Raw genomic sequence first — 250,373 nt, 5'->3', positions numbered from 1 at the left:
CAAGTAGCTGGGATTACAGGCCTCTGCCACCACACCCAGCTACTTTTTGTATTTTTAGTAGAGACGAGGTTTTGCCATGTTGGCCAGGCTGGTCTCGGACTCCTGACCTTAGGTCATCTGCCCGCCTCGGCCTCCCAAAGTGCTGGGATTACAGGCGTGAGCCACCATGCCCAGCCAAAAACTAAGTGCCAGTCTATAAGTGTTAATTAGTTTTGCAAAATTATGAGGCCAATTCTTAAACATTGAAGGACAAAGCACCAAACTCCTGATAGAAAAATGGAGGAAAATGAGCAATTTAAAAAAAAAACATATAAAATGTCCCTAAAATGCATTTTTAATTCAAATATAATGTGTGATGGATACATTAATTTGCTTCACTCTAGTAACCTTCTATTTATGTGTGTCCCATAATATGTTGTATACTTTGAAACACAATAAAATTTATTTTTAAAAATTCAAACAAATGCAAATTAAAGCTAAGATGCCATTTCTCACCTGTGAGACCGGAAGAAATGTAAAATGCAACGCCACATTGTATTGGTGAGGCACCTTTGCGGGTTGTTGGTAGAAGTGCAAACTGGAACTACCTTTCTGGAGGGGAACTTGGCAATACCTAATAAAATTACATGTACACTTGCTGTTGGCCCAGAAATCCCACTTGTAGGAATCCACCCAAATGATAATTCTCCAATAAAGCAAAAGCTTCATATGCACAAGGTTACTTTCTGCAGCACTGGTTGTAATTAGAACTTATTGGAAATGACTTGTATGTCATTTCCACTTAGAGTGATTCAGTAAACTATAGTGATTCACTAAACTATGTCCATCCACACAGTGGAGTCCTACACAGCTATAAAGAAGGATGAGGAAGAAGATCTCTAGAATACACCAGAAACTAGTTACAAACACTGGATGGGTACAGGGTGGGAAGTAAGAAGACTGGGAATAGGATAGTTGGGACGAGGAGAATGTTGCTTCTTTCAGTATATATCTTTTGTATAGCTCTGACTCAACTATGGCTATGTTTCACATAACCCAAACATAGTTAAAGTCAACCATGAAGTGTGGGAACTCAGTGAAATACAAACTGTTAATGAACTTATTATCACAAATGAGTAACACCGCACTGAAGGGGACAGGGAAGAAAACCAACATATATAACTTTGGAAAATAGTATTATCACTGTATACTGTAAGACTGAAGACAAAATGATCACAAAGGCTGTAGCTAGTAAAGGGGATGGCTTAGCAATGCAAAGCTACCTTTCACATACACTAAGACTGAGCCAGTAAGTAAATACATTGTGGATAATGAGAGCAAAGTTTCTCATCAAAAATGCATTGCAAATAAGTTAAGAAAGGCTAGAGTGAACCTTGTGGTGGTAGGTTGGAATTGAGGAGATTATGAACTCATGGATTTTGTATGTACAGATGCACCGTGAGTAAACATGTTTTTCACCTTTGCTGAGAGGGCCCAGTAGCAATGAGCATACCTACTGCCCATTACTGGTTTCTAAATAGCATTCTCTAATAAAGGGAACTAGGGTTCATTAGAAAAATGATTGATTTCCTGGGTTGAGGCAGGGAAATTAGAGAATGAGCCTGGATTATCCTGCGATACCAGAGGAAAGTAAGGAATTGTTCGTAAAATGATGGGGCAGAGGGGAGTCAGTCCAAAGGACACTTAACAAACACGCTAGTAATGGATCGTAAACCGGGGAGTGAGATAAATATCCATGAGTTTATATTAATATGAATGATTAAGTAGATGGGAAAGATGCAGTTCTTCCTTACATTAGCGACCAGTTAGTAAAGATAAAAGGGATGATGTAAATAGAAAATCTACAACACAGTCATTGTTAAAGGCAGGAATCAATACTAAAATTCATGGGCAAAAGCCTGAGAAAGGCTATGCGTACAGTCTGAGTATCTCCTCACAAGATATTGCAAAAGAAGAAATACAACAGTGGAGAGACCTGGCAGACACCATGGCTTATCAAGTGATCAGGAAGATGTGAGGATGCCACGTACTTCCCAATAGGATGCACTGAGAAAAACACTATTCCATGGCATTGGGAAAAATGGATCACCACAACCTGGTCATGAGGAAACCTCTAACCCAAATTTAGCAACATTCTACAAAGTAGCCAACACTTCACAACCGGACATCATGAAAGTTAAAGAAAGAATGAGGAACTGTCAGAGACTAGAGGAGATAGGGAGCCATGGCAACTAAATGCAGTGTGGGATGCTGGACCCAGGAAAGGGCGTTAGTGGGAAAACTGGTGAAATAGGAATAGGGTCTGCCGATTAGTTAGCGGCATTTTGATCAGTATTAATTTCCTGGTTCTGATCATTGTTCCTATGGTTATGTATGAGGCTAATATTGGCCAGGTGCGGTGGGTCACACCGTAATCCCAGCACTTTGGGAGGCCGAGGCTGGCAGATCACGAGGTCAAGAGATTGAGACCATCCTAGCCAACATGGTTGAAACTCTGTCTCTACTAAAAATACAAAAATTAGCTGGGTGTGGTGGCATGCGCCTGTAGTCCCAGCTATTTGGGAGGCCGAGGCAGGAGAATTGCTTGAACCCAGGAGGCAGAAGTTGCAATGAGCCAAGATCGTGCCACTACTGCACTCCAGCCTAGCCACAGAGTGAGACTCCATCTAAAAAAAAAAGCTAATATTAGGTGTAGCCCAGTAAGATTGCAGTGGCCTTATTTTTCCTTCTACTAATGCTGATTTCTTGCCTCACACAATTGTCCCTGTCTCCAAATATTGCTGTCATAATTAGCTAAAAGAATGCACTCTCAAAGCAAATATTCTTTTTCAAATTCTTTGTCAAAAGTACTAGAACCAAAATACCCTCCCTCCTTGAGCTTGTAAGCCAACATTTATTTTCATGGATAAGACATATGAAGTCTCTGAGGAATTGTATTAATGCCCCATTTTAAGAGTACAGTGCAGATTGAAAATATTTCTTAAAAACTGAATGGTTGTGTCTGTACTGAACTTGTAAGATATTTTTCTTGTCACTATTCCCTAAACAATACAGTATAACAGCTGTGTACATACCAAGTGCACTGTGTCAGGTGTAAGTAATCTAGAGGTGATTTAAAGTATACAGGAGGATGTGCATAGGTTGTATGCAAATACCACTTTATATAAGGGACTTGATATTCATGGAGTTTGGTCTCCTCAAGCATCCTGTAACCATCCTTCAGCACATACCAAGGAACAACTGGCTATTAGTAATAAGAATCTTACAGATTTATTTTATCCAGTGTATTCATTTGCTATTGCTGCTGTTATAAATTATAAGTGTGACTTAAAACAACATAAATTTATTCTATTACAGTCCTAGAGGTCAGAAGTCTCACTAAAATCAAGGTGGTGGCAGGGCTGTATTACTTTCTGGAGGTTCTAGGATATAATCCATTTTCTTGCCTTTCCCAGCTTTTGAAGGTGGTCCACACTCTGTGGCTTGCGGCTTCTTCCTCCATCTTTAAACCATAGAATGGCCACTTGAGTTCTTTTTACATCACATCACGTCACTCTGACCAGTCTCTTCACCCTCCGTCCTTCCCCACCCAGATAATCTAGGATAATCTCATCTCAGTGTTGGCTGATAAGCAAGCATAATTCTTTCTACAACCTTATTTATTTATTTAGCTAACAGTCTTACTGGAGTTTCTACAACTTTACTTCTCCCTTGCCAAGAAACATAGTTACAATTTCCTGGACATGGACATTTTTGGGAGCCATTAATGCATGTTTAAAGCTCACAATGAAGCTGGGTGTGGTGGCTCATGCATGTAATCCCAGCACTTTGAGAGGCTGAGGTGGGAGGACTGCTTGAGCCCAGGAGTTTGAGACCAGCCTGGGCAACACAGGGAGACCCCATATCTACAAACAAAAAATTAGCCTGTATGGTGGTGTGCACTTGCGGTCCCAGCTACTCAGGAGGCTGAGGTGGGAGGATTACTTGAGCCTGGGAGGTTGAGGCTGCAGTGAGCCGTGATCATGGCATTGCACTCCAGCCTTGGTGACAGAACAAGACACCATCTCAATAATTTAAAAACATGTTTGTATTTTTTTAATATATATAATTTTTTTAAAGCTCACAGTGAAAGAGTTATAATCCATGGGTTGGCAAAATGTAAAAGTCTGACATCAAATGTTTGGATGTTGGCAAGGTTGTAAAGCAAAGGAAATGCTCATACATATTACTGGAAGGAGAGCAAATGGGTGCAACCATTTTGGAAAACAGCCTGCAATCCCTTCTCTCAGAACATGCCCTAGAGAAATTCATCCACGTGTGCACCAGGATCCTTCTGCCAGAATATTCAGTGTCATACGTAATAGCCCCTGGGAACAACCTTGATGTGCATCAATAGAAGGGATGAACCATGGTATATTCATATAGTGGGATAACATACAGCAATGAAAATGAGTTGAACTGCAGCCACTTAGCAACATGGATATTTTTAAATTAATAACCCTCATTTTACTTAAATGAATGAATTTTGCTGGTGAAAAAAATTATACAGAAAAGAATACATATAGCATCATTTCATTAACTCTAAAGTTAAGCAAGGAAATTATTATCACAAAAGTCAGGATATTGGTTACCTCTAGCAAGATAGGAAGGGCACAAGGAGATTCTCTGGGACTAGCAATGTTCTGTTTCATTACCTGAATGAGACTTACATGGATATTTGCTTTATATGTCTATAAACTATGCCTCTGTGTTTTATGCACTTCCCTATAAATAAGATTTTGTGTCCATTCAACAAACAAAAATGCTGCCTTATAAGTTGCCCTCAAAACTAAAAAGCATGAAGTTTGCAGCATGCCCCTTGTTATGGGTTGCATTGTGTCTACCCTAAAGAGATAGGTTGAAATCCTAACTTGGCTCATGCCTGTAATCCCAGCACTTTGGGAGGCTGAGGCAGGAGGATCTCTTGAGGCCAGGAGTTTGAGACCAGCCCTAATAACATAGCAAGACCCTGTCTCTATAAATGACAACAATAACAAAAAAGAAATGAAATGAAATCTAACCACCTAGTAGTTCAGAATCTGACCGTATTTGGAAATAGGAACATGGCAGATGCAATTAATGAAAATGAAGTCCTACTGGAGTAGGGTGGGCCCCCAATCCAACATAACTGCGTCCTTATGAGAAGATGGCCCTGTGAAGACAAACACACAAGGAGAACGCCATGAGGCCAACACAGAAACTAGAGTTAATGCAGCTGCAAGCCAAGGAACACTGAAGATTGCTGGCTGCCAGCCACACGTTAGAATGAGGCAAGGAAGGATTTCCCCAGGTTTCACAAGGAGCATGGCCCTGCAGGTACCTTGACTTCTGGCCTCCAAAATGGTGAAAGAATGAATTTCTGTTGGTTTAAGCCAAAGAGTCTCTTTGTTATGGCAGCCATAGAAATGAATACACCCCTTATACCCTGTGAACAAAGACATTTGTTCTGCTGGGCTGTCTGTGTACCTGCAGTGAAAGGGCACATCACAGCTAGGGGCTATGGGAGGGTAAAGCTGCTGCACTGCCTGGCATGTGTAGAACTCAACTTGGCAGAAGCGAAGTGAATATCTAGGAGTATTATTTTTACATCTTCCAGCCTTGCAATAATTTAATCTGTATACCAAGAGGCTGTTCAGAATATCAAATATCAGTACATAAGAGGTTCCAGAAAAAAATCATACGTACCACATAGGACTTTATTGCTATAATATTAGAGACACATTTTTTAATGTGACTTATGCCCAGAATTCAGTCTAAAATTGAAGCAGGTGTCAAATGTACACAAGTGTCATCTTACAATGATTATGATGATGACAATGACAATGGGGAAATAACACACATTCCAGAAATGATTCCCTTCCTGTTGTAGAAATAAGCGAGAAAGAACAAATTCTAGAATGGGTGTGAGCTGACCAGGAGGTGTTGCGTTTTGTGCGTGAGATCCTGAAGTCATTTGTGATCATTTGAATATTGCTAACAAGGTAGGGAGCATCGATGACAAGAGTGAAGATGACTTGCTGGAGGGTGAGGTAATCACTCGGGAGAAGGCCGCTGCAGTCTTATATTTGACAATTAATTTTGCATTAAAATGGCCACATTACAGTCCCCAGGAGATGCTGCTGCCGCACAGAATTCACATTTACGGAACGTGGTAAATGACCAGCCAGCCCCGTGCTGCCTCTTTGCCTGTGTGTGTGTGCTGTGTTGGGAGCTGCCCAGGTGTGAGTTATCCATGCTTCACGTCGTACCTTTTCCTCAAGCAGGTGGTGATTCTCGTTAAAGCACTGATACTCAACATCCTCTTTGCAATTAGTAGTATAAAAGCATTTATTAACGACTGTAATCATAGATCGTTCTGTTAGAGGCTATAGCCAAAAAATTATTTATCCCTAGGATCTATCCTATAAAAATTTATTATCTAAAATGATCATAAGTTTATTTGATCACCCAATACAAGATGAGCAACGTATTTGTACAGGTTATATGCATTTGAAGGTTGAAGAGCAGGGATTATTATACAGTGTAGTATTGCTTGGCTAGGGCAGCCATAACAAAGTACAACAGACTGGGGGAGTTAAACAGCAGAAATGTACTGTCTCACAGTTCTGGAGGCTGCAAGTCCAAGATCAAGGTGTTGGAGGATTGGTTCCCTCTAAGGCCTCTCTCCTTATGGAGATGACCATTTTGTCTCTGTCTTGTTAAATCATCTTCCCTTTGTGTGGGTCTCTATGTCCAAATATCCCCTTCTTATAAGGACACCAGTCATACTGCACTAGGGCCCACCCTGGTCACCTAATTTTAATTTGACTGCACTGTAGAGACCTCATCTCCAAATACTGTCACATTTTCTGGTACTGGGGTTTAGAAGTTTAACATATGAATTGGACTGGAGCACAATTCCGCTCATAAAAATACGTGATTGTAGATTATGAGCTTTAGAATTAAAAAGGGAAGCCCTCAGCTCCTTCCTCAGCCCAGGAAATCTTTATGATGAAGCTGGGATTTAGGAAACACTATGTGTGACACAAACAGGCAAGGTATAAAGAGATTCTGAAGAATGCTTCCTTCATGTTCCTTATTTTCATCTGTGTCTGCTGAATCTAAAGAAAAGCTCAGCACATGGAATAATCAATCCCCTTCCTAATTGTGGGTGTCTTACCACCTGATCAACACTCATTAGGCACGTGAGCCCTTTGCCCCTTGAACCTCCACGATTTCACGAGGCTGGCCTGCGCATCTCCACTGTGTCGCCTGCTCTGAGGGCCATATGTCATCCTGCGAGGCAGAATCACTGGTCTGCACGGTGACATTCTTGAAAACATGGCAAGTGCAGTAGTGCCCAGCATTCCTAATTCTTCTTGCCTTCCCACTTAGTCGTTTTCTTTCTTTCTTTCCTTTCTCTCTTTCTTTCTCTCTCTTTCTTTCTTTTTCTTTTTCTTTCTTTCTTTCTCTTTCTTTCTTTTCTTTCTCTTTTTTTCTTTCTCTTTCTTTCTCTTTCTTTCTTTCTCTTTCTTTCTTTCTCTTTCTTTCTTTCTTTCTTTCTCTTTCTTTTCTCTTTTTGACAGGGTCTCACTCTGTCATCCAGGCTGGAGTGCAGTGGCACAATCTCAGCTCACTGCAGCCTCAACCTCATGGGCTCGATCAATCCTCCTGCCTCAGCCTTCTGAGCAGCTGGGACTGCAGGCACACCCCATCACGTGCAACTAATTTTTGTATTTTTTGTAAGGATGGGGTTTCGCCATGTTGCCCAGGCTGGTCTCGAATCCCTGAGCTCAAGCGATCTTCCCACCTCAGCCTTCAAAGTGCCAGGATTACAGGCATGAGCTACCGCGCATAGTCCTTTATTAGTCTTGAATGCTTTTTTTTTCCTTCTTTCTTTTTAAACTGAGGTGAAAGTCGCATAATGTAAAATTAGCCATTTTGAAGTGGACAATTCAGGGGCATTTAGTACATGTACAATGCGTGCAACCACCACCTCTATCTAGTTTCAAAATGTTTTCATCACCCCAAAGGGGATCCCATTCCAGAAGTTACCCCACAGTACCCCTCCACCCAGCCCTAGGCAACCACCATCTGCATTCTGTCTGTACGGAGCTACCTGTTCCGGATATTTCATATATATAAAATCTTATGATAGGTGACATTTTGTGCCTAGCTCCTTCCATTTTATATAATATTTTCAAGCTTCATCCACATTGTAGCTATATGAGTACTTCATTCCTTTATAATTCAGTTGTAAAACAACTGAATTTTATGCTACAAGTTACATATGCATTTTTTTCACCAATGGGCATTTGGGCAGTTTCCACCTTTTGGCTGTTGTGACCAGTGCTGCCACAGACATTGTGCATGTGTGTCCATCTGAGGATTAAATAGCACTTGTCTGATTTTTCTAAATTAAAATAAAAACATTCCTTCAGTATTTTATTTAAAAATTGACCGACATTATTCAAGCACATAGTATTTTTTTAGAAGCCAGATAGTATTACAAGGCTTATAATAAGAAAGCAACCCCCCCTCATTTTGTACCCACCTCGCAATTCCCCCCAGAGCTCTCAGCCGTGGTTCTTACCCACTCCTTCCTTGGCGCTGGGCATCCCTTGTCTGAAGCCAATGGCCCCGGAACTCAACCTCTATCTCCCGTGTGAGGAGGGGTGGAGGCTGAATCTCTGGCTGTGTGGTGTTTGGAGGAGACACAGAGGCAGCCCCACACCTTGGCTCACCTTCCCTCATGACTGCAAATCTGTTCACCGACATTTTGCTCTGCTAAGTCAAATATTTGTTGGCATTTCTTGTACACTGCTATCTCTTCTCCTATTCTCTTTGCCCTGTGTATTTGTACATTTTATTCCCTTGATGGCACTTTTTGCAGTCTTGTGAAGGAGATAAATGCATGGTTCAATCCACCTTAGTAAATTCCTTTTTAACAATAACTTCGTCTTCTTTTTAACTTGTTAAAATGCAATATGTTTTCTGCAAAGAAAAAAAAAACAAAACAAACAAACAAACAAAACTGAAGAAAGGAGAACATTTAAAAACTACTCACCAAGTCTGGATTCTCTGCAAAGCCAAAGCTGACATGATTTGGGTGCCAATACATTTGCTGGGAGGTGATCCCAGGAAGCACAGCGAAAGAAAGCAGAAATGAGATGGGAGAGGAAGAGAAAAAGCTCACAAAGGTGTTGTCACTGCTATAAACATTACTGCTATGGGTCCCTGGTGCTCCTTCTCCTGGGGACCCTCTGAGACAGTGGGAAGGACACAGCTGCAAAGGGTACCTTCTGTCATCTGTGAGGGGTACTCCTGGGACATCAGCTCCTCAGCAGTCTGGTCTGCCCTGTACACTGGCCAGAGATGCCCTTGGGCAGAAAGATCAGGAAACTCCTAGCCTATAATAAGGGGACTTGAGGTGGTGACATGAGGGTGGGCCAGGGTAGCAACAGCATCTGCTCAAAAGACTGAGAATCCCACCATCCAGAGAAAATACTCAGCATCTTTCTGGATTTCTTTCTGGTTTCCTTCTATGATACATGCCTTCTTTTACCAAAATGGGGTCACACTGAGGACACTGCCTTCTTCCCCACTTAAGTTGCATAAAATCTTCCAACGTTGTTACATAGTTGTAATGATTAGGAGTGTTCAAATATGGGCTCTACCACTTACTAGCAAGGAGTTGCACCCTCTCGTTGGGTTCCTCAGCTATAACGTGAAAGTAATCATCGCCCTGCCTCATACAGATGTGTGGGGAGGGTGAAACACATTGTTGCACATCAAGTTCTTAGAAATCTGCTTGGCACATGCTAAGCACTGGACAGATGTTAGCTCACTGTCGTGCCACATAATTTTGATGGCTGCACAGTATTTCACTGTGTGTTCTATAATTTATTTAATCATACCTTCCTATTGACTATTTAGGTTTATAAATAATTTAGGCAAAACCATCAACACTCAGTTATTATCTTCAGAGATAAATCTTTGGACACATCAACAAATCTTTCACTTGAGCCCAGGAGTTCCAGACTGCAGTGAGCTATGATCGTGCCACTGTACTCCAGTCTGGGTGACAGAGTGAGACCCCATCTCTAAAAATTAAAAATAAAATAAAATTAAATACAAAGATTTCTTTAGAAAACATTCTTAGAGGCCGGGCGCGGTGGCTCACGCTTGTAATCCCAGCACGTTGGGAGGCCGAGGCGGGCGGATCACGAGGTCAGGAGATCGAGACCACGGTGAAACCCTGTCTCTACTAAAAATACAAAAAATTAGCCGGGCGTGGTGGCAGGCGCCTGTAGTCCCAGCTACTCGGAGAGGCTGAGGCAGGAGAATGTCGTGAACCCGGGAGGCGGAGCTTGCAGTGAGCAGAGATTGCACCACTGCACTCCAGCCTGGGCGACAGAGCGAGACCCCGTCTCAAAAAAAAAAAAAAAAAAAAGAAAACATTCTTAGAAACGGAATTACTGGCTCATAAAATATAGACACTGTTGAAGATTTTATATCTGTATAATTTCCCTCCAGAAATGTTCCGATTTATACTCCAATCAGACCACGAGAATGTTCTGTTTCCTGAACTCTATTACCAATAGTGGAAATTTTTATTTGAAAAACATATTTTTGGCAACTTGATGAGCTCATGTTTTGTTTCACTATCATTTATTAAGCAGTTAATCCTTTCCTCAGTACATTTAAATGCTTTAATTTCAGGCAACTTTTTAATGCATATTTGAACCTGTTTCTCAAGTTTTTATTGTGTCATAGATTCTGTATTTCTAGGCTAGTGCCACCACTTGAGACCTTCATGGTTCTCTTGGGATTTTAGAAAATTGAGGTAAATATATGGTTTAATTTGGGGAAAACTGATATCGTTATAATAGCAAGTGTTCTCATCCAGGAACACGATATGCCTCCATGCAACAAGGACTTTTAAAAAATATTTAGAGATAATGACATTTATTCCAGAAACATTCCTGTTTTAAGGATCTCTGTTTTCAAAATCTACAATTTGTTTTGCTTCTACATTTTCAAAATTTAGTTCATTTTAGGAAGGAAATTCCTGCCTGTTTTTATTTTTTGTTTGACCAAATCTAAGATGTTCCATAATTTCTACTAACTCTCATTTTCATCAGTTCTTATCTAATTTTACTTTCAACTACTTGCTTTCTATACATCTCTTAGTTTATTATCTTAAAAAATAGTCTTTCTTGGCCGGGCACATTGGCTCACACCTGTAATCCCAGCACTTTGGGAGGCCGAGGTGGGCGGATCACGAGGTCAAGAGATCGAGATCATCCTGGCCAACATGGTGAAACCCCGTCTCTACTAAAAATACAAAAATTAGCCAGGCATGGTGGTGGGCCCCTGTAGTTCCAGCTACTTGGGAGGCTGAGGCAGGAGAGTTGCTTGAACCCAGGAGGTGGAGGTTGCAATGAGCCGAGTTTGCACCACTGCACTCCAGCCTGGGCAACAGAGTGAGCCTCTGTTTCAAAAAACAACAAAAATTAGCTGGGCATGGTAGTGTGCAGCTGTAATTCCAGCTACTCGGGAGGTTGAGGCAGGAGAATAGCTTGAACCTAGGAGGCGGAGGTTGCAGCGAGCCAAGATTGCGCCTCTGCACTCCAGCCTGAGTGACAGAGTGAGACTGTCTCTAGAAAAAGTAAAAATATATAAAAATAAAAATAGTCTTTCTCTTATTTTAGCTATATAATGCCATCCAGGAAGAAACAGCAAATATTCACTCCATATGCATTTGAATCAATTCAATATAAATGAAAATTCTCAAATGCTAAGTAACTATAGCAAATTTGTCAGGTAAATATGTCAAATCATATTTGATAATGTAATATAATATTCTTTCATACATATCATCCAAATCATTGAGAAATAATGACTGTTAGGATCATTGCTTGTGGCTCAATAAGCAACTTTTCCACACTGCAACCCTGCCCAGCAAGCTGGCCCTTATTGACTTACTTTAACCTTTTCTGTTCTCAAGATAAATTGTCCTTGATTGGCTCCGTGGTCTGTTCTTTCTGCTCGTGGATGCTGTGAGAATGTGCTCTTTCTGTAGGCCACCTGCATACCACACTTCAGAAAGAAGGCTTTCAGCCCTTCTTTCTTTTACCTGTGCTGGTGCTTCTGACCTTCTCAGTCCCCCTGGACCTGACTCCCTGCTCCTCTCCAGGCTGCTTGCTGGGTCCCTGGGATGTGCACTGCAGCACCATGTGAAACCGCAGGAAACTAGAGAGCGTGAACTTATCAATAAGGGAATTTTAAAGTAAAATTTCAATCGATTCTGCAACTAACTAGCATGTGATTTTGAGCAAGTTACTTAACCTTTTCATACCTCAGTTTTCTTAATCAAATGAATACCAGTTCTATGGGATGGTTATAATGATTAAACGGGTTAATACTTATAAAGCACTACAAGAATGCCTTATCCACCAAGCAACATATATGTGTTGGTTAAAAAGAAAGGAAACAAAAGGGAGAGAAATCTAATGATGTTCTGGTCAGTTCTGGCTATTATAACAAAAATACATCTTAAACAACAAACATTTATTTCTCACAATTCTGCAGACCGAGAAGTCCAAAATCAAGGTATTGGCATATCTGGCGTCTAGAGACAGCCTCGTTTTCACTGTACCTTCAGATGGACAAGAACTCGAGCTCTAGCTTCTTTGTTTTCTTAAAAGGACATTAATCCCATCATGGGAGCTGCACCCTCATGACTCCATCCAAACCTAATTTCTCAAAGACCCCATCTCCTAATACCATCTCACTTCAGAGTAGGGTTTCAACACATGAATTTGGGGGTGGGTCACAAACATTCAGTCCATGCCACATGGAATACTAAAGGATGGTTTAAAAATCAGTGTTCTCCAAAGCTGGGCGCAGTGGCTCACGCCTGTAATCCCAGCACTTTGGGATGCTGAGGTGGGCAGATCATCTGAGGTCAGGAATTCGAGGCCAGCCTGGCCAACATGGTGAAACCCCGTCTCTACTAAAAACAAAAAATTAGCCAGGTGTGGTGGTGGGCACCTGTAATCCCAGCTACTCAGGAGGCTGAGGCAAGAGAATCGCTCGAACCCTGGGGGAGGAGGTTGCAGTGAGCCGAGATGGCGCCGTTGCACTCCAGCGTGGGCGACAGAGCAAGACTCCATCTCAAAAAATAAACAAATAAAATAAAATAAAATAATTTAAAAAAAATATTGGTCAGGCGCAGTGGCTCATGCCTGTAATCCCAGCACTTTGGGAGGCTGAGGGGAGCGGATCACCTCAGGTCAGGAGTTTGAGACCAGCCTGGCCAACATGGTGAAACCCACTTTTTACGAAAAAAAAAAAAAAAAAATTAACTGGTGCGGTGGTGGGCGCCTGTAATCCCAGCTACTCGGGAGGCTGAGGCAGGAGGCTTGAACCCAGGAGGTGGAGGTTGCAGTGAGCAGAGATTGCTTCACTGCACTCCAGCCTGGGTGACAGAGCTAGACTCTGTCTCAAAAATAAATAAATAAAAATAAATCAGAGTTCTCTATATATGACATATTGTTAAGTAAAACAATTTATATATAAATCTATTAAGTTCAAAAAGCATGATGCAGGATAATAGATTTTTATGATCATAGTTACACACATACACATGTGTGTATACATGTATGTATGTATCACATATGCAGAAAAAACTTTATAGGGGAATACATCCCAAATTTTGACTAGAGTAGCTGATTTCGGGAGACAGAAGTTTTACATTTTAATTCTATACACTTCCGTACTGTTCAAATCTTTTTTTTTAATTTCTTATTTTTGAAGAGACAGTGTCTCCCTCTGTCACCCAGGCTAGAGTGCAGTGGCATGATCATAACTCACTGTAACCTCAACTCCTAGGCTCAGGCAATCCTCGCACCTTCGCCTCCTGAGTAGCTGGGACTATGGGCATGCACCACCACACTCACCTAATTTTTTTATTTTTTATTTTTATACAGATGAGGTCTCACAATGTTGCCCAGTCTGGTCTCCAACTCCCGATGTCAAGTGATGCCTTCCACCTTAGCCTCCCAGCACACTAGGATCACAGACATGAGCCACTGCACCTGGCCCTGTTTGAAATTTTATAAGGACATTACATTAATATATTACTTGTATTATATAAATTATTGTATATTATTTATGAAAATTATTTTAAAAGAAAAATAGGTGAAGAGCATGAACTAATTTCAGAAGAAATTCAAATGGTTTCCAAGCATATGAAAAGATGTTCAAGATCAGTAAACTATAACTTGAAATAATGAGATACCAATTTTTGCCTTTGAAGGTGGCAAAAAATACCATCCAGCATGTAGAGATTTACTTATGTTGCTGGAACTTATAGAGAACCATTTAAATCTGTGAGGGTGTGTGTGCGTGTGTGTGTGTGTGCATATGAAATTAGCCAATGATCCCAATTCTATACTTCTGCCTCATCTTACAGAAATTTTAGCACAAATGCATAAAGATGTGTGTATAGAATGTTTACTTAAGCATGATTTGGAATAACAAAATTACTTATATTTCTATCATAGGGTAATGGACTGTGGAATATTATGCAATCATTAAAAAGACAATTTTTTATGCACTCAGCTGGAAAGTTGATACAGACAGTTCCCAACTTACAATAGTTTGGCCTAATGATTTTTTTACTGTACGATGGTGTCAAAAGCAATATGCATTTAGTAGAAACCATACTTCAAGTACCCAGGCAATCATTCTGTTTTTTATTTTCAATATAGAATTCAGTAAATTACATGAGATATTCAACACTTTATTATAAAATAGGCTGTGTTTGATAACTTTGCTCAACTGTAGGCTGATGTAAGTATCTGAGCACATTTAAGGTAGGGTAGGCTAAGCTATGATGCTTGGTAGGCTAGGTGTATTATGTGAATTTTTAACTTATGATATTTTCAACTTACAATGACTTTTTTACTTTATTTTATTTTTTGAGGTCCTAACAATTATTGGGCGGCTTATGATGGGTTTATCAGGACACAATTCCATCATAAACTAAAAAGCATCTGTACTGTCTTTAAAAAAAAATTTTGCAGAACGATATTTATGGTAGAATCTCATTTTTGTAAGAGCAATAACACAAATGAAACTACTGGTGAACTGAGAATAAAAATAACAAAAACCCCTTAACTTTGCTTTTGAAGCACAGAAAAGTGATGTCTGCAAGTTTACACATTGTAGTGAGTGGTGACCAGGGCAAGAGGGGTGGGGGTAAGGAAGAAGGAGAAATTATATTTTTGTTTGTTTGTTTTTGAGACAAAGTCAGTCTCTGTCACCCAGGCTGGAGTGCAGTGGAGCAGTCTCGGCTCAGTACAACCTCCACCTCCCGGGCTCAAGTGATTCTGCCACCTCAGCCTCCTGAGTAGATGGGACTGCAGGTGCACGCCACCATGTCTGGCTAATTTTTGTAATTTTTGTAGAGATGGGGTTTGACCACGTTGCCTAGGCAGGTCTCAAACTCCTAGCCTCAAGTGATCTGCCTGCCTCAGCCTCCCAAAGTACTGGGATTGCAGGCGTGAGCCACCATGCCCGGCCAGAAGTGATAATGTTTACATTAGTCAAGACTGCATTGCTTGTATTTGTTTCTGTGTGCTTTTATTGCATTTGAATTTTAAAAGTTGTGAAGTTTTGCTTTTTTCAAAGTCAACATTTTCATGAGCAAACCCACATGCAACTATATTTTCATAAATGATAGACTGTAAAAATGTAAGTGCTAGGCCAGACGCTGTGGCTTATGCCTGTAATCCCAGCAGTTTGGGAGGCTGAGGTGGATGGATCACTTGAGGTCAGGAGTTCAAGTCCAGCTTGGCCAACGTGGTGAAACCCCATCCATCTCTACTGAAAATACAAAAGCTAGCCGGGTGTGGTGGCACGCACCTGTAATCCCATCTAGTAGGGAGGCTGAGGCAGGAGAATCGCTTGACCCCAGGAGACAGAAGTTGCAGTGAGCTGAGATAGCGCCACTGCACTCCAGCCTAGACAACAGCGACACTCTGTCTCAAAAAAAAAAAAAAAAAAAAAAGGTGCAAGAGGCATATGGGCAATCTCTGTTCCTTATGCTCAATTTTGCTATGAAACTAAAATTTCTCTCAAAAACAAAGTCTATTTTTAAAAAAACCAAATGCTCCAAATATTGTTTTGGGCATTAAAGTGTTTAGCTTTGTGTGGTAAATTCCTAAACTGGCAAACTCATGTCAGAAAAGAAATTGCATGCAACATATTGTTTTAAAATAAAATGTTATGCTACATTTTTCTGCATTAAACACTTTACATAAAAGAGAAGAGTTTGTTTGAAAAATCAAGCATAAAGGTTAAACATATTCCTACCAAATGATCATGCAATAACGTTTCTTGGTATTTACCCATGTGAGTTGAAAACTTATGTTCACACAAAAGCCTGCACATGAATGTCTATAGCAGCTTTATTCATAATTACCAAAACTTGGAAGCAATCAAAATGTCCTTCAATAGGTAAATGGATAAAAAACGGTGGTACATCCCTACTATGGAATGTTATTCAGCAATAAAAAGAAATGAGCTATTGGGCACAAAATGAAACAAAGGGATCTTAAACACATATTGCTAGGTGAAAGGCACCAATCTGAAAAAGCTCTCCACTGTATGATTCCAACTATATGACATTCTGGAAAAGGCAAAACTATAAAGACAGTAAAAAAAGGCAATGATTGCTAGGGGTTTTGGGGAGATGAGAAGAGATGAATAGGTGGAACACAGAGGATTTTTAGGGCAGTGAAACTGTTCTGTTTGATACTGCAGTGATGGATACATATCATTTTGCATTTATCAAAACCCATAAAGGGGCATGGCATGGTAGCTCACGCCTGTAATACCAGCACTTTTGGAGGCCGAGGCAGGTGGATCGCCTGAGCAATGGTGCGATCTCCACTAACTGCAACCTCTGCCTCCCAGGTTCAAGCAATTCTCCTGCCTCAGCCTCCTGAGTAGCTGGGACTACAGGCACCCACCACTACGCCTAGCTAATTTTTGTATTTTTAGTAGAGATTGGGTGTTGCCATGTTGCCCAGGCTGGTCTTGAACTCCTGAGCTCAAGAGATCCGCCCGTCTCGGCCTCCCAAAGTGCTGGGAGTATAAGTGTGAGCTTAAAACTACTTATTTCAGTTAGGAATAATGTATCAATACACACTGACCAATTATAACAAATTATCGCATGAATGCAAGATGTTAATAATAGGGGAAATGAGGGTGGGAGAGAAGGTACGTGGAAAGTTTACTATAAACCTAAAACTGCAAACAAAACAAAATAAAACAAAACAAAAGTAATCTAGGCCAGGTGCGGTGGCTCACGCCTGTAATCCTAACACTTTGGGAGGCCAAGACGGGTGGATCACTTGAGGTCAGGAGTTCAAAACCAGCCTAGCCAAAGTGGTGGAACCCCATTTCTACTAAAAATACAAAAATTAGCTGGCCGTGGTGGCACACGCCTGTAATCCTAGCTACTTAGGAGGCTGAGGCAAGAGAGTTGCTTGAACCCAGGAAGTGGAGGTTGCAGTAAACCGAGATGGTGCCACTGCACTCCAGCCTGGGCAACAGAGCAAGACTCCAAATCAAAAAAGAAAAAAAAGTAATCTATTCATTCAAAAAATAATCAAAAGAATATTCGTTTGTTTAAAGGTATAAAGTTTGTGGTTCACCCTACCCAACAGATCTCCAGATGGAAGAGCCACGGGCAGAGCTGTAACTTGGTGCAGTTCAATTGCCGCTTCGAATCAGAGGCAAGGCCAGATGCTCGAAAGATGAACAGAGAAGCAGGCAAATGGCCGGCGGATTCTGCTGCTTTCTTTGCATAAATAGAAAACGCCTCATCAAAAGAACAAAAATGACTGTCTTTTCAGTGCTTTAATATTTCCTCCTCGCCTTGCATTCGTACTCAAGCCAAGAGCAAACCCTATTGTCAGACTCTGGTTCCCAAGTCCAGTTCAGACCCACACAAGAAGGCCTTTGACTAGTTGTCCTACTGGCCCTGTCTGACCAGTCTTGGACAAGGCAGGTGGTCAATTTCTTTTTCTTTTTTTCTTAAATTGAGATGGAGTCTCGCTTGTCGCCCAGGCTGGAGTGCAGTGGCGTGATCTCGGCTCACTGTGAGCTCCACCTCCCGGGTTCATGCCATTCTCCTGCCTCAGCTTCCCAAGTAGCTGGGACCACAGGCACCCGCCACCACGCCCAGCTAATTTTTTTTTTTTTTTTTTTTTTAGTAGAGACGGGGTTTCACTGTGTTAGCCAGGATGGTCTGGATCTCCTCGGCCTCCGAAATCTAGGATTACAGGCTCACCGCGGCCTTTTTTTTTTTTTTTTAGACAAATCTCTCTTGTCCCGCGATCTTGGCTCACTGCAACCTCCGCCTTCTGGGTTCAAGCGATTCTCCTGCCTCAGCCTCCCGAGTAGCTGGGATTACAGGCGCCCGCCACCACACCTGGCTGATTTTTGTATTTTTAATAGAGACGGATTTTCACCATGTTGGCCAGGCTGGTCTCGCACCTGACCTCAGGTGATCCGCCCACCTCAGCCTCTCAAAGTGCTGGGATTACAGGCGTGAGCCACCGCGCCCAGCCATGCAGGTGGTCAATTTCTCAACGTGTGCTCATTTTTGTATCTAAGTGCCTGGAATAAAGCCAGCTCACTCTTGGCCCACGTAGATGTTCTCTTCCTTGGCTTCTGTTGGGGTTCCCCATTTGCTCACATGTGCCTCCACGAGGTGTCTCAGTTTCTGATCCAACTCCCACAAGAACGTCAACTCCAAGAAGGCAGGCTATGGGATTTTCACTGCTTTGTTCTCTGGTGTATTTCCTGCACCTGAAATCACACCTCATTCATAGTGGTATAAAAAAATCATTGGTAAATGAATAAGTGAATGAATAAAGAAAGGAAAAATATTTAAGCATAGTTTTCCCAACTGTTCTTTTTGTGGAAAAAAACTCTTTTTCTCTAAGATTATGTTTTTCCAAGTTGTTTATATTAAAATGGCTTTTTTTTTTCTAGAATAATAATAGAGGTTGCCTCTGTGCAAGGGACATTTACTTTCCACCATTATCCTTTGTACCTTAGCGAAGTGAAACTATTCTGCATGAAACTGTAGTGGTCGATACATGCTATTTTGCAGGTATCAGAACCCATAGAATGTACACAAAGAATGATACCTTATGCAAATTCCTAACTTTAGTTAGTAAGAACGTATCCATAGGCATTCACCAATTATAACAAATTATCACACTAACACAAGATATTAATAATAGGTGGGTAAGGGGGTACATGGAAACTTTTCTATAAACCTAAAGCTGCTAAAAAAAAAAAGCCTGTTAATTTAGAAAATAAAAACTACTCTATTAATTTGTTTAATAGACTTTTTTTTTTAAGGCGGAGTTGCACTCCGTCACCCAGGCTGGAGTGCAGCGGCTCAGTCTCAGCTCACTGCAACCTCCATCTCCCGGGTTCAAGCGATTCTCCTGCCTCAGCCGTCCGAGTACCTGGGACTACAGATGCACGCCACCATGTCCGGCTAATTTTGTGTCTTTAGTAGAAACGGGGTTTTGCCATGTTGGCCAGGCTGGTCTTGAACTCCTAACCTCAAGTGATCCACCCACCTTGGCCTCCCAAAGTGCTGTGATAACAGGCGTGAGCCACCACCACACCCAGCCTGTTTAATAGACTTCTGAATACTAACCTACTTAAAAATAAATTAATACAAATTAAAAATAAAATAACAATAATAAAACAGTCTTTTATGATGGCACTTTAACAAATTCTCCATAATTGGCATAATAAAAATTTTAAATGTGCAATTCTATATTAATCTCCTAAATTTATGTAATTTGCTTAAAAAAGAACTATGCCAAATTCTCAAACCCCAAAGCACTGAATATAGTTCCTTGCATATATTTGGCACTCAAATATTTGATAAGTGAATGAACCATCTCTAGTTCACAAGGCTTGGGGTTAGTGTATGGACTTCACAACAATAAAAGTGTTCATGACACTGTTGAGGGCCTTTGTCACCTGTCACTGTACTCTCACAGCAAATTCCTAATTGCTTTCCCTGGGACTGGGCTCCTCCAGCTCGGATCCATTATTCTCACACTTCCCCAATTGTTCGTCTACGTGCACACTTGGGGTCCACTCCGGGCAGGGCGTGGGTGTGGGCTGCAGAGCGTTGGGGAGACCTCACCAGTATCCTGATGCCATGGGATGGGTTGTCTCCCTGCATCAGAGTCACTTGGGGCTTGTTACAAACACAGCCTTCAGGACGCAGAGTCCGAAGGGAGTCGCCTGAAGTCTGGTTATAAAGTCGCTCCAAGAGACATTCCCAAGCTGCTGTGTCCCTCTCTGTTCTGTGCCCTCTTCCCCTGTAGCTGCAAGCCAAAGAATGCCAATTGCAGGAGCCCTGGAAGCTAGGCTGGGCCAGGAAGGTTTCTACCCAGCAGCTCAGAAGGAGCATAGCCCTGCCTGTAGCTGGATTTCCTACTCTTGTCTAGAACTGTGAGAGAATACAGTTCTGTTGCTTCACGCCACCCAGTCCGTGGAACTTTCACAGCAGCCTTAAGAAACAAACACATTTTAAATGTAATGCTTACACACTGAATGACAATCCCCCAGCACTGTTTGTTTTTTTGGTTTTACCTTGGTGATGATATAACTTGAATTTGAACCACAGGGTGTTTTGGGGTTTTTGTTTTTTTTTTTTTTTTGGTTTGTTTGTTTTTGTTGTTTTGAGATGGAGTCTCGCTCTGTCACCCAGTCTGGAGTGCCGTGGCTCGATCTCGGCTCACAGCAACCTCCGCCTCCTGAGTGCAAGTGATTCTCCTGCCGCAGCCTCCGGAGTAGCTGGGATTATAGGCATGTGATTACAGGCACGTGCCACCATGCCCGGCTTTTTTTTTTGAGACGGAGTCTCAGTCTCGCTCTGTCGCCCAGGCTGGAGTGCAGTGGCATGATCTCAGCTCACTGCAAGCTCCGCCTCCCGGGTTCACGCCATTCTCCTGCCTCAGCCTCCTGAGTAGCTGGGACCACAGGTGCCCACTACCACGCCCGGCTAATTTTTTGTATTTTTAGTAGAGATGGGGTTTCACCTTGTTAGCCAGGATGGTCTTGATCTCCTGACCTCGTGATCTGCCCGCCTCGGCCTCCCAAAGTGCTGGGATTACAGGCATGCACCACCGCGCCCCGCCTTTTTTTTTTTTGTACTTTTAGTAGAGATGAAGTTTCCCCATGTTGTTCAGGCTAGTCTCGAACTTCTGGCCTCAAACCATCTGCCCGTCTCAGCCTTCCAAAGTGCTGGGATTACAGGCATGAGCCACTGCACCTGGCCAGAACCACAGTATTGATGGAGTTCTGTGAGGTGCATACTCCTTTTCATTCCACTGCAAATCCTTCTACTTTCTGGAAACCTGCAAAATGGCATACACAATACACAAGGGGGTTCCCACTGTGAGAGCTATGGGGGCTTCTGGTTGGTCTGTTTGGGGTGTGCTCTCAGCCTGGCTTCTCCTGTGGTGGGGTGCATGTGAGTCCCCTGAACATGTCTTTAGACTCTGGGTCAGACCATCCAGGTACAGCATGAGGAACCTGCTGGCCTTCAAACCACACTTGTGACAAGGCTTTCTGTTCACAACCCATCCAGGTCTGGGGAAAACTGGGCTCATTTAGAAGAATGCAAGGGACAGATTTAGGGAAAGGATGAAAGTTTCCCAAACATGGTGTGAATCCTGCTGGCTCTGGGATACATGCTCTAACAGCAACACAGAGGACCACATTTCACCAGAATTACTGCTTTTATTGCCAAGGTCTTAGGTCTTGTGGACTCCAAGTTACTGATGAAGAAACAGTTAAAATGCCTTGCATGAAATCAAAGAGATTTTGTTATCAGCTCCCCAGTTACCTGCTTGGCAGCTGCCTCTTCTCTCTCTCTGGGATTTTAAAGCTCTTCCTAAGTCCAGATGCCCTGAACACTTAAAGATGTTTTAATAATAATAATGTTAAATTAAATAATAATTGTACAGGAAGTCCAATTATTTTCACTCAAACATCTAATTATTAAAGCAGAGAAATTTATTGTTGGGACACATCAATCACTATTAGGGGTGATGGTGGGGTGGGATGAAATATAAGTAGGTGTTGCTTTTTCATGTTAATATTTGACAATGTGAGGAATGGATTTCAGCAGATTAAGAGCAGCATTAATGATACATCAGAAGCATCAGCTCTCATTCGTCCTAGGCTACAGCATTACATGTAACCATAACCATCCACTTAGCATCACTACAGAGAAGCGCTAGACATTGAGATGGCCACACTGTACCAGGAGTGCCTTCAACATAGTCCTGTGACTGCCTCTGGGCTGACAACTCCTCCCGTTGCACGAGTCATCGATAGCATTTCTTCAATGGGCTTTATTACTGTGAAGAAAACCTTTTTATTTCTTTCACGTGTTTGACACTAGGAATTATTAAAAAGAACTTAAAACCAAAGCCGTGACAAAAAATTAAAAACGCCAATATGCTGTGAATGTATCATTTTTATTCCTGGGACTGGTTTTATTATTTTTGGAACTATTACAAGACTTCTGTTAAACATGTTGAATGTTAAGAGGAAACAGACTCTCAGCAAATGTTGAAAACCAATTACAGAAACATCCCTGCTAGAACTAGAGAAACACAGGGAGGGACCGAGAAGAAGTTTGCCCTCCCCCTTCTCCCACTGCCCAAAACACACAGATGGTGGAATTCCCATGAAGAAAAATACGACGATTACATTGTGGTCCTTATTCTTCTGTTCACAAGCAAAAAAACCACTAAAACAATACTTCTGAGTCAAACCTATTTATAATGAGTTCGACACAGGATTATTTAAGGCAAATCTGATACAGGAAAAAGTCATATAACTTAGAGAATGATTCTTTACACAAAAAAAGCTTCACCACTAATCAAGAAATCAAATTACATTACATTTAAAAACACTTAAATTTCAAATATTAATTTATGGAACTTTCAGGAGCACCTCTGCTGTAAACAGCATTGTAAAAGCATGCTATCATGTACACATTGATTAAAGTACATAATTTTATCTACATACTGACAAGATTGAAATTTTTTAAAATTCAATTTTGAAACCCTAGGAAGCTGATTTAGGAAACAAATCAACAGAAGAAAGAAACTTATTTTCAGTTATTATTCAGCCATTACTTTCCCATGTTCTACCATAAGTGAGGCTTTGTGCTAAGCACCAAAAAGGTACAGATGGGTAAGACACCATCTTTGACCTCAAGGAACTTCCAGTTTTGGAAAGGCAAGGCAGTAGTTAAAATTCAGTTTGGTAGCCAGGCATTTGCAGTCCCAGCTACTCGGGAGGCTTAAGTGGGAGGATCACTTGAGCCCAGGAGTTTGAGGTTGCCGTGAGCTATGATTGTGCCACTGCACTCCTGCGTCAGTGACAAAGCAAGACACCATCGCTTAAAAAATAAAAATTAAAGACATGTAAAAATAATTTAAAAATGCAATGTGGTAACTGCAATAATAGAGGCAGCCCACGTGGAAGGGGCTCTAGGAAGTCTTCCTATTCTTGGCAGAAAGAACAGCATATGCAAGGTTGAGAGTGGTGGGTGGGTTAGGGCAGCAGTCTGATGCGTCAGAAGCAAGGATGCAGAAAGCAAAGACAGCAGTGTAGACTGGAGGTAAAGGAGGGGCTGGACCATGATGGGTGTCTGAATCAGGCACCATCTGAGGAGGTCATCAAAGGCATATTCCTTAGGGGGTTTTGTAAAGACTTTTAAGAAGTGTGGGCAGAGTTAAGGGAATCAACACGGTGAGGCTCCCAGAGCCCAGCAGCAGTGGGAAGCCAGGCCCTCCCCTAGCCTGAGAGGAGAAGATGGCACAGCCAGAGTCGGGCCATGCACTAGAGGCAAGGAAGAGTGGCCACCTGTTGAGCCCTAAGAAATATTAGAAAAAAGATCCAGAAAACTACGTGCTTGTTATCAGATTTAAAATATTTTTAAATATTTGTAATATGTTTTAATATCTGGGTTTGAGAAATATCACATGGTAAAAGCTTAATTATGGGACTCCGAAAAAAAAAAAGACACACCCATTAGCTAATAAGAGGCCAGGTGGTTCTCTTTAGTAGGGCCTTAAGAGGTGTCTCCACTGCCCCTGGGGCACCTCGGGTGTTAAGACACTGGGCACAGCCATGCCTGTTACCCCGATGGCAGAGTGACTCGATAGGTCGGACTTGCCAGCTGCTGTCCCTTCCTCCATGCTGTTCCCTAGATGTCACTTCACTGTACAGGAGCTAGAGAACCAGTTGTTGGCCAAAGATAAAGAGAGCTGAGTGCTAAGTGGGAGGATGTGTGCATACAATCTTTTTCTGCCTCTCAGCCCAAACATCAAATCCTCACACTGATCCTTAATCACAAAAGTTAAACAGACTTAGCCAACTCAATTTTCAGTGATAATGAGCATGGAAAATCACATGGATTAATAAGTCACAAATGATCCCCTTCAGAATAATTTTATTTCTAACTTCTTAACCTTCCTTATATAGGCACTGTAAACAAGCAACAACTGGGATTGATCTGAGACTGACTACACTCTTTTTTCTCCTGTCTTCGGCAGAGCTACAGATGAGCGCTCTAATGGCCACAAACTACAGAACATGTGCCTAAAGAAAGAGACCACAGGAACTGTAAGGGGTAGTGACCTGTCGGCCTTCATTGCCATTAGCGATGTGCCAGGTCTCAGCCAAAGGTATAGACTGAAGATGAGAGGCAAAAGAACATTTTTAAAACACAGTCCTTCATCTCAGCCATGCTAATGAACCTCCAACATTCCTGTCTTGCCCTCTTGGTTCCTCCTCCCTTCTCCATCTTCTGAAAGTTTGGGTGATTTGTAGGTATTCAGCCAACAATTGAGTGACTGAGTATGCTAACACATCTTCGGGGACTGACACATTAGATGCCATAAACACAGCCAGTAGGTATAGAGTTCTACGGAGCAATAGGTCTGAAGGAAGAAAAAGAGGGGAAAAGGGAACAGAGAGACATGAAGTGGAGAGACTTACCCATGCACCCACTATCCATGCCAAGGGTCTGTTCAAGAGAGCACAGAAGGCTGGGTGTGGTGGCTCATGCCTGTAATCCCAACACGTTGGGAGGTCAAGGCGGGAGGATCACTTGAGCCCAGAAATTCCAGACTTAGCCTGGGTAACATGGCAAGGCCCTATCTTCAAAAAAGTAAATAAATTAGGCTGGGTGCGGTGGCTCACGCCTGTAATCCCAGCACTTTGGGAGGCCAAAGGGGGGCGGATCACAAAGTCAGGAGTTCGACACCAGCCTGGCCAATATGGTGAAACCCCGTTTCTACTAAAAATACAAAAATTAGCCAGGCGTGGTGATGTGTGCCTGTAATCTCAGCCACTTGGGAGGCTGAGACAGGAGAATCGCTGAACCCAGAGAGGCGGAGGTTGCAGTGAGCCAAAATCGTGCCACTGCGCTCCAGCCTGGGTGACCGAGTGAGACTCTGTCTCAAAAAAAAAATAAATAAATAAATAAATAAATTAGCTGGGTGTAGTGGTGTGTGCCTGCAGTCCCAGCTACTCGGGAGGTTGATTCAGGAGGATCAACTGAGCCTGGGAGGTCCAGGCTGCAGTGAGCTGTGATCACAACACTGTACTCTAGCCTGGGATGACAGAGCAAGACCCTGTCTCAATCCATCAATCAATAAGAGAGGACAGAAGAAGAAAATTTGAAGGGATAATTCCGTTAAAAATTATACGGGTGCTTGACTTAACAGATGGCCATCTTATACTCACACGGCCACCTGAAATATAAATGAATGAAAAGGCTAATGCAAAAATGTTTAAATTAGTAAACTGTCCAAGAGGTCTGATAAGAATGAATTAATAATCTCTAAGTTGAAAAATAAATACTCCTATCTATAGCTATAAGTCTGTTTAGTGAGTGATTGAAAATACATAGCCACAGGGCTTTGAGCAATCAGGCTGGAATCCCAGTTCTATACCCAGCGACCGTCAGGCCTTGGGCAAGTTACTTAACCTCTAGAGCATGTTTCCAAACATTTAAAATGGGATAATAACTGTACCTGCCTCCTAAAATCTTTGTGAAGATTAAATAAAATACTTAGAATGGTGTTTGGCATATACCAAGTGTTCTATAAATATTATCACTCTATATAAAGTTACATATTGAATACCAAAGCAAAAATCCTAAGGAAAACACATGCTGGAAAAGTCTCAAACTTATTTTTTGAGGCATTTTATATCTTATAGCCTATATCATATTGCCTAATGTTTGGGTTTATTATAAACAACTTTTTATTTCACTCAGCTTAATCTCTAAATTTTAATCACTCAATAACTTTTAAGTAAAACCAGTTTAATTATAAAAAAAAGTTAAGAATTTAAGCGCTAGGAGTTTAAATAAAACTAAATCTGCTTCACTCACACAACTATTTATGGTTCACTTCTAGGGACAGCTATCAGAAATCATGTTAGTTATTTCTCCTTTTTTTATTCCTGTATTATGATGGATGAGGGTGAGGCATCTAGAAAACTGTCATATGAGGAAGCTGCGTTTTACAATTTTCCTTATATCTCTTCTCTTTCCATACCAAAAAAAAAAGACATATTGCATTAGTATAAATTTGAGGAAAGTCTGTAAATTTCATTAACATCAAATCTGGTTTAGTGGAAATCATCATTCTAATAAGAAATGAGGTCATGTGTCTTGCAATGAATCATGTCATTAAATTTATCTTCTTTCTGAAGTCTTTCCTTCATTTGTTTGTCATTTCCAAGTCCTTGTTGCTGATTACTCAAATAAAATCAGGTTTTTCAGTTTTGAAAAGATATGAAACTGATGCTGAAAAATCCCTATCTCTACACGTCTGCTTTTAACTTTACAATATTTTTTCTACCCAGTTTTTTTTAAAGCAAATGCCAAGTTTATTTTATTCAAAATCCTCATTTATCATGTGTATCTCTTTTTTCACGGGTGTCTTCACATATTCCTCTACTGTTTTAATTTTCTTTTTCTTTTTTTTTTTTTTTAAGAGACAGGGGTTTAACTATGTTGCCCAGGCTGGACTCAAACTCCAGGGCTCAAGTGAACCTCCCAAGTAGTTGGGACTACAGCATTGCGCCCAGCCTAATTTTCATTTACTCCACAATTACACTCTAGGAGATTACAACCTCACTTAAATAACACCCACGTATTTTCAAAGATAATCTTGGGAGAACTATCATCTTCTCAAGGGCTCTTTCAAAGGTCTCATCTACCCCAAGGCCTTGAGATACGATTCAATCCATAGGACATATCAAGATTTCAACTCTAGTCAGAATCAGTATTTTAACAATGGAAGCAAACTGGGAAAGCTAACCAGTCTCGCGTCTTTACACACATGGAAACTAAGACCATATATATTATACTTTTGCTTAACATTTTACAAAGGACGTTTAGATGACTTATCACAGGTCCTAATTAAAAGAATCCCGAAGACAAAGCCAAGTCATTTTCGTAACACTTGACCCTTTTCAACTACCTTAATATTTTCCATCTTAAAGGAAAGAAACCTTTAAGTCAAACCCGACTATTTTATCTCCTCGTTAAAGCTAAGCTTGTATTTTAAATCAGCACCTTTATGCCAGTCTCAGAATCTCAAAACAGTTACATTTTCCCCTACGGTGTTCCCACCACCTGAAAGGCCCCCAGGCGGGGCTGTCCAGGACTCTCGCTCCGCACCCATTTTGATCCCAGGAAGGGCGGTCGGGCAGGGACGGAGACTGCCGCGACCAGACAATGTCCTGCATTCACCGCGGCCTCGGCCAATCACAGGCCGGCGCCTCCCGGCCCCGTGCGGCGCCACCGGCCACTGCTCCGGCCGGAGGAAAACCTGGCTCCAGTCGGCCATCTGCGGCCAACTCAGAGCGCGCGGCACTCCCACCGCGCCTCGCCCGGGGAAGGGGTCTGGGCGGCAGGCGCCGCGGCGTCCCCCGGGGCAGGGTCGCGAACGGAGGGCAGGACGCGCCGCCCCCTCCGCCCGAACGCGGCGCTGTCCCTTTAAGACGATCCTCCTCCCGGGGCCAAGCAGCGCGTTGGCGGCCCCGCCGCAGGGGGCAGCGACATCCGGGCTACCGGACGGGCGACGGCGGCGGCCCCTCGGGCAGCTCCCAGTCCCCGCGGGATGCCCGGCTCGCCGCCGCCGAAGAGGAGACCTCCAGGCCAAAAAAATCCCCCCAAGCCCAGGGTCGCACCGCGGCGGCCGCGGCATCTGCCGCCACCCGGCTCCGCCTCGCAGACTCCGGGGCCGGGACGCCGAGGCCAGCACGCGGGTCATGAACGCTCAGCCTGCGGGGCCGCGCGGCGCGCGCCCGCCTCAGGACCGCCCCACCTCCTGCGCGTGCCCAGGGGGCGGGGCGCTGCTGACCAGCCAATCAGCGCCAGACGTCCCGGGACCGCCCTTGAAGTCTTCTTAGGGGGCGGCACGGGAGGGAGAACTTCGTTGGGGGGGGGGCGCGGCGGCTGGCTGTGGGTGTGGAAAAGCGGGAGCGCCAGAGGGGCTGGGAAGGTGGGCGCGGAGGCGCTCGCCCCGACTCCTAAGCTGTGCGGAAGTGAAAGGGGCGGGAGCGGCGGGGAAGGGCGCTGGGCGCGCGTGAGAACCGGCGCCGGCGGGCCGGGGGCGGGGAGGCGCCCGGAGCAGGTGGTGCAGCCCGAGGCGGGCCGGAGGGGCTGACATATCCTGGAGACGGGAAAAGCGGAGATGGATGTGCTGAGCTAATAAGCGTACTGCCAGAGCTGTCAAGGTTTATTTATGCAGGACAGAGAACTTAGAGAAGTTATTCACTGACTGGTGGACACACGTTCTAAGATTTTCCTCCGTTCGGTTTAAGAGAAAAGTGCTTACATATTTCTGATGCCTGGTGATATTTATTAAAATTGAAAGTTGGTCACGATATTTTATCATAGGGTTGAGAGAAAGAGGAACAAAAGGCATTTATAAAGCAAAAGCCATTTCTGTGATGCACTCTATTAAAAATTTGAGAACGAATGTGTTTCAACAATCGGATGCATTGAATTAATTTGTAGGAGGGTACAGTGGGGCTTGTATTGGCTGGGAGATTCACTGCCAGGTGGTCATGCATAAGCCCCTGCCCCAAGCTCTCATTTTCCCTACCTGCAAAATTAGACCAATGAATACCCCACCTGTCTCACCGCATGTTTTGAGATTCTGCGTGTGTGAGGGAGGGAGGGCTGGAGCGCAGGCCGGCGCCGTCTGGGCCGCCCTCTCTCCCGGGCGTGCTCTGGACCATCTCGTCCCCTCCGGGCGCTTCATCCTGCTTCCGGAACCCCCGTGTCCTGAAGTCCAGGCATATTTAACTTGGGTGCCACAGAAATCTCAAAATCTAGGTGTTCTCAGCGGAGCTCGGCACCTTCCCTACAAGCCTCGCGTGTTTCCCGTCTCAGCAAAGACAACACTACAATCTGGTCATTATCCCCCTACCCCAATTCACCTAGCCCCGGGATCCGTTTTGCGTCTGCACTTCAGGCCGCCTGTTTGTCGCTGCTGCCGCTTTCATGCCTCGGTGCGGGGCGCGGCGTCTCCCACCTGGACCTCAAGCGACCGCTCACCGCTCTCTCCGCCTCCGCCCTTGCCCCTCCCCCGTCTCGACAGCACAGCCAGTCAGACGCTTTATTTTAATGTAAATCTGTTCGTGTCACTGCTGTTTACGATCTTTTATGGGCTCTCGGGATAAAGTCCTATCTCCTTAAATTCGCTTCATAGGGCCCTCCTAATCCAGTTTCCGCTTGCGTCTGCGGCTGGATCTTTTACCTTGGGCCGCTCCTCCAGCCCTTCTTCGCGTTCCGCCCAACCTGGACTGCTTTCACTTCTCTCAACTCGCCGACTCAAGCTGCTGCAGCACTTCTCCGTCTCCTCCCTGCTTCCTTCGTTTCCTGCACCTCCTTCCCCAGCGTGAGCGTTAAAGGCGCCCGTGGAACCCCTTCCTTTGCCGCGCACTCGTAGCCTTGCACTGCCGTGGGCTGCGGTCCGACCTGGGGCGCATCCCACGCCAGCCCTTTGGAGCATGGGCTGCATTGTTCCCGTTTCCTAGGACGGTCCTGAAAATACTAGCAGAGCCCAATAGCCCTTTTAGGATACACAGTGATGGGCGCAGAAAACCAAACAAGTAGCCTGAGATCTTTGCTGATTGATTCATTTTATATTGCTGTATTTTTCAGTTTTAAAATTTTCCACTTTATAAGAATAGCATTTTTTTAAAAAAATTAAATAAATTTAAAACTGATAATGACGTTTTACACCACAAACAATTACAAATCTCTTTTAGCAGAAAGTGTGTGTGGTTTGTGAAATGAAATCAGGAACAGTGGCTCGATGTTCAATGCACATGGGCAGAAATGTTCACTTTAAGTTCAGATTCTGAAACTTTAAAACAGCTGAAACTCATGCCCCAATAATGATTAAAGGAAGGACCAGAAGAAAAGAGCAGTAAGCTGGGCTTATTATTAATTTGTAGGCTAGTAATTATTGATAGGTTAAGAAATTGCTCTGTTACTGGCTTTTTAAAAAAAATCCTGGTACTGTTAATATTTCTATTGTTTATATGAGATGTCAGTGTAACAAATTGGAATTCTCGTTTTCCCAGTGCTCCCTCCTAGCTAGCAATGATAACATATGTGCCTTTGGATCTGTAGTATTTCTAAACATGGTTCTGCTACACACTTTCCAATAAAGTTAAACAAGAATTCTTTGTTGAGCTATGTAATATTTAGAGGGGAGGATAGGGGAATAAATCTTAACTACTGCAAATTGTTTCCCTTCAGCCTAACTCTGAAGGAGATCCTTGTTGGTTTTTTCATTACTGTGCTACTAGGCTGTTTACTTTGTTACACTTTTGTGGAAGGGAGCAGAACTTAGTAAATAATAAAAAATAAAAAATAAGTGGGGAGAGTTTAATAAAATAAGCAAAAAATAAATGAAATATAGAAGTAAAGTAATAATGCACTTTTAGTTAGAAAAATTTGTTTCTATGCTCTGTGCTATAATTTACATAAGCTCTTATACCACTCAATTTATCTAATGAAAACAATATTTCAAGCAGAAGAAATAGGCATTATAGTTATTTACTGTTTCTACAGAAAAATATTCTTCAAACATGCATCTTATCTGTTTATAGGACCTGTCAAATAACTATTATAAACAAATGATAAGAGAAAAATAAATGCTGGAGAAATGGCTTTTCTTTTGGAGGTAAGCTTGAATAATTTTGAGTTTAGAAAACATTTTAGACACTCTAATTTGGTAAAGTCCTAAAATTACACTTCACTTACATTCTAGCTAACTGCATTTTTCACTTTTTAAACCTGTTGAAAACTCTTATTTCCAAACTTGATGGAATGGTAAAGGATTTTTTTAAAGTGTTTATAATGAAACATGTTTAATAGCTAGTTTTAAGAGTATATCTATAATGGAAATACAGTACATTTCAGGCTTATTTATAAGCATGCCAAACCTGATTAGGTGACTACTTGAAATAAACATATTTAAAATGAGATCTAAGATTGCCGTTTGCTGCATTTGTTGGTTTAGCAGAAATTTCCAGTTAATTGGGCATTGAAAAGACACTTCCAGCCTAGTAGAGATAGGCAGATACGATGACTAGAGAAAGGGGGAGTGGAAAGAGGGTGAGATGTGGGACTAAAAGACTGAGGACTAAGTCAGCGAGCTTTATACCTTCTGCAAGTTATGTCTGAGACTTAGTTTCCACATTTACAAATTGGGCAACTATTTGCCATCTTGACCACCTCACAGTACTGATACAAGGATCAAATGAGAATAATCTATGCCGTAAACTTTAAGACACTGGTAAAATAGTAGTTACGGATACTGTTGTACACATCCTACTGTGGACTTGGAGACATTTGGTTTTCATGGAAATCACCATAATAACCATATATAGCTCTCATATTAATACAAGAAGTATAAATAAATCTAAAAGGGAAATAAATTACCTTTTCACAACTCTGATTCTCTAAGGGGGATTCATACGTACTTGCATTTGCTCATGGGTAATAGATGATTACTAGAGACAAAACAGAGCTGATTATTAGAGACAAAAAATAATTGTAATAAGTTTGCAGAGGAATCTGGTACAGTCTAGATTTTGTTATGCTTTAAGTATTATAAAAGCAAGGTGACATTTGTTTATAAGGAAGAAACTAAAAAAATAGATAAAAATAGGGCAAGTATTTAATGAAGGATATCATGTTCAATACTGTCAAAGATTGAGAAAGAAGAAAAATAGTCTTCATTGGTGATATTTATGTGCTATTATTGACCCATGATAAATCTGAGGGATCGAGTAGCAATGAAAGCAATTCTTCTATATTATCCTGACATCTTCTTCCAAGTTTGATATATTTGGCCAGCAGTTAGTCATCCTAATAGGTTTGACTGATAACTTACAATGTGCAGAGTGCTTTAGTGCACACTGCAGGAATGGTAAAATAAATGTAAGATGCATTTTTTTTCTCAAGGGGGCTAAAATTGGCTTCCGAAAAGTCAAACAAAACCAAGCCCTAGCCCATTTTTGAGTGAGCCTCCATTCTTTGCAAGGGAAGGAGAGCTGGGTGGGTAGTTTCCCCAGCTGCTCATCTTTGCACCCTTCTAACATGCTTTCCCAACAAGCAGTGGAGGAGGACTCAGGCCTGAATCCATCACCCTCATGCTCTGCCATTCTACCATTATAGGCTGATTCTTTTGGATCCTGAAGTTTTTGATTTTCTAAAGTTTCCCCTTAAAACATGAATCTCTCTAGGAGGGTTATAGATGGTACTTTGATACCTAGATAATCTTTTACCTGCTCAGCAGAGATTGTTCTTATCCTGCAGAGAGCAAGAAAAGGAACAAGATGGAACTGTCAGAGAAGGGAAAGTAAGTGGCAAAGGCAGAGATGCAGAAAGGATCAATGACCAAGTGAGGTGAGCTTAAAGAAGCTTTGATGGCTTTGCCTTGGAATAGTGTCTCTCTAGCTCTGTTTCTCAGCTGCTGTGGCATCATGGCCTGGGGTTCTAGCCTCTCCTCTTAGGGTTCTGGGGTCTGCTTCTCTGGCTCTACCCATATTCCTTGCCTGTCATGGAGTTCAGCTGAGTTCCAACCAGTTTGATGGTAAACTAGAAGGAAAAGCAGTCCTAAGGTTGGAAGACGAGTTCTCTGTGACTTTGAGTCATTCAGGCTTTTACTGACTTCCATTTCCACATTTGTACAAAGAGACGGTGGATGACTTCCCTCTTTAACTCTGGGTTTCTCCCTTTCTCTCTGAAATCTCCTTTTCCCCTCAGTCCTTTCACTGCAATTAAGCCTGTACCACAGGTGGGCAAAATCCTAGCTGCCCCCAGGCCAGGCACGGTGACTCACGCTTGTAATCCCAGCACTTTGGGAGGCTGAGGCAGGTAGATCATGAGGTCAGGAGATCAAGACCATCCGGCTAACACGGTGAAACCCCATCTCTACTAAAAATACAAAAAATTAGCCGGGTATGGTGGCGGGCACCTGTAGTCCCAACTACTCGGGAGGCTGAGGTACAACAGCATAAACCCGGGAGGCGGAGCTTGCAGTGAGCAGAGATCGCACCACTGCACTCTAGCCTGGGCGACAGAGCGAGACTCAAAAATAAATAAATAAATAAATAAATAAATACATACATACATACATACATACATAAATCCTAGCTGCCCCCAAAATGTGGAAACAACCTGAACGTCCATTGATGGATGAATGAATAAACAAAATGTGGTATAGACATACAGTAAAATATTATTCAGCCTTAAAAGGAAGGAAATTCTGACACATGCTACATGATAGATGAACTTTGAGGATATTATGCTAAGTGAAATAAGCCAGACTCAAAAGTCATACAAATATTGTATGACTTCACTCATATGAGGTACTCAGAATAGGCAAAATTCATAGAAACAGAAAGTAGAATAAAGGTTACCAGGGGGGCCAGGCAAGGTGGCTCACGCCTGTAATCCCAGCACTTTGGGAGGCCTAGGTGGGCGGATCACAAGGTCAGGAGATCAAGACCATCCTGGCTAAGATGGTGAAACGCTGTCTCTACTAAAAATACAAAAAAATAGCCAGGCGTGGTGGTGGGTGCCTGTAGTCCCAGCTACTCGGGAGGCTGAGGTAGGAGAATGGCGTGAACCCGGGAGGTGGAGCTTGCAGTGAGCCGAGATTGTGCCACTACACTCTAGCCCGGGCGACAGAGCAAGACTCCATCTCAAAATAAATAAATAAATAAATAAATAATAAATAAATAAATAAAAAAAAGGTTACCGGCGGTGGGGGAGAGGTGAGAGTGGGGAGTTAGTGTGTAATGGGTACAAAGTTTCAGTTTGGAATGATGGATAAGTTCTGGAAATGGATAGTGGTGATAGTTGCACAACAATGGGAATATAATTAATGCCACTGAACTATACAATTTAAAAGGATAAATATTATGTATATTTTACCACAGTAAAAAGATATATTAAACCAAACAAACCTGGAAGCCTATGGTGGGAACCCTGGCTGAAGACATGTTTTGAGTGATTTGCCTAATGCTTTGCACCTGACTTTTCTGTGTAGCTGTTTGAGTTGTGACCCAGCCTCAGTCTCTCCCTGAAAGACAGGACCCCCTCTGTACTCTTCTCCAGGCAAGTGGAGGACTCCCCTCCAGACAGTGCTCCCCATTCTCCCTCAAATACACACTCCTGGACCTGATCTAGTATCCATAGTCCCCTAGCTCTCATCTAGCAAAACTCTGCTATGGCTTCCTCCCACCAATCTCAAGCTGCCGTCCCATCCCCAAATCTCAGTCTCCCGTGTTCATTGGGGACATCACCTGGAACTGCTCCATTTCTGAAGTACATCCATGTGCTGCCTATAACCACAGCTTCCCATCCTCCCTGCCTGACTGATTTTATTTCACCTGCTTGAACCTCATGGAGGCCCCCATTCTTTCAGCTTCTCCCCAAGTGCCTGCCCCATCCTGATGCCTCACTGTGTACTCCTCCCCTCTTCATCTATCCTGTCTTCTGCATGAGCTCCTGAATGCTGCTGGGGGGTTACCCAGTTATGTGTACTGGGACCCCTGCCTATTGCTTTATTGTCTGCAACCCAAAGTGAGGTTTATCAGTCCTTTTCTACAAGTCCATTGGTGACTTCTTCTAACCTTTAAAACTTCACTCTCTAAGCTTCATTCCACAACACTTTAATTGGCTACTAATACTGTGTAGGAGAGCACTGTTTTGTCATGCTTTGTTCTGCATGAAAAAAAGTGCTATGCTCCCTCTATCCCAAGCGTCTGCTCCAGCAGATCCCACTGCCTAGAATACTGCTTCTCTTAATTACGGATATTCTTAAATATCAAGTCATTACCTTTTGCATTATCTTTTTCTTCCCATTGACTAGTTTATTTTAATACTTAGCATATCAATTAGAATTAGGTTTGCAAGTACAGAAAATTGCCAAATAACATTAGCGTAAACAAAATAGAACTTTTAGGTTGGATGTGGTGGCTCACACCTGTAATCCCAGTACTCTAGCAGACTGAGGTGGGAGGATAACTTGAGGCAAGAGTTTCAGACCAGCTTGGGTAACATAGCGAAACCTCACCTCTACATAAACATTTAAAAATGAGCAGGAGTGGTAGTGTGCATCTGTAATCCTAGATAATCAGGAGGCTGAAGCAGGAGGATTGCTTGAGCCCAGGAGTTTGAGGCTTCAGTGAGCTATCATCATACCACTGAACTCCAGCCTGACAACAGAGTGAGACCCTGTCTCTAAAAAAAAGAAAAAAATGGAAGTTTTATCTTAATCCTGTACAACTTCAAGGGCAGACAGTGCAGGTCTGGTATGTGTTTACTGCAAGTCTTAAGGATCAATTCTCTTTCAGCTTTGCTTCCTCATACTGAGGCTGTGCCACTGTCTTTGTGGTCCAAGATGGGGACTAGACTCAAATTCCAGGCAGCAGAGTAGAGGAAGGAATAAAAAACGGGTAGAAGGCTCACACCGACTGTCTTTCTAGGAAGCTCCCTAGGAGCTTACAACCAATATTTTGTTTATATCCTGTCGGGTCAACTTAATCACACCCAGCTGCAAGGGAAGCTGAGATACACAGTCTTTCTTTTGGGAAGCCATGTTTCCAGCTAAAAATTCTATTAGTGTGGGAGAAGAGGAGCAGTGAATATCGGAGGACAAGAAGAGGGTTAGGCCATATGTATCTACATTTAAAAAGATATCTAAATATGACATCATAATCCAGATGAATCTAGATTTCAAAGGTGTTCCTACCCAATCTTAATCTTCTTTGTTGGAAAGTCTGACATTTAGACTCAGTAGTTCTTACTCCAAGCAAGTCACTACATTTCCAGAGTTTTTTCTCTTACTAGGTAGTATAAGAATCCAGCGCTGTGACCTTCTTGGGATGAGGCATAGATGTAAGCTGAAAGGGAGTGGAGATAAAGGTATAAGTAGAATGAAAGGCTCAGTAATTATATACAAATAAAGGATTTTACATGTTGACACTTTTGATCATGACCCCTGAGCCTCACTGGCTGGATTTGCTTTGTACTGTGTTTTTTCCTGGACTTTCTGGGGAGTATTCTCTGCTCGCTACCAGGCACCTGCAGTTCCACCCCGGGCAGCTGGAGGGCTCTGTTCCACCACGGGCCACTGTGAACGCACATTTATTACCTGATGTCAGTTGACGCCCTTCTCCAATCGCCCAAGAGAAGATGGCTTCAAAGGCCACAAACAATCTCCACGGTAGGACCGAGTGCTGGCTGCCGCTGCTTGGGAGCCAGGCCTGCACCCCATAGAGTCAGCTCTGGTTTAGAGCCAGCCCTTCCACCCTCGCCACCTTCAGCCGCTAGCCCAAATCTCAACGCTCTTCTCGCCCATTCCCAAACATCTCTGCGCTTCTCCCTTCCCCATCCGATCATTTCTGTTTCCACTCTTTTTCTTTCTTCGCAGTTCCTTCCACGGTGTCTTCGGAAATGCTGATTCCTCTCTTGGCTTTGTGCTGTTTTTATTCGCCAAACCTATTCCGTTGTAAACCGACTTCTCTGAATCTCCAGCCTCACCAACAGGACCAGCCCTCTTTCTCTCTTCCTTGGCTGAGGGTGCACCGCTCCTGCCTCAGCATCTTCTGGTGCTCTGTAAGCTGCTTTTTTTCTTCCTGCAGACTTGCAAGAGCTCCCTTACTTTGAAAGGAGTCTTTGCTGCTCTGTTCCTTTCTCTGCTTTCATCACCAAATAAGGAAATTCACAGTACCCTCTGCTCCCATGGCTTCCCACCACTCCTAGCTTAATTTTTTGTCATCTAGTTGTACTCGACACATCTCTATGAAATGAACACCATGATATCATCATTGAACTTTGAATTATCTAATTCTCTATTTTACCTAATCTGGTAAAGGCATCAGACTCCTTGATTGTAACATGGCATCATTGCCATTGCCCATTCATCAAAATTTTATCTTGTGGCTGTCCCACCGGCTCACGCCTGTAATCCCAGCACTTTGGGAGGCTGAGGCAGGCAGATCACTTGAGCCCAGGAGTTCGAGACCAGCCTGGGCAACATGGGGAGACCCTATCACTACAAAAATACAAAAATTAGCCAGGTGTGGTGGCGCATGCCTGTAGTCCCAGCTACTCATGAGGCTGAGGTGGGAGGACTGCTTGAACCCAGGAGGTTGAGGCTGCAGTGAGCCATGATTGCACCACTGCACTCCAGCCTGGGTGACAGAGTATGACCCTGTCTCAAAACTTATTTTTTAAATTTTGCTTTCTGTCAAACTACATATTATAGTCTTTCCTTACCTTTTATGATCATTGTATTCAGTAATAAAATAATAATATAGCAAATATTTAATGAACACTTGCTTTGTGACAGCAGACGATAAGGTGCTGTACACACACGTTTCATTTAACCTTCAAAATAACTCTATGAGGTAGAGGAAATTATTATCCCTACTTTACAGATAGAAAACTGAGACTTGGTGGCTTACAGAAGTGATGTGCTTAAGATGACTGCTCTAGTAAGAGTGAGAGGTGGAATCAAACCCAGGTTTACTGAATTCCAAAGCACTGATTTTTTGCCAGCAGAGCGCATTGTTACTATTCTGGAAACCTGTAGTTCCTCTTTTCCTAATTTCACTTTAAATATGAAACTTTCCCAGGACTCAGTTTGGGATACCTGCTCACCTGTCTATAGACATTCAGTTTCACAGGGAAGTGTTGACTTTCGTGGGGTGAACTCTCTCCTTTACTTACTTTAAAAACCTGTCACTATGGAAAAAATTTAAACATACACAAAAATAGGAAGAACTGTATAATGACAACCCCCCTCCCCAGGTACTATCACCCAAGTCCAACAATCATCAATTTCTGGCCACTCTTGTTTCCTCTATACCCCACCTGTCCCCATCTCCCACCCTCATTGGGTTATTTATTTATTTACTTTTGAGACAGGGTCTTGCTCTGTTTCACAGGCTGGAGTGCAGTGGTGCGATCACAGCTTACTGCAGCCCTGACCTGGAGGTTGAGGGGCTCAAGTCATTCTCCTACCTCAGCCTCCCAAGTAGCTGGGACTACAGGTGCATGCCACCACACCTGATTAATTTTTGTATTTTTCGTAGAGACAGGGTTTTGCCATGTTGCCCAGACTGGTCTCAAACTCCTGGGCTCAAGGGATCCACCTGCCTTGGCCTCCTAAAGTGCTGGGATTACAGGCATGAGCAAACGCGCCTGGCTTATCCTACTGGATTATTTAAGGCAAATGCCAGAAATCTTACCAGTTCATCTATAAAGATTTCAGTATATATCTTACACATATAAGGACTCATTAAAAAACCCCAACCACAATAACAAAAATATATCTAAAAATTAAAAAGAATTTCTTAATGTCAGTAAATATTCAGTGACATCAAATTTCCTCAATTGTGTAGTACTTTTTTTTTCTTTCTAAGAGCTGTTTTATTAGATCAAGATTCAAATAAGGCCAATAAGTCACACTTGGTTGATGTGGCTCTTTAAGTGCCTTTTAATCTTTAGATTCTCTTTCCCTCTTTTTTACTTTTTTCTTGAAATTTATTTGTTGAAAGTGTCGGATCAGTAGTCCTGTGTAATATCCCGCATTCTGGGTTTTGTTGATTGAATCCCCATTTTGTTAACACGTTTGACTCACCCAAATTTCCAGTGAATTGGTAATCAGATTTAGAGGCTTGATCTGATTCAAGTTCAGTTTTTGGCAAGATTTCATAGGTAATACTAGGTACTGCCATTAGAAATCCTGTTTACCAGCCAGGAGCAGTGGCTCATGCCTGTAATCCCAGCACTTTGGGAGGCCGAGACAGGTGGATCACCTGAGGTCAAGAGTTCAAGACTAGCCTGGCCAACAAGGTGAAACCCCGTCTATTAAAAATACAAAAATTGGCCAGGCACGGTGGCTCATGCCTGTAATCCCAGCACTTTGGGAGGCTGAGGTGGGCGGATCACCTGAAGTCAGTAGTTTGAGACCAGCCTGGCCAACATAGTGAAACCCCATCTCTACAAAAATACAAAAATTAGCTGGGCATGGTCGCGCTTGCCTGTAATCCCAGGTACTTGGGAGGCTGAGGCAGGAGAATCACTTGAACTCGGGAGGCAGAGGTTGCAGTGAGCCGAGATCATGCCATTGCATTCCAGCCTGGGTGACAGAACAAGACTCTGTCTAGAAAAAAAAAAAATCCTGTTTACCAAGTCAGACACAGAAAGATAAATATTGCATGTTCTCACTCATAAGTGGGAGCTAAATAATGTGTACACATGGGCATAGAGTGTGGAAGTATAGACATTGGAGACTCGGAAGGGAGAGGTGGGTGGATGATGAGAAATCACTTAATAGGTACAATGTATGCTATTCAGGTGATGGATACACCCTGATTTCACCACTGCGGAATCTATGTGTGTTACAAAATTGCACTTGTACCCCATAAATTTATACAAAAAAATAAGAAGTCACATTTGCTTAGCTGGTATTCAGGTTGATCCTTTTACCTTCAGCTAACTGCTACATCATTTCACTTGGATATTCTGCCATCTCTCAAAATTAACATGTGTAAAAGCAAATTTATCTTCCCTCCACACAAGCTGTCCCTCCTGACACCTTCTCTGTTTCTGCTATCATTTCTATTGTTCTTTTAAATCACTTGGGGTCCAGATCTCAGTCATCTTGCCCTTTTCCTCAGCTCCCACATTCAGTCACAAAAACCTGCCAGTTCTCCTTCTAGAGTATTCAAACCCTCTCCCTTTGATTCTACCACCCACTACCCTAATACAGGCTCTAAATGTATTACAATTGGCTGTGGCTTATGCCTGTAATCTCAGCACTTTGGGAGGCTGAGGTGGAAGAATCATGTGAGCTCAGGAGTTCAAGACCAGCGTGGGCAATAAAGCAAGACCCTGTCTCTACAAAATTAAATTAAATTAAATTAAAAAGTATTACAATTACCTCCCACTGGTCTCTTTTTCCTTAATTCCGTCCCATATACTGCCACTTGACAAATCACCCATCGCATCAGTGGCATCTTTTTCTGTGCTTCCTTATTCACAAACCTTCAATAGTGACCCATTACCCGTTAAATAAAGTGTAAACTACTGAGAGTAGTTCAACATAGTCTGGTCCTAATCTACATTTCCAGCCTACCACACAATTCATATTGCTTAACATTAGACATTTATTCCACAGCCGTGGAAATCGACAGACTTGAACATGCTTAGGTCAATGTCATATCTGACATTCTCTCTTAGCGTTGAATACTGGAGACTTAACAGTGACACAAGTGCTGGAATAAGGCAAAGCTTCTCTCTGAGGATAATGCTGGATGCATCTCGGGAGACACCAGGGGAAGGGAAAGTTGTCTGTCACCCTGGCAAAACGCTGGTTGCTGCTTTCTTTTCTTATTATTCTTTCATCATAAGATGTGTACACTTCTACCTGTTTGTCTGATTCTTAAAACATAGATAGGACTTGCCGTGGACCCACAATGCAGAATGCCAGCCACCTAGGCTCTGCCCTCGTATCACCTGCTCTCTGTCTCTCATTACAAACCCACCACACAAACACGCAACAACACAAAGAATTCTCAGCTACTCTTCCAAGAACTCTGTTAAAGTAGACCAGTGGACACCTGCATCCTGAAAGGCCTTCAGCCAAGACGCTCTTGAGCATTCTCCTGGATCACACTGATCCCGCCTAGTGCCACAACATACTGTCCCCTATGTGAATTCCCATGAGACATTTATAAAATTTGGTGACAGAAAGAACTAGTATCGAAAGAGCTGGCACACTATCTTTCTGTCCATAGTAAAAGTTATCTTATAAGCTTTTTTTTTTTCTATTTTTAGGGTCTCACTCTGTTGCCCAGGCTAGAGTGCAGTGGTGTGATGATGGCTTACTGTAGCCGTGAACTCCTGAGCTCAAGTGATACTCCTGCCTCAGCCTCCCAAGTAGCTATGACTACAGCACCCACCACCACACACAGCTAAGGTTTTAAGATTCTTTTTGTAGAGATAAGGTCTCACTATCTTAGCCAGCTGGTCTCAAATTCCTGGCCTCAAGTGATCCTCCCGCATCTGTCTCCCAAAGATCTTGGATTACAGGCATGAGCTACCTCGCCAGCCACTTTATAAGCTTCTTAATATGTATTTGGGAATGAGCTGGTGTATACATTAAATGAATAAAATACCACCACTTTCCTTTGCCTCAGGCAAAGGTCAGTTGTTCACCTAAGACTAGGTTTGCATATTTTGTGTCTTCTAATTGGACTGGTGTCCCACCTTGCTCTCCTACCACTCTTCCCTGTCCCTAAATTCTAGCCATCCTGTAGAGCTCATTTGAAGATCCCCTCCTCCGTGAACTGCCTGCCTGCCCTAGCCAATAGCAAGCCTTCCTTCCTCTGAGAGCCTCTCATGTTGTCTTATGCTATTCATTTGCCACTTACCACACAGTCTTTTATCGTTAGTTTTATAAGCTTTGTTTAAATTTGAAAGTAATATGTGCACACAGAAAATTTAAACTATACCAAAGAGGAGCCCAGGAAAAAAGTCTTTTTGCATCCACAATTCTTCACCCTAGAGGCAACCACCATTGCTAGTTCTTTGTGTATAATTTTAGACATAGCCTACGCATTTGCAAACATATACACACAAATACACATATATGTACATATGTACAGATATATGTGTATATGTATATACATTTGTAAATCCTTTCTTTTTTCCCCTTGGTTATGATACACTCTTCTGAGCCTAGACTTTTTGTTGTTTTTTGTGTAATAGCATAGCTTGAAGATTACAGCACATCAGCACATAAATATCTACCTCATCCTTTCTAATGCCCGCATAGTTCCTATCATAAAGATAAACCATTATTTGATTAGGTATGTCATCATGGTTTGTATCTCTGATTCAATGTACTCTTTCTGAGGGCAGTGGAGAAAATATGTGTATGTTTCGTGTATTCCTCCATGAATCCAGTACAGTACCTTCCACAGAGGAAAAACTCAATAAATAAATACTTGTCAATTTTCATTAGTGAATAGTCAAGTAACAAGTAATTATATTTTATAATAATATTTAGCAATAACTTGAGAGGCTGGGCGCAGCGACTCACGCCTGTAATCCCAGCATTTTGGAAGGCCAAGGGTGAAGGATTGCTGGAGCCCAGAAGTTAAGACCAGCCTGGGCAACATAGTGAGACTCCATCTCTACAAAAAATTTAAAAAATTAGCTGTACATGGTGGCACGCACCTGTAGTCCCAGCTACTCAGGAGGCTGAGGTGGGAGGAATGCTTGAGCCTGGGAGGAAAAGGCTGCAGTGGGCCAAGATTGTGCCACTGTACTCCAGCGTGGGAGATAGAGCAAGACTCTGTCTCAAAAAAATAAAAAACTTGAGAAAGCCTTATAGCATTATTCAATCGCCACATGTGTCCTTCATTGATATTTTCTATGGGCCTTTGTTATTATCTACAGCACTGTTTGGAAAGGCTTGACCTTGAGGTATACTAAGTTTCAGCACCTCAGTTCATGAAGAGCAAGGGCTAGGCTGAGGGGGCCTGACACCACTGCAGTGGCTCCAGCCTTAGATCCCATGCCCAAAGACAAGAGCAGGGAATCTGCAGGTCCAAGAGGGCCACTCCAAGGACATAGCACAGTAGCGTACTAGAAAGCCAGCCTCAGTTCCCCTCCCAAGAGGAAAGACCTTCACCAGGGAGTGGGCAAAGAGATGAGGGGATCTGGCATGAAATGGTCTGGGGAAAGGAGGAGTTACAAAGTTGCAGGATCTTGGCCGGGCGCGGTGGCTTACACCTGTAATCCTAGCACTTTGGGAGGCCGAGGTGGGCAGATCACCTGAGTTTGGGAGTTTGAGGCCTGACGCGGAGGAACCCTGTCTCTAATAAAAATACAAAATTAGCCGGGTGTGGTGGCACACGCCTGTAATCCCAGCTACTTGGGAGGCTGAGGCAGGAGAATTGCTTGAACCTGGGAGGCGGAGGTTGTGGTGAGCTGGAGATCACGCCATTGCACTCCATCCTGGGCAACAAGAGTGAAACTCCGTCTCAAACAAACAAACAAACAAACACCCAAAGTAGCAGGATCTCACTTGGACAGGTCCCAGTCTCAAAAAGGCACGAGGCTACACCTGTGTTCATAGCAGCATTCCTCACAATAGCTAAAAGGTGGAGGCAGGCCAGTGTCTGCGGACATATGAATGGATAAACAAAATGTACCATATACGCCCAACAGACTATTACTCAGCCTTAATAAGGAAGGACATTCAGACACATGCTACAACATAGATGAACATTCAAAACATTATGTTAAGTGAATAAGCTAAGGACAAAAGATCACATACTGTGTGATTCCATTGGTATGAGGTACCTAAAGTGGGCAAATTCATAGAGACAAGAAGTAGAATGGTGGTTGCCAATGGCTGGGAAGTGGGGAAATTGAGTTATTTTTCATGGGTACACAGTGTCTTTTGGGGAAGATGAAAAGGTTCTGGAGATGGGCGGTAGTGATGGTAGCACAATGATGTGAATGTACTTAACACCACTGACATGCACACTTAAAAATGGTTGAAACGTAATATACTTTATGTTATGTATATTTTACCACAAAAAAAGGCGTGAGGGGGAGACATACAATTAGAATATGGTATTGTTTATCGAAATTCAGTCATCTTTATTCTACTGCCTTGATTTTTGCCATCTCTGAATCCACTGTTTTACCCTCTGTGAGTAGGGCCTCACAGTATTGCATTTTCTTTTCCTGAGACAGGTAATAAACGAATAGGCTGTCAGGGAAACATGTGAAGCAGTACTTAATCGACTTTAGGCCCAGGTGACTTAGAAGTGGCCCAAGGGCAATGGCTTTTGAGGGCCCCACAACAGCAGCTGTGGGAAAAGGAGCGGGCTAAAAAGGGTGGAGGGTTTGCAGTTCTGCAGCCAGGTCAGCTTCTGTCTTTTTGAGCTCACGGGTCTCTAGCATATGAACTGAGGGCAGCAGCATGCATGGCATACCTGGAGAGTCTCCAGAGGGAAGCTTAGAAAATGGCCTAGTAAGAATTCTTGCTAGGTTTGTAGATGAAAAGCCTCAGTATAGCAGCTCAATCATGTAAACACATTACAAACATGTTAAAAAGTAATTACTTTGGAGGAAGTTAACTATGTTAAAATACAAATTAAGATAAAATTAAGAATGTTTCTGCTTTCAGAGTCAAGTACACAGAATATTTTTGAAAATGATGTTTGCCTTTTTGTATCTAGTCATCCCAAGACCTTCATGCCACATTTACTGGTATTTGTGCAGTGTCACCTGTGTGTCAGACTCTGTGCTAGGTGTTGGCTGAATTAACTTCTTACAAATCTGAGAAATGTGTTGAGCATGTGGGTACCCATGACTGCTGTATTTCAGCGTGGAGCAGTTAGCCAGAGAAAAGTCAGTGTTTCTACCCAAGAGAAGGAATTAATCACAATTGGCTGCATAATTCTCAAGTCAGTCTTATCTAGAGTTGCAGCGTATGGTAACATCTTGTGGGAATCACAGTGCAGACCAGCCCATCACATGTGACTTTTCCCCTTTTACAACAGAGGAAAGTATAAACAATTGGAAGTAAATGAGCTCAGCTCAAAGTGGATCACCAGAAAGGCAAGCCATCTTCTGGCAGTTACTAGATTTCCATTTGGGGAAAAGCATTGATCAGGGGGTTAGAAGATCTGGGTTTGGATCCCATCCTTGTCTTTCACAGCAGGGTGACCTTGGGCAACCTCTCTGAGCCTCACATTCCTCTCCTGTAAAATGACAGTTGTATGTACATGATCTGCAAAGACCAAGTTCAATATTCTATCTACCATGCATAATTTGACCAAGGGGGAAGAAGAGAAAGAGGACTGGAGTACCATGTGCGAGGAAAAGTTATTGGAAAATATCTAAACCAGTTAAATGAGGAGAATTCTGAGGTCTGACACACAGGACAGGATATTAGGTAACTTTAAATTATGACCTATTCTCACTTTACGTATTAAAGTACAACTTGAAGTTTGGCATAGGTTGGTCTACAATTATCCAAAAACTTGCAGTGATAATATTAATGTCCCACTATATGATATTGGCACTACCGAGATCATCAGAGCAAAAACAGTTGTTGGCCTGATTAACACCAGCCATCCAGGGACTTAATGGAATAGAAGAAAGAGGAGACATGCTTAGTTGTTTGTTGTTGCTAACACATTTATTTCCAAAAAAAGGATTTGAGATGACCAGGAATCCCTACCTATCTTATGTATATTCATATGCAACTCACGTTCTATATTTTAACAAAGGACCATGATAATGGCAGCTTCATAGCTCCAAGTAACAATTCAAGCTGATCTTGCCTGGTCCCCGAAGACTCTACCCTGGCATTGACTATGTGGCCAACCATCCCTCTGGGTCTCTCTCTAAAGAAGGGAATGACTCCCTGGGTGAATCTGGTAATTCACTGTGTATACTCCTCCCCGCAAGGAGTGAACCACACCTAAGAAAGTTGCATAACAACTTGTTGCCATTACAATCTCAGCTCAGGACTCAAGAAGAGTCTTTTTACTTTCTTCCTATAGCTTCTTTCTTCCCTGTAGTGGCTACTGCAAGACTTGAACACTCTCCTAGTGTCTCTTGACCACCTGTGAACATTACAATCTCAGCAGGTGATTAACCACTGAATTGGTAAGAAAAATAGACGATATTATAAATGAATTTGCTAAGTATTCTTCCACCTCTCTGCACTCCAACCTATAAACTTACTGCCATTTTAACCAATCTTTCTTTGATTTCAGAAAAACAGTTACAACTGCTCCCATCAACCCTGAACTTGATCTCCTCTCCCTGCCCCCAAAACCTTACTCTCCTATGTAGTGGTTTCCTCCCTACCCCTGGCTCCTGTCTCTTCGTCTAGAAGAATGCTTATCACTTTGAAATTAAAACAGCAACAAAACAAAAACAAAAAACTGCTAGCCTCTCTTTAATGTAAATTCTTTCTAGATACTACCCCAGGTCTCTTCATTTTATAACCAAGATTCTAATAAAAGAGCTGTCTATATGTCCTCAACTCCCACTAACTTCTCACCCCTTTGCAATCTACCTTCCACTCTCAACACTTGAAACTGAAAAGGTTAACAATAACCAAATCCAATGGAGGCTTTTCATTCGTTTCCTACTTGATCTCTCTGTGACCTTTGACACCATTGCTCCTTCCCTTCCAGAAATACTTTTACCTCGAGGTCTCATTTTTCCTTTCAGACTGATCTCTGTAATTTTTCTTCATTGGCTTATCTTTTAATGTCTTCTTTTACTGGTTTTTCTGCCTATCTCTCAGCATATGTTTTACATGAATAAGCAGTGTTCCCCAATGAATCTCACCTCTAGGGGTTTCCTATTCCTCTCCACGTTGATTCTGGGCTTGACCATGGGATTGCTTTGGCCAGTAGAACATCAGCGAACCCGAAGCAGGCAGAGGACTGGTAAGTGCTTGTGTACTGGGGCTTGCCTTATTGGAAGGGAGACTGCCACGTCATCAGGATGACCAAGATGAAAAAGCAAGTGGAGAGAGACAGAGATAGACATAGGTAGAGAGAGAGAGAGGCTCAACTACCCCAGCTTTTTCAATTGAGTTCAACCCGCAGGTAACCCACCAGATGGATCATAATTTGTTTCAAGCCGCTAAATTTTGGAGTGGTTCTATATACAGTAATAGATAAATAAAAATGATCCCTGTCATCAGCCTGATTTCCTCACCTGTCACATGTGTTCCCACGCAATCCCATCCATTTCAGTGGACTCAAGTACTGTTCATACCTCATAATTCTTACCCCTATATCTCTAGGCCAGATCAACCTTCTAAGTTCCCGTTTCTTACTTAACAGATAGCCCCATTTGAATACTCCACAAACCACCTCTAAAGGAATTCCCACACCAAAGCCCTGTGTTTTTCCACAAGCTGCTCTCGCCTCCATTTCTTATCTTGGTTAGTGATGCAAGGCAGGTAGAAACCTAAAAGGGAATCTTCACCCTTCCCTTTCATTCACTTCCCAGCATCAGTCATTCATCAAATCTTACCAAACACGTCACCTAAACATCTCTCACATCTATTCCTTGATCTCTCCCACCTCAAATGCTGCCCTGGTCCAGGACCCCATCACATGCTGGGCCTGTCACTGATGTTTACTCACCCTCAGCCTACCCTGCGGTTTGGTTCTCTGTCCCCATCGTTTTCCTGCTCACTATCTTTTTGTGCCTCCTCATGACCTAGAGGATAAGGTAAACATTTCTTCATATGCTACAAAACCCTTTCTCACTTGGCCCTTCCATCCTCACTTTTTCCCCCTGTGTGTGCTGTGCTCTAACTGAGCCAAATTACTTGTAGTGCTGACACTAGCCTGGTGCTGTCCCATCTGTCCCGTGCATGTCTCTGCCGGCTTTCCTGCCTGGTGGGCCTCCCCACACTCTGCCATCTGCAGAGTCCAGCCAGGCTCGGCTCAGTTTAAATGTCATCTCCTCTGTTGAAGCCTCTCCTGCTCAGACTTGGTCATCCCATCTTCTGAGCTATCACTGTACCCAGTAATACCACAATTGCACATATTTTAGTTGTAAAGACATGCTTAAATGCCTGCCCCCCCCCCGAGTAGATGCACAGAGCCCCCTCCAGGGTGGGGTTTGCTTCATTATTGTGTTTACAGCCCCCAGCACAGTGTACAATGCACAGCAAGTGCCAATAACCATTGGTGAATCATACGCTATACTTTTTCAGTGTAAATGCTTTGTAAAATTATTTTATAATTAGTTAAGTTAGCATTACAAACGTCCACTTATTAGACTAGAAATGGAGACAATGAGCGGCCCAATATTACTTAGATTAAGGTGGGTAACAGCAAGTCATGGAATATTGGAGCTGGTAACTGAAGAGAGAACAGCCAAAGGGGCACAGTCCAGGTGGGAGGCAGCGCCACTTTAGAACTGTTGCCCTCCAGAGCTCCCTATCACTGCTCCTTCTAGACAGAGCACTGCCGTCCTCTACCACAGGGCGGAGTGGGCCTTTGCTTCTGTTTTCTCTTCCCCCATCAGAAGTCAGCCCACATGACAAGCACTTAGTAACAATCTTGAGTCTAGACAGTGCAAAGAAATAGGCGGTAGCTTTTATGTCTTCCGTTTTCTTGTCTTAGGAGGTCTTCCTCACTTTTCTCCCTGCTTCCAGTCTAGTTTTCCACATTCTTCACCCTACCAAAGAGATATTTCAAAGTACAGATCTGACTTGTTACTCTCTCACATGAAGACTCTCCAATGGCTGTCCATAACCTTTCGGGAGAAGTCTAGAGCTCTCCTTGGACCTTTCTACTTATCTAGTCTAATCTACTACCTCCTTACCCCTGCCACTTAAACAAATGTGTAAGCGTTTATTGAGTTCTTTCTGCATGGAAGGCTCTATGGGACCTGGGGGTACTAAAAGACAAGGCACAGTCAGTGTTCCCCAGAAGCTTACAGACCAATGATAAGATAGAACAATAATTAATTATAGTTCAACATAAGTGTGTATTGATGGAGACAGGCATCCTTGGGAGAACAAAGGAAGAAGAGCCAACCCATCCTGGGAGGATCAGAGAACACTGTGGAGGAAGACTGGCTCAACCTCCATGTTCCACTCCTAATAGATCCACTTGCAGTGGCCTGGACTCACTGGGCTATGAAACCACTGTTGTCTTCTTGGGAATCCCTCTTCCCCTCCTTGTTCTGATGAATCTCCCTATTCTGATGAATTATTGTGCCTACTCAAGACACAGTGCAAGGCTTTCATCTTCTAGGAAGCCTTCCCTGATGTCCCAGGTAGCAAAAATCACGGTTTTTTTTTTTTCTGATGCAGGAGATGAACCTGGAATCTCGTAAAAATGAGTATTATTATTATTTTTTAGAGACCCACAGGCTGGCCTCAAACTCCTGCACTCAGAAGTGCAGGTCCTCCCACCTCAGCCTTTCAGTAGCTGGGACTACAGGCACATGCCACCACCATGCCCAGCCTCACTTATTACTTTATGCTGCCACACAGCATGAGCTCCTTGAGGACAGGACCTTACCATGTCTCCAGTGCTATTTTAGAGTATGGCACACTGTAAGCATTCAACAAATGTTTGCTGAAAGAATGGCTCAAACTCAGCTGAACATGTTATCTTTAGGAGCCAACAATGGTCTAATTCTAGCCCATAGTGGTTTTCTTTTCATCTGATATGTTGACCTTACCAACCTTGACCATTGCCAGAAAAAGCAGTGTTCTGGGCTAATAGAGATAAAATGGGAATTGGAGCTAATGGTTTTTCAACCAATATACTATCTGCTTAATTAGAAGATATTATACTATGGGCCGATTACTAAAAGGTTTTACAACATATATACCCAATAAAGGAAATAGTCCAGGAAGGTACAAGTATAGTATATGAAAATATTTTGAAAAATAATGGAATCAATTCATACTCATATACTCTCTATGTTGAAAACCCGGGAGCACAAATCTAACAAAGAATTTTTTTTTTTTTTTTTGCAGAGGAACCAAAGCCAGGTACACTTCAATTAGCATAAGAGGAAACAAACAGTAACTATAAAGCAGTACAACTAATAAGGAAAAAGGCAACATCACATAGGCAACTATAATTTTAGACTACATGAAATGATATAATTTTTTTTTTAAAGTTGGGGTCTTGCTCTGTCACCCAGGCTGGTGTGCAGTAGTGTGATCTTGGCTCACTGCAGCCTCAACCTCCTGGGCTCAAGTGATCCTCCTGCCTCAGCCTCCCAGGTAGGTAGGACTACACCTGGAATGGGCCACCACACCTGGCTAATTTTTATTTTTACTTTTTATAGAGGCAAGGTCTCACTATGTTGCCCAGGCTGGTCTCAAACTCCTGAGCTCAAGCGACCCTTCCGACTCGGCCTCCCAAAGTGCTGGGATTACAGGTGTGAGCCACTGTGTTTGGCCTATAATGAAAAGGCAAGTGACCAATTTTCTAACAAATACAGCAGCACTTACATATCCAACTGGTTTCTTTCTTATTGATTTTTATTTATTATTACTACTTTTTGAGACAGAGTTTCACTCTTGTTGCCCAGGCTGGAGTGCAATGGTGTGATCTTGGCTCACTGCAACCTCCACCCCCCGGTTCAAGTGATTCTCCTGCCTCAGCCTCCCAAGTAGCTGGGATTACAGGCAACTGCCGCCACACCTGGCTAATTTCTTTTTGTTTTTAGTGAGATGGGTTTTCACCATGTTGGCCAGGCTTGTCTCAAACTCCCGACCTCAGGTGATCCACCTAGTTCAGCTCCCAAAGTGCTGGGATTACAGGCATGAGCCACCTTGCCTGGCCAGATTCTTTATGAAAAAATTACAGGCCAGGTGCGGTGGCTCATGCCTGTAATCCCAGCACTTTGGGAGGCTGAGATGGGCGGATCACGAGGTCAGGAGATCGAGACCATCCTGGCTAACGCGGTGAAACCCTGTCTCTACTAAAAATACAAAAAAACATACAGATCGGAAGATAGCCGGGATGGGGGGCAGGTGCCTGTGGTCCCAGCTATTTGGGAGGCTGAGGCAGGAGAATGGCGTGAACCGGGGAGGCAGAGCTTGCAGTGAGCCGAGACTGAGCCACTGCCCCCTCCAGCCTGGGTGACACAGCGAGACTCTGTCTCAAAAAAAAAAAAAAAAAAAAAAAAGAAAGAAAAGAAAAAGAAAAGAAAAGAAAAGAAAAAATTACAGAGGAGGATTATGCCATTATCCCAGTGAAGCAGAAATTTTTTAGACTTTTTACTGCTTTCTTCAGCATTTATACCCCTCTATATATTTATATTTTAATTATTTATGTATCTTCAATGGCAGTAAACCATCATTTAGAGGCAAAATATATTGTTTGGAGCTAGCCAAAGTCATTTGGATGTAAATTTGGTGAATGAAGAAGAATAACAGTTTTTAGTGGGGGAAAAATATGTGGTGCTAAAGAGAGTTATTTTCCAGTACTTGCAAATTGGTTCTGTACACAATTTCAAAAGATGAGTTCCAAAAATATACTGAAGGATGCCCTCAACACTGGAATTAGTGTAATTTACATAATATTTTAAAGTTGGAAACATTTGCTATAGATAGGACTTGACTTTTAAGTGTTTGAGAGTTTGAGTGTTTTTTCAGTTATTTTAGATGTGCACATTATCTCCCCCACCACAGGTATTATAGGTTGATACATTCTAGGCTATTTTTCCAGAGATATTTATTTGTCTGTGGAATTCAGCATTAAGTCTGAGCTCTTCAAATAGACTGTATCTATTCATGTCCTAGGGCCCAGACAACCTTTTTGTAGTGGGTCATGTTTTCTTTGGTATTTTTCTCAATTGCTTTCTGCTTGGCCCACTCCATTCTTCAATGCCCTCCTTCCCAGGTCCTTCGTACCTTTCCACTGCCCTCTGGCTACACGGAATTCAGGTCTGTCCTATTCCTCCAGGGCTCAGATTCCAAAATTACCATTCTCTCTTATCACCAGATCAAAACTACCAATCCACTAGGTTGTAAACTCCACGAGGGCAGGACATTTTGTCTGTTTTGTTCACTACTATATCTCCAATACCTAGAACCAATCCTGGAACCTCTTAGGCACTCGAAGTTGAATGAATGGCTAAGTCTCTAAATTTGTTAGTCCGGCTAGCTGTTGGGAGGAAAGCAACCCATTGAACCAATTTACACTCATCTGTGAAAGACCAGTAGCCCCTTATCTCACCCTAAGGTATTTGCATACTTAAAGGGAAAGCTTGTGAATTCAAATTACTCTCATTGGGAAAACTTCAATAGTGAAGCAAATGGAGAAAAAACATTTCAGGCTAAAGGGGAGTGTGGGGGGATGGTGGTGGTGTGGTGAGAGCTATGACTCAGGTAGGCCAGATCTGCCTAGGAGTTTGCCCCTGAGGGCCTCTACTTTTTAAGGCCCCTTACGTTCCACACCACAACAACGTCTAAAAGCTTAGAGACTTCTTCATGATGGCTCAGGGCAGTGATCAGGATAAGGAGACTATAAGTCAGAGGACTTATATTCTGTAGGACTGTTTTTACATTGGGCACTGGTATATATCAAAAGGAAGTTTCCTAGCTTTCGACTTAAACGTACAAGAGCACAGGGAATCTCCTCATAGTCACTATTTGTTGATAACAAGTTAATTGTAATATTGTAATTTCACTATATGTAGATGTCATGTTTTTTTCTCCTGTGAATTGCCTTGAAATAGATGCACATCTGATACCGAGCTGTGGCACACTGTAAAAGATAAGACATAATTTTTTATGGCACATTATTTCAAAAATGTATTCTAATATAGTCAGGTACTAGTGATTTTTTTTCTAGACATTGTGTCCTGTTTTTGACCCCCCGCCCCACACACCCCTAAAGCACCATTCATATGCTTTCATTGGGAAATATAAACTTAATGGAAACAGTAGCCTAACCTCAGAATTGTGATTCTTGGTTTGTGATACCGGGTTTAAAACAGATGGAAGTTGATTTTAGTGTTTTCAACTTTTTAAATGTCAGAATTCTTTCTGTACTGTCTTCTGTCTTCTTTTTGATTATCTGTAAGCTCCTTAAACATTAAAACAATTTCTTTTAGAACAAAACTCAAATATATGATGAAAGCAAGCTAAAAGCAGTGCATTTAACAAACCACAATATAATGTGATATATTTATAAAATTATTACTAAAATCAGAAAATGTCTTAGTGATTAATCTAAGATAATCAGACTTATTGAATAGTTGCAGTAGTTACTTAATGAGATAGTTTTGATTAATCTTTTGTCCAGATAACAATATTGTGATTACAGGCTTAGCACTACAGGTAGTGTAACCATCAGTGAGTGAGATTAGTACATTTTACATAGTTTTGCTATTTTCTCAGTTTATTTTGGAGTCCAGTAATAACCAGTCAGTCTGTACCTGCCATAGGACAATCTTTGGTTGATATGAGTTCCTTTCTTGATTTTAAAATAAGTGCAATCTTTAACCTAATAAAATTATCTTAAAGTTTACAATTGATGGTTTAAACACATTATAATTGCTCCGTATTTTGCAGATAGAAGAGGCTTAATCCATGTTTGTAGATCTATTTCCTAAAATAACAATTAGTAAAAAAAAAGTTTTTTTCTTCGGGTTTAATATTCATTTTGTACCAGGAAGAGAAATGGAATAAGAGGCTCAGATTTTTAAGACTATGCAATCAGATACAAGTGCCATTTTGGCCAATGAATGAGTAAAACATTCTAGTCCCGACACGTTTAATAATGGGCATGCATCCTATTTCTTTGTTTCATAATCATTGAGCTCTCTGCCTTCTCTCTCTTTTTTGGTATGGTAACAAATTCGACAAAATCAATGCCATCTAGTTAAACTTTTTGATTAAGTAGTGGATTCTGTGTCCTATCCACGAAGAGGTGGGAAAAGCGATGTGGAGAAGCAGGCACGAACCCATCTGGAATGGAACATGTACCTTCCGAATAATTTCATGTGGGAAAATAATTTCAAGTTGAAGGACAATTACTGCAGAGACGGCCAGACAAGCCCGGCCGCCGCCGGCCGCGCAGCGTTGGAAACCCTTCGCCGCGGCCAGAAGGGTCGCAGCCCTCGCGGAGCCCCGCTTCCTGCCCCAGGGCGGCGCACCCGGCTCCGGGAAGGTGCAGCGCGGGAGACGTGGCAGCAGCCCCTCCAGCCCGCGCCCTGGCGCCGCGGCCGAGCGCTCCGAGCAGCCGGGCAAGGAAGGCTGCGCGGCAGCAGCGCACCGGCCGGCGGGGAAACCAGCCTGTAGCGCCGGCGCCCGCCAGGGGACGGGAAGTGGCGCCCGGCCCGCCCTTGCGGCCCGCGGCCCTGCAGCTCCGCGCCGCCCCTTTTCTCTCGGCCTCTCCCTCGGCCTCCGCCACCCCGGCCGAATTCTTGCATAAATTATGCTGGGGGGGGGGGGGGGGGGAGGAGCCGGGGGGGGAGGCCCCGAGCCTCGGTGGGGGGTGCCGGAGGGCAGGGTGGGTGTGGGCCGGGGGGGGGGGGGGGCAGGGGGGGCAGGGGGGGGGGGTTGAGCCGTGGTCGGGAACTATCGGATTAAACTTGAATCGAGTGAAATTACACAAAGGAGCGCCGCGGAGGAGGCGGCCCGGGGACCCGGAGACCCTGAAACTCACCAGAGCCCCGTTCGCCCCCGGCCAACTCCGTGCCCGTGGATTCAGCCCCCTGGCCGCAGCTGCCGAGCCAACTCCGGAGCCCGCTCTGCGTTTTGTTTTCCCCTCGGCACTAGGCAGCGCAGGAGCCCGACCGACCCGGTGAGCACGAGAGTTCGCCCGGCGCCCCCGGGAGGGGCGGCGGCGGCGGCGGCAGCGGCAGGAAATCGCTCCGGGCCGGGGCCGGGGCCGGAGCCGCGCGAGGAGTTGGGAGCGAGGAGTTGGGCGTGTGCGGGGCGAGGGGCGAGGGCGGGAGGGGGCCAGGGCCAGCGCAGGAGCACAGCGCCGCCCGCGCAGTGTCGCCGGCGTCGCCGCCCGCGGGGCCCGAACCCGCGTCCCGAGCGCCGCCCGGCGCCCCAACTTTTGCCTGCGTCCGCGGGGCCGGCGGCGGCGGGGGCGCGCGGTGCGGCCGAGGGTCACTTCCTCGCATGTAAATGGCTTTTTGTTGTGCTGCCGGCGTGGGGGGGGTACGGGGGACAGGAGGGAGCGTGTCTGCGCGCGGGGGAGCGCGAGCGCGTTTCCTCCCGCCGGCGCCGAGCACGAGTTGCCGGCTCCATTCGAGAGAAAAAGGAAGGAGGAAAAGTTGGGCTCCAACTCAAGTGCGAGCGGGCGATGGGCGCGCGGGCGCGGGGCGGCTGAGCAGCGGCGGCGGCGGCTCGGGGACGGCGGCGACCCCCGCCTCCCGCCCCCGCCCCCCGCCTCGGACCGACCACGCCGCGCTCGCCGGGAGCTGCGGCCGCACCGGCGCGAACAAAGTGCGTCCCTCCCGGCGCGGCGGCGCCAGCCCGCGCGGGGACCGCCACCGAGCGAGGTGGGTCGGCGGCGGGGAAAGTGCGCGGGGCGCCGCGTGGGGTGGGGGCAGCGCGAACACGCGGCGCGGGAGGTGTCCCGAGCCCAGCCAGTGCCGGTCGCGGGCGCGGAGTTGCGAGCCCGGAGTTGGGGGCTCCTGGGGCTCCCCGGCGGCTCCCAAGTGCGCTAGGAGGAGAAGAAAGGGAGCGGGGCCGGGGCGAGCGCCGGGAGGCGCGGCGAGGAGGGGACCCCACCTTGTCGAGCTGGCCGGGCCGCCGGCGGCGGCAGCTGCATAATAGCGACTTTAACCTTCCAACGCAACTCGGCTCCCCCGCCCCCCAACCCGCCGGGGGTCAGCGCCGGTGGGGGGGGGTCACCAGGTGGCCCCCGAGGTGACCCGGGTGCGCTCTGCCCTCGCAGAGAGCCGCGGTTTGGAGCGTGAACGGCCGAGGTGGCTGGAGGCCAAGCGGTCAGCGGGGAGAGGAAAGGAGGGCGGTGGGGGACGCGTTGTTTGTTTGGTTCGCACCGGGGATTGGACTCGCTGGGGGCGCGGGGCTCGGGCGGGGGTGCGGGCACCGGCTGGGCTGCGGTGCGGGGCGGGCGCGGCGGCGCGGGGCTGGCGAGGTCGCGGGGGTGGGGGGGCGGCGGCGGATCCCGGGCGGGGGTGGGGGCGCTGGTCGGGAGGCTCTGGGGAAGGAGCCGCCGGCCCCGAGCAGCCATCATTACCGAGCCGCCTTTCTCCGGATGGCTCTGCCTCGAGGAGCCCGGAGCCGTGGGAGCGCACCCCAAACTCCCCGCCGGCCGCCCGCTTTGTGAGCGCCCCCGTGAAGCGAGCGGCGCGGAGAGTGCTCCTGCTATGGGTCGGACTCTTTTCCTGGAGGTCACTTTTAGAGACTGTTCACGCCTTGGTTTAAACTAGTTTTTTTCCCCCTCTTCTGAACAGACAATGGACAAAAGAAAAGTAGCAACCCACATGGAGAGAGTTTCCTTTTGAATTACTAGAATTAGATACACTATCCAGCGCTCCACTTGCTAAGTATACTTTTTAGTTTCCCATTGTATGTTATCTAGCAATCGGTTTAAATAACTTATCTTAAAAAGTGTCTCTTTTGGGGGCTTAATTTCTGGAATACATTACATGTCTTTATTTATTTTTAAAGGATTTTGTGAGGCCCTGATTTTTTATTTTCTAAAAATTTTAATTTAAGCCGTCTTTGCAGTGGGCGATACCTTTCTAAGGGGTTGAGTGTTATTTCACCCCAGTTCTCTCGGTAAGGGAGGGAGTACTCAGTATACGTAGTAATCGAAGAGGAAATAAAATACGTGTCTGTTTCTTCACTGATCTTGTCTAACGATGACAAAAAATATCTTAGTGACTGTGACCTTAGCAGCATGGGTACCTGATTTATCCCAGTTATAATTACGTTTAGATTGCAGTAATGTCTAAGTACAAGGTAATTCCTATTTCAGAAATAACTTGAGCAGTGATTTTACGAAGTTGAATCCTTCTCCCAGCCCCCAGAGTACATCTGTCGCGCAGTGTTTTTGTCTTGCTGTTGCACAACAGAAGCCCTCCAGTCTTTACCCTAAAATGGCAGCTTTCATTTGACTGGGGCCCATTCATTGACAATGATAATAGAGAGGCTGAAAGCTAGATGCTTGGGGCATGGAGTAGGACTTGGTTTGCCTTTCTAGGTGATAAATAGGAGACATTTTATGTCTTCCAGTTTGCTCAGGAAAAGTTTATTTTCCCTGAAAAATCTGTCTTGTAGAAAAAAGTTGTAAAGTAAAATAATTTGGAAATGGATAAAGGCTTGAGCAGCAAATTTTAGAAGCTAAATTTTCTTATTTTGCCCAATAGTGGAAATATGGCATTCTCTCTTTTTTGGCAATCTGCTGATAGAAGGACATATGGATTTTTGTCAGGCTTGTAACAGGTGAATTTCCTCATCCTGGTATTCAAGAATTGGGACTGTTTTCTAGCACTGTGGGTTTTATTCTCTTTATATTTTCTAATTTTTTCTCCTTCTGTTCGAGTCACTAAATTGAACCATGATGAATTGTATCCTGGGTTTATGCTTTCGCGATTCAAATGAGTTTTCAGATAAGAAATGAATTATAATTTTAAAAGACTGGTATATGAATTTTAAATTATATTCATTTAATCAATGGTCTTATTTTTAAATTAGTTTTTTTAAAAAATTACTTTCTTTTATATGTCTTAACATAGAAGGCACAATACAGGAATGATAGAGTGGTTGTACAGGTGATGTTTAAAAACCCAAATATTATTTTCCTCTTTCAAGGAAAAAAACTTTTTTTCCCAAGTTGAAAATATAGAAGTCAAATTTATAGCAATGTATTCAGTAACTTAGTTTTAAAATAGTACTTTCATCGATTCACCAGTATTTGGTCTAGTTTTTAATCAGTTCAACTTACAGGAACATTTCCTGAACTTTTTTCATAATGAGTCTTCTTTCTAGGTTAGCCTTACTTTTATTGAGTTAAAATGAGTACCATGAAGAGTACCTTTGTAATACAGTAACATCAAGGAAATGTTACAACTGTTTCTTCATACAGATGCGAAGTCAATAACATGTTACAGTTTTTAAGCAGTTAGGTCAAAATAACAAATATTTTGTTATGAGAGAATACACTGTAAATGCTTCTGTGTGCCTGCTGTGTAACCCATAAAAGCAATGTAAGTGCAAAGTTAGTGTAGTTCTTTCAAATCTAAGATTACAACATATGCTTGAAAAAGTTTGCTTGCCACACAGTCACCATGCCTTTAGTTAATTTTGATTCAGCAAACCTTGGCAAACCTTCCATGGTTAAAACAATAAAAGGCAGTACTTTCCCTCAGGGAGTGTACTGTCTAATAGAGAGCAGTTCTATAGGTAAACAAATATTCACATTTGACTTTTAAGATAAACTTACAAGTAATAGTTATCTTTCATTTTTCATTAAATACAACCTTTTGGGTTTGATAGCAGACACCATGGCCATCTTAGAAACATCTAATATAAATATGGCATTACAAGAATAAAAATGTTTAGTCAAGTCTGAGCAAATGACTCTTAAAACTTCAACTTTGTAAGAGTGATTCTTTTTCAGCAAATGATTTCTACATGTAAAAAGTAAGCACAGTCACATAGCTGAATTCACCAAAAAGGATGGAGAAGAAACATCTTAGGTGATATTAAGATGATGTCAGCAATATATTGGCTCTATGGGACCCTTTCAGTTGTCTTGTTCACTCATGTAGGCATATTTGTGTATCTTAAAAAAAACTGTTCTTTTCATGCGATTGGAAATTCAGAATTTAGCATTTTTCTAGACAGGTTTCCAAAACCATTATAGTTTCATTAGTTCAGGAGGTACTATTTTCCCCTTTCTCTATGAAACTTTATTATTTAGTCTTTAAAAAAAGTGTTGACATTCAAAGGTGACTGATGTTAAAATATAAAAGAAATTGAGAATCAATAATCGCTTGGTTTTTCTACAAAAAATACAAAGATGGAAGGATTTATTTCAATTTGGGTATCACTCAGGTTGCAGTGATAGCAGAAGTCCATAGCTGATTATGGTGGTTGTTAAGAGCTAGGAAGGTAATTTAAAACACCATGACTATGTGTCCATATTTTGCTTTTGTCAGTATATTAAAAATTGCAAATGAAATCACATCTGCATGATAAAAAGAAGAAATAGAAACAGGAAGTTGTAATGATATTGTCAAATAAAATTCATTTTATACTCATTAGAGAATGATTGGATATTTAGAGTGTGAGGACCTTAGAGAGCTAGTTGAACTTTCTCATTTTACAGATTAAGAAGCTAAAGCCCAGAGAGATTAATTAAATGAACTGCCTGTGACTGGCCACCCACTGTTGCAGAGCTTGTGTCAGTTACAGTTGTCTTCCTGGTGCCTAGCATTGTGCCGGTGCAGGAGGGGTGCTGGCCTTGTCTTTGTTGGCTCTGGAAGAGTACGGCTGTTGCTCATGTTCTGACTCAAAGGTACCTTCAGGCTTTAGAATCCTACAGCATAGGACAACATAACTCTTAAAGGTGTTCCTAAACCAACAATAATTTGCTTCTGTTTTTGGAGGTTTTTTTTTTTTAACTATGATTATCCATTTAGGAAAATGCAGAGATAATTATTTCAAGATTTGACAACTGTTTTCACTTTAGATGCATGTATTGATCACCATAACTAGATTCCTGTTGCATTTTAACTAATGTTAGGTGACTGACTGCAAACATGATTGTTTTTTCAGAAGAGGATTTTTTTGGGGTTTCTGTTCTGCTTTTACTTTGAAAATTAGAAATGTCTTTTTAAAAGTAAAAAATAGTGTTGATATTTATGAAGAAACTTAACTTGTCAGTAAAGGCTGGTTCACTCCCAGGCTTGTTTGCTTATGCTAATGTGGAATCTAAGGCACTTTTTAAAGTGACCCTTTGAGCCTTGCTTCCTCTGTGCATGTCAGGATTGGTTTTCATGGCCACAGAATCTGGACTGTGATTAGTCTTCCTGTTTCATCTGTGGTTTTGCTCATTGATTCGGCTGTTTGTTGGGTACCTGCTACCTGAAAGATGCAATGCTATGAATTGGCAATATAGTGATGACATGAGAAGACATGGTAAACTCACACAAAAACTAGAGCTACTGTAAGGTCATAGGTGTGATGCAGCGGGTGCCAGGAGGAGTGAGAGCTTAGGACTTGGGGATTCCGTCCGTTGGGTGGGGTATTACCCCTTAGGAAGTGGCTTTAGCATTGCCATCTGAATGATGGCAGAAGAAGAGGTGAGGGCACTTCAGGCAGTGCCCCTCACCTGCAGGGAGGCTGTGTATTTGAGGCACTCAACTGCAAGATGAGACTCGAGGCAGGCAGTATCCAACTTGGTCAGGGCTTTCAGGATATCGAATTTGGGATTTTTGAAAAAAGCAGTAGGAACCACTGATGAGTGTTAAGCAGCATTTGACACGAGCAGAGTTGTGTTTTGAAGAAGATTGAATTGGTGGGTGCAGAGAGGACAATACAATATCCTGCCTGCTTTTGTTGTGGTCTGTGGGATAGGGAAATCACAATGATTTGGACTAGATTGGTGGTGGCCATGGGGATGGAGAGAAATGGACAGATTTGAGAGATATTTAACAGTTTCAACGAATAGGACTTGGGGATAGATGCGCTCTCAAGAGGGAGATCTCAGGGCATATAGGTTTCTAGCATGTTCCCTGCTTGGCTGGTTGGCTACTGATCCTATTCACAGAGGCAGGAATCAGATTTGCCGAAGATTTGAGAAGGAAGCTTGTGAGTTCTCGTAGCATATGATTGAGGTAGCTGATAATGGACCATGATAACGTTGTTTTATCCTTTGCATTGCTAGTAGCATTCCAGAACTTTAAAAAAAGTAATCTGCTAGCTTTAACCAAAAGATGTTGGACGTGGGGAGTCCATCAAGGAACGTGAATGGGTTCAGTGAAATGGGAGAGGGGAGGGAAGCCTTACTTGGTGAATACATAGCACTTTGCTTGTTACTTGCCTGATACATAGCACTTTGTAGGAATTTTCTCATTCCAGGTTGAGCGTAGAATCCTGTGGTAACCAGACCTTGGCACATTTTGTTCTTCTGTATCTCCCCTTACGGAGGCTGCTTTCTGTTGCTAGTCACATATTAGGGCAAGGTCTCTGGGTTCCCGGCATGTGGGTGGCAGGTCCCCCATGTTCTCAGGGCTGCAGTCTCCCTCGGAGAGAGTTGTATTTTAGAAGATGGTTGTAGTCATACAGAAGCAAGGAAGGAGTGAATACATTATTTAAATAAATGTGGAGAAGAATGCCAATGTTTATCAGAATACTTAACCTGGTTTTTAGTGGAGTATGTATAAAACAGTTTAATAAGTAAATTACCTTCAAAGTTAACTTTGTTCAGTTATTATAAAAAGTTGATTATAAAGCATGGTTGCTGGTGGCAAATGAGCAATGCTGTTACACCCAGAAAAGCTTCTGAATTGCTGACTTTAATATTATATAAGATAAATTATGAAAATACGGGACAGTAATTTTGAAGCTTTTTTAGGGAAGTATTTGTATTTTTGTGTTTGCCAGCTAATATGGGTGATAATGTTATCCTTTTTGTTATAGATCAAATTTTGTTCTTGTATGCATAAAGATAACCTTCCTGGGACTCAGTGTCTTTAATTAGGGGTCTGTTTCAAAGATATTTTTATTGTTGTGTGTTTCTCATGGGCCTTTCTGGTGGCCATTGTGACTCAGTCAAGTCTTCTGGGTTCCTTCCTGTCTTGTGTTGTTTGTAGGGACATGCTTCATGTGAAAGTTTACCTTTACCTGCAGTAGTTTTGAGTGATTATTTGAATAAGCTTAAATTCAGGAGAAGTAATGTTTCCATGTGTGGAATGGCAGGAAAACTTGGTGCACTAACTTCAGCTTCAGATGGGCTTGTGCCAACTACTCTGTGGCAATTTATATCTAATACTATTTCTTCAACTTGCCAGTTTTTCTTAAAAAAAAAAAAAAAAAAAAAAAAACTCTTTAAAATACATTCTGTCATTAGGTCCGGCCAGCGTGTATTCTTAGGGTGTAAGAGATCATTTCTAAGAGGTGTAGACATCGAATGGAAAGGTGCACGCAGGCCCCTGTGGATGTGGCTTTAATGGAAGAATAGAGGGGATGCTTCTTTGGGGCGTGCCTTCTCTCCTGGCATCTGTAGTGGCTGAGGAGGCAGCAGAGGTCATGTGGTGGATCTGAGTTTTCCACTATGTATTTCATCAGGATGAGGTTGGGCAAATAGCCATCTGCTGCTGAGCAGGGACCGCGTGCGACCTGGGTTTCCACACCTAGCCTTTGTGTAGGGAAAGGCATGGAATTAGACACGTGTTAGTTTGGACACATCACCTCCTTTACCTAGTATCCTTAGTGTAAAACAGTCAGATTTCTATACCATATTTGCAGTATGTCTAAAAAAGGGTACATGGCACCTTAGTAGTTAATTTTCTCTCTAGTTCTGCAGCAAGTTTGGGGAACTACTTTAACTTTTTGGTGGCCACTGTGACCTCTTTTCATCATTTTGAAAGAAACCACGAACATTTTATTTGTTATCCATTTTTGTTTTGTTTCGTTTCATTTTCGAGATAGGGTCTCACAATACTGTCCAGGCTGGATTCTAATTCCTGAGCTCAAAGGCTTTTCCTACCTCAGCCTCCCAAGTAGCTGGGATTACTGGCATGCACCACTGTGCCTTGTTACATCAACATTTTAGAAATCTGTCTGTTGACATTTAAAACATAATTAGCAAATGTGCATAGTATTTCAACACACCTAAAAACTATTAAACATCTTTAACATAATAGTAAGCAGTCAAATAGTGAGAAGTCCCTTGAAGAATTATAAGCATGCCTTTAGTTTCCAAGGCAGTGCTTGCTAGCATACTAAGTGAATAATAAAATCAGTTTGAGCACAGGAATATGATAAAAAGAATACGCCAGTTGGTGATGTATTTTGAAGTGTATGAGCCTAGCAATTATTTATGGTTAGAACTGACACTATATTGAAATTGTTAAGCCCACATTCTTAAATAAGTTTTTAAAAGTCTCTGTTAAAGTGTTTATGTTCTTGTGTACTTGGCCTTGTTTGTGCTTGAAATTTTGCTTTCACTAATCGCAAGTGTACCGATCTTGCAAGAAAAATCATACATATTCATCTTGAGAATTTCAAAATCTTGATTAACAGTGTACCCCACCCTTAAGTATATGTTGGGCCAATCAAGTAAAATAGTGCAGAAATAATAAAACAATATTAAAAATAACAGTGATAACTATAATGACCGGCTGTTATTTCCAGTTGGGTTGTTATTCAGCTGAGTGTTGTCATGGATCATTTTATTTCCTCATCAGAGCAACTCTAGGTAATAGGTAGAATTATTATCCCCATTTTACAGATGAGGAGACTAAAAGGGACGAGAAGTTAAATTACCCAGGGCCATACATTTCTAGCACGTGGTGGAGGAGGAATTTGAATCCAGATGAGCTAGACTCCACAATCTGCGTACATAAGTATCGTGCTGCTGTTGCCACCTAGACCAGCTCTGGAGCTTGCATTGTTGCCATCTTAATAGACAAAGGTGTGTTAAAAATACCCATGCCATGCTGTGATGCTACCTATTGCTATGTCTTACCAGCCCAGGCTATTTTTTTCTGTACTTCCTCTGTTGGTGCGTTCTGTAGTTTTGGGGCCATATGTCATGGGATGTCTTCATACCTAAAACTACCAGGTCCTTGCCTTCCACACCTAAGGCCCTTCTACTCACATGGAGATGAGGAGAAGAGTTGTTCTTGTGGAGGTTGCCTTCTGAGGCGGCTGAGAGTTTGAGTTTTGATGTCAGACGGATAAGGGTGTAAATCATAAAAATGGATATAACAAATTCTCCTAACTGCCCAGGGTTATGGTGGAGATTAGGTGAGCTACTCTACCTAACACACTTGGTATAGCGTATGGCATATTCATTGCATAGTTACTATTTTTATTAGTTCAGTTTAATCATTGAACTTATCAAATCATATGTATTGATTTTACTTTTGTTTTAAAAAATCCCTCAAACCATAATCCTACAGATGACCGGACAAGAATGAGTGGCCTAAAATGGTGATTGGCTACACAATTTTCATTTTTCTTCAGGAGAAGACATTTGAAAATAACATCTTTATGTACCTTTGTCCATCAGTGCAACCAGATGTTATTTGCCTAATTCTCTTGTTGATTATATACAGTTGATTCAGATATCCCAGGTACTAAAAGTGACAGGTTTGAGGGAGTGCTTATCTCTTGTCCTGATGATGTTCATCTCCTACCAGAGTTATGGCTGTCCTTCTAGTGAAACAGTCATTTTCTTCTTTGTCCCAAATCTGCAATTCTCCAAACATGGTGGGTGATGTTATCCTAGATGATCAGTGGTGTAGGCATGTTTGATCAGCTCTGGGATATTACGGTTTTCTGATTTAGACTAGAGGTCACGGGGTGTTCTCAAAATCTATAGGAGCTCCAGATTCTCAAATCTCAGAAGCTTTGATTCCTCAGTCCCTTCCTCCCTAGTTCTCTTTACCATGTAAAGAGGAGACAAGATGGTATCTGAAATGGGAGTAGGCTTGGGTTGGGGTCAGGGATGTGAGTAGCAGCTAGAACATAAGAAGGTTTCTTAGGAAAGGGAGGGCTCTGGGGTAGCCTACTTAGAATCTCACTGCTACTCAGACTGACAGGGAAATGGAAGAGATGGAGTATAGACAATTTTCATTTTATTCTATTTCTTTACTTGAAAATGACTTGGAATAACAAAATAAATGAGTCAAAAAGTAAATAACTGATACGTGTGGATTTATGGGAGATCCTTGTACTATTCTAACTTTACTACAAGTTTGCACCTTATCAGTATCAAAAGTTTTAAAAGAACAGTGACTCCAAGGGGTTGGTGTCAGTAACTAACATTTATGGAGCGTAGAGTTTGTGTCAGTTAGCATTTTGCTAAGCTATTTACATGAACTATTTTTGCTGAATCCTAAAGTAGGATTAGTCAAAATGCTGAGGTAGGAACAATAATTGCTATTTTACAGGTGAGGAGATTGTTTAATAAATTTGTCTAAGATCATAGTTTTTAATGAGTAGTGTTGGGACTCAAAGCAGGACAGGTTCATTTACAGCCTGTAGCATTAACTGCTCTGCAGAAATTGCTTTGGATAGTCCCATCAAAATAACCTAGGTCTTAGAAGGATAGGAACAACAAACATCATGATCTTACACACCTGCACTTTCTAGCACCAGCTCCTGGAGAAAAATCGAGAGGCTGAACGGTGTCTGTTAACAGATTATAGTCAGTGAGGCCTCTTTCCTCAGATGTTGTATCTTATCAATGGCAGACATTTTCAACCTGAAAGACACATGCTCATTACAAGACTTAGTAGTGCTCCAACTTATCAGTCCAAGACGTAGCCGACATCAAAGTATTCAGCTTATTACAGAATTGACTTCCTCAAAGTTTCTCTCAGTGTTTATCCAAGATGTAATTCACTTAGCATCTTTATCTTGCTGCACAGGACTAGAGTTGCCTTCGAAAAACTCAGCATACCACTTGGCTCTAGATCACACAGTACTTGTTCCTCGTATTTGCGTTAACTTGTGTGAATATGCAGCCTCCGTGAAATATTTGCATACTGCTTCTGTGAACACACAGAACAACAGACTGTCTTCCACAGTCATACACTCAGTCATATTCTCAAATAGGTATAGAGTTCAAATGTATAAATCAGTAGTCTTATATGTTACAGGGTGGGTGGATGTTCCTTTGCCAGGGGATTAAAAAAAAAAAAAATCCCAAGTCTTAATATTGCTTTCTCCCACACGAACAGTCTATGATGGTATATTTTTGGATTTTTTACATGTTTATAGTTTTTTTCTTGTCACAATTGAATAAACTCTTGACTAGCTTGAGTATGATAAGCCTCTACCTAAAATGTAAATTTTGCTGTTTTTGGTGCACTTAATATTTTAACATTTGTCTTAATTGTGTTAATTTTCAGAGCTGTGTTTATCACCAGATTTAGTATGTTAACTTCTCAATGTTCCCACTTATTAAAAAAAATAAAATAAACATCTGGGCTGGTGTATGAAGCAAACCTCCAGTTTTATAGGGAACTTTGTGGCTACTCTGGGGTGCTGAGAGCCTTCCATTTAGCTGCTAAAGGCCAGCAGGATAAGGAAAACTGTCTTATATGCTGTCAAATACCTTAATAAGGACACAATTCAAGGACATAAGTAATTTCCTTTCCTTTCAAGGACATAAGCACCACCACACTGTGGAGCACACAGGTGGTGATGCTGCTATAGCTGAATTGCTGGCTGGCAGGCAGTGCCACTGCTGTAGCACCACAGTTTTCATTTTTGTTGTTGTTTTACTGTTGTCTCGGTATGGTGAATGGTTGGGCTATGGGAGTGGCACAAAAACCCAGGCCGTACCTAGCAGAATGGTTGACAGTTGCTGACTCCCTGTCATTTTCTGCAGCTCAGTATTTTCAGGTCAGGGAGCTGCCCATGTCATTGGCATCTTTCTTTCTTTTTTTTTGACGGAGTCTTGCTCTGTCTCCCAGGCTGGAGTGCAGTGGCGTGATCTCGGCTCACTGCCCACCTCCACCTCCTGGGTTCAAGCAATTCTTGTGCCTCAGCCTCCCGAGTAGCTGGGATTACAGGTGCGTGCCACCACTCCTGGCTAATTTTTATATTTTTAGTAGAGATGGGGTTTCGCCATGTTGGCCAGGCTGGTCTCGAATTCCTCACCTCAGCTGATCCACCTCGGCCTCCCATAGTGCTGGGATTACAGGTGTCTGTGCCCAGCCGACATTATGGATCACTACCATAATAATATCAACAATAACAGTGTCTTTACTTGGCAAACCTGTAACATGACTCTTTACTTCTTTATAACACTGCTTCAGCCTGCTATTGATCTAGTGAGTGATTTGACTTGTTTCACCTAATACCAGGCCGAGAGGTAAGAAAAATGAGTCTTTTTATTCAAGGCATTAAAGCATTAATTCATGTATTTATACAGTTTACTTGTGCATCTTTTACCCTCCTGATACTCTACTTCGTGTAAGGAACCCCCATCCTCCTTTTCTCACTGTTTTGAGATGTGCTTAGAAGGTGCTTGTCCATTATCCCCCAGGCAGAAAAAGGAAAGTCATAGTCGGTACTTGAGTTGCATGGGGAGGAGGGAGTGATGGTCTCTGAGTGTGAAACTTCAAGCTCAGCCCTTTCTCTTGAACTTGGGCTCTGCACTGCGAGTCTGCGCTGGTGGTATCAGGTCCTGGAAGCCCAGCTGACGGGCTGCTCCAGACTCCACTTCCTGTGTCCTGGCATGTTGGCATCTTTGTTCCCTCCACTATGTTGTGCCCTCTCTGACACCCCCTTGGCGGTCAGAGCGCAGTCCCAGGCCTGCTAGATCATTATGGTCACTGTCAACTTGCACGGGTGGAGAGAGTACAGCAAAGACCCATGTTAGGGGGACCTTTCCTTGCTTCCTTCCTGCTCACCTGTGGAACAAGTCCCTGTCTGTCTGCTGCGCTCTTCAGACCTTGCCACCCCATTGCTCCTGCCGCTCAGCCCTCCTTGGGGCACCTGCAGAGAGAGGGTCCCCCCTCCAGCTCTGCTCCTCTGGCAGGGCTTGTGGGGTGCCTTCCACAGGCGAGACCTCTGTTGCTGCTGAGCCCCAACAGTTTAGTGTCCAGGCTCCCTGTCTTGGGCAGTGCAAGGTTGCCCTGTGCCTATGGCCTGTCCTTCCCTGGCCTCCTCAGCGACTGAGGTGCTAGCTAGCCCCTGCTCAGCCCTCTCCCAGCTGGATTAGAATGTGGGTAGGAAGAGGAGATGAGTTATTCTGGCCTCCTCAAACCCATTACCACATTCCTGGCATCTGATTGGAGCACATTTTCCCATGGTAGCTTTATTATGGTTAGGCACTGGCGGGAAACCGTGGGTTAGCCCAGTGCTTTTGTAGGTTAGCACAACAATGTCAATAGTATAATGTTATATCCGAGGGAAAATGATCCAGCGAGCAGCTGAAGGCCTTTTGGGGAGGAGCTGGTTGCTCCTGTGAGCCCCCCTGGGGAACTGTCCTGTAGCGTGTCATGCCAGCACCATGGAACCATTTGGTGGCACAAGCATCAGAGCAGTCACCTGCCTTGCCAGTGGGCCCTTGGGTGGGTTTCAGAAAGCTGGGCCTATCCAAACTCATGAGCGTGAACTTTTATATAAAGAACCATGACCGTGGCAATTCTAAGAAGGACTTTAATGAATGCAAAGGCATGGCCACTAAAGACAAGGAAAGAATTCAATGATGTTTTCAGATTGACACCTCTAAAGAGCAAACGGCAATTTCGGTGTGAGGCTTATAACAAAATCTTTTTGGCTTTTGGAAATGTAGATGTGCCTGGTGAAAAATGTTACTAACTTTTTTCAAAGATAAATAAGAACCATGAGCAGGCAGATCTTTAGGCTGTTGCTGCTAACTTGTCGGTATAACTTTAATGTTTGTGAAGGTGTGCAGATGTGAGATTATGGCTTGCTAAGCTCTGTGGGAGATGCTAAAAATGTTACTCCTAGCTAGGTAGAGCAGGTTAACACACTTATGACCCTGTGGAACAGGACAGCACAGTCTGTAATTAAGTGCTAAGAAGGTGTGATGTGTTGTAGTCATTGTATAGTGGAGAAAGAAATCAGAAAGCATGACTTGCCCTCTCCTTTGATAAGTTAGAGGAACTGAGTGATAATGTGAAAAAAATCACGGAGAGGCTGTCAGCCAAGGGTCCTGGCAGGGAGCAGGTGGCCAGCCCAGAACATCCTGCAAGGACCAGGGCAGGAGCCCTTTGTCTCTGGTGTCCTCCCGGGAGGGCAGCTTTGCAGGAGCTATGGCCCCCAGAGAGAGCAAGACAGCCACTGCCACCCCCTGTTGCTCTCCCCACTTCAACCTTCAATTCAAGGGCCAGTCTTCTGGGACTCAGGGAAGATCAGTTAGCCTGCCCTGAGGGAGGGGGGCAGCAGGTTGGATAGGTAGGGGGAGGTTGAGCAGTGGTGAAATTGGAAGCTTAGACTGAGTGAGATTCTGACTTCTATTACGTGATGGAAACGGAGTTGAAAGGTTAGTTTGGCAGCATGTGATGGATTGCAGTTGAAGAGAGACTAGAGGCAAAACGTCAGAGGCTGTTGAAATAGCCCAACCAGGAGGTGGTAGAGCTTTGGCTAGGCGGGGAAAATGGACTGAGAGAGGAAAAGACGCAGCCATGGACGTTCAGGGTGGGGGGAACAGGGACAAGGAGCCGCTCCACAAGGCCTGGCATGGAGTGGAGGATAGCTTAGAAAGCCTCCTTTCAGGAGAAGTAAGGTGGACATTTGGAACTTAGATTTGATCCAAAAGAGAAAACATTTGAGCAGGGAGAGATGTGTAGAAAGATCACCTTAGAAAGGTTTAGAAATAAAGCTACTCCATTGATAAAGGTCTGCAACTTACAGCTCCAGAAAATAGGTATCTAACATTTGAAAACAAGTTTTAAAATAAACTTCTTATAAAAATGATTTTGGAACATATAATTTGACGTTGTTTTTATAAATATCCTTATAACATTGGGTACAGTCAGAATAATAGGACAGAATTTGATGTTAGTATTATACTTTCAGAATCAAAATAGCGCAATGATAATAGCACAAGAGGGCTACAGAAATGCAGGTACTAGAAATTGAAGTTTATCATCTTAGCATACTTGACCTTTCTTTTGGATGTGTGTGTTGTAACGTTGGGAAGCATTGTCTCATGTTTTATGCTTTAACAGCTCTAATACTTGTGTATGGGTCTATTAAAAAGGCACATCAACATATTCTGTGAGAGAATAAAACAGAAACAATTTCAGTCTGAAAGAAAAGCAGTCAAGGATATTAGTAGGTAATCTATAGAAAGCAAACTTAATTGTCAATAAACACAAAAATTTCCAAATTATGGAATAATTTAAAAATGCAAATTAAATGAAAATGATATACTTCTCCTCCTTATTAAATTAGCCAAGACTTAAAAATATTCTTTATGCTGCTAGAATATGGTGAGACCTGCACACTCACTGTTGCCTGAAGTTTCATAAGTATAAACTTCTTTTTTTTTTTTGGTAAAGAAAGTAGAGACTGTGTGTATAAAGATCTTCACAAATGGCCATTCCTGTTGTACCAGTCATCTATCCCAAGGAAAAATCTAAAATCCAGTCAACTGTTATAAGCCACAGCATTTCTTTTTGACATTGAAAAATTGAGAATGGTTAAATTTATGCTATAGTCATGTTAGAATATCATGCAGGCACTGAAAATCATGTTTTTGAAAAATATGAAGCTTGCAAGAGTACAAAAGAACATATTAACTGTATCATGATCAGTTTTATACAAATTAAATTTTTACTTTTTAATTTTTTAAATATTTCTATAACCAGGTGTCTACAACAATACAAATTAAATTATAAACATAAGAAAAGACTAAGGGAAATACATCAATTTAAAAAATTATTAGTTTTAGGGATTGGCAGTTTCACTGAGTTAAAAGCTACAATTCCACAGTTAAACAGATGTGGTTTGAATCTGCCTGACCACTTAACTAACTGTGTGACCTTGGATAGTGACTTACTAGTTCTATGTGACTTACCAGCTCCATGACCACAGGCCAGTTACTTAATTGATCTAAGACTCAGTTTCTTCAACTGTGACATGGGAGCAGTAACAGTACTTACTAGTTCACAGGCTTATGTGGATTAACGCAACAGTGCATCTAAAATGCTCCAACAGTGCTTGTTGCATCATTAGCACACAACTAATGTTAATTATTTGGATTGCAGGTAGTTTTTTTTTTTTTTTACTTCAGTCTTTCTACTTTTTAAATATTTTAAATTTTATACTGCAAGGATTGTAAAACTCAAGAAACTCTCTGATACTGTATATGGAAGGAAGGACTCTGACAGTTTTTCAGTAATTTTGTGGTACAGACAGGAAAATCTTTTTTTAGGTACCATAATTTTCCATAATTTTAACCAGCGATATATCTGAAACAATACTTTCAAATTTTGTGTTTTTTTTTTTCTTTTCTAGATTGCTTGGCAGTTTTGGCTTTTTTTAATCTCAAAGAAATTTTGTTTTACAGTAAGTTTAATTGGAGCCTCCCCCACTTTTTTTTTAAGTTTCCTGAAATCAAGGAACATAAGAATAATTTTTAAAAATTTTCTGTAGGTGAGATCTGAATTTGATTAATATTAGCTGCACATTTAGCTCTCAGATTTCAGACCTATTTAGTGCTAGCTTCTGTGCATCTCACCTATTTGTTAAAATAGGTGAGCATGATTTTGATATTTGGGAGGTAGAAGAGAAGCCTCTTGAGACTTTTGAACTGAAGTTAAACAGCTTATTCTGTCTTGGAGTTAGCTGGTGTAGGTTAGTAGGAAGACTAACATCTGGAGCTCTTTCACCTTGGAATTGTATCTTTCTCATAGAAGAAACACATTTGAGCTGCAGACAGCCTGGAAAAGCTTTCAGGCTGTATTTTCTTCACAGGAGGGCAATAGCTTTGCACTTATAATAAAATAGCTTCAAAGTTTTTGTCTCCTTGACATTATGTTACCCTTAATTTACCCTCAAACGTTATTATATCTTCTATAGCAAACAGGAGGATAAGAAAAGGAAAAACAGAGACAAATTGTTAACATTATCCCCAAAATAATAAATGGGTTGTTGGTAACATAAGACTTGAGAACCGCAGAATCCAGAATATATGCAACTTCATTTTATTACTGTATTGCATTAAATTTAAGATGGTGTCAGTTGTAAGATGTGTTCTATTTCTGATACATCGAAATACCAAAAAAAAAAGTTGTGGAATTGATGAAATCTAGTAGTTAAAAAAAAAAAAAAAAAACACAAAAACCTCAGTTTGCAGTCACTTGTATTTTTCAATTTGGTGTATGGAACAAAAAGGACACTCACCTAAATGCATCTGAAATTGGAACTTGAATCTCTAATCTTTAGCAAAAAGATGTCCCAGCTATGTATGTCACTTTAATCACACGTGGTGCCACCTCTGATCTTGCTCCTTATGTTATGCACAGCATGTAGAGTACAGCATAGGTGCACTGATGAGTTAGGTGTTTGAACATGACCCTGCTCAGCTACTGGACCGAATGTAAACAGTGGTCAACTTTTTATAGTGTTAATCTGCCAGACTGCTGTCAACACACTGGGTACCATAAAACAGTGTCACCAAGACTGTTCCACAGGAGTGATGCCAAAAATCTATTAAAACTCACAGTAAAACAAGAAATGTACTGCTAACCAGTTATAGCCTGACTGACAATTATCAAGTATTTGTGTATACATTCTAAGCTTCACTAGGCCAGTGCTTACATTGTACATAAGCAAAAGTAGGAAAATGAATGGTTCCTGTTTGTCAGAAGTTTAAAATCAAATTACTCAGCAATACAAAGCAGGGAAGGACCCCCTTTACCTTTCTGTATCGAGGATAATTTGAGAGGATTTTTGCATCAGTTAGGGTGAGGCCAATACAGGAAGAATATAGGGTAGGTGGACCAATTATAATGATGTCAGAGATTCCTCCTCCACCAGCCATAGGAAAGAATAATTTCATATAAAATGATAGCAATTTAAAGATTTCTCAAATATATAATTAGAGGTTGGAGGAGGTAATATGGCATAAAGGTTAGAGGCAAGGGCTCTAGAGTTAGGCTGCCTGGGTTCAAAGCTTAGTTGCAGTACTCTCTGCCTTTGGGATCTTGGGCAGATAACCTGTTCCTGTTTTCTTGCTTATAAATAAGGTAGCTGATAGTCCCTTCCTCAATGCCTGGCGTATTTTATACCAAACATTCATTGAATTGAACTATAGTTAATATTGTTAAGGCTTGCTTTGTTTCTTAGTAAAGAGAACATGGAAATGAGCAGCGTAAAGATTTGCAGAGCCTTGGTGTCTAGTAGTATGACTTGACTTCTCTTCTCTTCCTCTTTTTCTTTTCTTTCTTTTTGAGGCAGGGTCTTGGTCTGTCACCCAGGCTGGAGTGCAGTGGCACAGTCACAGCCCACTGCAACCTCTGCCTCCTGGGCTCAAGTCATCCTCCCACCTCAGCCTCCAGAGTAGCTGGGACTACAGGCACATACCACCATGCCTGGCTAGTTTGTGTATTTGGAGAGATGGGGTTTCACCATGTGAAACTCAGGTGATCCTCCCAAAGAGGTGGGACTACAGGTGTGGGCCACTGCCCTGGCCGACTCTGGAGCTTTCAAATAAACATGGTATGTAACACATTTCTTGGTGTTATAGTGAACAGTATGCAACTTGAGAGCAATTAGATATTAGCATATTTAAATAAAAGATTGTGAAATTATGATTGTGGCAACTACCTATAGAACATTTTGCTGGTGGTATCTTGGTCAGAGTTTTCTAGATTTCCCCATGTGTCATGTGGTTAAATATGTAGTGGTTTTAACATGGCAGTGAGGATTTAAGGTATAATGAAGTGTAGGAGCTATGCTTTGTATGAGATGACAAGGGCATATCTATTTTGTTCCATAGATTTATTTGTCTGAGGGGATATAACCCAGTATCTTAATGTCACCAACAAATTATATGATCATCCAGAAGAACTGAAATATTTCAAACATTGATGATTTAACTGTTTTTTTTCTAATCACCTAGAGGGAGCCAGCGTAATGTGATAGGTCTTATTTTATTACATTTCACTTAAATTTTTTTTTTTTTTTTTTTTAAAGCCTGGGATAGCCTGTTCTGGAGCCAGCTCTGTCTGTCCCATTGCTATGGAATATACTGTAGCTCCTCTATTTCCTTCCCTAGAGCCTCTCAGTACTCTTGGATGAGGTGGGAGAAGTTGTAGAAAATTATAATAAATAGGGAAAGACCTTAAGGAGTTTCTAGTCCATCTCCATTTCTATCCCATGCTCCCAGACCTCACGTGTCATCCGTCACATTCTGCTCTCACCTGCGTAACAGGTTAGATGGCATTGTTTTTTCTTGTTTATTGTTTGATAACTTGAGATTATTTCTTTTTTTTTTTTTCTTTTTCAAGATAGAGTTTTGCTTTTGTTGCCCAGGCTGGCGTGCAGTGGCATGATCTCAGCTCACCACAACCCTCCTGGGTTCAAGCGATTCTCCTGCCTCAGCCTCCCGAGTAGCTGGGATTACAGGCATGCGCCACCATGCCTGGCCAATTTTGTATTTTTAGTAGGGACGGGGTTTCTCCATGTTGGTTAGGCTGCTAGGCTGCTCTCGAACTCCCGACTTCAAGTGATCTACCCGCCTCGGCCTCCCAAAATGCTGGGATTACAGGTGTGAGCCACTGTGCCTGGCAACTTGAGATTCTTTCTATGGAAATATTTTAAATTCCAAACAACCAAATTGTAGAAGATGATTATGAATGAAACTAAATACTAAATTAGTACTTGGTGATTGCTTGCCTTAGGCTCTTTCTAACCATATTCTGCTTTTCACCTTCACAAAATGTTAGAAGCTTACCATCTTAGAGTAATTATAACTGCTGCTGATTGTTCTGGAGTAGGTGTATGTTACTTAACAGGTTGTGGAGCTTGTCAGTTGATGCTATGTTGAGAGTGTACTGACCTCACAAGAACTAAGATTTCATATATATCTCAGTCCAAACTAGAAGATAAAGACAATATTAAGCCCCAAGCCATCAGCACCACGGAAGATTACTGCATTTGGCCTAACACAATGAGACGATGCCATGATGTTAGGTGACTGAATAGTTGGTAGCAACTATTACGTTGCTCATTTTAGGTAGCAACCTAAAAGTCCTGCCTGGTTGGGTGCCGGCTGGTACCCATTTAGCCAGTCACATGGTCTGTCAACATGCAGCTTTATAATGCCAGATCTGCTGTTGGCAGCCATTGGAGGCAGTATAACCTAACAGTTAAGAGTGGGTACTGCAGTTAGAACCTGGTTCTAATTTAGACTCCTCACTGTACCATAGTATTTTGGGAAAGCGACTTAAGTTCTGAAGAGGGCCCAGTGCCGGACACACACACTGTAAGTGCAACGAGGACGATGATGGCAGTGAGGCGTCAGGGGTACAGCTTTGGCAGGTTGTCACTGCCTCAGAGCACGCACGGTGCTTCTCACAAGTGGCACGCTGCTCACAGAGCACAGGCTGCTCATTTGAATTCTGTCTCAGGTTTTGAGCTGAGTGAGGTTGTGATAACGTTATGTTTGAGTTGGAAAGTGAATACAAGATACAGGCTGACTTATACTTGATGCAATTCAGAATCTGTTGTTATGTGAAAGTAACAGATAGGTAGCAACAATCTGACCAACTCAGCAGACTGTAGGTACAATTTTTAAAAAAGGATTCACAAGTGATACATCTTTGTGAGCAGCAGCAACAGTTTAGTCACTGTTTCCAAGAGAGAGCTGTGTGTAAAATGTTCACAGGTTATGTAGTACTGAGTGTGCAGTAAATGGTCATCATGGTAGAAGAGATCCCAGCTCAGATCACCAGTCTTCTCAGTCACATGGATTCATTCATTTGTGGAAAGTCTTATAATCAGTATCTTTACTTGTGGACCACCCCTTTTGTTTCCCAAAATAAGTGTAAGTCCTTAAGGTTACGTGGATTATTTTTGCCTCTGTTTTTCTAGCTAGTTATACTTGGATGTTTGGTTAGGACAGATGGGATCCGCTGGTTTTAATGGAAAGGGCATTCCTTACCTGAAGATTAATTGTGGCCTTTCCACTTACACAGTCATTACAGTGTGGATTACTTTATTGTATCATAGTTCTTTTGTGTAACTGTCTACCTTATATAATGGGAATATTTCCTGATATTCTTTTCTTGGACACCTTTTTATCAGACAATTACAGTTTTTAAAGAGTGAATTTTATTTGGAAAGGTAGGTTTGGGTAAGGAAAAAACACTGTTGGTTTGAAAGGTATCTGGTTTAGTAACAGTTCCGTGTGAACCTATGAAATATTTTTAACCTTCCTGGAGATCTTGAAAAGTTTATCCTGCACTCTTTTTGGGGAGAGGCAGCCATCATCATTTTGGGTTGTTTAATTTTTCTGTAGGGCACATGTGTCTTGATGTAGGGTTGTTTTCTGCACCCAGTGCCAATCCTTAAGTTCTGGTGTTGTGCTCTGCAGAGTCATGAGGAGTGGAGGCTGTGCCTTCCTGCAGTGGTGTTTTCTGGAGGTATTATAGAACAAAATAGAGAAAAAACATGGACTTTAAAAGTAGTGGGGCCTATAATCAAATACCAGCTCCTCCACTCACTAGTTTTGTGATTTGGGAAGAGTCACTTAATTGCTTTCAGTTTCCTCATTTACAAAATATAGGCAGATAATATGCAGGCATAGTTGTGAGGATTATATGGGGGCAGGTGGTGGGTGGGTGGGTGAGAGGGTGTATGATGCAAAGCCCCTGGCGCAGTGCCCTTTCCACAGGGAACACTTACTAAATGTTAATTACTTTTTCTTCTGCTTTAATACTAATTTTCTGTATGTGGTGGGTATATAATCTGGAAAATATAGGATATTCTTATTTTAGATATTCTTTCTTTTTAGACTAGGTATCCCTCCTACTTTTTACTTTGGTGTAAATATAGTTATTGTATTCATATCACACATTGTGTCTTGTAGCTCTTGTTTTGGTTTTCTCTGAGTGTCCTTTCCGACTTCACAGAACAACTGGAATCTATGTAGTCCTTTAAGTAAATAAAGCTTTTAATGCTAAGAGCGTCAAGCAATAAGCTTGTGAGAAGGTGGAGACTGTGATCTTGGTTGTAAACATAAAAACGAAATCTCTTACACCAGTCTTTTCCCTGTTACAGCTTTCCAGTTGCTGGTGAATAAAATGCAAAAGTGACAAAGAATTTGCATATATTCTTAGGGACCAATAGCTTCATTCTCATAGTGAATCTTATTAGTTATCTTTTGCTGTGTAACAAACTACACTGAAACTTGGTGGCTTAAAAGAGAAGCCATCTATTTAGCACATACTTTTGTGGGTTGGCAGTTTGGATTGGTTTCAGCTGGACTCACCGCTGCATCTCTGGTCAGCTGGTGGCTAATAGTTAGCTGGGGCCATATGTTTGCATGTGAGAGTGAGCGAGAGAGCACCACATATTTCAGCAGATTGGCCCAGGCTTATTGACATGGTGGCAGAAAAGAAGGCCGCTCTGGTGCTCAAGCACTTTTCGTATCTGTTTGCCTGAAGTTTGCTATTGTCTCTCTGGCCAAAGCAAGTTGCATGGCCAGGCAGTGTAGAAGGGAATACTCCAGGGAGGCCCAACATATTTGGCCACCACTGCGACCATCTTCTACAGAGAATGTACGTCTCTCTCTCTTTCTCCTCCTTCCTTTTTCTTATTGTGGTAAAATACACATCTTAACCATTTTTAAGTGTACATACAGTTCAGTGATACTAAACGTATATTCATAATGTTACACATCCATCACCAGCATCCATCTCCATAACTCTTGTAAAACTGAAATTTTATACACATTTCACTTCCCCACATGTGCGTATCTCTTAATTCTTCTGTAAAATGCCTTTGACCAGTGATTGGTCATATAGCACCAGAATGAAAGGCCTGGGGAAGAACATGTTAAAATTCATCGCTTTCTCTTCCTCTTATTGGTGAAGGTAGGGTTATGGATAGGAAATGAGAGAAGAAAACAAAACAAAAACAGAAGACTACTTGTGCTTTCATTTTCTACTCTCCCCCCACCACCCAACTGAAAAACCAAATTCGTGATACTTCAGTAACTGGAACCATGAAACGCTCTCAATTTTGTTTAGCCACGTTATAAAATTAATGTCACATTTCTGTCTGTGAGTACAAGCTGATCCATGACCTTGTCCCACCCCTTTATGGAAGGACTGTCCCGCCAACAAACAGCCCTCCCATCCTGGGATCATCTTGGCAGCTGCTTTGGATTTTAATTGACTAAACTGCCCACCTTCCCTCTATCGAGCCAGCTACCAAGCCTGGTCTGTTATTCTGCTGCATCTCTGAAACAGCTCAGAAACTCCTACCTCTCCCTGAGCGGAGTCAGATATAACTTCGCTCTGCCAAGTGAGTCTCGATTTAACCATGCCTCAGTTCCTGGATCCACAATGTAAAACTTTCTCTTAATCTTTCAAGGCCCTCTGCTTGCACCCCCTCTTTCGTCCAGTTCTTTTGTTCCTCCCCAGTGTCACCCAGCTCCACTTGTGCCATTCTCTGACTTATGCCATCTTAGGGCTTTTTTCCCCTGATGCTCCCCCTGCCCCTTTAAAAAAAACTCCTGTTGTTAAACGCACTCATAGAAAAATTTCTCCCTTGTCTGAGTTTCCTCAGTACTCATGTCATGTATTTTGTCTTACTCTTCCCAAGGTATTGGCTATAGAATTTATTGTTTTGTGTTTATTTATTAATCCAAAAAAGTATTCATGTATACCTGTGGGCTGGGCACCATGATGAGTGTTGGGGATGCAGGGGGGAACACAGTTATACTATGGGCCCAAGGCTGGTGGACAGTGGGCCAAATAACCGCACAAACCTGTGTAAGTACAACTGTAATAATTGCTTGAAAAAAAGGAGCAGTGATATCATGGAGTGGGTAACAGAGGCATTTAACTTAGTTCAGAAGATGTAGAAAGACTCACCTGAGGAAGGCAAGCTTGGGCTGGGGTCTTCTTGCCCAAAGGTTCTGCGGCTACACTGGGAGAGCTTGGTCTGTACCCCAAGAGCAATGGGAAGGAGTTACTCTGGTTGTACCACGTGCATAGATTGGAAGGCCTGGAAGGGGAAGACCATTGCATAGTCCAGGTGAGAGGTGGTAGTGATTTGATCTAGTGTGGTGTGGTCTGGCTGTAAGCAGAAGTGGGTGGGTCTGAGAAAGATTTAGCAGGTAAAATAAAAAAGATTTGATGATGAGTTGGGTGTGGGAAACCACAGGGGCAGAACGTGTCCTAGGTGACACATGGATTGCTGCTTTGCCTAAATGGCTGATATTCATGGGGCCACCCCTAACCCATATGGTGCCTTTGCAACTTAACAAGAGGTACCCTTTCTCTTGAGCACATGGCTTGGCTAGTGGAATACTCGCTGGAATTTTACACTCTCTTGCTTCCTCTAGTCCCTTGTGTAGTGAAGGGACTGTTGTCACATGCCTTACAGTCACTTTACTTACAGCAGCCCCTGGACAGTCACCAACATGTAGGCTTTCTAACTTTCTCACCTGGTTAGGATAGGACTCTCATGTGCATAGGAGCTCTGAATGTGATATAAAATCTGATCCAATTGAGAGGTGAGCTATAAAGGACTATATAGGAAGGAGAGAGTAAAGGGTAATTGATTGTGTAAGAGTCCTGAAAGGTAGGTAAGTGTGGAGTCTAAAAGTGAGGGAATAGGTCTCGGCCTGGAAGAGCATAGCTGTCCTGGAAACAAGGAGGCAGGAGGAATGGATGGGTACGGATGTTAGTGAGCCTGCGCATTTGGCTTTAGGAACTCCCACAGTTAGCTATCAGAGGGGCTCCTATTTTCTCTGCAAAGTAGGAAATGAAATTACTTGTTTATGTCTTGCTTCTTTAACCAGAGTATAAATTCACTGAGGACAAAAAGGTATGTATGCATTAACATGCTTATTTGTTCTTTCACAGTACTAGTTTGATACTTAATGTTGGATTTCATTTAAAATTGGACTCATTGAAAAATCAGACTTGTTACTTGGGGTTAAATAAGACATTGCATCTAAAAAATGACTCACCCAGTTTGTAAAAATATTGAACACCGTAAATAGGTGCCATATTAAATTATTGCTAACTCCTTCCTGAATGTTACCAGTTTAATTTATGATTAGATGTCCATAAATAAATCTTATTGAATAAAAATGACAGAATTTGTGCTAACAGTTTGGTGCCTGGGCTTTAGAGAAATGCACACCACTTGTACTTTGAGATATAAAAATAAAGTATAAAGATAATGGTGATGCATGTAGAAGAGAAACAGGGAGAAAAGTGAACTGCTTGGAATAAAAGCTTTTTATATCAACTCCTATGAATTGATTAACATTATATAATAAAATGAGTCACATTTGTACTGTGTTTTATTGCTTACCAGGCATTTTAATACATGCTGGCACAGTAATCCATATAGAAAAGGTGGCATTTTATAAAAGAAGAAACTTTGGATTTCCCCAAGAACATGTATACAGTAGATTGATGAGACATCCTTGATTCTAGGTCTTAGGACCTCAAAGGAAAGTCAAGAGCCTTTCACCCTGGGCATCCTAAAAGGATACATTTTTTTTTTAAATGGTCCTGAGCTGTGCAGTTCCAAAGGACATGGAGACTCTAATGGAAACACACAGACCCTTTTAAACCGTGGTGATTACATTCATTGGATCTGATTGCTGTTGAGTGATGTAGCGAGCTTGATGATTCGTATGTTTTTTTGTGTGAAATTATTTAAAGTTTGAATCTGGGTTAGGTAGTTGAACGATTATGAATTGCTTAAGTTGATAATGTTCAGGAAGCAGTTAGGAATAATTTCATGTGGCACATCTTAGTAGTATTTAATATTTTTACACGGTTGATAAAATAGTGAGTTTTATGATACCACGAAATATTTTTCTGCTTGACTAGAATTTTGCATATAGGTTAATAAAAATAACTTAAACAATATCCTGGAACAATGTCTGAACAGTGTAGGTGATGAAAGAACAAGGAGTAATACTAGACTACTTGTTATATAATTACATATTAGGAAACTTCTTTTTAATAGAGGATTTTGCTCTAATTATTGAATACTCAGAAGTACGAGTTAGAGCTGTAGCGTATAAAGAGACAAATTTGAGAGTATCACATTTATCTTCAAATTTTAAGGACAAAACTATAGTAATTTATGATTTGGTGATTTAAGAAGTTTGAAACCCCTCAGTGGACATATTTTGCCATTTAAAAAAGTTGTCATGCTGGAAGTTAGTTTTCCTATATGAAAAAAGGAAGTTATTTTAACAGTGCTTAGTAATCTACAAAGATCTTTTAAAAATATATATATTTATTATACTTTAAGTTCTAGGGTACATGTGCACAACGTGCAGGTTTGTTACATATGTATACATGTGCCAAGCTGGTGTGCTGCACCCATTAAGTCATCATTTACATTAGGTATATCTCCTAATGCTGTCCCTCCCCCCTCCCCCACCCCACAACAGGCCCCGGTGTGTGATGTTCCACATCCTGTGTCCAAGTGTTCTCATTGTTCAATTCCCACCTATGAGTGAGAACATGCGGTAATCTACAAAGATCTTTTAAAATAACATATTAGTATTAAGATTCTGTGTAGCAGCTCTGAATAGGATATAAAATCTGATAAATATTAGTAAGAAACACCTTTCGATGCTGTCTGGTATGGTCTTAGAACTTGCTTATTCATGCATCCACAGAGGCTGAAATATGCAAATATTGACAAAACTAGATTTATTGATAGTGATTTCAATTACAGTAGTGTGATCCTCTATATCCAGCAGTCTCCCTTGACTGGCAGCTCTTCTGTGGAAAGGAATTTGCCTGCTTTCCCTGAGTGCTCTTCTGTGGTCCTGCTAGATTTGGAGATCGTCATTTACTGTCTGACCGAGTTCACACACATGTTCCCTGTGAACCAACTTAGATGTCTGTATTAATGTAACTGATAGCTCATTTGCTTACCAATGGATTGGATAAATAAAAAAAAAAGTTTACAAGTTACCCTTGTATAAGAATCTACTTTGAGGGGTTTTAATAGTAACTGGGAAGAATTGATGACCAGAATTCGGTAACTATTAATAGATGACCAGCACTTGTTTACTTTTAATTTATAGCATCAAGTCCCATCTGACACATCCTGTGTACATTTAAGTTTTTGAATAGAAATTTAAACTGTATTTGAGGGTAAAAGAAATCTTTAGTTATAATTTATTCATATCTCAAGAAAAGGGAAACTATTTGAGATGACTGAGATTTTAACTTGCTGGACTATATAGTAGCCATTTCAGTATAAGTATATGGAAGCATCACATTGTACCTTAAATACAATTTTCAAAACCCAATTTTATGGCAAAGCAGGATGCCAGGTACATACAAGTTTGAATAAAATGCTGTGTATGTCTGTCAAAGCATTAAGACCTCAAGTGTTTATAATATGTAGCCAGTTAAAGTGTGGGTGAGGGTTCCTGGAGGAATTAGCTTTTGTGCAGGATTTAAAGAATCTACTATAACCAGAGAGAGCGGTGATAAAGGTTGAAGGGCAGTGCGTAAAGCAGCCAAGTTTTGTATTTAGGAACCAGGAAGAATTTGGTCTAGGTGAAATAGAGAAGACACAAAGATGCTCAAGGAGGGCTTTTTGAATGAATCTGGGATTATTTTTACACTGGGAAGGGTGACAGCTGAGCTGTGCTTTAAGTATGAGGTATTCAAAATCACACCTGGCTTTCTCCCCAACCATTCTCCAAGTCACCCCCGAATACAATCGCCATTTCATCTCTGACTTTCTCTCCTGTTGCAATCCTCCATATCCAGAATGTTGGCAAAGTCTGTAGATTTTATATCCCTGCATTGCCTCTCACATCCTGCCTGCATTTCAGTGTCTACTGCCTTCTCTTCTGGACTTCTGCAGAGACTTCTCAGTCTCTCTGGTGCCTGCATCTTATCGGCTCACACTTCTGGACACCCAGCTTTGCATTTAACCCTTGAAAACAGATTGCCTCCCTTCACCTGGGATGCAGGCCTCCCCTACTGCCTGCCTACATTTCTAACTGTTGTAGGATCTGCTCTTCTTTAAATATAGTCCACAACAGGCCTAACTGGATTATTCGTGGTCCCTAAACACTCAGTCGTCTCCCTCTTCCATGCCTCTTGCTTTTGCTTCGCCCTATTTCAAGTACCATTTTGTCCACTCAAACCCAGCTTTGCCTGTCGAAATTCTGCTTGTTTTCAGGTTCTGTTTCAAATACTACCTCTTCTGTAAAGCCATTTCTGACTCTTTTCAACCGAATGCAACTTCCTTACCTTATATTGTCCTTTCATTCTAGTTATATGGGGGCACATGTCCCTATGTACATAGGCTGTGCAGCCAGTAAACACACAAGTGAGGTGCAGAGGTAAATAAGGCAGCATCTTACGATGCCCTAGTGGCTCGCCTGTCTCTCTGGAGACGTTGCTGGCCCTTCCTTTCCTGGGGTGACTCATTGCTCTGTTGCTCCTCTCTCTGACTGAGACTCTTTCCTTTTGCAGGATTCCTAAGATTTTATTGCACTTCATTATCTACGTTCCTGCTTTCTTCTTTTACATTATAAGCTCTTTGAAGGCAGCCTAGGGCTATTTTAGTATTTTCCTATTAAAGGGTTAAGGTCTGATTTCTAAAATAGGTAGCTTCATTGTAACGTTACCTAAGCAATAACCAGGTGCATTTGTGTAGCTTGTAATATTTTGATAATTTGATAAAATGGTGGATTCCCTTGAAGGGAATCTTGCATATGCTTGACTGGAACTCAGCTAAGTTAGAGGAAGGTGGAGATGATAAACATAGTGTAAAAATCACCAATGTTTATTCACTTTATTTTTGTATTCCTGTAGCAGCCAGCAAACAGCTTAGAATAGTAGGCTTACAGGTTTTGGTTGAATTGAAAATTAATAAAAACTCTTAGGTAAAAGTTACTTGCAAGTAAAATATGCTGAATGAGTGTCATTGTTGCTTTCTTTTTTTGCTTTTCTGACTAGATTGAGTTCATTAAGAATTTGTTTACTTTTAATTTATAGCATCAAGTCCAATCTGACATATCCTATGTACACTTAAGTTTTTAAATAGAAATCCTTAGTTGTAATTTATTCATATCTCAAAAAAAGGGAAACTATTTGAGATGACTGATAATTTAATTTGCTGGACTATATAGTAGCCATTTCACTATAAGTATATGGAAGCATCATGTTGTACCTTAAATACAATTTTCAAAACCCAATTTAATCTTCAATAGCAGTGGTAATAGAAAATGCCATTTAAAGATAGCAATTCTCCTACAGAATTTAAAATGTGTCTTATAGTAATAATTTGTATAAATTTATGTATACCTGATTTGTTAGTAATGGAGTATTTAAGATTGGAGATCATAAATATGGGTTGCTGGAAATACTTTTCATTATTTTTTTAAATTTCAGATTTTTATTCCCTTAGTATTGCTTATAATACAAAAATCCACTCCATTTTGGGGGAAAGAATTCTCCCAATGTCACTTTTTTTTTTTTACACCTTGTTTAGATGAAATGTTCTCTTCTGTTCCCAACAGTGGGAGGAGGCAGTGGGAAAGAGGGCATTCAAGAAAGACGTTTTAGATTTCAAAATACATGTTCTTAGTTGATCATAATTCTCGTGCAGACTTTGAAATGAAAACTTTTTTTTTTTTTGGTCATACTGATGGTGATAGTCCAAGTAGCTGTATTCGGCTGGGCAACACAGAAGGCACTCATCTTTGAAGCACTAGCCAGCCCATAGAGGGCAGGTGCCATGCGTGCAGTGCACACAGTTATGTACGGTGTCGATTCACTCAAGACACCCCATTTAGCTCTGTCTCTGCCTGTGGAAGATGGACATCTTTCCTTCTTCACTGTACCATCTGTATCAAAGTTGATAAAGTGCCTTTCTAACGTGTAATTGATTTCAAGATTCAAAAACTCAGTGTCTTTTCTGTTGTTAAGAACCCAGATTCATTTTTATCAGCTTTCCACTGCCCCTTGACATGGTTTTCCATACCCAAATCCTTAATCTTGAGGTATTTTAAATGCAAATATTTGTCATGGATGATTAGCCTGAAACCCATTGGATTTAAAAATGGTGCATTTTAAAAGAAGAGAACACAATGTGTACCTCAGAGAGCAGTGTGATTGTAAGGGGGCAACACCAAGACTTCACTTAGGAACAGCTCCAGCTGCGATGGCAATGCATGGCTGTGATGGCCAGCCCCTACTGTCCTGCATAAAAAAGAGCTGGAAAATGCATGCTATGTGCAGAAACCCATCTGCACAAGTTCACCTAGGCAGCAAGGGATGCACAGGAAACTATTGAGTTTGTTAGCTTTGGAAAGTTACACTAGGCGATGAAAGAGGGTGATAAAACATATTTTTTTAATTCCTAGTGTTCTTTAACGTTGGGTTTTTTTCCTTTTTTATATCATAAGTTACTTTTACACTAAGTAAAATAGACCAGTTGACATTTGGTGAGCGTGAGGCTGTGATAACCTGTGTTCCCTACATTTCTGCTCCATGTACAAGTATCTCTAAGATCTTGTGGACAAGGAGGGCTATTAAAAGGCTGTGACTGTCCAGCTTTAAAGTGTAAACATTGAATAACTATTTACTTTGTATTTAAGGACTTTTAGTAGTAGGCTTAATTATAGTCCCACATCACAATTTTAAAGGAAAAAGTGATAACTCCTGGGGAAAGCATCTCTATGGCCTGCAGAATTCCATTTCCTTGTGGAGGAGATGAGAAGGTTATAATGGAGTCCAGAGCAGTTTCAAACCAAACTGTAGCAGCCTCATCAGATACAGCTTGGCGGCCTACTGACTTATAATGAGGGTGGCATGTAATTAGAAATTGTCCCTGTCTTTTCTGAGTACTGATGAAAACTGTGGCTTAGAGGTTAATTCAAATAATAATTAATATTGGTCTCTGTCAGTACAGGGTGGTAATGAAATCTTAGGTTATTTGATGACTTTGACTTTAAATGTTGAGCGAGGAATAGAAATGGTGTTACTCCTCTCGCTAATTGTGGGGCAGCTCCAACAACTGAACACTGTGGTAACGCATGCGATTTGGAAGATGTCAAGTACAAAATTTCTTTGTAGCCTATAATTGCCTACCATAGAAGTTACAACATGACCTGACATATTAGCATTATTTTATTTTCTAGAGTGATAATTATTTAGAGTGAGGTATTAGGAAGGCAATTGATCCTACAGTTGTAGATTGAGACGCTTTTGTTGGTCTCCCATTTTTCCTACTGTATGTGATACATAGTATCCAGAACAAAATTACCCATTCAACCTTAACAGATTGCGTGTGCACATTAATCTGAAAACAAAACCACCAAATGGCTGGTTGATTATAGAGAGCCTTGACTGTCCTTTTCAACCTTGAAAGTCATTGATTCTGTAAGTTGGTGCACCACATTTGATGAACATCTTCCATATGCAGAGGTGGGTGTTCCAAATGATGCAGAAGATACATAGTTGATTTAAGAAGGTTATTTGGAAATACATAGGTATCTGTTAACACAGATTAACTGTAGCTTTTAAAGCTGCAAATGGCAACTACAGTTGTTTCATTAAAATAATTTTGGTGGAGGGGAGATGTTTAGGCAGGACCGTTTAAAAAAATAATTACAGATGCTTCATTACATAACTTGCTTTAAAATTAGTTTTTTTTTTTTTTTTAAATGTTTGTTGACTGAACTTCTACAGCTTAATCACGGAGGGTGGTGTTTGGTATCATTCTAAGCAACATCATATTTTATAGGGAAAAATAATAGGAAAAAAAGAAGAATTTTTACAATGTTCGAGTACTCTGAGATGCTTCAGATACCCAAACGGCAGAACCTTTCTAACATGTAAAAGTAGACACGAGCAGAATTGGCCCTCCTGCATCCCTCATCAGGTCCATTAACTCAGGCCTGCCTTGTTTATTCACATTCTCACTGGTGTTTCCCATGTCCTGTATTATTTAGCAGCAAATCCCAGGTAGCATAGTATTTTATTTTAAAATACTTCCAGTAGTATCACTAAAAGGGAAGCTGGCCGGGTGCAGTGGCTCATGCCTGTAATGCCAGCACTTTGGGAGGCTGAGGCAGGCAGATCACTTGAGGTCAGGAGTTCGAGACCAGCCTGGCCAACATGGTGAACCCCCCATCTCTACTAAAAATATAAAAATGGCTGGGTGCAGTGGCTCACGCCTGTATCCCAGCACTTTGGGAGGCTGAGGGGGGAGGAGCACCTGAGGTCAGGAGTTCAAGACCAGCCTGGCTAATATGGTGAAACTCCTTCTCCACTAAACATACAAAAAAGTAGCTGGGTGTGGTGGCGTGTGGCTGTAATCCCAGCTACCTAGGGTCTGAGACAGGAGAATCGCTTGAACCCGGGAGGGGAGGTTACAGTGAGCCGAGATTGCGCCACTGCACTCCAGCCTGGGTGACAGAGTGAGACTCCATCTCAAAAAAAAAAAAAAAAAAAAAAAATTCTTTCCAGATTAAATTGCTGTAGAGATTTTTGTGGACATTTTGTTTTTTGTTTTTGTTTTTTGTTGTTGTTGAGACAGCGTCTCACTCTGTCGCCCAGGCTGGACTCAGTGGCGCCATCTCCACTCACTGCAACCTCTGCCTCCTGGGTTCAAGCGATTGTCTTGCTTCAGCCTCACTAGTAGCTGGGATTACAGGCGTGCGCCACCACGCCCGGCTAATTTTTGTATTTTTGTAGAGACGGGGTCTCGCCATATTGGCCAGGCTGTTCTCAACTCCTTACCTCGTGACCCGCCTGCCTTGGCCTCCCAAAGTGCTGGGATTACAGGCGTGAGCCACTGCGCCCGGTCAGAAATTTTTTTTTTTAATTGAAAGGCAGTACTGTATTTGAGAAGGGCTTCGTAAGCATGCTTTCTTAGCTAGAATATAGAGGGTGATAGGCAATTGTTGGACAGTTAGGATCAGTAGGTTTAATTTGATTTCAGCAGCAATCCTAGAATTCTGAAATGAGAATGACAGGGTCAAAACATTATTTTATTCACAAAAGCAACGTTCTCTCTAGGGTGTCAGTGTTAAGATTGTTTGGAGGCCAGAGGTTTGGAGGAGGTGGTGGGCGTTGATGAGGAGCTCTTCTAGAGCTGTTGCTGCCTGGGGTAAACCAACACAGATTCCAGGAGAAGCCAGGGAAAATGCATCCCACTGGGATCTAAGTGACCTTTCCCACAAGACCAGGTCTTGTCACTTCTCAGCTTTACATCTTAGATCGGCTTCTCATTGCCTGCCTGAATATGAGCCAGGAATTTCGATGTGATTTTTTTCCTTCTTTTTCTTATTTTGCTTCCCCCTCCTGCTCCCACTCCCAACTCCCGTTTTCTTTCTTTGTAGAAAGATGGCAGACGTAAATAATCTTCAATAAAAAGGCAGTTAAGAAAAAAAGGCATGCCTTCATTCCAGAACTCTCAGGGCTGCTTGCGGGGAGCGCTGGGGCAGAGCCAGGCCTCAGCGGGCGGGGTGGGCCGGGCTGGGCTGCGCTTCCGGGATGGGTCAGCGCCCGGAGCCCGCGCGAGGACATGAGGACGGCAAGCGGGCCCCCCGGGGGCGGGGCGTCCCCTGGGCCAGACGCAGGGCGGAGCGGGGTCATCGCTGGCACGCGGAAGGCCCTCACAAGGCCCTCACTGCCGGCACCGTGGCCTCCCACCCACTCGGGGCGCTCGCTTCACCTCATGCCCGCCTCAGTGGCTCGGGGCCCGGAGCTCCGGCCGCTTCCTGACCGGAAGGCCGCGCCCTACCTGGCCTGACAACATGGCGGCCGGGAGGAGGACCCCACACAGCCAGGCCTCCGGACGCTGAGACTGGGCGCAAAGTGGGCAGGAGTCAACGAGGCCATCTCGTGCCCGTACGCACCGCTGTAGGGTCATCTCCAGCGCTGGCACCTGGCTCAGCCCTCAGCCTTCCTGGCCCCTGGGCTTCTCGAAATGGCCACACTACCCCCTATTCGCGGCCTGGGTCCGCCCTTTCTTGGCCTCAGGTGCTGCACAGGCCACGCCCTCTGCTCTGAGCCGGAGCCCTTCTTGCCACCTGCCCTCCCTCATGGCTCCCGCTCTTCCTCATTCTAGTCGTCTCGGGAGGCGTTCTCTGGATGGAGCCCCGGCTAGGTCCCCGTAACTTGACCTCAGCAGCCTGTTTTGCCTTCGTAGCCCACAGCCCTCTTGTAATTCTGTGTTCCAGGTCTGCCCAGGGCAGAAGGGGATGGTAATGCCTGTTGCTGAAATAGCTTTATCAGAAAGGTGCTCAGCGGATGGATGAATGAATGAATGAATGAATGAATGCGGTGGGGCGTGAGGGCGCAGGCGCCATAGTGGGGAGGGGCAGGAGGGAATATTCTGCCGGCAGCCACAAGAATAGGAAAGAGAAATACTCTGTCCGAATGGTTTGTTTTTTTGTGTTGGTGGGATTGCTCAATGCATGGCTCTTCTTGATCAGTGAGATACGTGATTGGAGAAAGACATTAGAGTTTTATAGCTGATGTTAAAAAATAAGAGCAGCCACATTGACACTGCTTCCTGAGACCGATGAGAGTGAAGAGCTAACAGCTTTGGGCTAAACTTTGGAGTGCATTTTTATTAATAAGGCTAGATGAACCATCGCTGGCTTTCCAGTTGTATGTATCCCTCATAGAATCAGACACCAACTTAGGGAGGGGCCTTTCCAGTACACAGAGGGCTCTGCCTTTTTTTGGGGGAGTCTTGCTTTGTCGCCCAGGCTGGAGTGCAATGGCCGATCTCACCTCACTGCAACCTCCGCCTGCTGGGTTCAAGGAATTCTGCATCAGCCTCCCAAGTAGCTGGGACTACAGGCACCTGCCACCACGCCCAGCTAATTTTTGTGTTTTAGTAGATTCAGATTTTCACCATGTTGGTCAGGCTGGTCTCAAACTCCTGACCTCAGGGGATCCGCCTGCCTTGGTCTCCTAAAATGCTGGGATTACAGGCGTGAGCCACCGCGCTCAGCCCCATCCTCTTTTTGGCTTCCACTGGGCCAGAGGAGCTTCCCTTTGGGGCCGTGTCTGAGTCATGTTAGCCGCTGGTTCAAGGGAGCCATCTGAAACTCCTTGGAGCAGGGTTTCTTCTGTATATGGCAGTACTCCACCTTAGAAAAACAAAACAAACCAAAACGTCAAGTTACATGGTATAATGGAAAAAAGCCCTACACTTGGGCTGGAAAATATAGGCCACTATTTTGTTTCTAATGCCACTATGTATATGGACAGAACAGTTAACTGTCCACGCCCTGTGTCTTCCTTCGTGAAAGGTGGTGACACTGTACTTTCACAGCCTACTTCATAGGACTTTGGTGCAAAATGAGACAGCAGATGTTAAAGTACCTTCCGAGACCATTGTTTTCAGAACCTTCATCACATTGTGGTATTAGAAACCTTGGAGTCCTCCTTGACTGTTTCACAAGCTACATTGAATTTGTTCTCAAAGCCTCTGGCTCTGCCTTCAAAGTATATGCAGAATCTGATACCTTTTCTCTCCGCTTCTACCACCCGGGTCTAAGCAGCCTTTTTTCCTTGCCAGTGTTACTGCAGTAGCTCCCCAACTGCTCTCCCTACTGCTGCCTGTGTTGCCTGCAGTCTGTTTCCAATGTTAGCTGTCAAAGTCATCTTTCAGAGCCAGAGCTGGATCATGTCCCTCCTCTGCTGAAAGCACTTCCGTGACTCACCTTCTTGAGGCAAAACCTCAGCCCTCACAGAAGCACCCTCTGCTCCAGCCTCCGCCATCCAGAATCTCATGGGACGCCACACTTTGTCCTTGCTGTCCTTTAGATGCTCAGGTACCAGTTCCCCTCTCAGTCTCCACAGTTGCTCTGACCTCCTCAGACACTGTCAGGGCCTCGTAGGGCCTGCTGGGCCGACTCCTCAGTTCCTTCCCGATCGTACATAACTATCTTCCCTGTGAGGCAATCCCTCACCACCCAATTTAAAATTGCACCCCCTTCCTCCAACCTGTCCCCCTGCTGTGATTTGGTTTTTCTCTCTTACTTACCTTTTAGTTATTTACTTATTTATTTTGTTTGACTCTCTCCACAAACAAAGCTTAATTAAACTGCATGAAGGAATCGTTGTCTATAATGTTTACTGATGCATCTCCAGTGCCTAGAACAGTGTTTGACAGATGGTAGGTGCACAATACATATTTGTTGCTTAAAATTATATGGGAGCTAATCATTAGAGGGAAAAATGTCTTTGGTTCTCTGTAGCACACTTTTTGGCATAGTATAGCCGATGAAACTTTGTAAGCAAGATAGCAAATATTGTTATACTATAGTGGCTTTCAGAAATTAAAGACAGTATTTCTCTTTGAGACAGTCCTAATTAGCAAATTACACATTTTTTCCCCTCTTGTTACATCTACCTTAAGCCTTTTTTTTTTTTTTTTTTTTTCTGGAGTAATGCATGAATGGTGGTATGTCTTCCCTCAGGTCATTGCATCTGGGTACGTAATGTTCGTTTGTCCCATTTACTGGTGATATGTACTTTGATCACTTGGTAAAGGTGAGTTGTTCAATTTGAAAAGAAAATTATTAGAATAACATTAGTTTACTGTCAAGTTGGAATTATAGTGACTTGCTTGCTTGTAAATGAAAGAGTGTGTCATCGTGGTGTTGGAATTATAGTGACTTGCTTGCTTGTAAATGAAAGAGTGTGTCATCGTGGTGTTTTCCATTGAGTTATACTTGTTGGCTGCAGAATAAACACTTTGGTTATTAGACTTAGCAATAACTTTGTGTAGAACTTTTCTGAGGGCACAAAGTTATTTCACATTTTTCATTTCAGAGTATTTCTAGCACTATGTATTTTGTTTATCTAGAGAGAAAGTAACTGTAGTTTTGATGTAGGTCAGGCCTTGCAGTGGCACAGTATGTGACCCTAGCTTCTTTACTGTTACTTTCCTTTTGGTCATGCTACAACTCAGGTGGTTATGTAGTTAAACCTTATGGGTGTAGGGGAAGGGCAGGTGGCATGAGCTGAAAAGTGTAAAGTAACTGCCCCTGAAAGTTGATTGATTGAAGGTTCATTGTACAGTCATGTGCCATATAATGATGTTTTGGTCAGCGATGGGCCACATATACAACAGTGGTCTCATGAGATTATAATGGAGCTGAAAAATTCCATTGTCCACTGACACTGTAGTCATCATAATGTAGAGCAACACATTACCCATGGGTTTGTGGTGATGGTAGTATAAACCTACTGTACTGCTGGTCTTATAAAAGTACAGCATGTAAAATTATGCACAATACATCATATTTGATAATGACAGTAAATTATGTTACTGGTTCTTGTATTTGCTATACTATACTTTTTATTGTTATTTTGGAGTATACCCCTTCTACCTTTTTTTTTTTTTTTTTTAATTTAACTGTAAAACATCTTCAGGCAGGTCCTTCAGGGGATATTCCAGAAGGCATTGTTATCATAGGAGATGACAGTTTCATGCCTGTGATGGCCTCCGAAGACCTTCCAGTCTTCAGAATGGGACAGAATGTGGAGGTGGAAGACAGTGATATTGATGATCCCAACCTGTGTAGGTCTAGGCTCGTGTGTCTGTCTTAGTTTTTAACAAGAAAGTTTGAAGCTGGGCGCAGTAGCTCATGCCTGTAATCCCAGCACTTTGGAAGGCCAAGATGGGTAGATCACCTGAGGTCAGGAGTTGGAGACCAGCCTGGCCAACATAGCGAAACCCCATCTCTACTGAAAAATACAAAAATTAGCTGGGTGTGGTGGCAGGCGCTAATCTCAGATACTCGGGAGGCTGAGGCAGGAGAATCTCTTGAACCCGGGAGGTGGAGGTTGCAGTGAGCCGAGATTGTGCCATTAAACTCCAGCCTGGGAGACAGAGTGAGACTCCATCTCAAAAGAAAAAAAAAAAAAGAAAGTTTGAAAAGTAAAAAACTAAACTAAATTAAACATCTAAAAGTACGAAAAAGCTTTTGGAATAAAGATATAAAGAAAGAAAATACTTTTGCATAGCTGTGCAATGTATTCGTTTTTTAAGTTGTAAAAGAGTCAAAAGGTTAAAGTCTATAAAATAAAAAAGTTACAGTAAACAAATTTATTGAAGAAAGAAAAATTAATTTTCATAAATTCATTATAGCCTAGGTGTACAATGTTTATAAAGTCTACAGCAGTGTGCAGTAACATCCTAGGCCTTCTTATTCATTCACCGCTCACTCACTCACTGACTTACCCAGAGCAACGTCTAGTTTACAAGCTCCATTCATGATAAGTGCCCTTTACGAGTGTATCATTTTTAATCTTTTATATTGTATTTTTGCTGTACCTTTTCTATGCTTAGATACCGTTGTGTTGCAGTTGCCTACAGTATTCTGTAACATGCTGCACAGGTTTGCAGCCTAGGAGCAATAGGCTGTATCATATTGCTTAGGTGTGTAGGAGGCTGTACCATCTAGGTTTGTGTAAGGGCACTCTGTGATGTTCGCACAAAGATAAAATCACTTAGCAACACATTTCTCAGACTGTATCCTCATCATTAGGTGACACATGACTATGTTTACAGGTAGCCCCTTGCATTCTAAACTAACACTTGAGTGATGCATGACACTATTTGGATATGGGAAAGGATTTGTCACCCACAGGGTAGGAAACTGCAGATTGGCAGACTTCCTTTTTTGATTCAAGTAAGTCTAAATTATGATTGCAGATGAGTAGGCTGAAAATATTTTGTGAAGTTCCAGAGCAGGAATATGGAAAATTTGGACATTTTTCATTTTGAAGTTCCACGGTTGTTAGATTTAGATAGATTGATTGATTTTATGTCTTTAAAATATTTGGAACATGTGTGGGGGCTCAAAGGTTTATAAACTTTTTTTTCAGAATTTTCTTGAAATGGATGTCAGTCTCAGACTGACACATTCTTACATTATTAGTATTGATTAAATATGTTAGGAGCTAGTTTGTCTTGTCCATGAATTATTAATTGGTCAAACCTTTGTACTGGGCACTCTGGGAGCCCTGGGGTAATAAAGCCCTAGGGTAATAAAGGTGTACAAAGCACATTCTGCGCCTGCCCTCAGGGAGCTCCAGCACTGGGGGACCCTCCTCATACGGTGGGCAGTGAAGCTCAGCTCCAGTGAGCGCTGTGAAGGAGCAGAGTCCATTGTGAGATGAGAAAATCAGGCAACCAACTTCTCATCCCCACAGGTCTTCCTGCTTACCTGAAAGGAAACTGAGGCCTTGTGAGGGTTATCAGCTAGCAGAACTTGGATGGACACCAGATCTGTTTGAAAAGGCAAAAAAATCATCATAAATTATTTTTCTAACATCTGGCTGATTGTAAGTATGCTTATTCAAAAATATTCAAGCCATAAAACATGCATGAAGTCGAAAGTGAAAGCCCCCACCCCTGATAAATTCAGGTATGTTAATTAATCTTCTAGGTTTTTAATGGGAGAAAGGTTGCAGAGTGTGAGCATATTATAGATACGCAGCTCCTTTTTTCCCGAAATACTGTGGCTGATCTTTTCATACCAACACACAGAGCTCTGATTTTTTTCAGCGAGGTCAAATGACTGTGTCCTGTTCCATATAACTTCACTTATCTGTCCTCTTTCAATGGCCGGTTGGGTCATTTCAGTGTTTCACTATTGAAAATGGCACGGCTGTAAAGATCATCAGCCTTTTATATACCTCTCTTTGCACATTGGGATAAATTCCTAGACAGGGGTATTACAGGGTCACAGACTATGTTCATTTTAAGTATGGTACATGTTCCTGGATTGGCCCCAGAAAGGCCATATCAGTTCACATTCCTTTCAGTGGTGTACGAGTTACTTTTTTTTTTGCACTCACCAACTGTGGACCTTATTGTCTTTTGCCAATTTGATAGGTGCCTTTCTTTTATTACCAGTGAAGTCAAGTATCATTCCATGTGTGTTTTTGGCCTTCTGCGTTTCCTTAAAGCCTGTCCTCTGCACCATTGTGCTGTTGAGCTGGAGAGCTTCTGTGATTGCCCTCCGTGACTGAATATCATCGCCTTGAGCCTGTGCACCCTTCTCCGTTCTGGTAGAGAGAGAGTAAAGGCTAAGACAGCTGTCTCTGAAAGCAGTCTCAGGGATTATTCCCATTGCTGCTGCTTGCCAGCAGTGGCTCCTTGGCAGGCTACTTAACCTTTGAGCCTTCAGTTTCCATTCCTCTAATGGGAGTAACAAGGATTAAACGAACGAGTGCATCTGAAGCCTTAGCACAGGTCCTGGCATGTGAGTAAATGTCCAGGAAATGCTTCCCACCGTCAGCAGCAGCACCTGTGTGGGAAATTACTTTCCCTCCTCCCTTTTCTATGGGAGTCCCTTAGAGCCCTGCTCAGCAGCCTGGATCCTCATCAGTTCTGGGATTCCCTTGGTGGCTGCTGCTTTTCCAAGTGGACCGTTTTCTCTTTGTCATTCCATGTCGAGGGCTGTGAAGTGAGGTCCTGGACCAGCAACATCAGCTTTGGCATGGAGCCTGGGCATTTTCCTTCTGGTTGGTCTTATGGATTGAATTGTGTCACTCTCTCCCACCCAAACTCATATGTTGAAGCCCCTAATCCCCAAAGCAATTGTATTTGGAGATAGGGCCTTTAGGGAGGTAATTAAGATTACATGAGGTCATAAGGTGGTCGTAAGGTAGGATCCTGATCTGACGGGACTAGTGGTCTTATACGAAGAGGAAAAGAGAGAGCTGGCTCTCCCAGTTGACAAAAAAGAGGCCATGTGTGCACACAGTGAGATGGTGGCTGCCTATAAGCCAAGAGAAGAGGCCTCAGAATGCATCCTGCCTTGCCAGCACCTTTGTCTTGGACTTCCAGTCTCCAGAACTGTGAAAAATAAGTTTCTGTTAAAGCCACCCAGGCTGTAGAGTTGTCATGGGGCTCTGGCCGACTGAGATTGTTGGAGAACCACAGTCCTGGTGGTTGGGTGCCTGCCTCAGGCATTATTGTTTTTAGGCCAGTGGTTTGTGCGTCAAAATGCTTGGTAAAGCAGACTTCCGGGGCTTACTCCAAGAATTTCAGATTCAGGATTGACATGAGAAGTCACATTTCTAACCAGTTCCCCAGTGGTGCTGATGCTGCCGATGCTGGTCCATGTTCAGAGAACCACTGGTTTAGGTGGTATGTCTTAGAGGCTTCAGGCAAGCACTGGGAGACTTGGGGTAGGGATAGTGGCTCTCTCGCCCAACTAGGAAGTTGTTTAAACTCAGAGCCTCAGTTGCATTATCTGTATAAGGGTGATAATATTTATTCTGCTTATTTCATGGGATTGTTGAAGTCAGATGCATGAATGAAACTTTTTAGGTCCTCCTGCTCTTCATACAAAGTAGTTGGGTTGGGGTCGGGGATGTTGCATTCTTTTTGCAAAAAGAGAAGAACAAATGAAATGCTGAAGTATTCTAATAGTAAATTATAAAGCAAAAGTAAGGTATTTCCTTCCTTTTTCTTCACCAGATACGGCCTGGTCATCTGATTTGCTGTCTGCTTGGACATTGGTCTTCACCCACTTCTTTTCTCTGCAATCCCCACAGCAACTTCTCTTAAAAGCCAGGCAGTTTAGCTAAGAAGCCTTTATTACAGCATCTGTGGCTCCTTATTCTGGCCCTGCCTTGTCAAGGATGCCTGTGGCTTTTTTGGTGATTGAGACAGTGGAAATTATTGAGTTTCTAGTTCTACTCCCTGGTTACTATTGTGGTCATGCTTTTCATGTCCAAGGTATTGTAGTTGAAAGGTCTTTTTTTGGATCTCTTTTGCAATGCTTAAAATGTTTTGTGTTGTACAAGTTTTAAATATATAATTACTGGCATATTATATTTTCAACAATGTTATCAACCAATAATAAGGTTGCTTATCATTTAGAGCTATGGTTTTCACATGAGAACCCCAAAGAGCTTTGGTTTATGTTGGTTAGATCTATGGATATTAATACATTTGAAATTAAATCTAAGAAGTATAAAAATATTTAGTTTAATATCAACATAAATCCAGTACAAGTTAATATAAATAGCATAACTTTTGTTTTTTAAAACAAAAGTTGCTGACAATGAGTGACATTCCTTCCTATGTTTATGAATCTCTTTAATGCCTGGTTTGAGAAAACAGCTAGATTCTCATAGCTTCTTCTACATTCAGTCTGTTACAATATGTTATTTCGGTTGAAGAACATGAAGAAAATGTGGTCTCATGTGGACATGTAATTAAAAAGGGAGGAATTTTTGAATAGCCTTCTCAGATAATTTGATACTACATCAAAACTCTACAAGGGGTAGCTTCTTAAAGGTTAGTTTCAATGTGGAATCTAAAATTGTGTGATTGAAATTTCCGTGCTTGAGTTCATTAAAATCTATTGGTCTGTCTTGCACTTTGAATGGATCTTTTCACCATTCATGGTTTTATAACATCGTTCAATGGTAGTTTGGAAAATATTGGTTTAATGAGTTACATAAATCTTTCAAATGCTGGCATATTTTATTTTTTTTAAATTTGTATTTGTTAATATTACCACCTATCTAATCAGAAAGCCTTTAAGTATCAGAAAACTGTCAAGTTCTTGGTGGTAGATACAGGTTTTCCAAAATTCCTATTTTATTCGAATACTCATTTTATCATTGGCAACAAAACTGTCAGTTGTTTTCTTGGAAATAACAGGCTTATTTTGTTCATTTTTGAAATGTTTGCCAAATACTCAAGTCTGTATAACCGTAGTTTTTCAGTTGTTTTTTTCTCCCCTTGGTAAAACTGGTGGTCTTTGAAAAAAGCCTGCACCTCAGTTATACAATCTACTTCTCCTCTACCTCGAATGGAATGGTTACTGACATTTAACCACTATCTAGAAGGAATGTAGGAATGATGGCATAGAGAACACATCTCTGTATAGACAGGCTACTCAGAGCCATTTGGGGGAAGCAAGTACTCTGCTGGTTAAATGCAAAAAACCTAACATAGTTGACTTAATATGCCAGAAATTATGTAAATGAATGTTGTTTCCTTCAACATAGTGACCTTGGAGACGGGACACCACATTCAGTGATAACGCGAACGGTTAGAACGTTTCTAGAATGCCACCTTACTTGGAGTTGCTTCAAGTTATGACTTTAAGCTTACTCCATAGATTGTGTTTGGATGTACTGTTTTAAAGTTGTAAGGCCTCAAATGCTTGTTAAGTTTTTCCCAATTATATCTAAATATAGTTGACTAGTCTGCGAAGACCCTGTTGTGTAGTGGAGAAATTGTGGACACATTTTTTAGCAATTTAGGATATTTATCACACAGGACCCAGCACCATGCAGAGCAAGCATAATTCTCAGAGTCAGACCTGGGTCCTCACCTCTGCTCTGCCACTGACTGGCTGGGTGGCCTGGAACAAAGCATTTGCTTTCTCACTATTTCTCTGTGAGGTTAAGTAGTTGGCTTAGGTCTCAAGTCTTTTAGCCCTCATGTTCAGTGATTCAGAGATTCTAGAGGCATGACAGCAGTATTCCCTTCATAATCTGGAAAGGTGGTTCATTGGGGGTTTGCTCCACAGCCTTCCTGTCTCTTTCGGCCAGCCTGTTTCTGGCCTAGGAAGACAGCAGACTTTGTGTAGTTGTGATTTTTTAAAGGCAGTGTTTAATTCTTACTACAGCACAAGAGTTCAGAACTTGGGTAACAGCATTTGAGTATTGTAGATTATCAGCTCCTGCAGAGATACCCTGTATGTTTGGGGTTAAACTGGGAGCAAGGAAAGTTGGGTGACTAGATTAAGGTTGGTGCAGGATAGCAGGGAGAACAACTGACATTTGCTGACTGCCACATGCAAGGCATTTTGTTAAAAGCCACTTGTGACAGTTAAATGAATGGCTTCCAAGTAGCCTTGTGAGGGAGGTGGTGGAGGTGATGGAATGCAAATTTTCATAGATGAAGAAGCTGAAGTTTAGAGAGCTGCTTTAATTTGCCTGAGGCACAGAGAGTGTTTGAGCCAGATCTAGCTGGCTTTTTACAACTGGTTTCCCCCAAATTTCTCCTTTTTTCTGCATCCCTTCCCAGCCATTATATTCTGTTTTTCATTTTTCTCGGTGACTATTTTAAGCTGTTCTGAAGTGTTGGAGAGATGTCACAATTGGACATCAATAATCTTTGAGAAGTGCTGATTTTATAAACTTTAAGATTTATAAACTTAATTTTTGATAAAGGCCAATAAAAACTAAAGAAGAGAAAATGCTGATGTTAAGTCATAGGCCTGTGTTGAGATAGATGGCCCAGGGCTATTAGATATATGAAATTGAGGGCAGATAAGCTTTGGGACAAGCAAGGACAGAATGTGCAGATCTGGCATTCAAGTGTTTACAATTTGCCTTTCCATATTGAGAACAGAAATTCAAATTTTGGTGGATTATTTGTTTAAAAGAACTGTTAGCTTTTACTCCTTCAACAAGTGCATTCATGTGCCTGCTTTATCCTAGTCACAGCGATAAGTCCTGGGGATAAAGAGGGGCAGGAACCCATAGCCCAGGGCCTCTCAGAGCCACAGGGCTCCCAGCCAGCAGCTTGAGTTCCTAAACTCTGGATTCCAGATGTGCGGAAATGCACTGATGGCAGGTTGTTAGGGATGGAGATGTCTTAAAGGAATGTTCGGTTATCTCTCCTGAAGGGTTTTAAAAATTGTGGAAGTCAAGATCAAGGATGAAGATGAAATTTCTTGTGGTTTCTTGATGAGAGATCTCTTCTATCTGCATAGTTAGGAATTCTGAGTAGTATCCCAAAGTGTACCATCAAGACAGATGATAGAGAGTTGAGTTTTTATATTTATTTTATATTGCTAGGCAAAGTTTTTGTTAGGGATTTGAAGTAGTTAAGTCATCCTCGCAGCATCCCTGGGAATGACAGTTGACATTAAGCTATTTTATTATTGGAAAAGGAAATTATGGAGGTTACTTCTCACTCAGATTTTTTCAGCAAATAATTGGGAAATGGAAAGAATATATTAAGCATCTGCATTATAGGATGCCCTTGCAGTTACATTCTGAACCCTTGAATTGTTATTTTGATGGAAGGGTTACAGTTGTGTGGCAGAGAGCTTATATTGTTAGTGATTAGGGAGAGGTTGTGTGCTGCCAGACCTGTTTAGGAGTAAAGGGTAGTGAGAGATTTCACTCTTCTGAGAAATTTACTTCAGCTGACTCGCTTGTTTTAGGACCAACACACTCCAGGCTTATGGAACTGGGTCTGGGAGGTACCTGAGCCGTTTTCCTGGAGGTGGTGCTGGCAGGCGTCCCAGTGCCAACTTCCCTTCCTCTAGGTAGGGAGCAGGGGGATTTCCTCCAATGAGAACAAGCGAATGTGTTCTGAGAAGTGATGGTTTACAACAGTTGGCATCAGAAGTACACAAGTTTACTACCAAAACCAGGGAGGAGCAGTTACTTTCCGATTACTAATAGTTTCCTGGTAAATATCCCATAAAATGTAATTTTGCATTTAAAACTGAAACTTCACTGAATCATTTACATAACATATATGTATTCGATTTATTTATATAATTATGTTTTATCAATTATCTGTGCTTCTTGAAATTTGGAATATTTTTCTTTCACCAGAAGTGTGGATTTCAGAAGAGGACAGCTATACTTAGCATATTTCCAAGTGTGAAGCTAGTAAAGTTAGCATCTTAGAGTGAAGGGACTTTTGCCATTCTCCTCAGCTCCCTTTCCACTTCCCCATTCTGGAGATAAACCAAGAATCAGAGAGGTTAAATAACTAGATCAAGGCCACGTAGCCTAGTTTAATATTTTGTGTATTTAAAATTTTCATAAAATATGAAAAAATGAAAAAATTCTTTCAAAATTAAGATAACAAAGTTTATTTATTTTAACTTTTAGGTTTGCTGGTACAGGTTAAAACAGGAAATGTGTGATCGTCTGCACTGAGTGCTAATATCTACCAAGTACTGCGTTAAGTGCATTACATCACACAATCTAATTTGGCCTGATGAATTAAAGGTAGGTTGTATCATATGTATTTGACAAATGAGAAAAGAAATTTCTTTGTAGTGTAGGTTCAGTTATAGTTCACGGTCAGTCTCAGACCTTCAGTGGGCCCAGAGTGTTCTTTTGATTCTTTTTTTTAACACAAGCACCTCATGACCACTGCCCCCTGCATAACTCATTGAGCCAGTTGTAGCCATCAGAGTGGAAGCACATCCACTGCTGATTTCCTTCTGCCATCTGCACCCACCTTCCTGTGTGTCCCAGGGGGTTCTGCCTCTCCCATCTCATCTCTTCAGAGAGATTTCCTTAATTTCTCCCTTTGTGTCTTTGCCCCTTCTTGTCTCTGTCCCTCTGTGCCTACTTCTGTTAGTGTTTAATTGTATATTTTATGTAGCAAATGCTTACATAGTGCTTTCTAAGTGGCAGACATTGTTCTAAGTGCTTTAGAAATACTAATGTACTTAATGCTTCCAATAGCTCTCTGAAATAAATACTATTATTATCCCCATTTTATTTTATTATTTATTTATTTATTTTGAGACAGGGTCTTGCTCTGTTGTCCAGGCTGTAGTGCAGTGGCGTGATCATGGCTCATTGCAGCCTCAACCTCCAAGGCTCAAGAGATCCTCCCACCTCAGCCTCCCCAGTAGCTGGGACTACAGGCATGTGCCACCCTTGCCCGGCTAGTTTTTGTACTTTTAGTAGAGACAGGGTTTCCCCATGTTGACCAGGCTGGTCTTGAACTCCTGATCTCAAGTGATCCCCCCACCTTGGCCTCCCAAAGTGCTGGGATTACAGGCATGAGCCACTGCACCTGGCCCATAGTAACTACTCTTAACAGAGTTAACAGAGTTACTGTTAACAGAGTTAATATCCAACTTGTTGAATCTGATGGACACTTGTCTTACCTTCCCTCTTTGTCTGTAGCATTTGAACTGGTTGGTTGGTCACTTCCTTCTCTTGGTGTTTGCCCCTACCTTGTTGGCCGACTCCTCTGCCTGCCCTCTGAGTGTTGATACTCTTCAGGATTCTGTCTTTGCTCTTTTCTCTTGTCATTCTAAATATGCTTTTGGGTTGACCTCATCTGCTGCAACTTTGTCTTCCTTCTATATATCAATGACTTAAACGGCCATATGTCAGCTCAGCATTCTCTCTTGAGCTCTCTACTTTCATATTGTACTGTCTCCTGGAGAGCTCTGTGTGAATTTTTTTCTACACCTCTCTTCCATACCAAATAAATAAATCCTGCTTCTCTCCTGTTCCCCACATTTCCGTGAGTGGTTTTTACCATCTGCTCAGTTACCCAGGCCACAGGCCTCATTGTCATCCCAGACTCGTCATCCAGAAACAAGTCTCTCTTGAGTATGTCTGTCTCCTTTGTAGCACCATTGTCTCTTACCTGAACTCCTGTATGAGCCCTTGAACTGGTCTTCCTGGCTCCAGTCTCGTACCTTTCTCTTCCAGTCTGTGCTCCACAGTTTAGTAAAATGCACAACTCTCTTAAAAAGCATAGCTTAAACACTGTGGATTCTTTGACCCTGTTGATGGGAAATTTGCCAGGCCATGTTACCTTGGAGGGTCTACTCTGAAAGCTGGAACAGGTCATTACACAAACAAGGAATTGTAAAGCTGAAAAGGTGTCATGAGTGTGCAGTTCTTTTGAATGGTATAGTATTAGCGGAGAGATGGAAGATGCTTCAATTCCCCGCCCCAACCCAAAACCCACCCCTCACTTATGTGAATAAAGTCTTAAGGAGCCTATGCAATCATTGACTCTTCCATGTTTTCGTGGCAGGAGGAAGGAGTGTTAGTGATATACTGAGATATTAGGTAATGGCTAATTCCACACCTATTTTAAGGCACTGTGTCTGGCATTGGGGGTGCAAGTGAGAGACATAAAAGGCAAGGTCTTTCCTTTTTTTTGAGACAGTCTCGCTCTGTCGCCCAGGCTGGAGAGCAATGGCGCGATCTCGGCTCACTGCAACGAGCAAGGTCTTTCTTGATGTGCCCGCCTAGCTGGGGACACTGTGCACATTTATAGAGATATAATGGGGACATTGAAATGGTTTATGATGAAAGAAATATTGAAATATAGTCTATATTTACAGGTTGACCTTTAAACAGGATATCATATTTTCAAAGAAAAATATGAAAAAATGAAAAAGAATTCTTTCAAAATTAAGATAAAGTTTATTTATTTTAACTTTTAGGTTTGGGGGTACACGTGAAGGTTTGTTACATAGGTAAACTTATGTTATAGGGGTTTGTTGTACAGATTATTTCATCACCCAGGAATTAAGCCCAGTACCCAATAGTTATCTTTTCTGTTCCTCTCCCTCCTCCCATCCTCCGCCCTCAAGTAGACCCCAGTGTCAATAACAGAAAAATTAGATTTATTCTACAAGTATTATACATGATTATGAAAGGTTAAAAGCTACTAAATAACCAGTTTGTATGTAGCCAATAAAAGTTATTTGGATATGATGATCTAAGCAATTTTGAGTACAAAGTGATATTTGAGAACTTTTGCCATAAGTTATTTCACTGTCTTAGGATGGCAGGATTTTGGGGCTGAGGAAATTTGGCATTTGAACATGTAGAGCTCCAGACAGGTGCCCAGCCAAAGCACAGAGTGCTTGTGAGTGTGCTTTTGAAGTAGAAAGGTGAGATATGTGGTCTGTCAGAACATTTTTTGCCAAACCTTTATTTATATTCTTTAGGTTTGTTTAATAGGATAGTGATTTTTTCAAATGATTTCTGAGTAATTGGCGTAAAGTAGGGAATTCGGTATGTTTAGAGATGCAGCAGATATGGGGGAGGAAACTTGAAAATGTGGGTAGGTATAGTATGATGCAAGTATTATCCCTGATGAAACCTAATTATTTAGATTTCCTTATCTGGATCATAATTTTATTATCAGCTGATTTATAGTAGTTAAACTCATTAAGACCATATAGATGGGTGGGTGCAGCAGTCTTAGGCCTTAGTAAACACTGTATTTTGAAACTGAGTAGGTGCCTGGTTCTGTTTGTAATCTTTGATTAAACCAAGTACAAAATTCAAAGCTTCACAGGTAGAGTTAAATTATTTTCATCATTCTCATTATGCAAAACAAATGTCATGTCTGGTAGTAGCTTGTCTTCTCACTGCACTTACTTTTTCTTATATTACAATCTCTTTGCTAACTTGACATGTACTTATTGATCTGTGATCAAAATGGACACAATGTAGAAATTTATGACTACTTAAGTGTGATCTTCTTTCAAACTGAAATACGAAGTTTACTTACAAGTTAGACTGCTGTCCTAATATCAAGAGTCTTGTACACTCATATGTATAAAGTACTTAAAATTAGAATTGGTTAGTCAAATGATTTTTAGGGAAAATAATGTGAGCCAGAAGCATGTCATTACAGTCAGTGCTCAATGATGTAGAATAGCATGGTGGTGCAAAAAAAGTAATAAAAGAATTTGTTACAAAATGCTTTGTATTATAGTTTTAAAAAAAGCAGATGTAACTTCTAAGTTAATTACTGATAATATTATGAAAGATGTTTCTTGAAGTTAGTTTTCCCCCAGTACATGATTCTCCGGAGGAAGGAAACCCAGATGACTGCTGGGGAATAAGGAGAGAGGCCAGTTTGGGGTTGAACCTTTGTTGAAGATGTAGAAAGATGTTAAGTTAAATATACAGAGTTTGTGGATAAAACTTTGTCTTTTATCATATGCTAATATGAATGAAGACATTTAATTTGGCTAAAAGATGGCATGTTTCGCTGTGTGACACTTACAGTTTTGATTATGGTGGCATTGTAGAACCTACTTGCATTAATGATAAATGTAGGTACAGTAGACCCCCCGCCCCGCCCCAGTCCAAGTTTTTGCTTTCCATGGTTTCTTTTTTTTTTTTTTTTTTTTTTGAGACGGAGTCTCGCTCTGTCACTCAGGCTGGAGTGGAGTGCAGTGGCGCAATCTTGGCTCACTGCAAGCTCCACCTCCCGGGTTCAAGCCATTCTCCTGCCTCAGCCTCCCGAGTACCTGGGACTACAGGCGCCCACCACCACGCCCGGCTAATTTTTTGTATTTTTAGTAGAGACAGGGTTTCACTGTGTTGGCGAGGATGGTCTCGATCTCCTGACCTCGTGATCCGCCCGCCTCGGCCTCCCAAAGTGCTGGGATTACAGGCGTGAGCCACCACGCCCGGCCTCCATGGTTGCAATTTCAGTGGTTTCAGTTACCTGTGGTCAACTTTGGTATAGAAATATTAAATGGAGGCCAGGCATGGTGGCTCACGCCTGTAATCCCAGTACTTTGGGAGGCCGAGGCGGGTGGATCATGAGGTCAGGAGATCAAGACCATCCTGGCTAACATGGTGAAACCCTGTCTCTACTAAAAATAACAAAAAAATTAGCCGGTCATAGTGGCGGGCGACTGTAATCCCAGCTACTCGGGAGGCTGAGGCAGGAGAATGGCGTGAACCCGGGAGGTGGAGCTTTCAGTTAGCTGAGATTGCGCCACTGCACTCCAGCCTGGGCGACAGAGCGAGAGTCTGTCTCAAAAAAAAGAAATATTAAATGGAAAATTCCAGAAATAAACAACTCCTAAGTTTTTAATTGTGTACCCTCTGAGTAGCATGATGAAGTATTGCACTGACCTGCACTGTCCCATCCAGGACATAAATTATTCCTCTGTCCAGCATACCCATGCTGTAGATGCTACCTGCCCGTTCAGTCACTTTGTAGCCATCTTATGGTTATCAGGTCAACTGTGTCAGTGTCAATGTGCTTGTATTCCCGTCACCCTTATTTTACTTCAGAATGGCCCCAGAGTGCAAGAGTAGTGATGCTGGTGATTTGGATATGCCAAAGATAAGCAGGAAAATGCTTCCTTTAAATGAAAAGGTGAAAGCTCGTAAAGAAAGAAAAAAGTTTGTGTATTGAGATATACATCTTATAAATCAATGATAAGTATTATTTATGGTAAGAATGAATCTTCTGTCAGTTAAATTGTGGGGAAGGAAAAACAAATTGGTGCTAATTTTGCTGTTGTACCTCAAACTGCAAAAGTTACAGTCACAGTGCCTGATAAGTGCTTAGTTAAGATGGAAAATACCTTAAATTTGTGGGTGGAAGACATGGATAGGAATGTGTTCCAGCTGACGGCAATGGGGTTTGGTACTGTGCATGGTTTTAAGTGTCCACTAGAGGTCTTGGTACATATCCCCAGGATGAAGGGGGACTACTGCATAGAAAAAATGTTTCCCAAATTTGTTGTAAGTTGAAATGATTGTGAAATATTGGATGTGAAACTGTTAACTCTGTATTTCAGCCTTAATTCCGTCTCCTTTGTCAAATATAACTTGATTTGAAACCAAAATTTAGTATCATAGTCACCGAATAAGTTACATTTGTTTTCTTCATTTTTTTTCTTCCTGTAGGTTTACCTTTTTGAGATTGGGTGCAGTTTTCCAAAATGCTTTTTCTAATACTCTTCCAAAGATCTCAACCTTCCTTTACAGTTTGAACTCCTGTTTGTATTGCTTGCTTCCCTGATGGAAACTGAATTTTTATAATTTCTGTGTATTTCTTTTTTGCATTGCCTTAACAGGCATGGGTCTTCGAAAGCCCTGGAGCTCCCTGTGTGACCCCTGCCATTGGTATGCTGTGATGCTTTGCCTGTCCTGTGCTCAGGTTTATTCATGATGGATAAGACTGCCTTCCTATCACATGTGCACTGCTCTAGCAAAGAGAGTAGACAAATTCTTTTCAGTTGTGATGTTGCCCAGGGTTTTGTTTTGTTTTTTTCCCTTTAAGGAAAAGAATGTCAGTGGTGTATATCAGAAAAGACTGTTTACACCCTTTCTATCCCTTGCCTTTCAAACCAGGCAGGATTGAGTACACTTTCAAACTCCCCTGGAATATGAAAAAAGATCCCTTTTCAGCTTTCCAGAAATTTTTTAAAATGTAAAAGAATGTAGGAAATTGCCAAATCAGTTAGTTAATCAGTGACAACTGCAGTAAGTACACGAAGAGCATGCTTCTTAAAGAGCAGCTGGCTGTTTGCTGCTTTCTCAGCCCCTCTGCATGCTTGCCCTTGCCTCACCTCTGCATCCTCCTCCAGAGGTTCAGTGTCAGCCTTATAGGAGCTGGTGATTGCCAGGGGGTCCCCAGACAGAGCATGGCCACAGGGCAGCTCCTTCCTTCCATTCCTTCTGTTTCACCCTCACTTTTTGTAGGCTTGACATCACCTGGAGCTTCTGTGTGTCAAGTCAGTAGCTTGAAATAAGTCTAGAGGAAAATCTTTCCCAATGGTGATTTTTTAAAAATCAGGCTAATAAACATGGTGTTATTAGCCTTTATACACCACCCTGGGCTTTACAAAACCCAGGATATTTTATAATATTAAGCAAGATACATACTAGCAATCAGCAAATTTTGTAAAATATACATTACTCTTCCATAAGTCTGCACTGTAAGCATTTTTGCCAGGTGGGTTGAAATACATTTCTGAAATTTAATTTTTTTCTATCCAAAATAAATTACTTAAAAAATTTTCATTTACTTATTTCTAGACCTGTCTCTTCATTTGATTTTCTTCTCTACCATATTACAATTAATTAGGATAACATTCAAAAGATAAGAGACCTGGTGCAGTGGCTCATACCTGTAACCCCAGCACTTTAAGAGGCTGAGGCAGGAGGATTGCCTGAGCCTAGGAGTTCAACACCAGTTTGGGCAACATAGTGAGACTTGTTTCCCAGAAAAAAAAAAAAAAAATTTAGCTGAGTGTGGTGGTTCACAGCTATAGTCCCAGCTACTTGGGAGCCTGCATTGGGAGGATTACTTGAGCCCAGGAGTTGGAGACTGCAGTGAGCTATGGTTGTGCCACTGCACTGCAGCTTGGGTGACAGAGCGAGACCCTGTCTCTTAAAAAAAAAAAAAAAGATATGGGATAGATACACATATTTTATGTAGCTACATATGTGATCTACACCTAGATATGGTATATATAGATCCATGTTTGTCTTCATTTCTCTTTTGCCATACAATGTTGAGTACTTCAGGTGCTATTAGAATGTGTGCCCATCTGTTCCTAGGACATGTTGTGTACATGGAATGAAGACCCTGCTGGACATATTTTCTTAGTGTCTGCACTGTGGCAGCAGGTCAGCGTCTCCACATTAGGGTCAAGGTGCTGGCCACCTTCTCAGTGGGCTTAGCCTTTAGGAGTTAGCTTCAAAGAGGTATTTGCATTTTGAATTGCAGGGTGTAAAGGACACAAATTTCCATGATCCTTGTGCTTTTGTGGCATAACTTATGTATGGGATAATATACTCCTTTTGACCACTTAGGAAAAAGCTAGTGCTGTGCGCATGCACTTAGTATAAGTTGTTAGCCAAGTGCTATTTCATTAGTTGCCTTGAAAGGAAACATATTAGCCTCAATACTGCATGAAGGAACAAAAGAACAACTTTTTTTTTTTTTATCATAAAGGCTACTCAGAATATCCAGATTCTTCAAAGTTATGTAGAAATAACTGAAAGATTTCTGCAAGAAACCTGTGAAATAGTATGTTATGTAACATAGCATTAGATATTAATGTTAACTGCATTTTTTTGACTTGCACAAATATGATTAGCAAACAGATGGGCATATCTTTAAAATTAAACCATCTTTAGATACCCACTCTTTGTAAACTATTACAGATTAAATTTGTCACTAAGGTCTGTTCATAATTCCTCGAATGAAGTCAGTATTGTTTATTTGTCAGACACAAATGTCAAGACTACTTTCTTAAAGTGACATATCTGTGTATTGCTTTGTAATATTCTTTGTAATATGTGTCATTTGTTGTTGATCCATTATATTAACTGAGTGGTCAGTGTATGCTATCCTGTAGGAGGAGCTCAGAGTCTGAGAGCAGGACTTCCCAAGCTTTCACATGCACAGGAATCACTTGGGGCCTTTGTTAATAAAAGGCAGATTCTGGTGCAGGAGGTCTGAGGTGAGCCTGAGAGTCTGCATCTCTTTCTTACCAGCTCCCAGGGGTGCCAGGGGTCCTGTCTCTCAGGACTCCACTTCACATGGCAAGGCTCCAGTCGCCAGAAAGAGAGGGAGGTGAACACAGAAGAACAGTAGTGTGCTTGGCACTTTTGTAGCTTCTCCCCATGTTGATGTGGTGGTAGTGCCAGCGAGGGCTTTGGAATCAGCCTGAAGAGGGAGGGTTGAGGGTCAGGAAGCTTCCGGAGATGGGTGATAACAAAGGAACTGAGACGAAAAAGAGGCCAGGCTCTACAGTGAGGGGATAAGGAGGCCAGAGAAGAGACCATGGGTGTGAAGGGGAGGAAGGTATGAGATAGCTGATGGATGGTTGGTAAACTTTGAGTAGTTTGATATACCTAATGGGGGTGTTTGTGAGTGCTTCAGGGGACAGAGGGAAGGGAGTTAAGGGAGTTGAGAATGGACAGGTCAATAAGTATTTGATTATTAGTGCCTTCAAGCATGCTGGAGCATTTGGACTGTAACCTGAAAGCTATGGGAGGTCCTTTAAGGATTTTAATCAGTGAGAAGTATGATGTAATCTGTGTTTTATAAGATCATTCAATCAGTAGTGTGAAAGCGTTGAGACCAGAATTAGGAGAACCGATTCGATTTCTAATTTTTTGTGGTTCACTAAACCATGAAGGTCTGATTACTTCAGAGCTAGTGTAAACAGGGAGGAGGAGGTAGACCCATAAATATCTGGGAGAGGGCATTAGCAGGTTGGGAAATGCACTGAATATGTGGGATGTACTGGGGCGTTTATTCAAACTGCAAGCCGCACGAGGACAGGGCCACATCTGTTTCGTTCAACACTGTACGCACAGTGTCTGTTAACCTTGAATATTTTTTAAATGAATGATGACAGGAAGGATCTAGGCTTATTTCCCATTGTTTGGCTAGGTTGAAGGGGTGGATGGAGATGGTGTTACTGTCATAGGGAATGCTAACATAAGGCGTAGCGTTGCGCTATACGATGTCAGTGGTTTTCCTTATTAAAAATGTGTCTCTTCTGTTAATAATCAGCAAAATGGGAGGTAACCTAGTAATATGAATGGAGGTTACCAGTACAATCCTTATTACTTTTTATGGTTTTATTTTTAATATGATGCTTGGGGACAAACAGACCTTAGAAGGACTTCACTTACTTCCTTTCTAAATCTTTTTCTGAATTATGTATAGTTGAGAATTATTCCTAACATACTGAAAATTATTTATGAAGAAATAGGAATATATGTTGGGAGATAATACAGAAAGGACACATAGGTTGTAAGTATAGTTAACATAAAATATGATATATGGAAAAAATACCATATATTTCATCCCAAAGGGTAGATATGGACCTTTAAAAGAATACTAATCTCTGAAAGAGGAGAAAATATTTTTTATGAAAGAGGATTGCTGCTATTTAATATGGTCTTTGTTTAAACGTGTTACCTCTAAGAAGAAATACATAGGAGTGCTTTCCATAGAATTTTCTGCAATAATGGAAATGTTCATTACAGGCACTGTCGAGTAGGTAGCCACCAACCATGTGTGGCTTTTGAGCACTTGAATGTGGCTTGTGTGACTAAGGAACTGAATTTTAAGTTTTATTTAGTTTAAGTAGTTTAAATAGCAACATGTGGCTGGTGGCTGCTGGATTACACAGCACAGTCACAGAGTATTGGCAATGCCCTAGCATACTAATGAGGAAGAAAATGTGGTCTTGGCCCCCTTGGCCAACCCAGGGGGTTCAGGAAGGGCATCATTTGACCCATGAAGCAAATACGGAAATTACTTTGTGGTGAACTGATAAGCTGGCGTTGGTGACTTGGGGGGCACTTCCTAATTCTTTATCCAGGTTCTTGTCAGTTGGATAGATGTCTCCTTCACCAGCAAGCATTGGCCCTGCTAGATGTTCCCAAGTGGCTGTTGGGGGCTGGGTTGTGGGTGGGGCAGTGGGAGGAGATTGCTGTTAACCGGATTCAGGATCTAGCTGAAAGGACTTTCACTTTGAGTGGAAGCTCAGCAGTGTGAGCCCTTTATCTTCGGTCTGTCCACCTACCAGTGTGTGGATTCTTTGCCCCTCTTGATATGTTTTGCAGCCTTAATGATTGAGAGGTGTCTCCATGGGTTATGATGAGGGTGGCGATGTGCTGTTTTTTCAGCTGCAAGATGCTTCCTTGGAAATTCTGATTCATGCTCCACCCTCATCCCCAGAATCATTATCACAGTGATGTTCTATACCTCACGCTCTTTGGAGGTAGAAGAGAGAAATTTAAATAGAACAACTCAAAATCAAACCATAAACAGCAAAATAGTCATCAGTATCCAATAGACAAATGTCCTATGATTTCACTCTTGCCCATGCGTTGGCTGTTTATCAAAAAAGTTTCCCTTGGATGACATTTTACTTATACAATAGGATGAATAGTGGTTGAGCTATAGGAGATACTTTGCATGCGAAAGGTGTTATGTATTCACCTATCTCCTTGCTAGGTTTCTAGTCCACACCTGTAACACAGAAAGGTTCTGCGTCACTACCAAATTAAAATTCAGCTATACAAATGCCATTCTACTTTGAGAAGAGCGTAGTAAATAATTCTTTATATTGTTTTGGAAGGTCAGAAAATCACTATATATAAAATAAATTTCATAAGTAAAAATTTAAAATATGTTATAATTAACAAATTTTATATATACATATATTTTTTCAAAATATTAATATTTTCAATGACATTTCTTTCATCTTGGTTTCTTGTGCACCCATTGCTTTTATCATTGATTCTGTCTGTGCTTGGATCTGCCCATTTTTCATTTGGCTATTTCCCAATAAAATTTACCAATAGCTCCAATTTGGTGTTGATATATGCTTGTTTCTTAAAAGTTAGATATAGTATGATTTAAAAACATTTTTGGAAAGGAAATTCACTTCTATTTGGTGATGGCAGCAGTTGTTTTAGTGATTCTCTGAATAAAACAGACTTGATGCAGGCCTTTAATATTTTGTCCTCACTAGTAAGCTGCTGTCTCATTCATTCATTTCTTTCATCTTTGGGAACTGTCACTAAAATGTTTTGTAGAAGAAGTTTACTCCTTTTAGTCTATAAAGGGATTTTTTTCATCTGTTAAATGAGGAGGGGTTTGGATTAGAAGGTCTTCAGAGTGCTTCCTAACTCTGAAATGTTTGTAATTGGTTTCACAGTGTACCTCTAATGTTGATGATTCTGTTAGTTGAGTGGTCTCGTTGTGACCCCTCCTCACCCCGAAACGCATGCATCTTCTGAACTGTCCTTTAATTCACATCTCAGAAAATGCTGGCCAATAGGGCACTGAGTAGAAACTTGAATTACTATGTCTCCATTATATGCATAGGTACTGTTTGCTATATATTCTCACAGTTAGTTAGACTATTCCTCATCAGAAGTTACCGAGGAGTATTTTGTAAAATGGTAACCTATATTTTTAATAACATAAGCCCTGAATCTTAGTTCTTATTTAAGAGATGCATCATTTACAGATATATAAGCTCCATGAGGACAAGAGGGAATTTTGTTTTATTCACTGATCTCTCTCCAGCTCTTAGACTAGTGCCTGGATCATAGTAGGTGCTCAGTAAATACATTTTGAATAAATAATTGTGATTTGAGAGTTGATTTTTATGTAAAGCCAAATAAAACATAAACGCAACTTGAATGTTTATTACCCAGGTGATAATTATGAGACTTTAAAAAATTTCATTGCTAATTTGTTATTTCTGTTTCTTCTTTTTAAATACTTTATGCTGTCCAGTATGGAAGCCACAGCCCCATATGTACATTTTTTCGCTTGAAATGTAGCTAATAGGAATTGAGATGTACTGTAAGTGTAAAGTACATACTGGGTTTCAAAGACCCAATACCAAAATACGTAAACTAGCTTATTCATTTTTTTTATATTGATTACCTGTTGAAGTGACAGTATTATACATTTATTGGGTTAAATAGAAATTGGTAAAACGGATTTCACTCTTTTGGTCTACTATTAAAATGTAGCTACTAGAAAACTAAAAATTACGTGTAATGGCTCTCATTTGTGGCCCATTGAACAGTGTTCATCTAGACACAGAAAATCTAGATATTGAGTGTAGACAAGGGAGAAGCTTTCAAAATAGGGCTTTGAATGAATATCTTTTATAGAAACACAAAATTATACATTGCAGCTGTGACTTGGGAAAGTGGGCATTCAGATGGTCTTAATCAAATTTAAAAAAAGGACCAAAACAAATTAATTAGATTAGCTCAAATCAGAAATATGAAATGCAGCTACCAGATGGATTCCTGGCATAGTTGCCAGCTGGGTCTTGAGGTCAGAAAAGGGGCAGGAAGGCGTTGGTGGCTGTCCCAGTGAGCGGTCACTAATGGCAGACTACAAAGCCAGTTTTTGAACTTCTTTGCCTGGACCTTACCTGAGCATGGTTGTAGTTGCGGTGAGCGACATGCTTAGTTGATACCATATAATGCTGGCGTTTTTCATGCGTCTGGGAGATGGACACTTAGTAGAAGGGTGTAGGGAACAGGAAGAGGAGCACAGCCAAGGGTCGGTATGGTTACTCTCAGGCAGGGCTGTTTTTTCCCTGCTCATGCGCATAGGCAACTTGTCCCTCTTCTGAATCTTAAGCTGATAAAAAGTAAGCACCAACTTCATCGCCACTTCTCCAGGCTTAATCTGGCTCTGTCTCTGCCTCTGGGCTCAGTGGGCTTGCAAGAGAAGGTCACCAGTGGGCTAAGCCATCCACTCCCTCTGGGCTCACTTTTACCTGGAGCTGGCCTGGAGTCCCATCCAGTCAGTAGCATTTCTTCCCATAACAGTTGGCGGACCCAGGACACATGTAGACGTTACTTTCCTTAAGCTAATTTGAAAGGTTATTTTGGTAAGTGGTTGGTCTGCATGGCTGGTTTAAGCTATTATCAAGTCCATTCCAGTATTTATTTCTTTGAAAGTTAGAATGAGCCTTGAATAAATGATGACTGACTGCTTAGCCTTCTTAGGAGTGTATTTAATTTAAGAATATTTGTTGCAACTGGAACTGGAGATGTCTACTTCTCTTTATTTTGGATTTTAAAATAGTTGCATAGTAAAGCAGCATGTTTTCAGTAAAATGGCTTTCATGCTCACCTTATTTTCACCCATCTGACCTCTGTATTTGGAGAAAGTAGATCAGAAAATTCATGGCAGTTAGCGGCAGAGTGAAGAGACCTTTGACTTTAGCTGACAGCTGTCACCTGAAAACTACAGACCTGGAGACCCTCTCAGGTGTTATGTCTGTAGTTCTGACAGTGAACAGGAATGTTATTTACATTTTCTGTAAGCAAAATTCTCCCCTTGTTAGGAATGTGTTAGAATATGGCAGGCAGAAACAAGAATTTTTATGTCTTACTGGTAAGTTCTCAGGAGTGTTGGTTAGCCCATTGTTCATTCCTATGCTCTTATGGAAGCATGTCAGTAGAATTTATGACTGAGCCTGTTTATATCGTCACTTTGGAAATTCTTCAACAAGATATTGTTTTTTCAAGTGGGCTAGTATCACACAATGCTTAATATGCTTATAAAAGAGAAAAAAATGAGTTAAATTCCAAAGATGTTTAAGATTTCAGTCATTTTCTCTATATGAATTAGTTCTTTATTAGGCCGTTGATTTAATTAGTGCTCAACAAAAACACTTTCTTGTTTAGATTTTCAAAGCATTCTTTAAATTAGTTATTTTAATCTGACACAGGATCTGTTAGGAAGAGTTTGAATAACATGCAGCATGTTACATAGTGTACATAGTGCGCTGGAAGCACATAGGGTGCGAACACAAGTGCCTGCCAACTTGTCTCCCTACCTGCTTAGATCCTGCCTTGTCCCCAAAAGACTTAAGGCAATGGTGAGGAGAGCATATTTTGAACTTTATTCTGTTAAAATAATTTTTAGTTTTGGAGAAAGTTGTGTTTCTAGTTATGAGAATAGTTAGTGTCTACAGAGTATCCACTCAACTAGTTTTCTCTGAGTGGTCACGTGGGATTCTGGTCCACCAGAGCCCAGCGTGCCTGCGGGTGAATAATGAGCCTGGTGATTGGGCTGCTGTGTGTCAGTGCAGACTGGGACCATGGTAGGCTCAGAGCCATGAGTGAAATTGGTCCTCTTGGACAATGAAAGCTTTTCTTTTAGTCTCTTTCTGAATCTTGTATATTTCTGCCATTAAACATAATGAAATTATGAATTTATTGTACTGTTCTCAAGGTTGCTTTTCAACATCATTATGAACACTTTCTTGTTAGATGCCTCTGTTGCAGTTACATAGTTTTATGTGGGCTGTAAATATCTAATTTGTATGAAATGACCGATTTTGGGGTTTGTATAATCCTCTAGTCAATTTAACTAAGTTGAGCTTTTCACAGCCCTTGGTGCTGCTGTTGCTCATCTGATTACACCAGGGGAATAAGGTTAAGGGCGGGCTGTTGGTAACCAGAGCATTTCCAGGGCTTTAGTTCAGCAGATGAGCTGCTTGGCTATATTCATACATCTGCTTGCCTGCTGTGGCAGCTGCTGCTGCTTCATGTTGTGTTCTTTTGTTCTGTTTCATCCAAGAATGGAATGCTAGGAAGTGTAGTGAATGGATTAATTTAAGGTTAAGGTTAGTGTTTTGCTTGCTTTCTAAGTAACTGATCATAATGATGCTTCTGGTAGAAGCTAATGAGTTTCTCTTAAAGTGAACTAAATTTATAAAATACAGCTCAGCGAGGGAGCTAGATTAGTATTGTTGATGGGGACCAAATTCAGATGTACAAAATACTGGCAGTTTTTATCATCGGATCCTAATTCTTTGTTTTCTTCCTTCTTCTCCCCCACCCCCAACTCCCTTCCAGGACCTATATCCAGACTTTGCCTGACACTGCAGGGTCCAAGAGAATTAAAGAAATATGGAATGACATGAAGAAGATTAGTTAAGGATTACAGGCTTTGAGGGCAAACACCTCAGTGAAGTAAAGCACAGGCAAGCTCCTGAGCTGTGGTTTGGAGGAGCCGTGTGTTGGAAGAAGATGGCAGATCCAGGAATGATGAGTCTTTTTGGCGAGGATGGGAATATTTTCAGTGAAGGTCTTGAAGGCCTCGGAGAATGTGGTTACCCGGAAAATCCAGTAAATCCTATGGGTCAGCAAATGCCAATAGACCAAGGCTTTGCCTCTTTACAGCCATCCCTTCATCATCCTTCAACTAATCAAAATCAAACAAAGCTGACACATTTTGATCACTATAATCAGTATGAACAACAAAAGATGCATCTGATGGATCAGCCGAACAGAATGATGAGCAACACCCCTGGGAACGGACTCGCGTCTCCGCACTCGCAGTATCACACCCCTCCCGTTCCTCAGGTGCCCCATGGTGGCAGTGGTGGCGGTCAGATGGGTGTCTACCCTGGCATGCAGAATGAGAGGCATGGGCAATCCTTTGTGGACAGCAGCTCCATGTGGGGCCCCAGGGCTGTTCAGGTACCAGACCAGATACGAGCCCCCTACCAGCAGCAGCAGCCACAGCCGCAGCCACCGCAGCCGGCTCCGTCGGGGCCCCCTGCACAGGGCCACCCTCAGCACATGCAGCAGATGGGCAGCTATATGGCACGTGGGGATTTTTCCATGCAGCAGCATGGTCAGCCACAGCAGAGGATGAGCCAGTTTTCCCAAGGCCAAGAGGGCCTCAATCAGGGAAATCCATTTATTGCCACCTCAGGACCTGGCCACTTGTCCCACGTGCCCCAGCAGAGTCCCAGCATGGCACCTTCCTTGCGTCACTCGGTGCAGCAGTTCCATCACCACCCCTCTACTGCTCTCCATGGAGAATCCGTTGCCCACAGTCCCAGATTCTCCCCGAATCCTCCCCAACAAGGGGCTGTTAGGCCACAAACCCTTAACTTTAGTTCTCGGAGCCAGACAGTCCCCTCTCCTACTATAAACAACTCAGGGCAGTATTCTCGATATCCTTACAGTAACCTAAATCAGGGATTAGTTAACAATACAGGGATGAATCAAAATTTAGGCCTTACAAATAATACTCCAATGAATCAGTCCGTACCAAGATACCCCAATGCTGTAGGATTCCCATCAAACAGTGGTCAAGGACTAATGCACCAGCAGCCCATCCAACCCAGTGGCTCACTTAACCAAATGAACACACAAACTATGCATCCTTCACAGCCTCAGGGAACTTATGCCTCTCCACCTCCCATGTCACCCATGAAAGCAATGAGTAATCCAGCAGGCACTCCTCCTCCACAAGTCAGGCCGGGAAGTGCTGGGATACCAATGGAAGTTGGCAGTTATCCAAATATGCCCCATCCTCAGCCATCTCACCAGCCCCCTGGTGCCATGGGAATCGGACAGAGGAATATGGGCCCCAGAAACATGCAGCAGTCTCGTCCATTTATAGGCATGTCCTCGGCACCAAGGGAGTTGACTGGGCACATGAGGCCAAATGGTTGTCCTGGTGTTGGCCTTGGAGACCCACAAGCAATCCAGGAACGACTGATACCTGGCCAACAACATCCTGGTCAACAGCCATCTTTTCAGCAGTTGCCAACCTGTCCTCCACTGCAGCCCCACCCAGGCTTGCACCACCAGTCTTCACCCCCACACCCTCATCACCAGCCTTGGGCACAGCTCCACCCATCACCCCAGAACACCTCGCAGAAAGTGCCTGTGCATCAGGTAAGGGGACACAGAGCCTGCCTCTGCATTGCAATGTGAAATTCAACATGGCTAACTTGTCTAATCGAATTTTTCTTTAAACTCTATGAAAAGCTTTTTCATTATGAATGCCTTCATTTTTATTTGTTATTGGCTTATGCATTTATTTTATTCAGGCATGAATCTCCCTGTCCCCGAGATTGTGCTAGATGTTAAGGATATGTAGATAACTAAGACTGGGTCCCTGCTGACAAGGAGCTGGGTCGCCGCTAGCAGGGAGATGGACAGAGGACTCAGAATGCTCACGAGACAAACGCTTTTGTTTCCTTCTCTGAATTCTTCTTTATTCTTTCTCTTTGTGTGTGTGTGTGTGTGTGTGTGTGTGTGTGTGTGTTTTAAAAGTACACTGACACTTGGTTTCTAGCAAAGATTTATGCGTGTGTGGTAGTCTCCTCCATCTCTTCTTTTATATTGTGATATTTTTCTTGGGAAGCTGCAAAACGTATACTTCTGTGATACTTATTTTACTAACTGTTGAATTTGTTAGTATGAGTTTTAATTGCAAACTGTAGAAAATCACAGTAAATGATAATTCACAGAAGATGTTTGGTCTCTAAAAGATTTGGATACCCAGCACTGAAGTAGGGAATCTTCTTTTTTTGTAAGCTGATATTTTTGTTATCATTCAGAATTTATAAAAGAACAGATTTAAGTTTTATGTTATCATATTCACAAAGACATCTTTTCATTATAAATTTTGTTGTTTATGCCCTAGGTCTGTGAATGATAAATTAATGCCTGTGTATACAGATTATTCTTAGTGCTATTCAAAAATATATACTGATTATCTACCAGAATGCAACTCTGTTTTGGGGGTGCACAGTAGCCGATTTTAGAGCTATAAAGCATAGTGCTTGTTTTGATGGACTTATTATCAATTTTGGGGAAATAAGACCTGCATGTGAAAATACAGAGGAGTGAGAGACCAGGCATGATTATGTGACAAATGTCCAGAGAGAGGAAATAACCTGTAGTTGAGGGTGCTTGGAATTTGGCTAGGCCTTACCCAGCGGGGGTGAACCCAGGTCAGCATTTCAGACTGGGGGATGGTTTGCTAAACAAGGGCACAAGAAGTCAAGCTTGCTGCAGGGAATAGGTTGGAAACTATCAGTCAGGGCCAGATTGTTGTGATCTTGGATTCCTTTTTAAGGAATTTGGACTTAAATGGGGAGGGAGCCAGTGATATTGATTAGACAGTCCACAGGACAGATGGGAGAAGCAGAAGATGAAGTGTGAACCTGTTTTCTAGGCCTTTGAGGACAGTTTGGACCAGAAGGGTTAAAGTGGGAGCAGAAGGGATTGAAGCAGTTTTGAAAGTAAAAGGGTTTGGTCAGTAAACAAAGCTACTCAGGGCATCTCAGAGCAGCATTTTTTTTTTTTTTTTAAGTGGTGATAATTGTCTTCTATGCTTTTTGTCAGTTCATTAAAAAAAAAAAAAAGAAAGAAAAGTATTTTAGGCCAGGCACGGTGGCTCATGCCTGCAATCCCAGCACTCTGGGAGGCCAAGGCAGGCAGATCATCTGAGGTCAGGAGTTCAATGCCAAACTGGCCAACATGGTGAAACCCCATCTCTATTAAAAAATACAAAAAATTAGCTGGGCATGGTGGTGCATGCCTGTAGTCTCACCTACTCGGGAGGCTGAGGCAGGAGAGTCACTTGAACCTGGGAGGTGGATGTTGCAGCGAGCTGAGATTGTGCCACTGCACTCCAGCTTGGGCAACAAAGCGAGACTCCATCTAAAAAAAAAAAAAAAAGTTATTTTTATTTTTATTTTAGATTCACGCAGGCATTTAATACAGAGGCTCTGAAGCTTCGTCCTAAGCTGGGCTGGGGGAGTGGAGGTCAGGAAGACTCCTGGGACCACAGGACAAGTAGTGGCTTCAGGGAAGCTGCCCTCAGCCGGTGGGCAGGGCAGCTTCCCTGAAGACCTTGGTGATCCTCATATAACCACCCTTGGTGATTCTTATGTAACCTCAGGGCAAACCACCTCTCCTCAAAGCGTACCAAAAGTACTGTCCCTGAGGCCAGCAGACCTGGGTGGCTTTTAGGACAGAAATGAATGTGACTTAGTTTTTAGAAATTATTATTATCTTATTCCCTGGAAAGTTTCTTACTAAGCAAGGGATATTTTAGAGCAGTGGTTTCTCAGACTTCTCATTCCCGCATCCTCTGTCTTCACCGGAGGGCGAGCACAGTTTGGAGACCCCCTGTGATTATAATCTGATCCCTGGATGAGAATTGTTGCTCTCCTCCAGCTTTCCTGGGTTTTAAGAGTACAGATGCCTCAATGGGCATTTCGGAGGACATGTGTGAGTCTGTGGCGTTTGAGTCCTTGACCAGTGGAGGCTCCATGCATGCTGTGTCCTGTGCTAGACTTCAGAAGAGCCCACATGCATTTCCTCCTTCTTTGAATGTGTCATTATAGGCAAACTCAGGACCTTTACAGGGATGTAAACTAGGACATTTGAGGTATTTTCATTCTAAGTACAATTATGTTTTCCATTTTGCTCATTGATTATTTGCTTTCTTCTTTCTGCTTAACTTTGCATCCTTTTCAGATTTTGAAACACTCAGTTTTGAACATAAGGCTAGGGAAGTGTGAAGTCTCAGGCACAGAACATAGACTTTAAAGTTAGAAAGGTATGTGGACCCCAGCTCTGTTGCTTATTAAGCTGGTGATCTTAGGCGAAGGATTTAACTTCCCTTTACCTCAGATTTTTCATTAGTTAAGCGGGAAAAATAGCACCCAGCACAAAGGGTGTTAGATTAAGTGGGCTTAACATATACCGAGTGCCTAGTATAATGTCCACTCCATGGTATATATGTTAATTCTCCTCTAATTTTAGCTTCTGATCTCCTGAAGTGCAAACCTTGCTACATAATTATGTCATTTCCCATGTAGATACAATGTAAAATTAACTTTATTTATTTATTATTTTTTGAGATGAAGTCTCACTCTGTTGCCAGGCTGGAGTCAGTGGCTCAGTCTTGGCTCACTGCAACCTCTGCCTCCCAGGTTCAAGCGATTCTCCTGCCTCAGCCTCCTGAGTAGCCGGGACTACAGGCGCGCACCACCATGCCTGGCTAATTTTTGTATTTTTAGTGGAAAAGGGGTTTCACCAAAATTAACTTTATTTTTAAGGATAGGTTAAATATTATGTAATACAGCCTTAGTTATGAAATAACTAAATTTGATTTGTGCAAATATTATCCCCCTTTTAGACTGTGTTGCCACATGTGAGGAGGATAATGATATGGGTAATTCCAAATATGATCCTATACCTTTAAAATCTCTCTGAATGATTGACATTCTACCCTAGGAAATATTTTTATTTAATTATGTTTTGCTTTAGAGCTACTAAAATTATTTTGCATTTTATATATGATGGAGTAGTGGCTCAATACTATACCAGGTATCAAGGAAGATACCAGATTAGGTTGAAATGTCCATTTAACTTGATAATAGAATTATCGCATTCGGGTAGACTTAACTCTTCTTGAGTTTTTCGCTTTTTAAAAATAGAAATTATGTTCTTTATGTGTTTCCTGGCTTCCGAATGGATATTTTCTAAATTATGGAACACATTTAAGTATCTTTAAAGATAAGTTTAACTTTATATTGAAAAGTCAACAAAGAAAATATTAGAACAAAAAAGGCCACAGTTCATCAGATCAAAATGTGAAAAATTACACATTTTGGTATATGGAAATTTCTTTAATGGGAGTGCTAGACTTTCGATTATTTGATAAGATTTATAGGGAAGGAAAAACCCTACCTTATATTTCTTTTTCAATAGCTAATTAGAACAGTTTTTCTCAAACCTTTTTATCTCAGACCTCTACACATTCTTAAAAATTACTGGGGACTCCAAAGAGTGTGTGTTAGCTATGTGAGTTATATGTATTGATATTTACTGTCTCAGAAAGTTTTAAGTTTTTTATTATTTACTTATGTATTTATGTCTTTATTTTTGAGACGGAGTCTTACTCTTTCGCCCAGGCTAGAGGGCAGCGGCACGTTCTTGGCTCACGGCAACCTCCTCCTCCCAGGTTCAAGCAATTCTCCTGCTCAGCCTCCCTAGTAGTTGGGATTACAGGCACCTGCCACCACGCCCAGCTATTTTTTTTTGTATTTGTAGTAGAGATGGGGTTTCACCATGTTGGCCAGGCTGGTCTTGAACTTCTGACCTCAGATGATCCACCCGCTGTGGCCTCCCAAAGTGCTGGGATTACAGGCATGAGCCACCCTGCCCGGCTAAAATATTGATGAAAGTTTAAAATATTGATTTGTTAATTATTTAAAAATAATAAACCATTGTGTGTTAACATGCATAATACTTTTTAAATGAAAGATAACTTTTTAAAAAATGAAAGATAACTTTTTGCAAGACAAAAAATTAGTGGCATTGTTTTATATTTATCAAATATTGATTCTCACATCTGCTTCTGACTGTAGTCTGTGTGCTAGTCATAAGCCTCTGGAAAAGTTTGCTGCTCATTTGGAGAAAATGAGGATGAAAAAGCAAATAACATCTCAGGATCATGTAGAAATAGTTCTGGTCTCACAGACCCTACAGAAACCCTGGCCCACAATTTTAGAACCACTGGTATGAAGCAAAGAGTACAGGCTTTGGAGTCGATGAGTTTTTGAATAGAAGCACCACTGCTTAACGTCACCACCTGACGTTAGTAAGAGTGTCAGGACCTCATTTCATTATCTCTGAAGTGAGGGATCATATGCCTTCCTGGTTAGAGGCTCAGTGAGATTAGTAGTAATGTCTTTTAAGTGCTTAACAGTGGGGACTCAAAAACGATATATCTAGCAAGTGTTCAGAATTGCCAGTTGCAAAGCTTTAAGAAGAATCTTACATATTTCAATGTCAAACATTTTCATAGTTGTTTGACTTTACGTCCTTGGTTTTAGTGAACACATATCAAATGCTGAGGCTTCCTATGTGCTTTTCTTTGAGGGAGGGAGAACAATCTTGCTGTGTGAGCAGGAAGATGCAGGCAAGAATATGCCATGAAAAGCACACTGTAGAGATCAGCGCTGATCTTTAGGATCATTCTTATAGTGGGAGAGGTGGGGGTCTGGGAGGGCTTTCTGGGGGCAGTGATGTCTTTGCCGAGATGTGAAAGATCAGTCTAAGTTGAGAGAAGGATGGATAAAGGAGGGAAAAGGGTTTAAGATTTAGGAAATAATGAGTGCAAAGATCAGAAAGCCCTTTGGGCCTTGAGTGTCCCTAGTATTGCTGGAATGTAGGTCTGGGGCTTAGTGGACAGAAAGCTGCATGGTCCCGGGCCCATGGCACTGGAGGGCACTAGGAGGTGTTTTCAGCATGGACACAGCACCATGGGGTTCTTTGCAGCACCCAGGAGTATGAAGAGAGTGGAGAGGGGGTGGAATAAAAAATGAAAGGTTTATCAGTACACTGTGAACATGGATGAGAACAATCTACAAGGAAGGCACAGAGTAACATTTTGTTCATTTGAAGAGCTTATCTAAAGAAAGACTGGTTAAGTGGATTGTCCTTAAGGTTACAGGCAAGTCCCTGAGTTTCTGGATAGAATTTACACTGCACAGTCCATAGACATGTCCCAGATCATGGATTATGCTCCTAAATGGAAAGTTCTAGTTGAATTTTTAGGATCTGCAACAAGGTGTCCTTAAAATAAGTTTATTTTGGATACATTTGTACCTTTTTCATTAATTTGGTCCTGAAATACATTCTTCATGAAACAGAAGTAGAAAAAAATTTTAAAGGCTACTAAGATTGAAGTGATAGGTAATAATTTCCCATCTCCTCATTTTCCCTTGAGATTAAAAAAAACCTGGAAGAATCAGTGGTACAATTTTTTTTTTTTTTAAATAATAGCCTTTCTGGGAAAACCTTTTATTGGTAAATCTCAAGTAGCATCAATCTTATACTGAGATTCTTTAAGTTTACCCAGTAAATAAAGAATTACAAGGCCGGGCGTGGTGGCTCACACCTGTAATCCCAGCACTTTGGGAGGTAGAGGTGGGCGGATCACAAGATCAGGAGTTCGAGACTAGTCTGGCCAGCATAGTGAAACCCCGTCTCTACTAAAGATACAAAAATTAGCCGGGCGTGGTGGTGCATGTCTGAAATCCCAGCTACTCGGGAGGCTGAGGCAGGAGAATCGCTTGAACCCATAAGGTGGAGGTTGTGGTGAGCCAAGATCGCACCACTGCACTCCAGCCTGGGCAACAGAGCAAGACTCTGCCTCAAAAAAAAAAAGACAGACATGGGCAGAGTAATTGGCAACTAAGTAAATTTATGGAAAAAGTGGCTATGTTTCTTAAGGATCATGTATGCAGGTTGTAATCAGAAATAGACAAAAATACCTTTTCAATGGAGAGCAGATGTATCTTGTCAATACTACCTTTCTCACTTCTAAAGATGTCTGGGAAAGATGAGAAAACAAAATGTCTCTAAAAAAAAAATCAGCTTTTACCTAAGTGATATTCAGGGGCTTTTGCAAGTGTATGCACCTTCAGAAAACAGGCACCCAGGCTGGACCTCATTGGAGCAGGTTGCCCTCTCTGGTGCTCACAGAGGGAAGGCAAAAGAAATCACTGCTTTCTCACTTGCTATGGCCCACTGCTAGTTCTTCATGACATCTTTAGTTAAAGCAAACCATCCAGCCTTTACTGGTCTCTCTTTCCTGGGCCATAGGTTGCTCTCAACAGCCTGTTGTTTCTCACGAAGATTCCTAAAGTATTTCTTTTGACTACTTCAATTTGTATATACTACAGCTTATTGAGTAACCTGTCTGCGTTTTTCCTCAACATCCAACAAGCTGGTTTATCCCAGAGGTCAGAATTATACCAAGTGTCGAGTTAAAGCACAGGGAAAAATCTACTCCATCTGTCCTTTCACCCCATAGTCTGAAAGCATGAATGGCTGATAGCCTTGCCCCTTAGATGGCTTTTATTTTGTAAAAGAGTATTGTTTTATGTGACATCAAAATTTTTGTAGGTGATAAGAATTTAGTTTGTTAGTTTACCTTTGAAGCCTGGATATTAGGCCTCTGCTAGGTGTCCCAAGTAGCCAACTGATATTCTTAAAAGAAGCCACTTTTGGTGCTGCATTTTCATCTTGGTGTCTTAGGTACTTTCATGAAAGGCAGTACCACATGAAAGAAATACTTATTTAATGCCTGTTATGTGCCAAGGACCGTGTTAAGGAGAGATTGCTGGTATGGTGGAAGGCAGGGAGGAGACAGCAGCCTCCACCGAGGTGGAAAGGGAATTTTGTTATTTAAGTATAACATTCTGGCTGTCCTATCTTTGTGTACTTACTATGTTCTAGACCAGAACTGTCCAGTTATGTGATGGGAGCTACAAATACAACGCATTTATGTTGATACAGATTTTCTGGTAACCACATTTTACCATTAAAGAAACTGGTAAAACTAATTTTAGTAATACATTTAATTAAACCAACATATCCAAGACATTTCAACATGGAATCAGTATAAAAAATTGCTTGTGAGATATTTTACACAAGAATTTAAAACCTGATATGTATTTTACACGGATTGCGTGAGCTGCATCTCAGTTGCTCAGTGACCACACATGGCTGGTGGCTGCATATTAAACAGCACAGGCTAGACTCTTTCCCTATCAGTTGCTGCAAATTCTTTTTAAAAACAAGTCAGAGTATAAATAATTTTATTCACATGTAAATAAATGTAAAATTGTTAGTCTAATTATGACAGTCATCCTCCAAGACAGGTGTTACCCACCTTTGCTGTAAGGTTAAGGAAGTAGTAGCGGTGTTTTTAGGTATCATGAATAAATGCAGTACTGGGGGGTGTGCCTGTGTTAGGGATATTAGTATCAATTCTTGACAAGATACATTATTGAAGTTTGATTTCATTTGTTTGAGTTTCAAAGAAGGCTACCTAACACAGGTGTTTGTCCTGTGGGAAAAAATAGTGTGTTTCTCTGAAAGGTGGATTACAGACATTTTCAAGATTTTAGTTTTGAGTGGTGTTGGGATGCTTTTGGTAGTTACTCCTCACCTCTGTCCCCTGGCTTTTTGCCTCTCTATCTCTAATAGAATTGCTTGTTTCTTCATGAAATTGACTCTCCAGGATAAGGGAAAAAGCCTTCATTTTTATTAATATGCATGATCCCCCCTCCCCATTTCTTTCACTTTTTTCTTCTGTGCTGCTTTTTTCTTCCCTGTTATAATAATTTTTCAGAAAGGCAGTCTCTGGTACAGCAGAGCAATAGTTGGCTGAGGAAGAAGAATTGGGAAGTGGGTTAGGGGGACAATTAAGGGAACAGCATTGTGAGAACTAATCTGGAGAATTTACCCTAGCCTTGACATCTTAATGTTATTTTCCATTCTCTGTAGTTACAGCTGTAAATCCATAGATAATCCTTAAGTAGCCATGCAGAGATGGCCCTGGTATTTCCTTTGTTGCTGAATGCAGCTCTTGTATCAGTGAAGAAAGTCAGTAGCAAACTTGTACTTGTCCTTTTGCCTTGTAAAACTTTAGTAGTTTATGGTGTGTCACCAGGAGTGAGGTTTTATTTTGTTTTTCCTTCACTTAGTGTAAAAAATGGAGGAGAACCTTCAAGGGCTAGGACATGATAGCAGGAGTGGTAGTGATGGAGAACTTGAAGTTAGCAAAATGCCAAGAAATTGACAGCGTTGCATTTAAAAAAGTCAACATAGATACAGGACTACCCACATCACCTTGCTTGTTTTTTATCCTGGACAATTTCCAGGACGATGGGAGTGATGGCCAGGGAAGGCTGCAAGGCATTTCCTTAGCTCTTATTTTAAAGATTGGATCAAAAACATGCCTTTTTGATGCTCTTTAATATTAATGAAGGCTATAATATTTCTGATATTCTTTAAAGTGTATTTGTCCTGTTTTCCTCTACTGCTTTCTGTGTTTAGTTCTAAATCATTCTGTACCATAGGTTTCGGGAGTCCTAGACGTTAACCTTAACTGTGTTAACTGTGTAACTTGGCTCACTGTGTGAAAGCAAAAAAACAATTGTTTTCGGGTGTAAGCAAGTGTTATTAATCTTAAGAGTCTTTTTGTTTGTTTTGGCCATGAGTATAAAGCATTGGAGAATATTGAGGAGGTGCAAGCAGTGGTGCTGGGAAACTGTGTGGAGAGTTTTTCGAATGGCAAGTGTTCTAGCTTAACTTGTGCCTTTCCTGTCTAATCTATTCATAGACTGGCTGAAACAGGTTTGCAATATTAGCATAGGAATTCCACTCTCACCCATTTGGTGGGCTATGAAGTGTTCTGGCCTCTTGCCAGCGGCTGCTCAGTTTAGGGGGCTGGGAGGTTGCAGGGTGCATATCCTTTCTTGTGAACAGGCAAAGAACTTTAGATCATTCTTTTTCTGAAACCTTTTTGTTTTTTGAAGGTATGTATCTAAATGTGCTCTTTAATGGAAGGGGAGGGTATAGACTTAAAATTCTTATTGAATATAGAAATACTTGAAATTAAAGTTTAATTTTTAGATCATGTTTCTTGATGGACTCTTGTAACTTGAACATTTTCTTCCATTAAAAAACAATAATAGAAAATTGTGGGATTTTTGCAAGTTGTGATGTGTTTGTTTTCACTGTTATTTTTAAAAACAAGTCTAGCATGAAGAGATACCAACTTTAACCACTTTGGAGCGTGCTAGAAATAAACTGTGGGGAATTAACTTGGAGAATTTACCTTGATCTTGACATCTTAATGTTACTCTCCATTCTCTGGAGTTACAGCTGTAAATCTGTAGATAATATCTAAGTAACCACAGGGAGAAATGGAACTGGGGCAATAAATAAGTAGAATATGTTGACTTTGCTTTAAATTGGCCCATTACTAAGTTAACTCCATTTTTGGCTGCTCAAATATGTCAGAGACATTTCCATGAATGAGAGCTATTGAAATGCATGAAGGCATACCTTGGATTAAAGGAGATAAGTCAGAGTTTTTTTAGGGAAAGTGTTTTATTTAAGTAAGTTGCTAAGTAGTATTTCATTTTTGTCATCGATTTCTCTGAATGTTTTTTTCTGTTTACTTTAAATATATTTATCCGGACAGTGGGACATGTCAAGGGAGTAGTCATCTTCATACTGGAATAAGGTGCTGTGGGAACCCCTGTGCTAAGTGTCCTGCCTAAGCTGACCTCTGATGCAACAACGTGTCTTTCTTATTGAAAACCATGGTAGAAGACTTAGATCAAAGAAGGAAATAATTCAGTCTAATTTTAGAAAACATGTTTCCTTAGATGTGAGCTTAAGGCTTGCAGTTTTACTTTTTGCAAGAAAGTTCAAAACCAATATTCACACATAAATAAGGTCTCTAAGCTAGGGTATCATTGATGAAGAAAACAATAAAACAACAACAGTAAGAGACTAGTCATTCATAGAATAAAAATGAGCCCAATAATAAGATCAGTTTTTTGTTTTGTTTTCTTTTGAGATGGAGTCTTGCTCTGTCGCCCAGGAGATGGAGTTTGCAGTGGCGCGATCTTGGCTCACTGCAGACTCCATCTCCTGGGCTCAAGTGATCCTCCCACCTCATCCTCCAGAGTACCTGGGACTACAGGCGCCCACCACCACACCTGGCTGATTTTTGTATTTTTAGTAGAGACGGGGTTTCACCATGTTGGCCAGGCTGGTCTCGAACTCCTGACCTCAGGTGATCCACCTGCCTCAGCCTCCCAAAGTGCTGGGTTTACAGGTGTGAGCCACCGCGCCCTGCTGCAAATCATTAAGTCAGTTTTAATAAGCTCCCCACATCAAAGAGCCACGTTAGATGCTAGAGTGGTATTTCATACTGAATATAAATTTAATTCCAAAGTAAGTAAATGCAAAGAGACAAGTGTCAGTTTATTTTTTTCATTTAATGTTTTCTCTGTCATTTTTTAAGCCTCTCACCCCTCCACTATTCTGTGTAGTGGTCACACACTAGGTGGAGCTGCCAGGACTCTGCCACTCACTGCTAGCACAGGTTGCTGGACAGGCAGGAGCACAGAGTTGTGAAGACCACAGGCTTCATATACACTGAGAACTCCATTTAAATGTGGCTCTTCCATTTTTTTCTTAAGTCATCTTAAATACATACTTAACTTCCCTAAACCTCAGTTTCTTGATACAGTGATTGTACTGATTACACAGAATTATGAGAATTAAATGAGATAATGACTGTAAAGTTTTTAGCACAGCATGTGGCATGTGGTATATGCCCAATAAATGTTAAATATTTTTTATTATAACTACTGTTGTAGTGATTATCAAAATGAGCTTTTGGAATTCTTTCTTTTTTTCACTTTCTACTCCTTCACTGTGAAGTAGACTGACTTTCCCTTATTTTGGAAAACAGGACATCATCTATCAGTGCCTTAAAAATCAACTTACTAGATTCTCCATAAGGCAGACAAAAATTCATAATGTTTTGTAGGGGGGAGCAAAAATTACCATCACACTACTGTATTTATTTTCAGTTGAATCTCTAGGAAATATTACTGTACACAAAATACTAGCTGCTTTCTAAGTGTTTCTTTCTAACTTCAACCAAGGTGAAAACCATCACTTAGTTTTCAGAAACTTCAAATGGCAGGTTAAGTTGACGTCCTGTTTCATATTGCTAGGGTTGGTCGCTGGTATTCCCTCTAGCATGCAAGAAGTTCACCCACTGACCTATAATATATGTAGGTCTACATAGAGAAAGTTCAGTAGTACTAAGTCTTTGTTAAATATAAATATAAACTTACAAGTACCTTAAATCCAGTGATCCACTTCACCCCCTTGTTGTTACTAGCATCTTACCATGTTTTCCTGGTGTGCTCTCCAAAACCCTGAGATGATATTCTACTTTAGTGGATGGTTCCTGTTGACTGGCACTGAAGGCCCTGTTGTGAACTCAGTTGATTTATGAAGGCTGTCCCACTTAAGATTTTTATAATGCTTCTTTATCCTAATCTATTTTTTTTCTTAAGAAGTAACTTGATATGTTTTAAAGTGTGGAAGACACAAAAGAAAATTGAAAGGATGGCTGCAGTGTAATTTAGTAGCTAAATTTAAAAAAAATAAGAAGACAGTTCACATTTTTTCAAATAAGTAAGGATGGTTTACATTTTTAGAGACAGTTTTTATCCATAAAAACCATTTATGGGCAACACTGTAACACCATTGCCATTTTTTTTTTTTTTTAGAATTTACTGTTTAGAGCGAGAAGAGACTTGCGTAAGAATTGAGCTTGGAGCCAGGTTTTCTCTGCAAGAAAGAGTGGTTATGTCTTTGCTCAAATTTAAATATAGGGAGAGGACCCTTTTGTTTACTATCTTCAAACTTTATACACTATAGTTTTTAAATTTTTTAACAATATTTTAATGTATTTTTAAATAAATATTGGTAAAATGAGATTGAAAAAAGTAAACAGAAAACCTATTTATCTAATGTCCATCAGTTGTAATATGTTTACTAAATATTGTGTATATTGTTTATATGTATTTTATTGAATTGTAATCTATATACAATCTGTGTATTAAATGAAATGTTTCCTGAGTTTTATACTATAGAGTGGTTGCAATCCAGGCTATCATATATGTTCAGTGAACTCAAGGTTTAAGGAAAGAAAACCCTTTTAAATATAACTGTGTACTGAAATTTATCAGAAAGTATCTAGGCTTTTCCAAGTTATTTTTTAAAGAAGGTTTGCCGTGTACTTCGATATCATGCTAATAATGAGTCTTTGTAGAAAATGTATAACCTAGTACTGTCCGTGATCTTTCTGTCATGATGAAAATGTTCTATATTTGCTCAGTCCAATATGGTAGCCACTAGCCACAAATGGTTACTGTACCCTTGAAATGGGGCTAGTGAGGCTGAGGAACTGAAATTTTAATTTTATTTGATTTTAATTTAAATAGCCATGAGGCTAGTGACTTTCATATAGGACCACTGAAGTATAACCACACAAGCCAAATTATTTCAAGTATCAGAAAATAAGATGTAGAGCACAATTAAAAATAGAAAGGAGAGTTTTTTGTTGCATATGTAGCCAGTGTAAGCTTTGTGTTTCCACTTTTATTCTCTCTCACCTCTTACTAGGTGGCCCTGAAACCATGGGTATCTCATGTCTTTGGCCTTGTGATGTAGTGATAGGATATAGTCATCTATACGTGGTAAATGCTGACATAAGTCACTTCATTATTTTTTGGAATAAATTTTTGCTGGATATCAGCCAATTGTTAAACACAGCATATTGTTTTAACTAATGCAAGTATAGCATCTTGTTTTATGGTATAAGTGATATTTTAGAAAGTTGTTAATCCCAAAAAAGTCCCTGTCACAAATGCTTCATGTAAAATATTTAAGGCCAGGCTTGGTGGTGTACACCTGTAGCCCAGCTATCCGGGGGCTGAGGCAGGAGGATTGCTTGAGCCCAGGAGTTTGAGGAGGTTACAGTGTGCCATAATTGCACCTGTGAGTAGCCACTGCACTCCAGCCTGGGCAACATAGTGAGACTGTCTCTTTTAAACACACACACACACACACGTGCGCACACACACACACACATTTAAAATGGATGGGGTGGATGCATTGCATATCTTAGATAATATCCACTAGATTTTTGGTTTATTAATTAGGTCATGGGTAGGACCTTGATAGAAAATAATTTGTCAAATCCTTTAGGTCATCAAGTCTAAGCAAATATATTAAATGCCATTTGAAGTGCTCACTTTAAAATGCTTAATTTTATGTTACATGAATCTCAACTTGATTTTTAAAAAGGGTCTACAGTACTAATTTGATATCTTATTGCTGTAGAGAAGAGCTCCATTCTTTGAAAACTAGAAAAGAGAAAACCAGAAAAACCATCGTAGGATGAATATTCTATATTGAGTCTCTAACATTTGTCCTCACCTGGATGGAAATTTCCCACATTCTGCTGGGATTGGGGCCTTAAAAAATGACTGTAGGAAATCCAGCCCTTTATTAAATCAAGATTCCAGAGAGCTCTGTCCAGTGGAATTTTCTGGGATGATAGAAGTCTTCTTTTTGGTGTCCGGTATGGTAGCCTGTAGGCACTTGTGGTTAGGAGGCACTTGAAATGGGGCTAGTATGACAGAGGAACTGAATTTTAAATTCTATTTAATTTTAACCAACTTAAACAGCCATATTTGGCTACTGACTACTATTGGACAGTGCAATTCTAGAATCATAATTGGTAGAGAAGTAGTCTTCAAACTTTTTTGTCTCCAAAGAGAATTTTTTAAAAAATTTTTTGTATACTTTTTTTTTTTTTTTGAGGTGGTCTCACTCCGTCGCCCAGGCTGGAGTGCAGTGGCATGATCTCGGCTCACTGCGTCCTCTACCTCCCCGTCTCAAGCAGTCCTCCTACCTCAGCCTCCTTAGTAGTTGGGACTACCCACCTGACTAATTTTTTTTGTATGTTTTGTGGAGATGGGGTTTCACCATGTTGCCCAGGCTGGTCTCAAACTCCTGAGCTCAACTGATCCGCACCCCTTGGCCTTCCTAAGTGCTGGGATTACAGGGGTGAGCCACTGCACCCAGTCTACAATATTTTTTTAAAATCACATTTGTTGATATTACCACTGACTTTTCAGAATTTTTTAAAAAATTCTCTTTTTCAGTTTGAATACATGCATTAAAATGTGTTTGTCTTCATGACAATTATCTCACTAAACAGGCATTTGTCACCTGGATGAGATGAAGGACTGCCCTCTTGGTATTTATTAACTCTCTGCTTTGCTGCCAAGTGACTCTTCCTAAAGAGGTTGGTGTCCCAGAGGTGTTTATACTCCAGGGCAACACACTGTAATAATATTTGGGATGAGTGAAAGCCATTTTGATAAAGAGAAGTGATTGTAAAAAGGAAGGTGTAAAGGGGGACTTTTTAGAGAATACCAAAGATGACAGTGTTAGTTCTGATAGAATGTATTTTGAGCCATTCTGGTTTGACACTTAGATACCAGAACTATTCTAGATAATAAAATGAGGCATGATTAGTATAAGAAAGAACACTTAACCTTGCTGCTACTGAGGCAGGTGGGGGCATTCATCCAGATTATTTAATACATGAGACAAATATGTTCAGGTAACTGCTTGTCTGTTTACAATTGTTTTATTTAAAGTAATAGTTCTCAAATGTTTTGGTTTTGGAATCCTGATGCTCTTAAATATTGAGAACCCCAAAGAGCTTTTATTTATTCTGGTTTTATCTGTTGTTATTTACCATACCAGAAATGAAAACTAGGAAATTTAAAAAATACATTTATTCATTTAAAAATAATAATAACCCCCTTATTGGTTCATTGAATTATGCCAATCTTCTGATTTTTGTATACTTTTTTTTTTTTTTGAGGTGGTCTCACTCCATCGCCCAGGCTGGAGTGCAGTGGCATGATCTCGGCTCACTGCGTCCTCTACCTCCCCGTCTCAAGCAGTCCTCCTACCTCAGCCTCCTTAGTAGTTGGGACTACCCACCTGACTAATTTTTTTGTATGTTTTGTGGAGATGGGGTTTCACCATGTTGCCCAGGCTGGTCTCAAACTCCTGAGCTCAACTGATCCACACCCCTTGGCCTTCCTAAGTGCTGGGATTACAGGGGTGAGCCACTGCGCCCAGTCTACAATATTTTTTTAAAATCACATTTGTTGATGTTACCACTGACTTCTCAGAAAAGTCTTTAAAGATTGAGAAGTTGTTTCAACATGTAATATTTAAGCATTTCAACAAATCATATTTAATAGAGAAATACTGATGAGATATTTTACATTGTTTTTGTACTAAGTCTTTGAGATCTGGTGCTTTTGTACTTACAGCACATCTCAGTTTGGATTGGCCACATTCCAGGTACTCAGTAGCCACACATGGCTGGTGGCTGCCACGTCAGACAGCATGGCTTGGTAGAAGACAGTTGAGAGGTAATGGGTTTTGAATTAAGACAGTGGCAGTGTGGGTGGGGAGCGGTCAGGGGGGTAGAACTTTACAGGACGACTGCCATGTCTCTTGCTTACTAGATGAGTGGTGACCTCCCAGTTGATGGAAGAATTAGGAAAACAACATAAGTTGTGTTTTTTTTTTAATATTGTTCAGGGATAAAGGGGCAGGAAGTAAGATGAGTTAAGTTTTAGAGTTTGAGATTTAATTGGGACATTGGACCTTGTGGATATGGAGCTTAGTAGAGAGTTTATGATCTTGAGGCCTGGGAAGAGGAGCAGAAGCTCTTTAAGCCCAGCATAAGACTCCCTGGCCTGTCCCTTCCCCTCCTGAGCTGAGCCCACCACTCACTTGGACATCCTGTCACTGCTCCCATCCTTTCTCTGGCTTGAGGGCTGTCTTCTTGGGCTTCAGTGGAAGATAGATAATCACCTCCCACCCCCACCAGTCAGTGGGCTGTGGTCAGAGAGCAAAAGAGAAGCATGCATGGGTCTGACTTCACAAACATGCCTTAACCTTCATCTGAAGTGACTGAAATATTTCTTTCTTTCTTTTTTTTTTTTTTTCTTTTTGAGACAGTCTCGTTCTGTCGTCCAGGCTGGAGTGCAGTGGCGCAATCTTGGCTCACTGCAAGCTCCGCCTCCCAGGTTCACGCCATTCTCCCGCCTCAGCCTCCCAAGTAGCTGGGACTACAGGTGCCCACCACCACGTCTGGATAATTTTTTTTTTTTGTATTTTTAGTAGAGATGGGGTTCACCGTGTTAGCCAGGATTGTCTCGATCTCCTGACCTCATGATCTGCCCGCCTCGGCCTCCCAAAGTGCTGGGATTACAGGCGTGAGCCACTGCGCCTGGCCTGACAGAAATATTTCACAGTTCATGAGCCATTCAGATTTTAAAGTTTATTTAAAAATTATGTACAATGAAATCACAAGCCATTTTGGATTAAAAAGAAGCAAGATTGAGGTAGTTCAACTGCTGCTGGAAAATGTCTGTACCTTTTTATTTTTGATATCAAATTCTGAGAACTTTTTCTGGGTCTCTTTCTAGCAGTACTTTTGTTTGGCCGTGTCTCTATGGGAATGAGATGAGGGATTGCAATTAGTTCATGGCAGAAAGGGAATATTTGTTGCTTGTCGACTCTTATTTAGAATATTCAAAGATGAGGGAAGAAGCTCATCCATCTATTCAGCCATTCATTCATTCATTCATTCACTAGTCAACATTGTTGTGCATTTACAATGTGCTGGATGCTATGTGAGGTCCTGAAGGTATAGAAATAAGCTGTTCTCTCCTTTAAAAATCCCAGTTACCATGTAGTGATATAACTGTAACAAAGAGATAAATGCAGACTTGCATGGGAGAAGAAATGCAGGGCCAGGAAGGAAGGTGAAGCTTGAGCCAGGTGAAAGGGATGATGAAGGAGAAACTTATGCAGACATAGTACAGAACATGTAGCTTTCAGAGAACAGCGAATGTTGCAATATTGCCTTGGAACAGTCTTCAGAATGTGCTTTCATTTATGTGTGCATTTGTTAGTTCTACAAAAAGTTCAAGGCACTGTGTTGAGCACTCTGGAGGTGCAGCTGCTTTAAGGTGTAAATGCACGAGGCAGCATGAGTGCCCTTTTCAAGAGCAGAGAGCACGTGAGCAGCTGCAGTACCCAGACTGAGGAGATGTGACATCCACATTAACATTTGAAGGCATCGTGGGACTTTGATATTCCACCCGCAGACAATAGGCCTCTGGTATGTGTTAGTCCCTGCATTGGATGTTGGGGATATGCATACACACACACACAGCCCCCCACACACACATATGCACACACATGCATGCACACACACGTGTATTTATATACGTGCATACACACACACACACACACGCACACACACGTATGTATATATAAATGATAACAGTATAACATGCTGCTATCCTTCAGCCTCTCACAGTCCAGAGGACCTAATGATAGCCAGACAACATGATGTATGTTACTTGACCTTTTGGGAGCACTTGACCACCTGGAGAGATTGGGGAAGGCCTTGGGAAGAGGTTATGTTTAAACTGAATTTTGAAGGTTGAATAGGAATTAACCTGTAGAAGAGAGTGGGAAAGGACATTCTAGGCAGGAGGAATGATAAATCCACAAGCACTAAATTGGGAAAGAGCAAAGTGCCTTTGCGCGGCTGCTGCTGCTGAGCTTGATAGGGCGCAGCATGTGTGGTGGAGAGGAGGACATGGGCCAGGAGGGCCCGGGGCAGCCCCGCACCAGTGGTGCTGAGGGTTTCAGCTTGCAGTGTGGTTCACAGGGAATCACCAGTCAGTTGTACAGAAGCATGGGCGCTTTACATTTTAGAATGATCTTGCTAAAATCAGAAGATTCGCTGACGAAGATGAGACTAGCAGGAGGAGGACACACGAAGAAGCCCTTTGTTTCGGGCCTGGACCAGAGAAGCACAGGTGGAGGAAACGGCCACTGGGAAGATTCATGGGGAGGAAGGTCTTCACTACCAGGTGGACGTGGCCAGTGAGGGTGGGGAAGAAACAAGGTTTTTCTCTGGATTGGGTGACTGTGTATCACAGTGACATTAACCAAGCTGGGGAGATGGGTGGTTGGCAGAGGAAGGTGATTCTGATTTTTGGCAAGCTGATCTTGAGATGCCAGGAGGAAACATCCAGTCTCAGGTGGAAATAAGCATCTGACTGTGCCATGCAGACATGGAATCCTGATGACCACCCAGACTTAAGGGAGAACACAGAGGAACCAAGTCAGGAAAGGACAGATGAGGGAAGAATGGTCAGTGACAAGATATAACAGAGAGTAATGGTGTAGTAGCAAAGGGTTTCCCCAACTTTGATTTTTGAAAAACTTCAAATCCACAGAAAAGTTAAATGAATAATACAGTGCACACCTGCTTATCATTCACCTAGAACTAAAAGTTGCTAACACTTTGTCACTTTTGCTTTAATCTGTTGCTGCCATTGCCCTCCTGAAGGAAGCAAGGGAGGTGGCCATGGAGATGTTTTGGCAAGAACTCTGAGGGCAGAGACAGCCTGTGCAAAGGCCCTGAGGTGGAAGGATGTGTAGCTTGTTGTCTGCTGGTAAGGAATTGATGTGGCTGGAGTGAGAGAAAGGGGGAGAATTATAGAAGTGTTAGGGAGGTGGCAGAGGTCCATATGATTGAGGGCCTTGCAGGCCATGGTGAGGTGAGGACTTCAGATTTTCCTGTGAGGGAGAAGGGAAGGTACTGGAGATCTTTGAGACAAACGTGATACGATCTGATTTGCATTTTGAAAGAATTGCTCAGACTGTGTAGCAGATTAACCAGGGTAGGGGGTAGGGCTAGCAATAGGAGGTCAGGTAGAGAGGTGACAGCTGTAGTCCAGGAAGGGTCTGATGTCACCTGGACAAGGATAGCCGGGGGGAGAGGCCACTAGGAGTGTGTCCTTTGTCTACGTTGAAGGTGGAGACAGCGTGATTTACAGAATGGATTAGAGGTGATTCAAATGTAAGACTAAGTGAAGGGTCAAGGGTGACTCAAGTTTTTGGCTTCTGCTACTGGTGCAGTAACAGTTTGTGGAGAAATCAAGAACCTGTTTTGGAATGCATTAAATTTGAGGTGCCTGCTGGGATATCTGCATGGGTATATGGACTAGACAGCTGGACAGAGAAGTCTAGAGTTGAAGGAAGTGGTGTGGTTTGGAGAAAGGACTTTAAGAATCATTGACATATAGGTAGTATTTAAAGCAAAAGGTAGATTGTCTCGCTGGGAGAGAAAAAAAGCACAGATAGAGTTGAGATCCAAACTCGGAGGCCTGGAGCGCCCCAGAAATTACAGGTCGAGAAGCTGATGAGAACCAGGAAGAGCCCGGAAGATAGGAGGAGAGAGGGCTGTCCTGCATGTCATGTGAAGAAGCAAGGAGTGAGCAGCTGTGACAGGTGCTTCTGATAGGTCAGGTGGGATGAGAAAGGAGAGCCTTGGAGGGCACCTTGGTGAGAGCAACTTTTGTGGAATATTAGTGTGCAGTCACTCAGAGCAAGTTCAAGAATGAATGGGAGGAGAGGAAGTGAAAACAGCAAATGTTGTTGTTCTTTCAAGGATTCTGCTCTAAAGAGGAGCGGTGCTGGAGGAAGATGTGTTGAGAGGCTCAGTAGATGCTTGAAGAAGTGAAGAAGGTGAGGTAGAAGGATGTGCAGTGGGAAGGAAGGTCAGGTAGGAGGCAAATTCAAAAGTAGGTTGGTAGATCACTTTGGAGGAGATAGCTATTTAAATTAGTCCTTGAGGCAGACTTGTTTTAAATGACTGTTTGAAAGAATGTTGCTACAAGGGTGTTCTGTGTTAGAGTGACTGAAAGCCAGTGCAGAGCTTGCCTTGCCTGGTGCTCAGTGGCTGCCGAAGCTCATGGCACTCTGGTGGTGGATATCTGTGCTGTTGCAGCCACATGCTCAGCTGTGCTGGGAAGAATTTGGGTCCCCAGAGGCTTCCTGTCCTTAACTCCCTGAAGTCAATGCTGTCTCCCGGCCCAGCAGCTCTGTGCGGGACTCCTCACAGTGCTGGGACTCACTCTGAGTAACTGCTGGTTCTTGTCCTTTCTGCTTTCCCTTTCTTCTCCCCTCTCTCTTCGTGGTTTATTTGCTGTGGATCTAGGACTTCAGAGGTTCACAAACATGAATGAAGTTTTTATACTTAAGCATAATTATTGTGTGCATGGTGAACTGTCTAATAATTATTATTTTATGACATATATTCAGCATAGACTAAAGTTACTGTGAGAAAACCTCACAGATGTTAGTTAGGTATCTGAAATGAGATGGTGTATTATAGGTATGTTGTTCTGAAAGTTTTTTTATGGGAAAAGTAAATTGTATTTGAAGGTTTCGTTTAGATTCGTAATTCTAGTATATTTTATTTTATTCTGGTGTTTCATGGTTTTTCAAATCAATTTTATTTTTCTGTGTGTGTCTGAGAAACTTCCTTAATACTCCCCTCTGAAATCATTTTTACTTCCCCCACCCCCTCTTACAAATACTTCATTCCTTACTCCATTTTCATTTTCGAAGTGTGGAGATAGTTACTACTGAAGCAGGACCAGAGCAGAGACCCCCAGATGGTCTGAGAGTTGGAAGAGACTTTATAGAGATCAGTTCATCCAATTCCATTCTAGATGAGGAAGCTGAGGCATCTTGAGTTGTTTTCCCATTTGATTATTATGGTCAGAAACCAAACCTAATATTAAATCCTTCAAGTTTTACTATCCTTCCTTCTAACAACTTCTCTAAAAGGAGCCACTCACAGGCAGTGGCTGGTGTACTTGGATGGGGTGGCCGCAGCCCTGCAATACCATGGGCTGCCCAGTGTTAGGGCCATCTGGGCCAGCGCTGCTCGGACCCTGTCCTCCAACTTGTATTAGTTTGGTCCTTCCTCACTGAGATAAATTCGTTCTGCATGTTGTTTCCTGTTTGCCATTTGTCCCTGGGGATTGTGGGGGTGGTGACAGATTAAAAAACCTGTGAGATTGCTCCTCATGTAATTGCTATTTACATTTCTGAATTCGCTATAGTAGAAACTGAAGAGAAAATCTTTAGGGTCTTGGTCAGTACTGGACTAGATATCAGACGACTATTACATTTTGGTACTACAGAGCTTATTCAAATAATTTTGAATAATAACGTTAAGCTACCGTGGAAAAAAAAACTGCACTCGTTTGTTTGCAATAATTCGTACATAAATACTGCTAAAACACCCCATCTTATGTGACTAAGTACATTCTTATTCATCATCCCAATTGTATTTTAAATGAGAATATCAGAACATTAAGTATTTCTATTTTAGGCTGAAATGAAGATATTCTGTCATAAGTCATCTAAAGTAATATGTTTTCAAAGTAGGGATGAATCTTTGATATAAACAAGTTGAAATAGAAACAAACCTCAAATACAAATCCCTTTGTAATAGCATCTCTGTAGCATTTTTCAAAACGTTCAGGTATTTCCAGATAAACTCGTGTTTAAGAACTCTAAGACTGCTGAATAGATGTTGACGCTAAGGCCAGGCTAAATCACACAGCCGTTTAAACTGAAACAGCTCAGTTCAGAGGGTACTGCTGTTTTATAACCATATTTAAAAATGTGTTCCTCTTTTACTCCCTCAAACTGGGTTCAGGGATATAATGGATCCCGTTATAGGTAAAAGGTCTGTGACTCAGCCATCGAGCTACTCAAACTCTTGGCTGTTTTAATTGCCACCATTAAAGCTTTAGTACTTTTATCTCATAAAAATAGATATCATTGATGTAAAATGTGTGCCTATTGAAGATGCATGTGTACCTCTGCCCTTATAGTTAGCTAATCAACCATTTGAGTTTGAAGTTAGTTAGGTTTTATGCAGATGAGAACATGACATAGATTACAAATTTGTTCAGGTTTAGTCATTTAATTAAGAAAAAAATTCCATGTAGTAGTAAGGGCAATATCTAACTGGAATGTCTTCCAAGATGAAACTTACTTCGTTTTGGTGTGCCGTTTAACTACATTTAATTGACGGAACGATGGTGAATTTTTACTAGTCTCTTTCTTGAAAGAGAATAGTGTTTCTGTGATTCTAATACTGTGACTTCAATGATTCAAGAAAGTACTTGAATCACTCTTCTGTCCCTATTCGACACATCTGTTTAAGTGTGGTAATTGGAGATGTTTCTGTGGCTGTATTTTGGTGTATACTTGTAGACAAAAATAAAGCCCTGCAAAGGGGAAAATATCAAAGTGTGAAGGAAACTCGAAGAACACACTGGAAACTAAATGTTAAGACGTGAAAAGCTAGTTCTTTCTGGACTTTTCCTTCCAGTGTTTGGGCATGTCACAGCCATTCATTATTCATATTGTGCTACGCAAACAAGGTGCAGTGACTCTAGAAGAGTTCTAAAATGAGTACATCTCAGGAAAGCTTAACTGCCTAACCACTGTGTACATACACATTGCTTTCTCTGTTGTGAAAATAAATTAGCAAATAATTGGTGGGACAGTTTATTAAGTTATTCTGTTCTGCAGTTGTAATTGTGGGATTGTATTCAGATAAGAGAGAAAATCTGACTGTAAAAGGGACTCAAATCTGAACAGTTCTAAAACTAAAACCTACCCACACAAAACATTTGTGAGCTGATATACATAACCAGGCTTCTATTCTTGCCCAGCTGTGTAGATTCAATTATAATAATTTTCTCACTTGCACAACACTGCTGTTTGTTTATTATTGCGTTATTAGTTGGTGAATGAACCTCCCTCTTTTTGACCCCTCAGCAGTGTTTATAAAACACTTAATTGCTTTGGTGTCTTCTGTTTCGTGTGTAGTTCCAGCTGGAAGGAGTCATGGGGACACAGTCCCCCCTAAGTGTTAAACTGACTGTTTGTAATATGCAGCAAACTTTCTTTCCAAGTAAGTATCAGGAACCTTTAATATTGGTTATAACACAGCTGCTTAGATTTTTTTGCTTGAAAATGCAGAGGTTTTTAAATCTTTTTTTCTCTTTTGATCTCCCTGTGATGATTTACATGGTAGTTAACTATCTAACTTGTTAGACTCTAGCTTTTTAAAATGCTCTTTTGCTTATCATGGGCACTCCCTTTATCTCACCTGGACTCTTCCTGTCTGAACGGGTCCTACCTCTGCCCAGCTATTACCTTACACCCAGTTCTCTTTGCCATTACATCTTCCACTTCTTTGGAGAAACTTAAGCAGAATTGTGTGAGCTACAACGATTAGGTAGTAGGCATAATGGTTGAGAATGTGGGCTTTGCCAGAGGTTGCCTGGGTTGAATCTTGATTCTTCTTATAACCAGCTTTTTGTGATGTGCAGCAAATTTCTTAACCTCTTTGAATGCCTTCATTTCCCCATCTGTAAAATGGTGATAACTTCATTGATTGTCTGGAACAATGCTGGGCACAGAGGTGCTCAGTGATACCACAGCAGTGGCCTCTTTACAAAGGCTTAATAAAGGAAGTTCTGCTGTGCTGTCTTTATGTGAAAGGATAAATATCTCACTAGGAAAGGGGAATGCTAGGTAGAAAAACAATTTCAGATGAGAGTTGCAGAAGATTTTAAAGTATACATTAGTTATTTATTGTTATATGACACTTTACAGGTTGACTATCTCTCATTCAAAGTGCTTGGATTGAGAAGTGTTTTGGATTTCAGATTTGTTTCAGATTTTGGAATATTTGCATTATGCTTCTTTGTTGATCATCCCTAATTTGAATATCTGAAATTGAAAATGCTCCATTGAGCATATCCTTTGAGTGATATTTCAGTACTCAGAAAGTTTCAGATTTCGGAGCATTTGGATTTCAGATTTTTGGATTAGGGATACTCACTCTGTACCACAAACTTTATGGCTTAAAACAGTATCTATTTCCTCTCTCAGTTTCCATAGATCAGAGTTTGGGCATGATTTAGCTGGGTCCTCTACTCAAGCCTCACAAGGCTGTAGTCAGAAGTCATTAGGACTGTGTTCTCATCTGGAGTCTTGACTGGGGAGGAATCCACGTTTATATTCATTCAGGTTGTCCACAGAATTCATTTCCTATGCTATATGACTTGGGCGGGGCTTCAGTAATTGCTGGCTGTTGCCTGAGGCCACCTTCAGCTCCTGAAGTCTGCCTGAAGTTTTGCACCATGTTGCGTTCCCCAGCAACGTAGAATTCCCACCCTTAAGAAGGGTCCCCACCCTCTTGAAAAGTGTCCCCCAGTCAGACCTAGCCAGAATAATTGCCCTTTAAGTAACTCCAAACCAATTGATTTGGAAATCTTGATTACACATGTGAAATCCTTTTACCTTCGCTGTATTCTGTTGGCTTGAGGGTCACAGGTCCCTCCATAGTCAGAAGATAGAGATAATGGGGCCATCTTGGAATTCTGCCTCCCCGCAAGATGTACGTGAGTTTTTATAGGACAAGAGTAGTCTGTCATTAAGCAATTATTGAAAACTAAATTTGCCAGACGCTCAATCTTTGAATCCTGGAGAACTTGCCTAGAGTGTGTAAATTAACTTTATCACTGTGCTCCTTCTAAATTGATTTTTTTTCCCTTCAAAAATTGTTCTGTTCCCAATTCTGCACAAACCCCTGGGATTGTTCAGTGTTGCAGACACACCTTTGACAGTCTTTGAAGTTTGACTTTTAAAATTCTTAGGAACAGCATAGTAAGTTACTTTTAATATTGACCCTTTTAAGGTAGTAGAAACTTAAATGCAAATTTGGTAAAAATTGCTTTTCCAGAACCAAATTCTGCATTTCTTCTTTCCAGTTTAAAGATTAAACATGCAAAGGGTTTTGACCAGCCAGGAAGCACTGCTGTTGTCTTTTGTTTTGCCAAGTTGGATCCTTAGTAAGGTGGGTAGCTTCAGGTGTGGGTGTCCACTGCCAAATTCAAACTTCCAGACACCTCTTTGAGAACACTATGGATGTTAGGGCTAACTTGAAATAAACAAGGTAGATGCCTTGAGACTGAAATAGGTTCTATAGATTCTCATTCATGTATAGTTACTAAGGTGGGCCCACTAAGGGAAGGGCAATATGCAAGGTGGTGAAGAAGAGAGAGAAGGGAGAGAATGAAATTTACTTTGTTAAGGCCCATGAACATACTGTCTTTGTCATTTTTACTTCTAGAAAACAATGTCCAGTAGAAGAACATTTGCTGATTTACTGCCCTAAGGAGCTCAGGAATTTAGAACAAGAGAGTGAAAGTATGACTATGTCTCAGATTCCTTTAATGGGCTCATATTTTGGTTTGCTTATGATTAGTCAGAGGCACCATGATGTTCACACTGGAGACCCTGCCTTTTCTTGGGTTATTGCTCTTGTTCTGTCATTTCCATTCCATCATTTATAAAGCAGCAACAATATCACCCACCTCACCAACCTCGTAGGGTTATTATAGGAATCCAAGAGAAGAGGTACGTAAAATGTTCAGCAGAGAGAATAGGTGGGCAGGCCTGCTGCCTCAGGGGGCTACCCCTCTGCTTGTGGCCTGGGAGATCTAGGAAGTTACTCACTCTTACTGCAATAAACTTTGCATTGTGTTGCATTTGTGGTGGTTTTTGTTTCTTCCCTGCCCAGAGAAGTGATGGTTTCTGTTGGCCCTCTTTTTTCTCTCAAAATTACTTCAGGGATAGGAGATGTAAGATCAGGAACACAGTCTAAATACTGGCATACCCTTTTTAGAAGGCTAGCACATGTAAAAACATCATTGAAGTCTCATATAAACAAGCTAATTTTTGCAAGCATTTATGAAGCAACAGAGACACATCAAAAGCATGTTCAATTTAGCATTAGCTCAACTCTATGCCCTAGGGGTGTGTGTGTAGATAAACAGGCTGTTTCAACTATATGGCCCCTAAATGCAAGCCTGTGACTTCATGTGGTACTTTTCCTAAGAAGTAGCAATGAATCTGTGACAAAGATGGAGAAAACTGGCTAAGTTACAGTCTTTGAAATATAGTAGATGGTGATTTGGGGTGGAGAGAGTTTTCAAGGCAGGGCAAGGAGCGGGCTTAGTTTTTTGTGATTCTTGAGGAATTGGTTCAGTCCCTGGGACAAAGTAGGCCTCGATATTGATTGCATTGAATTATGCTAGTGGAGTGATTTTTGAGAATTATAGTGGATAATGTTTGTTGGCTGCAAAACACAATAAGAATGCCAGTTCTTACCTACATTTTTATCTTTGGGTAAAAGGTTAGTGATTCTCTACAGCTTTAGTTCAGAACTAAACTAGAGTTCTTCCCTGACCGTTTGAAGGCAAAAACCTCAGATTTGTATTAAATTTTTTAGCCATCTTAACCTGCAGATTAGGGTTAGGATCTTAAATAGAAGTAAGGCCAGGCCTTTATGGTTTTGGAGAAGGACAGCAGTCTACTCTCTAGGCTTGTGCTGTGGCTACAACTAGGGTTGGAGAACTCCACAGCCACTCCCTCTGGCTGAGGATACCACTGTTGGGGGTCCTGGTCACATTCCAGACCTTCTCACAAGAGGCTTGGTAAAGTATGTGGATTTTGTAGCAGTAGCTCCTATGTTAGGATTCCAGTTTTGCCATTTTCTAGCTGTGTAACTTTGGGTAAATTAATCTTAAGATTTCAGTTCCATCATTTATAAAGCAGCAATAATATAACTCACCTCACCAGCCTCATAGGGTTATTACAGGAACTGAAGACAAGAGGTATGTAAAATGTTCAGCAGAGCACATGCCACATAACTATACAACAGATGATTAAAGGAAATTCCATTCAGTACAGTGTTGCAGGATGGCTTTAGGACTGGTACTTTGGTGCTGTCTCTTCGCTCAGCACCCTCTTCCCATTGCCCTAGAAGGGCCAGGCTGGGGCAGCTTTGCTGGCCCAGCAGCATGGCTCTGTGCTTGCAGAGCTGACCCTCACCCACTGGTACTGCTGGGCCTGCAGGGCAGCACCCAGCCAAGGGTGGACAACTAGTCAGAGTCATGTTGATGGAGAACAGAGAGACAGGAAAGGAGAGATGGCTGGAAGGGCAGTGGTAGGTATGGCGGAGGGTGAAGGAGCTGGGGGCAAACACCTTGCTCTCCTCCACTTGTGGGGAGCCTTGTTTCAGTTAGAATTTCTCAGACATTTAGAAAAGGGTTTAGCATTGGCAGAGTTTCACTGCTTGTGTTATCCCAGTCAATCTGACTATAGAAACACCACAGTGTAGTGTTTTACACATTATAAATGCTGTTGGACAGTTCCTGTGGTATCACTCCACTCCTAAATATGGAGAACATGCTTAGTATTCTGTTTCTGATGTGAAACTTTTCAACATTAAATCTAACATGACTGCTTGGTTCATTATTTCCATTGTTTCAAATGCTACTAATTCAGAATGTGTTTATAATTTAGATGCCACAAAGGTGGCTCATGTTAATTTGTAGCCATTTAAGATTTTGTTCGTATGGAGAATCTGTTCTAAGGACAGCTTTAAAACACAAGCAGAAAGCCAAAGGTTCAAAAATGCCTTCAGATAATTTTTCAACTAGATATTTCAAAGTAATTTAAAATTTTTATTTATAAAATTTAATGATTCTGAGGTACATGCTAAGATAAATTATTTCATTATGCTATTTCAAAATTCATTTTATTTTACTTTGTAATTATCTTGACTGTATATGTAACAAAAATTATACAAGTCATTCTTATATGATTATACTTCTTTATTCCTACCAGTAACTTAAATTGAGAATAAAATAAACTCAGCCAATTCAATGAGCTGTTTCAGTGCATTTTATATAGTTATATTTGTGCATAGTGTAATATGCTATCTTTTAAAACATTTGATAATCAATGTTTTGAGAAAGACAGATGGACAGATACACACACTTATGTACCCCTGTGCTAGAGAAGGTGATGAATTTGCAATGCTATCACTACATCAGTATAATCAAAAGTATATTTTGAAGGACATTTTAATTCAAGATCTTCATGGAAAGAAGGGAAGCCATGGCTAAACACCCTTAGAACACTCTCTGTACTGTCTCCAGTGCCGTCTTTCCTCAGTCTATTAAGGGCTTAGAAAGTCCTGCAGTGAAGAAAACTGAATTTTGGTTAGCACAGAATTCTTTATTTTTGAAATGGAGTCTTGCTCTGTCGCCTAGGCTCGAGTGCAGTGGCGCGATCTCAGCTCACTGCAACCTCCAACTCCCAGGTTCAAGCAATTCTCCTGCGTCAGCCTCCCAAGTAGCTGGGATTACAGGTGCATACCACCACGCCCGGCTAATTTTTTGTATTTTTCAGTACACACGGGGTTTCACTATGTTGTCCAGGCTGGTCTCCAACTCCTGACCTCAGGTGATCTGCCTGCCTTGGCCTCCCAAAGTGCTGGTATTACAGGCGTGATCCACTGCGTTTAGCCTATCACAGAACTCTTTAAACTCGTGTTACCTGAGACCTGTTTTTATGTGACATATTTGAATATCCTTAACTTGTTCTATACTTTTTGCCTTCTCAATTAATTCATATAGTCATTCAATATAAATATGTTTTCCTGGAAATTGTTAAGAATGAGCTGAATAAAACTAACTGGCATATCAAAGACTTGAACTCAGGGCCCTGAATTCATTAATACTGATTTTAATCAAGCAGAAAATATTTCAGTCCTTGATTCTCTTAAGAATATTTTTGTGCTTTTTATTTTATATCATATAATTAAAGTTTATTGTCCCAGTTGACCATTCAAACTACTGTCCGCTCATCTTGATCTCCTCCCTTACAAAGTAGATTTTAAAAGCTTGCTTGTAAAGCATTTGCATGTCTGCAGCCACCCAGTCTCAGGCAGGATTTGTTGTTAAAGCATGCACACGTATGTTTATTGCAGCACTATTCACAATAGCAAAGAGTTGGAACCAACCCAAATGTCCAACAACGATAGACTGGATTAAGAAAATGTGGCACATATACACCATGGAATACTATGCAGCCATAAAAAATGATGAGTTCGTGTCCTTTGTAGGGACATGGATGAAACTGGAAAACATCATTCTCAGTAAACTATCGCAAGGACAAAAAACCAAACACCGCATGTTCTCACTCATAGGTGGGAATTGAACAATGAGAACTCATGGACACAGGAAGGGGAACATCACACTCTGGGGACTGTTGTGGGGTGGGGGGAGGGGGGAGGGACAGCATTAGGAGATACACCTAATGCTAAATGACGAGTTAATGGGTGCAGGAAATCAACATGGCACATGGATACATATGTAACAAACCTGCACATTGTGCACATGTACCCTAAAACCCTAAAGTATAATAAAAAAAAAATTATGGTAAAAAAAAAAAAAAAAAAAAGCTGGTTCCTCTGCCTCCCCCTCTCTCTCAGCCTGGGACAGTTTTTAGAAAGCCTCCCTGGACTCAGCCTGGGCTAGGTCCTCTGCACTCTTTCCCAGCAGGTACTATGGCTGCCTTGTTTACTATTAGAGCCTCAAATATTTGTTGAATAAATATATGAATTGGGTACTAGATACCAAATGCATCTTCTTTTTTATCAGTGCCATTGTTACAATCTCAATAGGACTTGCCGAAACTTTGCTAAATGCTCTTTTGAATCATTGCACACTCTTCTGGCTGAAGATTGAGCTTCAGTTTTCATACCAGAATTCCTTTTTTGAAGAGTGTAGAGGGGTCAAGAACCTGGGGAATACTGGAAAAAATAAAAGATAAGAATGTATGTAATAAAAATGTGTCTCCAAAGCCATTTTTAGTACGTTTCAATCTTAAATGACTACTTGATATTTGTATTTTCATGAGCCATTTAAGCAATAGTTCAGTGTTCTTAAAGCTTGTATTTGTGTTACTTGGGACTTAATTGGCCTGCCTCTTCTTCACCAGAATCTTATTTTCTCTGAGAGCACAAGTGCCTCCTCCTCATTGCCTCCCTTTAGCTTAATTTGTGGGGAGGCTTTTGTTTTCATAAGTACCATGTTATTCTGGTCCACTTGGTACCGTCTTTTCTTTTTCTATAAAGCATTGTTTTGATTTTAGACTTGTTTGTATGTAAATAAACATGTAAATAAATACATTTGTCTGTAAATAAAATGTTTATCCTTGGGTGCCCTGTATTACAAAATGTTGGTTTGCAGAGATCATGCATGTGGAAGCATTGCTCACACTGTTAACATTGCATCACTTGCTCATGCTATACTCAAAATTGCTAACAGGCTGAGGCTTCAGCAGTGTAATTAAGGCAAAACATGATGAAATTAGATAGCTTTTTAAGCCAGAAAATGCTGATGAATTGTGGAAGAAAAGCACATTGAGATGAATAAAAAGTTGCTTTTTTACATATCTTTTCATTTTCTTTGATGATTCTTCTATGCATTTTGGGTTGGATTTGCTTAAAAGAAGCAGAGGGATTGCCCTCACTTCCCCCATCGGGTCTCCTTTGGTTAAATTTGCATCTTGTCCATTCTGCTGTTTTATATACGATAATTTAGTTGTATGTCTTTTCTAATTTATGTTGTGAACAATGGAGTTAAGGAAAAGAACAATTGTCTTTAGCTTATGGTAATGTTTTCAACAAAACACACTCACCTCAGATTGTTTTTATTTATAGTTTTAAGTATCAGTTATGCTGTTTAAGTTCCAAAAGTTCATGGCAGTCTTTATGTATTCCATAATGTTCCAAATGGGATATGGAATTATAGTAGAATATATGTCAAGCAGAAAGTTTGACAGGATGTTATTTAAAAATACCTTTGGTATCTAACATTCTCCATGTTTGCTCTAATAAATGAGAGGTTTTAGGAATGCCCTACAAGGTAATATCAGATGTTAATGGCATTGATTACCTGTCAGGCAGTGGGAATTGATGGGAAAATGTCTGCTGTAAAATTAAATAGCATTAGAGAAGACTGTACCATGCATCTGGTGGGGTGGGGGGTGGAGGGGGGGACATGGCTGGGCCTGGGAGACTTTGTCAGGGTATTACTGGGAGCTCCAGGTTTTTTTCCCCACATGATTAAGGCAGGCCATCTGTTCTTTGTTAAATGTTTACAAAAACAGCTTTTCTCTAAAAGATTTAAGGAGATGTGGGTCTGGTAAACACTGTAATATTTTTGAGCACCTTTTTCACCCTATTTCAGATAGTACCAAAACATAATTCTGCTGCATATCAAACAGAATTAATACTTTTTTGTATTTGATCTTCACTTTTTTTCCTCCTTATGCAAGATTAAATTTTTTACTGAGTTACTAATTTATTGCTTCATTTATTACTAAAAGGAGCATCTAACATGATTTGTATGCTAAAGTGTGTAAACTTTAAATCTTTTTGTGTTATATGTTTTATGCTTTTTCTAATTCATTACTGTGTGCCGGGGAATCTCTCATTAGAAGCTGGTGTTCTGTTACTGGAGCAAATGCCATGCCGATTAAAGAAAGGTAAACATACCTGGTATTAATTCTCCATTCTAAGTTTTAATCATTGTTTAGACTTTCCTCTTTTCCTCTCTTTCCAGAAACAGCTTTTTCTTTCATTTCCTGAAAAATAGCTTGTCCTAAATAAGTTTGATCTCCGTGTCCTGTGCAAAAAAGATAGGGCTTTTTCCTTTTTAATTACATTAGGAAATAATATGTACAAACTAACTCAACTTATGCAAACTAAATATAAAACAGTTAAATCAGGTCCCATTGATACTTAGGTAATGATAATTTGGACAGTGCCTCTGTTGATGTGTAAGAGTGTTTGTGAGAAAAGGATAGAGGTGCAGAGGGTAACTTTGGCAGTGTTTAGTTAGTTGTGTTACTCCGGCATGGAAATCTGCTCATGTAGATCTACATCTGTGTATTCTTCTTCAAACTTTGACCTTGCCTCTGTGTTTCCTATATATTGTTACTCTTTTTTCAGCCTCATTCTCCCTTAGCTATGACCAGGAAAGGGCAATAAGTATTTTAAGACTTTTTAATGTCACAGGATTTTGGAAGGAACTTTGGAAATCACCTATCAATCACCTAACCCAAGACCTTCATTTTGCAGAAAAAGAAACTAAACCCAGATGGGTGAAGTGATTTTTTCCCAGATGATATAGCTGATGGTAGGGCCTGGACTTGAATTTTAATCTCTTAATTCAGAGTTCTGGGCTCTTTCTCTTACACCAGTGCAATTGAGTGAAACCTGTGAGCCTTTCCCAGAAAGATGCTGTATAGAAGATGTTAGGAAGAGGTGGACAGAATCAGAAAGTACTAGAGTTAGGAAACTAGATTCAAATCTTAGCTCTGTCACTAACTGTGTGACCTGAGGTGGCCACATCACCTTCTTGGACTTTTCCTTTCTGAAAGATTGGGGTAAATTATCACTTTTTTGTTGTGAGATTCAAGGGAATTAACACATCTAGCAAACATAACCTAGCTTGGTGCATAGCATCAAATAGCTGCTCAATCAATATTAGGTGTATTGGAATCGAATTTACAGTACCTGTATTTTGATGTTTGATTCTAACCTTCCTCCTTTTCTCGTAAGCCTTGGCGTGTACAGTAGTCACGAGGCTCTGGAGGTGTGGGCCTGGGCTCACCTGCCTGCTCCTCTTCTGTAGGTCACATGTGCTGAGGAGTGAGGACTCTGGAGCTATTGGCTCTGATGTCACTCTCAGTTCTGTCACTTAACATGTGTACCTCCTCGGACAAGTTACTTCATCTTAGAGTGGCGGTGTCTTCAACTATAAAATTAGAAGAATCACCTAACGCTTAGGGCTGGTGTGAGGATTGAATGGTACCACGGTGTAAAGCATATATGCCTGGCACATAGTAGATCATTTATATTATAGTTAGTGTTACATGCCAGAAGAAGCATATGAGAAAGGCAGGAAATGAGAGACATGTAGATTTAATATTTTCAAGTATTTTGTTGAAATATAAATGTTCATTAGATGTCATAATTTATGGTATAGATGATAATCCAGGCAGCCCTGCTCTGGTTTGGATGGTGAGCTATGAGGGAGGCTGTTGTGTGCAGGAGTCACTTCCTCTGATCTTGGCTGACCACGCAGAATCCCATCCTAAATGTGGTTATTTTTCTACTCTATTTAAGATAGTCTCTGGGTGTATCCCTAGTGAATGTCAAGAACCTCCCAAAGGCATGTCACATTAATTTATTTGGGTTATCTCTCCCTTGGTGAAATTTTGAAATACAAAGCTTAAGAGGTTAAGAAAAACATGTTCCACCTTTCATGTCAATGCAAGAAATTTCACCAATCCAAGATCATCAAGTTTGGGTACGTGCTTTTAATTTGATATTTTAATGTTGTTTAAACCGGAAATGACTTGTATAAGATTTATGTGTTATGTTTACACTTTTATTTCAGACTTTCACAGTACTAGAATCTTGCAATGTTCAGTACACTTGCTCATTTTAAAAATGGCTAAATTATATACCTTTTATTTGAGCTCCCATTCCCACATGGGGCTAGAACTCAACTTAGATGTATTCTTTGTGGCTTAGTCTTGCTGCTGTTTTGCTATTCCCCATTTTCATGTAGGCTGTTTAAAAAACGGACAGTGTCTTCAGTTGAGTGAGTTTTTACTTCCTGAACTGATTTTTTTTACTGTATTAACTAAAGTGCTATTTTAAAACTTACTTTCTTAAAAGATTGTCTCTTAAACATACATTTTTTTTGGATGAGAAAGGTGATAGATTCTACAATTGTACAGTTGGAAAAATATTTGCTACTTGAGTATAGAATAAGTTTCAGAAACATCAGCCACTAACTTTCAGTTCTTTTTCTTTACTGTGAAGAATGATAAACTAATTTCAATTCCTATTTGTATCTCTTAGCATTCCCCGTCGGAGCCCTTTCTAGAGAAACCGGTGCCGGATATGACTCAGGTTAGTGGACCGAATGCTCAGCTAGTGAAGAGTGATGATTACCTGCCATCAATAGAACAGCAGCCACAACAAAAGAAGAAGAAAAAGAAAAACAACCATATTGTAGCAGAGGATCCCGGTAAAGGTTTTGGTAAAGATGACTTCCCTGGTGGGGTAGATAACCAAGAACTAAATAGGAACTCACTGGATGGGTCCCAAGAAGAAAAAAAGAAAAAGAAAAGGTCAAAGGCAAAAAAAGACCCGAAGGAACCGAAAGAACCCAAGGAGAAAAAAGAGCCCAAGGAACCCAAGACCCCGAAAGCCCCTAAGATTCCCAAAGAGCCAAAGGAAAAGAAAGCAAAAACTGCCACGCCAAAACCCAAATCCAGCAAAAAGTCAAGGTAGGCTGTGGGCAGAAAAAACAACTGCAAAACATTGAGAGTTCAGAAATTAGCGCCAAATAGTTACAGCCTGTGAAATGAGGGGTGGGAGGGGACACAGTGATTTTTGTCATCGTTGAGCTTCTTTCCCTAATATCCAAACTAAAAAGCTAAGGCTTTTATGCATTCTGAAAGTTAGGACTTATTGTTGTGAGCTGTTGATTTACAGACCTTACTGGATACAAATTAAAAATCAATTTTTTATATTTTTATGAAAACTTACAATTTAGCAAATGGAATGAAGTTAACAGTATAATTATTTGTAAGAATAGACCAGCAACCTCATTTTCAGTGATGATATAAAACTGGATAAGAAGGATTATAGAAGAAAGGTCACTATATTTCACTAAGCATTCCAGCCCTTCTTCCCAGAGGTTGAACCAGGATTGTTAATTCTCTCCGCTTGGCGGAGTAAGCCTTCCAGGAGCAGGGTTGAAATCCTAGTGAGCAGCGCAAGAGAAATCAAATAGTACTTGTCCATTGGATATGCATTCAAGAGTAGCATGAATTTTAGGTTCTAGGGAAGACCTTCTTTCACTCCATATTCCGCCCATCAATTCTCTGACCGCTCCCCCAAAAAGCATATTTATTCAATAAGAAAAACTGAGAGGAGAAGACATTGAAGACTAATTTTTTTCATTTGTAGTGAATGTTTCTTACAACTGTTCTGAACCAGTTCCAGACATCTGAATCTATTTTTCAGAATGTGGCTCATGTTAGAAAATATAGTTTCCAGATGGAACTGTGGTCAGCCTTGGTTAATCCGAATCTGTTTGCAAACTCCATTAGAAAACACGCCCACCCCATACCCTCATGTGCACATGCAAACACACACCTGTGCATGCACACAGTTCTGCATTTGCTGTGAACTTTTTGAGATTGCTGCCCTATGTGTGCATGCCCAAGTACACAAACAGAGGAGATTAATTTTGTGGCTAGAAAGAAGTTGCATTGAAGTGAAAGGACAAACTTGGACTTGCAACTTCCTGCTAAAAATAATCTAAACAACTCCAAATACATTATTATGCGATGTTTTAAAAGTTTGGATCATAGCCGTTTAGGAAATTTTGCCCTCAACACCTTTTATGGTGTCAGAGTAACTGAATTACATTCAGTAGCTCAATCTCACAGATAACTTAATATTTGCATTTACTTGTGAATTTTCTTTGATGCCTCAGTGTGTGGTCTCCTAATTCAAAACCATCACTTTTTTCCCCCTCTTTGTGAACATGTTTTTAAACTTAGCACATTATAAAATCTGTTTTTATTTAAGAAATAATAAGTGCTTATTATTTGCAGGTACTGTTTTAAGAGTTAGGGATGTAAGGATGAGGAAGAAAGACATGGGTAGAATTTTAATGTGACTTTATGAGGTAGTTTAAAAAATAAGTATAATTACCTAAATCTAAGTATATGCTTTTGGTAGGAGAAAGCATAAGGTTATTTCTCCCAGGAGAAAGAAATCAAACAAAAATTTTAAAAAGAATATAATCTTTTTTCTTTAACTTAAAACATAGGAGTCTGTGTTCTAAAGAAGCTTTTTGAAGCTCAGGAAATACATCATCAGTATTAATCTTAGCATCAAGATATATATCTGATTCCAGCTTTCATCTTAATTTTTAAATTTATCACCTAATGGTAAAAATGGATTAAAAAAAATAACACTCCATATTGGATATTGTTATGAATTTCTGAGTATATCTTTTTAAGTTCTGAATCTATATCAGACTGGCTCTATGTTTAAAAGCTTACTTAGCATACCCTTACCTCTTGTAGAGTCCTTTGGGGCAGATATTAAAATGCTGTATTTAACAATGAAATTTGTTAAAATTTCCCCAACAACTGTAAGAAACTATTTGAAAGTTGGAGCACCAAATCTAGTTAGTCCCAGGCATGCTATGTCTTCTTGGTGCAAATATAGACCCTGTGTTTATCCACTAGAGAAACATTCAGTGCAAGCCTCATAGGCTTGCTATCCACCCTGTAGTATGAATCAGAGTCTGTGCAGAGTGTTTGGCATTGCTGATCTGAGTGTTGGCTTTGCACCAGAGTCACAAGCTTTTGGTAGGAAGAAAAGGGTGTATTTTCTTTGAAAAAGTGTCTAGTACCTTCCCCCCTCCTGCCGCTTTTGATTAATAGTCTCAGTCAATGCCTGCTGTAGGCAACAGTTATTTTTACCCTAAGTGGTGTGAAAATAATTGGATGGAACATGTCTGATGAGCCTACGGATTTACAGGTTAAACGGGAGCTGCTGCAGTGTGGCCCAAAGACTTAGGATGCCACACTGGGGGGCGGGGCACAAAGAGTGTTGGCACCTCTGTTGGCCCTGGTCACTTGACCACTTATAGGGCCACTCTGATTTACAATGAAGTGTGGTAAGGACATTCCTGAACTTCCCTGTTGTTGACAGTCAAACAGGGATGGTTGTCCAAGCATACGGTAGTTGAATTGAGGTTTTAAGTAAATTAACAAACCAGACCATTATTTTGTTGAACCTCATTGTTTCTCTTGATCTGATAAATTGAGTTTGTTGCATTGTGGTCTCGTTGTTCTACTAAGTGTAGAAAGGAAGCAGCATCCCTGGAGCAAGGATAACTAGAGTGCATACAACTACATGTAAATTCTAAATAGCATAGTAGAATAATTATGTAAATTGAATATGCAGTGATGAAGGTAATAGGGGGTTTGGGTTATGTTAGTACTGGGTTTGAATTGCCGTAGCAGTTTGCTTTTAAGCACTGGAATACAACAGTGGCAATTTTGTTTTGCAAAATGTTATGTGATACCAGTTATTTCCATCCTTGAATAAGTTAACTTGATGAATTTGTTTATACAGAAAATAATTTTCCTACAGAGAGCTAAAATACAGGGAATAAACAGAACTGAAATGAAAAATTTAGCACAGAACTGCTCACATCTTTACTCCGCAGCCCTGTATGCCGTATCATTGCTGTGTTGTACAAACAAGTGTGCTGTTCTTTGAGCTGGAGGTAAAGGAAGCGGCCCGAGGGTGCTCTGGCCTTCTCTGTGCTGTGTCACTGTCAGGGAGAGAGCTTGGTCTGCATCACTTACACTCACCATGGTAAAGGACATGTGAAGGCTGGCTATTGTCAGGAGCTGATTTTCCTTGTGTGTCTCCTCACTGCCTGGCACCCCATCTTGTTCTGTTAAATGGCAGAAGCTTGAATTTGTGACCATTCCCAGAGAACTGGCCTTTTTGACAACTAAAATATGATCATACATGTCTTTCCTCTGCAGGAGGACCTAAAAGAATCTGCCCAGAAACTGTTACATAGAGTGGTGGTGAAGCAGGAAAAGATGTACAGCATCACAGAAAAAGACATGTAAAACCTTGATGAGAAAAACGGGCCACATTCCTATTCTCTAATCTGGCTGTATCTTTTTTCCCTTTCCCGTTTTATGTTAAATATATATTTTTTCTATCGATTTTTCTAGTGTTCTCCCCAGTTGTCCTTACAGCTTTCAAATATTCGTTGTTAATATTGAAAATCACAGCGAAAACATTTGTGGGTTGGAGAGGATGCCATTTTGCGTATGGAAGGATTCATGGAGCTGGAATATGAGGATTTGCATCCTTTTCAATGCATTTTCTGTTGTGCATGCATGTGCCTTGTGAGATGAGAAAGAATTTGGAGGAAGTGCTTCCTTTGAATGACTCTTGAAGGATTTAATGGTCCATTTAGCTATATAAAGATTCTTTGAATGTACAGAAAGAAGGGAACTTGGCCAAAGATTGTGACTTGACTACTGAAGCTTAAGTTAAATGAAACAACACACACTTGCTGCTAATGCAGTTTCTAAGAATGCCTTTCATTCCTTGCTCTATACTCTGTCCCTAGTATTAAACTTAGTAGAAAACTAAAATGTTATTTTTCAATTAAGAGTGAAGTTTTATTTTTACATACTACTCTTATTTTTAAAAAATACATATAGTACCAGAAACATGTGAGGGTGCTTTTTGCAAATCATACTATCATTATCATTAATAGTAATAGTATTTATGTAGCAGCTTTCTCTGAGAAACTCAGCTTTTCAAATATTGTTTTCTCAGTTACGAGCTTACAGAGTAGCAACGTTTACCTGAGAAATACTTTACTCAGCCACCAAGTCCAATGGTGGTGTATTTTTATAAACTAATACATATTTTATGGTGTACTCTTGTATATGTAAAATATCTTAATAGAGATCAGGCACAAAAGTAACCCATTATGCTAGTTTTGGTAGCAAGTACAAAAACCTAGATAGTCAGATATCTTCCTGTCAGGTACATGGGTAATAAAATAAATTAAATCCTCAGCCTTTCTTTGATTTTTTTTTTTGTAGCTGTCCTGATGATTTTTTTATTCTTTATTTTACTCACATGCTATGATTTACTCTTGATGCAAGACATTGGACATTTGGAAAGACAGAACTAAATGTTTTGCACCCTGTGCCTGTGGAAGAGGGTAGAGATTTCTTATATGTGTGATGATAAATGAATCTTTGAGCCCTTTCAGTGTTGGTGCCCATGAACATAGCATGGCTCTGTCTCCCGACCTGTCCTACTGGTTCATTAAATCCAAGCTTGTGCTCCCTTTCCTGCTGTCTCAAAAGCTGTCTTTTCTGCAACAAAAGGACCATACGATCTTTTCAATCCCGAATCCTCCTTCCTTTAGGGTAACCACCTCAAGGCCTTCCTTTTGCCAGCCAGCATCAGTTGCCCCATTGTGGCCCTTCCTCTATTTAATTTCATCTTAAACCGACTGAGTAAGCAGGGTGAGAGAGTCATCAGCCGCTTTTAGCACAGACCCCGGTGTCTTTGACATGTGTGGTTCGGTTCATATCCACCAAGGGAAGAGATTGCCTAATAATACTGACCTTGAAAGCAAGTTTGCCAACTCATGGTCTGTGCCAGATGCAGGGTGGGCTACATTGGGCCTGCTGGAAATTTGTTTCTGCCCATCCAGTGAACTACAGTGGACTCCAAAGCAGTGGCCTTGTTGCCACTTTGGTTTATATGGGAGAAGGTGGTGTAGATCCCACTTTCAACTTCCACTGCACCTATCAAATGGAAGTTCAGATGTGAGGAGGCCATGAGCCACAGTGGGATGTTAAAGGGAGATTTTTCTGGAGACACATTCTTTGAAAGTCCTACGTGGAATTTTCGAGTGGAGCATATGTTGCCATACAGTAGATGTGGTTATGATGTTAGGGCTGGCAGGTAAAGAGCAGAAGGAATCATAGGCTGATTTTATCTTTTATTTAAATAAGTCTATATATGTGAAAATGAAATGCTGTTGAAAAATGAAATTCTGTACAAGTGCAGTTTGCACCTGATATGTAAAGATCTTTATGTTAGTTGTCTTCTGCCTGGACGAAGGCAGTCTTCGGGTGCTTGTGCAAAGATACTGTGCAGAGCATCAGTCATCTGAAATGCCAGCCCTGAATTCAGCCACATTTATGTGGAAGTCTATGTGACTTAGCATTCAGACGTTAAATAGGAAATGGAGAGTGCAAATCAAGAAAAAAGACACTGTTCTTTTTTTTTTTTTTAAGTTAGACAACACCCTTAAACTTCCATAGAATACTAATTTTATGTGTAGCCCTGACTTCTGTAGGAATAATATAATTTTGTGGGAGTTTGGTTTCTTCTGTTGGGGTGGATGGTGATATTTTCTTCTTTGTTGTTTTTACTATTTATTTAATCTGCCGAAGTCTCATCTCACCTGAGGCACCTGATTGAAATGTGGGTGGGCAGCATGGCTCATTTGTTGTGTTAGCCTCCCTGGCAGATTAGAGACCATAATGATGAATCTAGGGAGGGGGTTCTGACTGCCAGAGTCCCCCTTCCTACTTCATAGGATTGCTGTGCATGAATAAGAGCGGCATCTTAAAATGTGGCACAGGGAGTCAAATGCGTGCCCTATAGTTTGGCACTTGGAAGGATACACTATGATAAAAGGCCATTGAAAGGCCTATTTTTCGTATGTTTTGTAGTGTCTGATTGGTTTAATTCTTTATGTTATATCTAGGAAATGGAGGGTGTGGACCAAGAAAAAAGGCACTTTTTTTTAAGTAAGACAACACCCTTAAACTTCCATTAGAATACTAATTTTTATTTGTAGCCTTGACTTCTATAGGAGCAATATAATTTCGTGGGAGTTTGGCTTCCATTATAATGCCAGGTGATGCCACATAGCCAAAGTGTTAATGTCTGTATTAAGCTTCTGTGATCAGATAACACATTCGCTAACTAGACATCTTTTCCATGTTACTTCTGGCAGATCTGAATTTAATCCATAAAACTCGGTAACTTGCAGATTTTCTTTCTTTTCTTTCTTTCTTTCTTTCTTTCTTTCTTTCTTTCTTTCTTTCTTTCTTTCTTTCTTTCTTTCTTTCTTTCTTTCTTTTGAGACAGACTCGCTCTGTTGCTCAGGCTGGAGGGCAGTGGCATGATCTCGGCTCACTGCAACCTCAGGTTCAAGCGATTCTACTGCCTCAGCCTCCCTAGTAGCTTGGGTCTACAGACGTGCACCACCACGCCCTGCTAATTTTTGTATTTTTAGTAGAGTTGGGGGTTTCACCATGTTGGCCAGTTTGGTCTCAAATGCCTATCCTCAAGTGATCTGCCTACCTTGGTCTCACAAAGTGCTGGGATTACAGGTGTGAGTCACTGCACCCAGCCCCAGGTGACTTTTTTTTTTGAGACAGGATCTTGCTCTGTCATCTAGGCCAAAGTGCAGTAACACAGTCTCAGCTCACTGTAGCCTTGGCCTCCTGGGCTCAAGCAGTCCTCCCTCCTCCCACCTCGGTCTCTCTTTTTTTTTATTTTTATTTTTTGATTCTTTCAGATCCAGACCTACAGAGGCTTTTTTGTATTTTTTATAGAGATGAGGTTTTGTCGTGTTACCCAGGCGGGTCTCGAATTCCTGACCTCAAGCGGTCCACCTGCCTTGGCTTCCCAAAGTGCTGGGTTTACAGGCGTGAGCCAATGTACCCAGCCAGTGACTAATTTTAAAGAACTTAAAACATTTATTAATAATTCTTCATTGAACTTGCACATTTATTGTCCATCAGTAAAACAGAATTCTTCCCTCTTCCTTTCCTGCTAACAGCTCTCCTCTTTCTTTTTCAACTAGAAGAGTAGGGTAAAGAATTTGTGGCTGGGGCTTAGGAGTTGAGGGTGGCGAGGCACCTGCTTGGAGTGAAGCATGTGGGTGCCAGGCCAGACGCCTGAGAACCGAGGGTGCCTGAGGCTGCTGGGTGCAGGATTGCAGACCTCTGGGCAGCGCACTGAGCACTAGTGGGGCCTTCGCCGAAAGGTTGCTGGATGTCTTGGTGTGAAGTTGTTGACCTCTGGGTTTATTATCTGCCATTCAGAGTTTGATTTGTCCCCTTCCTCATTAGTTTATTCTGTCGTCTGCATTTTATTACATTCTAGTTTAGCTGTTAAATTTTAGTCTTAGAACTTTCTTTAAAATTTTTATTTTGTGGGGTTGATTTTACTCTATGATATACCAGGTTTTATGCTGCTTTAATTGGCTTTTTAGAACTTCATACTTTATCTTTTTTTAGTTTGCCTTTTTGTCTTTTAATTTTATTTTTCGTTGTCTAAAAAACTTAACCAGATAGTAGACAGGGCTTAAAGGAGATCCTCTGCTCTTAAGTTGAGAGGCTAGACACTCTGCTGTGCCGGTATTGAGCCCTTAGCCTCTACCATCTAGCTGTGTATTTTAGTGTGGCAGCCCAGATCATTTTAGAGTTGTATTTTGTCACAAACACCCTGCATCATATTCTGTGTGGCATCCCATGCCACAAAAACATCTCTTTTACTTCTTACGCATTAGGTTCATTTCTTTATTCAAAAGTCTTTTCAGGATATAAAGTGTAAGAATATGCTTTAATACTTTTCACTCTTCAAAAAGATTATAATGTAACATTTTGGAGAAGCTTGAGTCTCTGAAAACAAACCTGGTTAATTCTCATGACCTAAGCCTCAAGGTTAATTTTTCCCAATATGGTGAGAAACTGCACTAACTTATCCCATCTGAAGAGACTGTTTGATTAAGAACTCCTTCCCATTGTCCAGACATTCTCACTAGCTGACCATATTCTCATCACATTTGGGTCCACAGTGTGGTTCTTTTTCAAGTTTTCTTTCTGTTCAGGACTTAGATCTATTAGGCCGACACTAATCAATGTTTAACTATGTTCTCTTTTGTAATAAATCGGGGCAGCTACCTGGCTTTCCAGTAAATTATGGCCGTTTGTATCAAGCTTTGTTTAGAAAGCCAACAGAAGGAATTGGTTATCTATACTGAATCCATCCAATCCCATTTCAGGTAATAGCACTAGGCCGTCCTTACAAACTTAGAGTTGTAAGCTGAACATGACTCCTTGCATAAAGGTAGATTGCCTAGACTATCTCTCCATGCGACAGATATTGCTCTCTGAATATAAAGTTTGTGTTCTTCTAATGCCTGCTTCTAAGAGTTTGCATTAAGTTGGTGTATGCCTTGGTGCCATTGGGGGTGACTGCAGAACTTAAGACCTTGGTCACTTAGCTATGGACCCTGAGCACATCCAACTACCCACCAGTGTAACCCAATTCTCATGATGAAATGTGAAATGTAAGTAAGGCTGGAGGAGGAGCAGTGGCCCCTCACACCTCCAGCAGCATCCTCAGAAAATGTTCTCCATCTGATTACAAGGGCTTGTCTAAAATGAGGAGTAGATGGCTGTGTATCTCATTGTCTTGCTTCATGAGCGGATGGCTCTGTGTCTCAGTCTCTAGCCTCATGAGTGGATGGCTCCGTGTCTCTTTAGCCTCACAAGTGGATGGCTCTATGTCTCTCTAGCCTCGTGAGTGAATGGTTCCCCGTCTCTCTAGCCTCATGAATAGATGGCTCCGAGTCTTTCTAGCCTCACAAGTGGATGGTTCTGCATCTCTCTGGCCTCGGGAGAGGTTGGCTCCGCGTCTCTCTAGCCTCATTAGTGGATGACTCCACATCTCTCTAGCCTCGTGAGTGGATGGCTGCGTGTCTCTCTAGCTTCTCTAGCCTCAGGAGGGATGGCCTGCTTTTTGGTCATTATCAGTAATGATGTGAGATAAGGATCACAAAAGAAGTTTGTGAGTATGGAGGCAAGGTATGTAGATGGTATTCTTTTCTATTGGTTTTTTAAAAAATGCTAGGTTTCACTATGTTTTTGAACTTCAGCCCGATTTTACTGAGCTTTATAGGCGTTTCATCAAGAATATGGGGGCTTCTTATATGAGTTAATGAGAAAAATATTTAGAGTAGTACTTGGTACATACCCAGGGCTATGTATGTTTCCGCTGTTGTTATTGCTATTACTGTACTGTTGTAACTAGACCAGTTAACAATTATAAGTAACCTACCAGAGTAGGCTCTAGACATGCAAACATAATAAGACACAGTTTCTTCTCTGCTCGAGCTTACATGATCGTTGGAGAAAGACACACATGTAGTGCTTTGATTTTAATACATTGCAGTAATGTTACCACCAACTTTTGTGTATTTTATGTATCCCTTGTATGGGGTACATCTTGTGACATGTGGGTGGAGTGAGGAGATCATGTCTGAATCAGACCGTGGTGATTAGAAAATGCTTCTTGGAATGAGTGGTGTCCACGCTGGGTCTTGCAGATGAGTAGGTTGGGATAAAAGTGTAAGTAGAAGAGATACATGTGTGTTTTGGGGAATAGTTCTGTATTCCTGGAAGCATAAGAGGCAAAGAGTCTGGTACACCCATGTGGAGAATCTCAGACATTATATGTAGAGGTTTGAAACAGAGGAATGCCCCAGTCAGATTTGCATTTCAGCTGGTTACTCTGGTGACTTGAGATGAGTTTTCAGGTGATGTTTTGGTGGCATTACCATGATGCTGAGGTGGGAAATACAGGAGACAGAGCAGGTTTAGGAGAGGAATAAGGGCAGACATGATTTCTTCAGTGCTGGTGCCATTCAGGGCTGGAATTTACAGGTGTTCCCTGCACATGGCCTAGTTATTCTTCCAACTCACAGGCTGCCATGTGGCTGTCGGCCTGAGCTAGGCCCATGAATAGCCATCACTGCAGCTGTTAGAGGAGTCTTGTGGTTCTGTATCTGCGTCAGGCAGCCCAGTGGCCTTATCTTCAATATTGCAATGTTGGTTTAAGAGATGTTACTTCTTAAAGACATTCTCATCCCCCCCTACCTAGAACAGTGGCTCTTTTCATACATTCCAGCTTCTGTTGTAATTTGGAAGGGGAATATATGTCTGTGTTTTGGGTTTGACATTATAAAAGACTAGTTTTGACCCTTACAGATATAAATGATAACTATGCAGGTGGACTCTATGTCCTTTCTCCACCGGTCTGATGTTGTATAGCCCTGCATATGGGGCGTGAGGGTGATGAGGCAGTGGGCAGCTGTTGTGATGTGGGAAATGATATGTGTCTGAACTAAAGCAGTGGTCATGGGCATGGGGAGGAGTGCACTGTGAGTCTGTTTGCTTGCTTATTCTTTTAGCTAGTGCTTAGGAATGTTGATGAAGGCTCTTCCTTCTATGTATGTTGCTTGGATGAAGTCATCCTCAGTGAAGGTGGGGTCCTGTCTGTAAGTCTCTGCAGTTGAATCTGCTCAAATGGGTCTGAGCCATGACCAGAGAATACTTTCCAGACTCAGCTGCTTGTTTTTCACATGGGTGTGGATGTTAACTATCTGTGCCATTTTCTCATTTAAACCTCATAATAAATCTTGGAAGACTGTATAAATATTAACCTTATTTTACAGATGAGGAAACTGAGGCTCAGACAAATTAAGTAACTTATCCATGGTCACAGCCTATAAATGACAGTTCGAACTGGAACTAAGGTTTGTCTTGACTCAAATCAGTGCTCATATCCACCATTCTAGATTACCTTTGTTTGTTAAAAGAAAAATCTTGACTTGGATATTTTTGGGCAAAGCAGTCTTAATAGTAGCAAAGGCAATTTAATTTACATAACTTAATTTTGTCCTTGATGGAAATGTTGTAGGGTGGACACTGAAGATTTTGTTGCTTTTTTGGCTTCCTAGAGTGTTCTTTGATTTGTATATTGATGGATGGAAATGCTTAGCTGACCGTTAACAACATGAATAGTGCAAGGTCTGATCAGTTTAGAAATCTTTCCATACTCAGATCTGGGATAAGTGCTTCCCTTGTCTATAGGCTTTTTTTCTAAACATTTGGGGAGGGCCTGTCTGACTTTCAGCTATCTTAGAGGTTCCATGCAGTTCATTCTTGGGAAGGGCAGATGGAAAATCATTAGCACTTCTCTCTTTCAGCAAATTGATGTTTCCTCAAACCTGGGCTCTGGTCGGTTTCCAGATAGTAAGTCTTTTACTCCTGTAGGACCATGCATGCAGGGCCCGGCAGCCCTCTAAATTAAACCGTGTACTTCGCTCTGGTATGGAGAGGTCACCATGAAAAGCGCGAGCTGCCAACTCACTTTACCTGGCAGTGGTTCAACTCTTTGACAGGCCTACCTCTGATTTAAACAAATTTGAGAAATATGTAAAGTTTTGGAAGCAGTTTTGCACTGATTTGATAAAAGAAACCACAAAACACTGCAGCGCAGGTGTTGAGAATGTTTGAAAGCTGATTGAGGGAAGCAGATGGCTTTAGTCAGTGGCATCCAGCCAAAAGAGCAGGTGCTGGTCATGTGACCGCTGGTTACCAGGGTAATCTGATTGCTCTTGGCGTGCAGATGAAAGGAAAGGGGCCCAGTGTTCAGCTGTAGTATTGTATAATTTGTGGCAGTTAGAGCGGAAATAAATGCTGGAAATGGAACCTCATAGTAGGGGAGACTTCTGTCCATGTGTAGCGTAAACACTAGGACAGTTGGATGAGGAACGGTTGTATGGATTTCTTTTTTAATTTTAAAAATATTGTGCTTTCTGTGGATCTTTTGGAGACAAAGTTTTTAGAGCACTGCCTTTTTCTTTTCTTTTAAATAAAAATAACTTTTTAAACCTAACTGCCATTTGCTATAATCTTGAATTGTTATTTTCTTATGTAGCTATTTACTATGCTAAAATGTTAACAAAATTAAATAAAACTCTGAGTATTAAGAATAACTAGTTTAAGATGATCAAATATTTTATTTAGTTGAAAAAATACATTTTAGGTGTGTGATGAGTACTTTATTAACAATACTTTTGAAATATTTTACATGACATATGCTTTATTCTAAAAGCCTATAGATATCCTGGCTTCTTCCTTTTGTAGTAGCTGAGGGTAAAAACATGCTGTTTAATGCATTCTGTCAGCACTTTTTCCTGAGAACTTACAAACTTCAATAAATAAAATTTTTGAAGGTTTTTGAAATACAGCTTTTGTTTTTCACAATTTATTGGAATTTGAGGCTCCCTAGAAATATTTTTTAAAAAATCATTACTGAGGTTGGATTATTTTCAGTGTTGGATAACAAATAGTAATTGGTGTTAGAAAATTTGGAGCTGATGGCCGGGCACAGTGACTCAACGCCTGAAATCTCAGCGCTTTGGGAGGCCGAGGCAGGTGGATCACCTGAGGTCAGGAGTTCAAGACCAGCCTGACCAACATGGTGAAAGCCCGTCTCTACTAAAAATACAAAATTAGCTGGGCATGGTGGTGCATCCCTGTAATCCCAGCCACTTGAGAGGCTGAGGCAGGAGAATCGCTTGAACCTGGGAGGCGGAGGTTGCAGTGAGCCGAGATCATGCTGTTGCACTCTAATAGCCTGGGCAACAAGAGCGAAACTCTGTCTCAAAAAATAAAAAAAAATTGGAGCTGATTTGGAAATAGAAACGGAAGGTAGCGCTAAATAAAGTCAGGTAAAGGTTCTAGAGGTAATGGCAAATGTAAAACATTCTTTTCTTGAAGTTTATATCTTTTGTCTTACATAATATTCAAATTCTAATAACATTTGTCAGCAACATACTATGAAACATGCACTTTATTAGGGTTGCTTTACTGTATTTTTATATTTCAGAGAACTGTCTTTCAAAAAAAGGGCTAATTGTGATTATCTCAAAAAACATATAGCACCAAAATAAGGCTTATATTTAATTAAGAACACAGCACTAACTAAAATTATGTACAACAGGAAATTGCTATGTATTTTGATTATATTCTAAAAGATTATAAGTTGAACAAAAATGTAACTGGATGGTATAAAAGAGGATACTTTCTAGTACTGGTCAAAAGAATACTTAAATTTAAGTGTGTAAAACTGTCCACAAAAGACACAAAGAGAAGATCATGATATCATTTTTCATGACAATTAAAAAAAAGTGTTCTGTACCTTAAAAATTTGATAGCAAAACTACTTCTTAATCTGATTTTTTATTATGGCTTGATATACTGGCAGGCATTTTGCACAAATGTACTATGTGTGGTATTAGTTTTTGCATGCAGTTTATTTTTAATTAGGTCATATATTTGCTGAAAGTCATTAATACGGAGTTTTGCCAGGAAAACTTAATTGGGAGTTGCATTTAACTGTAAATACCCAATATGTATGGATTTATCAGTTGTCATTGATACTTTTGGGATATTAATGTGGGAAATATAAGAGACATGCAGAAACACATTAAAAGTGAACACTAAGCGATCCACTTTGAATTCTAGTAATAAGAAACCTGACTCAGAAGCAAGTGCTTTGAAGAAAAAGGTCAACAAGGGAAAAACAGAAGGTTCTGAAAATTCAGACTTAGACAAAACACCCCCACCATCTCCTCCTCCTGAAGAAGATGAGGACCCAGGTGTTCAGGTAATACAATTATTGTGATCCCCAAGCCTTGGTTATTTAGCATGGGTAACTCTAGCCATGTATGAAGTACATAAGACCTCCCCTATCTTGTTATAGAGATGCTCTTGAGATGTCTTTATTGTAGTCTGGAACATTATCTCCATAGCGATTTGGGGAGGGGGAGCGGGCATGGAACAAGAAATTATACTCCTGACAAGAGTGGGTTCATTTTGCTATCTTTGACTCTATAATGAATAAGGCAAAGATTCTTCATTTATTTCTGTAAATGTATATTTTGCTGTTTATGTTATTAACATATTGGTTAACATATTGTTAATATACTGGCTCATATAAAGCTTCATTCACATTTTTAAACTTCTCTGAAGTTTGGTTGTCACTTTTTTAAATTTTGCAGAATTAAAAATCAAGATATAATTTGTAGTAGCCTGTCTAAAGTTTCTGACATCTGACACTCAACGTTGAGATATAGTCATGTAATCTAATTCATGTAATACTAACGTTTCTATGTACAAGCCAGTGACTTTCCAAATAGCAACTCTGCAGAATATTTTCCTGACTTTAGGAGAGTTTTATAGGAATGAATTGAAATGCTAACGCTGAAGTAAACGTGAGGAATGTAGGTTCTTGTGTGTAAAGCATACTGCCTTCACTGATTGGACTGAGAAGGACCCTTACACGTGACAGTTAAAAATTATTTCCTTGTTAGGTTCCCTGGAAGCATGCCAGTGTGGTCCACTGGGATGGCTGGGAATGTAACTTATGTGAATGACATCTAAGTTGTCAAGGAGCACTTACTGAAGAGTTGTCCTGGAGTAGGAAGCCAGCCTCTAGAAGCTTACTGGACTTTTTCTTATTTAGTACACACTCAGGACTTTCCACCTGTACCCCCACCAGTCAGAAACAAAGTATTTGTAGTGTGCAGCTCTGTTCCAAAGAATTTCAGATATTTTTGGCTTTGGCTTTTTGTTTGTTAGAGTAGAACTCCCTGATATCTACAACTTCACAGAATAGCCTTAAGCTAGACCTGAAAGGGAGGGAGAGAGAGATGAAGTGAATGAATATGTTTTGGTTTAGTTTGGTTTGGTTGTGTAACTAACAAAGTGATACCTTTGGCAGTGTGGGTTATTATGTAATTTTATTTTATACATCAACGGAAAGGTATTGGGAAGGTAAGTAGATATCATTTTTTAATTGCGTAGGCTGTTTTACAACTAAAGCGTTTTAATGATTTTTGTTTTTTTACTGAGATCTGGTCTTACGAATCAAGTGTTTTAATGATTTTGAGTTTTATTTTTATCCTTAAGGGTATTTTCTCCTGATTTATGTTTGCTTAAAGTAGGACCTTTATGTCAGTAGTATTTGGACAACGTTAAGAATTTGTTCACATCAGTAGAGAAAATTCTGTTATGTTATTCTTTCACAAATACTGCTGTTGTTTTTTAAAAAGTCTGTTTATATTAATTCAGACTCAGATGAACCTTATGAAATACTAGCTTTAGGGTTTTTTTTTCCTGCTGCATTTCAAATATAGAAAACTGCTAATCAATTCAAGTGAACATTGGTGTATCCTTTCTAATTGGCTAGGGCCCGTTATGTGTTCAATAGCTAATATGAGCAACCACACAAGATCTGACTTTGAAAGCTGTGTTTTCTTGGTATGTCTGACACAGGAAGTGATGCTGACTGGTTGTTTATTATGTTTCTTCCTGTAACACATGCATGAAGGGCTTAGCATTAAAATTCTTGAGTTTTGTGATTGATTTACTAAGGTACATGTCATAATTTTTAACTCAAAATTGTGTCACAAGGTACTGCAACAGTGAGATCATGGAAACATTTAAATGTTCTATTTGTTATACCTGTTTTAAGTATCTTTTCTAAAGCAATCCAAGTTTAAAAAGTTGATCTATTATTTTAGTGTCAATTCAAAAGTTTTGAATTATGGTTTAAAGGCAGTTCTTACATTTCATTTTGACTCACAAAAATCTTTCAGATAATAATAGTTTACCAGATCACAATAAAAACATATTATGTATTAAATAATTTAATTTTACATTGGGGAATTGTAAAAGGAACCTTGATACTCAAAATAAATGTAAGATCAATTATTATTTTAAAACTAGAGAAGCCACGTAACATTAAAAATTTTTATAAAATTCAGTTATAATTGTATTTTGGGGTGTTTTTACATATGAAGTGACCTCGTATCCACTGCTAACTAACCCCATCACTATTGCACAGACTTATATCACAAAGTTGATATGAGGAGGAACTTACATTTTAAAAGTTATACTTACTGACTCATAAATTTCTGTTTAAAAAGAAGAAAGCACCCTGTCTTATTGTACTGGATGGAACCCTTCTTTAACATCAGGGTGAGATTTAGCATAAAGTGGATTTGTCTTAGACCCTATCCAGTTACAACACTGTGACAGTGGGGTCTTAAGCAGGGAAACCTGATGAAACATTGCAGGTAGACCACTAGGAGCACATTGCTTCTTACTGGAGTGGCATAAAGATGGAAATGTAAATGAATCCATTTAAATTGAGTTAAATTGACATATCAAATGAAATACAACATATTATGCTAAATTTTGCAATATTAAAATTGTTCTTGATAATGGCCTTTTATATCTTGAAGAAATTGGTGGTCCAGAAGTGAGGAATGGTAAAGTGGGCATGAGAGCAGGAGTAAGTAGGTCAGCTTTGGAAAGAAAAGAGAAGCTGTACCAGGTAACTGGGCCATTTTTCTTTAGAAAGCTGGAGCTGATTAATGATGACTTTAGTCCTACTAATTACATCTCACATTATGTGAGATGTACTGTTCTAAAAGTTTTGAATGAATTCCCTTATGCGATCTTCACGGTATTCATATGAGGTAGTTACTGTCATTAACCCCATTCTACAGACCAGGAGTCCAAGGTCCACAAAATTACTTGTCCAAGGTCACATGTTAAGAGTCGGGGCAAGTTCAAACAAGAGCACTTAGCTCTAGGACTTACAAGGTCAAATTGCCACCTGAGATGTGGGGAAGGATTGCAGATGGCAGGATGGAAGGATTGCAGACGGCAGATGCAGGATGGCAGAATACTCTGCTGGAATCTCTGTTTCCTCCACCTGGGATTGATCTGGACAGTGCCAAAGCTTTGTCCTGTAGAGGAGGGTCCCAGTAGGAACCTCTGGCCCATGTCACTACTCCCTCCATGTAAGCCACAAGGAAGTCTCTTAATAAACTTTTGCTAGAATGGTCTCACATCAGAAAAGTACTTTGCACCTCTGCGGCCACAGCTGTGTGTGGCTTGGAGCTAACAGTCTCTAACAATCCATTGATGATCATATTATACCGAGTTCGTATTGTGAACTGTCTCAAATCCCTTTTTAAGAGCAGGGAGAACATAAGATTAAAATCAATCAGTCCCACTCTTTGGGGAAAAGTACTGGGACTGTGTTTATCCTGACTTGAGAGATGGTAGTGCCTGTCTTGCCTTAGGTGCACACAATGGATATTTTGCCTCTCTCTGCCTGTCTCAACTTTAACATTCATGAGACTCTTTAAAAAGTTTTATTTCATAATTCTTAGAAAAAATTGTGTCAAAATTTTCCTCAATATTTTTATTTCTTCTATGTGCTTTGCAAACTCATTCCATAGGTTGTAATATTCTTGAATTCATTAGCAGCTTAAAACTTTACATGTGTCATTTTCAAATTTAGATTTCATATACATATATGAATAAAAAGGTTATTTCTCCTTATTTTTAATTAGCTTCCAAAATGAATTCTTTGACAAAACAGTTAAATAATATAGAATTATTCTGAATAGAGTTCAGAACCTCTTGTTCTGTTCCATTCGCTTCTCTCCCTGTCTTTATAGCTATTAATAATCTGTTGTGTGTCTTTTCAGATTTCTTATTTAACGCCATACACATATACATTCATTTTTTAGCAAATACTCATTGAGGCATAGAGAAGTAAACAAGATATACAGTCTTTTTGTCTTAAGAAGTTAATATATCGATGAACTGCACATCTAAATAGATACACAACATTTTTTATTTATCTTAAATAGAATCTTAAGCTACTTCTTGTTATGTGGCTTGTTTTTCTTCTTATTTTGCAATTTATCTTGCAGATATTCCCAAACTTCCTGGAAGTGAAAGTAGTGAGTCAAAGGTCTGCATGTTTAAGTTTTGATAGATAGGACCACATTGTCCTGCAAGGACTGTGTGGGTTGCATTTTGACCACAGGATTGTGAGAATACCCAGTTTGCCAGTAATCCTGCTAATACTGGCTATTACCAATCTTTTTAATTCTAGCCACTATGGTAAAAATATTATATTTTAAAAAGTAAAATTACTTTTCATAGTCATTCATTATGAATTTTGCCATTTAACCCTTCATCTCTTCAGAAATTTTCAGAGTATTTCTTTTAGGATCGAGATTAAAATACAAAAACCTTTTATTTAAAATGGCCTGAAATATCTGGGGCACCTTGGATAGTATTATAACAATATTTTTATAGAACTTCGTAATTTACAGATTATCTTCTAATGCACTGATTTTTTTTTTGGACTTTTTATATGGGAAAAATGTTAAAATGTACAAAGGTAGAGGGAGTAGTATAATGAACCCCTATAGATTCATTAGCCAGCTCCAGTATTGCTGCCACTTTTGATAGACATACTAACTGACTGAGGAACCAGATTTGTTGTTATTTCCATTTTCCCAGTTGAAGGGCACGTAGCTGGGAGTGGCAGAGCTACAGCTGTCCCAGGCATCTGACCCCAGATTTCCACCTATTTCTATTGTATTTGTTACCACTGTGATCTTTTCACATCATTTATAGGATTAACATTATCACCTTTTCCTTAAGATTAATTTAAAAAAATTCGTCCTTCCACTCTGTGCCATTATAAAGAACATTTTTCTTTCTTTCTTTTTTTTTTTTTTTTTTTTTTTATGAGACGCAGTCTTGCTCTGTCGCCCAGACTGGAGTGCGGTGGCGCAATCTCCGCTCACTGCAAGCTCCACCTCCTGGGTTCGCACCATTCTCCTGCCTCAGCCTCCCAAATAGCTGGGACTACAGGCGCCTGCCACCACACCCGGCTAAATTTTTTTGTGTTTTTAGTAGAGACGGTGTTTCACCATGTTAGCCAGGATGGTCTTGATCTCCTGACCTTGTGATCCGCCCACCTCGGCCTCCCAAAGTGCTGGGATTACAGGCGTGAGCTACCGCGCCTGGCCACATTTTTCTTCTTAATCATTAATTTCAAGGCCACTGTGTTGGGTTTTTGTTTTAGAAGAGACGGTCCAGCAGACAGGTGAAGAGAAAGCGCTACACTGAAGACCTGGAGTTCAAGATTTCTGATGAGGAGGCAGATGATGCAGATGCTGCTGGGAGGGATTCCCCCTCCAACACCTCGCAGTCAGAACAGCAGGTTAGTACCAGATCTGTGGGATTTATGGATGCATTTTAAAGATGGACCGAAAATTTCATTGCTACAATCTGAGAAGTGCAATGGAAGCATTGGACTTTCAGCAGGGGAACATCCACCTAATGTTGGATAATGTGCTATGGGAAATTCGTTGTTTAGCAGTATCTTTTAAAAAGCCCTGTTCACTGCAATTTATTTTTATGTAAGCCTGTGATATGTAATTTGACACAATTTTGGAGAATTAATGGTCTATGCTGAGGAAGAGTCAGAGTTAGAATATAAGGAGGCTGAATATACCTCTGAGAATTCAGTGCTCTGGCTTCTGGGACTTTAATAAACCACTCAAGCTTGTCTCCTGCTGTTAGGCACTGTGAGAACCCCTTTATGAAATTACTGCCTTGTAGTACCCAGCAGGGTGTACTTTATTCTCTGTGCAATGTAAATGGTGGATAAAACAGTTTGTATAAAATATGGGTAGTGTAGGGTTGATTATTGTAAAGATCTTTTTTAAAAAAATAATGCTTTTTTCTTACCATTACTGTACTTTAGTTAACAAACTGGTAACCCATTGAAAAGTATATTAAATGCACCTTTGCGTTTTATTTGGTAATTTGTTCTATGTTAAGTTGTTACATAATGTTTTATGTGACCTCCATAGATAAATGATGCCTACTATAGCAGAATGATGAGTATATTTACCCCACGGGTATAGATGAAGAAAAGTTATATTTTTGACTGCTAACGTGCAGAGATTATTTTGTCTTGGTGGCTAGAATTTCGGATTGCTCTCTAGCTTTAGGAACCTAGGCTGGTCCATGTAATTAAACCGTATAATCATGAAGTAATAATAAGCACAAATCTTCCTTTTGCCTTTCAGTAGAGTGAGATTTTTGTTCCTTTCAGTTGTGTTTCTCACTGATAACCTTGTACCCAGTGACTTAAAAGGTGTGGAGGTGGTAGCAAAGGGGAATGATTTCTTGCTCTTATAGCTTAGGATGAGATGTTTTCTATTTGGATTGATTCACATGACTTTTTTTTTTAGGAATCTGTTGATGCAGAAGGCCCAGTGGTAGAAAAAATTATGAGCAGTCGTTCAGTAAAAAAGCAGGTGAGTGCCATTGGAGCGGTTAAAATCTGTGAGGTGTATGTGACTCTTACAGGATTGTTGGCTTTGTAATTTTCTTTTATTTTCTTTTAATATTCTAATATCGTAAAATAAAACTTCTAGTAATATTTCTAATCCTGTCTAATTTATTAACCCAATATGAATCTTTGGGATATTTGACCCCAGATGAAATTAAAATATATCAAACAGTCAGTGCTTTATTACACCATTCAGAGTGGACTAGAAACTCAAAAGTCTCCAAATAAATGTATGGGACTTTCAGAGTTGTAGACTGCCTTTTTCATAAATATTCATAAAAATCAAAACATGAATTTACTTCTAATCTCTCTTAGGAAGGTTCCCCCCTCTTTCATGTTAGGATGGAAATTCTGTTTGTCATTTTAGCAAGTAGGTGTTTTCTCTTGTGTTTTGTAACATTTTCTCATATACAACTGAATTATTCATTAGTGTCTTTCTTGCCAGTGCAAAGGTGAAATACAGGTCTATTTTCAGTGTAATTTTAAAAAATAGTTTTGGCTTAGTACTTCAGAGTTATTCAAAGTTTCTGTTCATCTGCAAAGGTGAGCTCTAAGTATCTGTCACTAGCTTGATAGCTTTGTCACTGAGGTACCCATATGCTCTTTAACAAAAAATGCCAGTGACATACCGTGTTTTCTTTTCCTGATGAAAATTCCCTATTTTAGCTAACTCCCTTCTTACAGCCCACCTTGAGAAAATGCTTTGCTTTGTTTGAATAATTACGTAAACCTGCGGGTGCATTAGGTATTACAACATGCAGTTTTTCGTGTCTCTAGGAAGTAGTCTCCTTTAGACATAGGTGTCTGTGTCGCAGCTTCAGTCATTATCAGTTCCACACAGTTCTTTTCTTTTTATTTGCTTTCAAGAAGGGTGGAACTACAACTTCATGTTTCAGCATGTAAAACAAACTTTAAAAAATTAAAAAATAATATATAATAAAGACATGGTCTAGCTACGAACTCCTGGGCTCAAACAATTCTCCTGCCTTGGCCTCCCAAACTGCTGGGATTACAGGTGTGAGCCATCCTGCCTAAAGTTGTTTATTTTTAGTAAAATGTATACAAAGTATCTCCCAGTAAGATAGTTGAAGAATGAAGGATTTATAGGACTCAGTGAGAGTCCTATAATAAAGTGAGATCCCAGGCTTATCAAATAGGAAACCATTACTATTCAAATACTGCTATTGAGTGATCCTTGAACATGTTATTGCACCAGCAGTAAACTTCTCTTTACTTTCATTTCAATAGTTTGTTTTGCTATTGTGTGATTCAAGGTATGAATTTTTATCGGAATATACATCTCTAGTTTATAAGAAAATAATTTAGAGCAATATGTCAAGGTGTTTTCCAGTTGAGTATAGGGGATACGGGGTATGGAGTGACTGGCTATCTTGGTGACTCTTTGAATGTGAAGATTTCCTGATGAATTAAATTTCCCACCTGCTCAAGTAGGAAACAAGCACTATTTAACTCATTAGAAGGTTGCATTTTTGTCCTACTAATGACTGTAGAACTGCTAATTTATGAATTGTAGATATATGGTAAAATTTAAATACTTGACATGCTTTGAAGAACAATCCCCTTCACTGAATTGAAGTGACTTGTTTGAGTAAATAGCATGTCGTTTAGATGGGATATATTAATTTTCATTCAATTGATAGTGCTTCAGCAGGCATACTCAGCAGGTTTAGGGGTTGCAAATTATAATTAGCTCTATTATTCAGAGCTATTTAGACTATACATTATGTAGAACATTGCTTTTTCTTTCTGTTTTGCCCACTTTAGGGTTTTTGTTTTCTTTTCCTCTTTAGCTACCCTTTAAAGATAGGTACCCATGGTTTAGGAATAGATACTGTTAACCATTTACCGATGACTGGGTTTGTCTTATCATAGGAGATTAAAAATCACTGTACAGGAGGGTGGACATTTGTTAAGTTGGTGAATTTGAAGCTGGAGAAAATTAATGGAAAAAATTCTTCTGGAAGGGAGATATGCTTTGAGGTATGATTTAAAATAAAGAAGAGATGTGGAGCTCATGGAATTGCTTGTCAGTTACTGGTATTTCTTAAAGGGCAATAAAAAATCCATTAGAAGGTACTAAACATTAACAGGCGCTAACTTTTTAAACTGCTAATATTCTCAAAGTAGGTACTTTAGTTATCACCTTTAATAACATTGGAAGAAAGTGTTGCAAATAGAAACAAAAGGAAATTTGAGATTTTTTGTGGATTCGATCTATGCCTGCTGGTCTGTTTCTTATTACCATGAATAATTTAATAATTGGCTGTGAGAAGGTGTCTTTATCTCTGCCAGGCAGCACTGTAGAAACTGGCTATGAGCTCTCAGAACCTGCCCCTGCATGGTGTTGATCCAGAGTGGAAACTCCATGTTTTTCTGTCAGTTGACCTCATCACTATGGCCTGAGAAGCATCATGATCCATTATGATGGAGTTGTGCAAACATAAAACTCACCTGGCAGAGGCACCCTAAGTCAGCATCTCATGTTAAATAGGGGTGGCTCAAGCATTTATGTTGTTCTAAACCCAGGTTAATGTCTATGATACCTAGTTGCATGAGATAGTTGGTGCCTATTTGAATTTTGAGGTAGCTATGTGAGTAGATACTTGGATTGTATAAAGGCTAATTATTTTGTTTTCCTTGTTTAGTCAGCCTGTAGCTGTTTCTGCTTTGAGCCATTCATCTTTGGAGAATAATTCAAATCCTTTTTTCTTGTATCAGAAAGCCAAAAGTAGTTTTAAAAGTCAATTGTGACTGTGTTCCCTAAAATTCTTTATTTTTCTTTAAGTTAACTACAGGACGTATTTTCAGAGTGTGTGTTTTAGCTATTTAGTTGAGCCTCCTAGAGTATAAAGAAGGCAAAACTCTTAATCTCATCCATTATCATATCCTTATTTTTTCCCTAAGTGAACTGTGATTTGGTGTCTCTAGTAAAGTATACAGAGTAGATTGGGCCAAAAGTGAAAAGGGATTCATACCCATGCCTTATTGATAACGTTATTGAGGTGCTTTTTCATTCTTTTGTGTATTATTTGACAAAATGTTCTGGTTTTTTGCTCTGTATTTTAGTTTCTTGACTGTGACTACTTAATTTAGTAGTAGGATGCATAGGAAAGGCCTAAGTTAGGCCTAGACTCTGGGTGGCTATTTAGAATCCAGGTGACTGGAGAACTCATTTATTGCCTTCTCAAAGTTTCTGGTTTGTTTGAACAGTGGGACAAGTATGGCTTAATATGTTTGAAACTTTAAATGTCATATGAATAATAAGGATTTCCATAGACTAATTTTGGATCTAATGAAAAGATATACATTTCTCAGAAAAATTCTATTTAATTCATAATATTACTGGGTTCTCAAATTTAATGGTAGCTGCTCAAGAAATAAATCTGAGTGTTATGTGTATGTATGGAAATAGTGCTTTGACTGAGTTATTCATTGCCTGTGCCCGTTGTAGAATGGCTTCTGAAAATGGGGCTTAGAGGTGAGAGGTTTTGGGGTAGGGGCTGTTTGAAGCTGTCAACAGAGGCTGGTCAGACTGCCTCCCATTTAGTAAATAATTGAAATGATGTTTCTGAGGGCTTATGAATTCAGACACTTTTGTTAAATTGTTTTACTCTTCAGTAAAAGAAAAGAGGTCAGCATAATCATATTTATACGAAAGGAATGGTGGAAAACAGCTCTATTTATGGTTCTAGGGGCAAGAAGGTGGTGATCCAATGTGTGTGGTCCATTAAACAGAACAAAGTGTTGTATTCTGAAACATCCAAAAGATAACAGGCCCTGGGACAATTCTGTACCAGCTCCAGGTGCTGCTAAATGAAGTTTCAGGACCTAGTTGGTTCTTCCTGGGCAGCCCTAGACTCTCTTGTCAGGCATCTTCACAGCAGGTTCCCAGAGGAATAGCTGATCATGACAAGAAAATGGGTAGTGAGAGTTGGGGACAGATGGCTGTAAGAGTCAGAGCTTTCTGGGAACAGACTTGAGACAAAATAAAAACTGTCTTTACTGTTCAAGATTTGATCCTGTATGTTTTGGTGCCCACTTAGAATTATGGGATGATGAGACCATTTAGAATGAGAAGAAAAGGGACAGTATGGGAGAAAAGATCAGATAGAAGAATCAGGAGAAATAATACGAGCATAGACATGATAAATCTTGTTTATGATTTATAACATACATCAGTTATATAAATGATACATAGTTTTGAAAATGCCTTCAAAATTGAAAAAATATAATTATTATCAGAAGGGCAAAAGCTCAGACGTTTGAGTTCCATTCTTGATTTGAATTTCATGATGCTGTGTGAAGAATCAAAGGATCTAGTTTCATCCTTGCTTCTCTTTTTCCCTGATCATCTACCATCTTTTTGTCTTTCTGCTGGAATGTCTGGTTCTATATAAAGATAATATATCTTGAAATGGGAGGCTGGGCGCAGTGGTTCAAGCCTGTAATCCCAGCACTTTGGGAAGCCGAGGTTGGCAGATTATGAGGTCAGGAGATCAAGACCATCCTGTCTAACACGGTGAAACCCCATCTTTACTAAAAATACAAAAAAAATTAGCCGGGCATGGTGGCGGGGCCTGTAGTCCCAGCTCAGGAGGCTGAGGCAGGAGAATGGCGTGAACCTGGGAGGCGGAGCTTGCAGTGAGCCGAGATCGGGCCACTGCACTCCAGCCTGGGGGACAGAGCAAGACTCCGTCTCAAAAAAAAAAAAAAAGAAAAGGGAGTAGAATGGGGAAATATTAAGGCTAGAGAGAAAAAAGTAGGGTGGGTCTTGGATGGATTGCCAGTTGAACTTGATAGTATTTATTTATAAATTAATTCCATATTCGATTTATGTTGCTGGTTCTTGAAGCCATCCAACAAACATTTCTTTTTATTTTGGATAACTAAAAGTTTATGACATAGAAGGTGTTCTGAATACCTTGGTTTAAAATAATGCTTTATAGTTATTACCTTTCATAGATCCATTATGGCACAACCAGATATTAATAGATATTGACCACTCCTGCATATCCAGACTCCTTCTTGATGATTTCTAGACAGGCCAAAACTGTTTAAAATACAAGTTTAGCTGGGTGTGGTGGCTCATGCCTGTAATCCCATTACTTTGGGAGGCTGAGACAGGGGGATTGCTTGAGCCTAAGAGTTTGAGACCAGCCTGGGCAACATGGTGTAAAACCCAGCCTACAGAAAATACAGAATTAGCTGAGTGTGGTAGTGTGTGCCCGTAGTCCCAGCTACTTGGGGAGGTGGTAGGGAGGGGCAGAGGTTGCTGAGGCAGGAGGATTGCTTGAGCCTGGGAGGTTGAGGTTGCAGTGAGCCATGTTTGCACCACTCCACTCAAGCCTGGGTAACAAAGCATATCCTATCTCAGAAAAGAAAGAAAAAAAATTAGGTTTAACTGTCATAAGTGAGTTTCAAAGAAAAGTTTAAGTTCACAATCTTTGAAAATAGTTTGAAGGTTAGAGATTGAGGGGACTAATACCTTTGAACAGATCTGTGCCAGTCTGTTATCCAGTAGAAGCCTTTGCTCTTTTGTTTGTTCTTTGCCATGTTCCTACTTGCCTTGATTTTCGTCGAAGCATTTTGGAGGTGGCTGAACAGCCATACATGACCCTCGAGGCAGGCTTGGGGTCTCTTGTAAGAGTGTAAAAGCAATCCCCAAACATCTGTAAGTGGTGTTTATATTTTAGATCCCTGATTTATCTGATCAAATGTTCCAGAAGGAAATTACATATTATGACTTGTTTAAGAGCCTAAAACCAAAAGGGGAATAAAAAGAGATGCCTAAAATATCATCTGAACGTTATCTTCTGCATACACTACAGCAGGTAGGATCAAGGGAGATATTATAGATAATCTTACTACTGAAAACTCTTGATTTGGCTGACATGTATCACAATTTTAACCTTACCTAAATGTAGTATTTGGAGTGTTAATTTTATTTGGCTGCTATGTGTGTGAGACATCTTGTCTGAGAGATTTTAATTGTACCATTGAGTGAAACTAAGACTATGAATAGTGATGCACTGAAATTACAGCATAAGAACAAGGTTTACTTTTATATGGTTTCTTGTTTAGAGTTATTAAGTATATGGAGAAATAAATGTCTTTTAAATATTTTAAAACATTACAAAACCCACAATGTAAAGTTGCCATGAGGCAGCCAAAAATAATACATATGGCATTCAGGAGAGCAGTTGCTAATTGGCTGCTGCCTGAGAAAATGGTACACTTGGCGTCTACTTAACACTGTGGGTTTGGCAGAAGGCCAAATTTGGGGTCAGGTTGTTGTGAATGAAGCTGCATGTGGTTAGGGAGGAGTTAAAGTGATTCATGTCTTAGAAGCTCTCGCACGTTGAGCAGAGGTGCATGCGTGGGCCTGAGCGTGGCAGTCTTCGTGGCCCTGGCCGCCTCCCGGCACACAGCGTGCTCATCTTACGTGAAGGTCCTGTGCTGCTCTTTTCAGTCCTGTTTTGTGCTCATATGGGAGTAAATCATTACTTTTAAAATATTCTAGTAGATGGTTTTAAATATGTGCCTGAAATTTTCTTTTGTTGCAGAAGGAATCTGGAGAGGAGGTAGAAATTGAGGAATTCTATGTGAAATACAAAAACTTGTAAGTAAATTGTGATTTTGTTTTTAATGGGGGGCTATATTTTCCAAGTAGTAAATGACCATTTTTTATTAAGTTGGGAAATTAGGAAACTTTGGTATGATTTCTTTAGTCATCATGGCCTGGGAGGCCATTTTTTAACCAACTTTTGTATGTTTGATATTTTATGAATTTTTCTGGAAAATGTGTAATTGGTGTAAAAGTTGACTAACTTCTGTGTATAACCAATAAGTCTTTTTTTAGAGAGGATAAAAACTTCTACAATAATAGAAAAATGAATAAAGCAGTATTTCCCTGTCCTCTGATCGTGAATTCTGCCCTGTGGGGCTACACTTCGTTCCTTCACCTGTGCATAGTGTGCGAGGCCCTAGAGACAAGAACTCTCCTGTGGAATGAAAGCTCTAGAGAACCATGACATCACTCAGGTTCTAAAATGCAGTGAGCTATAGCTTTATCTATTTTTGTTTGTTTCTGATATTTATTTAGTAGATTTGAATTCATAACTTAAAAATCTGAATTGAAAAACACAGTGAGTTGTTGGCCTTGTAGATTCTGTTGTAAGCAGTACACCTGGCCCAGACAGACATTGTGATGAGCTAGGATGTTTTCAGAGTCAGTAATCATTCTGCTGAAGACCACTGAGGCCGTTTTGTAACCTAAATAAACAATCACAGAACAAGGACAAAAATGTTCATTGATAATGTAAACATTAATTTTTTTTTGCCCCTTTTAAGACAAAGAACTAAACCACCATATTAATACATTCTTAGGGCTTTAAAGAGAGGCTTTTGTGAGTTGCTGTGCAAACAGCCTCAGAAAATTTACCCCACCCTAGAAAATGAAAGCATCAGGTGCCATGGGTTTTCTGTCATTTCTCTTGTTGTAGTTGGCACTGTTAATAAATTGATGCACTTCTGAAGAAGTTGTGAGTAAAACCTTTTATCAAGTAAAAAGGTAAAGAAGTCTCTGTCAGTTTTATCATGAGCGTTCAATGAAATACAGTCTGACAATTTTAAAAATGCTCGGAAAATGTTAACTGTCGTCATTCTTTTGTCCTCAGAGCATGTCAGTTTACACATGTGGAAATTATGCCTACAACACGATTTCCTATGGTAAGGAGGAGGTAAACTAAGTAAACCAGAGGGAGAGAGTTCCCTTGTAGATTTACCAAATTGAAACAAGAGCAAAGGAGTTCAGATATCAATCACCAAAATAATGGCACTACCAGAGAGACCTCCAGATCAATGTTTAACAGTGAGGCCTGAGCTGCCTCCTTCCAGTCAGCCTGTTAGTGACCCCAGAGATGGGCTCCGAGTTCCTGACCAGGTGCCAGTGCCAGACCAGGAGACTCTAGCCCTCCTCAAAAGTCATTTGAGATGAGGTAAAGGGAGTTTTGAAAAAAAAAAAAAAAAAAAAATAGCTTTTCTGACTGTCATTATTGAGAGCTAAGAGAAATTAAGATTTCTATAAAACTAAGAGTTTTTGTTAGCCTTATATTTGGACACAATTTCACATTTATAGAAAAATTGTAAAAATGGTACAAAGAATTTTTGTTTTTGTAGTTAATATGTATCTTCTGGAAAGATACTTTAAGACTTAAATATGGTAATGGTTGCTAACGGGTGATTTACTAATTCCATCATTTCTTCTACATTGGTTGGTTGGGTTTTTACGGTAAGGAAGAGCTTTACCCTCTTGTCCATTTGTTAATTTATAGCTGAGCAGACTTGTGGCTTCTCATTTTATTCAAGGGATTATAACTCTTTACTGTTGTAGTATTTCCTTTGCCCACATTATCCCAGATTTGGCCAGTGGGAGCCCCTTCAGACTGGCTCTTCCATCTTTTTGCCTTGTCCCCATTTTTCTTTGAACACTTTCTTGCTTTCTGGCACCAGAGGATGTTCCAGGCTCATCTCGTAACTTCCCTGTTTTAGTTATGGAATCAGTTACTTCTCCAAGAAGGCTTGGTTGTTTTCAGTGAAGCGGGGGCATTGAGAAACCAAGATTTGGGCTTTAGGTGTGCTCCTTGTTGCTGAGGAATTGTTGCTTCTAGGACTGGGAGTGTGTGTGTGTGTGTGTGTGTGTGTGTGTGTGTGTGTGTTTGTGTATATCGAGTTACACACACACTTATCTGTTTATTATATACACACACATATTTACCCACCTCTCCAACACAACAGCAAAAACAATGCCTATATATTGATACTTCCAGTACTATTTCAGCAGCTCAGGGTTCATTCTCTCCTTTCCCCTTTAATATTAGTAATTCCCTTCTTCAACCAGAATAAACCTGGCTCTCTTATTTTTTATATTTGCTTTTTTGTCAGTCCTAACGTATATAGGAAGTGATTTCAGAGTTACTAGCCCATATTTCTGTGGAAAAAAAAGCCTATATTTGGTTAGCTTTTTGTCTTTAGTTTGAGGACATAGGGACTAAAACTTTATCCAGAATTTCCTTGGGTTGGTTATTCTCTTCTCCTACCCCACCAGTGTGGTTTGTTATTTATTTCAGGGGTCCCCAGTCCCCAGGCCATCGATCAGTACTGGTCAGTGTCCTGTTAGGAACTTGGCCCCACAGCAGGAGGTGAGCGGCAGGCGACTGAGCATTACCACCTGAGCTCTGCCTCTTGTCAGATCAGCGTGACATTAGATTCTCATAGGAACGTGAACCCTGTTGTGAACTGTGCATGCGAAGGATCTAGGTTTTGTGCTCCTTATGAGAATCTAACTAATGCCTGAACTGAGGTGCAACAGTTTCATTCCAAACTGCCCTCCACCGAGGACCCGCCCCAGTCCGTGGAAAAATTGTCTCCCACGAAACTGGTCCCTGGTGCCAAAAAGGTTGGGGCCTCATGATTTATTTGATACACAGTGTGTTTCTTTAGTTTTGGTTTGTATTTGTATTCCATTTTAGCCCCCGCTTGTTGATTTTTATTAATTGTTTTTCAAGTTTGTGAAATATTAATATGTTACAAAAGTCAGAACTATACACAAAAGAAATGTAGTCCTCCCTTCCTTTCCACCCCATTCCTGCTTACTTCCTTACTAATCCCAGGTTTATCCCTTCTGTAATTTTTGGCATGAGCATGCAGGTATAATTTCCTCTTCCTTCTTACAAAAAAAGAAATTGGTATACTGTTAGTACATTTTTGTCACACTACATCCTGGAAATCACTCTACATCTGTTCATAGGGATCCTCCTCATTCTTTGTTTCAGCTGTATGGTATTCCATTGCATGACTGCCATAACCATTCAACCAGCCTCCTGTGTATGTGGGTGTGTAAGTGGCTTCTGATGTTTTCCAATTACAGATAATGCTACAATATATATTCTCATACGTATCTATATATTTTCAAATTGTTGGAGGCATGGCTTCCAGGTGAATTCCCAGAAGTGGGTTTGCTAGATACAAAAGGCAAACGTGTGTGTATTTTTGAGAGATATTGCCAAATTTCCTTCCTTCAGGTTGTATGAATTTATGTTCCTGTCAACAATGTATGCAAACACCTATTTCCCCACAACCTTTCTAATATAGTGTGCTGTTTTACTTTTTAATTTTTGTGAGAAATTGTATTTCAGTTGAGGTTTTAATTAGCATTTTCTCTTACTGTGAGTAAGAACACCTTTTCATAAGATTAATGGCCACTTTTTACATCTTGCTTTGTTGGTTGTCTGTGTCTTCTGCTCATTTTCTGTCATGCTCTTCTCAACTTTTAAGAGCTCTTTATGTATAAGGGATATTAGGTCTTTATCTTGGGTTATATGTTGCAACTGTCTTTTCTCAGTTTCAATTGTCTTTTGACTTCATGGTGTTTATTGCATTGCCCATTAAAATTTTTTGTACAGTCAGATTTATCCATTTTTTCTTTTATTGTTTCTAGCTTTAGTGTCATAGCTAGAAAGCCTTTCCCTATATCCAGATTACAGAGGAATTTGTCCATGCTTTCCTTGTGATTTCATTTTATCTATTTAGGTGCCTGATCCATTTGATGTTTATTCTTGTGTAAGTCATGGCTCTAATTTAATTCTTTTTCAATTGTTGTTCTAGCACCATTATTAAAGAGTCATTTTTGGCCGGGCACAGTGGCTCATGCCTGTAATCCCAGCACTTTGGGAGGCTGAGGTGGGCTGATCACAAGGTCAGGAGCTTGAGACCAGCCTGGCCAACATAGTGAAACCCCATCTCTACTAAAAATACAAAAAATTAGCTGAGCATCGTGGCGGGCGCCTGTAATCCCAGCTACTTGGGAGGCTGAGGCAGGAGAATCGCTTGAACCCGGGAAGCAGAGGTTGCAGTGAGCCGAGATTGCACCATTGCACTCCAGCTGGGCGACAGTGTGAGACTACATCTCAAAAAAAAAAGAGTCCATTTTTGACTCAGTGATTTGAGATCCAAACTTTATTATGTCCTAAAGTTTTTTTTATTTTATTTATTTTTTATTTTTCTTTATCTGTACTTTATGCCTTTGAGCTGCTTGTCTATTTATAAGCCAGTACCACACTGTTTGCTTAGGGAGGCTTTATAGTGTATTTTAATATCTGGTAGATCTATTTCCCTAGTAGCTTTTCTGTTTTAATGTTTTCCGGGATATTCTTGCATGTTTATTTTTATATATAAAATTTAGTATTGTTTAGCCCCATATAAATGCCTGTTTGCATTTTATTTATTTACATTGTATTAAATTTACAAATGTGTGATGTTGAGTTACACAGTGTGAAAATGATGTCTTTTCACTTGATCCAGTTCTACTTTTGTGTCTTGTAAGAGTTTTAAATATTTTCCTATACAAATTGTACACATTTTTAATTAAATTTATTGCTAAGTATTTTATCTTTGTTGGTATTGTGAAAGAGGTTTTCTCTAACATATCTCCTTATTGGTAATTGTTGTTGTGAATGAAGACAATTTGTTGGCTTCTGTATGCTAATTTTATATTCTGCTACGTTGCTGGATTATTTTATTATTTGAATTAGTTTTCTAATTGATTCTCTAGGGTTTTCCAGGTACCTGATCATATAATCTGCAAACAGAGATAGCTTTACTTATTATTTTCTAATTATTATGTCTCTTATTGTTTTGACTTGTCAGTGACATTGGCTAATAACCTCAAATACAATATTGAATAATAGTGGAGATAGTAGGTATCCATGCTTTCTGATTTTTGTGGAAAACTGTGGTGTTTCTTCATTTAGTAAGATCCTGTCTTTAGAACTAAAATCTTCAAATATGTGTTAACAAAATACCTATCAATTCCTATCTTCCTAAGTTTTAAAAAATCCATTATGGGTGTTAAATTTTGTCAAACGTTTTTTCAGTGTCAATAGAAATAATTGTGTGGTTTTTCTCCTTAGATATATTAATATTGTATATTTTTAGTGAATTTCCTAATAGTGAACCAACCTTGCATTCCTGAAATAAGTAACTACTTGGTCATGACATATTATTTTCTTAATGTGACGTGGAGTTGTGTTTGTTAATATTTTACTTGTATTTATTTATAACTATAAATATTTACAAGTATTATAAATATAAATATTTACTACTTTGCACTGATATGAGTAAGGGATATACTCTTTCTTTTTTTTTTAACTGTCAAGATTAGGTATAAATGTATATCTGTTTCATAAAGAGTAGTTACATTTTTAAATGAAATTTTGTTTTCCAAAGTGACCATAAACTGTATTATCTGTAGGGCCTAGTTCAGATTATTTCTTACTAGCTTCGTAATATTTTTCTTACATTTACTTCTTCATAACTTTTAAAAAATATTTTAGTTCTAGTCCAGTTAGAACTTTTTCTTGCCTTAATTATCTATTAAGACAAAGCAGTCTATTTTTGACCCTTTATTCTTCCTTCCTCTTCTTCCTGACTAAGCCTCCAGAATGGGTTATCATCAGAGTCTAGAAAGCAGAGTCACACTGAAAATTTCATCCCAGTTTATAGCAGAGAAAGCAGGGCTGGAGCCACTTGCTTATATGCTTGTGTCCAGTTCAAAGCTACACAGGTGGTGCTTTGAAGGCTTTTGCACCTCAGCCAAGACAAGAATACTAACTGACTGACTGCACCTGTGCTTTTTTCTGTCAAATAATTTGGAGACTAGAGCAGATTATTTTTATAATATGTGTTTCTTTTTGTGTGTGTGTGGCAGGGGGAACAGGGTCTCCCTCTGTTGCCCAGGCTTGAATGCAGTGGCATGATCTCAGCTCACTGCAACCTCCACCTCTGGGGTTCAGGCAATTCTCCCGCCTCAGCCTCCTGAGTAGCTGGGATTACAGGCACATGCCACCATGGCCTAGCTGATTTTTGTATTTTTAATAGAGTTGGGGTTTCACCATATTTTTCAGGCTGGTCTCAAACTACTGGCCTCAGGTGATCTGCCTGCCTCGTATAATATGTGTTTCTGATTATGACAGTATTGCATATTATTTATTGGAAACTTGAAAACTACAAGTTGAAAGTAGAAAATAAAATACTTACAGTCCTAGCACCCAGAAATAATAAATACAGGTTGAGTATCCATTATCTGGAATGATTGAGATCAGAAGTGTTTTGGATTTTGGATTTTTTCAAATTTAGAATATTTGCATTATGCTTTAGTGGTTAAGCATCCCAAATCTGAAATCCAAAATGCTCCATTGAGCATTTCCTTCAGGTATCATGTTGGTGCTCAAAAAGTTTCGAGTTTTAGAGCATTTTGAATTTCGGATTTTCAGATTTGGAACCTATATTAGCATTTTGATGCAATTTCATCTAGTCTGTTTTCTGTGTGTGTGTGTGTGTGTACAGCATTTCTATCAGTTCATAGCTATATAAGTCATATGTATTTAAAATCCTTTTCTCCCTCAATTATAGAAGGACTAAATGAGTTCTATCTTTGCAAATTATATTAGACATGATTATCAGTTATGTGCTACTTAATATCATAAGCATTTCCTATATCGTGAATCATTTTTGAAAAATTTTTAATGGTTGTGTAATTTTTGTTTTTACTTTTTCTTGTTTTAAACTTCTGACTTCTGTGAACTAAAGCACAATTTCTAAGAGTACTAGTATGTTGATTCTGAAAGGGGTATATATATTCAAGGTATAATTTTTTTTTAATGTTGTCACCAGAAAGAGACATAAGAGGCTTTCAAGGCTATTTGAGGGGCAGGGAGAGGGTGATGGGACATAAGAATATTGAAGAACTAAGCAAAAGAGTGTCAGAGTTGCCATAAAACATTAACTGTGTACCTGTGAGTGTTGGAGAAGAGAAGGGAAATGCAAATGTATTCCAGTTCAGGTGAGGGAAGACACCATACATGCTCAGAGGTGGAGGTGGGGAGTCTTGAGGGGAGGGGGTTTGCCCAGTGCAGGTAGAGATCATAGCAAGTGAAACATTCACAGGGGACCAAGGGATATCATTGCAGAAAGCCTGGAGGAACACAGCCTGGGAGACCAGGAACTGATAAGGAGCTGGTGAGGGGCATGGCCCAGTGTTCCAGGAGCAGGCAGTGGTTCTTTCCTCCTAGATTTTTCTAGAAGGACCAGGTTAGGTTTCCCTTTGGGACCAGTATGATAGGCCTTGGATGACTCTAGGGCACCTTACACCTCTTATCTCCAAAGAAACTGCTATTTTAAATTTGAATTATTTTAACTTGATAAAAACCTATTTCTCAATGATAAAAGGTTCAAAGTATAAATTCAGAATTAAGGCCACCCTGTAGTGCTAATTTTATATTGAAGTATAATCCATTCACTTATGGAAACAGCTTGTTATTAGGCCATTCTCTCTCTTCTCTGTCTCTTTTGTCTGTCTCTGTCTCTTGTCTCTGTCTCTCTCTCTCTCTCTCTCTGTTGGTAGCAGGTAAGAGAGCTGGAGGCTTAGGACAGAAGGCAAATTTTAGGCACTAATATTGATTTTCTCTTCTTATTCTAAACAGTAGTGGGTATATTAAATGTTGCTCAGCAGCCTTAATGAGTAATTAAGCAGGTTATTTTAATTATCTGTTTAGTTGACTTTTTTGAATAAGACATAATAAAGGATTAATTATATTCTACATATTTCAAGGATATTATTTTGTTCTTTCAGCTCTTATCTTCATTGTCAGTGGGCATCTATAGAAGATCTGGAAAAAGATAAGAGAATTCAGCAAAAAATTAAACGATTTAAGGCAAAGCAGGGCCAGAACAAGTTCCTTTCAGAGGTATGAAATACCTGCTTACTTTTCCAAAGTATTTACTTTGTTAAAATGTTCTAAATTTAAAATTTTAGTTCCATGAATTAAGAAAAACTAGTTAGTCTCATTTGGTGCTGTTAACTTGCATATTGGTAACTGGTTCTTGCTAACAAATTTGTAAACAGGAAATTTCTCATTCTTCCTGTTGCTTAGGCTAGAAGATATGGTTCCTTGTGATATTATGTGGAAATAGTGGTGATGATATGATAAAAATCTTGTAATGAAAGTACAGTTAGTAGACGATGAAATTAAGTGGACAGAAGTTCTATTGAGATTTAGCAGGTTAAGAAATCTACAGTAAATGTTAAGTACAAGTTCTAAGATACAAAAGCTTAACTTCCGTTGAGGAAAGTATGTGGCAAATTTCTTTTGTTCAAGTCAATGCCTAATCACAGGGAGTTCACTAAACTCATTTTCACAAATGCTGTGCTGTAGTATAGAAACTGGTAATATCTTTGCCTGTGTCCCTTTATCCCAGGTATCAGTATAGAAATAGAGCAATACCTAAGGCAGGGAAGAACATCTGCATTTACTAGAAGTGCCAGTTCTGCCCTCTGCCTCTGCAGTATAGTCAATTACATTTTTTAAAAAGTGCTTTCGCAGGCTGCTTACTAGGGTCTCTGGACTTTTGATCGCCAATTTGGTTTCACTTACAGCCTCAAGTAGATAAAAGAAAAACCCTAACATTGAAAGATAAGACTTGCTGATTTATTAGTTCCTCTTTTCATAAAAGAGTTGACAGAATGTAGACTTTATGTAAAAGAAGCGTACAATTTGGTGCAAAATAGTATCTGTTTAACAACCTACTTTATACTGCCACCCCTTTTTGGAGATGGAGGAAAGTGGGACAGAAGAGCACTTAGTACTTTTATGTCATAAAATCCTTATACTATCAGGTAACAAGTCTGTGTTCTTCTGGGTTCTGATTTCCATGATCCCAACTGGCCTATGGTAAAGTCTGCATTCGATGGGAGATCATGTGGTTGTTCTTTTACTGGACACATGTCTGCATCACTACCTCTGGCACTCTGAGTGTGCAGCATTTTTGGCAGTGCAGTGGTTAGGAGTGAGTGGAATGGAGTTACTCGAATGTGACTCAATTCATAGATCTTGGAGAATCTTAAGAAGATTCTTCAGAAGAACTTGGAGGAAAATTCTTTTGAAGAAAGAATCTTAATATTTGATTTTGAGGACAATGCTATGAAGTTCTATTTTTTATGCCCTTCTTAATGAAACCAGAGTTAAATTTTTGTGACATGGGGTGAGCTGAAGTCATTAGCCTCCTTTTAGAAAGAGACACCCTGTGTTCTGCTGACCTTTTCTGTGGGCCAGGGGGAGGGAGACAGGCAAAAGCACAATGGTAGCTTTCCCCCCATCCCTAAATCCTGGTCCTGTTTATTACGTTTACTGGTAGTCTCCTGTAGTCACACTGTCTTTAGGAAATTGTGCCTAGCCCTAGCTACACATACCAAGGTTGAATGTATATTATTTACCTGGTAACTTGGCAGCTAGAAATCTTAGTTTCTGTCCTGAGTGGGAGTTAGCAGAGAAGGATAGCAATCCCCTTCCTCCCTCTCTTTTATACATGAAAATGCACACGCCCCCATTTGTTTCATCCCATACATTATCATGGCTTCAGGTGTTCCATGGCTGTACTGCTTTGAGGTTTTCAGTTTCAGCTGCTTTTACATTCTTTCTTTCTCCTTAGGCTGCCTTACAAGCCTGCTGCAACTAAAAATCTCTATTCAAAAACATCATTTAGACTGGAAATTTCATCACATGTGTGATGCCGCAGATTACTCACTTAAAGGGTAGAAATGTTTAGGAAAAGTTAAGGATTTTAATTCAGCACTGACTATGAAAGCTCATGTTTAAGAACAAGTTTTCCTAAAGAGAGTTTTTGCCATCCAAACCTAGTTGTGGGAAAGTTTAGGTGTTTCTACTGTACATGGATAACACGTGTGTTTACCTAAGTCTAGAAGCTTTTGAAAAGCCAGTGCATTAATATACTTTATATTAATTGAACATTTCAATGGATTTTTTTTTTTGCCGTCCTAATCACCTCTGTGTAAAAGCCTGAGGTAGTTGGACATATGTTTGTGTTTCTGCTTTTTGTTTCACAATTCGCAGTTCAAAGCTTCCCAACTGGGCGTTTTAAGAGGGCGGAGTAGCCAGGGAAAGTTTGTTGTTCCTGAGCAGATGATGACTGAACTGCTTATCTTTTCCACCTGCAATTCAAGGGATAAGAATGGTGTCTAAGTGACTTCTAGTTTGCGTTTTGCAAAATATTTTAATGCAGTTATATTATTGATAAGTTGAGAAGTGCACATAATAAAATGCGTCTTTTCTAACATCTGAAACTTGTCTGACCCTAACTTCTTTTGGGTATGGCTTAGTCTATACCTTTTTTTTTTTTTTTTAGACAGAGTGTCGCCCTCTGTCACCCGGGCTGCTCTCAGCTCACTGCAACCTCCACCTCCCAGGTTCAAGTGATTCTCCTGCCTCAGCCTACCGAGTAGCTGAGATTACAGGCACCCGCCATCACGCCCAGCTTATTTTTTGTATTTTTAGTAGAGATGGGGTTTCACTATGTTGGCCAGGCTGGTCTTGAACCCCTGACCTCGTGATCCACCCGCCTTGGCCTCCCAAAGTGCTGAGATTACAGGCGTGAGTCACTGTGCCCAGCCTATACTTTTTTTCCAGCCATATTCTAGTCTTTTATATGAGATACCTTTGCAAGCAGCAGTATTACTTTACTTTTGTAAAGATTGTTTAATATATTGGTTAAATGAGCCAATTATTTAGGCCTCATTTCTTTATCCTTAATACTTTTGCCTAAACACACTATATTCAGTGTAAATCATTAGAAAACAGATTAATGATAAGACTGTGATTCTAAATGAGGTACTAATATTGATTGACAAATACTACCAAGCATTATAAACTCTGATCATGCTAAAATATGAAATTAGCTGGTTTCAGTGTATTTGGCTTTTGAATAACATTTTGTAAATATGCCGTAAGGCATCGGACAACTCCAGGAGTTATGAGATTCCAAGTAACACTTACTTTGCATGACTCTGATTCTTCATTGCAAACTGTAGTTTTGAGAATGCTAAATGCATCGCATGCCATAAGCCTTTTGGATTGCTCATTAGTGAATTGTAATTTCACACTTCATTTAAAATATTCTTAAACATTCTCTCACAGTAAAAGGTTTCACACGGTAATTAAAAGACCCAGTTAACGAAGTCTGAGAAGTCTGATTTCCTCATGGGGAATGATTTTGCTAAATTGTAGCATTTCAATTAATATAATAGAATTTGCCAAATATAAGTTTTGTATTGCTGTGACCCAAAATATTATTGCTTGGTGAAAAGTGGAATAGTATTTCATCTTCGGAAATAAATAAACCTTTAACTTTTTTTTTCCCCTTTGGTGTAGATTGAGGATGAGCTTTTTAATCCAGATTATGTGGAGGTTGACCGGATAATGGACTTTGCACGTAGCACAGATGACCGGGGAGAGGTAACAGGAGATCATTTGTATTACAAAGTGGTGATTCAGGCAACCCATACATGTTTATAGAGAAGATGGTAGAATCCTAGACCTGGTCTTGGTCAGAGCCTTGGACTGTGACACACTTGGTCTAAATTTAACTGAAACTTAATGATTTATTATTAGTTTTATGACTTAATAGTGCTAAATATGTTTTATGTTTAGTCTGAGAACTTTTTTAAAAAATTGATTTTCAATATGAAAGAAATACATTGACATTTTGCACAATTCCACAATATGATAAAGAATTCAGTACATTTTGGTATAAATCTGTCATGTAGCACAAAGTATCCATATATAATTGAGTGTCTCTTGTGGCAGAATGGAGTTTAAGGTTATTTAGAATTGGGCATCATTAGTGAAGTTGATGAATTCATTTAATGTGCTACACAGAGGCTAATAGACATTATTTCTCTTAAAAGATCCTAGTCTCAACACTCTTATTTTGCTTTGCAAAACTCTGTGAGATTATAAGGGATATTTGATAGGGAAGTAAGAATGAAGACAAGTGTAGTGACTTCTGAGTATTGTGTCTTGATAATGATGTGCCCACCCACCATGAGTTGTATCCCTCCTGGCTTCTCCATGTAAATTGAATTTTGTATATACAGTGTTTGGATCTTGCTTTTCTAGGGAGGGTCTGCAAAGAACTCTCATTTTCTTCCAAATTCTGTGTCATGACACTCTATGATGTTTCCAAGACCATATCTGTAACATGATCTTTACTTTTCTAATTTTCCTTAGTTATACTTCAAAAAATTGTTTCATAGCATATTTACATTGTACAGCAAATATTTTTCACATCACGACTAGGTCAGTGTACCTTGGTCCTGAAATGAAGGTCAACAAACCCAAGTGTTTTCTAGAGGAAAGACAAAGGAAATCCTGTTGATCTGCATTACCTGAAATATTTTGCCCTCCACCCTTATAAAGCTCAAATATGTTACTTTAATATGATTGGATACAAACAGTATCACTCTTTTTAAGGAAAAGGTAGAGATCCTAATAAATTTAAGTCTATGTCTCATTTTTTAAGAAACCAGCCAATTATGTAAACATTTAAATATGCTAAGATGATTTACCATGTAAGTCTGAATCAAACTCCTGATGAATGATTTGTACAGATAAAATCTCAAATTCAGCCTTGCTATTTACTAGCTAGTTCTTTATACTTCTTGGCTTTCGAACGTCACTTACCAATGATTTTGACAAAAGGCTAATTTGTTCTGATAACGCCCAATAATACTGTTTCCAGTTTAGACTTGAGACTCTTAACTAGGAACAGCTGTTTATGGCCATAGTTTTTAAATTTCTGTCAATTCAGGCTTACTCATGCTGGGATAATGTCTATTGATAAATGAAGTAGAGCATGCTTTTCCTTAATGTATATGTAAATATACATAAGCATATATATACACATACATATGTATAAACATATATACACATATATATGTATAAGCATATATATACACACATACATATGTATATGTATAAACATATATATACACATATGTATATGTATAAACATATATACACATATGTATATGTATAAACATATATATACACATACATATGTATATGTATAAACATATATATACACACATATATATGTATATGTATGTATGTGGTCAAATGAATTCAATTCTGATTTATTTAAATCTGGTCCAGCCTGTGACTCACTATCTGGTGAAGTGGTGTTCACTTCCTTATGAAGACAGCACGTGGGAGCGGAGGCAGGACATAGATCAAGCAAAGATCGAGGAGTTTGAGAAACTAATGTCCAGGGAGCCGGAAACAGAGCGTGTGGTAAGATGATAGAGAATTTAATTTGAAAATAGCATAGTGGTGTAGTCTTTGGGAAACCACTAATGGGATTTACTATATTTGAAACAGGAGCGACCTCCTGCTGATGATTGGAAGAAATCGGAGAGTTCCAGGGAGTATAGAAACAATAACAAACTCAGGGAATACCAGTTGGAGGGAGTAAACTGGCTACTTTTCAATTGGTACAACATGTATGTAAAACAAGTTTTTCTTCACTTTTAAATGTATCTGTAGTTCCTTTCCTTTAGTTATTGAAAATAATAAAAAAGAACTTAATGCTTTAACTCTAATAAGAGCTTTTTTTAAAAACAAGCATTGAAAATATATGTAATATTTAATAAATATTAATACAGAGATTGATATAAGTATGTAAAAATAATTTTTATTCTTTGAGAATTTTGTTTGAAAATATATTTTGTTGAACCTAAGAGAACATCTAAAGCCTTTGGGTATGCATTTGTGGGTACAATGGTATATATTTTGTGAAATGACAGCAATGTCTCATATCCATACTCATTAAACTTTTGTACTTCATTTTCCTCCTAAAGGCGAAACTGCATTTTAGCAGATGAAATGGGTTTGGGAAAAACTATCCAGTCCATTACATTTCTCTATGAGATATATTTGAAAGGAATCCATGGCCCTTTTTTAGTAATTGCCCCATTGTCCACAATCCCCAACTGGGAAAGGGAATTCCGAACCTGGACAGAGTTGAACGTGGTTGTGTATCATGGGAGTCAAGCTAGTCGTCGGACCATTCAGTTGTATGAAATGTACTTCAAAGATCCCCAGGTAAACCTTCACAGGTTGTATTCTTTGTACTTATTCTGTGCATTTTAAGGTGTTAAAAAAAATCAAAGTCTTGGTGACTTGGGAAGGTCTAAATTTTGCCAAATTGAGAAATTTGCTTTAGATATCTGACTCAATTTACATTTGTATTATCATTCTGTGTCTATGAAAACAGCTCTTTATTTTTATTGCTTTGGTTTTTCTGATTATTAGATTAGAAGGAATGAAATTTTTTGCCTTGGATGATCACTGAAATCCATTTAATGCTTTGATATGTTAATTAGTTTTATTTTGCAAGCCTAAGAGAAAACTAAATAAGAAATGGTAATATTAAATGTGAAAAGAAAGAATATTTTATTATGCTATTGCTAGAAGTGAAAAATAGTAAGCATGTAAAAAGTCCTTGAAATATATGACACATTGAATGAAGCACATCCCAAGGGAGAAATTTATGCTTTGGCTGTTAGTAGCAATTGCTTTAATTTTTTCTTACTCTAGTTACCTGTATGCCATTAGTGTGTATCAACAGTGAAGCGTTATAAATGACATGATAAGGAAGAATAATAGGTACTAAAATAGTTTTATGTTATGGGTAGTAAATTGAAGTCCTGTAAATAGGATCTTTGCTATATATATGCTATACATACATACATATATATATATATATATATAGCAAACACATCTATATATATAGATGTGTGTGTGTGTGTGTGTGTGTGTGTGTGTGTTCTAAGTATAAAATCTGACCTACAGTTAAATAACTAAAGTAGAAAAAATATTCAAATCTGTGCTTATCTTTAGATTTGGGAAATTATAAATTCTGTCCTACGTGAATGTGTGACTAGAATGGGTACACTTAGTGGTAATTGATGCACGTGCTCTATTAGGAAATTAGATCCAAAATTTACTGACAGTTTTCTCATTTGTTTTACAATTCTGTTTTACCATATCGTTTAAAACTGCCAAAATAACTTGAAAACAGAATGTATGTCACCTAAAATAAAGAGGTCTCCAAAGGGATAAATATGTATGTTTTATGCTATTTATTCATCCTTAAAGTTATTTATGTAATCATTAATGCTTAATAATAATTCAGGGTTGTTCTTATAGGGTCGAGTGATAAAGGGGTCCTATAAGTTTCATGCCATCATCACTACATTTGAGATGATTTTGACTGATTGTCCTGAGCTGCGGAATATTCCATGGCGCTGTGTAGTCATTGATGAAGCCCACAGGCTGAAGAATAGGAACTGCAAGCTGTTGGAGGGACTCAAGATGATGGACTTGGTCAGTGATCATATTGGTGATTGCACTGAACCTGAATAGAATTGTTGGTGACTTGATAGTCCCATTGTTCAGAATTTGATGCCTGTGAACAGTATTTGAAAAGCTTGTCAAATATTGTGATATATTCTCTGGAACTTTCAGTTATTCAAAAGTTGTTGCCTTTTGGATTCTTCCATTGTTGGCTAGTGTCTGTTAAACAGTTGTATTATAGCAGAGTGTAATCATGATATCTTCACTAAAGTGAGTTTCACGTATTTGTTTTACCTTTTGTTCATAAATACAGGTTGATCATACCAAATACAAAAATCCCAGAATCCAAAACGTTTTGAGTAGCCACATAATGCTAAAAGGAAATGCTCATTGGAGCATTTTGGATTTTGGATTTTCTCATTTGGGATGTTCAGCCCGTAAGTATAAATGCAGATATTCCAAAATCTAAAAATATCTGAAATCTGCAACACTCTCGTCCCAAGAATTTTGGATAAGGGATACATAACCTGTGCTGCCATTTCATTAACTGTTGGGCCAAGCTGTACTTCAGTGATGATAGTCCAGTTATTTTCCAGTGCTCATAAGTTTTGCCATACTGTGGCCAGCAGGACTTGTAGATGCAAGTTCTCAATGAGTTGGGTAGGATATCTTGGGTTGGTTTAGTTCACACAGATGCTTAGACGTTTGGGGCATTACAGTGCCTCAGATTTGATCTGGAGTTTTACACCACACTTATCCCATAGTCTTCCAGCTTCCCAAGAGATGATCAGGTCTTCCTGATTAGATTTTCTAGATTTTTTTTCAGTGGGAGCATCATGGAATAACATATCGTAGGAGTAGAAGGATTTGATTTATTTTCTGTCTGATACTGCTGTGTGTGATTTCCTAGTGGGAATTGCAACATGACCTGTCATCCTCAGGCTTCTTTTCACTCCATAGTTTATATAGTGGTTATGATCACATATTTTATTTTTAATGTACATTTTGAAAGCAAAGCTACTGTCATTTAGTATGCCTTGGATGATTTGATGAGTTTCATGGACGTACAAAAAGGGTTTTAAAGTATTTTTAATGCTAATTTCTGTAGGCTAATTTGATCTTTTGTTAACTGAGAGTTTGAGATGAGAAGGAGTGTTCTGTGTATTCATGGCCATATGTTTTTAGCTGAAGACTGGTATTACCAAAAAACACCTAAAAGCTTTTTGTTGCAGCTGATTCTCTGAAGCAGCTTATTTTATTCTTAAAGAGATTAGATTTGCCAGCTATGCTTTTAGTTTAAAACAAACAAAATCTAGTTTTGCTTAAAGGAAAAAGTCTGACTGAATTATCCTATTTAGGATGGGATTTCCCATTTTTCTTCCTAATGAATTATTATTAAAGCTATCCTAAGATCTGTCTCAAAGCAGTTGACTATTATTTGGTGGCCAATCCACAAAACAGGTGAGAGCACTTAGAAACAGTGAATAGACTCAGGGACCTTGGTAAGCATATGGAAAAGGGAAACTCTATGTTTGTATTTGTTCACTCCAGGTGATACTTAGGAATTAAAATGAAATAAATTTGTATTTGCAGGTAAACACTAATGCTTGTGATATAATCTAAATATATTTTCTCAGTAGGGATCCACCTTCATAGTTTTCTACTAAGAGACAGTTATGTCACCATTTCCTGAAGGCTTAAACAGTCATCTGACTGAACTTATCTGAGTTGTGTTCTATTATTAGTTCATGTGTTCCCAGATAGTAGATTCTTACTGTAAAACATTATTTCATTGGTGAGTACACATTAATTTAACTCCATCAACATCAAACAGTCTGATTGTCATTGGGCTATTTTTTTTTTAATTTAAGTTCCAGGGTACACGTGCAGAATGTGCAGGTTTGTTACATAGGTATACATGTGCCATGTTGGTTTGCTGCACCCATCAACTTGTCATTTACATTAGGTATTTCTCCTAATGCTATCCCTCCCCCAGCCCCCCACAATCTTTGGGCTATTTCAGAGAGTTTTCTATTATTTATACTAACATTTGATTAATGGATTAGAATCTGTTATCCAAATAATTTTCCTATTACATATTGCAGTGTTCTTAAGCTTTTTCACATAATGGCACATATAGAAAATGATAGTAGTTGAATGCCACACTCGGGTAAAAAGAGAAGGCTGCCCACTGCCACGGGACACCACTAGTCCTGGGTGTCCTGACCTTCCCCAAGGACTTATAACCTGTAGTCATCCTTGGCTCACCAACTGGGAAGCTCTGATTAGCACATGAACAAAATATTTATTTTTCTAATGATGAAGAATTTTTATTTGAGAAGAAATGTTTTTACACATTACTGTTGTTCAGAATATAATTATATTTGTCCAATTCTGAACAACTCGTTGTCTGGTCTTTAAATCCTTACTTAAAATAAGCATCTTGAGAACTTAGCCACTTTCTACTTTTTATTCTTTCCTAGAATAAGTCACAGTCAAAATAGTGGGTCATAACTATATCCAACTACGGCACAGGCCATAGGGAACTGTTGTTACCTGCACTAGACTTAGTTGTGATGAAAATGCACTTGATGGGGATTATCTCCAAGTACATTCCCAGAAAGGATGACCAATGAGTGTCTTCAGCTCTGCAGACACTAAGGAAATGTTTGTGAAGATGATACATTGAGGGGCAGTCACTGTCATCACAGTCCTCCACAGGAGCTCTGGGAAAGCAACCATCTTGTTGTCCCCCATCCACGAAGAGGGGATGCTTTGGAGATCATGGTAGTTCTTCATTGATTCTAGTATCTCTTTCATTGTCAGGAAACCTGACACAAAGAGTCTGCTTAAAATGAAATTAAATGGACATCACTTCATCAGAGCTAAAAAGAATGGTAACGTTGTCAAGGCAAAAGCACATCTGCTGGCATAGGTGGAGGTGATAAGCTCCATCACCTGAGTTGCTTATATGATGTTTTGTGAGACTGTGCATAGTAATCGTGTATTTTTTAATTGTTACCCACTTTCAAATTGATACCTAGTTTTATTCCACTATTTGTAGGTAACTGTATGAAAGGATTTTGTGTATAATCATTTGGTGTAACTAACTGAAGGGAAGCTGCATAAGAAAGGAGTTCTCTCCTTTTATGAAAAAGTTTATTTTGAAATTAATAAGTTAAAAAGTCTTTAACTTTTAAAATATTTGGTTAAGAAGTTAAGATTTAATTTAATGTAGTAATAAAGGATATGAAAAAACTGGGAGACATGATATCAATACAGCTCATCTACTGCAGTAACTCTTTCCTGATATGTGATGGGACTTAAAATTAAAGTTCTTACATACTGTAATCCAGGACTTAGGTATGTCAGTGATTGTGTCCCAGGCTATCCACAAGTGTGGTGATACATTAGAAAAAAATTGATCGATTGATCCTTACTGTTTATGAATTTACTGAGTCTGAAGATGATGGTGGTCCATGAAACTTCCTCAGAGACTTTATTCAAAGGGAAGAGAAGGAGGAATACAAGCATATTGAACTCCTTCACCTACTTTCAAAGAGCTTCATTAACAGATATGACATGGTAGATATTAAGAAAATTAGCATGTTCGTACCCCATTTATCTAGTATTTACTGAGCATATACTCTGCTTGGCAACCAAGACTTGTCAGATTCCAAGTTAAGTCAGAATATTGCTTTCTCAACTACTGGGAGGTATAATTACTTTCTGAAATAGTTTTGTTAGCTGTGCTGTGTACCACATGGCCAAAGTAGAAAATAATAGGGTTCTTAAGATTAATATCTCACTATTGTTAAGACTGGCCATTGTAAAACAGCCCTTCTGTATTGCATATATGAAAATAGGAGGACAGGGTACAACTGCATGAGGAAAGCTGGGGAAAGAGTTCGTAAACAGGAAGAATTAATTAAAGAAATACCTAACTTGGTTCAAAGAGACATAAATAGCATCTGATTAAAAAAAAGTGATTGTGGTATTTACAACCAAGATGACCTCTTTGCTAGTTGGAAATTTTTGCAGAACAAAATAGTTTTTCCTATGCTGTTGCATGTAGAACTTCTTTTGTCTCTATGAAGTGAGTCATGCAGGAAGCGGATGGAGAGATGAGAGCACTGTTGATGTAGAGAGCAGAAAGAAGCATGCATGTTTCATCTGAGTCTAGGGATTCTAGGAAAAAATCTTAACTGGTGGGTATAAAAGCATTGAGACTTGGGGGACTTAAAAAGCCGTGATACTAAAATACTGACCTATAATCCCAGGAAGAAACAAAATGGCAAGACACATTTAAGGACCCTGTAGAGTTCTGGAGAGGACTGTCCACGGATCTGTTTACCTGACACAGAAACCGTGTCCTAATATCTCTGTTTTCATGCCTAATTCCTATACTTTGCATAGGGTAGATGAGTAGGAGTAGAACAGTGAGTGTCTAGTGAGAGGCTCTGGTTTTAAGAAAGTGTTTTTGTTACGATTTGGTTAGTGGCTTTCCTTGTTACCTCAGGAACACAAAGTGCTGCTGACGGGAACCCCACTCCAGAACACTGTGGAAGAACTCTTCAGCTTGCTTCATTTCTTGGAACCAAGTCGCTTCCCTTCAGAAACCACATTTATGCAAGAATTTGGTGATCTAAAAACAGAAGAGCAGGTATTTATCAGCTCCACTTTGTATTTCAGTTACAAAATTGAAGATTAGCCCATGAGATGGCAAAGTATTAAGTTATTTTAAAGTGTGATTATATTACAGTTTTTCCCACCTAGTACACAGAACCTTAGATACCCTTTCCTTGGACTTTCCAGGTCATCATCTTAAAGGTTTTCTTCTTTATTTGTCTTTTTGCTCTTGTGAAGAGCTGTTGAGATTTATAGAGAGGTTACATACTTGTTGATGTAATTTTCAGAGATAGCTGTGCTGTGCAGGTTGGTAGTTTTGCTATGTATGTGTAATTTTGGGGATGATGTCAGATGCCACTGACGTTGGTAGACCTGTTTGCCTACTGCAGTTTTGAGTCTCTGTTCTTCTTTGTGAAGCATCTGTACTCAGCCACACTGCTTACTTCTTCACGCCTACATATTTTCACTTTAGAAACTTAGGGCATAACCACTGCACAGTATTTCTGTGAGAAATAAATGAAGCATTGTGTATAAAAAGTGCTTTGGCCAGGCGCAGTGGATCATGCCTGTAATCCCAGCACTTTGAGAGGCTGAGGCGGGCGGATCACGAGGTCGGGAGTTTGAGACCAGCCTGGCCAATACGATGAAACCCCGTCTCTACTAAAAAAAAATACAAAAATTAGCCGGGCGTGGTGGCGCACACCTGTAGCTCCAGCTACTCTGGAGGCTGAGGCAGGAGAATCACTTGAACCCGAGAGGCAGAGGTTGCAGTGAGCCGAGATCGCACCACTGCACTCCAGCCTGGGCGACAGAGTGAGACTTCGTCTCAAAACAAAAAAAGGAAAAGGAAAGAAAAGTGCTTGGCTCTTTTATATGCTGTAAGAGTTACGTGGGTATTAGTTATAATTTGTGTACTGTATTTGAAATAAATACGGAGATAGACTTGAAATCTTGGTTTTTATGTGCCCCCTCCCCTGACTTACTGTCTAAAACCTCTTAGATCAGTTCAGAGTAAGGTCTGTTTTGTTTTTCTTTTCTAAAATAAAAACTGTATGGATTACTCAGTTCTATTGCCAATCAATAGAAAAGAGAACCAGGGAGAGACATCTCTGCTGGCTTCTTCCTGCAGGGACTATATTGCTCCTGGCTCACTTCCTCTCATTCTTTAGCTCTCCCTAGAAAGAGCATTGCCATGACATTGTCTTGTCCCTCTTCTCTATCTTCCCTATGGCTTAGGACAAACAGAAGGGAAAGCTACATGAATCAGTTGGATTTCTCCTGCTGGGTACTTTTCAAGCCTTCTGGCTGTTCAGGGCTCCTGGATGGGTGAAATAGTTCATTTGACATAGAATCATCCAACCTTCATGCACTGCTCTTATGAAAGCTGAGAGATGAGCTCCTTCATACTCTCACTGGGCTTTGAAAAATGAAAATGGATGGTTAATGAATGAGATAATCCTGATGTTTCATGTTAGAATATGTTTTAACTTGCAAGCAAATCATGACACCAGTATTTACTTAAGGTCCTTTTTTAGGTGCAAAAACTTCAAGCTATTCTAAAGCCAATGATGTTGAGACGTCTCAAAGAGGATGTAGAAAAGAACTTGGCCCCCAAAGAAGAAACTATTATTGAAGTTGAGCTAACAAACATTCAGAAGAAATATTACCGAGCCATCCTTGAGAAGAATTTCACATTTCTTTCCAAAGGCGGTGGGCAAGCTAATGTACCTAACCTATTAAACACTATGATGGAATTGCGGAAGTGCTGCAATCATCCGTACCTTATCAATGGTAAGCCTGCCCTGCTGGCGAACTTGCTTAAGTGACAATTGAAGCACCAGAAATCCCTTTCTGCCCCCAGACTGGGGATTTCATGGTGTATAGTCATTCCTGTCTCCTGTCCACTCAGCATGGGTTTCACCAGCTTCCCACTTTCTGTGATGCCTCCTCCTGTGATTGCTGAAGGTGAGTGACCATTGCCCCAGCAATCCCTGAAGTGGAATCTCACCTTGCCTTTCTCCTACATCCCTGTGCTTGAAAAGAGGCATTAGTGTTCCATGGCTAGAAGTCATCTGAAGTGCTAACAGCCAAAGAGAAATGAGCCCCTAATGGAGGTTTTCTTGGGGTGTGTGTATTTAAATCAGAGATGTTAAAGAGGAACTTAGGTGTGGGCAGAAAACTATCAGCTGTCTCAAGCCTTTGATAGAAAATGTCCTCATCTTCCTCAGTCCAGAGTCATCTAGCACCTCTATCCTCTGAGAACAAAAAAATTAACTTAAAGCTTTGATAATTTATGGCCCTCCTCTTTTCTTAACTAAATTCATAGTGTTATATAACTCATGGCTTAAAACCTTGATTATGTATTTTTGGAAATCATTAAGGTGATAAATACTTCGTGCTTATGTTGTATAAGATACTCTGGAGAATGCAAAGGTAAATAAGAAGGGAGCATTCGCCACAAGCAGTCTTCAGTTAGCTGAGAGATTGAGATTGGGGGAGTCTTTAGAAGGAGATGGCCTTTTAAGGCAAGTCTGCAGGGGTAGAAAGGATTTTGCAAGGCAGGGTTAGAAAAAGAAAAGATGTTTAGGCTGAAGTAATGATACAAGCAAAGAGGAGGGGATCAGGGAAACAATGAGGAACTTGCCCAAAGTAAAAGGCACACATAAGAAATGCACCTTAGACATGCTTGGATCCTGCTGCAGAATTCCTTAAACGCTAGTGCATGGAACCTCCACTCTACTCTGCAGGCAGCGAAGAACCACGACTAGCGTTTGAGCTGAGCATTGATTAGAAATATGATTCAGGGTGATGCGTCAGGCAACATTGCATAAAAAGGATGGGAGGAGGAAAGACAGACAAGCAGAAGGACCAGCTCAGAGGCTATTATATTCTGGGCAGAAGTTAATGTGGGTTAAAGAAAGGTGGTGGCAGGCTAATTTGGGAGACTTGTACACGATGATAGTTGGCTAGCAGTGCAATTAGATTCCTTTCCAAGGAAGAGGGAGCACAACCTGGTCTGTCTTTTCACAGTCTATGATGTTCAAGGACAGCTAATTTAAAGAATTTCTAATCTTTCCCCTTTTAATAACGTATAACTCATCAGCCACCCTAGATGCAGAAGTCTCCGTTACTAATGGACAGAGTAGTCCACTCCTGGAAGACAGTCTTAGAGTGTTGCACCTGGGATCATTGGTGTGATGTGATGAATCAGTGTATTTCTTTTATATATACATATATACACATTTTTTTTTTTCTTGAGATAGGGTCTCACTCTGGCACCCAGGCTGTAGTGCAGTGGCGCGATCTCGGCTTACTGCAGCCTCGACCTCCCAGGCTCATGCATCCCTCCCACCTCAGCCTCCTGAGTAGCTGGGACTACAGGCATGCGCCACAATGCCCAGCTAATTTTTTTTGTATTTTTTGTAGAGATGGGGTTTCTCCATGTTGCCCAGGCTGGTATCGAACTCCTGAGCTCAAGTGATCTGCCTACCTCAGCCTCCCAAAGTGCTGGGATTACAGGTGTGAGTCACTGCACCTGGCCAGTGAATTTCTTTTTGTGCTTTTAGTTTTGTCTTCTAAAGAGAGTATCATGTGTGATGATTATGTGTCTGATACTGCCAACCTGCTAATCACAGTATGTTTAGGAGCTTGTGCAGCCGTTATGGTGAGTGTTAACTAGCCAGGTCGTGAGTTGGCGAGACAGAGCTTAGGGCAACTGATGGAGCGAGATGAGGACACGTGTGTGCATGCACTGTGCACATACATGGGTTTGCATTTAATAGCTGGTACAAAAGAAAATAAATAATAGCCTCCAAGGGGAAAGAAAAGAAAAGAAGATACAAAAGGGTTTGAATGCTACCAGCAGGATGTGTGTGAAAGGGGAGATCTCAGCAATGGTAGTTAGATTGCCACCCCCAGTTCCATCAAGTTTACCCTGTTTGGTCGTATGTTAATTATATGCATTGAACATTGTGGGTTGTTTTCCCCCAAAACACACCTGGTGTGTCTCTTCCTTTGCTGATTGCTTTCCAGGGTCATCCTCTATAGTATATTTGTTCGCCAGGAGCCTCTTAGGACTCCCTAAGGCTTGGCAGATGTGGCAGTTGTCCTAATTGGTCACACCTTGAAGTTAGCTTTTCTGTCCTGACAAGAAGTGTCTGTTAAGCAGGTGTCTTTGTCCTTAAATTTAGGGAAGTTATAGTGAAAAAGTATAGATAACATACAAACTAAGCGCACGCAGCTGCCCAGATAACTTACGTAGACATTGTATCGCGTAGAGGTTGCTCCAGGGCCAGTACTGTTCATTCTCATCCACAGTCTGGAGTAAAAACATATATCCAGCATTTAAAAGGAAATTCTTTAATTTGGGAGATTGCATTGAAATTTGAATTGGTTGTGGCAGAGTAAAGAAGCCTCAATCAGCATTCAACAAAACACAACATTTCCAGGATTATGAAAAATAGAAGCAATTTTATATGTATGAGTTGAAAGCTTATGTATGAGTTATTAGCTCAAGCTTTATTTCAATGGAATTTCCAATTTTTAGGTTTTGTAATGTGAAGTTAAGAATAACGTTGAAAACATGTCCAAGGTACCCTGCTGGTTAGAGCTGACTTAAGAGTTGTTGCTGGTTATTGTTTGAGGCAGGGGGTGTGTAGAGAAGAGTGGTCAAAAAAGAAAACAAGAATGAGGCTTACATGATGGAGTGAATTTCAGAGAGAAAATAGTAACTTTTTCTTTCTGGTATTCGTCAAGAACAAAATATTTTCTTGTTTGTTCATGGCTTTGATATAGCTAGAGGACATTACAGTTACTGTCCCAACAGTGACCATCTGTTGAAGTGAAAAGACTTCAAGCTGTAAGTGAGTGCACACTTGTTTCAAGTTGTCTTTGATATACACACTTTCCAGTGTAGTACCAGCCATACATTAATTTAGGGTGGAACCAACAAAGTGTTTTGGGTTGTCATGACCTATTTCCAGTTAATTTTTGGATTGATGTTTAACAAATTGGGTATCAAACATTAATTGGTAATCTTGAAAATTTAGCTGTGACACCACAAGGTAGCAGTTGCTTTCCTCCCCAACACTCTTCCCACCCTCTTTCATTCCATGTTGCCACAATAAAATGTCAAGACAATCATATAGGAAAGATATTTGCTGATACTATTTTTAAATGAAATATTATTAGTATAAACTGGCTGCCAGTTGTAAGAACCTGAATTCATAACAGAGAGCTGAATTAATTAATTCAGCAGTAGCTTTTGTCAGGTAAGAAAGAATGCATTTTTTTTCTGACTATTCTTTTTGATAGTATAAAAAAGGCAAAAATTATTTTTTAATCTCTGAATAAATTTAAAATTAAAATTCTCTGCAAATTTTACTGAATTATTTATGTTAAAAAAAATTAACTGAAACCCAAACATCTGATGTTTATTTTGTCAAAATGGTTATTTCCTTTTTGAAAAATATTGGCCATTAATTTGTTTTAAATGGCTAAAATACTATATTTTATATTGTGGATTTTAACTTAGTATGGACAAAAAAATAATTAACCAAATATCATAAGAGTAAAATTTATTTCTGAATTTCAGAGCTTATGATGTATTGTACAACAAGAATACACTTGAAAGAGACCTGATGTAACATGTGCACTTAAATCTGTTTCCCCCGTCTTTTGAGGGGCTTGTCCTGCATCTAGAATCTGGGTTTCTAAATTTCATGTTTTAAAAAATATTTAACTTTATTCAAGAACATTCTTGCTAATGCTCTTAAACAGCATTTTGCTTTTTACTCTTGCATTTATTTTCCATACTTAAAGAAACATTCTGAATATTAGCTTTTCATTCACTTGGAAAAAGGAGTGAGGGCCAGTCTCCCTTCATAAGAAGTCAGTGTATTTTGTGGAAGGCCTTAGTGCTTGGGAAGACATTAAGTGACTTTAATCTGTTCTCAATAAATTATTTGTTGATTAATAATTAACAGGCTGTATTTCTGCATTTGACCGTGCCATAAGGTAATTTCTACATGCAGCCTTAAAGTACAGATAGGATTGCACTTTTGTTACATCTGTGCTTGTTGCAGCAGTACCATGTGAGAGGCTGTGGTTGTCTGTCCCACTGACCCAACCTTTAAAGCCTCTTTGAGGTTTATATATCCCCATCTTGTGTATAGTTAGTTCACATGTTAAAAACCAGTGGTAGGAAGGTAGTTTTAAGTTTCTGGCACAGTTAAATTCTGGGAAACAATTTCATTAAGATGAAAGTGTGTGTTTGTATTTTCTGAAGAATAGTTGAGCACATCCTCCACCTTCAGGGAAAGGAGCTGAACACAACTATGTCCTGATTAACCCCAGAGGCAGGAGGAGGCCAGACCAATGCTGCGTAATTCTAGTTAAGCCACCTAAGCAGTTGAAGGAAGCTTAGCCTGCTGCTTCCTAAATAAGCGTGTGTCAGGCAGGGATGTCCTGGGCCATCTTTCCTTAGGAAGATGTCATCTTCTTGAGGCCTCTTTCCAATGTACCCAAGTCTTTGGACCAGCAAAAATCCATGTGGGGCTATGAGGGGGAAAAGAAGGGTTTAAGCATGGAAGTCTTGTGTCAAACACTTAAAGGTTTGTTTGTTTTTAATTTTAAAAGATTTGGATAGTTCAAGATAGAATTTTTGTATCTTAGGAAAAATTTCCAGATGGGAACGAATGTGGAGGGAGATTTAGAGATTACAATAGATGTATGCTTAGGTCCCCCACAAATATTCCAAGAAATTGTCCTGGAAATAAATTCCTCTTTTTGTAGTTCCTTTGCCTATATTAATATGCAATTATAGACCCAAACTACTGTTGCTCTTACACTGTGATTGTTAGGACTCCATTCCTTTGTTTTTTTCATTTCGGAACAGATTTTGTTGTGTTTATGTTCAGCTAGTAAACATTTCTTCATTTCTTTAGCAATTTAGGTTCCAAATTTTCTGTAGGTATCTGGCCCTTGGCTTGTTTCTGCCACTTCTGGCTTGACAGTCTGTTGTTGAAATTCCGTTTTTACAGACAGCAAATATTTGTTTGTTGAAAAATGTGGTTTCCCCCCTAAATGCCTCAATGTGTTGTGCTTAAAACTTTTATCCCTTTTGTACATCCACAATTTTGTATAGACCCAACTATGAGTAAGTGGATGGATTCTTGTTCATAAGCAGGAGTTTGGTGTTCTGGTTCCTACAGTTTGCAATGGGTTTTGAAAGCAAGTTCATTGTTTTTAGTAATAAAAACCTTTTACAGTATTCACGTTATGCTGTCCAATCTCTGCAGGTGCTGAAGAGAAAATTTTGGAAGAGTTTAAAGAAACACACAATGCAGAGTCTCCAGATTTTCAGCTCCAGGCAATGATCCAGGCTGCTGGCAAGCTAGTGCTGATTGACAAGCTGCTGCCAAAACTGAAGGCTGGTGGCCACAGGGTGCTTATCTTTTCCCAGATGGTGCGCTGCTTGGACATACTGGAAGACTACCTCATTCAAAGACGGTGAGGACCACCATATCAGAATAATAAAAAGGAAATCTAAAATTACCTTCACAGGGCTCCAAGCAGTCCACCTAAAGGTGGAATCTATGATAAAGGGGCTAGAATGGGGAAAATGCATCACATGTCATTTTTAAAACTATAGATGTACATGATGATTATTTTATATGATGACTACAGGAGGACACTGCATACTTTTTTAGGCAATTTTATTTCCCCATTGCCTTTATTTGAGTAGGGGAGAATAGTTCTTATTTAAAATTGAAATTATTTATTATCTTACTGTTACAGGTATCAGCTGTTTTTAGAATGTAACTATTTCCCTGGAGAGGAAGTAAAATAAAATTTAATCCTTGGTCATTCAATCAATTATATAAAAAATGCCAATAAACGCTATTTGCTCTGAGATTAGTTCTGTTAAGTCATATTAGTCTTTTTAATATATATTCCATATTGTAATAATTAAACATTTAAAAATGGAGCAAGTATGTTGTCGCTATGTGTCAGGCCTCCTTGTTCACACTGATGTTTTCTAGGTACCCATATGAAAGAATCGACGGCCGAGTAAGAGGCAACCTCCGCCAGGCAGCTATCGACAGATTCTCCAAACCCGATTCTGATAGGTTTGTTTTCCTCCTGTGTACAAGGGCAGGAGGTTTAGGCATTAACCTCACTGCTGCTGATACCTGCATCATCTTTGATTCAGACTGGAATCCCCAAAATGACCTCCAGGTAAATGCACAAGAAAGTCCTGATGGCTTTAAAAAAGACGTCATTCTGCTTACTATGACTGAGAGTCGCAGTCAGACCCATAAATTAATGTTGCATCATCACTCAGGCTGTGTCCTATGATTCAGAGCAAGTAACCAACCAGTAACCTGTTGATTAATAATGGGAGAAGAAATTTTTTAGTTTTAACCTTCTTCTAAACTGCACCTCTATTTATTGGCACATAGATAGGGTCTTAGAACTGGCAGTTGAGTCTTGTCATTCTTTGGTAGCCGTCATAGCTCAGGTCTCCTTAACAAAATGCCATAAATTGGGTGGCTTAAACAGCAGACATTTATTTCTCATAGTTCTGGAGGTTAGAAGTCCAAAATCAGAGTGCCAGCAGAGTCAGGTTCTTGGTGAGGGCCCTCTTCCTGGTTTGTGGACAGTTTTCGTCTTGCTGTGTCCTCACCCAGCTTAAAGGCAGCCAGCTCTCTCGCCTCTTTATATGAGCACTAATCCTGTTGGTGAGGACTCCACCCTCATGACCTAATTACTTCCCTAAGGCCCCACCTCCAAATGCCTTAACATTGGAATGAAGGTTTCGGCATATGAATTTGGTGGGGAGACACAAACATTCGGTTCATTGCAGTAACTATTAATTTCATTTTTCTTCCAGGCTCAGGCTAGATGTCATAGAATAGGACAGAGCAAATCTGTGAAAATCTACAGGCTGATTACAAGAAATTCCTATGAAAGGGAAATGTTCGACAAGGCTAGTTTGAAACTAGGCCTGGATAAAGCTGTGCTACAGTCTATGAGTGGAAGAGAAAATGCTACCAATGGGGTAAAACCACCCTTGCCCAAACCATTCATTTATTCTGGCACCTTCCTTTGTTTAACTAATAGTAAGAAATTACTCAGCCTTTGATTATTTTTCAACCTCAATATTTTAAGTGTATTTTGTAACACTTTCCTTTGTTATAATTTAGGTTTACTCTCTGAGAAAAATGCAGCATTTGTTTAGTCTGCAAACCTCTTAATTCTAAATTATTTTGAGTATTTTAAATATTTCTCTAAAACAGGTACAACAGCTTTCCAAGAAAGAAATAGAGGATCTTCTACGAAAAGGGGCCTATGGTGCACTCATGGATGAGGAGGATGAAGGGTCTAAATTCTGTGAAGAAGATATTGATCAGATCCTCCTACGTCGAACCCACACCATTACCATTGAGTCGGAAGGGAAAGGTTCCACATTTGCTAAGGTATGGATCGATCTAAAGAGGCCAGGTTTTCCATAGAAGCATGGCGGAGTTCATGTGGAAAGTACCTTGTAAAAGTGCTTACAAGATGCATTGGGAATTAATCAAATTAATCATTAACTCCCTGTGGAACCGCTGGCACATGAAGCTTTCTGTATGCTTTGGTTTCTCTTCTCTGTACCTGCCACTGGTATTTGCCCTCACCTTGTCATCCTTGTTTCTGCTTCCCAGCTCCTGAGGCTAATCCCTCACTTGTGTTCTTGACTCTGTCCTCTCCACTTCTGAGATCCTGCTCCATTGGCATCTTCCTTCTCTCCCCAGATCCTGGTTTCTGAAACAACCTATAAGAATGATCAAGTCACTCCTTTAAAAACACTTCTCCTCTGTTTTCTCCTTTAGCTACATCTCCATACATAAACTCTTCAGAGCTAAAATCCACACAAACGTAATCTACTGGAGCCTTTACTGTCTCCCTTTCTACTTATTTTTCAGCTTTTTCAGCTTCCAGCTTGCACCTGTTCCCTGCCTCTCTATCAGAGCTGCTCTGGCCAGGGTCACCACTGAGTACACCAGATGGTTCCACTTGAGAGCCCCTTCTGAGGTTTCACCTGCATTTTGTTCTAGCCATCTCACTGAGGCCCACTCTGTACTTTTATTTTTAACAACTTTATTGAAATGTAATTAACTGACCATACAATTAACCTGTCTTTCGTGTACAGTTCAACGCCTTTACCATATTACAGACTTGAGCAAATATTGCCGCAATCTAAGTTTGGAACATTTCCATTACCCCAGAAAGGTCCTCATGCTCATTAGCAGTCATTCCCTATTCCTATCCATACCAGTCTGCCATATCTGGAAAGCATGAATCTACTTTCTTTTTCTACAGATTTGCCTTCTCTGGACAGTGGACAGTTCATATAAATGGAATCATATGATGTATGAACTTTTGTGTCTGACTTCATTCACTTAGCATAATGTTTTTGAGGTTCATCCATGTTGTAGCATGGATCAGTAATTCATTCCTTTTTATTGCTGAACAATATTCCATTTTATGGGTATACCACATTTACTTGTTGATAATGGACATCTGGGTTGTTTTTACTATTGGTTATTATCAAGAATGTTGTTACGGATATTTGTGTACAAGTTTTTGTATGGACTTGTTTTCATTTCTCTTGGGTATATACCAGGAATGGAATTGCTGGGTCCTATGTTAACTTCATGTTTGACCCTTTGAGGAACTGCCAGACTGTTTTCTAAAGTGACTGTACTATTTTCCTTCCAAGTCAGATAGTAAGAAGTATAGATGAGGATATGGAGGAAATGGAACTCCATATCTTCCTCAATACTTTTTATTATCTGAGTTTTTAGTTTTAGCCATCCTAATGGGTGTGAGGTCATATCCCACTCTGGTTTTTATTTGCATTTCTCTGATGATATTGAGCATCTTTTCATGTGCTTATTGGCCAGATGTAGATCATCTTTGGAAAAAATTCTATTCAAGTTCTTTGTTCATTTTTTGAGTTTCTTTTTATTAATGTTTCAGACTTAAAATATGTTCTGTATGAAAGTTCTGTATTAATATGATTGCAGATATTTTCTCCTACTCTCTTCTTAATAGCATGTAATTTTAATGAAGCCCAGTTTACCAATTTTTTATTTTATCGCTTGTGTTTCTAGTGCATTGTCAAACCCAAGCTCACAAAGATTTATGTTTTCTACAGATTTGCCTACCCTGGACAGTGGGCAGTTCATATAAATGGAATCATATGGTATATGATCTTTTGTGTCTGGCTTCATTCAGTTAGCATAATGTTATTCACTAGCGTAACTTAGATTCCAAGATTTATAGTTTTTAACTCTTACATTTTGGTCTGTGATCCCATTTGGATAGAGTTTTGTGTATGGTGTGAGGTAGGGGTCCAACCTTCATTTTGCATGTGGCTCTCCAGTTGTCCTAGCTGCTCCAATCTGGAAAGGCTCTTCTCCGGTGGGTTTTGAGACCCACATCTTCTCCCTTACATCTTTCAGCCTTGTGTCAGATTATTTTCTCAGAGCTCTCAGGCACTGTGTATTCAATATGTGCACAGCCAAACTTATCACCCCTGTCTCTCCTCCTGCCCTATCTCTGTTTGTCCACCTGACTGACATCATTCAGATGCCTGAGATGGATGCTGAGGTTTTTCCTGGCTTCCTCTTCTTTCATATTTCACATGTACCCAGATCCTGACTCCATTAATTTTGCCTTTTGTTTTATTTTATTTTTGGGATGATGTCTCACTGTGTTTCCCAGGCCAGACTTGAACACATGGCTCAAGTGACCTTCCACCTTCAGCTTCTCAAGAATTTTACCTTTTAAAGAATATATTTCTTTCTTTCTTTTTTTTTGACAGTCTTGCTCTATTGCACAGGTTGGAGTGCAGTGGCACAATCTCGGCTCACTGCAACCTCCACCTCTTGGGTTCAAGCGATTCTCTTGCCTCAGCTTCCCGAGTAGCTGGGATTACAGGTGTGCACCACCATGCCTGGCTAATATTTGCATTTTTTGTAGAGACAGGGTTTCACCATGTTAGCCAGGCTGGTCTCAAACTCCTGACCTCAGGCCATCTACCCACCTCGGCCTCCCAAAGTGCTGGGATTACAGGTGTGAGCCACCATGCCTGGCCTAAAGAATATGTTTCTAAACCACCTTCTTTTCTCCATTTTGTTATTTCTTCTGTAAATTATTACAGTGGCCTCTTCTGCTGTGTTCTGACCTCCATGCTCCAAGCATTGGTATGACCTTTCCAACTTGTGACTCTGGATATGATTGTGTCCATAATGAGATTATTCCTATTTTCAAATAGTTCCTGGTTCCCTCGGGATAGAGTTCAAACTCTGTTAATAACACATACAAGACACTGCTTGACTTGGCTTCTCTCTCCCTTACCAGCTCGACCTCTGGCTCTTCTTCCCTGACTACCCTTATCCCCTTTACTCTCTGTGCCTTGGCACATGCTCTGCTGTGAACATTTCCACATGCTTTCCTGTTTTATGAATGTTTTAAAATGGTTCAGGCATCATTTTATGGAAGAGCCTTTTCTTCTCAGTTTCCAGCAACACCCTGCCTGAACCAGGTTAGGGGCCCCTCCTCTGTATATCACTTACACTGGTCTGTACCCTTGCTTCCTGTCATTTATCACGCTGCAGTGTAATTCTTTGGTTTGGTCTCAGGCCCTGGTCAGTGAGCTGCCTGAGGGCCAGTCTGTCATTCTAGTCCCATCTACTGTAGTGTCTGGCACAAGTGAAGGAATGCACAATATTGGAGCAAATACATAAACAAAAGCTGCTTTACATTCTACTTCTGAGAAAAGCCTCTCAAAGTAATGCGTTTCTTTTTTCTCTTTAGGCCAGTTTTGTTGCATCTGGAAATAGGACAGATATTTCCTTGGATGATCCAAATTTCTGGCAAAAGTGGGCTAAGAAGGCTGAATTGGATATTGATGCCTTAAATGGGAGGGTGAGTAAGAAGTCCCATTTGAACACCTATCTGATCTAAACCAAGAGCCACTCTTTGAGAAATTTCAAATGTATCTCCTCTTTTGTTAGAACAACCTGGTTATTGATACTCCAAGAGTGAGAAAGCAGACCAGGCTCTACAGTGCAGTGAAGGAAGATGAGCTGATGGAGTTCTCAGACTTGGAAAGTGATTCTGAAGAAAAGCCCTGTGCAAAGCCACGGCGCCCCCAGGATAAGTCACAGGGCTATGCAAGGAGTGAGTGTTTCAGAGTGGAGAAGAATCTGCTTGTCTATGGGTAAGTAGGACTCACTACATAAGATGGAATTTTATTGTAACAGTAGTTAGAATTCCAAACTGGTAGAGAAAAGCTGTATTTGTGTTTGAATTTGTGTGACATCCGTTTGCGCAGTCAAATGAATGCTTCTGCAGTAACTTTACAGGGCTTTGGAACCGTTTGGTTAACATAATCTAAGTTGTTCAGATGCTTCTGGTTCAGAGGTCACCTGAAGTTAAGGTGCTTGTGTGTACCTTAAGGAATTATGCCAGATCCAGATTTACATGTTGATTATTAATAATTAAGAACAAAGTGTCAAAATTACATAATCTTTTCTCACTTTACAAGCTTTGCATAAAATTTAGGACTGTCATAAGCTTTTAATATTTCTCATAAAAAATTGTCAAAGGCAGTAATCTCACTTGTTAAATTCTTCCTTGCAACTCATATGAAACATGAATGGTCATTTGAATTTTGTGAAAGTGTTGTATTTTTCCTGCTGGACTACAGGTTTCTGAAAGGCAGGATCCATGTCTAATTTATCTCTGAATCGCTGTGATGCCTGAAGCAGTACTTCGAATGGCAGGGTGCTCAGTAAATATCTGAATTGGTCAATAAGAGTTGTCTAGCAGATTGTGGGACTATAGGCAACTCCTGTTAAAAAAAAAAAAAAAACTGCTACTAGAGTAACCTTTCTACAGATCTGATGACATCCTGTCTTGGATGATTTCTTCCAATGAATTACCATTAGTTTCAGAGTAAATACAAACATATGCTGACATGGCATCCAGAGCTCTTCTGGGCCCTTATCTTCTGTTGGTTCTTTCCCATGGGCAGTCCAAGCCTCTGTTAGGACAGACGGCTTCATCTCCTTCAGTGCGCCACGCTCCATCTCATCTGTGTCTTTGCACAAGCTCTTCCCACTGCCTAGAGGACCCCCCATGTGCACCTCCACTGAGAGGTGACCTACGTCCCTTCTGCTCTCCGTGGGTGTCCAACGCAGGCATCAGCTTGTGCTCTGCAACCGAGTCTGGCCGGCCTGCACTTCCCATCACACTCATAATGTTGTTTACAATTTTTGAGTCGCCTCCCTCTTTTGGTTTGCAGCTCCTTGAGGATGGAAGCTCCTTCTTTGTGCCCTCAGTGCGTAGTGCAGTGTGAGCAGACACACAGTGCTGATAAATGCTTGTTCAACAGAAGTCCATCCTCATTATCTGTGAAGCTGGACATCCTCTCTTGTCTCTTCTTACATGGGGCAGAGACTCACCCCCTGCATCCCAAAAGCCCTGCCCCCCAAAAGCCCTTTGCCTACCCATGCCTGCTGCCATGTTTCAGCACAATCATCAGATTTGAGAATTCTGTGGGTAACTTTAGGAATGGAACACATAAATAACTCCTACAGCTAAGAAGTGGGCTTAGCTCAGATTGTCTTTCAGTCAGGCCCTTCCCTCTTCCCATAGTTGTCACTATGTACTGAACACCTGTGTGCTGGGCACTGTCTAGGATCCTCTCAGTCACTAGGGGTGGAGCTCTTAGCAAGACAGTCATGGCTCAGGCAGGCAGGTGAGCAAGTAGAAGTGGTGCAGACTGTGACAGTGCTGTGACAGGGAAGCACTCTGCTGTGGAGCATAGAGCCTGTCAGCTCGCTGTTAAGACACAGCACCGGTGTTGTCTCCCCACTTCTGGGGTTAGGAGGAGTGAAAGAAGGAATTCCACAAAAGGTGGCATGTACAGCCTGTGACTTGGTGGATATCACAAATCAGCCAGGGTAAGAGGGAGTGCTGGGGTTTGGGTAGGGAAGGGAAGTGAGGTCCCAGCAGATAGAGCAGTGTGTTCCAAGGCCTAGCAGTGAGAGCTAGCCTTGTGGTTGGAGAAACTTCAAGAAGTTCACAGGAGCCAGAGAGGACCAGAGAGCACCTGTCACAAGAGACCAAGTGACGGGCAGGGCCTGAGGGAGGATGTGTGCTGCTCTCTGCTCCAAACACAACTCTCAGTTTGCAGCAGAGGGGCCGTTCATACCATGAGCACTGCCTTGGTGGCTCAGTCTGCTGTCACCTGGGAGAAGACATGGCTCAGACAGCACCTGCTGCTGCCTGCCCCTGTACCTATTTGTTGTGTGGTCTTACTCCATGGCTCCCTGATGAAACAGCACGGCACCGTTTAGCCTGGGATTATAACATGAAACAGGCAGTCAGGCCCCATGGCGTGTTGTCTGTTTGCTTCTGTCTTCTGTCCATACTCCTTTCTCCCACTCATTTCTCATGAGGACCTGAGGGTGGGCAGAACATCTTGCCTGTGATGGTTCTTATGCCTGGAGTTATTACTCCCTGTTTCAAAAGGAACCTCAGAGCTTTCCAGAACCTTTCACCAGTGACTGTGGCATCCCTTTAGAGGTGGGTCGATGCAGCCATACTCCTCAGCATCACATCCTTGATTTTGGGGTAGTCACACCTTTTATCTTGAGTTGCTTTTTGTCTCAGATGGTTGGTCAATATCAAAATGTACTAATCGTGACAGTGTGAAGCAAAGTCCATAATTTCCAGGCCCTCGATTGCACTCATGTCCTGAAAATTGCTGCTACAGCCTGCATGTACCTGGAAAGGCCAGGGTTAGGTTTGTAGGCATTATTCTTGTGGCAGTTCAACTCATGCGCTTAGGAGCAGTGAACTGAGGGGTAGCTTACTGTGTAAGGGAGTGTTTTTAATTCTTACACCCTGGATTGCTTTCCTATCACCCAGTGTGAATTGTTGCTAGTTTTGACCCAGGATTTCCCAACACTGGTACCTGACCGTTAAAGTAAAGCCATAAATCGAAACTCACAGGCACCTCTGCATGCTGGATATTTGCTTTGCAGTTGGGGACGGTGGACAGACATTCTTTCCCACGGACGCTATAAACGCCAACTCACTGAGCAAGATGTAGAAACCATCTGCAGAACCATCCTGGTGTACTGTCTTAATCATTACAAAGGGGATGAGAATATCAAAAGCTTCATCTGGGATCTGATCACACCCACAGCGGATGGCCAAACTCGAGCCTTGGTCAACCATTCCGGTAGGTCTCCACCATGCTGTTTGTGCTACAGGGTCACAAAGCCACCAGGAACCTTTGTGACACACTGTTGATAAAGAGATGTGACATACAGCCCGTATTTCCCTGCCTCGTGCATTAAGCTCTCTGCCATTGACACTACAATTGGAATGTAAAAGACTTCTATTATTATTATGATGGTGATTCTAGGTTTGTCAGCCCCTGTGCCAAGGGGAAGGAAGGGAAAGAAGGTGAAAGCCCAGAGCACACAGCCAGTGGTGCAGGATGCCGACTGGCTGGCCAGCTGCAACCCGGATGCCCTGTTCCAGGAGGACAGCTACAAGAAACACCTGAAGCATCACTGTAACAAGTATGTTATTAGAGGGTGGACCTGGAGAGCTTAATTTCCTTTTTATTCTTTAAAAAAATGCATGCAGTTGGCCCTTCACGTCTGCAGATGCAGAACTCGCAGATTTGGAGGGTCAACTGAGCGACCTGAGCATCTGCGGATCTTGGTGTCTGAGGGGGGTCCTGGAACCATACTCCTGCGGATATGGAGGGACAGCTCTGTTATTAAGACTTTTAAATGGTGTAGTTATTGCCTTTGCACAGCCTTACCATTTTTCTTGAAATGTGGTGTCAAGTTACAGGATAGCATACCTTTAGGTGACTGATTATTTTTTAACATGATAAGATACACAACACAACATTTACCATTTTTTACCATTTATAAGTGAACAATTCATTGGCATTAATTACATTCACAGTGCTGTATACTCACTATCTGTACCCGAAATGTTTCCATCTTCCCAAATATAAAAACTGTATCAATTAAACAGTAACTTGCCTGGCCCCTGGCAATCACCATTCTACTTTCTGTTTCTATTAGTTTGTCTATACTGTGTATCTCCTAGGGGAATCACAGATTATTTGTCCTTCTGTGCCTGGCTTACTTCACTTAATATTTTCAAGGTTCACTTGTGTTATGGTGTCAGAATTTCATTCCTGTTCATGGCTGAATAGTATTCCATTGTGTGTATACGCCATGTTTTGTTTGTCCCAGTCATCTGTTGATGGACGCTTGGGCTGGTTATCATGGCTGTTGTGAATAATGGTACTATGAACATCGTAGAGGACTGGTTTTTAACCAGTATAGGTTAGAGAATAGTAGTCAGCATTATATGATCCCACCTTCAACTAACTGCGTACAGTGGAGGGAAGACTGGGGAGTTCATGTATTATTTTTTGCTTAATATTATCTCAGTTGCTGGGTCCATTTTTTCTGCCTATGAGTTTAGAATCGTATTTCTTACCTTTATTTCCAAAAACTGATTGTAGATAATTGAATAATATTGAACCTAAATTTATTTCATTGCTTGGAGTTCTGTTAACAGTTCCTATTAAACTAACATCTGCATATGTTGTTTCCTTATTCTGAATATGCATTTTTCCGTATCACTAGTTCAGGCAACAATGCTACTGATCAGCTCTATGTCCTAGCTTCGTGTGACCTTGAGCAAGTTATTCAGCCTCTTGAGGACTCACTTTCCTGGTGAGTCCAGTAGACCTTGGCAGCAAGATCTCAGCTGGATAAGGCAGGATGTAAATAAGTATGCATTTCTCTTTGTAAAAGTAGCAGCAACAAAGTCTGAGCACATAATACTGGCAGCATGCCAAACGCTTTATATGGATTATCTGTTTGAGTTGTCTAAGATTAGTATGATTTTTACCCCCATTTAACTGACAAGAAAACTGAGACTAAAGTTGAATAACCTCCTCAAGGACCCTCAGCCAGTTAGGGGGCAGAACCAGGTTTGAACCCAAGTAGATGAGGGCAGCCTCAGCTCGGAAGTCTTCCCCGCTCCTTGGGGCTGTGGTGAGGCTCTGAGGCGTCTTCAGAACCATTATCTCCAACCCTTTTGATATCTCAGAAACTTGGTGGTTACTGCTGTGGCATAAGAGTGTTCCCTAAAATCCGACCCCACTTACACTCTTAGAAAATGTCTGTTCAGTATGGTACAGTCAATGTTTAATCTCATGAGTTAACAAGAGAAAAAAAATCTAAAGAAATAGAAAGGAGTTATCCAAAGTGAGTCTCCTCGGGGATTTGTAAGCTCACGCTTGGCCTATCCAGAACCCATGCTGGCCGTGAGTAGGCTCGTGGTTGAGGGAGGGCCTGTTGAGGAGCATCTGTTGATGTATGATTGGGAGTTGTCTGTTGTGGTGAATCCTAGTTGTTATTTTGAAGTTTTAGGGACAGTTTCCACACCCTGAGAACAGCATGCTGTAGTAGAGCCTGAAGACCTAGTTCCAGTTGTGCCATGTGCAAGGTAACTCTGTGGCCTTAGATTTGTCACTTATCTTCTGCTACCATCAGTTTTCTCATTTGAAAATGGAAATTATAACTTGCCCTGCTTCATCATAGGGCTATCGTGTAGATCAAAAGGGCTAGTATAAGTGTGAGACGTTGGTTGTAAAGTGCTGTACAAGTACATGATGGGATTATTCAGCTGGGGAAATAGCATTTGTATTATCATGTACTCATGGCCAAGAAGGCTATGATTCACGTTGTCAGTCCCGAATGCACACCAGGGCTGTCCAGCAGGGGATGCTAGCTTTGGTAGACACTGGCTTTTGGGACTTACCAGGTGGACTTTATTGAAAGAATTATGTTTTAGCCACTGAGAAACTCCAAGCAGGATTGAAAATCTAGTTCCTAGAATTCCAAGTTTTAAAAAATTGATTTCTTGAGAATGATTAAGAATGTCAGTGAATTGGACACATTTTAATTTTCTAATGTTTTATTTTTTTTCAAGCTACTACAACTTAGGTTCCCAGGTACAATAAACTAGAAGGAATAAAAATGTCTAACACAGTATTTCATACAGGAGAAGAGCAAGGACACACCTTCTACCCTACCCTGTCGCCATCTTCCTTTCTCGGAAGCAAAGTTGTATAATCTGAAAAACCTGACATTCCATATTGAGGGTTTATTGTAAGGTAGTAAAACCAGATTTTATATCTCGTTTATTCCTACAACTTCTGATGTGCTTCCAAAAATGGTATTAAGGCAGCAGCTGAGGAAATTTTACGAGATAATGAAGCAGAACAGTTACTGAAAGCCATCTGCTCAGTTGTTTACAAACTTGCTTCAATACTTCAGAGGCAGTGGTAGGGTACGTGTCTAAACTTCACAAGCTGCACTAGGTAGAACTAAATGAAGTGCGCCTAGGCTGGGCTGAGCTCGGGCCCTCTCTGTGCAGTGTGAGCGGTTGCCAGGCAGGCCTGTTGGAAGCCAGCAGAAAGCACCACACAGAGGTGATTATGTGCCACCATCTGTCACGCTTCAAGCCTACCATACAGCATGGCTAATCAGCCTTGGCAGGATGATGGATGAACAGCAGCAGCTGCCAAAAGCCACTGTTGGCAAACAGTCCTGAAGTTAAGAACTTTTTCCCCCCTCTGTCTTCCTCTCCAGGGTCCTGCTGCGTGTCCGCATGCTGTACTACCTAAGACAAGAAGTGATAGGAGACCAGGCAGATAAGATCTTAGAGGGTGCTGACTCAAGGTTAGTGCGAGCTCACGTTTGTTCTCAACCTCAGTGAGATAATCTGGGTAGCCGGAAAACATCATGGATTGTGTTTCAGAACCTTCATAAACCACTAGTAACCCATCTCCTTTTTTGCATCTTGAATGCGGTATTTGTCCTTCGTGCTTGGGGATGTGATGAGAATCAGGAAAAGGCTGTTTGTATTTATGTTTGTAGTGTAAAGAGGTGTGAACTAAAGCACTGGTGTTCTGAGATGACCCTTAAAATGGGATACCATGTGATAAAGTTCATTTCTGGTCATGGCAGAGGGCTACTGACTCATGCCCTTTCTTTTAACCTTGCTGATACCTCCCTACCATGCTCAGATGTTTATCGTGGGAGAGAGGGCACGTGAGCTATGTAGCACATTCATTACTTGGAATTCTTTTTTAATACTAATATTTCTTATAAATGTTGTCTTTCAGTGAAGCCGATGTGTGGATCCCTGAACCTTTCCATGCTGAAGTTCCTGCAGATTGGTGGGATAAGGAAGCAGACAAATCCCTCTTAATTGGAGTGTTCAAACATGGTAAGTGACGTTTCTGTTTGAATACATCTCGACTGTATGGCTTGGTCTTTATTTAGAACTCTTTACATACTCTTTTCCAAAGTCATAATATTAATGAGGATAGTTCCAAAGGACTCTTGGCGTCTACCATTTTTCTGTACTAAAAATCTAATATGAACTGTAAATATCAGATGCTGTTTTTGAATGTTTGTTGAGCATTTGAGAAGAAAACATTTCTTTCTTGGCTGTAAATAAAACCCAAACCATATTTGTTTTAATAATAGCCAAGTTGTACTATAGCTCTCCCTAAACTTTGCTTCCAGCGTGGCTTCCCTTGCTAACTCTGCCAACCAGTGTCAAAGTGGACGGTGGGCTTAACCTCTGCTATTAATCTGTACAAGTGCCTCCTGGGCTTTGTTCCAAGCAATATTTCACAAATGTCAGTGCTGAGAACTCGCGGCTCCCCTGAGTGGGATGCAGCCTTGTTAACTTTGAAAGGCTGGGGATGCAGAACTGGCATGATATATACAGTGAGCGATTCCTGATTATAATCCCAATTCTCTGGAGGTCGCGGAGGTATTCTCAGCAGCCCAGCCTGACTAAAGGGGAGAATGATGGCTTATAAAACCTTTCATGATTACAGTTTGGCTTGCGGCTCTACAGCAGTTAGGAGCGGTGTGTTGTAGTACACATCCTAATTGAATTGTGCTGTTCTGCCTATGTACTGCAGCCGCATTTTGTGAGCTCAGCCTCAAAATCATTTTCCCGCAGTGCACTGTTGGGATCTGCCATTTTCCATCTAGTCAACTTGGGCAGTCAAAAAGCAAATTGCAGTTTGAAAACCATAGAGGGAACAGTGTCATCTTACTGACATGCATCATCCTAAACCTAATAAGACAGGTTCGCTGGCCTTACGTATATGGGGATTTTTCAGCCAGCCATGCGAGTTCCTGTAGGACCGATGCTATTCACAGGGTGGATGGGGGTAGACTCAGCGCACCCCTGCAGAGGTCATAAAGGAACATTGCGAAGCCTTCTAAATGTCAAGCAAAATTAGATCTGGGGAAAAATAGGGTCAGAAATCCTCCCAGGCATCTTGCAGTTATTCTGAACCTGTTTTTCTATTAGTGTTTGTGGTAATTCTGATAATATCCCTGAAGTGTAACTTGGCCCCCAGTAGCTTCCCTAGAAGGAGCGTTCCATAGAATGCTCTACTAAAACAAGGTCCACTTGGATTCAACATAGATGCTAACCTTGACTGAGAAACAAACTTGTGGCAGTGCTGTGATTTTGCCAGTGATGTGATTTTGCCAGTGACGAGGCGTTTCTTTGTTTCTGTGTGTTTTCTGTGCACGGATGGGCACGGCACAGGCTATGAGAAGTACAACTCCATGCGAGCTGACCCCGCGCTGTGCTTTCTGGAACGAGTTGGTATGCCTGATGCCAAGGCCATAGCTGCCGAGCAAAGAGGAACAGACATGCTAGCAGATGGTGGTGACGGGTAAGAAGGACATTTTAAAATTTGAATAAACTTTATGTCAGTTTCACATCTATTGGCAGGGTTCAGTTCTTACCCTGCACTACACACTATATTGCGTCTGATTTGAAGTTCAAGTGATGTTTACCAGTCTACTCTATTTGTATGTTGTAATGACTGTTTAAACAATATACATTATCTTGATAATCTGAAACTTGTTTTTCTTTTCCAAATGTCATTTCCCCCAATCTCCCCGGACCCCCTCCACCACACTGCCATGGCTGCGTATTTTAAATACTGATAGAGTTGCTTTTGATGTCAAACCCATAATTAAAAGTAGCACTGGGCAGATTGTTACTCTGTCCTACCCACCCCCTTCCTTCTCTTGCTTATCAGTATGATTCAAATAATTTTTGTGTTTGTTTTACATAGGGGAGAATTTGATAGAGAAGATGAAGACCCAGAATATAAACCAACCAGAACACCATTCAAAGATGAAATAGATGTATGGACTTGAGTATATTGGCTTTTATAGCTCCATTAAAATATTATATGCCCACATAAGACTTGTTAAACTTTATAGATAATAACCTTTTCTTTAAAAGACAAAGAAAAATGAGACCCCAAATTAAAATAATTCTGTTTCTTGCTTTGCTTTCAAGGAATTTGCAAATTCTCCTCCAGAGGATAAGGAAGAATCCATGGAAATACATGCCACAGGTAAGGCCCCAGAAAAGCTCGTGTAGCCGAGCAGACATGCGCTGAGCAGTCATTGTTCACGTGGTAGGGACTGTCCTGCTTCATGATGGCAGTGTCTTAACACCTTATTTCTTCTACATTGACCTGTTTTGTGAATCATTTTAATTCTTGTTAATGGCTGTATTTTCATAACATTGAATTTCTTAGATTGGATAACTGTTTCTTTGATGATAATTAGCTGATTTATATTTTACACTAATTAGTGAAAAATTTCAAGCATCTAAACTATAGCTCTTGGGAATAGAGTATTTGCTAAGTATTCACCTAAAATATTTTCAGTTTATTTAGAATATTGACATTTTACCGAATATAAAATCATTACACAACAATTATGCAGTTATTTTTTATACTCAAGATGATTATTGCACATACATTAGAGGAGAGTACCTTATAAGAAGTTTATGCTGTAAAGTGTGTTTCTTTATGTAGGACTAATAAATAATGTTTTCATCCCCTCTAAGGAGTTAAAAAAGAAATAAGTGTATATGTTCCAAGCGAATGTTATTACTTATTTATATATTAAAAATGAGGGCACTGAGATGCCCTTTCCCACACTGTCATTTAAATCTTAATGGGTCATCCTGTTTTGTTGGAATACTCTGTGTATTGCAAGATTGCAGCTACACATTTCAAAAATGTTTTTCCACTTCCCCAGGCAAGCACAGTGAGAGTAATGCTGAGTTAGGCCAACTTTACTGGCCTAACACTTCAACCCTGACTACACGTCTGCGCCGGCTCATTACTGCCTATCAGCGCAGCTATAAAAGGCAACAGATGAGGCAAGAGGCCCTAATGAAGACTGACCGGCGCAGACGGCGGCCTCGAGAGGAAGTGAGAGCTCTGGAAGCGGAAAGGGAAGCTATTATATCTGAGAAGCGGCAAAAGTGAGTTTCTTCAGGGTTTCCACTCAGCTCCCGGTACATTCCCCTCTGCCCTGCTCCTGTAGACCCTCAAGAGACAGGACTCATATCAACGGTAGGGACCACCAAAGAAAGGCTCACTCCAGCAAAGCAGTCTGTTTCCCCACCCCCAGATAACTACTGTGTATAAAGTCTGGGGGAAAGAGGAAAAGAAACAGTAAATATTAAGTCTTTTCCTGAAGTATGATGCAAGCTAATACAATCTTTCTAACAGGTGGACAAGAAGAGAAGAGGCTGATTTTTACCGTGTGGTATCCACCTTTGGGGTTATTTTTGACCCTGTGAAACAGCAATTTGACTGGAACCAATTTCGAGCCTTTGCCAGGCTTGACAAAAAATCTGATGAGAGTTTGGAGAAATACTTCAGTTGTTTTGTGGCCATGTGTAGGCGAGTATGTCGAATGCCCGTCAAGCCAGATGATGGTAGGTACATTTAGCAACAAAGTTCTATACAAACAGACCAGTAAAGTGAAAAATAAAGTGTACAATGTAGAGTGCCCTTGAGTTCTTCCCAAGTAAATATGAGCCCTTCTGTGTTACAGAACCGCCCGACCTCTCCTCCATAATTGAGCCCATCACAGAGGAGCGAGCCTCTCGAACTCTGTACCGCATTGAGCTGCTACGGAAGATCCGCGAGCAGGTTCTCCATCACCCCCAGCTGGGAGAGAGGCTTAAGCTCTGCCAACCAAACTTGGATCTGCCGGAGTGGTGGGAGTGCGGACGGCATGACCGAGACTTGCTGGTTGGTGCTGCTAAACACGGGGTCAGTCGGACAGATTATCACATCCTCAATGACCCTGAGTTATCCTTCTTGGATGCACATAAAAACTTTGCTCAAAACAGAGGGGCAGGTAATACATCTTCCTTGAACCCACTGGCAGTTGGATTTGTCCAGACTCCTCCAGTCATCTCATCTGCTCACATTCAAGATGAGAAGGTACTGGAACAAGCCGAAGGCAAAGTGGAGGAGTCTGAAAACCCAGCTGCCAAGGAGAAATGTGAGGGCAAAGAAGAGGAAGAAGAAACCGATGGCAGTGGGAAGGAGAGCAAGCAGGAATGTGAGGCGGAGGCCAGCTCTGTGAAAAATGAACTGAAAGGTGTCGAGGTCGGCGCAGACACTGGGTCCAAATCTATTTCAGAGAAAGGTTCCGAAGAGGATGAAGAGGAAAAGCTGGAGGATGACGATAAGTCGGAAGAGTCTTCCCAGCCTGAAGGTAAGGCCTTACCACTGGCCCCTCTCCTGACTCCACAGCAGCTGGTTGTGAGATGCGTTGCTTTCTGGCAGCACAGCACCTGATCTTTTCTTTTTCACGAGTACTTAGTGTACATTTTCTTCTGTGAAGGGATGATTTCAAGTTACGCTTATACCTGTGTTTTGCCCTCGCACCTTATAGCACCTAACCATGGTATTTTGAACAACATAAACTCTAAGAAGAGTTGCATGGACACATTAGCAACTTTTGGTTTAACGATGGAAGTTAACTTGTAGTGACAGTGTTTTAAGAATTCGATGTGATTTTAATTTTGACAAATGTGAGGGAAGGTGGTCATTCAGTGAGTAAATATTGTTAATCATTTTGAAACAATTGGTGCTTATTATGTTTTGATTCAGAAGTAAAGAGTAGGAATAGAATCTAAAAATAACCAATTTTTTAAGTCACAATAAGGTTGCTGAAACTGGCCCAAAGTAAAAATAGAGCACATACTGTGCTGTAGCTGGAACCTTCAGCTTTTGCCAGAAGGTCAGCCTTTTTTTCTGTGTGGAAGAACATAGGCTCTTGAGTCAATGACTTGGTTGGCTGTCAGCCTCTTGTAAGGTTTACTTGCACAGTGCTAGGTGGCTAGTGACTAACCTCTCTAAGCCTCTGTGTCATCATCTGCAAGACGGAAATAACACCATCTATGTTAAAGGGCTGTTGCAAGCGTTAGACAACAGTGCCCAGTACCGTTCTAGCCATGTAGTAGGTACTCAATAAAATGGAGCTGATTAGTATTCACATTTTTAATCATGTCCTTTCTAAACTTCAGTTTCCCTGATACTGTGGTTGTGAGTAATGCACATTAACTCATTTCTCAGCAGGAGCTGTCTCTAGAGGGAAGAATTTTGATGAAGAAAGCAATGCTTCCATGAGCACTGCTAGAGATGAAACCCGAGATGGATTCTACATGGAGGACGGAGATCCTTCAGTAGCTCAGCTCCTTCATGAAAGAACATTTGCCTTCTCGTTTTGGCCTAAGGTTGGCAGGTTTTTGTTGCTGTTGTTTTGCTGACCAAAAAGGATTAGGGTAGAGGAAATCTTTCTAGCTTGATTTTTCAAATAATTTTAAGGTAAACTTTTGACACAGTATATGAAGACTATAGATTTTTCTTACGCTTTTAAAGAATGATCGGAAAAAGCCCAAAGAAAAAAATTGTAGAACACTTTTCTAATAGGGTGGGAAATGTAATGTGAAAGAAAGATAAGAAGAAATAGAAGTGTTTATATGGATTGATCTTTGGCTCCATGTGGCTTTTAGGTTACTTACCCCTGTTGTCTAGTATAATCTATGGCTCATTACTATAATCTATGGATTATCACTGTGTTTTAAAATTTTTTTGTGAAATAAAGCCTCCAGATTTAAGACAGCTTTGTATATTTGGAAACCTACCAGCTTCTTGACTTGGGAGAGGGTGTACTGTTGACCCATTTGCTCTTAACGCATTATGAGATAATTCCAAATGTAGTTATCTGTAACCAAAAGCAAAATGGAAATTACTTTTTTGGCTAAATAGTATAATTTTATAATAATTCCCTGTGTAATTTAGGTCTGTTTTTCAGGGTGAGGAAATCATCCTAATCACCATAACAGGGCTGTCTGGTTTAAAACAACACAAAAAATGAGCTTCAGTCAGCCTACCTCCAGGCTGGTCTTTCCCAGTATTACTGTTGTTTAAGAAACAAGGTGAAAATTTTGACCAAAGAATGTACTGTCAAAGACATTTTGTTTCCTCTGTCTATCCCTTTAGTTCCCCTGTTATGCTAACCTCCTTTATTGAGTGTAGGAGGGAGTTTCCCAGCTCAGTCAAAGGTTATAGTAGCAGGCACTTTTAATCTATGGAAACTCAGTCTAAAGCTGTAATTAGAAATTTTTAATGTACACGCTTCAATGAAATTTGAAGTGATAATAGGTAGGGAATGCAAATTGACATTCATTAGGTGTTCCTAGGTTGGTGCCCATTTCATAATGCTGAACTTTATTAATAGTGACGCTAATGATGTCCCACTTCCTGGGACTGCAATCCAGCCTGTAGATCTGAAGGGCCAGGGCGGCAAGAAGCTAATGCAGGGTTTCCATTGTCATCTACTGACATCCACCAGCAGAGCTCTATGGAGCTTGTACAAGAGTTACTTTTTAAATACGAAGATATTTTGAAGGTGGTGATTATGTAGTACGTTTTTCTGTTTTATGTAGTCAGTGTTCGTGATTAAAAAATAGCATGTTTTTCTGTGTTGAAGCCACCTAGGACCTTCTGCCAGAGCAATGCCATTATAGGAGATTTTGTTTATTTACTTTCTTGTTTGGTTTCTTGCCTTGTTTTCTTTTACTTTTTGTCCTCCAGTTGACTTTTAAACATTTTATGCTCTTTTGCATCTTGATGGATGTATTTATCTAGTAATTTTAACCAGGGCTTTGTTAAAATTTCTTGTGACTTTTCTTCTCCCTCCAGGATAGAGTAATGATAAACCGATTAGACAACATCTGTGAAGCAGTGTTGAAAGGCAAATGGCCAGTAAATAGGCGCCAGATGTTTGATTTCCAAGGCCTCATCCCAGGTTACACACCCACCGCAGTGGACAGCCCCTTGCAGAAGAGGAGCTTTGCTGAGCTCTCCATGGTCGGCCAAGCCAGCATTAGTGGGAGTGAGGACATCACTACTTCTCCTCAGTTGTCAAAGGTGAATTAGAATGGTTTGTTTCTGCAGCTTAAAAGGGAGCTCTCTAAGCCTTAACTGAGTTTGCGAGCTTATATTTCACTGGCCCTGCTTAGAAATAAGATAGCTGCTGTTTCCTCAGCTCTGTGCACCAGTCATGAAAGCTTAATTCCTTAAGCTTCTTGTTCCTTATTTCTAAAAGCCAGCCCATATAGCCAATACTGTTTTGGCTCACTGCAACTCTATTCTGTTGGAATTTTTCAATAGGAAGATGCCCTCAACCTCTCTGTCCCTCGCCAGCGGAGGAGGAGGAGGAGAAAAATCGAAATTGAGGCCGAAAGAGCTGCCAAGAGGCGAAATCTCATGGAGATGGTTGCCCAGCTTCGAGAGTCTCAGGTGGTCTCAGAAAATGGACAAGAAAAAGTTGTAGATTTATCAAAGGCCTCAAGAGAGGCAACAAGCTCTACCTCAAATTTTTCATCTCTTTCTTCAAAGTTTATCTTGCCTAATGTCTCAACACCAGTGTCTGATGCCTTTAAGACTCAAATGGAACTGCTCCAAGCAGGCCTTTCGCGCACACCCACAAGGCATCTCCTTAATGGCTCCCTAGTGGATGGAGAGCCTCCCATGAAGAGGAGGCGGGGAAGGAGGAAAAATGTGGAGGGCCTTGATCTGCTTTTCATGAGCCACAAACGGACGTCATTGAGTGCAGTAAGTTGGGGAGCTCGCCTGCATGGTGATTGCACATGTTGACAGCTGAGGGTCCCGCAATGCTCACGATGCTGGGCTGTGTTTCTCTCAGCAGCATGGTATGAAAGCCAGCTTCCTCCACTAAAGAAATAGTTTTACAATAAACAGTCATGATTCTGATCATTGATACAGATCACTTGGCCTGAACGAAGTGTAGCTTGAGGATATATTCTTCCCAAGTTCTGATGTGTTGATTGCTCTCAGAAGAACAGCCCAACCTAGAAACATGTTCTTCTGAGTCTAGAATTGTTATCTGAATTCTCGAGGTGGAACAAGTTTCAATGTTATGTTTTAGGCCTGGCATTTATTAAAATTAGTATAAATGTTTCATTTTGGACCTAAGATTTGTGTTAACATAAAAAGCTAGTGACTGCAAATTCTCCTATCTCCGTAAGTAGATATTTTAAAAATTTGAGCTGTGCCTTTGCTAGAATAGGTTTGAATAGAATGTATGAACCAGTGGATTTTGACTTTTCCTTTCTCAATTCAGAGGAAATAAATGAATGCAGTATAATCAAAATGATTTTCTTTCTTAATCTGCTTCAACTACATCTCACCCAAAAATGTGGTGCCTGACTTACTGATGACCAGAATTTTATCCCAAAGAGCACAATTACATGTGCTTTTTTAAAAAATGGTTTAGCACTATGTATCTTGAACCTATTGACCAGAAGTCCCAGTCACCATAGTGGCTGGAGCTCTTTGTCTGTGTTGTGAGGAGTGGGTGCTCCAGGAAGTGTTCCAGGTACTGGGCCATCCTGGACCCCTTCCTCAAGCAGTGGGACACACTTTGGGAAACTGAAATTTGAGATTGGGGGAAGACAGTTGTCTGTTTCAACATGTTTTTTCTTACACCATCCCTATTATTATTTGCCCATTTTCTATTTCTTGAACTCAGAGAAAGCTTAATAAGAAGGCAGGAAAAGACATAGTTGAGTTAAAGTTCAGAAATGAAAAATAACATTCACTGAAATTTGTTTGCCCTCTGGTGGGGTCTAATTAAAACAGAAGCGTTAGGCCGGGCGCGGTGGCTCACGCTTGTAATCCCAGCACTTTGGGAGGCCGAGGCGGGCGGATCACGAGGTCAGGAGATCGAGACCATGGTGAAACCCCGTCTCTACTAAAAATACAAAAAATTAGCTGGGCGTGGTGGCGGGCGTCTGTAGTCCCAGCTACTCAGAGAGGCTGAGGCAGGAGAATGGCGTGAACCCGGGAGGCGGAGCTTGCAGTGAGCCAAGATCACGCCACTGCACTCCAGCCTGGGTGACAGAGCGAGACTCCGTCTCAAAAAAAACAGAAGCATTCAGGTGGCTAAGAGTAAATTTTCAAAATTGGGCCAGGCACAGTGGCTCACGCCTGTAATCCCAGCACTCTGGGAGGCCAAGGCAGATGGATCACTTGAGATCAGCAGTTCAAGACCAGCCTGGCCAACATGGCAAAACCTTGTGTCTACTAAAATTATAAAAATTAGCCTGGCCTGGTGGCACGTGCCTGTGATCCCAGCTACTCAGGTTGCTGAGGCAGGAGAATTGCTTGAACCCGGGAGGCAGAGGTTGCAGTGAACCGAGATCGCATCACTGCACTCCAGCCTGAACAACAGAGTGAGACTCTGTCTCAAAAAAAATAAATAAAATTTTTTTCAAAATTGATTACCAATGCACGAGTCATCATAATGGTCATATTTGTTGATGGTATGATTGTTTTCAGAATCCTGTAAAAGTACCCTTTGTGATGTGATGTAAGCTGTGACTTACATGTTTTCCGTAAGTTAAAATGCCATTTCTAGGGTTATGGCCCTTAGACAGAGTTGTAGCACTAGTGGTTAGCCTTCCTGTTTGAAACTACTACTTTGGTAGATTTTGTTGACTGATAAATTCTTTCTCCATAAACTTTAACAAATTGGGAAGTTTCTGCAGCTGACACTTCTTTTTGTTTATTATCATGTTCAATGTTTGTAGGGTTTTTTGTTTTTGAAACAGGGTTTGTTTTTGAGACAGGGTCTCACTGTTTCGCCCAGGCTGGAGCACAATGGTGCAATCTGGGCTCACTGCAGCCTCCAACTTCCGGGCTCAATCGATTCTCACACCTCAGCCTCCTGAGTAGATGGGACTACAGGCGTGCACCACCATACCCGGCTAATTGTTTTGTATTTTTGGTGGGGACGGGGTTTCACCATGTTGCCCAGGCTGGTCTTAAACTTCTGGGCTCAAGTAATCCACCCACCTCAGCCTCCTGAAGTACTGGGTTTACAGGCAATCATGTTCAATATTTGGATCATGACACAGCTTTGTCTCTGGACCAGGTGTTAGGAATTAATAATGCAACACACATGCTTTTTTCCTATTGCAAGTACACATCCTATTTTAAATCTGAGACTGATTTTATTCATTTCACTATTTTAAGCCATTGTTAAGAATTTGTTGATATTTTTCTTTTTCTAAAGTCACATTTAGAAAGCCTGAGAGAATTCCTAATTGAAGTTAGAGAATGTATTTTTAAAACTTTTTCTTTTTTTAGCTGTCACATTTTGAAATGTAGGAATTCCTCATTTGGTGTTGTTGGGGGTGATGTGCATGCACATAAAATACAAGGAAAGCACTGATCAATCTGTAAATAAACCAAGTAGGAAAAGATGTAAAGGCCAGCAGTATTACCTGGATGAAAGAAGACAGATCTTAGATCTATCTGTCTTAGTATTTTGTCAGCACTCTAACTGTGCTGCCATGAAAAAGTAAGAGTGCATTCAGCAACAGTGGACAAGCTGGCACTATTCCCTGTGCCAGCACTGAGAGTCAAAAAATACAGTCCTGTCAAGTGCTTGCACTGGAGAATGCAGTGTTTAGGATGGGGTAGCAGATAAATCATAATGTGTCCTGGTTGTTCATGTGTGCCATGACCAAGGGATGTCTAGGGTACTTTGTGAGCCCAAAGGAAGCCTAGGAGTGGAGGGAAGAGGATATGGGGAGAAACAGATGAGGTACTTCAGTTAAGTTTTGAAGATCATGTAGTAGTTGGTCATTTTAAAAGGGCTGGCAGAGAACATGTGTAAGAGGAGAGAGCCTCTTGGGTTTGAAGAACTGAGGAATTTGCTGAGGAAGTGAGCTTCAGCAGAGATGAGCTTGGAGAGAAGGCAGGATGCAAATCATGGAGGGCCTTGATGCCATTCGGAAGAACCTGGATTTTGTCCTGGAGGTAATAGGGATGCAATTATTGAAAAAAAATAGGAGAATGATGTGACATAATTTTTTGAACTGGGAAAAGCTGCATTTTAGAAAACCGACTCCAGCGTAGCAGTGTGGAGGTTGGATTGAAGATAGGCGGGGTTAGAATCAGGGAGACCATTTGGGAATATTGCAATAACCTGGGTGGGAAGTGACGAAGGCTTGCGCCATGGTAGAGCTGTGGGGAAGGAGAAATGGGTGTCTGGAGGTTGAAATAACTGTAGACTTCAGTTAGCGTTGTTCTTTCCAATGTTGCCACACATGTCTGAGACAAAATGTCCCACTACCAACAAAATTATATTGTGCACAGAGTGCCAGTAAGTTACATATAGACTGGCTTTTAGAAATTCCTTTAGTAAATTATCTTTAATATTATTATCCGGGGATCTCCAAGAGAGACTGAGAGGCCGCCTTTCATGCATATCAGCCCAGACTGTACCCTGCATGTTGTATTCCCAGTGGCTGGCTTAGGATTTCAAAGCATGGAACCTTAGTGGACTATAAGTTTTTTACCTAATTACTAGTTCTACAGTGTGAAGAATGATATAAAAATTTCGTCTTCTTTTTTTTATTTTTTATTTTTTTGAGATGAAGTCTCACTCCATTGCCTAGGCTGGAGTGCAGTGGCACAGTCTCTGCTCACTGCAACCTCTGCCTCCTGATTTCAAGTGATTCTCCTGCCCTAGCCTCCCAGGTAGCTGGGATTACAGGCAAGCACCACCATGCCTGGCTAATTTTTGTTATTTTTTCTAAAGATGGGGTTTCACCATGTTGGCCAGGCTGGTCTCGAACTCCTGACCTCAGGTGATCCTCCCACCTTGGCCTCCCAGAGTGCTGGGATTACAGGCATGAGCCACCGTGCCCAGCCTCGTTTTCTTTTAATAGCGGTTCCCAAACAACTAGACATTGTTTCTAGTAGCTATTTCCCCTTTTTGATCAAAGATCCATTCTAGGATAGCATTTTCTTGAAATAGGATATTGTCAGAGGCTCTCTCTTCGTGTGAGAATTCATACCATTGTGAACTTTCTGCAGGAGGATGCTGAGGTGACCAAAGCTTTTGAAGAAGATATAGAGACCCCACCAACAAGAAACATTCCTTCTCCCGGACAGCTGGACCCAGACACACGGATCCCTGTTATCAATCTCGAAGATGGGACTAGGCTGGTGGGGGAAGATGCTCCTAAAAATAAGGATTTAGTTGAATGGCTGAAGCTGCATCCTACTTACACTGTTGATATGCCAAGTTATGTACCAGTGAGTATTTCAGAGTTTAGAGTTGGAAGGAATCTTGCAGGCCGGTCCACTTCATTCCCTTACAACATAGAAATCCCTGACAGCTGGTCCCTCTGCCTTTTCCTGGAATGTTTCCTGGTCTCAAACATTTCCCAGGTCATTGTTGTTGAATCTTCTTCATTACAGATACTAGCTTCAGGTCTGTCTTACTGAAGGCAGCCTTACAGTTATTTGAAGATGTGCCTTACGCATTTCCTTACTGTTTGCTTCTCCCATCAAACTCATGTGACTTCTTCAGTTATTCTTTCGATGGCATCGTTTCCAGGCGGTCTTAGTATTGGGGTAACACTCTTGAATGCACTTTCTCTAGTCTCCAGACAAGACTCCGCCATCCCAGAGTGCTATGAAGCCATTACTTCCAGAGATTTGACCAGTTATTGCAGCCCAAGGTTGTATTAGCTGCTTTTATGGCAACTAATGCTGGTGCCTTATATTAAATGTTAGACAATTCATATCTCCAAATGGTTTGTCACACAAACTGTTTGCTAGCTAGCAATGCAAGTCTTTTGCTTTCTATATTTATGTGATTGATTTTTTAAAACTTAAACGTAGAGTTTTACATTTTATTTTGTTGGGTTCAGCCTAATGTTCTTGCGACTCAGAATGTACTCCCACCCCCTACAAGATCTGTCTGTTGGTTAGTTCTCATTACAGACAGTCTCATGTTGTTGATGGGGTATCATCTCTGTGTTCATTCAAGCCACTAACTAGAAATTAATAAAAGTACTACAGAAAGCCTCCTTTAAAAGTATCATGACTTGGTTAAACATTTAAAGAAAAACTTTAAGTGAGGTTATTGATAGACAAAAGGAAAAGCCAATTCTCACTTATGTGTTCCTTAATGGACAGGGGTAAAATAGGAGTTTTTTCTTTCAAAGAGAAAAATATGGCTTCTAATATTAATAATTAAAATGATTCTTGAAACTTCCATAATAATTGAAGATGATCTGACAGTTCTCTTTGGGATTTATATAGAGAAGACTAAGTACTAAATACCAGTTTTACTAAATATGTTTTTTCTTTTGCAGAAGAATGCAGATATGCTATTTTCCTCATTTCAGAAACCGAAACAGAAACGACATAGATGTCGAAACCCTAATAAATTGGATATAAACACTTTGACAGGAGAAGAAAGGGTGCCTGTTGTCAATAAACGAAATGGAAAGAAGGTAAACGCTGGGAAAGGGAATTGATCACTATGCGATTTTTTAGCCCAGAAGGAAGTGTTTTATCCTGCCTTCTTCTATAGAAGAAAAGAATCCCGTCTGCCCGAATGCATGTGTGAGTGTGTGCGTGTGTGTGTGTGTGTGTGTGTGTGTGTGTGTGTGTGTGTGTGTGTGTATTATAGAAGGGGGAGGGAGTAGATAGAAAGGGGAGGGAAGACTGTGTTTTTAATCATTTGTCAAATGCCTCTACCCAGATGGGTGGAGCTATGGCGCCTCCAATGAAGGATCTACCCAGGTGGCTGGAAGAAAATCCTGAATTTGCAGTTGCTCCAGACTGGACTGATATAGTTAAGCAGTCTGTAAGTACAAACTGCATTTCTATCAAGAAAGGTAGCTATACAAAACTGTTTTCCTTAGTCTTTCTTATTTTCTGTTGGCCATTAATTATTCAGTTGTAACTTATTCTTAGCTTAACAGAATTGACATAATACATCATTTTCATACATCATTAATACATCATTTCTTACATCAATACATCATTAATCCAAAGTGAATTCATTTGTCAGCTCCAATTTAAAAGGTTTGTATGGAAACATACCTTCACAGTCTTGGAGGTAGACTTCTCCAGGGGGGATTGCCCCAGGTAAGCCTACTTAACAGCTCACCTGTGGAATAGGATGTATGGTGGTTGAGATCCTTAAGATTAACTGTGATTTCTGATTTAAAAAAAAAAAAATACAGCAGTTCTGCCTAAAAGATTTGTTATCATTAGCTTTTAAAAAATTCGTTTAGGACACGCTGGTTCTTTGTTTTAATTATACATGAAAAATGACTTTTCTTTCGGTGTAACATTCTGTTGATCTTAACACACATGTGAGTTTGTGAACTGACACCATAGTCAGAATAGGGTTCCATCCCCCCACCCCCCACCCCAAGTTCCCTCACACCGTCCTGTCCCCACTCTAGCCCCTGGCTGCCGCTGACCTGTTGTCCATCCCTGTCTTTTTGAGAATGTCCTAAAATGGAAGCATGAAGGACATAAGTCTTGAAGCGATTTCTTTCGCTCATCGTATGGAAGGTCATTGATGGTCGCATGTGTCACAGTTCTCTCCTTTCTGTTGCCAAGTAGCTGTCTCCATTGCATAGATGTGACACTGCATGGCTTAGCCCTCACACACTGAAGGACATCTGGGTTATTTCCTGATTTTTGAAACTGATTAGAGCTGCTATAAGCAATTGTGTACAGGTTTTGGTGTGAACATAAGTTTTCATTTTTCTAGGGTAGATACTAAAATATAATTACATTTTCCATATTTCAAAAATACTTTTACATATATTTGAAATATCCAAAATAACACATTATAGAGGGGATAAAACATCCTGGGTTTATATTATGTTATACTATTTTATAATTTTTCTCCCATGCAGTATCTTTTTTTCTTTTCTTTTTTTTTTTTGAGACAAGATCTTTGTCACCCAGGCTGGAGTGCAGTGGCGAAATCACAGCTCACTACAGCCTCAATCTCCCAGGCTCAAGCAATCCTCCCACCTAAGCCTCCCAAGCAGCTGGGACTACAGGCACACATCACCAAGCTTGGCTAGTTTTTGTATTTTTTGTAGAGAAGGCATTTTGCCGTGTTGCCCAGGCTGATCTCGAACTCACCTCAAGCAGTCTGCCTGCCCTGACCTCCCAAAGTGCTGAGATTACAGGTGTGAGCCACTGTGCCCAGTCAAAAATTTGTTTTAATTGACAGATATTTAATTGACAAAAATTAATTGATGAATCAAATGTATATGCAAGGTGTTTTTTTCTTTTAAGAGACAGGGTCTTGCTGTGTCACCCAGGCTAGAGTGCAATGGTGCAATCATAGGTCACTGCAGCCTCAAACTCCTGGGCTCAAGCAGTCCTCCCACCTCAGCCTCCTGATTAGCCAAGTAGCTGGGATGACAAGCATATGCCACCACACCTGGATAACTTTTTTTTTATTTTGTAGAGGTAGGGTCTTGCTGTGTGCCCCAGGCTGGTCTCAGACTCCTGGGCTCAAGAAATCCTCTAGTCTTGGCCTCCCAAAGTGTTGGGATTACAAGCATGAACCACAGCACCTGGCTTCAAAGTGATGATTTGATATAATTATACATTATGTACTTTCCTTTTTAAAAAATTGTTATGGGTACATAGTAGGTATATATATAGGGTACATGAGATATTTTTGTACAAGCACACAGTGCATAATAATCACGTTGGGTAGATGAGGTATGCATCACCTCAAGCATTTACCCTTTGTATTACAAACAATGTGATTATACTCTTTTAGTTATTTTAAAATATGCAATAAATTATTGTTGACTGTGTAGTCACCCTGTTGTGTTATCAAAAACTAGATCTTACTCATCCTAACTCTATTTTTGTACCCTGTATGATTTCTTGAGTTAGTTATGGATGCAGCTAACTTGACATTTACCTCACTGATGAGTAGCCTTGAGCAATTTTTCTGCAGTTCGGCAAGCTAACATAATAATAAAAACAAGTTTTGCTGTCATTAAGTTTTATCACTGAGCTGTTAGGAGGGAAGAATTACTTAGGTATTTCCATTTGGAATGGCAGGTTCACCACAGAGGCTCACATTGAGATCAAGTTGTCTTTGACAGCCTTTATAGCCATTGTTTGCCTCCCCTGTCCTCCAGGGTTTTGTTCCTGAGTCGATGTTTGACCGCCTTCTCACTGGGCCTGTGGTGCGGGGAGAGGGAGCGAGCAGAAGAGGAAGAAGACCCAAAAGTGAGATCGCAAGAGCAGCCGCGGCTGCTGCTGCTGTGGCTTCCACGTCAGGGATCAACCCTTTGCTGGTGAACAGCCTGTTCGCTGGAATGGACCTGACGAGCCTTCAGAATCTCCAGAATCTCCAGTCGCTCCAGCTGGCAGGCCTCATGGGCTTCCCTCCAGGACTGGCAACAGCTGCCACCGCCGGAGGCGATGCGAAGAACCCTGCTGCTGTGCTGCCCCTGATGCTGCCAGGAATGGCGGGCCTGCCCAACGTGTTTGGCTTGGGCGGGCTGTTGAATAACCCTCTGTCAGCTGCTACTGGAAACACCACTACTGCTTCTAGTCAAGGAGAACCGGAAGACAGCACTTCAAAAGGAGAGGAGAAAGGAAATGAGAATGAAGATGAGAACAAAGACTCTGAGAAAAGCACAGATGCTGTTTCGGCTGCTGACTCTGCGAATGGATCTGTTGGTGCTGCTACTGCCCCGGCTGGATTGCCCTCAAACCCGCTAGCCTTCAACCCTTTCCTCCTGTCCACAATGGCCCCGGGCCTCTTCTACCCATCCATGTTTCTACCTCCAGGACTGGGGGGATTGACGCTGCCTGGGTTCCCAGCATTGGCAGGACTTCAGAATGCCGTGGGCTCCAGCGAAGAAAAGGCTGCTGACAAGGCTGAGGGAGGACCCTTTAAAGATGGAGAGACCCTTGAAGGGAGCGATGCCGAGGAGAGCCTGGATAAGACTGCAGAGTCCTCCCTCTTAGAAGATGAAATAGCACAGGGTGAAGAGCTAGACTCAATTGATGGGGGGGATGAAATAGAAAACAATGAAAATGATGAGTAACCAGTACCAGTTCCAGTTCAAGTGTTGAAAACTTTTGACAAGTGGTAGTCCTACTGTTTACACTCACAGTTAATGTTCATACCTAGTTTTATAAGCTGTTCTGTAACATAGTGTAGCAAAAAAAAAAGTTCAAGTCATGTTATACAGGTGTGTCAAAAGGTATCTTGGTCATTAAGTATTGTGCAGTGCATTATTTATTATCCCTAGGAGAGATGAAATTTGAGAGGTGATCATGTCTTTTTAAGGAAACTTACATAATGCTCTGCTTTTTTTTTTCTCTTGGTACCATTGGTATTATAATAAAGAGCAATTTGTAACTGAGTGGCACTAATGGAAGAAAGTGCTGCTCAAAGGAAGTATGAAGTTATATATTTAATTTTTTAATTTTAATTTTTAATTTTTTTGCTGTGAAGGTCAAGCTGAAATTTACCATACATATCATACTTGCTCATTTGTTTCCCTTTTTGACTGTATGGGGGTTCCCACACTCGCGCATACACACACATCCATACACTCTGACAATCTCCACGCTAGTGTGAACGCCTCTGTCCCGAGGCGCAGCAATAATAAGGCAGCTGTTGAATGTGAAGGGTCCCTTTGGAAAATTAACCTACTGGGAGGGTTCTTGCCAGACAGAACTACAGTTCCATTGTCTCGTGGTCTTGTAATGCACTGGTAAAAACAAAATAAATAGATGAATAAATAAAGAGTGAGAGAAGAGAGAATCAGGTACCTTTTTTAAATTAAAGGACTTTGTTACTTTAGCCACAAAGCTAAAACAGCATTACCTCAGCTCTAAACTAGCCTTGAAGTTTACAGACATGACTTTGTAAATGTATTGTTTTTCTTTGTTGTGATGTCCTTTTATTTTTTTCTTTGAAAACTGCTATCATGTAAGATAAAATGTAAATTGCTGCCAACTGTAGTAATGATGCTTTTAATAAAAGTGACCCATGATATGCAGAGATGTAATTATAGAATGTAGTATATAGGGAAACTGGTGTTCACTCTATTTTTTGTATTCGCAATAGATGCAAATACAGCATTCTGGCTTTTGTACAGTTTCTTGATATATCCTCTTATACTAGATTAGCTTTTAGTAATACACTAAACTGTCTCCAAGACTAGACAGGAAGGAAAACCTTGAATTACTCTCACATAATTCCACTCCAGATATCTCAACAGAAATGCATACAAAAAACTCCTATTACTCCCTCAAAAGGGCATCTGAGACCGAGAATACTTAGAAATGTGTGCAGCATGTGATAATGTGGTACGCTGAAGAACAAAAGGGCAAAAGAAAAATGAGGCTTTAATAGGCACAATATCTAGGTCATTTATCCTTGGTTAATGGGTAGAAAAACACAATGCAGTAGTGTCAGCAAGGGACACAAAGGCACTCTGGTGTCCTGCAGACCAGCGCTCGATGCCAGAAACCAGTGTGTGGAAAAAGCCATGTGGAATTGAAACAGACCCACTTAAGCACGCACGCGCGCACGCACGGTCTCAGGAGCTACTGATTGTGGACCCCTTTTTGACCTTTGGTATTTAAAGTAAAATATAATTTGAGATCTACTGTTTTCACCTTTTTATGTCACCTGAACCAACACAAAGCCATATTTCCATCCAGTTAAAAAGCAGAGGAAGGGATGTGGACGAGAGTGTTTCGTGTGTGTTGCCTTCCTCCACACCCTCCCGCTAGGACGTCTGCACACAGTCCACCCCCAGCCAGTGTGCTGCCAGACAGGTGGTCTAAATTCCTCCCAGACAATGAGATTCAGTTCGTTTATGCCCCAAGATGAAAATATGCCCCTTAATGATTCTGGGAAAGAAACAACCTGAACCCTCCACCTTACAGATCCTGTGATTGCTTTTATTTATCATCGCCGTTGTCTGCTGAAGGTGAATGGGCCGTGCACGTTGGAGGAAAGTGCCTTGAAGAGAATATTTTTTGAAAGGGAATTATTTGAACACGGAAAAGTAAAACTAGGTCTGCATAAAGTATAGGGAATTTAAGTAAGTAACAAAGATGTTAGCAGGGAGAATTTGCTTAATAAAATGAGTCATTAAAGGGTGTTTTTTTAAAAAGTTCTTTGTGGTATTGGAAATTTTCCTATGAGCCTCTGTAAATAGAGAATATAATGTGACACTGTTAGAATAAAATTCTAAGAGCAATGATGATCTTCAAAGCCAAGCCATCAGTTGCTCATGGCCAGAGGTCCCCTGAGTTGTTGGGGCTCACTGGCTTGTTATGTGCACCATCTGGTATTCATCTGTTGACGTGGCTTTAATGTCATTCACATTTTCATATTGGGAAAGTGCGTTTTTTTTCTTCCAGTGAAATTCCTTCTTGGTAGTAGATCTTGAAGCTACCTAAGTATTTTCTTTTTTATTTTTTTATTTTGTTGTTGTTGTTGTTGAGACGGAGTCTCGCTGTCGCCCAGGCTGGAGTGCAGTGGCGCGATCTCAGCTCACTGCAAGCTCCGCCTCCCGCATTCACGCCATTCTCCTGCCTCAGCCTCCCTAATAGCTGGGACTACAGGTGCCTGCCACTACACCCAGCTAATTTTTTTTGTATTTTTAGTAGAGACGGGGTTTCATCGTGTTAGCTAGGATGGTCTTGATCTCCTGACGCTTGTGATTCACCTGCCTCTGCCTCTGCCTCTGCCTCCCAAAATGCTGGGATTACAGGCGTGAGTAAAGTATTTTCAATTCAGTCAGATACTAATGGGTATGATCGTGTGCCTAGCATGGAGGAAGCACTGAGGTGCCAAGGGTTCTCCTGGCATTGCTCCCTGATGGAAGTTCTGTTCTTCCCTGAGGAGGCTGAGGCCCAGGAGTTGGCATCATCCCCAGCAGTAAGTGCAGAAACAGGACTTGAACTCAGATGATCTGACTGCAGAAGCCTGTGTATGTGCTCCTAAAATACTGCGCTTTTAGGTCTCTGAAAGAAAATTATGACATAAGGATAACTGAAGTTTGCTGTTTTTTCCCCTTCATAACATCTTAAGTTTGAGGTTGGGAATTAAGAGAAAGTCTTGAATTAGAGCCTTAGCTCTGGCTAAGGAAATGAATCCCAACTACCTCATTTAAATTTGGGTTTGTTTTGCCCCACAAGTATTTCTATTTTATAAAGAAATCAAATCCTTAAAAAGAATTTGTCCAAATAAGTTACAGAGATAGTAAATTGCAAGCCTGGTATTTGAACCCCGATTGATGTAACTCCAAAGCCCAGGCTCCTAACCACTGTGCTAGTGTAATTAACATTCATCAGCAACATTGGGTGCTGTGTGCTAGAGGCTGTGCTGGGAATATAGAAATGAAAGCAAACAGACTAGTCCCCTGCTGTCATGCAGCTTACATCCTAGTACGAAGAGATGCATAATAGAATACAAATAAAATGTTTGCAGAGCAGGGAAGCCTCTTAAATAAGGTGATAGGATGGCCAGGAAAAAGCTCTGTATGGAGGAGACAGCTCACGACTGAGTGATGAGAAGCAGTAGGCAGACTGAGATCTAGTTGGAGAATTGTCCAGACAAAAGGAATGACAAATGCAAAGACCTTGAGTTGGTAATGAGCTTGGAATAAGGAGTGGAGAGGCCATCTGCCTTGAAAAGTTGGGAGGCATGGTCAGATTACATAGGGCCTGGATGGCTCTGGTGGAGGTTTTGGGTTTCATGCTAAGTGCTGTAGAAAGTCTTCTGAAGGTTTTATGCAGAAAAAATGGTCATTTTCATGTTTTTAAAAGATCAGTATATCTGCAGTTCAAAAAACTCCCTTGTAAAGGGGAGTTGGGAGATGGCTGTAGCAGCCTTGGGTCAAGGTAGTGGGCAGTAATGGAGAAGGAAAGCTGTGGATGGACTTGGTATATGTTTTGAAGAGGTAGACCCTCCAATTTAAATGAACTTTTCAGTGAATAATTTGTATTAATTCTTCAGGACTACTACCAAAAACTAACAGATAAAGAATGTTCACCCTGCCAATTTTTTAAAATAAGAATGTTGTGATTAGTGTTAGAAGAAGATACTGGGAAAAGAAATTTTTCCATCATGTCCATTATAAAATTTTCTTTTTAGTTCAATGAAAATTATTTGTTAACTGTCTGTGGGAGGAGTTTTAGAAATTAATTCTGACAGGTAGAGGAGGTGAGAGTGAGCGTTGTTGAAGCAATGTGTGTTACAGCAAACATCTCTGTGTCTCTAGGGCCATCAATAAATTTAAATTACGAAGCAAAACAATGTAAATGACTTCTGCTAACAAGCACTTAAAAGTTAGAATACATCTTATTCATTCAACTTGGCTCTCTAATGAGCAATTTTATGTTTTCTTAAGTACAGGTAAGATTTACCACAGTTTTACAGACATAGTAAAATAAGCTACATTTGGCAAAATAGATGAATAAATTACCTTCGGGAATATTTGACCTAATATAAGACTCTAAGCATTTCATCATTGAGATTTTTGGTAGGGGAGTCACTTAATTTGAAGATTTTCTGGTAAAGGTTAGGATGATCGTTTTCTAAGTATTTTGGACTATTTAAGTTATTTTAGGCAGTGCAACATAGCGCCAGCCTCCCGATAGGTCTATTGGTCTATAAACCTTGTTTTGGATCTACAGATGTAGAGTTGAATTTTAATTTGGATCTCCTTAATCAAATGTGTACTATGTAATTTAAATGAAATTAAATAATAAGGTAGTGACAACATTTCAAATATTTTTACATCTAATATCTTTACCTTCCGAACGATTTACTCTTTTTTCTTTTTTTGAGATGGAGTCTCACTTTGTCACCCAGGCTGGAGTGCAGTGGCACAACCTTGGCTCACTGCAACCTTTGCCTTCCAGGTTCAAGATTCTCCTGCTTCAGCTTCCTGAGTAGCTGGGCCCATAGGCATCTGCCACCATGCCTGGCTAATTTTTGTATGTTTAGTAGAGATGGGATTTCACCATGTTGGCCAGACTGGTCTCGAACTCCTGACATCAAGTGATCTGCCTGCCTCGGCCTCCCAAGGTGCTGGGATTACAGGCGTGAGCCACCACGCCCGGCAGAATGATTTACTCTTAAAATTTGTTTAGCTCCTAAGCAGGTTGAAATTTTCTTCACTTGAATAAAGATGACAGAATCCCATTTCACATGTTTGCAGGCATGCTATTTAAGTGTGCTGGTGCCTCTCCACAGTAGGATCCTGCTGTGAGCCTTCCCTTCTCATGAGGTCCTTCCTGGGCTCCAAGACAAATATGATAAATTTGGAGTTGTAGCTAAAGGGCAGCCTAATAGATTTCTAATATATAATAAATAGTAGCACTAAGTCAAAATACTGCTTAGGAATCACTCTATACTCCAGGTGGCTTCCTCCATTGTCCCCTCGCCACCTCTGCATTTGGATCTGAAAGCTCGATTTCAAGATCACAAATGAGAGAAACCTGATTCTCTTCTGTGACAGGAGCCAGGTACTGCAATGGTTTGCAATCCAAAACCTCATAATTGTCAGCCTCAGTTCAAGAGACTTCAACTGGGATATAGGCTGGATGACTGAAACCTAAGCAGGCTGTAAATTTAATAGTTTTGGGGAGTGCGCATGACAGTTTGGAAAACTCTTCCTGTTTAACATGTTTCACCATGTTTCCCTAGGAGTCGGGAAGCTGAACATTTCAGAATTCAGCATTTGTGTTTGTTAATAGGCACTGGTGAGTTAATCCACACCACACCCTATTAAGTTAGGCCAGTCTTGTTGCCACCAGCCCTTTACCAGGTGAGGCAGGGTCATTTGCCCAAGGCCAAGTGGTACACAAGTGTGGTGGCCAGAGCTAGAATTTGGACTTTTCCAGCGGACGTGATGGCTAGCTGTGGGCCATCTGTCTTAGGATAAACCCACCACCAATGTTAATTCAGGTCTAGGATCTTAAAAACCTAAAATAGATCAAGCTACAAGGTATTTTAATAAGCAACTGATGGTGTGAGCCGAAGAGCAAATCAGAAAGTTCCAGAATCTCATGCTGCATTACAGAAGTGATTATTGAAGAATGGCTGAAAGATGTTCAAGTTAAAAAAAAAAAAAGCAATTAACGAGTAGGCTTTATATCCATGCTGAGTTAATGTATGATCTATGCAACCGACAGTCTAAATCTTTCTGCATGTTACTCAGGATATTCACTAGGATTTCTGGATAGTGAATATTGCCCTTTCTTCTACCTTGTATCTGAATGGCCCTAAAAGCCAGCCCCAGCTTGTAGAAATCGAGATGACAAAGTCTGGAACCTATGGTTCCTACAAGGATGGAAAATAGCCCCAGCAGAATAGTGTTGCTTCATCTGTCCCCACCCACGGGGCTTTCCTAGGCTGTTGTAGCTCTCACAGCGGATTTGCATATCTGTAGCTGCAGAGCTAATGTTCTGTCTCTAGGCTCAGGGGGCCCTGCAAGGCAGCTCCATGGTCCTTTCCATTTTATTGTAAGAGTTGGTGGAAAATGAGAGGCGGCCATTGTGTCTCACTGCGGAGGCATTGTTCTTCCCCAGAGGAGGCTGGCCTGTTTCTCAGCTCCCGGTTTCTGCTCCTCCAGCCATGGCTAGCTTCTGAGGAGCAGCTGGACTAACTCAGAATTGCCCCAAGGGTTACTTAAAACCATGAAAAAAAATTTTACTCTCCAAAATGTAAGTTACAAACTACCTCCCAAACTCCTTTTCTTGGGAGTCCCAGTTTGTATAGAACCTGTGTGTTCTGATAGTAACACAACTGTGGCAACTCAATGACAAGTGCTGGCTCGCCCCTCGGCCCCCAGCCCCTAGCCCGCTTTGCGAAAAGAATTTCATTGACCATCAGAATATGTGGTGGTGGCAGTGGGGGATAAAATTAAAGCAGAAAATGTCCCTTTACATTTCAACCATAAAACCACCTGTTGCTGAGGACTGTGCAGGTATCAATTGTTTATGATCATTAAAATCTTGCTGTTGGGGATAGTTACTACAAAAACCTGAATACTGTTTATGATGTCAGGGAAACCAAAGCTTTTTGTATTTATGTTGCTTTCTTATGTGGTTTGAGGGCAGGCCAAAAGAGCAAAACAACAGTGACCTTCCAAGATGCATAGGCCTAGGAGAACATGCTGTAAAATATATGCAAGAAGAAAAGCAACTTTGAGAATCACTTGGTGTTTCTTGTATTTGGAGCTCAAATGACTAAATGGCCAAAATGTCATCTCCAGCATGCCTGTTCTGGTCAGAAAGCTTACCCAAAGTAATTTACAATTTCATTTTGTACTACAATATACCTGCTACTGGACACGCGTCTGCAGATTTTAGGTGCATGCTGATCTGGCACATTTATTCTCACGGATTGTATGTACGGGGCACGACGTGCTCCCTGACTTCAAGGAGATGCTGAAATCCACAACAACTTGAAGGTTTAGACAAACTTACTGTTTTAATAGCTGTTACAGGTACAAATTATCCTAGCCACTTGATTGTCAGTTGTGGCTAAATGTGTTGAATAATGAGGAAGCTACTGAGCCCAGAGACCCTGGGAGAGGACATGTGGATTTGATCAGTTGTCCTTGCTCCTTGTAATTTTCGCTTCCTGCACCTGATCACTTTATCCAGAGCAGGAAGAGCTTTAAACTAATCTTGTTTTGCTTTAAGTATAAACCATCTAGGCTTCTATATTAGTACAAAAAAGAAAAAAGTTTAGTAACTTCAGTTAAATCTCTAAGACTCACATCTCTCCTGCATCAACATGATCATGATATTCCCCTTCTCTTAGAGGTGCCACCAACGGTGACCTAAAAACGGAGGCAGCAATGCCTGGAGGATGGCATCCTGTTGCTGGTGTCCACAAGGTGATATCCTTCTGGATCTGGACATTCTTGCTTGATGGACTAAATGCAGCCATGTTTTGCTTTTGGCCTTTCCACATTAAGTCTCTGCTCTCTTAGGGACAAATGTTATGGAGTCTTTTTGTGTATTAAGGACAGTTTCTTTTGAAAGCCATGCCAGGGTTATGCTAAACAAAGGGAATAATAGGCATCATCCTTGTCCTTAAGTAGCAACCAATTGGGAAGTATTTAATGTGCAATTGGAGGGTGTGTTGGAGGGTAGGGGTGAGAGAAAAATCATATAGTCAGGGTTCTTCCAGTGCCTAAGAGTGTTGCTGAGGTAGGTAATATAAACAACAGATCTGCCCATGCTTTGCAGATTTCAGGACATTTATCCATGCATTGCCTCAATGGATGCAACTTAGAAATAGGCCAGTTGTGACTTTAGAGATTAAAGAAATTAAGGTTCCATGATGCAAGGTTAGCAAGTGGTTTCGTTGAATCTTGCAGGCAGGTCTTCGGACTCCAAATCACATAGTGTGGTTTCTCTACCACATAATGACAGCAACCAGGTGACTCCTGCCACACACACACAGTGGCAGCCCTGTAGAGCAAGTTCATCTCTGAGCCTCACCTTCCTCATTTGTAAATTTGGAAGCATAATAATGATAATGCCTTCCTTCTAGTGCTGTGTGAGGATTAGAAATCCTGAATATGGCTGGGCACAGTGGCTCACACCTGTAATCCTAACACTTTGGGAGGCTGAGCCAGATGGATCACTTGAGGCCAGGAGTTTGAGACGAGCTTGGCCAACATGGTGAAACCCCATCTCTACTAAAAATACAAAAAATTAGCCAGGCGTGGTGGCAGGCACTTGTAATCCTAACTACTTGGGAGGCTAAGGTGGAATAATTGCTTGAACCCGGGAGGTGGAGGTTGCAGTGAGCTGAGATTGTGCCACTGTACTCCAGCCTGAGCGATAGAGCAAGACTCTGTCTTGAAAAAGTAATAAAAGAAAAGAAATCCTGAGTATGCAAAGTTCTTAGCATCTGGCACTGAACTGGCACTCAACAAATGATCACTTTAAAAACTTCACGTCGTTTGACAAATTCTAAAGAAGTGGTACAGGAGAATGAAGCCTCAGAACACTGAGCAAATGGCCAGGGTGGTTTTGGCCTGTAAAGAGTGTTCTATAGAAACGAGGCTTCTGCCTTTCCTGAAACACAGGCAGTTCTTGGCTGAAGACAGCAGTGCAGACTTGAGCTTGGAGTGGGTGGGAGGAGGTAAGACTTCTAGAAAGTCGGTTCTCAAACACCAGTGAGCAATACAAGTAGCCCTGGGCCTCGTACACTTCCAGATTTGGATGAAAGTTGTTTTTAAAGCTTCACAATACTCTTATTCCAATACATTCTAATATTTTCAGTTGTATTCTATTTCATTAGAATAAATAAATAAATAAGAGATCATTCCCCTCTAAACTGACTTAGTGATGCAGTAGTGGTTGGTGGCCTGCACTTTGAAAAATCCTGCTGTAAAACAAGGATTCTTAACCTGGGTCCATGGATGGAATTTGTGGGAGGGGGTGTGGGTGGCCCTAAGTCCCCTGAATTTGGATGCATAGTTATGTGTGCGTGTATTTTTCTAGAGAGAGGGTCCCTAAATTTCGTTTGGACCTCAAAGCACCTGTGACTTCCTCTATGAGAGGGTAATAAGAGAGCCAGAAAAGCAGCTTTGAGTGATTGGAGATTACTTTTAATGCCACTTCAGAAATGGAAAACTGATGAAAAACCAGTCCCTGAAAAGGAAAAACCACAGGCAAATGGAATATTCCCCCAAAAATGCCTCCTGCCCAGGGGACTCTCCTCCCGCTTGTGTGACAGCCAGCAGTTGGGACAGCCTCCTTTTTCTCCTGCACCAAGTGGGGACGGTAATACCACCTTCCATGCAGGCCAGTTTTGAAGACTGAATGAGATAATGCCTGTAGAACTACTTAGACTGGTACAAAATAAACACGTTCACAATGTCAACTATTGTGCGTGCTGTCCCTGCGTGGTGACAGTACCACAGAGAGTGTTGTCCCCATTGTATCTGTCCAGTGCTTTGTGAGTGTGTGTTTGTTTTTAGTGGAATGAATTCTTTTCCTCATTCATGAGCATAGAGGCTGATAGAAATTCCAGGCAATCTGATCTACCTCGAGGTCCCTCCCCTGGGCCCTCACACAAAGCCAGAAGACAGAAATGAGTCCTTTCTCCCTGTCTGGCTTCTGGAGGCTGGCCATAGGGCCTGAACGGCAGCCCTGCCAAGCTAACACAGGTTCCTGGGTGCCCAAAGTGTGCCCGCCCCTGCCAGATGGCAGGCAGTGCCCATGGCTGCCACACCCTCCACCCCAGCACACTCAGGACCACGCTCTTTTTGCTACTCAGCCTTCAGTCAAAAAATCAAACAAAACACAGTGGGCCCTGGAGAGCTGTCCTCAGCTTTCCTCCTTCCCAGGAGGAAGCAACGGTGAAAGGAAAAAGGGTTTCTGCATAAGGTGCCCACCTTTGGGGAGTCTGAATTTCTGCCCTCTTATTTTATTAATATTATTTGCTGCTATGCTGTTCAGTCATGAAGGCCAGGGCCCCACACAGAGTGATGCCTCTGGGTCCCGCGGTGGGTGGAAAGGGCGGACTGCGGCCGCGCTGGGCACAGGTGGGCAATGGATGGGGCTGCACGGTGGGCACGGAGGGCCTCTGCCGGAAACCGCCTCTTCCTTCCCAAACTCAGTTTTAAAGGGCACAGCAAGTGAGGTGCTGCTGGTTTTAACAGTTCCCATCAGGTAAAGAATGAACGTACACGTACAGCGACTGAGCCTGTTTGTTTCTAATTGGTGTTTTTATAAGTAGGGTTCTCACCAGAAGAAGGCACATGTGTGACCAGCAGGACTGTGTCCTTCCCAGATGAACGTGCTGGAATCAGAGCCCCCAGCGCCTCAAGATGGGACTGCATTTAGAGACAGAGCCTTTAAGAGGGGATTAAGGGAAAATGAGTTCGTATGGGTGGGTCCTGCTCCAACCTGACTGGTGTCTGTAGGAAGAGGAGATAAGGACACAGGCAGAGACGGAGGGAAGACTTCCTGAGGGCACGGGAAGAAGGCAGCCATCTACAAGCCCAGGAGAGAGGCCCCCAAGAAGCCAACCCTGCTAACCCCTTGATCTTGGACTTCCAGCCTCCAGAACGGTGAGAAAAGAGATGTCTGTTGTTTCAGCCACTCAGTCTGTGGTACCTGGTTATGGCAGCCCCTGCAAACTAATAAACTGTGTCTTTCATGAATTCATATAGCAACAGTTTACAAGCCGGGCCAACCCCATCAGAAAACGAAAAAGAAACCACCAGGCGAAGTGAAAGCAGTTCCGTGTGGTGCGGCCGTTCACTCAGCGCTATGCTGTGATCCACCAGATGGGCTCGCGCTGACGGGAGTCCGGTTGAGTCCTGCTCAGCCAATGGCAGGTTGTGTGCCACTGGCGAGCTACTTCATTTCTCTGGACCTGTTTCCCCAGATGGCTGGTCGCAATAACGACGACAAGGCAGATGGCGGTGGGGAGGCTAGAGCCCATTTCAGAAGCCTGCAGTGAGGATTCCACCAGTTCACATGCATCAGGCACTGAGCCCTGAACTGCACCTAATAAACAGTCTCCCAGCTATTAGTATTACAAACCTGAGAACGGGGGCCATATCTGGGACCTCCTCCTTGCCAGATGTGCGACCTTGTTTGAAAGTCACCAGTTCCCTGGGGTTGCTCCATTTGCATAGTGAGGATCTCAGTGACACTTGGGGGCCCTTTTGGCTTTAACATTTTATCATTCTAATAAGTGTTGATATGAAGAGCCATTCTTTGCAAGGAGTAGGGCAACATTTTGGTGAGTTGTGAGAAGCATAACATTTTGGGGTTTTTTTCTACCCTATGTGTTCATGGTTGACAAACCCAGTAAATAGGGATGACTTTAGGGAATGTCTTTCCAGATAATTCCTCCTTAAAAAAAAAATCTGTACCCTTGGATTCTGTAAGTATTAGGAAAAAAGGCAAACTTCTACTTTTAAGCAGTGCAAAGTGACTGCAGTAAATCTATTTAGGTATCATCATGTTTGACTTTAAGAAAATGGCTGAGCTATGGGCAAGGTAATTCAAGAAGATATAAATGGCTGCATTATAATAAGCAGACACCTATTTTAAGCATGATCTATGTTTTTGAGAAAATTCATTACAATAAGTCTTACAATACCAACCTCTTCAATGAATTTTTCATGTCTGCATACCAAGATATATATAAAACGATCGTAATCATGTACCTTTGGGGCAATGCTGAGCGCCAGCTGTTTCAGGCATGATTTATAGGTTGCCATGCTCAAGGTTAATAATCAGGAGAAACAGGTTACAGTATGCAATGTATTTATGTCAGGTTAGAAGTTCAGTTAGTAGAGATAGCATGTTATAAGGAAGCACACACTTTTAATTATTTTCTAACTGCCCCCCGCCTACATTTTTCTGCAATAAACTAAAAGTAAATGATGTTTTGCATAGGGAAACCTCTGGTAAGCGCATCTTCCGGTTACTGTTGGCTTTATTTAATGGGAAACCACAGGTAGGAATTATTAGCTGTACATATGAAAACACAGCTTGACGGTACTTAAACATCTGTGCAATGGGCCTACGTAGAAGGTATGATGGAGCTTTATAAACATCGAGCTAATTATGCCCTCACTGAATTGCAGCATTTTGCCACTAGCAGAATTTCTAACAGGATTTTCAGAGATATGGTACATACAAGCCACAAGCTTATCTCCAAAAGCACTAAAATGGAAGCTGCCTTTCTTTGGAGACAAAATTATTGCATCAGTTTCATTAAAATCTCAGAAATGTTCCCTTTTAAAGTTGAGACAAAAATACATCCTGTTGACCTAGGAAACTTTTTTTTGTAATAAAGAGAAAACTTTTTTTTTTTCATACAGAGTTTAATTCATTGTGCTCCTCACTCATCATTGGTCTACATGCATGACATCTCTCTCCTGTTTCCCTTCTTTCTTCTTTTTTACCCCAGATGTAGTTCCTCAGCACCCACTCACCCAGCCACCCAGAAGC

At 40.8% G+C, this 250,373-nt stretch overlaps 1 protein-coding gene across 8 annotated transcripts; it reads left to right on the top strand.

Moving 5' to 3' along the window:
* Nucleotides 1-54,789: 54,789 nt before the first annotated feature.
* Nucleotides 54,790-238,404, top strand: CHD7 (chromodomain helicase DNA binding protein 7). 8 transcript variants are annotated; one of them, XM_058444242.1, is made up of 39 exons: nt 54,843-55,074; nt 94,349-94,480; nt 116,045-117,883; nt 152,205-152,635; nt 166,331-166,472; nt 171,771-171,908; nt 172,948-173,013; nt 179,633-179,688; nt 187,759-187,873; nt 191,351-191,434; nt 193,133-193,270; nt 193,358-193,479; nt 193,837-194,080; nt 195,188-195,364; nt 199,854-199,997; nt 201,499-201,754; nt 207,262-207,472; nt 208,006-208,201; nt 208,857-209,024; nt 209,263-209,442; nt 212,831-212,941; nt 213,031-213,236; nt 216,070-216,269; nt 216,456-216,615; nt 219,724-219,813; nt 220,260-220,363; nt 221,714-221,843; nt 222,252-222,324; nt 222,482-222,539; nt 223,234-223,462; nt 223,713-223,921; nt 224,041-224,712; nt 225,576-225,736; nt 227,208-227,435; nt 227,679-228,122; nt 232,416-232,637; nt 233,705-233,845; nt 234,097-234,201; nt 236,528-238,404. In XM_058444242.1, the coding sequence occupies exons 3-39, from the start codon at nt 116,219-116,221 to the stop codon at nt 237,443-237,445; spliced, it is 8,994 nt and encodes a 2,997-aa protein (XP_058300225.1). In that variant the 5' UTR covers nt 54,843-55,074; nt 94,349-94,480; nt 116,045-116,218; the 3' UTR covers nt 237,446-238,404. The 8 variants fall into 8 exon arrangements, with proteins under 8 accessions (XP_032615590.1, XP_058300225.1, XP_032615594.1 ...); XM_032759699.2 differs by lacking the exon at nt 94,349-94,480 and having other exon boundaries at nt 54,790-55,074; XM_032759703.2 differs by lacking the exon at nt 94,349-94,480 and having other exon boundaries at nt 225,579-225,736.
* Nucleotides 238,405-250,373: the final 11,969 nt, after the last annotated feature.

The sequence above is a fragment of the Hylobates moloch genome, unplaced genomic scaffold (genome assembly GCF_009828535.3).
Source record: "Hylobates moloch isolate HMO894 unplaced genomic scaffold, HMol_V3 SCAFFOLD_9, whole genome shotgun sequence".
Lineage (NCBI taxonomy): Eukaryota > Metazoa > Chordata > Mammalia > Primates > Hylobatidae > Hylobates > Hylobates moloch.
This window is presented reverse-complemented; position numbering and strand designations above follow the sequence as displayed.

Bases quoted from the DNA above. Each gene is read 5' to 3' on its own strand.
- CHD7 (XM_032759699.2), top strand. From the start codon at position 116,219: ATGGCAGATCCAGGAATGATGAGTCTTTTTGGCGAGGATGGGAATATT. The intron at 224,713-225,575 runs GTAAGGCCTTAC...CTCATTTCTCAG, and splicing joins AGAGTCTTCCCAGCCTGAAG to CAGGAGCTGTCTCTAGAGGG. The intron at 225,737-227,207 runs GTTGGCAGGTTT...TTCTCCCTCCAG, and splicing joins CCTTCTCGTTTTGGCCTAAG to GATAGAGTAATGATAAACCG.